This window comes from Coenobita brevimanus, chromosome 25 (assembly GCF_032717465.1).
Source record: "Coenobita brevimanus isolate Jiangsu-jjx chromosome 25, ASM3271746v2, whole genome shotgun sequence".
In the NCBI taxonomy this organism is placed as follows: domain Eukaryota; kingdom Metazoa; phylum Arthropoda; class Malacostraca; order Decapoda; family Coenobitidae; genus Coenobita; species Coenobita brevimanus.
Genome location: NC_136978.1, coordinates 25,148,361 through 25,436,718, shown reverse-complemented (window position 1 = coordinate 25,436,718; position 288,358 = coordinate 25,148,361). Strand labels below are relative to the sequence as shown.

Below are 288,358 nucleotides of genomic sequence, written 5' to 3'. Positions count from 1 at the left end.
TAAGCAAAGGCAATCTCAATCTATAGCAACAGACACCTACTGTTCCTAGCTATTAGGGAGGGGAGGAAAATGAGAAACTAACTATCGATCACAGATCAGAAGGGTGAGAGAGAAAAGAATAATGCCGGTGGAGCAGCCTTACAAAGCTAGAGGAGAGAGCAGTGAAAAATGCGTCTACACCCTCTGCGACCATGCATCAAGAGTCCAACTCCTCTTGTCCCTTCCCATCCTTATATAGCTTTGCATTACTCTCAAAGCTTCTAGTACACCCTCAAAAGGGAAACAGTTACTCACTCGGAGACATCCAAAACATCCACAGTTTCCTTACATTACGTAACACTCTAAATTATTTAACCGTATATACAATAAACGACTTAATAACCTGTGATTCATAAATATCTGATATCCACATGGAAAAACAAACACAAAAATCCCGAGCGCTTTCGTGTATTTACATCTTCAGCGAAGATGAGTAAATGAAAGCACTCAGGATATTATGTGCTTCCTTTTTCATGTAGATGTCAGCATAAATATCAACATATATATGCAAGTGTGTATGTATGTATACATGTGCAACTTGTTATGCTACATATTCAGAGCTCAACTCCTTGTTCTCTGGACACGAGCAACTGATCTGGGGTTCCCTTCAAGACCAGGTCAAGAACATGCAACTGGAGGAACAGGGCATAAAAACTCAGGTAAACCAACCTTACACGTATATTGCTATAAAGTTAACACAATGCCAGACACAATACGCTGTACAAATTAATACACTCTCTGAGACATGAGGACTCAGGTTGGGCTACTGGCGACTAGGCTGCTACAGGTGTCATCCAGGTGTGGGAGGGGTCCCATCGGGCATGCTCTCCCTCAGGAGACATGGGACCACTGCTAGGGACCGGGTCGTCTAAGGTTAGCTGCTGGGCGGTGTAGAGGAAGGCCTTTCCCGGGTGGGGCCTCGGTGGGTAGGTCAGCCCTCGGGACTGGAGCTGAACAGGGTGAGCAGGCACGCTTCTCTGTGCCCCCTCCTGGAGGAGGACTGCTTGTCAGTGGGGTCGGGGAGGTCTTGTCCTGGAACCCTGGGGGCACTCCTGGGTGACTGGGGGCTACGGCTTCACTCAGGTCGAAGGCTGTCAGTGACTGCTTGCAGCGTCTCTTCCTCCAGGAGTCCGGCAGCAAGGGGCAACGTAGGGGTGCTGGCTGCAGGGAGCAGATCCCCAGACTCTCCATGGGGCCACTCCAGATCCTCTCCAGCTGCAACTCCAACGGGGGGGGCTGGCTCTATGAAGAGAGCAAGAGGGGTGCCCGCTTGGCCTCTGGAGGGGTGAGGCAAGCAAAGGATGTCCACTGTGAGGGGTGTCACAGGCATAGCAGATGAGGGATGGACGGTGGCCAATCCCTTCCCGGTGCGGACAGTGACCATCGCCGAGGTTCCGCTTACCCCTGGGACAGTAGGTGAGAGGTGGATGATGGGCGATCTCTCCCCGGTGCAGACTAGCCATCGCCACGGTCCTGCTCCCTGTGGAGGTGGCAAACAAAGGACAGACAGTGGCCAATCCTTCTCCGGCACGGACGGTGGCTGTCGCTGCGATTCTGCCTTTCCCTGGGACTGCAGATGAAAGACAGATGGTGGCCAATCTCTCCCCAGCACAGATGGTGGCTGTCGCCATGGTTATGCTTCCAGCGGAAGCTACAGGTGAAGGACGGACAGTGGCCGACTCTTCCTCAGCACAGCTGGTGGCCATCGCTGCGGTCCTGCAGGGGGTGGAAGACGAGAAGCGTACGGTGGTCGACTTCTCCCTGATGCGGATGGTGGCCATTGTCGTGGTTCCACCTGAAACTGGCGAAGAGCAAGTCCCACCACGATCCTTGTGAGTGCTGGTCTGGCTAGAGAGTAGTGTGCCGGGGCGGCGTTCCTCTTGTTGGCTCTATTGAGGGGGAAATGGGTGCAAGGTGGTGGGGGACATAGGCCCATCTGGCCTGGGCCCTCTGCGCGCTCTATGCTCCTCCCTGTGGTCTCTCCTTGGGTTGGGTGTTTCGTTACCCTGTCTGCGGTCCCTCCTTGGGGTGGGTGTTTTCCCACCCTGTCCCATGTCTCCCCTTTGGGGTGGGTATTTCACCAATGTCAATGGGGAAAAAGTCACATCCTCGTGGCTGGAGGTGGTAGGTGTCTGACGTGGTGGTCCGGTGGGTTGGCGTGAGGTAGTGAAGAAGGGCAGTCCAGTGGTGGGTGGGCGGGTTTGGTTCTTGGTGCTGGGCATAGGTTATGTGGAGGGTGGAGGTCTGTAGGGTCTTCAGGAGGAGGCGGAGGAAGTGAGGTGTTCCCTGGATGCATTGGTGTTTCCCCTGGGCAGGGGTCCAGGTCACTCGGCATATCTTCATTTCTGGAGGTGGTGAGTATCCAATGTCTCCCAGCTGAATGCTGAAGACAGCTGAGGTGACTTGGGTTTTATGGGGTCGCTAGGGGCAGGTGCAAATCCCCTCCCTGGTGGGCTTGGCCACTGGAATTTTCCACTGTGCTTGATGTATCCTTAGGGTTATGGGGGCTGTGTTAGGAGTGGGAGAGGTGGAGGTGGGTGGTTCGGGGGGTGTTGGGGGCATTGGGGTTGTGGGTGAGGATGTGGATGTGTATCTAGCTGGTGGACAAGGGAGCTGGCCGGATCTGGTCGTGGTGGTGGTGAGGACAGGTGTGGGTTGTGAGGAGCTGGGGCCACGTGGCGAAGTGGCCGGGTGGGGGTGGGTGGATTTTTGTTTGAGTGGTGGAGTTCTGGTGTTAGGAGGTGGAGTCTTGGTGGTGGTGGAGGATGAGGGGCTGGTGTGGGGTCTGGCATACGATGTGGGTGTGGAATGAGGGGTGTTTGGGGGAGGGGAATGCGTGGGTGCAGTGGTGGCAGTGGTCAGAGTAGGTGTAGGTGGCATGGAGTGTCGGTCACATGGCGGGGTGGGTGGGGGGGTCTCCTGGTTAGGTGGCTGGGCCTTTGCGTCCTGTGGTGGATGTGTGGTGGGGGATGAGATTGCTGGGGGTGTGGCAGGGGTCTGGGGGGATGGTATGGGGCTGGTGGAGGGTAAGGTGGGAGACATGACCATGGAAGGGGGAGTGCATGAAGGCGAGGAGTGAGAGGGCGTGATGTAGGAGGCATATGAGTCAGGTGTGTGGTAGGGGGTGATGGGTGGTGGTGCAGCATGCTGGGTGGGGGAGTGAGTGTGGCATGGTCGGGAGGTGGAGGGTGGGGGGTGGAAAAGCCGCACGTGGCGGTTGTGGGGGCGTGTGGGTGTAAGGTGGCCTGTCCTATGGGTGGTGGAGGTGAGGGCAGGTGTAGGTGGTGTGGAGGGCTGGTCACGGGGTGTGGTGGGGGCTTTCTGTCAGGTGGGGGTGGTGCAGTGGTGAGTGTTGGGGGTGGGAGGTGAGGTCGCCGGGGGTGAGAGGCGGGTCTGTGGTGAGGGTGTGTAGTTGGTGGAGTGTATGGTGGGAAGGGTGATTGTGGAGGTGGGAGTGAGAGAAGGTGTGGGATGTGATGGTGTGAGATAGCAGGTGTACGAGTCAGTTGTGTGGTCAGGGGAGGTGGGTGATGGTACGGTGTGTTGGGTGGGAGAGTGAGTGTGGCGTGGTTGAGAGGTGGTGGGTGGGGGGCAGAAAAGATGCACATGACAATTGCGTTACGTGCTGGGAGTGTCGTGATATTGGATGAAGGAGACTGTGTGGTGGCCTTGGGTAGCTGTTTTCCGTCGGGCAGCTACGAGTTGTTCCCGTATGTCATGAATGGGGCACCGGTGATTACATGCTAAGAATTCTCACGGATCTATGGAAATCAGGGTGGTATTCTCTTTATAAACGGGGCTCCATTTGGTGAGGGCATGCCCTGGCCATACTGGGTGGTGTTGGTGAAACTGTGCATCTGGGGTGTGTCCGTGGTTTTGGGGGTTGTGCCAGATTCATCAGGACTCTGCTCACTGCGCCGATATGCTGTGGGATGGTGCGAAGGGCGAGAAGACGCCTGACAAGTTGAACATCTCTGTCAAGGTCTCCCATTGGGTCAAAGATAATAAATTGCTCTTTTATGGCACTGGGGAGGATCTCCAACTGGGTGTTGAAGATGTGTTGTACCCGGGTGGCCGTGTCGGTGTCCGAGTAGGCGTTGGTGACAAGTCACCTAGCCTGGATGAGTGTGTCGTCCAGGTTGCCATCGTAGGTGAGGGTGTAGAGCTGAGATAAAGCAACAATTTTCCCTAGGGATGGCGTGACTGCTTGGGTCACGATTTGCATGAACTGCGCCCATGTCACCTCTGGGATGATCTTGGTGGCGATGCTTGACACCACTTTCCCCAGGTGAGGCAGGGTGACTGCTGTTTTCTCCCTGTCATGGTCGAATCCATTGTCTAGTACTGGTTTAATCATGCACAAGTATGTGTTTATGTCACATTGTTCGGGGTTGAATTTTGGCAATGGTACATGCGGCTTGGCCGCCAATTTGTTAACTTTCCCTTTCATTCCTCTTTGCTCTCTGACAAGATCAAGAACCACTGCTAGCCACCAGTGTTATGCTATGTATTCAGAGCTCAACTCCTTGTTCTCTGGACCCGAGTGACTGATCTGGGGTTCCCTTCAAGACCAGATCTAGAACATGCAACTAGAGGAACAGGACATAAAAACTCTGGTCAACCAACCTTACATGTACTGTATATTGCTATAAAGATAAAACAGTGCCAAACACAATACACTGTACTAATTAACACACTCTCTGAGACAGGAGGACTCAGGTTGGGCTACTGGCGACTGGGCTGCTACAGGTGTCGTCCAGGTGTGGGAGGGGTCCCATCAGGCATGCTCTCCCTCAGGAGACATGGGACCACTGCTAGGGGCCGGGTTATTTGAGGTGGGCTGCTGGACAGTGTAGAGGAAGGCCTTTCCCTGGTGAGGCCTTGGTGGGTAGGTTGGCCCTCGGGACTGTGGCCAAACAGGGCGACCAGGTGCACTTCTCTGCTCCTGCTCCTGGAGGATGACTGCTTGTTGATGGAGCAGGGGAGGTCTCCTCCTGGAGTCCTGGGGACACTCCCGGGTGACTGGGGGTTACGCCCTCGCTTGGGTCGAGAGGCGGTCAGGGGCTGCCTGCGGCGTCTCTTCCTCTGGGAGTCCAGCAGCAAAGGGAAACTTAGGGGCAGTAGCTGCAGGGAGTGGATTCCCAGACTCAATATGGGGCCTCTCTAGATCCTCTCCAGCTGCAACTCCGCCGGGGGGCTGGCTCTGAGGGGAGAGCAAGAGGGATATCCTACTCGGCCCCTGGAGGGGTGAGGCAAGCATGGGATATCCTCCATGAGGGGCATCACAGGGGTAGCAGATGAGGGACCGATCCCTTGCCGGCGCAGACGGTGGCCGTTGTCGCGGTTCCGCTTACCCCTGGGACAACAGGTGAGAGGAGGATGGTGGCCGATCTCTCCCCGGCACAGATGGTGGCCGTCGCTGCAGTCCTGCTCCCTGTGGAGGTGATAGATGAAGGACAGATGGTTGCCGATCCTTCCCCGGTGCAGACAGTGGCCTTCGCAGCAGTTCTGCCTTTCCCTGGGACTGTAGACGAGAGATGGATGGTAGCCGATCTCTCCCCGGCATGGACGGTGGCTGTCGCCGCAGTTATGATCCCAGTGGAGGATGCAGGTGAAGGATGGACGGTGGCCGACCCTTCCCCAGTGCGGACGGTGGCCGTCGCTGCAGTCCTGCAGGGGGGGGTGGACAAGAAGCATACGATGGCTGACTCTTCCCCGACGCGGACGGTGGCTGTCGTTGTGGTGCTGCCTGGAACTGTATTTCTACAAGTCCCACCCGGATCCTGGAGAGAGCTGGTCCGGCTGGAGCTTAGTCTGCCAGGGTGGCATTCCTTCTCCTGGCTTTGCTGAGAGGAAGAGGGGTGCATGGTAGTAGGGGACATAAGCCCATCTTGAATGGGTCTTACACGTGTCCTATGCACCTCCCTGTGGTCTCCCCCTGGAATGGGTGTTTCGACACCCAGTCCGTGGCTCCTCCCTGGGGTGGGTATTGCACCACCCCTACCAGGGTGGGTATTTCACCACCGTCGGTGGAGAAAAAGTCATGTCCTCGTGGCTGGAGGTGGTAGGTGTCCAAGGTGGTGGTCTGGTGTGTTGGTGTTAGGCGACAGAGGAGAGTGGTCAATGGATGGGTTGGGTTCCTGGTGTGGGGCGTAGGTGATGAGGAGGGTGGAGGTCTGCGGTGTATTCAGGAGGAGGCAGAGGAGGCGAGGTGTCCCTTGGATATGCTGGTGTTTCCTCTGGGCAGGGGTCCAGGTCATGCGGCGTATCTTCATCTCTGGTGATGGTGGTGAGCGGCTGATTTCTCCTGGCTGAAAAGTGGCAACGGGTGTGGTGACCTGGGTTTTATGGGAGTTCCAAGGGCAGGTGCAAATCCTCTTCCTGGAGGATTGAGTCGGTGGAAGTTCCCACTGCACCTGGTGTATTCTCAATGTGATGGGGGTTGTGTTGGGTGTGGTGGGGGTGGGTGAGGGTGGTTGTGGTGACGTTGGGGGTGTGGGTGAGGGTGTGGCTGCATACCTGGCTGGTGGGCAGAAGAGGTGGCTGGATTTGGTTGTGGTGGTGGTGATGACAGGTGTGGGTGGTGAGGTGGTGGGGCCACATGGTGTGGCAGCCGGATGTGGGTGGGTGGTTGATTGTCTTGGTAGTGGAGTACATGGAGTTGTGGCGGTGGTGGCGGATGAGTGGCTGGTGCGTGGTCTGACGTAGGTTGTGGTTGTGGGGCGGGGGGGGGTGGAGAGGAGAGCTGTGTGGCTGTAGGGGTGGTGGCGGGTGGTGTGTGGTGTTGGTGACATGGTGGGGTGACTGGGGGGTCTCTCAGGTGGGTGGCTGGGCCTTTGTGTCCTATGTTGGTGGAGTGGCGGCAGGAGGTGAGGTGTCAGGTTAGGTCCCAGGGGATGTGTTGGGGGCCCATGGGGGTGGTGTGGAGTGGGTGGAGGGTGGGGTGGGGGAGGTGGGTGTAGGAGGGGGGGATAGGTGAGGGTGAGGAGGAGGAGGGAGTGAAATAGCAGGTGTATGAGTCAGATGCGTGCTCTGGGGTGGCGGGTGGTGGTGGGGTGGTGTGATGAGGAGTGGAGTGGTTGCGGCATGGTTGGGCATTGTTCGATGGGGGATGAAATAGTCACACGTGGTGGTTTTGATATGTGTTCCTGGTGTTGTGATACTGAATAATAACTTGATAGGGGTTGGGGACGTTGATAACGGTGTAGTGTCCCTTGAACCATGGTGAGATTTTGCTTGGGATCGGTACTTGCACTATTACCACCGAGTCTCCTGGTTTGTAGGGGTTGGATGGGGTGATGTTGGGTTGTAAGTCCTGGTGTTTTTGTATGTGGTGCAGCTGGCTCTTGAGGTGGTGAAGGGGGTTGGACGTGGGAGACATGGAGGGAGGTTGGAGGTGGTGTCGTAAGGGTAGGAGGAGGGGGGTTTCTCCAAACGCTCGTTCGTGGGGGGTCATTCTGTTTTCTCTGAGGCAGGTGTTCATCCCCCACTGTATAATTTTCACATGCGCCGGCCAGTCTTCACTCTTTGTTTCCTGTATTCGGGCCCGCACTTGGTTGAGAAGGGTACGGTGGCTCCTCTCACATACTCCATTCCCTTGGGGCCAGTAGGGAGAGGAGTGGGAGATTTGGTAGCCGAAGATGGTGGCGAGTTCTTTCCAGATCTTGCTGGTTAATTCTGGGGCGTTGTCTGAGTGAAGGGCTTGGGGAATGCCAAAGTAGGGGAAGACGCAGCAGACGAGTGTGTCGGCCACGGCCACGGCCTGGTGTTCCTTGGCTAGGCAAGCGATGAGGAATTTTGAGTAAGTGTCTACGAAGGTGATGATTATTTGCAGCCGGCTTGGGTGGTAGAGGGTCGACTACGTCCACAGACAGTAGTTGCCATGGTTTGTGGACGATGATACTTCCCAACAGGCCAGGTGTTCAGGTAATGTCCTTGCCTAGTGGACAGGCCCGGCAGGCCTGGATGACTTGTTTGGCCAGGTTGGAGGAGCCAGGCGTCCAATAAATATCGTTAAATACTTGTAGGAATTTTTGTGTGCCGAAATGGATGCCGTTGTCTGAATGTAGGTGGATCATTGCATCAAGGGCAGTGTCTGGATCGAGGACTATGTGCCTGGCCTGGGTGGATGGGTGATTGCCATACCTGTGGAGCTTAGAGAACACCTGGGGTAGTATCCAGTAAGGGTGCTCCTTGTTCTTCCCCTGGTGTAGGAGGCTGGAGGTGGCACTGATGGGGTTGATTGGCAGGTGGGACAAGGTGTCGTCGTTGCTGTGTAGTTTGCTGGGTCGATAGGAGATTTCAAAATCAAATTCCTTGAGAGTTTCCCTCCACCTGATCAGTTGGGTGTTGTGGGTGTGGGACTGGCGTAGCCATTGCAGGGACTGGTGGTCTGTTATGATGGTGATGTGAGTGCCGGAGAGGTAAGCTTGGAAGTGCTCCAATGTCCATATAATGCCCAGGCATTCACGTTTGGTGGCGGCATAATTCTTCTCGGCTTGGTTAAGGGTGCGGCTGGCACAGACGATTATGTGCTCCTGGCTCTCTTGGACCTGGGCTAGGACAGCGGTGATCGTCACTAGGGACACGTTGGTGTACAGGCAAAAGGGCAGGGTGAAGTCGGGAAATGCGATGACCAGAGTGGTGATTATTTGAGGGTGGGGAATGCTGTGACCCAATTGTCAGTCCAGGCAAAAGGCTCGCCCTTTTTAATCATGTTGTGGAGGGGCTTTATGATGTTGGCAAAACCCTTTACAAAGCGCCAGTAGTAAGATGTGAGCCCAAGAAAGGCACGCGCTTCGTCGGTGTCTTGTGGTAGGAGGAAGTCTGCAATAGCCCACAGTTTGTCAGGGGTGGGTGATATGCCTATTTTTGAGATGATATGGCCCAGGAATGAGATGGACCATTCAACCAGGATGCATTTTGATGGTTTAAGTTTAAATCACGCCAGCGGATGCATAGGAAAACTTGCTTGAGGCACTGGAGGTGATTGGCTCATGTCCGGCTGAAAATAATTACATCGTCCAGGTATGCCAGGCAGATTTCCCAGGTGAGGCCGCTGAGGACTGACTCCATTAGTCGGGAGAACGTGGCGGGGGCGTTGCAGAGTCTGAACGGGAGGACGTTGAACTCATAATGTTTCCCGTTACTGATCAAAAAGGCTGTCCTTTCTTGGTCCTCTGGGTGTACGGGGACTTGCCAATATCCTGATTATAGGTCCAAAGTGGAGAACCAGGATGCCCCATATAGGGAGTCATGGGAGTCGTCTATCCTGGGTAAAGGGTGGCATCGTTGGTGGTCATGTCATTTAGTCATCTGTAGTCCACACAGAAATGCATGGTGCCATCTTTCTTTTTAACCAGGACGACTGGAGAGGACCACAGGCTGCTGGATGGGGAGATGACGCTGGCATCGAGCATTTCCTGGACCTGCCAGTCTTCCTCAGTCTGTTGTTTGGGGTTTTCTGCCATGATGGTTGGCGAATAGGTGGTCCTGTGGTGTGGATCTCATGCTTCAGGTACATAGGGTGGCCGATGTCTGCTGGTCCTGATGAAAATAGGTCTTGGAAGTCCAGGAGGAGGCGTTGGAGGCTGTCAGCTTGGTGGGGTGAAAGGTGTTCAGGTAGAGGGGGTAGGGTGACAGGGGAAGAGGGGGGGTTGCACAAAGCTCAGCCTCCTCCATTTCTCCAACCACTAATCCTCTGGGGAGGGTGAAGGAGGTGGTGGAGATGTTGGCGATGCATACTGCTCCGAGGTGAGGGGGGGGGGAGGAAGGTGAGAGACAGTAGGCAGGCAGTGAAGGCCCCAGGTGGTAGGCTAGGGGAAAACAGGATGGAGGTTCCGGTGTAGCCAGGCCTCATGGGGGGGGGGGAATGGTCAGGGCGTAGGCAATGGTTGCGGAGAAGGTGGGGTGTGGAGGAGCAGGGGGGCAGGGAGGTTGGGGGCAGGGTGAAGGACATGGTGGGAGGGGGGGTAGGGTGAGGGGGGGATGAGGGTGTGTACGTCCAGAGTGGCTGGGAGGGGGGGTCTGGAGGCTTCTGGAAATGGAGACGTCGTTTGTGACAGTCGATGTTGGTGTGTAATTTCTGCAGGAGGTCCAGCCCCAAGTAGCCATCATAGGCACGGCAGGTTGAGACAGAAATGATGAACTTGTGTTTGGTGGATGCTTGCTGGTGGGTATTGGCGTGTAGGGCCTGGGTTTCCCCACGTATTGGCAGGGGTCTATCCCCCGCACCTATGAGGTGAGCTAAGGTGGGGAGAAGCGGGCTGAAAGCCGAGATGTGGCAGGAGTAGAAATGGCTGTAGAGGCAAGATCTGGCCACTCCCATGTCAACCAGTAGCCTCACTTTTACCCCATTCAGTCTCATCTTGTCATAGACTGGGGGGCGATATTTCTGTGAGATGGACTCCACCACCATGGGAAGGTGCAGGGGTGATCCTAAAAATCCAGCTGTTGTGAGGCATCTTCCTCTTCTGGCTCCACTTCCCTGGGGTCGGTGTAGTCGGTGGGCGAGGCATCATCCTCGGCGCCCTCGTCATCTAGTGAGGAGACTTTGCGGCACCCTTGGGTGGTTATCCTGTGCCGAGCAGCCATTTGTTGCTCACAGATGTCGTGGAGAGGGCAACTGCAGCTGCAGGCGGAGAATTCCCATGGGTTGATAGAGATAAGATTCGTATTCTCCTTGGGGTTAGGGCATCTCTTGGTAGGGTGTGCCCTGGGTATGGTGGGTGTTGTTGAAGTGCTTGCGTGGGTGGGGGACGTGAGTGGTTTTTGGTGTGGCATCGTCCTCTGGGTGGGGAACTTACTGACTGCACCGATGTGCTGTGGGGTGGAGCAAGCGGCTAGGAGGCGCTGCATGAGCTGTACATCTTTGTCAATGTCTCCTGATGGATTGTATATGGTGAAATGCTCCCTTATGGTGATGGGGAGGATCCTCAACAGTATATTAAATATATGTTGTTCCCGGGTGGCTGCATCGATATCTGGGTAAGCGGCAGTGACGAGTCGCCTGGCCTGGATGAGTGTCGTCCAGGTTGCCGTCGTAGGTGAGGGCGTCGAGCTGTGACAGAACTACGTCTTTCCCCAAGGATGATGTGACTGCCTGCATCACAGTTTGGGAAAATTGAGCCCATGTCAGCTCAGGGACAAACTTAGTGGCAATACTTGACACTGCCTTACCCAGGTGTAGCAGGGTAACTGCTATCTTCTCCCTGTTGTGATCAAATCCTATGTCCAATAGTGGCTTAACCATGGACGGGTATGTATTAATATCGTACTGCTCGGGTTCGAACTTTGGTAACTGCACGCGTGGTTTGGCCACCATTTTGTTAAACTTTCCCTTATGTTCCTCATTGCTCTCTGACCAGATCATGAACCACTACTAGCCACCAGTGTTATGCTGTGTGTTTTAGGGTCGACTTCACGTCCTCTGAACACGAGCTACTGAGCTGAGGTTCCCTTTTGAGACCGGGTCTATAGTATACAACAAGAGGAACAGAGTATAAAAACTCGGGGCAACCAACCTTACGTGTATATTACCTCAGTTACAACTTAAGAACAGAATACAATGTTAATGTTATACACTGAACAGGTAAGGGGACACAATGGGATTGGTACACTCTGGTCCGGGTTGCTGTGATCTTGGGCTGCTCACAGGTGTCGTCCGGGTATGGGAGGAACTTCGTCAGGTGTGCCCTCCCTCAGGAGGCATGGAACTACTGCCAGGGGCTGAGGCATCCAGAGTGGGCTGCTGGGCAGTATGGAGGGAGGCCCTTCCCTAGTGGAGCCTTGGTGGGGAAGGCGGCCCTCTGGACTGGGGCAGAACAGGGCGAGCAGGCGGGCTTACCTTCGCCTGCTCCTGGAGGAGGACCGCTTGCCAGTGTTCTGGTGTAAACATCGTTTCCCATGACGAGTTGTAGTTTCACACTATTGTTACATATTACATACAAAGTTGTTTATTCATAATTAACAATGTGTAATACAGTGTGAATGATAAGCAACCAAACACCATTTCACTGTAAAGTGAGGCTTGGGATAGGATATGCAATCAGACAGCCTTTTTCAATCAAAACAACCTAAGGTAAAGGGAAGGCGATAGAGAAATATATTGTATATATGTTTAAAGTCTTGGGGAAATATTTACCTTGCTGATATATTTTAATGTAATCAATACTATTTTATGGAGGTGTATAATATGCATGGTAAAGTTGTGATGCTTCTATTCATGTATAAATCCCAGTTGTCTGTGGGGTTTAGCATCTCTGAATATGCTGATTCCAGTGCCACTCCCCAGTGGAGGAAGGCGGCTAACAGTAGAACGCACTTATCATCAAACGAGAGGGACGTAAATACTCTGAGCTCTCTCTGTGTTGCAGTTGTATCTTTCTGTGGCCAATAGAGATAAATCTGCTCATCCCAACGTGTCAACAAGTGGGTTGGTGGAAGGTTAGTGTCCCTCCCCATAAAACCAATAACTCAAAGTCAAATGGCCACCCCTTATGGGATTTTTTTTTTTTATGTGAGGAAGAAGGAACCAAAGGCCATGAGCCCGCAGTAACAGTTCCCTCCAAGACAAAAACAATATACAATAGAGAGCCAAATTCAAGATCCGATCATTTTGAGATGCATGGACACACTGCGTTTGAAAGACTGGAGATCATAGGCAGCAAGAAATACAGACAGAGGGAGACAGTTCCAGAGCTGACCTGTTGCATAAATGAAAGACTGGGAGTAACGGTTAACTCTTGCATTAGAGAGTTGGACAGAAAAGGGATGAGAGTTTGCTGCCAGATGGGTGCTACGCGCCCGTCGTAGAGGTGGAGGAATGCAAGCAGACAGTTCAGAGGAGCAGTGACCATTAAAGTAGCGATAGAAAAGAGATAAGGATGCAACAGTGTGGCGAAGAGAGAGAGGTTGAAGGAAGTCAGTAAGAGGAGGAGAGTTAATGAGACGAAAAGCCTTTGACTCCACCCTATTGAGAAGAGCTGTATGTGGGGAGCCTCCCCACACATGAGAGTTGTACTCCACACAGGGGCGGATAAAACCCCTGAATAGAGTCAACAATTGTGCAGGGGTAAAGAAAGAGCGGAGTCAGCTTAGCACACCCAATCTCTTGGAGGCAGATTTTACAAGAGATGTAATATGATCTTTCCAAGATAAGTCCCGAGTAAATGAAACCCCAAGCATGTTCAAGGATGATGCAGGATTAAGCTGAATATTATTAAACATTAGTGGGTATATCTGTGGAAGATTTTGTCGGGTTGATAGGTGTAATAACTGAGTCTTAGATGCATTAAAAACAACCATATATTATTTTTACCCCAGTCAGAGATACGAGCCAAGTCAGACATTAGGTGTGCTATAGCCTCATCCCTTGTTTGTTGAAGTAACTGTTGAGATGGGCATTGCGGGAACCGAATGGAAAGGTGAAAGGTGGAGTCATCAGCGTATGAGTGGATAGGGTTAGATGTACAGCTTAGAAGATTATTGATGAATAAAAGGAAGAGAATTGGTGATAGGACAGAGCCCTGAGGAACACCACTGTTGATAGATCTAGGAGAAGAACGATGGCCGTCTACAACAGCGGCTATAGAGCGACCAGAAAGGAAGCTAGCAATGAAGGCACAGATAGAAGGATAGAAACCGTAGGAGGGCAGTTTAGAAATTAAAGATTTATGCCAGACTCGATCGAAAGCCTTTGAGATGTCAAGTGCAATGGCAAAGCTTTCGCCAAAGTCCCGAAAGGAGGATGACCAGGAGTCTGAAAGGTAGGTGTGAAGATCGCCAGTGGAGCGTCCCTGACGGAACCCATACTGACGATTGGAAAGAAGGTTGTGATAGGAAAGATGCCACAAAATTTTTCTATTGAGAATTGACTCGAAAACTTTTGAAATACAGGACGTTAAAGCAATTGGACGATAGTTGGAGGGTTGGGAGTGGTCACCCTTCTTTGGGACTGGCTGAATGAGAGCAAACTTCCAGCAAGAAGGAAAGGTACAAGTTCACAGACAAAGGCGAAAGAGTTTGCCTAGGCAGGGTGTAAGCACAGAAGCACAGTTCTTGAGAACAACAGGAGGGACCCCATCAGGCCCATATGCCTTGTTAGTACTGAGGCCAGTGATGGCAGAAAATACATCAACTGAAGAAATTTTAATGTCAGCCATGAGGAAGTCAGAGGGGGGAAGTGATGGAGGAACAGCACCGGAATCGTCTAAGGTGGAATTGGAGGAGAAAGTCTGTGCAAAAAGATCTACTTTATCAGTAGAAGTAATAGCTACAGAACCATCAGAGTAGAAAAGAGGAGGGAAGGATGATGAGGTAAAGTTGTTAGAAAGATTTTTGGCAAGGTGCCAGAAGAAGCGGGAAGAATTCGAGTTGGAAAGTTGAGAGCATTTAGTATGGATGAAATTATTTTTAGTAGAGCGAAGAACAGACTTAGCACGATTCCGGGCAGAAACGTAAAGATGATGTGATTCAGGGGTGGGTTGGCTCCGTTACCTTTTGTAGGCCCTCTCCTTGTTGCGGACAGCATTAGAACAAGCGTGATTAAACCAAGGCTTTCTTGCATTAGTCAAAGGATATGAGAAAGGAATGTATGCTTCCATGCCCGAGAGAATAACCTCCGTAATGCACAAGGCACACTCAGATAGCTCCCAGCCATGGAAGCAATAATCATTCCAGGGAAAATCAAAGAAGTACTGCCTGAGGGCCTCCCAGTCCGTGGCTCTAAAATGCCACAGACGACGTTTACCTGGAGGGTCCACAGGCTGTACCGGAGTGATAGGACAGGTTAAGGTAATAAGGTTGTGATCGGAGGAGCCCAACGGAGAGAAAAGATTAACAGAGTAAGCAGAAGGATTAGTTGTGAGGAAGAGGTCAAGTATGTTGGAGCTCTCTCCAAGGCGGTCAGGGATATGGGTAGGGTGTTGTACAAGCTGCTCTAGGTCATTAAGGACAGAAAAGATGTAGGCTTGTTCACCAGGTGGATCCGTGAAAGAAGAGGAGAGCTAAAGGTGGTGGTGAACAATGAAATCTCCTAGAATGGAGATTTCAGAGAAAGGGGAAATGGATAGAATGTGTTCCATCATAGAAGTAAGATAGTCGAAGAATTTTTGATAGTCAGTAGAATTAGGGGATAAGTAAACAGCACAGATATATTTAGTCAGAGAATGACAGGAAAGCCGAAGCCAGAGTGTAGAGAATTCAGAAGAATCGAGTTCAGGAACACAAGAGCAAGATAAGTCATTGCATATATATACACAACAGCCACCTTTGGCTTTGAAATGAGTATAGAGAAAGTAGGAGGATACAGAAAAGGGTTTGCTGTCAGTTCCCTCAGACAGCTGAGTCTCCGTTAGAAAAAGAAGGTGAGGTTTAGAGGAGGAGAGGTGGTGCTCAACAGAGCGAAAGTTAGAGGAAAGGCTGCGAATGTTGCAGAAATGAAGAAGAAGACAGTCAGACAGTGGTTGCAGGCACCTCGAGTTGTCACCGGGAGAGGGGCGTCTGGCAATATATAGATAGATAGTTTTCAGTTCACCTGCACACGCTACCTCTACAATTCCTTCAACAGGATTTTACACCGAATCCCACCATCTCCAGTGTGTGAGAAGACATTTTGGTGGAAAGTGTCAGCCGGAAGTGACTTCGACCAGGCGCAACGTTATTAACTTTCCTTGGAACAGTGAGGTCACATCTGAGCTGATATATAATTGGTGATCAGCTGTGGGGTTCCAATAAGCTGATATATTAGTGACCAGTTGAGGAATTTATACAAACCGACACATAATATTGGTCGCAGTGGTGGGATTCCTGCCAGCTGATACATAAAATTGGTGGCAGCAGTGGGATGACATATATATATAAATTGGTGTTCAGTGCTGGGATATGTAAAGGTGCTAAAGGGATTTGTGCAGTGAAGAACCCTTGCAACCGCTCGTGATCCTGCAGGTGAAACAAAAAATCTTACTCTCCTGTTGCAAAGGGACTAATTGCGGAGCGAGTAAGTGAAGCAGATATCAGAGTAATCTCGTTCTCTCTCTATCTCTGCCTGGTGAGATATCTCTACCTTCAAGCGCGAACTGGCAATTATCTCGCTCTCGTACCGAGACCAGTACGTTGACGGGTGGGATCGTCTAGACACATCTGGCAACTTTGGACGCGGAGGCTGGAGTGAGGCAGGGTGAGCATGCGGTGTGTGGTGGGCTGTGCGGTGCGGTGCGGTGCCTTGCAGTCACCCGAGGACCAATGTGGGGAGTGGATCGTTGTGTGGTTGGACAAGAAACCTTGTGGGGTGTGTGGACTTGCAGTACGAATCTACCGGGAACTTAAGCATCATATGACACCTAGGTAGTGTACATGCACAGTGAACCTTCAGACACACTTTTTAAGCAGCACATGTTAGTTAGGTAAGGTGTGTAAAAACAAAGGTTTCTCAGTGTCTGCTAAATAGATACATTTTCTGTACGTCTTGTCTGTGTCCCATTCTCTATTGCTAAAAGCCATAACTAATCTGTGTCAGTTTAATTTTTCCTGTGACTGGGAAGGGAATAAATTCTAACAAGGTTAGATGGATACAGTGAAGAAGTGGGGACGAATTAAGGGGATATTCAGACAAACCAACCACGATGGAAGAAGAGTCTAGTGAATTAGGCTCAGAGTTTTGTGAGTGGATTGAGACTTTGGACTGAGACTTTACTCTAAACTTTACATAGTGAAGGACATACTGGGGCTAAAGATAGTCAGGACACTTCTGAGGAACTGGATAGTGGGGACTTGAACACTTTACATTTGCGTTCTGGTCGTTCTTATTCTACAGTTCCTGAAAGTTCAGTTAGGTTCAAAATGGCCACAAGTCTTGCTAATGAGGGTACTCCTAGTGAAGAGACTGTGGATGTTGAACAGGCTACAACAGCACCCGTGGTCACTCAGGATAACCAAGGTCCAATGATCTCTGATATTAATGCAACCACTCGCATACCCACTTACACCTCAGGCATGTTCAATTCACCATTAACCCCTTAACCGCGGGGCATCACTTTTGTGACACTTGGGAGCAAGGAATGATACCGCGGGGCGTCACTTTTGCAATTCTGTGTTATTTTGAATTCGCCTGGGCTTTCAAGTGGTGGCTTGTATCATCTATCAGTACTGTTAATATCCAACACTAGTCAGCACTCCTAATCTCATCTGTACTCCCATCCATTGATGACAATTTAGCCATTTCTCCCCGTTCTTGACTCCCCTTCCTACCTCCCCCCCATTACCCTCTCCTCTCGCCTGCCCGGCCGTGCTACGCTAAGTAAATCTTCCCTGGAATTTTCCACTGATTTCATCCATTGATATAAGCCCTATGCCCTATTCTTATACAAAATAATATATACCAAAAAGAAATAAGGTGAGAGTGCCTTACACGTGGAATTTGCTAATTATCACCTGACAACACCTCACGTGCACTCGTTCGCTAATTTTTGCTGTTTATTTCCCCTTGAAATATGCAGTATAATCTATTCTCGTAATAAAAATATATGCAAGAAAGGAAGGGAGAAGCCTAAGTGATATTTACATTCACCTGGAACTACCTAATTATTGCAGGCCACCACACTGTATTCTATGCTAAGTATATCTTCCCAGGAATTTTCCACCGATTTCATCCATTGAAATAAGCCCTATGCCCTATTCTTATACCAAATAATATATACCAAAAATAAATAAGGTAAGTGATAGTGGCATACACCTGGAATTGGCTAATTATCACCTGACAACACCCTCACGTGCACTCGTTCGCTAATTTTCGCTGTTTATTTCCCCTTGAAATATGCCGTATAATCTATTCTCGTAATAAAAATATATATAAGGATGGTTGGGTGAAGCCTAAGTGATATTTACATTCACCTAGAACTACCTAATTTATAATGTATTGTCTAGATTTCCTGTCAATCATTTCACAGCTATATATTAGCAGCTCTCAAGAGGCTGATGTTGGAAGTAATGCATTCTCCCTAGGTACGCCACCCCGGCCCACCACTATCAGTATACTGTCGTCTTTCGAGGTGAAAGTACATCTGATTCACTCTGCTAACTTCCGCCGCTTTTTAGCCCCATAAAAAGGGCCCTGTGACCTCTACCCCCCTACTAAACCTCGTGTGGAAAGAGGTAAAGGGCTGACAATTGATAGAGAGTGACTACGATCTTTCTGGTGAGTAAAACAGTGCAAGTGGAAATGTAAATAATATGTAAACAGCAAGTGAAAGCAATGAATGTAAATATAAGTGAACAGTGGAAAATAGTTTTATAAGTTACTTCAAGTTGCAATGCATAACACAATGTAAATAAAATAGAAATGTAAATAAAGTAAATAAAATTGAGAATGTGAATAGAAATATAAATGAGTAGTATTATAAGAATACGAGCATAATATACTAGGAGTAATGAAAGTGAAAGTTTCACTCTAGCATGTATGAATACTATGAGTTATGAGTGTGAAGGTGAAAGTGACATTCACTCTCAATGCTAGGATACAGGATGAGAAAGTGAATGCTACGTATTTTACTGAAAGAGAAATTGAATCCCTACAATGACAATAAACTACTATTACTGAAGGAAACTTATGGATAAAGACTGTAGATATATATAAGTGTTATATAGTAATAGAAATATAAACTGTGAGTGTTTTTAGGAATAATAAATGACAGAACACCAGCAGCAAACGATGTCAAGTGGGAAGGCCATACGCCCTCGTAATTTTCATTGCCTTCACAGTGTTCTTTTTTTTTTTTGGAGTATGGATTCCAAACTATGTGAGAATCATAGAATAGTGTTTCTAGTGATAATATCAGGCTGTGGTAATCATATTACGGGTTGTCAGGAAGTGTAAAGTGGAGACTTCGTTACCCCAACTTCAGAGGTCTCCACAAGTCCTACGGTACTCGACGAAGGCTCAACAAACACCCCAGGAGAAAGCTGAAGGTATGTGCCATAAGCACATATGATTTTAATATTCTAGGACTAATAGCTGATTTTTGGCAAATATTTTTAGAGACCTGTCTCTTTTTAGGAACTAAAAAACAGAGGAGGGGGTCCCTAGTCCCCTCACCCCGCCCCTTTTAGTCGCCTTTTACGACACGCAGGGAATACGGTGGCAGTATTCTTCCTAACACAACCTGGCCGCAGAGTAGTAGTACCACCCCATAGTGCGGCCAGGTTGTGTCCCCCCCGCCACAGGGGGCTAAGATGCGAATAAATGTGTTTGAATGGATGAGTAAATGGAGAGTGAGTCGTCCTGTCTCGGCTACCTCCCTTTCCTTGGGGGAAGCAGCCTAGGTATATAGATAGATAGATTTTTAGAGAGTCTGTCAGTGCGCGAATATGCCCGCGGGAGCCGCAAGAAAAAGCAAAACAAGCCCGCGGTTAAGGGGTTAACCTTTGGACAGCAAGGACAAGACCATTTATTTGCTAATGTTCCTTATGCTAATCCATGGGGCATGAATACTAACAGTATTGAAATGCAAACCCAGGATCTTTGTGCTAATCCATGGGGCATGAATACTAACAGTATTGGCATGCAAACCCAGGATCTTTGTGCTAATCCATTGGGCATGAATATTAACAGTATTGGCATGCAAACCCAGGATCCTTCTGCTAATCCATGGGGCATGAATACCAACAGTATTGACATGCAAACCCAGGATTCTTCTGCTAATCCATGGTGCATGAATACCAACAATATTGGCATGCAAACTCAGGTGAATTTTCCTTCTGCATGGCATGAACCTAATATGGCAACTACTTATCTTAACCAGGCCAAGACTAAAAAGCCAAAGGTACAACGATGGTTATCCATGGGTGGTGTCCTCAGTCTACGGACTATTGCCCAATTGTTCATGCCAATCGGGAAAAACTGGGCAACCAGGTTAATTCGGGAAAAGCTTAGGACCACACGCAGAAGTAAATAAAATCGTACAGTCCACCGATACGTGTGTGGCAGCTATTAAAAAGATGGGTTTGCTCTCGATACCTTGGATCATAGGGAAAGGCCAGGTGGCTTTAACCCGCCCCGTCCCGGCCACTTTTCGACCACTGGTACCCCCCAATCCCGGGCAATTTTCGAACTATTTTTTTTTTGCTAAAACTTTCGCTTTTGGTGAGAAACATCGAAAATTCATAGAGAAATCGCTCACCTGAGGTTTAAAATACTCATTACAGGTAGGAGAGCCTCCTTACTTTACTGGGTTTTCTATCAGGCTGGCACCAAAGAAAACGAGTTCTATGGGAGGATAACTATTTCACACCACTCATAAACGGTATTTATTTATTTACTGTTACGAATTTATATGCAGTACAAAAGTATGTTGGTTTTCAAGCAGTAATATAGGCATTATAAGCATTGTTTCACTCACTAATACCTGACCTTTTTTTGCCACATTACCTGATCATCATTTCTAACTGTTTCTTCCTCTAATGCTATGTAAAGTTTGTCCTCCACATTGTTTTTGATTGGGGAATCACTCTGGCCCTGAATTTCGTACCGTGGCATGACATGGCTATACTGGCCAGGTCACTGATAACAGGTGAATTGCTGAGAAAAGGGCATGCAGGGGGGGGGAGGAGGTCATGCTGGGTAAGGCATTGTCTCTGCCTGGCATCTTGTTGAGGCAGGTGTCCCGTGTATACGTACCAAAAATGACTCGCGAAAATTGAAAATTGTGGAAATTATGAACCTTGCAATTGCAGGACGTTGAAGTACGTCCTCGGGATTAGCTGTGACAAAACGTGAGGACGTGCAAGTACGTCCTCGGGACGCCGCGGGTTAATAGTGGACACTGGGGCATGTGTAAATATTCTTTCTAGTAAAGTGCCAGAGAGGCTGAAATATGAAATGCCTCGAGCTAATTGGATGTTGTCAGCACCTGACGTGATCTTGACAGGTGTAACGGGGTAAAATGAAGATCGTAAGCCAGGTACCGTTGACACTGAGGGCAGATAAACAATCTCCTGTGTTACGTGCTACATTTTATGTGGTTGAGGATTTCCCTCTGCCAGCTGATGGGTTATTGAGGTTTGAATCCATGGAGGAGTATAACGTGATTATATACGCTCAGAGACATTCTATTTCCTCTCATGGGAAGGAGTTTGCAGGCCTTAATCGCTCAGCAACACAAGCTGGAACTGGCATCCAATCAGGAGCCGTTCAACCAGTTGTGACCCTGACAAATGAACCGTCAAGGGAGTCCCCGGACGCACACGAAACAGACGGTATGGATTTGAAACAAGTCAGGGCTATAGAGAGTGGGAATCACCACTTACCCAGTCGAACTGTCTGCAAAATTCCTGTCCGAGTACCTGATGTGTCGGAGGGAACTGATGTGGCATGTTTACCAGAGAGCGTAAAACATAGGACATTGTCGCTGGAGTCCACCCTGAGTAGTGACGGACCAGACCAGAAGACGCCCCTCTTCATCGCAAATATGAGTGGTGGCACAGTTAAGCTCAGAGTTGGTTGTTATATTAAGCAACTTGATGTCCTATGGTGTCCCTGTAAAGGACGTCAACGACGTACCAGTGATCTCTCCCGCAGTCACATCACAAACAACGACTCAATAAGAACCTACGCATCTTGGGAGAGGAAAGCTGCTAGAACAATACGTGAAGGTAACAGATAATGTGGCTCATAAAACGCGGTTACTAGCATTTCTTAAAGAATTCTCCGACGTAGTGGCACTTCCAGGAGAACCGCTGGGTAGGACGGACAAGGTGAAGCATCATATTGGGTTGTGCCCTGGTAAAAATCCGATATATGTGCCTGCATACCGCCTATCACACAGCCAAAGGAAAGCAGTGCAAGAGGAAGTTGAAAAGATGCTTCATGATGAAGCCATTCAGCCTTCTTCCTCACCTTGGAATGCACCACTCTTTCTAGTGCCTAAAAAGGATGGTGGTGTGAGACCTGTTGTGGATTTTCGGCAAGTGAATAAGGTAACCATACTGGATCGTTACCCGATTCTGCATCTCAGAGACTTACTGCAGTCCTTGGGTAAAGGAAATACCGTGTTCACCTGCCTGGATCTAGCATCAGGGTATTGGCAGGTGGAGCTGACCGAAGAGTCACGTCCCATCACTGCCTTTAGCACTCACTGTGGGCACTTTGGATTTCTCCGGATGCCTTTTGGACTGAGTAATGCTCCTTTGACATTCCAGAGGATGATAAATCAGTTGTTTGGTGATATGATTGGGCTGGACGTCCTGGCGTATCTAGATGACTTAATTACTGTAAGCAAAGACATACACACTCATTTTAGTAAGTTAAAACGAGTGATGGAAACCTTAAGATCCACGGGTCTGAAAATCAAGCTATCGAAGTGCAATTTCCTAAAGACAAATGTTAGATTTTTAGGGCACTTGGTTGATGGTGATGGCATCAAGGCTCTGCCAGATAAGGTTACAGCCATGGTAAATTTCCCAACACCCAAGTCCAAGGATGATGTTCACTCATTCCTAGGGCTCACTTGTTTCTGCAGGAGCTTTGTCCACATTTATGCTGCTATCGCATCACCAATGATGACACTACTTAAGAAGGATGCTGCATGGCAATGAGGACCATCAGAAGAGAAAAGCTTCAACGACCTCAAGAAAGCCATGACAGAGACACCTGTGTTAGCGTTTCCTGATTATACTCAACCTTTTTACCTGTGCACGGACGCCTCAGGTTTGGGACTAGGAGCTGTGTTACAGCAAAAGGATGAGGAAGGCAAAACGCATACCACTGCGTATGCCAGTAGGGCACTAAGACCCCCAGAAAAAAATTACTTGGCAACGCATTTGGAGACATTAGCAGTCATGTGGGCGTTAGGACATTTCCGGGATATCATCTTCGGGTACCGGATAATTGTCTTAACTGATCAAGCACCCATACACAACTTGTTTAAGGGGGAAAACTTGCACGGTAAGGTCACGCATTGGTTCAGCAAGGTAATGGAGTTTGACCCAGAGGTCAGATATTTACCAGTCCGACAAAATGTTGCCGACGTGCTGAGTAGAAACATTGCTGCTGCCATATCTGAGGATATCCCTCTTTCTGGGTATTCTCCAGACACGGTGAAGGTGGAACAATGTAATGATACGATGTGGTCTCAAGTCAACTATGCCTTGGAGTCTGGCAATGAGTCATGTCTACCTGATCTCCCGGTACTGATGACTCACTTCCATCTTCAACGGGGCCTTTTGTATAAACAGCCCCTGGGGAAGGACACTGTATCAGTTAGTTGTTCCTGCTATACTACAGCAAGCCGTGTTACAATTGGTTCATGACGTACCTCAAGCAGGTCATCCTGGATGCGACAAATGCATACCTGAGGCAAGAAAGAAATACTATTGGCCGACCATGAGGAAGGGCATAGAAGCTCACGTTAATTGATGTGTCAAGTGCGTGGAAATGCGAGGAACGACGGGACCTCTGACTCCCATTTTGGAATATCCCCTACCGGAAAAACCATGGGATACAGTCTCCATTGATCTCTTAGCATTGCCAAGGAGTCATCAAGGCTCAAGCTATGTACTGGTGGCAGTGGACCATTTTTCGTGATTCACTGCTTTGGCACCTTTATTCCAACGCATACATAGTGAAGTACGAAAAAGATTAAAAACCTCAAGAGCGGAGATGATGATGAAACAACACAAAGGTAATCAAGAGAAGATGTTGGAGATAGGCCAGAAGGTTATGATAAACAACCCTGAAAGAACTTTCAAGCTCAGACCTAAGTTCCACGGACCATAGACCATTGTGGAACACGTGCGTGGACATACTTATTGAATAAGGGATCATGCTAATGGAACTCAGGAGGCAGTACATGCTGACAGGATCAAACCAGTAAGTCAAGAGCTAGGCCTAACTGACCAATCGTCTGATGTGTTGTCCCCTGTCTTTGTCGCAGTCTATGATGTTGTCTGTACCTGTCCCTAACCAAGAGTATCGCAGCAAGCTATGATCCCACAGTAAGAGCGATTAAGGGAGTATCTTCTTTTACAAACATGTGGCTTGTACTCCTCTTGCGTTGCTTGAGTGGACCTATGGAACGACATCAGACACGGACACGACTGCGTTGATGTCAGGAGCACTGAAGAGCCCACTTGGAGAGGTAGTGGCAGCAGAGGATGCGGTATGCGTCTACTATCCAATGGAAGGATATCTCCAAGCTCCAGAAACTGTTAAAGAGGTCTCTAAGGGATTGTTTCACCTCAGACAGCAACTGTTGGAAGTTGGCAGTTATTTAACCGACACCCACAGTTGACGACCTGAGACAGTGAAGCTTTGGTACAAATCTTGCATGGTATAACCAAGCTTCACACTGGACTTATAGATAGGCTCACAGACAGGCTCGCTAAATTGCTTGTCGCTTTACCTAATCCAAATTCTGATCTTTCCAAGCATATCCGTACACGTACTAAGAAAGGACTTGTGGATCTCCTTGGTATCCTGTCTCAAAAGCTTTTTGGTACAGCACTAGACAAGGACGTAATGCAATTGGGTAGACAGATGCATGATTTGACATTGGCGCCTAAGGCGAATAACAGGCTAATCATACACACATATGAACAGTTAGATGAGTTCACCAACAAAGCTAATGAGATAATTAAGACTACCAACCATCTCGTAGGAGTTGAACAACATCCAAACCAACTTACCAACCCTGACTAACTTAGTGTTAATCACTGAGTACTTACATGCTCTCGACGAGTCAACCACTGCTTTGGAGTCGCATGCAGCCAATATGGTGGACAGCTTAATCGATGCAAGTTTGAATAGAGTTAATGCCTTATTGCTTCCTACTCACATTTTTTATCAGTGCTCTTGATGTAGCTATGGTGAAGCATGGATTTACCCCACTTTTTGGTATGAGTCAACTGGAATAGTATTACCCATTGTTAGAGGCCCAGTTGACCCATGATGGCATCCTGATATTGGTACCCATGAGGAATGCTGTAACATACCATGCATGGCGGTTCATTCCTTTCCCTTTTGCTACTACTAACAATACACTTGCCATTCTGAATGAGGGACCAGAGGTGCTAGTTGTGTCGGGTGACAAAGGGTGTATAGCTGAAACGACTGTGAATGAATCTGAGAAGTGTAAGGCCTCATTTCTTGATCTCCATGTATGTCCTGCTTTCCATTTTGTCTTCATTCCGTCAGGGGTAGAGAAATGTAAGATGACTTTGTTGGACACAAACACTTCCTCTGCACTGCAACATTGCACTTTCCAACCCATTCAATTGAAGTCAGTTTTCCATGCTCATGTACATGCGAAACAATACTTCTTTCCTGAGACAGAGGACATAACACTCACATGTGCCTCACAAAACCAGTTCCTTACGGTAGAGTTACTATGTTACACCCGATTATTGTGAGTTGCACAGTAAAGAGATAGGAGTTCTACCTAACAAGCACCATCTAGCCATGTCGGTGAACTTCTTGTCCCAGTTACGACCCTTTTTACCTTCATCCAGTGTTTCTACCTTGAATGTGAACAGGCTGTCTCGTGCTCAAAGAGATACAGTTCCTTGCTCACCTGAACAAGACTGATTTAGAACCATATGTACTGTCCTATCTCCCTTAATACCTTTCTCCTTCCTATTTTGGTCCTGGCGTTGGTCTTCTACTTATTGTGGTCTTGTCCTGTGTTTCTGTTTGGGGCTACTATCTACGAAGCCGAATGAGAAACTCACTAAAACCACGGGTTCGTACTTGCGGATTGCAAGTGGACGTGGCTGAATAGTTAGCTACCCTACACACTGGTTAGGCTACACAGTAGTTAGGACAACAATGTCGACGGGGACGTCGAAAGGTGTCGCCGAGCAATGTTCTGGTGCCATCGTTTCCCATGACGAGTTGTAGTTTCACACTATTGTTACATGTTACAAAGTTGTTTATTCATAATTTAACAATGTGTAATAGTGTGAATGATAAGCAACCAAACACCATTTCACTGTAAAGTGTGGCTTGGGATAGGATGCGCAATCAGACAGCCTTGTTCAATCAAAACAACCTAGGGTAAAGGGAAGGTGATAGAGAAATATACTGTATATATGTTTAAAGTCTTGGGAAAATATTTACCTTGCTGTACACTTTAATGTAATCAATACTATTTTATGGAGGTGTATAATATGCATGGTAAAGTTGTGATGCTTCTATTCATGTATAAATCCCAGTTGTCTGTGGGGTTTAGCATCTCTGAATATGCTGATTCCAGTGCCACTCCCCAGTGGGGGAAGGAGGCTAACAGCAGAACGCACTTATCATTCAAATGAGAGGGATGTACATACTCTGAGCTCTGTGTCGCAGTTGTATCTTTCTGTGGCCAATAGAGATAAATCTGCTCAGCTTTCAGTTCACCTGCATGTGCTACCTCTCCAATTCCTTCAACTGGATTTTACACCGATTCCTACCATCTCCAGTGTGTGAGAAAACATTTTGGTGGAAAGTGTCAGCCGGAAGTGACTTTGACCAGGCGCAACGTTATTAACCTTGCTTGGAACAGTGAGGTCACGTCTAAGCTGATAAATGATTGGTGATCAGCTGTGGGGTTCCAATAAGCTGATATATTAGTGACCAGTTGAGGAAATAATATAACCCAACACATAATATTGGTCACAGTGGAGGATTCCTGCCAGCTGATACACCAGTGGGGATGGGGAGGTCGCACCCTGGAGTCCTGGGGGTGCCCCTGGGTGCCTGGGGGCTGCAGTCTCTCTCGGATTGATTCGCCATCAGGAGCTGCCTGTGGCGTCCCTTTCCCATGGAGTCCGACAGCGAGGGGTGTCGCCTGGGTGCTGGCTGCAGGGCACAGACTCCCAGGCTTACGACAGGGCCTCGTCAGAGCTCCTTCAGCTGCAACTCCACCTGCGAATTGCTTCTGTGGGGAGAGAGAGAAGGGTATCCTGCTCAGCCTTTGGGTGGGTGGTGAGGCAAGCAAGGGACAACCTCCGTTAGGGTAGTCGCAAGGGCAGTGGACGAGGACGTATGGTGGCCAGTCCCTCCCCGACATGGACGGTGGCCGTCATCACAGTTCCACGTGCCCCTGAGACTGCAGGTGAAGGGTGTATTGTGGCCGTCCCTTCCCTGGTGCAGATGGTGGCCGTCACCGCGGTCCTGTTCCCTAAGGAGGTGGCAGATGAAGGACGGATGGTGGCCGATCCTTCCCCAGTGTGGATGGTGGCCATCACCGTGGTTCTGCCCTTCTCTGGGGCCACAACAGGGAGATATACGGTGGCTAATCTCAACCTGGTGCAGATGGTGGCCGTCGCCACAGTGCTGTTCACAGGAATGGCCGCAGGTGAAGGGCATATGGTGGCTGTCCCTTCCCCGATGCTGACAGTGGCCGTCACCGCAGTCTTGCAGGGGGTAGCAGCTGAAGAGCATACAGTGGCCAACTCTTCTTCGAAGCAGACAGTGGCCATTGTCGTGGTACTACCTGGGACTGTATTTCCACAAGTCCCACCCCGATCCTGGCAAGAGCTGGCCCGGCTGGAGAGTAGTCTGCCGGGGTGGTGTTCCTCCTTCTGGCTTTGTTGAGGGGAAGAGGGGCGCAAGGTAGTAGGGGACATAGGCATGTCTTGAATGGGCCTTATATGCACCCTATGCGCCTCCCTGTGGTCTCCCCCTGGGGTGGGTGTTTCCACACCCAGTCCGTGGCTGGGTATTCCGTCATCCCTACCGTGGTCTCCTGTTGGGGTGGGTATTTCAGTTTCTGTACCATTTATCAATGAACAGCTATTGTAACTGTTATGCCAGGTGTTTAAGGGGCAGCTTCCCATCCCTAGAACGCATAGAGTGCAACTGGGTTCCCTTTCTAGACCAGAGCTTAGACAAATGAGAGAGGCCCAGGGCATAAAAACTTAGGGCAACAACCTTACACATATATTGTCAAATTCAACTGCTGTGGAACAGGTAGACAATCTTACACACTCTCATAGGCAAAATCAATACATAGGCTGGTATTAGTGGGTAGAGTATCGCACAGGATACTAGATGTATAGGAGTCTAAGCCTGGTTCAGGAGGGCAAAGCACTATTACACTGTCCGTGGAGAGGAGGCACTTCCGTGAGGTGCTCAGTGTTCAGGCACTAAGTTTTAGATTGGATATTGGACATGGGGGGGGGGGGAGTTACTGACTATGCAGAAGGAGGGGGGGAGGGGGTAGATCTAGACCAGTGATGCCACCAACAAAAATAAAATTCCTTCAAGATTTGCTCCCAAATCTTTCAAGATTACTAAAAATATTTCAAGGTTGGTATAAATTACAAATGGCTTCATATATCTGGATTTATTCAATGAATCAGCAATGAAAATTAAAAACAAAAAATGTAACTGTTTATGAACTATCAACTTCTAGATATATTATCTGCGGAAAACGTACATAGAAAATGGATTACTGGAGGCAGAACTATAGTAGTAAAATGGTTATATAATGTATTACACAAATAGGTTTTCCTCAACATAATATTGAAAAAGATTAACCAAAACCCTTGAGGATTAGTCCTCTTTATATCCTCCTGGTAGTATAACCAATCTATACAGCCAATGATGAATTTAGGTAATATCAAGGATAGACCGTAAAATCTCATGTCTCCGAACTTCTATGTATTCTCTCTGATCTAATTAGAATTGTCTTATGGCAAGAGAATATAAAAATGTTTCTTCCAAATAACTGTGATAAACGTAGGCTACATAAACCCACAGCTACTGAATAATCTAATGGAGAAAAAGGATAATGATGAAATAATCTAATGGAGAAAAGGGATAATGATTAATGACTATCTCAAGCTGCGCTCCGGCTTCAATAAATCCTATCCATATACAAAAGAAATTGATCATTTGGGGGTACACTAGCTGTATGGCAATGTATTGGATTCAGTATGGCTATACTTCATCCCTGAATAAACCCAGAACAAAATAATTACCTGCAGTTATGGGATGTGTCTACTGGTTTAGGAGAGGAGAATCTCATCTTCCCCGGTGCAACTTTCTGGCCTGCACGCGGAGTCGGGACTGGACAGGACAGGATGAGTTCCTAACTTCCTGATCAGTGCACAATACATGTGGCAGCGTGACAGCTAGGCGAGTTCCGATGGTTGCCACTTAACAAAGTCCATAGCAAATTAAGTTTATTTATAAAACTTTGTATGTGGTAGGTGGGGGCGCTCACCATCCACTCACTCGATGTAGTGCTGCTCTCGGGTGTCTGCCCTTTCCTTTCCTCTATCCTTCTTTCCATCCATCCTCTTCTGTCTTTCTTTCCTTCATTCTTTCCTCTTTCTTTTGCCTGTGGGTGACTTTGCATTCCCTCTTCTATCTTTCTTTCCTTCATTCTTTCCTCTTCCTTCTGCCTGTGGGTGACTCTACACTAAGTGACAAGCCAAACGGTTTCCTGTACACCAGGAAACCATTTACTATGCTGGGTGGTAACCATATAACCAAATTTTGGCACCTGGTGGTTTAGTGGGTAATAACAGCACTCCAGTTGGATAGAGCCGGTGAAGGTTTATATCCAAGGGATGGTTGGGGTTTATTGCTTACGTAATGCCACTCAGGGATGAGTGAGGCTGGTCACTCTCATCTTAAATGCCAGGACCAACGTGCCTAGCCCCGGGCTCCTATGCTCCTTATGGGGCAACGTAGGATTGGATGATGGATGGATGGATAAAAATTTGTCAAAATTAAGAAAAATTCAAGAAAAATGAGAATTTTTCAAGATTTTATACTTTTAAAAATAATTATTTCAAGCTTTCAAGATAAGGGTCAGTATTTCAAAATCTTGAAAAAAAATTCAAGCGGTGGCATCACTGATATTCTAGACACTGTGTTACAGGCGTTGCTACAAGGGGTGAGGTGTCACTGCCTGTACATTCACTGTTTGATATCACTGAGGCACCTGTGCTTTTACACTTTTATTTTATATTCTCGCTTGACCTCACTGTACGCTTGTAGCTTGATATCACCGCAGCGCCTGTTATGTTACACTTTCTATTTTATAATCTTTCTTGGTCTCACTGTGCACCTATAGCTTGAGATCATTGAGTCGCCTGTTCTGTTACACTTTCTATTTTATATTCTCACTTGGCCTCACTGTACATGTAGTTAATGTTACCTCACTTTAGTTCCTCGAGTGCCGGCCTCACTGTACACTTATATTTCACCATCTTTGGGTCCACTTTGTTTCACATGGGTAAGGGGAGGTCCAGGGCTCACAACTCTTGGCCTGGGGTAGGTGACAGCCCTTTGGGAGTCCCCTCGTCCCGTGGCCACGGGACCACTCTCACGGGCGTCGTCTCTCAGCTGGGGCTTGGGCTGTGTGTGGCAAAGCGCCCCTCACTATCGGGGCTGGGGACTGGAGTCTGACCCACACGACTAGGGCTGAACGGCCGTTGGAGGCGCTCACTCAGGCACCGGGTGGTGGACAGGCATCGCCTTCGTCGGGGTGGGGAGAGGGCCCGCCCAGGGGTCCGGGTGACATCCTCAGAGGGACGTCGTCTACAGCCTTCCACTGGAGGCACCGTTATCAGGGCTGGGCTACGTCGTCATCCCCTGCCGGAGTCCATAAGGTGGGTGCCCTCTTCCTCCAAACGGAGGGAGAACAATCCTGGGGACAGTACGGGGCCTCTCCACCAGTCCTCAGGGCAGTGGTCCTCCTCCTGGAGGTTGCCTTGGTCTGGATGGACAAGAGGGTGATCTGTGCTCTTGTCGGAGGGCAGGACTGAGCACAGCTCGCCGTCTCGTTGTGGAGTCACAGGGGGCAAGAGACTTTGGCATCCCTGCCCAGCGCGGCTACAGGCTGTTGCCGGGACCCGACTCCCTGAGGGGAACACAGGCGAAGCGCAGCTACAGTCTGTCACTTGCCTGTCAGTGCAGCTACAGGCAGTCACCGAAGTCCTGCAAGGAAGGCATTGTGCAGGTGAGAAGTGGCTACAGGCTGTCTCCTCCCTACTGGTGCAGCTACAGGCTGTCGCCAGTGTCGTGCCCTCCGAGGCAACTACAGAAAGAGAGGAGATGTACCGGTCTCTCCCCAGTGCAGCTATAGGCCATCACTGGTCTCTGTAGGGGATGTGAGCAGCACTGGGTGGAGCGGCTACAGGCCGTCAGCTAATTGGCGACCTGGCTACAGGTCTTGGCCTTTTTTGGGAACGGCTACAGGCCATCACTGATGCTCGGCTACAGGCCGTCACCTTTGTCTCTGAGTGGCTACAGGCCGTCACCTTTGTCTCTGAGTGGCTACAGGCCGTCTTAGGTAATGTGTGGCTACCGGCCAACGCTGGGGTGCTGCTCGGAACTGTTAGACCAGTTCCACCCCGATCCTGTCGGTGGTCAGCTTGCTTGGAAGGTAGTGCACTTTGACTAAGGTGGTGGCGGCGGGCAAGTTCCGGGGAATAAGGGCACGCAGCCTGGGTGAACTTATGTCCATATTGCCTGGACGTGTTCCGCACGCTGTCTGGCCCTCCGTGTCCTCCTCCTGGGGGTGTGGTGGCAACCTGAGCTGCCACAGCCGGCATTTTACCATCGTCAGCGGAGAAAAAGTCACAACCCCATGGCTGCAGGTAGTAGTGCTTGGTGGTACTGGTGGTGAGGGCCGGTGTTAGGTGTTGCAGAAGGGCAGTCCAGTTTGAGGTGGCTTGCCTTCCGTTCAGGTGTGGGTCGAAAGTCAGGAAAAGTTTGGAGGGGTCAGGGGCTGTGAGAAGGAGTTGGAAGAGGTGATGAGGGCCTCAGACATGGTGCTTCCTGCCAAGGGTTGGTGCCCAGGTGGTGCATTGTAGTCTCATGGTGGGAGGTGCTGCCTTCTGCAGGGGATCGAGCTGAATGCTGGACACTGAGGCTGTGGTGGTGGTTTTATGCCGGGGTAATGCGCCATCATATTCCCTCGGGGCAGGGGATGGGGCGATTTGGGTTTGAGGTAGCATGAGTGTGATAGCGGTCATGTTGGGTGGATGAGTGGAGGGGGGTGTGTGGTCATGAGGTGGAGGTGAGGTGGGTGGTGTGGGGGTGGTAGTGTATCTTGCGGGAGAGCGTGAGAGGCAGCCGGAATGGGTGATGGTAGGTTTGAGGGTGGGTGTGGGTGGTGAGGTGGACGTGCGACTCCTGGATGCACTGAGGGTGTGTGGTGTAGTGTTGGGGAGAGCTGGTTATGGTGGAGGTGTTCGGGGTGGTGTCCGGCGGGTGGTATTGAAGGGGTAGGGGGAGGTGGTGCTGGTGGTGGAATGGGTCAGTTTACGGGCGTGTGGGGGGTTTTGGGCTCCGGGAGGTGGTGGCTGGGAGGTGGGTGATGCGGTGTTGGGTGTGGGAGGGGAGGGTGGTGGTGGTGGCGGGGTGGGGGGTGGGTCGGGAATTTGCGGCGCAGATGAGTCTAGCTGTGAGGTGCTATGTGGTGTGTCAGATAGCGCGGTGGGGGGTGAGGGGGTGGGTGAAGTGGGGAGAGAGGGTGAGGGCGAGATGTAGGAGTTGGGGGGAGGAGTGGGGAAGGAGGCAGGAGGTGGGGAGGGGTGAGGAAAGCATGGGGTAGAGGTTGGGGAGGCAGCGAAGCGGAAGGAGTGCATGTGGTGATTTCTGGGGGTGCGGGGAGTGTTCTTGTAAACTATGGTTACTTGATACAGGTTAGGGATGTGGGTGATGGAGTATGGGCCCATGAAGCAGGAGAAGAGTTTATGTGGCATGGGGAGTTTGGCTATCATCACTGTATCGCGCGGCTTGTAAGGGCTGGGAGCAGTGTCTGGCTGGAGGTCCAGGCCTTTTTGTAGATGGTGGAGTCACCTATTGAGGTGGTGGAGAGGGTCGGATGTGGGTGGGGTGGCAGGCAACTGCAGGTGTTCTCATAGGGGTAGGAGGAGGGGTGCTTCCCCGAACACACATTCGTGGGGTGATATACCATCCTGCCATGGGCAGGAGTTTATCCCCCACTGAACAGTTTTGACGTGTGATGGCCAGTCTTCGTTTTTAGTTTCCTCGATCCATGTGCAGATTTGGTTCATGATGGATCGGTGGCTGTATTCACAAATGGCGTTTCCCCTGAGGCCAGTAGGGGGAGTGGGAGATATGATATCCTAATAAATTTGCTAGTTCCTGCTAGATGTTGCCGGTGAATTCTGGAGCGTTGTCGGAATGTAGGGCTTGGGGAATTCCAAAATAGGGGAAGACAAGTCGGATCAGGGCATCGGCTATGGCTACGGCGTGATGCTCTATGGCCAGGCAGGCAATGCTGAATTTTGAATACATGTCTACAAAAGTGATGATATAGCAGTAGCCGGATCTGGGTGGCAGAGGTTCCACAACGTCCACTGAGAGTAGCTGCCAGGGTTTATGGGAGGTGAGGCGTCCTGAAGGGCCGGCCGTGCAGGTGGTGTCCTTGCCTAGTGCACAAGCTTGGCAGGACTGGATGATCTTGGCAAGGTTGGTGAGGTTAGGATTCCAATATGTGTCGTTAAGTACCAGGAGGAGCTTCTTCATACCTAGGTGAATGCCGTCATCAGAGTGGAGGTGTTTCATGGCGTTGAGGGCAGTGTCGAGATCGAGGGTGATGTGGCTGGATGGGGTGAAGAGATGACCGCCCTAGCAGTAGAGTTTGTTGAATAGATGGGAGGGGATCCAGGGGGGTCTGTTTTTGTGCTGCTACTGCTGTAGGAACTCCATGTCGGGTTGGATGGTGTGGATGGGGAGCTGGGATAGGGCATCAGCGTTGGTGTGGAGCTTGCCAGGGTGGCAGGATATTTCATAGCTAAATTCCTCCAGGGTTTCTCACCACCTAATTAGCTGTGCGTTGTGGGTGTCTGAATGCCGGAGCCATTGGAGTGACTGATGGTCCGTAATGAACGTCACGTTTGTTCCCCACAGATAGGTCCGGAAGTGTTTGAGGGCCCAAATAATACCCAAGCATTCCCGCTTGGTTGAGCATAGTTTCGCTCAGCCTGGTTGAGGGTGCAGCTGGTGCATGAAATGATGTATTCATGTCCCTCCTGGACTTGGGCAAGGATGGCGCTGATTTCTACTGGGGAAATGTTGGTATACAATCAGAAGGGCAGGGAGTAGTCGGGGAAGGCGACAATCGGGGCGGTTATGAGTTTAGTCTTGAGTTGTTGAAAAGCAGCTCGTCATTCCTCGGTCCAGGTAAAGGGCTCACCCTTCCAGGTCAGGTCGTGGAGGGGCTTAGTGATGTTGGCAAACCCTTTGACAAAGCATCGGTAGCATGAAGTGAGGCCTAGGAAAGCTTGGACCTCATGGACATCTCGTGGTAGGGGAATACTTGCAATGGCACGGAGTTTGTCTGAGTCGGAGGATATTCCATCTCAGGAGATGATGTGCCCCAGGAAAGAAACAGTTTTAGCAGCCAGAACGCACTTAGAGGGCCGGAGCTTGAGACCGGCCTGTCAGATTCGGTGGAAGATTTTCCTGAGGCGCTGGAGGTGATCGACCCACGTTTTGCTAAAGATGATCACATTGTCCAGGTATGCCAGACAAACTTCCCAGGTGAGGCTGCTGAGGACGGACTCCATTAGTTGAGAGAAGGTAGCGGGGGCACTGCAGAGTCCGAAGAGCAGGACGTTGAACTTGTAATGTTTCCCGTTACTGGTGGAGGAGGTTTTTCCTCTGTCCTCGGGGTGTACAGGGACCTGCCAATACCCTGACTGGAGGTCAAGGGTGGAGAACCAGAAGTCGCCGTATAGGGAGGCGAGGGAGTCGTCGATCCTGGGGAGGGGAGTGACATCCTTGATAGTCACGTCATTGAGGTGGCGGTAGTCAACACAGAAACGCATGGTGCTTGTCACAGAGTTTTGTGAAATTAACAATTAATGAATTACTTAAATGTTTTGCTTGAAAATAGAGACAAAGATGTCACGCAGTTTTGGGTATTTATATATATTAACCCCTTAAACGCGGCCGTGAACAGTCGCTTCCCCCGAGTGGCAGGGTTGTATCGCGGTCTGAGTACCTGTAGGAAAATATTAGCCAAAAATCAGAGATTAACCCTAGAACATTATACTTGGTATGGTAGATAGAACTTACATTCAGCTTTCTCCAGAGACAGGTGTTGAGCCTTCGTGGACTACCCAAGGACTTGTGGAGACTTGCAAAGTTGGGTAACCAACTCTTCACTTTCACACCTCCAGCAACCCGGTTTCCCCTCTACCACAGCCTCATTCTGTCACAGTAAACTTTATACCACAACGTAAAGGTAGTTAGGAATCCGTATTTGTACAATAAGCACTGAAAATAAGGCTAAAATCAACGGAGCGTACGGCCGACATGCAGTGCGGCGGCGGTCTTCCCGTCACTCAACAAACATTTCCATTTTCACAGCTAAAAACATGTATACTACATTATTTTCAATCATATTACTTCCCAAAAGATCACCACAGCGCGCTTTTTATTCTGCCTTACGCCCGTCACTTTAATCTCGATCCTGTCAGCCGCTTGCACTGACTCGGAAGAGCTAGAACTTGCCATAATGTCACTTTGAAAGCCTGCGGTAAACTGACGCTAAACAGGGGCAAACCGTGAGAAAAAAAGCTAGTGTTACAACTGGGGAAACAAGCGTTTCCTAGTAGCATAAACTGCTTCTGAGAGGAGAGCGTAGATTTACAGTTCTGAGCACTCAGAGCGCTGCCATGTATCACAGCTAGGCTGGCAGGGGCCGTGGTGGCGGGGGGACGGGGGAAAAACACGATACTTGGCAACAACGGAGGTCAGTGGTACAAAGGTCAAGTGTGCTAAAAGTAGCTAAAGGGTGGTGGTACTGATAGACAATACCAGCTGGAGCCTGCCTCCCCGCGGTTAATCAAAATTTACTAGAATCGCAAACATGACGCTCCACCGTTATGTCCTTTTTGCCGAGCGTCGCAAACGCGACGATCTGCGTTTAAAGGGTTAAAGAATACTTTAAATGTTACTTGAAAATATGGACAATGAATTGACCATGAAATCAAGCAGTAAGTTTTACTTTATGCCAGCTTCACCGATTCTCTAAGGATGAGAATTTATAAACTTTCTCAATAGTACTCAGCAGAGACTAATTACTCACGAGTGCTGCTTGTAGTACTGTTAGCCTCTCGAGAAAGTGATTCCACCCCTGAGAATCAATAACTAATACTAATTGTAATAAACAGGTTCTTACCGGTGCATTAACTCCTGGCTGGCACAACGGATTTAAGCTTAATACAAAAGGACTGGCCTAAGTACCAGTTATGAACAATGTAAAGTGTTTGTGCGAACTAAGAGTGGCAACTAGAATAAGTTTAATGTGGAGAAATAAAACACAATTTTAAGTACATTAAGCTCAAAGAAAAGAACTATAAATTTATTAATTATAATGAAATAAATTTACATTACATGAGTCTCAAAATGAATTCAAATAACAAGGAGAATACACTCACTCGCTCACTCAAAAGCTAAACTTAAACCTAGGAAAAATGAAAAGAAATACTGGTCAGTAGAGGGGGCTAAGCGGAATGACTGGGTGTCGATATGTAGGACGGACACTGCAAACACACTAAACCTCTTCACCGATTCACCATCTAGGTGGAGATTTCAGGAACTCGCTGTGGCAGTGCTGCTCCACGCTGGGCACGAACCTGCTCTCACGACGATCAAAGCCTGACTAAGTTCCAATTATGGAAAGGGGCGAGGGAAGGCCGTGCTTGCTTCAGCGGTCAACGGAAAGAAAGTGAGTGGCATAAGTTCACAATAAATCACTCAGCGAAGGTGCTAATGTCGCGCGCAAGGATGATCACTTAAGAAACAGTGAAAAATGTTCTGAAAACCGTCCCAGTCGAGTGAACGCTGAGTGATACTCAGTGAGAATTCCACTAGAATTCGCGCTTTTCACACAGAAACAAAAATATTACGAATCTGCGAATACGAATACGCTCGTGCAAGTTCGTGACATTACGCCCCATCAAAATCAAATTTTTTCTTCAAAAAAAAAAATTGATATACACATATAAATCCTAACGCAGTCACACAAGATTCACACTGTGGTGTGTGTACTACTCGGCTGCAGGAGAAAATCACAGTCACCCATGAGCATAAAAACCTTGTATTTACATTAATAGAAGCAAGCTTCAGGAAAAAACTCTCTGACGATGGTGAAATCCTGTACTCAGGTCAAACTGAGCGAAAAGTTCGCTACATTTACATTAACAACTAATTGTTATGTAGCGTGATGTATGTAATACATGGTGTAGGTGTGACAGTTGTGGTGTAACTGTACCTACGTGTAAAATTATGTAATACAATAGTAAATAATGACTACGAGGCAGAAGAGAAGAGGCGGCAGCATGCTCCAGAGACGATCAGCTGATCTCCACGACAATGCTGCACCCGCCAGCTGCACCTGCGAAAGCAATCAAGGTGGAGCATCAAAAGTGTCATTTCTCTCTCTCTGCCTAGCAATCAGTACTTATGTTACAAAAAGTACACTATTATTCTAATAATGGATACATTATTAACCAGGAAACGTAGTCTTTGGATTGCTCAAATCTCTCAAGACCCTTATAGTTTACTGGTTAACCTACATTATTAACCAGGAAACGTGCCAGTTCTTGAATTGCCTAAATCTCTCAGAACGGGTAGTTTACTGGTTAAACCTACATTATTAACCAGGAAAAGTGCCAGTTCTTGGATTGCTGAGAACGGGCAGTTTACTGGTTAACCTAACTCTACACTTACGATTAATGATAGGAAGCTGAGAATCCCTACGCAATCTCGGGCAGGTCACATTTTAACACCCAACGTGAGTGTGAACACTCATGTGGATAATGTGCATTCTCCGGGAATCCTCAGAGAGGCCCACAGCTCGAGACGTTCCACAAGGTATTTCATACATAGCCTCGGATTGTCCCTACGGGGTTCTCCAACTTTTCCCTTAACCTACAGTACATATGTATGTACAGGCCCTGGACATGATGTGTCCTGTGGGGCCAACGGGCGAGACATCAGGTCTGCACCCACATCACCACTGCCTTGTCTCTCACTGACTCTGAGATTACGGGTGTGGTTTCAAATGGCACAGGAAGGACATGTCTCTGATTGATGGTACATTGACACACATTGCTGGAACTCACAAAGCTATCTATTTCTCGTCCCATCCCTGGCCAGAAAAAGTCAGCACGGATACAGCCCTGGGTTTTCCTTTTGCCCATGTGACCTCCTGAGGCTGAACAACGACCCCATTCTAACACTGCTTGGCGATACTTAGCAGGAACAACGAACTGCAGTCGAACCTCGCCCTGGGGTGTTCATGACTCACAGTGCAGCCGTCCTTGTTTATGAAGGAACTTGGCTTGACCTCCCCATGAATACTTAATCACCCTACCCTCTTGTTTCTTCCGCACGGCAGGAAGTGTTGGGTCAGAGTGTTGTTCTTGGACAACAACTTGGCTACACATCAGATCTTGCAGCAATGCAATGGTCATTGGGGTGACACAGTTTGGAGCCTCGGGCATAGCTAGTGTTTCTGCAGCTGAAGACTGCATAGCGTCATCTTCGGTGCAACTATACTCGGCACCCCTTATGTTGCCTATGATAAAGTCAAACAAAGGTTCTGGCATGACAACTGCAAGTTTCATACCAGTGTAAATTGGAGATGTCACCTGGATATGTCCCTCAGGGAACAATCACACTGATCCATCAATAAGTCTAACTTGGTTCTGCTTACCCGTGTACTCGTCGGGCCGAACTAAACTTTGCTTGACAGAGCAACCTGGGGAACCATTATCTCTCAGGACATTTACAGAAACGCCTCCCACAAACCCTGGCTGAACAAGAGAGGCAGTGTTACTGGTGGAAGGGTCTGAGGAGGTAGCAGCCAGTCATTGGTGAGACTGCGGAATGAACGATACAGCAAATGTGGTGCCCTGAGAACTTGATCCCTGATGGGTCGTGCTCACCATCTGACGAGTTGAAGCACTGACCACCTGAGATGGAGAGTTCACTGTTGCTGGGGAGCTAGTGAACTGTGGGGAAGTACCTGTACTAGTGGGGCTGACACCACTGTGCGGTTGTTGTGGAATGAAGGCTGCATTTGCATCCTGCCTCCGATACATTAAAGTCGATTGTCCTGACTGAGGGTTACGTGGTTTGTCCTTGCTCTGCTGCTGCTTGAAATACTGGTACTGCTGCTGGTTAGGGTTCTGCTTGTCATACCGTTTCCACCCAGGTTTCTGGGTATTTTGCCCTTGGTCCTTCTTCTGCAGTTTGTTTGGACCTCGGCCATTATTCTGGGAACGGCCTTGTTGCTGGGGTTCAGTCTGAGACAGTTTCCCAGATTTGTCAGCTTTCCTGTTCCAGGTGTGCTGCTTAGGAGTTTGCTACCCATATGCAGTGAAGAATGCATCAGCTTTCTAAACCATTGGCTGGCATCCCTTATCTGGCAGATTTTAAGCTGAGCCATAAGTTCAGCAGGCCAAGACTTTTCTAGCTGCGTGCGCAGCATAAGGTCAATTATTCCCTCATGCATGGAAGGAGTTTCATCTTTCTCCATCCACTCATCTAAGTAAGCAGTAAGCCGATCAAGAAACTGAACGGCAGTTTCTTGTTCTTGTAAATGCGCCCTCATAAAGTGACTCTTGGTGTCGTCAACTGTGAGACCGTACGCTTTGACGAGTGCGGCCTTCATCATCTCATACATGAGATTGTCTCCACGAATTCTGTGGAGAATATCGAGGGCAGGGCCCTCAAACAGGCTAAGAAACTGAAGCCGCTTAGCTGTCTCATCAAGCTGGTACAGCTGAGCCATGTCTTCGGAACGAGCTATGAATGGCTCGATTCGCTCGCCTTCCTGGTATGGAGGAAGCTTGATGTGTGGGGTCGCCAGAACATGTGCAGGGACTGCGCTCGAGGAGCTTGGGCCAGCTGCACCAGATGTGTCTGAAGCCAAGGAGTCTCATTTGAGCTTCAACATCTCAAGTTCATGCTTCTCATGCACCTCGCACTCAGCACGTTCGTGTTCTCGTTCTCTCTCTCGTTGTTCTAGCTCGTATTCGCGTTCTCTCTCACATTGTTCTAACTCATGTGACGTTCTCCCTCTCGTTGTTCTCGCTCATGTTCGAGTTCTCTTTCACGTTGTTATATCTCGAGTTCGCGTTGTTTTTACTCGTATTCACATTGCTCTCGCTCGTGTTTGCATTCTTTTTCACACTCCTCACGCTGAATTCGACGCTCTTCACGAGCATCGTTCTCACGTTGTTGCTCGTAACTATAGTGAGAGAGTACATACTCTTTGACTTTTTCAGGGTCGCTAAGCCCCATATCTTTAGCTTCCTGTACATAGACGTTGGTAGACATGATGCTAACTCAGTCTGAGTGAACTAAAAACTAAGTAATGACTGCTACTTTGCAGAGAAATGCCAATAATCAAGAGTAAAGAATATAGGTATAAGTTAGTGGTGACCAGTTTTATCTAATTAAACTGGTAAAGAAAAAATTAAAAAAACAACTGACTGTGAAAACTATTACATAAAATTAATAAAAATAAATCAATAATCACCAGTAAGATAGTGCCTATAGACTTTAATGATAAATATCTAAGTATGAGTGAGTGAGTATTATCTCGTTAATAACTTTAAAGCTAGGAGTTAATATCCTTGAATGAGGTCACCAGATGTCACGGGGTTTTGTGATTTTATGAATTTAAGAAAATGCTTTAAAAGTTGCTTGTAAAAAGGAGCAAAAATTGACATGTGAAAATCAATGCAGTAAGTTTTACTAAATTCCGACTTACTTCGCCAATTCTCTAAGGATGAGAGAGTAGAAACTTTCTCAACAGTACACAGCAGAGACTAATTACTCACGAATGCTGTTTGTAGTACTGTTAGCCTCTCGAGAAAGTGACTCCACCCCTGACAATCAATAACTAATACTAATAGTAATAAACAGGTTGTTGCCGGTGCATTAACTCCTGGCTGGCACAACAGATTTAAGCTTAATACAAGAGGACTGGTCTAAGTACCAGTTATGAGTAATGTAAAGCGTTTGTGCAAACTTGGAGCGGCAACTAGAATAAGCTTAATGTGGAGAAATAAAATACGATTTTAAGTACATTAACCCAAGACGTCCCATCGACGTATGGGTACGTTGCAGCATTTTGCATTTGCCAGTCCCGACAATGTACTGGTACGTCGTGCAATTACAAGGTCCCTAATTTGCACAATTTTCAATTTTCGCACGTGATTTGTCCTCTACAAGATGCCAAGTTTGGAAGAGTGTGTAAGAAACGGAATCTAAAGGCAAATGTAGGGAAGAGTAAAGTGATGGTCTTTGAGAGAGGTGAAGTCAGTGATTGTACAGCGAGGTTGGATGGTGAGGAATTGGAAAATGTGAGTACGTTTAAGTACTTGGGTAGTGTGATGAGTAAGGATGGAGGTTTGGAGGGTGAAGTGCTTGAACGGGTACAGCAGGGAAGAAAGGTTGCTTGTTCTTTGAAAGCAGTGCTAAGAAACAGGGAAGTGAGCATGGAAGTGAAAAAGTTACTACATGACAGTATTGTGATACCACCTCTAATGTATGGAAGTGAAGCTTGGACGTTGCTGGAAGGACACAAGTCGAGAGTGAGAGCAGTGGAAATGAGTTATTTAAGAGGAGCCTGTGAAGTCACATGGAGAGACGGGCTGACGAATGAGAATATAAAGGAGCGTTGTGGTGTGGATGTGGATGTGATAGGAAGCGTTATGAGGAACACACTGAGGTGGTTTGGCCATGTGGAGAGGATGGAGGGTGAAAGACTGACGAAGAGAGTGTATGTGAGTGAGGTGGAGGGGGGAAGAGGGAGGGGGAGGCCGAGGATGAGATGGAGGGATGGGGTGGAGAGGTATATGAGAGAGGGAGGTGCGAGTTGGGAGCAGGGCAGTGAAATGGCGGGGGACAGGGCGACTTGGAGGCAATTTGTTTGTGGCCACCCCAAACGGGATTGAGGCGTCTGGCAATAGATAGATAGAAGATGCCAAGCAAGGACAATGCCTTACACTGCATAACCTCCCTCCCCCCCCGCACGCCATTGTCTCGGCAATTCACCTGTTACCAGTGACCTGGCCAATAAAGACATTCAGGGCCAGAGTGATTCCCCAATCGATGACAATGTGGAGGACAAAGTTTACATAGCATTAGAGGAAGAAACAGTCAGAAATGATTATCAGGTAATGTGGCAAAAGAAGGTCAGGTATGGTGATGAGTTAGTGAGTGAAACAATGATTTTAATGCCTATATTACTGTTTGAAAACCAATATACTCTCGTAGTACATATAAATTCGTACCAAGTAAATAAATAAATACCCTTTATGAGTGGTGTGAAATAGTTACCCTCCAGTAGAACTTGTTTTCTTTGGTGCCAGCTTCTTAGAAAACCCAGTCAGGTAAGGAGGTACTGCTACCTGGATCGAGTATTTTAAACCTCAGGTGAGCGATTTCTCTATGAAATTTCGATGTTTCTCACCAAAAGCGGAGGTTTTAGCAAAAAAAAAAAAAAAAAAAATACCTCAGGATTGGGGGGTGTCGTAGGTGCGAAATAGCTCAGAACGTGATGAGTTAAGCTCAAAGAAAAGAACTATAAATTTATTAATTACAATGAAATAAATTTACATTACATGACTCTCAAAATGAATTCAAATAACAAGGAGAATACACTCACTCACTCACTCAAAAGCTAAACTGAAACTTGGGATAATTGAAAAGAAATACTGGTCAGTAGAGGGGGCTAAGAGGAATGACTGGGCGTTGATACGTAGGACGGACACTGCAAACATGCTAAACCTCTTTGCCGATACACCGTCTCAGTGATTTCAGGAACTTGTTGTGGCAGCGCTGCTCCACGCTGGGCACGAACCTGCTCTCACGATGATCAAAGCCTGACTAAGTTCCAATTATGGAAGAGGGCAAGGGATGGCCGTGCTTGCTTCAACAGTCAACGGAAAGAAACTGAGCGACATACGCTCACAATAAATCACTCAGCGAAGGCGCTAATGTCGCGCGCAAGGATGATCACTTATGAAACAGTGAAAAATGTTTTGAAAACCGTCCCAATTGAGTGAATGCTAGGACGGTTGAACTGAGTGATACTCAGTGAGAATTCCACTAGAATTTGCGGTTTTCACATTGAAACAAAAATATTATGAACCTGCTAATATGCTCGCGCAAGTTCGTGACATTACGCCCCATCATAATCAAATTTTTTCTTCAAAAAAAAAAAAAAAATCGATATACCCATATAAATCCTAATGCAGTCACACAAGATTCACACTGTGGTGTGTGTACTATCCTGCAACAGGAGAAAATCACAGTCGCCCATGAGTGTAAAAACCTTCTATTTACGTTAATAGAAGCAAGCTTGAAAAAAAAAACTCTGTGACGAAGGTGAAAAATCCAGTACTCAGGTCAAACTAAGCAAAAAGTTCTCTACATTTACATTAATAACATTGTTATGTAGCATGATGTATGTAATACATGGTGTAGGTGTGACAGTTGTGGTGTAACTGTGCCTACGTGTAAAATTATGTAATACAATAGTAAATAATGATGACAAGGCAGAAGAGAAGAGGCGGCAGCATGCGGCAGAGATGATCAGCTGATCACGACAATGCTGCACCCGCCAGCTGCATCTGCGAAAGCAGTGAAGGTGGAGCATCAGAAGTGTCATTTCTCTCTCTCTGCCTAGCAATCAGTACTTATGTTACAAAAAGTACACTATTATTCTATTAATGGATACATTATTAATCAGGAAACGTAGTCTTTGGATTGCTCAAATCTCTCAAGACCCTTGTAGTTTACTGGTTAACCTACATTATTAACCAGGAAATGTGCCAGTTCTTGAATTGCCCAAATCTCTCAGAACGGGCAGTTTACTGGTTAAACCTACATTATTAACCAGGAAAAGTGCCAGTTCTTGGATTGCTCAAATCTCTGAGAACGGGCAGTTTACTGGTTAACCTAACTCTACACTTACGATTAATGACAGGAAACTGAGAATCCCTACGCAGTCTCGGGCAGGTCACATTTTAACACCCAACGTGAGTGTGAACACTCATGTGGACAATGTGCATTCTCCGGGAATCCTGAAAGAGGCCCACAGCACGAGACATTCCACAAGGTATTTCATACATAGCCTCAGATTGTCCCTACGGGGTTCTCAAACTTTCCCCTTAACCTACGGTACATATGTATGTACAGGCCCTGGACATGATGTGTCCTGTGGGGCCAACAGGCGAGACATCAGGTCTGCACCCACATCACCACTGCCTTGTCTTTCAACTGACTCTGAGATTACAGGTGTGGTTTCAAATGGCACAGGAAGGACATGTCCCTGATTGGTGGGACATTGACACACATTGCTGGCACGCACAAAGCTATCTATTTCTCATCCCATCCCTGGCCAGAAAAAGTCAGCACGGATATGGACCTGGGTTTTCCTTTGCTCATGTGACCTCCTCAGGCTGAATAACGACCCCATTCTAACACTGCTTGGCGAAACTTAGCAGGAATGACGAACTGCAGTCGAACCTCGCCCTGGGGTGTTCGTGACTCATGGTACAGCCGTCCTTGTTTATGAAGGAACTTGGCTTGACCTCCCCATGAATACTTAATTACTCTACGCTTTTGTTTCTTCCACACGGCAGCAAGTGTTGGGTCAGAGTGTTGTTCTTGGACAACAACTTGGCTACACATCAGATCTTGTGGCAATGGAATGGTCACTGGGGTGACACAGTTTGGGGCCTTGGGCATGGCTAGTGTTTCTGCAGCCGAAGTCTGCATAGCGTCATCTTCGGTGCAACTATACTCGGCACCCCTTATGTTGCCTATGATAAGGTCAAACAAAGGTTCTGGCATGACAACTACAAGTGTCATATCAGTGTAAAATGCAGATGTCACCTGGATACGTGCCTCAGGGAACAATCTCACTGATCCATCAATAAGTCTAACTTGGATCTGCTTACCCGTGTACTCGTTGGGCCGAACTAAACTTTGCTTGACAGAGCAACCTGGGGAACCATTATCTCTCAGGACATTTACAGAAACCCCTCCCACAAACCCTGGCTGAACAAGAAAGGCGGTGTTACTGGTGGAAGGGTTTGAGGAGGTAGCAGCCAGTCACTGGTGAGACTGCGAAACGAACGATGCAGCAAATGTGGTGCCCTGAGAACTTGATGCCTGAGGGGTCGTGCTCACCATCTGAGAGAGTTGGAGCATTGACCACCTGAGATGGAGAGTTCACTGTCGCTGGGGAGCTAGTGAACTGTGGGGAAGTACCTGTACTGGTGGGGCTGGCACCATTATGCGCTTGTTGTGGAATGAAGGCTGCATTTGCATCCTGCCTCCGATACATTAAAGTCGATTGTCCAGACTGAGGGTTACGTGGTTTGTGCTTGCTCTGCTGCTGCTTGAAATACCGGTGCTGCTGCTGATTAGGGTTCTGCTTGTGGTACCGTTTCCACTCAAGTTTCTGGGTATTTTGCCCCTGGTCCTTCTTCTGCGGTTTGTTTGGACCTTGGCTATTACTCTGGGAACGGCCTTGTTCCTGGGGTTCAGTCTGAGACAGTTTCCCAGATCTGTTAGCTTTCCTGTTCCAGGTGTGCTGCTTAAGAGTTTGATACCGATACACAGTGAAGAATGCATCAGCCTTCTCCACCATTTGGCTGGCATCCCTTACCTGGCAGATTCTAAGCTGAGCCATAAGTTCAGCAGGGCACGGCTTTTCTAGCTGTGTGGCAGCATAAGATCAATTATCCCCTCATGCATGAATTGGAAAATGTGAGTACGTTTAAGTACTTGGGTAGTGTGATGAGTAAGGACGGAGGTTTGGAGGGTGAAGTGCTTGAAAGGGTACAGCAGGGAAGAAAGGTTGCTGGTTCTTTGAAAGCAGTGATAAGAAACAGGGAAGTGAGCATGGAAGTGAAAAAGTTACTACATGACAGTATTGTGATACCAACTCTAACGTATTGAAGTGAAGCTTGGACATTGTTGGAAGGACACAAATCAAGAGTGAGAGCAGTGGAAATGAGTTATTTAAGAGGAGCCTGTGGAGTCACATGGAGAGACAGGCTGCCGAATGATGATATAAAGGAGCGTTGTTGTGTGAATGTGGATGTGATAAGAAGCGTTATGAGGAACACACTGAGGTGGTTTGGCCATATGGAGAGGATGGAGGGTGAAAGACTGACGAAGAGAGTGTATGTGAGTGAGATGGAGGGGGGAAGAGGCAGGGGGAGGCCGAGGATGAGATGAAGGGATGGGGTGGAGAGGGATATGAGAGAAGGGGGTGTGAGTTGGGAGCAGGGCAGTGAAATGGCGGGGGACAGGACGACTTGGAGACGATTTATTTGTGACCACCCCAAACGGGATTGAGGCGTCTGGCAATAGATGGATAGATAGATGCATGAAAGGAGTTTCATCTTTCTCCATCCACTCATCTAAGTAAGCAGTAAGCCGATGAAGAAACAGAACGGCAGTCTCTTTTTCTTGTAAACGCGCCCTCATAAACTGACTCTTGGCGTTGTCATCTGTGAGACGGTTTGACGAGTGCGGCCTTCATCACCTCATACGCGAGATTGTCTCCACGAAATCTGTGGAGAATATCGAGGGCAGGGCCCTCAAACAGGCTAAGAAACTGAAGCCGCTTAGCTGCGTCATCAAGCTGGTACAGTTGAGCCATATCTTCAAAATAAGCTATCAATGGCTCGATTCGCTTGCCTTCCTTGTATGGAGTAAGCTTGATGTGTGGGGTCGCCAGAACATATGGAGGGAGAGCACTCGAGGAGCTTGGGCCGGCTGAACCAGATGTGTCTGAAGCCAAGGAGTCTCGTTTGAGCTTCGACATCTCAAGTTCATGCTTATCACGTGCCTCGCGCTCAGCACGTTCGTGTTCTCGTTCTCTCTCTCTCGTTGTTTTAGCTCGTATTTGTGTTCTCTCTCACGTTGTTCTAACTCGTGTTGATGTTCTCTCTCTCATTGTTCTCACTCATGTTCACGTTTTCTTTCACGTTTTTCTATCTCGAGTTCGCGTTGTTTTTGCTCGTATTCTGGTTGTTCTCGCTCGTGTTCGTGTTCTCTTTCACTCTCTTCACGCTGGATTCGACGCTCTTCACGAGCATCGTTCTCACGTTGTTGCTCGTAACTAAACCCAGAGAGTACATACTCTTTGACTTTTTCGGGGTCGCTAAGCACCATATCTTTAGCTTCCTGTACATAGACGTTGGTAGACATGATGCTAACTCAGTCTGAGTGAGCTAAAGATTTAGTACTGACTGCTATTTTGCAGAGAAATGCCAATAATCAAGAGTAAAGAACATAGGTATAAGTTAGTGGTGACCAGTTTTATCTAGTTAAACTGGTAAAGAAAAAATTGAAAAAACAACTGACTATGAAAACTATTACATAAAATTAATAGAAATAAATCAATAATCACCAGTAAGATAGTGCCTATAGACTTTAATGATAAATACCTAAGTATGAGTGAGTGAGTGAGTATTATCTCGTTAATAACTTTAAAGCTAGGAGTTAATATCCTGGAATGAGGTCGCCAGATGTCACGGGGTTTTGTGATTTTATGAATTTTAAAAAATGCTTTAAAAGTTGTTTGTCAACAGGGGCAAAAATTGACTTGTGAAAATCAATGCAGTAAGTTTTACTTTATGTCGGCTTACTTCGCTGATTCTCTAAGGACGAGAGTTTATAAACTTTCTTAACAGTACACACGAATGCTTTTGTAGTACTGTTAGCCTCTCGAGAAAGTGACTCCACCCCAGACAATCAATAACTAATACTAATGGTAATAAACAGGTTGTTGCCGGTGCATTAACTCCTGGCTGGCACAACGGATTTAAGCTTAACACAAGAGGACTGGCCTAAGTACCAGTTATGAATAATGTAAAGCGTTTGTGCGAACTAGGAGCGCCAACTAGAATACGCTTAATGTAGAGAAATAAAACACGATTTTAAGTACATTAAGCTCAAAGAAAAGAACTATAAATTTACGTTACATGAGTCTCAAAATGAATTCAAATAAAAAGGAGAATACACTCACTTGCTCACTCAAAAGCTAAACTTAAACTTAGGAAAAACGAAAAGAAATTCTGATCAGTAGAGGGGGCTAAGCGGAATGACTGGGCGTCGATATGTAGGATGGACACTGCAGATACGCTAAACCTGTCTAGGTGGAGATTTCAGGAACTCGCTGTGGCAGCGCTGCTCCATGCTGGGCATGAACCTGCTCTCACGACGATCAAAGCCTGACTAAGTTCGGGGCGAGGGATGGCCGTGCTTGCTTCAATAGTCAACGGAAAGAAAGTGAGTGACATACGCTCAAAATAAATCACTCAGTGAAGGTGCTAATGTCATGCGCAAGGATGATCACTTATGAAACAATGAAAAATGTTTTGAAAACCATCCCAATCGAGTGAACGCTAGGACAGTTGAGCTGAGTGATAGTCAGTGAGAATTCTAGTAGAACTCGCGGTTTTCACAATGAAACAAAAATATTACGAACCTGCGAATACGCTCGTGCAAGTTAATGACATTACTCCCCATCAAAATCAAATTTTTTCTTAAAAAAAAATATATATATATATATATATATCGATATACACATATAAATCCTAACTCAGTCACACAAGATTCACACTGTGGTGTGTGTACTACCCTGCTACAGGAGAAAATCACAGTCGCCCATGAGCGTAAAAATCTTGTATTTACGTTAATAGAAGCAAGCTTGAGGAAAAAACTCTGTGACGACGGTGAAAAATCCTGTACTCAGGTCAAACTGAGCGTTAAGTTCGGTACATTTACTTTAACAACTAATTGTTATGTAGCATGATGTATGTAATGCACGGTGAAGGTGTGACAGTTGTCGTGTAACTGTGCCTACGTGTAAGATTATGTAATACAATAGTAAATCATGATGACTAGGCAGAAGAGAAGAGGCGGCAGCATGTGGCAGAGACGATCAGCTGATCTCCACGACAATGCTGCACCCGCCAGCTGCACCTGCGAAGAAGTGTCATTTCTCTCTCTCGGCCTAGCAATCAGTACTTATGTTACAAAAAGTACACTATTATTCTATTAATGGATACATTATTAACCAGGAAACGTAGTCTTTGGATTGCTCAAATCTCTCAAGACCCTTGTAGTTTACTGGTTAACCTACATTATTAACTAGAAAACGTGACAGTTCTTGAATTGCCCAAATCTCTCAGAATGGGCAGTTTACTGGTTAAACCTACATTATTAACCAGGAAAAGTGCCAGTTCTTGGATTGCTCAAATCTCTGAGAACGGGCAGTTTCCTGGTTAACCTAACTCTACACTTATGATTAATGACAGGAAGTTGAGAATCCCTACACAATCTCGGGCAGGTCACATTTTAACACCCAACGTGGGTGTGAACACTCATGTGGATAATGTGCATTCTCCTGGAATCCTCAGAGAGGTCCACAGCTCGGGACGTTCCACAAGGTAATTCATACATAGCCTCGGCATATCCCTACGGGGTTCTCGAACTTTCCCCTTAAACTACGGTACATATGTATGTACAGGCCCTGGACATGATGTGTCCTGTGAGGCCAACAGGTGAGACATCAGGTCTGCACCCACATTACCACTGCCCTGTCTCTCAACTAACTCTGAGATTACGGGTGTGGTTTCAAACGGCACAGGAAGGACATGTCCCTGATTGGTGGTACATTGACACACATTGCTGGAACGCACAGAGCTATCTATTTCTCGTCCCATCCCTGGCCAGAAAAAGTCAGCACGGATACAGCCCTGGCTTTTCCTTTTGCCCATGTGACCTCCTGAGGTTGAACAATGACCCCATTCTAACACTGCTTGGTGATACTTAGCAGGAACGACGAACTGCAGTTGAACCTCGCCCTGGGGTGTTCGTGACTCACGGTACAGCCGTCCTTGTTTATGAAGGAACTTGGCTTGACCTCCTCGTGAATAATTAATCACTCTACCCTTTTGTTTCTTCCGCAGAGCAGCAAGTGTTGGGTCAGAGTGTTGTTCTTGGACAACAACATGGCTACACATCAGATCTTGTGGCAATGCAATGGTAACTGGGGTGACACAGTTTGGAGCCTCGCGCATGGCTAGTGTTTCTGCAGTCGAAGTCTGCATAGCGTCATCATTGGTGAAACTATACTTGGCACCCCTTATGTTGCCTATGATAAGGTCAAACAGAGGTTCTGGCATGACAACTGCAAGTGTCATACAAGTGTAAAATGCAGATGTCACCTGGATACGTGCCTCAGGGAACAATCTCACTGATCCATCAATAAGTCTAACTTGGATCTGCTTTCCCGTGTACTCGTTGGGCCGAACTAAACTTTGCTTGACAGAGCAACCTGAGGAACCATTATCTTTCAGGACATTTACAGAAACGCCTCCCACAAACCCTGGCTGAACAAGAAAGGCAGTGTTGCTGGTGGAAGGGTCTGAGGAGGTAGCAGCCAGTCATTGGTGAGACTGTGGAACGAACGATGCAGCAAATGTGGTGCCCTGAGAACTTGATCCCTGAGGGGTCGTGCTCACCATCTGAGGAGTTGGAGCATTGACCACCTGAGATGGAGAGTTCACTGTCGCTGGGGAGTTAGTGAACTGTGGGGAAGTACCTGTATTGGTGGGGCTGGCACCACTGTGCGCTTGTTGTGGAATGAAGGCTCCATTTGCATCCTGCCTCCAATACATTGAAGTCGATTGTCCTGACTGAGGGTTACGTGGTTTGTCCTTGCTCTGCAGCTGCTTGATATACCGGTGCTGCTGCTGGTTAGGGTTCTGCTTGTCGTACTGTTTCCACTCAGGTTTCTAGGTATTTTGCCCCTGCTCCTTGTTCTGCGGTTTGTTTGGACCTTGGCCATTATTCTGGGAATGGCCTTGTTGCTGGGGTTCAGTCTGAGACAGTTTCCCAGACTTGTCAGCTTTCCTGTTCCAGGTGTGCTGCTTACGAGTTTGATACCCATACCCAGTGAAGAATGCATCAGCCTTCACCATTTGGCTGGCATCCCTTACCTGGCAGATTTTAAGTTGAGCCATAAGTTAAGCAGGCCACGACTTTTCTTGATGCGTGTGCAGCATAAGGTCAATTATCCCCTCATGCATGGAAGGAGTTTCATCTTTCTCCATCCACTCATCTAAGTAAGTAGTAAGCCGATCAAGAAACTGAACGGCAGTTTCTTTTTCTTGTAAACGCGCCCTCATAAACTGACTCTTGGCGTTGTCAACTGTGAGACTGTACGGTTTCACGAGTGTGGCCTTCATCATCTCATACGTGAGATTGTCTCCACGAATTCTGTGGAGAATATCGAGGGCAGGGCCCTCAAACAGGCTAAGAAACTGAAGCTGCTTAGCTACCTCATCCAGATGGTACAGCTGAGCCATGTCTTTGAAACGAGCTATAAATGGCTCGATTCGCTTGCCTTCATTGTATGGAGGAAGCTTGGTGTGTGGAGTCGCCAGAACATGTGCAGTGAGAGCGCTCGAGGAGCTTGGGCCAGCTGCACCAGATGTGTATGAAGCCAAGGAGTCTCGTTTGAGCTTCAACATCTCAAGTTTATGCTTATCACGCACCTCGCGCTCGGCACATTGTCATTCTCTCTCTCGTTGTTCTAGCTCGTATTCGCGTTCTCTCTCACGTTGTTCTAGCTCGTATTCGCGTTCTCTCTCACGTTGTTCTAACTCGTGTTGACTTTCTCTCGTTGTTCTTGCTCATGTTCACGTTCACTTTCACGTTGTTCTATCTCGAGTTTGCTTTGTTTTTGCTCTTATTCGCTTTGTTTTTCCTCGTATTCGCGTTGCTTTCGCTCGTGTTCGCGTTCTCTTTCGCGCTCCTCACGCTGAATACGACGCTCTTCATGAGCATCGTTCTTACGTTGTTGCTCGTAACTAAACCCAGAGAGTACATACTCTTTGACTTTTTCGGGGTCGCTAAGCACCAAATATTTAGCTTCCTGTACATGGACGTTGGTAGACATGATGCTAACTCAGTCTGAGTGAACTAAAGACTACAGTAAGTGCTGACTGCTATTTTCCATAGGAATGCCAATAATCAAGAGTAATGAATATAGGCACAGGTTAATGGTGACCAGTTTTATCTAGTTAAACTTGTAAAGAAAAAATAAAAAAAACAACTGACTATGAAAACTTTTACATAAAATTGATAGAAATGCATCAATAATCACCGGTAAGATAGTGCCTATAGACTTTAATGAAAAGACCTATGAGTGAGTGAGTATTATCTCGTTAATAACTTTAAAGCTAGGAGTTAATATCCCGGAATGAGGTCGCCAGATATCACGGGGTTTTGCGATTTTATGAATTTAAAAAAATGCTTTAAAAGTTGCTTGTAAATAGTGGCAAAAATTGACTTGTGAAAATCAATGCAGTAACTTTTACTTTATGCCGGCTTACTTCGCCGATTCTCTAAGGACGAGAGTTTATAAACTTTCTCAATAGTACACAGCAGAGACTAATTACTCACGAATGCTGTTTGTAATACTGTTAGCCTCTCGAGAAAGTGACTCCACCCCAGACAATCAATAACTAATACTAATAGTAATAAACAGGTTGTTGCCGGTGCATTAACTCCTGGCTGGCACAACGGATTTAAGCTTAATACAAGAGGACTGACCTAAGTACCAGTTATGAATAATGTAAAGAGTTTGCGCGAGCTAGGAGCGGCAACTAGAACAAGCTTAATGTGGAGAAATAAAACACAATTTTAAGTACATTAAGCTGAAAGAAAAGAACTAAAAATTTATTAATTACAATAAAATAAATTTACGTTACACGAGTCTCAAAATGAATTCAAATAACAAAGAGAATACACTGACTCGCTCACTCAAAAGCTAAACTTAAACCTAGGAAAAACGAAAAGAAATACTGGTCAGTAGAGGGGGCTAAGCGGAATGACTGGGCGTCGATATGTAGGATGGACATTGCAAACACGCTAAACCTCTTCGCCGATTCACCGTCTAGGTGGAGATTTCAGGAACTCGCTGTGGCAGCGGTGCTCCAAGCTGGGCACAAACCAGCTCTCACGACGATCAAAGCCTGACTAAGTTTAAATTATGGAAGGGGGCGAGGGATGGCTGTGCTTGCTTCAACGGTCAATGGGAAGAAAGTGGGCTACATACGCTCATAATAAAATCACTCAGTGCAGGCACTAATGTCACGCGCAAGGATGATCACTTATGAAAGAGTGAAGAATGTTCTGAAAACTGTCCCAATCGAGTGAACACTAGGACAGTTGAACTGAGTGATATTCAGTGAGATTTCCACTAGAATTCGCGGATTTCACACTGAAACAAAAATATTACGAACCTGTGAATACGCTCGTGCAAGTTTGTGACATTACGCCCCATCAAAATCAAATTTTTTCTTAAAAAAAAAAAAAATCGATATACACATATAAATCCTAACGCAGTCACACAAGATTCACACTATGGTGTGTGTACTACCCTGCTACAGGAGAAAATCACAGTCTCCCATGAGCGTAAAAACCTTGTATTTACGTTAATAGAAGCAAGCTTGAGGAAAAAAACGCTGTGACGACGGTGAAAAATCCTGTACTCAGGTCAAACTAGGCGAAAAGTTCGCTACATTTACATTAACAACTAATTGTTATGTGGCGAGATGTATGTAATACATGGTGTAGGTGTGACAGTTGTGGTGTAACTGTGCCTATGTGTAAAAATATGTAATACAATAGTAAATCATGATGACGAGACAGAAGAGAAGAGGCGGCAGCATGTGGCAGAGACGATCAACTGATCTCCACAACAATGCTGCACCCGCCAGCTGCACCTGCGAAAGCAATCAAGGTGGAGCATCGAAAGTGTCATTTCTCTTTCTCTGCCGAGCAATCAGTACTTATGTTACAAAAAGTACACTATTATTCTATTAATAGATACATTATTAACCAGGAAACGTAGTCTTTGGATTGCTCAAATCTCTCAAGACCCTTGTAGTTTACTGGTTAACCTACATTATTAACCAGGAAACGTGCCAGTCCTTGAATTGCCCAAATCTCTCAGAACGGGCAGTTTACTGATTAAACCTACATTATTAACCAGGAAACGTGCCAGTTCTTTATTGCTCAAATCTCTGAGAACGGGCAGTTTACTGGTTAACCTAACTCTACACTTACGATTAATGACAGGAAGCTGAGAATCCCTACGCAATCTTGGGCAGGTCACATTTTAACACCCAACGTGGGTGTGAACACTCATGTGGATAATGTGCATTCTCCTGGAATTCTCAGAGAGGCCCACAGCTCGGGACGTTCCACAACGTGGGTGTGAACACTCATGTGGATAATGTGCATTCTCCTGGAATCCTCAGAGAGGCCCACAGCTCGGGACGTTCCACAAGGTAATTTATACATAGCCTCAGACTGTCCCTACGGGGTTCTCGAACTTTCCCCTTAACCTACGGTACATGTGTATGTACAGGCCCTGGACATGATGTGTCCTGTGGGACCAACAGGTGAGACATCAGGTCTGCGCCCACATTACCACTGTCCTGTCTCTCAACTGACTCTGAGATTACGGGTGTGGTTTCAAACAGCACAGGAAGGACATGTCCCTGATTCGTGGTAGCCTACATTGACACACATTGCTGGAACGCACAGAGCTATCTATTTCTCGTCCCATCCCTGGCCAGAAAAAGTCAGCACAGATACAGCCCTGGCTTTTCCTTTTGCCCATGTGACCTCCTGAGGCTGAACAACGACCCCATTCTAACACTGCTTGGCGATACTTAACAGGAACGACGAACTGCAGTTGAACCTCACCCTGGGGTGTTCGTGACTCACGGTACAGCCGTCCTTGTTTATGAAGGAACTTGGCTTGACTTCCACGTGAATAATTAATCACTCTACCCTTTTGTTTCTTCTGCACAGCAGCAAGTATTGGGTCAGAGTGTTGTTCCTGGACAACAACTTGGCTACACATCAGATCTTGCGGCAATGCAATGGTCACTGGGGCGACACAGTTTGGAGCCTCGGGCATGGCTAGTGTTTCTGCAGCCGAAGTCTCCATAGCAACTATACTCGGCACCCCTTATGTTGCCTATGGTAAGGTCAAACAAAGGTTCTGGCATGACAACTGCAAGTGTCATACCAGTGTAAAATGCAGATGTCACCTGGATACGTGCCTCAGGGAACAATCTCACTGATCCATCAATAAGTCTAACTTGGATCTGCTTACCCGTGTACTCGTCGAGCCGAACTAAACTTTGCTTGACAGAGCAACCTGAGAAACCATAATCTCTCAGGACATTTACAGAAACGCCTCCCACAAACCCTGGCTGAACAAGAAAGGCAGTGTTACTGGTGGAAGGGTCTGAGGAGGTAGCAGCCAGTCACTGGTGAGACTGCGGAACGAACGATGCAGCAAATGTGGGGCCCTGAGAACTAGATGCCTGAGGGGTCGTGCTCACCATGTGACGAGTTGGAGCATTGACCACCTGAGATGGATAGTTCACTGTCACTGGGGAGGTAGTGAACTGTGGGGAAGTACCTGTATTGGTGGGGCTGGCACCACTGCGCGCTTGTTGTGGAATGAAGGCTGCATTTGCATCATGCCTCCGATACATTAAAGTTGATTGTCCTGACTGAGGGTTACATGGTTTGTCCTTGCTCTGCTGCTGCTTGAAATACCGGTACTGCTTTTGGTTAGGATTCTGCTTGTCATACCGTTTCCACTCAGGTTTCTAGGTATTTTGCCCCTGGTCCTTCTTCTGTGGTTTGTTTGGACCTTGGCCATTATTCTGGGAACGGCCTTGTTACTAGGGTTCAGTCTGAGACAGTTTCCCAGATTTGTCAGCTTTCCTGTTCCAGGTGTGCTGCTTACGAGTTTGATACCCATACACAGTGAAGAATGCATCAGCCTTCTAAACCATTTGGCTGGCATCCCTTACGTGGCAGATTTTAAGCTGAGCCACAAGTTCAGCAGGCCACGACTTTTCTAGCTGCGTCTGCAGCATAAGGTCAATTATCCCCTCATGCGTGCAAGGAGTTTCATCTTTCTCCAACCACTCATCTAAGTAAGCAGTAAGCCGATCAAGAAACTGAACGGCAGTCTCTTTTTCTTGTAAACGTGCCCTCATAAACTGACTCTTGGTGTCGTCAACTGTGAGACCGTACACTTTGACAAGTGCGGCCTTCATCATCTCATATGTGAGATTGTCTCCACGGATTCTATGGAGAATATCGAGGGCAGGGCCCTCAAACAGGCTAAGAAACTGAAGCCGCTTAGCTGCCTCGTCCAGCTGGTACAGCTGAGCCAAAGTTTTGAAACGAGCTATGAATGGCTCGATTTGCTCGCCTTCCTTGTATGGAGGAAGCTTGATGTGTGGGGTCGCCAGAACATGTGCAGGGAGAGTGCTCGAGGAGCTTGGGCCAGCTGCACCAGATGTGTCTGAAGCCAAGGAGTCTCGTTTGAGCTTCAACATCTCAAGTTCATGTTTCTCACATGCCTCGCACTCGGCACGTTCGTGTTCTCGTTCTCTCTCTCGTTGTTCTAGCTCGTATTCGCGTTCTCTCTCACGTTGTTCTAACTCGTGTTGACGTTCTCTCTCTCGTTGTTCTAGCTCATGTTCGCGTTCTGTTTCACGTTGTTCTATCTCGAGTTTGCATTGTTTTTGCTCGTATTCGCGTTGTTTTTGCTCGTATTCGCGTTGTTCCCGCTCGTGTTCGCATTCTCTTTCGCGCTCCTCACGCTGAATTCGACGCTCTTCACGAGCATCGTTCTCACGTTGTTGCTCGTAACTAAACCGTGAGAGTACATATTCTTTGACTTTTGGGGGGTCACTAAGCCCCATATCTTTAGCTTCCTGTACATAGACGTTGGTAGACATGACGCTAACTCAGTCTGAGTGAAGTAAAGATTTAGTACTGACTGCTATTTTGCAGAGAAATGCCAATAATCAAGAGTAAAGAATATAGGCGCAGGTTAGTGGTGATCAGTTTCTTCTAGTTAACCCTTACACCGCGGGCTTGTTTCCCAATGTTTTGCGTGTCCCGTGGGCATATTCGGGCTCCGACAGACTCTCAAAAAATATTTGCCAAAAATCAGTTATTAGTCCTAGAATATTAAAATTATATATGCATATGGCACATACATTCAGCTTTCTCCTGGGATGTTTGTTGAGCCTTCGTCGATTACCGTAGGACTTGTGGAGACCTCTGAAGTTGGGTAACGAAGTCTCCACTTTACACTTCCCGACAACCCGTAATATGATTACCACAGCCAGATATTATAACTAGAAACACTATTCTATGATAATCAAGTACTTTGGGATCCATACTCCAAATAAAAACCACTGCGAAAGCAATGAAAATTACGAGCGCGTATGACCTTCCCACTTGCACTAGTTCGCTGTTGGTATTCTGTCATTTATTATTCATAAAACCCCTCACACTTTATATTTCTATTACTATATAACACATATGTATCTGCAGTCTTTATCCATAAGTTTCCTTCAGTAGTATTAGTTTATTGTCACTGAAGTCATTCAATTTTTCATTCAGTAAAATACGTAGAGAGCCACGGATTCATTTTCACAGTTATAACCTGAAGTATTTGTACTCATATTCTTATATTACTAATAACTTACATTTCTATTTACATTTTCTATTGTATTTTCAATATTTACACTTCTATTTTACTTACGCTATGTTATTCACTGTCACTTGCAGTAACATAAAACTATATTACACTGTTCAGTCATATGTACTGTACATCCATTGCTTTCACTTGCTATTTACACATTATTTACACATTATTTTCCTTTCCCACTTGCACTTTTAGAACTGCTTCTGGCTGTGGTAATCAAAGAAGCAGGTAACACAGAGGGGAACCTGGCACTCAGAGCACTGCCAAGAGATGCGTTTGTGCTCAGGTGTGCGTCGGGTGGTATGTGCACACACCTGGCACCTGCGGATCGCAGCCTTCCTCTTGGTTGTGGCAGGCATTTGCACCAGTCTGTGCCGATCCATGTACGCCCTCTGCTTAAGTCTGTCGGTAAGTGTTACTGGATGGCGCCTTGGAGTTGCTGCTGTTACCCTACCATATCTTTCAAGCAGCTGCTGAACACAAGTCCTGGCAAACAACCTCAGGGAGATGGACTTGAGTGGCTTGACCTTCATCTTGTACAGGATGAAGGCGTTCAGCATCGTCATGTCTATGAGATGCAGAAAAACTTTCTTGTACCACCTAGTATTCTTCCTGAGGCAGTCGATCTCTTCAATCATCATGTCGGACTTGTCCACCAGCCGCATGTTGATATTGTAGTCTAAGACAGCATCAGGTTTCCTCACAGGTTCGCCTGTCCTACGGTCGACCTTCCCACTGTCTGTCATTTCCCCCTTGTGTACAGTGGTGAGCATGTGCATGACCCCCTTGTCATGCCACCGTATTGCCAGCATCTCCTCAGACTTGCGTAGGTGCATGTCTCCTCGCTGCGAAGTTCCTGCCTCTGGGAATTTAGGGAAGTGGGCACGATTACTCTTGACAGTGCCGCAGGAGCCGATGCCGTGCTCTGAAAGATATTTGGCAAGTTTCGGTGCTGTATAATAGTTGTCTGTATACGGCACATGATTCTCACCAAAATACCTTTCAAGGAGCACTTTCATAACACAGCCTGAGAAGCTAAGGGGGGGTGTTTTTTTTAAAATCAAGATCGACAGTGCTGGCTGAATAAATGACGAAGTCAAGGATGTACCCCGTCTTACAGTCGCACAGTACAAAGAACTTGATTTCAAAGCTATGATGTTTGCTTGGAATGTACTGCACAAACCTAAGACGTCCTCTGAACAAAACCAAGGATTCGTCAATGACAGCCTTCTGAAAGGGGTGGAAGAATGTCATAAACTTATCCTTCATTCTGCTCAGAATCTCCCGGATCTTCCAGAGTGGGTCGGTTTGCGAAGGTACATCATTGTCAGCAAAGTGCAGGTTTCCCATGATGTTCCAGAAGCGATCTCTGGCCATGTACTTATTGAAGGTTGGTGAGGGTAGTAAGGAGTCCATGGACCAGTATTCTTCCAACTCATGCTTCATTGAGTGTGGCATGAGAGGCATGAGGGCGAAGAACACATACAGCTCCTGCACTCCCAGCATGGACCACTGTTGCATCTTGGCTGCACCTGTACCACTTGCAGCACGTTGTGATTCATACCTGTTGGTCTCATCACATATGTGCTGCATGACTTCATCATCGAGGAAGGCCGAAAGGAAGTCCACACACTCAGCATCCTCGTCAAGAGTGAAGGCAGGCTGTATTCCTGAGGAACTCTCGTCAAAATGGAGATGTTCAGGGACAAAATCAGACCCTTCCATCCACGCGAAGGCGTCCAGGATTCCCTGTCATGGCGGTGTAGGGTGGGTGAGGGTGGAGGGTGGCTGTGAGGCAGATTTATCAGGTTCAAGGTCACTCGCACTGACCCTGGGTTGCCGTACAGCACTAGCAGCCCTTACTCTACTGGCAACTCTACTTTTACAGGTCAGGGATTTACCTCTTCCTCTACGGCCTGCCTTCACTGTTGATGCTGGTGGTGACTCCGATGACGAAGACTCCAGAGAAAATTCAGCAGAAGAAGACGAAGAAATGAGTGAAGTGGGGCTTAGGGAACGGGGAGGTGAATCACCTCGGGACTCATGGCGGCCTGGGTCACGCGGGGCCATTGTTCCGGGGCTGACCCTCCGCCTTTTCATTCCATTCCCAAATTCCTTCCCTTGCTGCACTAACGGCTCCTTTCCCTTGGAGCTAGGGATAACTTGGGATACTGAAGCACTCGTACTAGTAGTTTCTGGCACGATTTCCTCACCTGGCTCATCACACGAATCCCCCGAAGGGTCATAGTCACTATCCATCATTATCATTGATAATTCGGCTAGTTGACATTCCACTGCAGAGTCACTTAGTCCTTTCCTGCTTCCCCCACGAGTTTTTCTGGGTGTAGAGGCCACGGGGCCCTTTGCAATGGGTGCAGAAGCGGCAGAAACGGTGGGGCACAAGTGCGACATGCTTTGACCACAGAGGAGGACAAGGAACTAAATGGCACGGCTTATCTGAGAAGGCAAGGGTTGACAGTGACAATGGGGCTGACAACTGCTAACTTACATGCTAATAAATTATTGGTAGAAAATCTCGGCAATACATAAAGAAATAGGTAGTTCCAGGTGAATGTAAATGTCACTTAGGCTTCTCCCTTTCTTTCTGATATATATTTTTATTACAGAAAAAGATAACAAGGCATAATTCAAAGGGGAAATTACCGTGGGAATTTAGCAAATGAATGCATGTGAGGTGTTGTCAGGTGATAATTAGCCAATTCCTGGTGTATACCACTATCACTTACCTTATTTTTTTTTTGGTATATATTATTTTGTATAAGTATAGGGCATAGGGCTTATTTCAATGGATGAAATCTGTGGAATAATCCGGGGGAGATTTGCTTAGTGCAGCGCGGCAGGGCAGGCGATAGGAAAGGGTAAAGGAGGTGAGGTAGGGAGGGGTGAGAGGGTACTGGAGGGAAGGTAGGGAGGGGAGTCAAGAAGGGGGGAAAATGGCTAAATTGTCAACAATGGATGGGAGTACAGATGAGATTAGGAGTGCGGACTATTGGTGGACAGTAGCAGGACATGCTAAAAAATGATTAGTAGGAAATCTCGAAAATACAGAAAAAAGTAGGTAGTTCCAGGTGAATGTAAATGTCACTTTGGCTTCTCCCTACCTTTCTTATATAATTTTTTTTTTTACGAGAATAGATTATATGGCATATTTCAAAGGGGAAATTTCCGTGGGAAATTAGCGAACGAGTGCACGTGAGGTGTTGTCAGGTGATAATTAGCCAAATCAAGGTGTATAGCACTATCACTTACCTTATTTCTTTTTGGTATATATATTATTTTGTATAAGAATAGGGCATAGGGCTTATTTCAATGGATGAAATCAGTGGATAATTCCGGGGGAAATTTGCTTTAGCGCAGCGCGGCCGGGGAGGTGAGAGGACAGGGTAATGGAGGAGAGGTAGGGAGGGGAGTCAGGAACGGGGAAAAATGGTTAAATTGTCAACAATGGATGTGAGTACAGATGAGATTTGGAGTGCTGACTAGTGTTGGACATTGGCAGTAATGATAGATGATACAAGCCACCACTTGTAACCCCGGGATAATTCAAAATAACACACAATCACAAAAGTGACGCCCCGAGGTATGATCCATTGCACTGAGCATCACGAAAGTGATGCCCCGCGGTTAAGGGGTAAAGAAAAATTTAAAAAACAGCTGACTATGAAAACTATTACATAAAATTAATAGAAATGAATCAATAATCACCAGTAAGATAGTGCCTATAGACTTTAATGATAAATACCTAAGTATGAATGAGTGAGTACTATCTCGTTAATAACTTTAAAGCTAGGAGTTAATACCCTGGAATGAGGTCGCCAGATGTCACAGGGTTTTGTGATTTTATAAATTTAAAAAAATGCTTTAAAAGTTGTTTGTAAACAGAGGAAAAAATTGACTTGTGAAAATCAATGCAGTAAGTGTTACTTTATGTCGGCTTACTTCGCCGATTCTCTAAGGACGAGAGTTTATACACTTTCTTAACAGTTCACAGCAGAGACTAATTACTCACAAAAGCTGTTTGTAGTACTGTTAGCCTCTCGAGAAAGTGACTCCACCCCTGACAATCAATAAATAATACTAATAGTAATAAACAGGTTCTTGCCGGTGCATTAACTCCTGGCTGGCACAACGGATTTAAGCTTAACACAAGAGAACTGGCCTACGTACCAGCTATGAATAATGTTAAGTGTTTGTGCGAACTAGGAGCAGCAACTAGAATAAGCTTAATGTGGAGAAATAAAACACGATTTTAAGTACATTAAGCTCAAAGAAAAGAACTATAAATTTATTAATTACAATTAAATAAATTTACTTTACATGAGTCTCAAAATGAATTCAAATAACAAGGAGAATACACTCACACGCTCACTCAAAAGCTAAACTTAAACCTAGGAAAAACGAAAAGAAATACTGGTCAGTAGAGGGGGCTAAGCGGAATGACCGGGTGTCGATATGTAGGACAGACACTGCAAACACGCTAAACCTCTTTGTCGATTCACCGTCTCGGTGGAGATTTCAGGAACTCGTTGTGGCAGCGCTGCTCCACACTGGGCACAAAGCTGCTCTCATGATGATCAAAGCCTGACTAAGTTCGAATTATGGAAAGGGGTGAGGGATGGCTGTGCTTACTTCAACGGTCAATGGAATGAAAGTGAGCGACATACGCTCACAATAAATCACTCAGCGAAGGCGCTAATGTTGCGCACAAGGATGATCACTTATGAAACAGTGAAAAATGTTCTGAAAACCGTCCCAATCGAGTGAATGGTAGGACGGTTGAACTGAGTGATACTCAATGAGATTTCCACTAGAATTCGCATTTTTCAAACTGAAACAAAAATATTACGAACCTGTGAATACGCACGTGCAAGTTCGCGACATTACGCCACATCAAAATCAAATTTTTTCTTAAAAAAAAAAAAAAAATTGATATTCACATATAAATCCTAACACAGTTACACAAGATTCACACTGTAGTGTGTGTACTACCCAGCTACAGGAGAAAATCACAGTCGCACATGGGTGTAAAAATCTTGTATTTACGTTATTAGAAGCAAGCTTGAGGAAAAAACTCTGTGACGACAGTGAAAAATTCTGTACTCGGGTCAAACTGAGTGAAAAGTTTGCTACATTTACATTAAAAACTAATTGTTATGTAGCGTGATGTATGTAATACACAGTGTAGGTGTGACAGTTGTGGTGTAACTGTGCCTACATGTAAAATTATGTAATACAATAGTAAATAATAACGACGAGGCAGAAGAGAATAGGCGGCAGAATGCGGCAGAGACGATCAGCTGATCTCCACAACAATGCTGCACCCGCCAGCTGCACCTGTGAAAGCAATCAAGGTGGAGCATCAAAAGTGTTATTTCTCTCTCTCTGCCTAGCAATCAGTACTTATGTTACAAAAAGTACACTATTATTCTATTAATGGATACATTATTAACCAGGAAACGTAGTCTTTGGATTGCTCAAATCTCTCAAGACCCTTGTAGTTTACTGGTTAACCTACATTATTAACCAGGAAACGTGCCAGTCCTTGAATTGCCCAAATCTCTCAGAACGGGCAGTTTACTGATTAAACCTAAATTATTAACCAGGAAACGTGCCAGTTCTTGTATTGCTCAAATCTCTGAGAACGGGCAGTTTACTGGTTAACCTAACTCTACACTTACAATTAATGACAGGAAGTTGAGAATCCCTACGCAATCTCGGGCAGGTCACATTTTAACACCCAACGTGAGTGTGAACACTCATGTGGATAATGTCCATTCTCCGGGAATCCTCAGAGAGGCCCACAGCTCGGGACGTTCCACAAGGTAATTCATACATAGCCTTGGATTCTCCCTACGGGGTTCTCGAACTTTCCCCTTAACCTACGATACATATGTATGTACAGGCCCTGGACATGATGTGTCCTGTGGGGCCAACGGGCGAGACATCAGGTCTGCACCCACATTACCACTGTCCTGTCTCTCAACTGACTCTGAGATTACGGGTGTGGTTTCAAACAGCAAAGGAAGGACATGTCCCTCATTCGTGGTACATTGACACACATTGCTGGAACGCACAAAGCTATCTATTTCTCGTCCCATCCCTGGCCAGAAAAAGTCAGCACGGATACGGTCCTGGCTTTTCCTTTTGCCCATGTGACCTCCTGAGGCTGAACAACGACCCCATTCTAACACTGCTTGGCGATACTTATCAGGAATGACGAACTGCAGTTGAACCTCGCCCTGGGGTGTTCGTGACTCACGGCACAGCCGTCCTTGTTTATGAAGGAACTTGGCTTGACCTCCCCGTGAATAATTAATCACTCTACCCTTTTGTTTCTTCCGCACAGCAGCAAGTGTTGGGTCAGAGTGTTGTTCTTGGACAACAACTTGGCTACACATCAAATCTTGTGGCAATGCAATGGTCACTGGGGTGACACAGTTTGGAGCCTCGGGCATGGCTATAGTGTTTCTGCAGCCGAAGTCTGCATAGCGTCATCTTCGGTGCAACTATACTCGGCACCCCTTATGTTGCCTATGATAAGGTCAAACAAAGGTTCTGGCATGACAACTGCAAGTGTCATACCAGTGTAAATTGGAGATGTCACCTGGATACGTGCCTCAGGGAACAATCTCACTGATCCATCAATAAGTCTAACTTGGATCTGCTTACCCGTGTACTCGTCGAGCCGAACTAAACTTTGCTTGACAGAGCAACCTGAGAAACCATAATCTCTCAGGACATTTACAGAAACGCCTCCCACAAGCACTGGCTGAACAAGAAAGGCAGTATTACTGGTGGAAGGGTCTGAAGAGGTAACAGCCAGTCATTGGTGGGACTGCGGAATAAACGATGCAGCAAATGTGGTGCCCTGAGAACTTGATGCCTGAGGGGTCGTGCTCACCATCTGACGAGTTGGAGCATTGACAACCTGAGATGGAGAGTTCACTGTCGCTGGGGAGGTAGTGAACTGTGGGGAAGTACCTGTATTGGTGGGGCTGGCACCACTGTGCGCTTGTTGTGGAATGAAGGCTGCATTTGCATCCTGCCTCCGATACATTAAAGTTGATTGTCCTGACTGAAGGTTACGTGGTTTGTCCTTGCTCTGCTGTTGCTTGAAATACCGGTACTGCTCCTGGTTAGGGTTCTGCTTGTCGTACCGTTTCCTCTCAGGTTACTGGGTATTTTGCCCCTGCTCCTTGTTCTGCGGTTTGTTTGGACCTTGGCCATTATTCTGGGAACGGCCTTGTTGCTGGGGTTCAGTCTGAGACAGTTTCCCAGATTTGTCAGCTTTCCTGTTCCAGGTGTGCTGCTTACGAGTTTGATACCCATACACAGTGAAGAATGTATCAGCCTTCTCCGCCATTTGGTTGGCATCCCTTACCTGGCAGATTTTAAGCTGAGCCATAAGTTCAGCAGGCCACGACTTTTCTAGCTGTGTCTGCAGCATAAGGTCAATTATCCCCTTATGCGTGGAAGGAGGTTCATTTTTCTCCATCCACTCCTCTAAGTAAGTAGTAAGCTGATCAAGAAACTGAACGGTAGTCTTTTTCTTGTAAATGCGCCCTCATAAACTGACTCTTGGCGTCGTCAACTGTGAGACCGTATGCTTTGACGAGTGCGGGCTTCATCATCTCATACGAGAGATTGTCTCCACGAATTCTGTGGAGAATATCGAGGGCAGGGCCCTCAAACAGGCTAAGAAACTGAAGCCGCTTAGCTGCCTCATCCAGCTGGTACAGCTGAGCCATGACTTCAAAACGAGCTATGAATGGCTCGATTCGCTCGCCTTCCTTGTATGGAGGAAGCTTGACGTGTGGGGTCACCAGAACATGTGCAGGGAGAGCGCTCGAGGAGCTTGGGCCAGCTGCACCAGATGTGTCTGAAGCCAAGGAGTCTCGTTTGAGCTTCAGCATCTCAAGTTCATGCTTCTCACGCGCCTCGTGCTCGGCACGTTTGTGTTCTCGTTCTCTCTCTCATTGCTCTAGCTCGTATTCGCGTTCTCTCTCACGTTGTTCTAACTAGTGTTGACATTCTCTCTCTCTCGTTGTTCTCGCTCATGTTTACGTTCTCTTTCACGTTGTTCTATCTCGAGTTCGCGTTGTTTTTGCTCGTATTAGCGTTGTTTTTGCTCGTATTCACGTTGTTCTCACTCGTGTTCGCATTCTCTTTCACGCTCCTCAAGCTGAATTCGACGCTCTTCACGAGCATCGTTCTCACGTTGTTGCTTGTAACTAAACCCAGAGAGTACATACTCTTTGACTTTTTCGGGGTTGCTAAGCCCCATATTTTTAGCTTCCTGTACATAGACGTTGGTAGACATGATGCTAACTCAGTCTGAGTGAAGTAAAGACTAAGTACTGACTGCTGTTTTGGAGAGAAATGCCAATATTTAAGAGTAAAGAATATAGGCACAGGTTAGTGGTGACTAGTTTTATCTAATTAAACTGGTAAAGAAAAAATTAAAAAAACAACTGACTATGAAAACTATTACATAAAATTAATACAAAATGAATCAATAATCACCAGTAAGATAGTGCCTATAGACTTTAATGATAAATACCTAAGTATGAGTGAGTGAGTATTATCTCGTTAATAACTTTAAAGCTAGGAGTTAATATCCCGGAATGAGGTCGCCAGATGTCACGGAGTTTTGTGATTTTATGAATTTAAAAAAATGCTTTAAAAGTTGCTTGTAAATAGGGGCAAAAATTGACTTGTGAAAATCAATGCAGTTAGTTTTACTTTATTGCGGCTTACTTCGCCGATTGTTTAAGGACGAGAGTTTATAAACTTTCTTAACAGTACACAGCAGAGACTAATTACTCACGAATGCTGTTTGTAGTACTGTTAGCCTCTCGAGGAAGTGACTCCACCCCTGACAATCAATAAATAATACTAATAATAATAAACAGGTTCTTGCCGGTGCATTAACTCCTGGCTGGCACAATGGATTTAAGCTTAATACAAGAGGACTGGCTTAAGGACCAGTTATGAATAATGTAAAGCGTTTGTGTGAACTACGAGCGGCAACTAGAATAAGCTTAATGTGGAGAAATAAAACACGATTTTAAGTACATTAAGCTCAAAGAAAAGAACTATAAATTTATTAATTACAATGACATAAATTTACATTACTTGAGTCTCAAAATGAATTCAAATAACAAGGAGAATACACTCACTCGCTCACTCAAAAGCTAAACTTAAACCTATGAAAAAGGAAAAGAAATACTGGTCAGTAGAAGAGGCTAAGCGGAATGACTGGGCGTCGATACATAGGAAGGATGCTGCAAACACGCTAAACCTCTTCGCCGATTCACCGTCTCGGTGGAGATTTCAGGAACTCGCTGTGGCGGCGCTGCTCCACACTGGGCACGAACCTGCTCTCACGACGATCAAAGCCTTACTAAGTTCGAGTTATGGAAGGGGGCGAGGGATGGCCGTGCTTGTTTCAACAGTCAACGGGAAGAAAGTGAGCGACATACACTCACAATAAATCATTCAGCGAAGGCGTTAATGTCATGCGCAAGGATAATCACTTATGAAAAAGTGAAAAATGTTCTGAAAACCGTCCCAATCGAGTGAACGCTAGGATAGTTGAACTGAGTGATGCTCAGTGAGAATTCCACTAGAATTCATGGTTTTCACACTGAAACAAAAATGATATGAACCTACGAATACGCTCGCGCAAGTTTGTGACAGTGCCATCTTCCTTCTTTACGAGGACGACAGGGGAGGATCAAGGGCTGGTGGAGGGAGAAACAATGCCGGTCTTCCTCAGCTCGCTGTTTCAGGTTCTTCCGCCGGGAGGGCTGGCAGATCGGTGGTCCTGTAGCGTGTATTTCGTGCGTCAGGTAGGAGGTATGGCCACTGTCTGAGGGGCCTGATGCAAAGAGGTCCTGAAAGTCCAGAAGGAGATGGCGCAGGGGTCCGATTGGTGAGGGGACAGTTGATCGGGAATAGGGGACAGAGGGGCCGGGGGAAAAAGGGGGACGGTGGGGCATGGCTCAGGCTCTTCAATTTCTCCCACTACGAGACCCTTAGGTAGTGTGAGGGGGGTTGTGGTGATGTTCACAATCCGAACTACCGTGATGTGTGGGGGGCAAAAGGCAGCCCAAGAGTGTTCCAGGCAGCAGGTCAGGGGAGAAGAGGACAGATGTCCCTGTGGGCCCGTTCAGTGGGAGCCATGCTTCATGTTGACGGGGGGATTGTTATGGTGATGGCAGGGAAGGTGGAGGGAGGAAGGGCTGGGTGAGGGGGGATGGGGAGAGGGTAAGGGGGGGAGGCAGTACTAGGGCGACATGGCGGGGGAAGGGGGGGGCAGTCGTGCAAGTGCAAACTGCCGTGGGGGAGGTCGAGGGTCTCCGGAACTGGAGCTGCCGCTTGTGGCAGTCGATGGTGGCTTGCAGCTTCTGCAGCAGGTCCAGTCCCAGGTATCTGTCACAATTACGACAGGAGTCGAAAACTACTAACTTGTGTTGTGTTGATGCTTGTTGGTGGGTGTCAGTGCGTAGGGCCTGGGTTTCCCCACAGATGGGTAGGGTGCCATCCCCAGCATCTATGGGTTGAGTTGACATAGGGAAAAGTGGGCCAAAAGCTGACTTATGATGGGAGTAGAAATGGCTGTATAGACATGATCTAGCTGCTCCCGTTTCAACCAGAAGCCTTGTTTTTACCCCATTCAGCTTCATCTTATCATAGATTGGGGGGGTGGTATCTGAGAGAGGTGGCCCCCGCCACTGTGGGGAGGTGTGGGGGCAGTCCTAAAAATCCAGCTACTGTTGGATTTCTTCCTCTTCCGGCTGCATTTCCCTGGGGTCGGTTTCTTCTGTGGGTGTGGATTCATCCTCGGGGCCCTCATTTTCTAAAGAAGACACTTTGCATTGGCCCGGGGTGGTTAGTTTGTGCCTGGCAACTTTGAGCTGTTCACAGATGTCGTGGAGTGGGCATTGGTGACCGCATGCGGAGAACTCTTAGGGGTTAATCGAGATGAGGTTCTGGTTCTTCTTGTGAATGGGGCACTTACTTGTGGGGTGGGCCCTGGGTAAACCAGACGCAGGTGCTGGGCTGGTGTGGGGTAGTAGCGGTGGTCAAGGTTTGATGTGTGGGATGGGTTTATTCATCGGGAATTTGCTAACCACGTTAATTTGAGGGGCGGAGCAGGAGGTGTGTGGGGTGGGTTTATTCGTCGGGAATTTGTTAACCACATTAATTTGTTGAGGGGCAGAGCAGGAGGTTAAGAGTCGTCATATCAGCTGGATGTCTTGGTCGAGGTTCCCCGTTGGGTCGTTAATAGAGAATTGTTCTTTGACCCTGCTGGGGAGGACTCTGAAGAGAGTGTTGAATGTACTGCATGTTGTTCCCGGGTTTCATCATCTGCTTCCCGGTAAGCGGTGGTGGTGAGTCGCCTGTCCTGGATCAGAGTGTCCTCCAGGTTGCCGTTGTACGCTAGGCTATCCAATTGGGATTGCGCTACTACCTTTCCCAATGAGGGTGTAATGGCTTGGATTACCAGTTTTGTAAAATTTGCCCATGTGAGTCCAGGGACGACTTTTGGTGTGATGTTGGCCACGGCTTTGCCCAGTAGTGGCAGTGTGACAGCAATTTCCTGCCTGTCTGCTTCGAACCACATATCCAGCAATGGCGTGATTATAGCTAGATATGTGTGCATGTCATACTGTTCTGGGTCGAATTTGGGCAATTATACGTGCGGTTTCATTGCCATTTTTACTGATTTCCCTGTTGTTCCTCTCTGTATATGCCTGGGTCAAGAACCACCGCTGTCCACCAGTGTTATGCCAGGTGTTTAAGGGGAGACTTTCCGTCCCTAGTACGCCTAGAGTGCAGCTGGGTTCCCTTTCTGGGCCGGAGCTTAGACGAATAAGAGAGGGCCAGGGCATAAAAACTGACATTATTACAATGTCCGTGGTGAGGAGTCACTTCCGTGAGGCGCACAATGTTCAGGCACTGAGTTTTAGATTGGGTATGGGGGAGGAGTTACTGACTGTGCACAAGGGGGGGGGGGGTAGATCTAGACACTGCATTACAGGCGTTGCTACAGGGGGTGAGGTGTCACTGTCTGTACATTCACTGTTTGATATCACTGAGGCGTCTGTGCTTTTACACTTCTATTTTATATTCTCGCTTGGCCTCACTGTACATTTATAGCTTGATATCACCGCAGCGCTTGGTATGTTACACTTTCGATTTTATATTCTTACTTGGTCTCGTTGTGCACTTATAGTTTGATATCGCTGAGGCACCTGTTCTGTTACACTTTCTATTTTATATTCTCACTTGGCCTCACTGTACGCATAGTTTATGTTACCTCACTGTACTGCCTCGAGTGCCAGCCTCACTGTATAGTCATAAGAAAAAGTATCATTACCCCTCAGAACTACACACTATGACACAACGACGAAGTGTTGTGGAATGATGGGACAGGAAACTTTGTACCGCAAACCCATCAATGTTGGATATGTGAGTCACAGATATTAGAATTTGTGCTAGAGGTAATAAAACCTAATTAGATCGTTTGACCTCTGTGCATAGAGACAATAAGTATTATTATCCGGCAACGAATTCATTAAATAAAAATATAACAGAATGGTGTAGAGTCGGCAACACACATGCAGACGGGCAATGAGTATGTTCACCCATGCCAGACGTATGATAGTATTTCAGCCGATACAAGCCAAGTTAGTAAATTTCAGTGTAATAATGATATGTATTGCTCTCTACGTATAATAAATGCAGAACGATTATCACCCGTTGTGCGCTCTGTGATGTCTCCGTAGTGCATGACATGGTTATACCACACCCCATCCATAATAACTCTGAAGCATCCATCTGAAGCATTTAACCACCCATCTAAAGCAAACAAATGAACTCGTGCACCCCTGATAGACTATCATAAAAAAAAAAAAAAGTCAATGCCTATAGATTTAGTTCCCTTCAAAATAATTTATTTGTTGCATTCTATAGGCAATATGTGTTGAACAGCAGGAAAATAAACGGGGCGAGTTTCATTATTAATCCCCAGTGGGGCGCTCAGGGTAACGCAAACACGTCCTATATATTTCCCCGCCATATGGCTCATTCTTGCACATTACTCCAACTCTTGTAATGTGATTGTGATATGGCAATACTAGATAGGGGAGGGGCGAACAGAAAGGACTTGCCCTCATAGCCCAGCTAACGTTCGTTTTGCATCCAGTATTCCTGGGGTAATGATAATTTTTTTTATGACTGTACACTTATATTTCACCATCTTTGTGTCCACTTTGTTTCACAGGGGGAAGGGGAGGTCCAGGGCTCACAACTCTCGGCCTGGGGTAGGCGGCGGCCCTTTGGGAGTCCCCTCATCCTGCGGCCACACTCTCAGGGGCATTGTCTCTCAGCTGGGACTCGGGCTGTGTATGGCGAAGGGCCCCTTACTATCGGGGCTGGGAACTGGAGTCTGGCCCTCAGGACTACGAATGAACAGGCATTGGAGGTACTCACTCAGGCACCGGGTGGAGGACAGGTGTCGCCTTCATCGGAGTAGGAAGAGTGCCCACCTGGGGGTCCAGGTGACGTCCTCGGAGGGGCGTCATCTGCAGTCTTGCCCTGGAGGTGCCACCTTCAGGGCTGGGCTGCGGCGTTGCCCCCACTGGAGTCCGTCAGGTGGGCGCTCTCTTCCTCTGGACAGTACGGGGCCTCTCCACCAGTCCTCGTGGCAGTGGTCCTTCTCCTGGAGGTTGCCTCAGTCTGGGTGGACAGGAGGGTGATCTGTGCTCCTGCCAGAGGGCAGGACTGAACACAGCTCACTGTCTCGTTGTGGAGTCACAGGGGGCGAGAGACTTTGGTGTCCCTCCCCGGCGCTGCCACAGGCCGTTGCTGGGTTCCCTTGGGCAACAGACTGAGGGCAGCTACAGTCCCTTTGCTGTCAATGTGGCTATGGGCCGTCACCGGGACCCTACTCCCTGATGGGAACACAGGCGAAGTGCAGCTACAGGCCGTCACTTGCCTGTCTGTGCGGCTACAGGCCGTCACCGAAGTCGCGCAAGGAGGGTGGGATGCAGGTGAGGAATGGCTACAGGCTGTCTCCTCTCTACTGGCGTGGCTACAGGCCATCGCTGGTGTCGTGCCCTCCAAGACAACTACAGAAGGAGAGGGGACGTACCGGTCTCTCCCCAGTGTGGCTACAGGCTGTTGCTGCTCTCTGTAGGGGGTGTGAGCAGCACTGGGTGGAGTGGTTACAAGCTGTCTCCTAAATGGTGGCCCGGCTACAGGCCATGGCCTTTTTTGGTTGCGGCTACAGGCCGTCACTGGTGCCCAGCTACAGGCCATGGCCCTTAATTCGAAGTGGCTATACAGGCTGTCGCCTTTGTCTCTGAGCAGCTACAGGCCGTCTCAGGTAATGCACGGCTACTGCCTGTCGCTGGGATGCTGCTTGGAACTGTTAGGCCAGTTCCATCCCGATTGTGTTGATGGTCAGCTCACCCACAGGGTAGTGTTGTTTGACTAATGCGGTGGCGGCGGGCAAGTTCCGGGGAATAGGAGTGCGCGGCCTGGGTGAACTTATGTCCACATTCCCCGGGTGCATTCCACACTCTGTCTAGCCCTCCTTGTCCTTCTCCTGGGGGTGTGGTGGCGACCTGAGCAGCCGCAGCCAGCATTTTGTAACGTCATTCGATAGCCCTCCAGTAAAACCCCAAACATCATCAGGAAAGAATCCAACCTTGCTTTGCCTTAGTAAAGTTCACTAGATGAAAGAACAGACACATCCCTTATTTGTGGCACATTACTGGGAAATTTCCAGGAACTGACATTCTATCAAGGGTCCACCATATCGCAACAATGCCAACGTGCTGCCTTTGGCACTGCATACTACTTTGAGACCAAATGAGAAGTGATTCAGTATACAAAAACATAAGCTAAATACTTCTTATCATGCCTACTCGCCGATGGAAAGATTTCCTACAGTCCGTGAACTGTCTGCTTGTGTAGTTGATTGCTGCACACGATAGCATAGTGTTGAATTATCTGACCCCCCAGACGCATAAAACTGTGTTCTAAGCACACTACCAAGATGGCAGCCGCTTGCACCAACCATTGCTGCATCTGTCTTTATATGTTTATAATATATCAATGGTGTGAACTCGTTTGACTCGTCAGGGTAATGGTGGAAGGGACTGTCCTAACCTAGTGTTTACCTAAACCTAACCTAGCTTAATTGTACCTATAATGTAACCCAACCTAACCTTACCCAGCCAAACCTAATCCAACCTAGTATCCAGCTGGAAAGTTGGCAGACGAAAACCACCCTTGAGTGCGTTAAGACCAATGAGCCCTATAATATGGAGAGGCTATCTCCAAAGTGAGCGTGTAACTTTGGCCACCACATTGAAACACCAGTACACCACTCGATCATCGCCTCCACATTCCACAATGGTAATACAATTGGATCACTGTTCTTAGCTTGCTGTTTCTGTTTCCCTGTTGCTTACATAAGCTAAGCAGTGGGCCATGGCACTATATTTTCCGAATTCATTCGCTTATTTCAAAACATGTAGGCATCAGTGGTGTACATAAACAACATCACTGCCACCTTGGGTCTCTGCCCCCTGGCAGCGGCAGTTACACAAACTACTTGGTGCTACCCAAGAGTAAGCCTACCCATACTATGGAGCTCAGCTCAGTGGTGGGACAGCAATAGTACGTACGGGTTAAGGAACGTGTTATGCTAGGTGTTTAAGGGTCAGCTCCCCATCCCTTGAACGCCTAGTGTGCAGCTGGGTTCCCTTTCTAGACCAGAGCTTAGACAAATAAGAGAGAGGCAGGACACAAAAACTCAAGGCATCAACCTTACACGTGTATTGACAAATTCTACATGTGGAACAGGTAGATGTCACAAAACAAGAATCTTGGCAGTTACAAGACATATCCAGAGATCATGGGCGGTAGTATCGGGCAGGATACTATTTGGACAGTAATTCAAGACAAAAGGTGAATAGCACAATGAGCAGCACTGAAGGTCTTTTGGGTAGGAGATTGGTCACTGACACTTTGAGGGAAATTTACACTGTGCTTAGGATGGGCAGCTTGCTCACAGGTCTTGCAGTAAGGAGGAACTACACTGTTAGGGCCGAGACCAGTGTTCACTGAAGTCACTGTAACTCTTGTTTGGTTTTCCTTATTTCTTTATTATTTTACTATCTGCCCAAATTATCACACCACTAATAGATCTCGGACCTAGTTTCCCTCGGATAAAATAATGCAGTGCCCGATATTCAGGTCACTGTTACACTGTCACTGCACTTTCAGTCACTCATTGTCGGTAGGGTGGAGGCGTGGTTAGGGGGCGGCAGGAGAGCTCACAGCTGACTCCTGATGGGGGCTGAGTCCTGCCTGTGGCCTCTGTATCCAGCAGCCACAGGATCACACATAGGAGCGTCCTCTCTCATCTGGGGCTGTGGGCGGTGAAGGGCTCCGCAATGTCGGGGCTGGGAACTGGAGTGTGGCCCTCAGGGCTGGGGCCGAAGAGCCTCCTGAAGCGCTCGCTTAGGTGCCTGACAGAGGACGAGGTTTGTCTACGTCAGGGTAGGAAGAGACCTTGCTGGGGGGCCCTGGGGGTGGCCTCGGGGGCCAGTCAGGTGCAGTCTACTGCCATCGGAGACGTCGTCAGGGATTGGCTGCGGTGTTGGCCCTCGTCGGAGTCCGTCAGGTAGGGTCCCTCTGGAGTCGGCTGGACAGAGAACAACTCTGGGGATAGTACATGGCCTCTCCACAGGTCCTCGGGGTCGAGGCTTTCCTCCTGTGGGTTGCCTCTCTGGTGGCGGACAATAGGGTTGTCTGCGCCCCCGCCTGTTGGCAGGTCTGATGGCAGAGGACCTTCTCGTAGTGGAGTCACAGGGGGCGAGGGGCTTTGGTGCTCCTCCCCGGCACGGCTACCAGTCATCGCTGGGTTCCTGTGTGCAGCAATACAAGGGCGGCTACCGGCCGTCCCTTTGTCTTAGGCATGGCTACCGGCCGTCGCCCGGGCCCGACGCCCTGATGAGGGAGCAGGTGAAGTGCGGCTACCAGCTGTCACTTGCCTGTCGGAGCGTCTACCGGCCGTCACCTTATCCCAGTATAGAGAACAACGTGCCAACGAGGAATGGCTACCGGCCATTTCCTGCCGACGGGCGCGTCTACCAGTCATTGTCTCTGTTCTGTTCTCTGAGGCAACTACAGGAGGAGAAGGAACTGTGAAAAATGTTTAATAGTTCTGGTAAACAAATCGGGGCCCTCTTTCTGGGCACCAAAATGTGAAAAATATTTAATGTATACAAGTCGGTATCCCTACCGGGGCACCACAATGCAAGAATTTTCTGGTAAACAACTCGTAGGTCGTTACTCTTCCCTAAAGTTGTCTAAGTAAATCAAACAAGTCTCAGAGTTAGGCGAAACGTAACTTAACTCACCTACAATAACTATTTCTCTTCTATCTCTTCGCTAATCCCCCCTTGAATTGGCCAATTCGTAAAGGTTACTTAGCTAGTGAAGAGGGAGTGATCGTTAACCGATGACGATGAGGCTGCTTGGTGTAGTTGCTTGGGGAAGCAAGCGTCCTTATGGTGTGTATATACAACCGTGCTAACTCCACGAGAGCTAGGAGCAGAGTGTGTTAACTCCACGAGAACTGGGAGCAGAGTCGTGAACGCGGCAAGCCCCAACACCTCATCGCATTGTGGGTTGCCAACTCTTATTTAATTACAGTACTAAATACAGTTAAATTACATCATGATATGTACAGGGCAAATCTAACAAATTAATCTTAGTTCCACTTAAACTAAAGTTAGACCAAATATTCCCTTTAACTATGTAAATATCTTAATTCCACATCTGCCTTAACGGGAATCTTTCCCTGCTTGCCACGTCACATAACGCGCAGATGCAGCTTAGGTCAGTGGAAAATACCACATAATTACATGTATTTACAATGCATAGTTGTCCACGGGGGTTAAATGCAGTAGCATTTAATTTATCAATAACAAGAATTATTAAAGAGAACGTCGTTTCTGGGTTATTAAAACCGCTTGAATAATTAACAACAGTCTCTACGTCCTCTGCCTTTAACCAGGGATAAACTATGATAAATTTAGAGAGCGCAACTGCTCTGGGGGAAAATATTTCCCACAGTTTTGGGGCCGGCGGAAAATGATACGTTGTATCATGTAATATGACCCTTAGCCAAGAGTTCCCTCCATAATTCTCGAGAACCCTGTGCTGCGGCCCTACTAGGTCGCGCCTCTTGACCCATTTGATCTTCACCATTCTCTGAATCCGGAGTGGCTGCTAACTCAAGGGGTACCAGTTTATCAATAGTTTTTATACTGGTATGTCCCCTGCATTTTATTTTTACGAGTCTCAGCACCCCTTCAGAATCTGGGTGTGTGGAGATCACTTTAGCTAATGGCCACTGGGATCTTGGCTGTTCAGTCTTCACTAAGACCACATCTCCTATGTTAATAACTGATTTGTTGCTGGCAGCTTGAGCTCCATAAAACCTCTCGCGTAGGCTCAAAAGATATTCTTCGCTCCAATGTCTATTCCATGTATCCAGCACCCTTTTCAGACGTTGATATCTCTCCCGAAGGTGTTGTCCTAAATAATTAGTTTCTATGTTAGGATCATCAACTTCTTCCTGGATATCCACACAAGGCATCGGATGGAGCTTCCTGCCATATAACATGTGAGCCGGTGTTAAGGCCTCTAGTGAGTCGCTAGTGTCATCTTGATAAGTCAGAGGTCTATTATTAATCCTGGCTTCAATTTCAGTTATTACTATTCTTAAATCTTCTCTCGTGATCTTAGTTCTATGTAATGTTTTCCTCAGGCAGTTCTTAACAATACCAATCATTCTTTCGGTAAATCCATTTTGCCATGGAGCTCTTGGAGCTGTGAACTGCCAAATACAATTTCGGATTCCCAGCGCCGACTTAACTTTTTGGTCGTTCATTATGTTCAACAGTAAAGGTGCTGCTCCAACGAAATTAGTTCCGTTGTCGCTTATTAATTTCCCAGGACAAGACCTTCTAGCGGCAAATCTGTGAAAGACATTGAGGAATGTCTCAGAGCTTAGGTCTTCCGCTAGTTCTAGTTGGACTGCCCATGTGTAGGCACAAGTAAATAAACAAATGTAAACTTTATGGGGAGTTTCCTCACCCGTAACAGTTATAGCCCCTGTGTAGTCCACTCCTGTTATATGGAAGGGCCGACTTATGTTCACCCTATCCTTCGGTAGGGCTGGTGGTCCTGGGTAGATATAAGGTCGCTGCTCATACCTCCTACAAATGATGCAGTTTTTGAGATATTTTTTAATAACCTGTCTACCTTTAGGAATCCAGTACCTTTCCCGAATTTGGGCTAAGGTCTACGGTACACCTCCATGGAGAGTGGAATCATGGGCTTCCCTTATAATAACTTGTACAAAGCATCCACTCTTAGGTAATAAAATGGGATGTTTGGTTTGGATGGGCAAGTCAGCCTTTACCAATCGGCCTCGACATCTTATCAGACCTTTTCCGTCTAAGAACAAGCCTAAATTCTTCATCAGCTTATTCCTTTTTCCAGTGTCTTGGCCTAAAAGTTTATATATTTCCCCGTAAGAATTTCCTTGTACTCTTTTCAGCCAGTATTCTAGGGGATCTAATTTCTGAAACCCCACCTTCTTATTAAAAAATTCAACAACCAATTTAGTAGTATTTAGAAGTTGTCTTATTGATGAGAATCGGCTGATGTCAATTACTTCTGGCTCAGGTACTATAGGAACCAAGTTCACTACACTAATCTCAGCAATACTGTACTGTTTCTGTTCAGGCCAATCCTTAGTGAGTAACCATTTAGGACCTTTAAACCACAAGTTATCTTTGATCAGTCTCCTTTCGGTCGAACCTCTCGAGAGCAGATCAGCTGGATTTTGTTTGGAGGACACATGCATGAATTTAAATTTGGAAGACAGCTCTTTAATAGTCTTCACTCTATTACGGACGAAAGGAATTTTACTGTCTTCCTTTCCTATCCAGTAAAGACAAATCTCACTGTCAGTCCATATGTAAATATCCTCAAACTGAGTATCAAGAGTTGTGGTTATATACCTGGCCAATTTAGTTCCTACTTCTATGGAAGCCAATTCCATTTGAGGTAGGGTTCTTTCTTTAATTGGCGCAACTCTGGCTTTGGACATAATAATCTTACTATCCTCTCCTGTTGCGCAATAAGCTACTGCTCCATAGGCCCTTTGAGAAGCATCACAAAATATGTGTAAGTGCGACTTCTCATTACTGTTTATTTTCCTGGGAATACATATGCTTGATGTAGTTTCAAACTCCTTTCTAATCTGTTCCCATTATTCCACATATGTCTCACCTAATTCAGTGTCCCAGTCTAACTTTTCTCGCCAAGCCTCCTGTACTAAACATTTGCGCCTAATAACTATAGGACTGACAAATCCTAATGGGTCAAATAGCTTGGAAACCTGACTTAACAAGGACCTCTTGGTGAGAGTGACATCAGAGAACTTAATTGGTTTCAAACTTAATACATCAGCTGTTGTATCCCAGTTAAGACCTAACACATTTTGAATTTTGGGAATGTCAGAATCTGGATAGTCCTCTTGTATTTTATTCCTCAAAAGCGGGGAGTTTGTATTCCAGCTCTGTAACGGCAAATTTGCCTTCCCACATTCGGAATTGGCTACTTCATAAGCCTTCAAAGCTTCCGACTCTGTATCAGCAACACCTTGCAAATTATCCATATAAAAAGCCTGCCTTATTTCTGGACATTTGGCATTTTCAAAATGATGCTTTAAAGTGTTGCAAAGTAAGAAAGGACTAGCACAAGAGCCAAAGAGCACCGATCGGAAACTGTAAGTTTTCAATGGACTATCCTCATTTTGAGGATCATGAGGCCAGAGGAATTTTGTAAATATCCTATCCTCATCTCTCAGTCCCATTCTGAGAAAAGCCTTACTAATATCTGCTGTGTACGCGTAAGGTTTCTCTCTAAATCTTAGTAACATTTTCCCTAACTTCTCTGTTAGTGTAGGTCCAGAGTATAGGCAATCGTTCAAGCTAGCTGATCCCTTGGACGCTTTACTACTACAGTTGAATACTATCCTTATGGGAGTAGTTACTGAATCCTTGCTTACAGCATGATGTGGTAAGTAGTGTCCTTCTTTGTGGTTAACATGGTATTCTACCTCTTCTATAAATTTATTCTTCAATTGATCCCTTATAATATTATCATATAGGATCAGATGTTCTGGTTTATCTCTCAACTTTCTTAGAAGAGAATTTAACTGAGCTTTAGCTGCTTGGTAATTTGTTGGTAACTCTGAATGGTTTAGTTTCCATGGTAATCCTACCCAATACTGTCCATCCTTAAATTCCACAGACTGATTATACAGATCCAATGTTATTTTATCTTCAGGGGTTGGTTCCTCAGAGTGTATACCTACACTGTCTAGGTCCCACAGTTTGTGTACAGGTTCAATATTTTCATCCAACAAGTCATTTATCTGAGTAGGTTCTAATTCTGCACCTATTCTAGCTACCATCAATGACTGTGTGGGGGTAACAAAGACTGAGTCTACTAGTTTGGCCTCTCCTTTAACTTGCTTTGGAAAAGGCAACTGACCCATAATAAGGTTACCTCCTGGACTCTTGAACAACTGTACCTTATTCCTTTTGAAAGTCCTATGTAGGAATCTTCCACAATAATCAGAACCAATTATCATTTTTATGGGACCCACAGTATCTGATTCAACATTCCGTTTAGCCAACTTTATCCCTGAGCTTTGCAAATGATCAGAGGTTTCCTTCAATCCCTTTATGTATATACTTGTCTCCATATTATCAAGCACAGCTGCTGTTATACGGCATTTATATCTGCCTAATTGTATTACAGGTCTAACTAAATCAAAAGACTGAGCTTTCCTAGTTGTCAAGAATCCTGTAATGGCTAGATTTTCCTTGCCGATAACTGGTAACTTTAATTTCTTCACAATGTCTGCAGAAATTAAAGTTTTCTGAGCACCCGTATCAAACAGGGTACATACTAATTGGTTTCTATTCTCAAACAATGCTTTCACATCTGCTATTGGTACTGCAGCTGGCATTACTAATGGAGCATTCCCTTTTGCAATTGTCATATTGACGCTTGCAGGTTTAGGAACCTCAATTTTCATCCTAGGGCATAAAGCACTATGATGATGATCCTTTTTGCATTTAAAGCAAAGATTTAATTTAGTCTTACAGTCCGCGGCAGTATGTTCGGAGTTCATACAGATTATACAACACCCCAGTTCCTGAAGCTTCCCTACTCTATAAGCATAATCAGAGTAGTGCTGACAAAATACACTGGAATGTTGCTCACCACAAAAGACACAAACTTTCCTGTCTTTTACCATGGAAGGTTTTATTTCCTTAATATCCTCAGCATGTCTATTCCTTATCTTTAATACTTTATCCTCGGCCTTTGTGGAGCTAAGGAAAGTACCTATCTCTTCTTTAGGCTCATACTTAGTCTTCTCTGACTTAACTTTCCCAGTCAGTTGGTTAGTGGGTTTTTTCTTTACTTCAGTCTTCTGTTTGACCTCAGTAGTGTTTAATGTTCCTTGCAAATGTTTACAGAGTTGCATCAAGCCTTCCTCTATCTCTTCACAGGAGAAATTATCCTTCTGGTACCTACCATACAAAGCATCCTTGGTTTTCGGTGGTAGCTTTAAGGACACAATTCTTGAAAGCACCCAATCTGATGTCTTAATATCTTCGTAAGTACCTAAGGCCCTTAATTTACAACTTATTGCAATTCTAAATTTTGGCAAGGAATCAAAATCGTGCCTAGGCGTGGGTAATTCTATTAGAGCCCTTAATAATTGATTTATAACTTGTTCCCTGTCTTCGTAATTTTGTCTAAGGATGGCCAAAGCCACCTCATAGTTATTTTCTTCTACTGGTAATTTTCTTATCAGTTGATATGGTGTTCCTTTGACCTGTCCTAACAAATAGGTAAGTTTGGTGACTTTAGGGAGATCTGTTCTATCGTGTACCAAATATTTGAACTGATCCCAGAAAGATTCCAGTTCTGCTCTCCATCAAATTCCGGAAGCGTTATTTGTGGTAACACAGCTCTACTCTGCTGTGCCACAACTTGTGTTTCCGCGGCAGTGTCAGCTAATTCTGACTCTAGTGTCTTTACTACAGTTAAGTATTCTTCTAATTTGTCTTCAAACTTCGTAGTTTCTGACTTAAGAGTTCCTTATTCTCAGCCTTTACTATAGCCGCTTCTAAAGTTAAGTAACTCTCTTCGTACTTACTCCATCGATCTTTCAGAATATTTAGGAGACTATTTATTCTCTCCTTGGACAGAGGTATTTGGTCCAACGACTGGTTACAATCATTTATGGCTCTAGTTACCCATCCTGCCTTACTACTAGGAGATCTTTGCAATAAAGAAACAGACATGCTGACGGAGTTCTAATTTAATAATTTAATTATGAATTCCAACCACAAACTTACCTCAACTTAGTAATGATTAGATTATTTTAAATTTTGAAGAGGGTTGGGATTAAGTCCTCCTAGTGCAAATTATCCCCTCTCCCAATTTCGTAATATTCATTACAGCTCAGCTAATTATTTTATTTAATTTTCAGGAGTGTAGGGATTAGGTCTATAATTTCAACCTATCCCCCAGGGTTATTAAACCTCTAGGGTTTTATTTCATCCCCACACTCAATTGCCAAAACACCCATATTCCCCGAGCTCAGAATTAATTACCTCAATACTCCATAGGCCCACCCATAGCTTGTATAGCATAGAACTCTCCTTTCTTATGTTCTACATAATTTATAAATTTCTGCAGAACCGCTTCCCTACCATGATGGTTCCAATGTATACCATCAGCTTTCAACATTGCTTGGAAGGGCTTGGCATTAAAATGTATGAAATCCCTTCCCTTCCTGGCCCGTTGCAACTTTCGGTTTACAGCTCTGCTAATTAATTTATATGTTCCATAACAAACTGGAGAGCCATATGGCAGGTTCCTTGTCTCGAGGAGGGTTATGGCTACTGAGGATTTACAAGAGCCCTCTATGGCTCCTACCACTGCTAAAATATTCTCCACAACTTCATTGACCTCCACGTCCTCATGGATATCATTTCCTCCAAGGAAAAGGGCCGTACGGTCATGCTCCCAGTCTAGTACGGCATTCAGCCTTTCATCTTCAGAGAAAAAGCTTGCCTTTCCTCCCGGAGCTCTATAGACACGTACGTCCACGTCTTCCACTTCAACCGAACGTGGTAGTAAACTGTGCCCCACAAAAGCAACTTTAAACACTTTCAGCGCCTCGGCACACATCGGTTATCCTCACTCGGTCGGGGCACCATAAATGTGAAAAATGTTTAATAGTTCTGGTAAACAAATCGGGGCCCTCTTTCTGGGCACCAAAATGTGAAAAATATTTAATGTATACAAGTCGGTATCCCTGCCGGGGCACCGCTATGCAAGAATTTTCTGGTAAACAACTCGTAGGTCGTTACTCTTCCCTAAAGTTGTCTAAGTAAATCAAACAAGTCTCAGAGTTAGGCGAAACGTAACTTAACTCACCTACAATAACTATTTCTCTTCTATCTCTTCGCTAATCCCCCCTTGAATTGGCCAATTCGTAAAGGTTACTTAGCTAGTGAAGAGGGAGTGATCGTTAACCGATGACGATGAGGCTGCTTGGTGTAGTTGCTTGGGGAAGCAGGCGTCCTTATGGTGTGCATATACAACCGTGCTAACTCCACGAGAGCTAGGAGCAGAGTGTGTTAACTCCACGAGAACTAGGAGCAAAGTCGTGAACGCGGCAAGCCCCAACACCTCATCGCATTGTGGGTTGCCAACTCTTATTTAATTACAGTACTAAACACAGTTAAATTACATCATGATATGTACAAGGCAAATCTAACAAATTAATCTTAGTTCCATTTAAACTAAAGTTAGACCAATTATTCCCTTTAATTATGTAAATATCTTAATTCCACATCTGCCTTAACAGGGGAATCTTTCCCTGCTTGCCACGTCACCTATCGCGCAGACGCAGCTTAGGTCAGTGGAAAATACCACATAATTACATGTATTTACAATGCATAGTTGTCCACGGGGGTTAAATGCAGTAGCATTTAATTTATCAATAACAAGAATTATTAAAGAGAACGTCGTTTCTGGGTTATTAAAACCGCTTGAATAATTAACAACAGTCTCTACATCCTCTGCCTTTAACCAGGGATAACTATGATAAATTTAGAGAGCGCAACTGCTCTGGGGAAAAATATTTCCCACAGGAACATACCCTTCTCTCCCCAGCGCAGCTACCGCCTGTCGCTGATTCCTGCAGGGGGTTAGAGCAGCACCTGATGGAGGAGCAGCTACCGGCCGTCTCCTGCCGTGTGGTCCGGCTACAGACCGTGGCCTTTTAACCCGTTAACCGCAGGGCGTCACTTTCATGACGCTTGGGAGCAAGGGATCATACCGCGGGGCGTCGCTTTTGTGATTCTGTGTTATTTTGAATTCACCTGGGCTTCCAAGTGGGGGCTTGTATCATCTATCAGTACTGCCAATGTCCAACACTAGTCAGCACTCCTAATCTCATCTGTACTCCCATCCATTGTTGACAATTTAGCCATTTCTCCCCGTTCTTGACTCCCCTCCCTACCCCCCCTCCATTACACTACCCTCTCGCCTGCCCGGCCGTGCTACGCTAAGTAAATCTTCCCTGGAATTTTTCACTGATTTCATCCATTGAAATAAGCCCTATGCCCTATTCTTATACCAAATAATATATACAAGAAAGAAATAAGGTAAGTGAGAGTGCCATACACCTGGAATTGGCTAATTATCACCTGACAACACCTCACGTGCACTCGTTCGCTAATTTTCGCTGTTTTTTTCCCCTTGAAATATGCCATATAATCTATTTTCGTAATAAATATACATATAAGTAGGGAAGGGAGAAGCCTAAGTGATATTTACATTCACCTGGAACTACCTAATTTATAATGTATTGTCTAGATTTCCTGCCAATCATTTCAGTGAAATACATAGCTGTTTCAAGAGCTACGTTGGTAGTGCTGAATAACCCTCAAGTAGGCCTCAACCCGGGCCGGCCCTCCTATCAGTTCTCTCTCAGATTCCGAAGAGGAGGTACGGCTCATCCTCTTGCTGACCTCAGGGCCTTTTTTCACCCTCATGCAAGGGCCCTGTGACCTTTACCCCCTACTAAACCTCGTGTGGAAAGAGGTAAAGGGCTGACAGTTGATCAAAGAGTGACTACGATCTTTCTATTGAGTAAAACAGTGCAAGTGGAATTGTAAATAATGTGTAAATAATGTGTAAACAGCAAGTGAAAGTAATGAATGTAAATATACGTGAACAATGGAAAATAGTTTTATAAGTTACTTCAAGTGACAGTGCATAACACAGTGTAAATAAAATAGAAATGTAAATAACGTAAATAAAATAGAGAACGTAAATAGAAATGTAAATGAGTAGTATTATAAGAATACGAGTATATACCCTAGGAGTAATGAAAGTGAAAGTTTCACTATAGCATGTCTGAATACTATGAGTTATGAGAGTGAAGATGAAAGTGACATTCACTCTCAATGCCAGTATACAGGACGAGAAAGTGAACGCTACTTATTTTACTGAAAGAAATTGAATCCCTACAGTGGCAATAAACTAATACTACTGAAGGAAACTTATGGATAAAGACTGTAGATATATATAAGTGTTATGTAGTTATAGAAATATAAAGTGTGAGGGGTTTTATGAATAATAAATGACAGAGTACCAAGAGCGAACTAGCGGAAGTGCGGCGGTCACACGCGCTCATAATTTTCATTGCTTTCACAGTGTTTTTTTTTTTGGAGTATGGATCCCAAACTACTTGAAAATCATAGAGTAGTATTTATAGTGTTAATATCTGGCTGTGGTAATCATATTACGGGTTGTCGGGAACTGTAAAGTGGAGACTTCGTTACCCAACTTCAGAGGTCTCCACAAGTCCTACGGTAACTGACGAAGGCTCAACAAACATTCCAGGAGAAAGCTGAAGGTATGTGCCATAAGCATATATAATTTTAATATTCTAGGACTAATAACTGATTTTTGGCAAATATTTTTTGAGAGTCTGTCGGAGCCCGAATAACCCCGCGGCACACGCAAAACATCGGTAAACATGCCCGCGGTGTAGGGGTTAAGGGTGTGGCTACTGGCCGTAACCTGAGACCAGCTACAGGCCATGGCTCTTAACCCCTAAAGTACTAATTTCATCGATCGGGCTTTTTGTGCAATTTCTTAAAAGGACGAGCAACACCGATCGTGCAACATCCACAAAAAACTGGCGGCAGCTGGCTCCACTCCAACTGTGACGCAGATGGCTTCTAACCAATCAGAACTAAGTGTTGGACACACCAGAGGGGGGACCCAGGCCCGTACCCAGGCGGTGGGGGGTGGATCCCCCACCTCCCTCTTGCCATGTCCCTCTACCCCACTACCTTGTTGCTACCCTACCTCCCACCTCTCTTACCACCACCACCACCATTCCCACACCCTCCTCATGCATTCCCCCCCCTCCCATGTGGATCCATCCACGACTGGGGGAGGGTATTTCCCCCCTACTCTCCCTACATGTCCCTGTACTCCACTGAGGCCCCTCCTTTGTGTCTTGTGGTGGTCTCTGAAATGCGTGGCTTTGACCGATACAATACTCCGGAATATTCCGGAGAATACTGCAGTATCCCCGACATTGAGGCGGACCAGGAGCAGTGGAGTTCGCCCTCAAGAATGCCGACACCCCCACTCGGACCCCCCGGGGTAGCCACCGCCAGCCACCACCACTCCGGGCAACAACGGCGTACATCAGCCCGGGCCGTGCGCCCTTGTGACACTCAACCACCACGCCGCCGCCACCGTAGGCGAAAGACACTACCTTCGTGTGGCGGAATCACCGAGTTAGCTAGGGGTGGAGTCAGAAACTATACTCCAGGCAGCGCCCCTAAGGTAGAGACGATCTATGGTCGCTCTGATAGTGCTAAGGTAGAGATGATCTATGGTCGCTCCCATCAAAACCCGGTAGAGACGATCTATGGTCGCTCCCATAAAGCTCAGGTAGAGACGATCAACGGTCGCTCCCTCAGCACTCCGATAGAGACGATCAATGGTCGCTCCCATAAAAACAAGGTAGAGACGATCTATGGTCGCTCCCATAAAAATCAGGTAGAGACGATCAATGGTCGCTCCCTGAAAGCTCAGGTAGAGACGATCAACGGTCGCTCCCTCAGCACTCCGGTAGAGACGAATAATGGTCGCTCCCATAAAAACAAGGTAGAGACGATCTATGGTCGCTCCCATAAAAATCAGGTAGAGACAATCAATGGTCGCTCCCTGAAAGCTCAGGTAGAGACGATCAACGGTCGCTCCCTCAGCACTCCGGTAGAGACGATCGATGGTCGCTCCCAGGGTATAGTAAGGAGGAAGACGTCTCCACGACCGGAGGTTCAACTCCAGGGGCCTCACTCCGGGAATTCTCGGAGAGACCTCCCTGTTTCCCCCGGCCTCTGTTCCCTACACGAGGCCCTTGAGAAGACCCACCTGTCGGGCCCCCGTGACAGCCGCTGCCGCAGTCCTCCCCTGTCGGCGCCCCTGCTCATAGGAGACCGCAGTCCGTTGCCTCTTCCGGCCCACCCTAGGACGCCCGGGCGTGACCTCACCACGCCCCCGCGATGCCGGGACCTGACCCAGAGTTTCCTAGACCTCTTCGGCCCCAGTCCCAAGGGCCTTACACCAGAGCCCAGTCCGGAAACCCCCGGACGTGAGAGGACGCCCTAGCGAGTCGCCCCGTGCCCTCCCGGCTCGCCCCACCCTGACGACGCCCTCAGTCCGACCGGATCATCAATGATGTAACCGTGTTTCTCTCCACGAGAAATACGAGTGATCCTGTAATAATCGTGAAGTAGGTTAAGTGTGACTCCTTTCCTCTTAGAATAAGACTGGTGCAGTAATTTCATGTAATCTCCATTGGGGTAAACCAGGACATAATAACCCGTTAAAGGGCGAGAATGTGGGTTGAGACCTCAAGTGAAAATACGTGCGAGTGTCATCCCGAAGTTTTCTAAGGACATCTCTCTAGAGCCCGAAGAAAGACTAACACATTATTGGAGTGCTATTGGCTAAGCTCTGAGTAATATAGTGGAATAGAATTTACGAGGGTTCCGACTTTGTGACGCGTTGGGAAGTGAGAGTCTACATAACATATCGGGGAGATGTGTAATGCATAAGCTGTGCCGACAGAAACCTAGTGTCACCAAAACAACAAGGACAGCGAGTAATAACTATATTCCCCTGCTCCGCACGCTATCCCTAAAAACTCTCTCCATTCCTCACTCCCGCTCTTAAAGTCTAAATAAGAACCAGAGTTAATTGTCAAAGAATTTTTGCCAACAGAAAACACCTAAACTCCCTTGCTAATATTGGGCCTCCTTAAATATTACCATAACTTCCCCCTCGCCGTTCTAAGTCACTCTCCGTGTCTCCCTACCCCCCCCCTCCTGGTAGATCACAAACCCCCCCCTTCTCCCCTCACGCGCTCTGCGCGCACGGGTATTTACTGCACTCCTAGTACTAAGATTTGTTGTATTGTCATTAATATCTAGGAAGCTAGTATCCTGCAAGATACACAATATTTTAGATAAGGTTTTTGTATTGCTCTATATTGTGATGTAATGTCTACTGAAATGTCCTGTGTCTGACTGAAGTAATACACGTGTATGGTGTTGCCGAAGGTTTTTATATCCTACCTCTCTTCATTGCACTAGCTCCGGTCTCGAAAGAGGACCCCGCTCCGTGTTGAGTTGAATTGGGACGAGAAGTCGAGCCAAATTCTACTCAGCGTTACACTGGTGGCCAGCGGTGGTTCTAGATCCGAGCGTAGAAGAGAGGTAAATAGGAAATATTTGGAAAAATGGCAACTAAACCGCACGTCCAGTTACCCAAGTTTGACCCTGACCAGTATGACATACACACATATCTTGCAATAGTTAAACCCTTACTAGATATTGGCTTCGATAATGACCAACAAAAAATTGCAGTCACACTACCACTACTGGGTAAAGCCGCAGCGAATATTGCGCCAAAAATTGTCCCAGAACTCACCTGGCAGAACTTTACCAAGTTCGCAGTCCAAGCCATCACCCCATCACTAGGGAAAGTGGTGGCTCTATCCAAATTGGATAGCTTTACTTATGACGGGGATTTAGATAATACCCTGTTGCAGGCAAGAAGCCTGATTACTGCTGCCTACCCGGAAACAGATGAAGAAACCCGGGACCAGCACACCTTCAATACTGTGCTCCGAGTACTCCCAAGTGTTGTGAAGCAACACTTTACTATCCACGATCCGACAGGAGACATGGATAGGGATATACAGCTGATACGGCGCCTCCTGACCGCCTGCCCTCCTCCACAACAAATCAATGTTGTCAAGAAATTCCCCACTCGGCCCCCGGCTCCCCCAGCCGCACCACGTCCGCCCCTGCCCCACACCAGCCCGACCCCGACGCCTAGCGCACCCAGGGCGCACCCCTCTCGTCGGCGCCTCACCCCGCGAGAAAACCCAAACTTAATTCTCATCAACCCGTGGGAATTCACAGCCTGCAACTCCCGTTGCCCCCTTCATGACATACGGGACCAGCTGAAAGCTGCTCGCCGCAAAAGCACAACCCCGGGTTCGCGTAAGGTCTCCGCCCTAGAAGGCGAAGCCCCAGGGGATGAGCTGGCGCCAGCGGACGATCCCCCACCAGGAGACTTAGAGCAGGAACAGGAACACGAGAGCCCTAGCCAGCTGGATTTTTAGGCCCGCCCCCGCACCAACCCACGGTGGCGGGGGCCTTCACCCCTAAGTATCGCCCCCCAGTATACCACAAAATGAAAATCAACGGCGTGAAGGCCAGACTACTAGTCGATACGGGAGCAGCCAGATCCTGTCTTTACAGCCATTATTTCTCCCGCTACAAATCACGGTTTGGCCCGATCCGCCCCACTAACACCCACCTTATAGACGCGGGGGATGGCCCCCTGCCCATCCGTGGGGAAACTCGGGCCCTACGGGTCGACACCCACCAACCAGTATCTACCCAGCACCCCTTCATCATTTTTGATTCCTCCTGCCGGAGCTATGACGGATATTTAGGGCTGGACCTACTTCAAAAACTCGGAGCCACTATCGACTGTCGCAACCGACAACTCCAGTTCCACCCCCCACCCCGCTCCGCCCCAGCCGTTTGTACCTGCACGCCGCAGCCCCGGCCGGAGGACCCACACAAACCCCCCCCCCCGCATTCTTTCTTTTCCCCTTCTTCGCCTCCCCCCTCCCCCGCGCCACCCAACCCCACTCTTGCCCCCTCTTTCCCTGCCACCATTTCCGCCGCCGTTACCATCCCCTCACACCACGAGGCCTGGGTGCCCCTGAACAGGCCCTCGGGCCCATCCGTTTTGTTCTTCCCCCTTCTCCCTGCCGGACCCCTCTCCGCCTGCCTCATTTCCCCTACCTTTCTCCCCCCCCACCGCGCTGCCATTCGCATCGCCAATCTCGCACCATCCCCTCTCACCCTTCCCAAAGGGCTTATCGTCGGAGAGATGGAAGAAGCCGAGCCTTGAGTCCCGTCCCCCCCCAATGCCCCGCCCCCCTCCCCCCCATCCCTGACCATCTCTCCGACCAACAGTCAGACGCCTTACGCCGCCTCCTCCTGGAGTTCCAGGATTTGTTTGCTTCAGGGCCCGCAGATATAGGACACACTACGTACCTGTCTCACGAGATCCATACAACAGGCCCTCCAATACGACAGCCTTCCCGACGTAAGAACCCCCGACAGAGAGAAGAGGAGGACCGCCAACTGCGCGAAATGGAAGAGGCAGGTGTTATTTCCCCCTCCACCAGCCCGTGGTCCTCCCCCGTCGTTCTAGTGAAAAAGACGGCACGGTGCGGTTTTGCATCGATTACCGCCGCGTGAACGACGTCATGATTAAGGATGCTACCCCCCTTCCCCGCATCGACGATTCCCTAGACTCCCTATACAGGGCATCTTGGTTTTCTACCCTTGACCTACAGTCTGGATATTGGCAGGTCCCAGTCCACCCGGATCATCGAGGCAAGACGGCCTTCTCTACCAGTAATGGCCGACATTATGAGTTTAATGTCCTGCCATTCGGCATCTGCAATGCCCCTGCCACGTTTTCCAGGCTGATGGAATCTGTTTTAAGCGGCCTCACTTGGGAGATATGTTTGGCCTATCTTGATGATGTCATTGTTTTTAGCCAAACCTGGGCCGATCACTTGCAGCGCCTCCGCCGAGTTTTTACCCGAATTCGCCAGGCAGGCCTCAAGTTACATCCAGCCAAATGTGTCCTGGCCGCAAAAACCGTCGCGTTTCTAGGCCATACCATTTCCCAAGCAGGAATTTCCCCAGACCCCGATAAGCTGCGCGCCATAGCGGACATACCACCTCCGCAGGATGTCCACGGCATTCGTGCCTTTTTGGGGCTCGCATCCTACTACCGCCGCTTCGTGAAGGGGTTTGCACAGATTGCTAAACCTCTTCATGATCTGACGAGGAAAGGACAACCTTTCCTCTGGACAGAGGACAGACGAACCGCTTTCCAGCAGCTGAAAGACAAACTTATCTCGGCCCCCATCGTGGCCTTCCCCGACTATGCCCTCCCTTTTCGCCTCTACACGGACGTCTCCCTGGACGCCATTGGCGCTGTTCTAGCCCAGGTACAGGCCGGTCGGGAACACATTATTCCTTGTGCCAGCCGCACACTGAACCCGGCCGAGAAAAATTATGCCGCCACCAAGCGAGAATGTCTCGGCATAATCTGGTCCCTCCAATATTTTAGAGCTTACCTTTCCGGGACCCAAGTCACTATAATAACCGACCACCAATCACTCCAGTGGCTGCGACAATCGGACTCCCAGAACGCCCAAACCGTCCGATGGCGTGACACCCTAGAGGAATTCCAATACGAGATCTCGTACAGACCCGGGAAGCTCCACACCAACGCAGATGCCCTCTCCCGCCTTCCCATCCGCGCGATCCAACCAGATCAGGACCTGCTAGAACTCTGGCACCACAAGAACGCCCCCCCTGAATTCCAGCCTACCTGTTTCCCAAATTGTGCCGACAGGGCGACCACCTTTTAACCCCGTCTGGACACATCCTCTTGGCCCCCGATGCGGCACGTGACACCCTGCGCCAGTTACACGCCCACAACGGCATCCATTTGGGCACAAAAAAATTGCTACAGGTGTTTAATGACGTCTACTGGGCCCCGAACCCCTCCACCCTTGCCAAGGAAATTATTCAAGCTTGCCGTGCCTGCGCGCTCGGGAAAGACATTACCCGGACCGCCGGGCCTTCTGGCCATATCACCGCCCACAAACCCTGGCAGCTCCTAGCAGTCGACGTGGTAGGACCTCTCCCTCCTAAATCGGGATATAAGTACGTGATCACTTTTGTTGACACGTACTCCAAGTTCGTAATAGCCTGCCCCGCTAAAGAACATCACGCCGTCGCGGTCGCCGATGCCTTACTCCGACACGTTTTTCCCTACTTTGGCATTCCCCAGGCCATCCATTCCGACAATGCCCCCGAATTCTCCGGGAAAGTCTGGGAAGAGCTGGCCAGGATTTTTGGATACGAAATCTCCCACTCCTCACCATATTGGCCTCAAGGGAACGCGGTGTGTGAACGCAGCCATCGTACCTTGGCAAATCAGCTACGGACCAGAATCGAGGCTACAAAAGACAACGATTGGCCAGCACACGTCAAAATCATCCAGTGGGGCATGAATTCCTGCCCCCGAGAGGACGGGGTTTCCCCCCACGAAAGGATCTTTGGCGAAACCCCCCTCCTACTACCTTTACGCCATCACCTGCAGCCGCCCACCTCCGCCTCTGCAACAGACCCGCTACACTTGCTAAAAAGGCGGGTATACCACCTACAGCGGAACTTAGATCTTGGACCCGACACAGCCGCCAACCCCTACAAGCAGGGTGACACCGTAGTCATCGCCCAACTCCCCACTCCCCACAAACTTGCCCCCCGTTTCACGGGCCCCCACACCATCACCAAGATCCCCAACCCTTACCAGGTGGTCGTGGACTACCACGGCACTCCCCGTACCCTCCGAAACCGACACGTGCGCCCTTTCCGCACGCCCATTCCCCCCGCCCCGCCCCCGCCCCCCAACCCCCCACGGCTCCCGCTCCACCCTCTACAACCACATATGAGTGCTACATTTCCTCCTCCCCTTCCCCCTCTCCCCCCCTACCACCTCCGCCTCTCCTGCCCCAGGCACTTCACCTGACGTCTCCCCCGCCACCCCCCCCTCCCCCTCGCCCCACCCATCCGTGGTCTGCCCCTCAGCCCTCACTCCCCCATCTCCAGCCCCTGCTGCCACCCCCTTCCCCCAGCCCATCACCACCCCTTCCGCCCACACCACCACCCCTTCACCACAACCCTCTTCCACTCCCCTCCCCCTGCCCACCACCCGGATGCCCACTCCACCAATACCACGTCCTACCACGCCCACGGCACGAAAGACAACACGCCCACACCTAACGCCCCCCTCCCCCCTACCCCTGCCCGCACCACCGCCACCCCTTCACCACCACTCCCTTCTTCCCCCCCTCCCCTGCCCACCACCCGTATGCCCACTCCACCAATACAACGTGCTACCACGCCCGCGGCACGAAAGACAACCCGCCCACACCCAACGCCCCCCTCCCCCCCACCCCTACCCTCACCACCACCACCACCCGCTCGGGCCGCCTCTCACGCCCACCCGCCCGATATTCCCACACCCCTACACCCCCCACCTCCCCGCAACTTCACACTGTCCAGCTACATCGGGCCCAAATCCCTCCTACCTGTACTCCCCAGAGACTCAACGCCGCATTACTACCGCGCAAAACCCGGCCTTCGCCCACTCTGTCCGGCATTCCACCTCCAACCACACCAACAACCACACCAAGCAACATGAGGATTAAGCGAGCTGTATGGGCCCCTTCCTTTGCCAAGAATCACCGGCTCCGCGGACCCCACCACCTGTTAAATATCCTCAGGCACACCACCGCCCCCTCCGCCCTCTTCCTCACCTATGACCAAGCACAAGAGGAAAATTCTTACACTGCCGCCTGGCAGCACACACTCCGACACCTCCAGCCCGTCTACACCACCTCCAACACTCTAGCGTTCCACCTCCAGCCACAGGGACGTGACTTTTTTCAAGAATACGGTGGTGAAATGCGTGGCTTTGACCGATACAATACTCCGGAATATTCCGGAGAATACCACAGTATCCCCGACATCGAGGCGGACCAGGAGCAGTGGAGTTTGCCCTCAAGAATGCCGACACCCCCACTCGGACCCCCCGGGGTAGCCGCCGCCAGCCACCACCACTCCGGGCAACAACGGCGTACGTCAGCCCGGGCCGTGCGCCCTTGTGACACTCAACCACCACGCCGCCGCCACTGTAGGTGAAAGACACTACCTTCGTGTGGCGGAATCACCGAGTTAGCTAGGGGTGGAGTCAGAAACTATACTCCAGGCAGCGCCTTTAAGGTAGAGACGATCTATGGTCGCTCTGATAGTGCTAAGGTAGGGACGATCTATGGTCGCTCCCATCAAAACCCGGTAGAGACGATCTATGGTCGCTCCCATAAAGCTCAGGTAGAGACAATCAATGGTCGCTCCTTCAGCACTCTGGTAGAGACGATCAATGGTCGCTCCCATAAAAACAAGGTAGAGACGATCTATGGTCGCTCCCATAAAAATCAGGTAGAGACGATCAATGGTTGTTCCCTGAAAGCTCAGGTAGAGACGATCAATGGTCGCTCCCTCAGCACTCCGGTAGAGACGATCAATGGTCGCTCCCATAAAAACAAGGTAGAGACGATCTATGGTCGCTCCCATAAAAATCAGGTAGAGACAATCAATGGTCGCTCCCTGAAAGCTCAGGTAGAGACGATCAACGGTCGCTCCCTCAGCACTCCGGTAGAGACGATCGATGGTCGCTCCCAGGGTATAGTAAGGAGAAAGACGTCTCCACGACCGGAGGTTCAACTCCAGGGGCCTCACTCCAGGAATTCTCGGAGAGACCTCCCTGTTTCCCCCGGCCTCTGTTCCCTACGCGAGGCCCTTGAGAAGACCCACCTGTCGGGCCCCCATGACAGCCGCTGCCGCAGTCCTCCCCTGTCGGCGCCCCTGCTCATAGGATACCGCAGTCCGTCGCCTCTTCCGGCCAGCCCTAGGACGCCCGGGCGAGACCTCACCACGCCCCCGCGATGCCGGGACCTGACCCAGAGGTTCCTAGACCTCTTCGGCCCCAGTCCCAAGGGCCTTACACCGGAGCCCAGTCCGGAAACCCCCGGACGTGAGAGGACGCCCTAGCGAGTCGCCCCGTGCCCTCCCGGCTCGCCCCACCCTAACGACGCCCTCAGTCCGACCGGATCATCAGTGATGTAACCGTGTTTCTCTCCACGAGAAATACGAGTGATCCTGTAATAATCGTGAAGTAGGTTAAGTGTGACTCCTTTCCTCTTAGAATAAGACTGGTGCAGTAATTTCATGTAATCTCCATTGGGGTAAACCAGGACATAATACCCCGTTAAAGGGCGAGAATGTGGGTAGAGACCTCAAGTGAAAATACGTGCGAGTGTCATCCCGAAGTTTTCTAAGGACATCTCTCTAGAGCCCGAAGAAAGACTAACACATTATTGGAGTGCTATTGGCTAAGCTCTGAGTAATATAGTGGAATAGAATTTACGAGGGTTCCGACTTTGTGACGCGTTGGGAAGTGAGAGTCTACATAACATATCGGGGAGATGTGTAATGCATAAGTTGTGCCGACAGAAACCTAGTGTCACCAAAACAACAAGGACGGCGAGTAATAACTATATTCCCCTGCTCCGCACGCTATCCCTAAAAACTCTCTCCATTCCTCACTCCCGCTCTTAAAGTCCAGATAAGAACCAGAGTTAATTGTCAAAGAATTTTTGCCAACAGAAAACACCTAAACTCCCTTGCTAATATCGGGCCTCCTTAAATATTACCATAACTTCCCCCTCGCCGTTCTTAGTCACTCTCCGTGTCTCCCTACCCCCCTCCTGGTAGATCACAACCCCCCCCCCTTCTCCCCTCACGCGCTCCGCGCGCACGGGTATTTACTGCACTCCTAGTACTAAGATTTGTTGTATTGTCATTAATATCTAGGAAGCTAGTATCCTGCGAGATACACAATATTTTAGATAAGGTTTTTGTATTGCTCTATATTGTGATGTAATGTCTACTGAAATGTCCTGTGTCTGACTGAAGTAATACACGTGTATGGTGTTGCCGAAGGTTTTTGTATCCTACCTCTCTTCATTGCACTAGCTCCGGTCTCGAAAGAGGACCCCGCTCCGTGTTGAGTTGAATTGGGATGAGAAGTCGAGCCAAATTCTACTCAGCATTACAGTCTCCTCCCATCCCTCCATCCCCATACTCTCCCTCCTGGCCTTACCACCTCCCACCACCACCCCCAACCCCCACCCCAACCCCCTTCTGTCACCCCCACCCCCTAGCACGCAGTATCTTGACCTCCCCAGCCTCGAATATTGCATATTTTTTACGCTTTATAGCCTTATTCTTGAATCATTACCTGTAATTCTTTCGTGTCTTTGCATACAGATATGTACACCACAATTATTTTAGCTGTCTTTATTCGAAACTTGCAAACATGTTGGAGCCTTCAAAAACGAAAAGAGACAAAACGAAAACTAGCTAGATTCGACAGCTCAGAGGGGAGGGGAGGAGGGAGGGGAGATTAGGCGAGGGGAGGGAAGGGAAGGGAGGAAAGAGGAGGGGAGGGAAGGGAAGGGGCATGTGGGGACTGGAGGTATGGGGAGGGGAGAGGAGAGGATAATTTTTACTATTTATCATATTTTTATTATGGGGTTCATGACCATTTTCCCTAGCTAGATTTGACACCTCGGCGGGGAGGGGAAGTTAGGCGAGGAGAGGGGAGGAAAGGGAAGGAGAGGGAGGGGATTGGAGGTATGGGGAGGCGAGAGGAGGGGAGGATAATTTTTTATATTTATCATATTTACTGGGGAGGGGGTTTGTCACCAATTTATTTTTTTCTAAGCACATTACAATGGTATTTAACATCAATACAAAAAAAAAAAAAATGACTTTGGTGATTTTGTACGTATTTTTGTGAAGAAAACAGGTGCGAGCAGCATATTTTCTTTCTCGCCGGGGCGGTGATGGGTAAGTATTATAAACTTTGACGGGCCATAGCTCGGTAACTATTGGGTCTAGGAGGCTAAGGTTTGCTTTTTCAGGTGCGTAAATTGAAGCTCTATAAATCGAGCATAAAACTTTTAACCTTTGAGTAAGTCGAAAAATAGGCCGGTTTTTGCATCCTGGAGGGCAGTCAAGGCTAGAGAATTGCGTACCCTAGGGGTTAAGAGTTAGCGGCTACCGGCTGTCTCCTGAAGGGCAGAGCGGCTACAGGCCGTCTCTTGTAAGCCTTCCAAGAGTCTACCGGCCGTCTCCTGAAGGTTCGAGTGGCTACTGGCCAACTTACAAAGGGCGCGGCTGCTGGCCGCCGCAGGGGTGCTGCTTGGTGCTGTAGGAGAAGCTCCACCCCGATCCTGTCGAGGGTCAGTTTGCCCGCAAGGTAGTCTCTGTTTCCTGTTATGGCGGCGGCGGGCGAGTTCCGGGTCCTAGGGGTGTGTGGCCTGGGCAGTCCCTGTCGCCCGGGGTCGGGTCGCGCTCTGTCTGCCCCTCCACAGACTCCTCCTGGGGGTGTTCTGATGCCCTCAGTAACTATACCCGGCATTTTAGAACGTGATTTAAAAAAAAAAAAAAAACAGTTGGAAAATTTTCTAGCAGGAAAAGATAATTTACCACCTGAAAGTAGTCAGAAAAATACAGAAAGCAAACTGGAGGAATATGAATGGGGAACTTTCAGCGCGTCGTCTGCTACCTAATTCGGTCCTACGGCAGCTCTTTCCCAGTTACCATGCATGTAATATTTGTGGATTATTTATACTCGCTTGTCGAACTGTGAGATATAGTAATGGCATATATCATTGAGAATAATAAAATAATGCTTAGAAAACTCATAACCAATATGAATGATCTTTTTAATTTGTGCTATTTCATGAATTACGATGGTAGACTTGCTTCTTAAATAATAGTACTTCACAAATTCTCTTTGCATAAACGCTATTTTGATTGTTGGATATTGTACCTGATCCCATACATATATGAAGTCCCGATCATTATTCATTCTTAACACCGATTTTCGACATGACAGTCATTGTCTTACCTGTACTGTAATTTATCAGTTTTTAAATTTTACCTATTAACATTTCTCCAATACACTCGCGCATGCGCACCAAAGGAGCGATTTGAAAAAAAGGCTACCGAAAGTGTTAACAGAAACAGAAGAAGGCTAAACATGGATGGAGAATGTGGTTGGCGAAGGGTTAGGTTCTTAATGTGCTGCTACCTAAGGTGTACAGGAAACCATTTGGCTTTTCACTCAGTGGAAAGTCACCCATAGACAGAAGGATGAGGAAAGAATGAAGGAAAGATAGATAGAAGAGGGAGTGGTCACTCTTAGACAAATGGACGAGGAAGAAATGAAGTAAAGAATGAAAGAAGAGGAGAGAAAGAAAGAAGGAAGGAGGAAAGGAAAGGACAGACACCCGAGAGCAGCACTACATGCTGTTACCTAATAAATGTTGAATATTGTTTTCTGTGATAAAAGTGTTTTCGTATCCATTTCTTTTTTTCATAAACTCTTACCATTGTGACCACACAATTATTTTGCAGCTGCTACAGTTTCTACATTTCTTATTCCTAGCTACCTGTTAACCTGTAAGCGCATGCTCCCAAGAAAATACACATTCAGACCGGAACAAATTGCCTTCCGGTGGCATGTGTAATATAGACAGAAGTCTACATGCCATTTAGAATCATGTATGTTCCTTCAATTTTTGGAAGAGATGGTAAAATAAATCATACAACATGTACCAAATGATGATCAGGTAAGTCTCTGAGCCTCTGAAAGACTGATGTCAGAAGCCTAACTTTTTCAGTCCGATGATATACAGTTTTATTCTTGCTGCCAAACGATTTTACCATTTAGAATATGCTGAAAGGGGTTAATGAAGCTGTATCATCCAGTTCAGTCTCTCCTGAGCTGAACAAAGTCGTCGGAATAAAGAATAAAATGATTTACGTCCTCATAGTGTGGAAAGTAATTACGCTCATGTAGCAGCACTAAGCTAACTTGTAATTGTCTTTTTTGTATCCTCATTGTATAAATCAAGGTACATCATACGAATCATGCAAATATTGGACTTCAAAACCTAGGTAAATCGCCATAATGGGCTAGTAAATGAACCATTCACACATCCGCCTCCACCGAGAGCTAGCGAAAAGTGAGCTATGTTTTATCCCGCCATGGGGACGGTCGACTATAGCGTATGGAAACAGATGTCAAGTGGCGGTATTTGGCAAATATTAAATTTCAGTAAACTGAGGCAATGACAAGCTTCAAGAAAGCACTATTCTTACTCAGAAAAAACGATACGAATGTAGATGTGAAAGCCAATTGCACTGAACTCATCAGTAACACAACGAAATGACTGTCTGTAAGGGATTGCCGGATGGAAGCCCAATGTACGCATATTCATAATAACCAGTCAAAGGTATTCATTCATGGGCATGATATTTTTCATCAACGAGTATTTTAGTGACTTTAATGGTCTGTAGTGTTGTTAACTCTTGTAAGTGTATCCAGACATATAGAATAGTCTCAATAATTATGTTACTTTTCTAGGTCTGGACCGAAATAGGGCTCACCAGCTAGGCAGCAGACGACACCTGAAAGTCTTCAAGTAAAGCGTACCCTTACTATTAACTGATTAATCTATAGAATGACGGGGATTGGTCCAGTACGGGGAATCGTCCATGTTTTGACGGCTCGCGCCCTCGACAGTGGCCCTTTATACGGAGAAGAAGATGATTGTTCAGGACCTGAGTAAGACAAGCTAATACTGCACGACTGCACTTCCATTTGCGATGGCCAAGGTACCGTATATTGGTGCTAGCTACACCGTTATTTCCTATTTGGGTTTAGTACCTAACTGAAGCTACATCGTCAGCAGTGCCAGGTAATTTAGGGAAAAATGGGGGATAAATTTTTAGAAGTAACCAACGTTTTATTATTATTTTTATGGTTTCCAATGCAAAATACCGTGTTTTAATTAGTTTTGACCTTCATTTTTGGGGGAAAATCCCCCTTTTGGAATTTGAGTAAGATTTCCAAAAGTGGGTTTATCCCCCCAAATCAAGATCAAAATTAATTGAAAACACACTAATCTGCATTAAACTAACCCAAACTAACCTAACCTGACCTAACCTAACCTAACCTAACCTAGGGCCTGACATAGACAAAGTGCAAACGCCTGCACCAGCCAATATGGCGCGACATTCATCCGCTACTGAGAGATAGCCTAACCTAAGCCACTACATGACGACCCCTACAAAATTAGCTCCCCCAACTCAAACTAGGCTTAAAAGGTAAGTCTTGGTTAGAATAGTTCAGGGACGTAATATAATGAAAATCGGTAACGTTGGTTACTTCTAAAGTTATACCAAATGGGGATTTAATTCTGCAGGGAGGATCAAGGAATATTTTCGAATTGTCACCCAAAGCCATTCACGTCCAAATTAATGAGCCTTAAGTTAACCAGCCCCCATTCCTTAAGCCAGTTTGCATACCTTTAGTGACAGTAAAGAGGCAAAGGAGCATGGGTCATGTAAGTGCTATTCTCAAATTATAAGGCTCATCATTCGTGAAAGAGTTAGGTATTACAAGCACTATGAATTACATTTTCTGGTAGACTGATTTATCAATCTATAGACTGATGCCATTCTCCTTTAATGGGTGGCTGTTTGACTGTGAATTACAGTAGTTGTTTTACGGCACGGGTGGGAAACGTCAGGCCTTCGGGCTGTATAAGGCCTTCAAGACCATTTCATCAGGCCTGCGAGGCAAGTCATAATGTAATTTCATAAACTCATGAACGAATATGTATATATAGGCATATATATATATATATATATATATATATATATATATATATATATTATATATGTCAAGTGGGGTTGGTGGAGGATTAGTGCCCCTTCCTGTAAAAAATTAACTCTATGCCATTGGCCACCCCGTCTGGGATACATGGCGTCTGGCAATGAATGAAAAAATGAATATCTATCTATCTATCTATTGCCAGACGCCTCAATCCCGTTTGGGGTGGCCACAAAAAAATCGCCTCCAAGTCGCCCTGTCCCGCGCCATTTCACTGCCCTGCTCCCAACTCACACCCCCCTCTCTCATATACCTCTCCACCCCATCCCTCCATCTCATCCTCGGCCTCCCCCTCCCTCTTCCCCCCTCCACCTCACTCATATACACTCTCTTCGTCAGTCTTTCACCCTCCATCCTCTCCACATGGCCAAATCACCTCAGTGTGTTCCTCATAATGCTTCCTATCACATCCACATCCACACCACAACGCTCCTTTATATCCTCATTTGTCAGCCTGTCTCTACACGTGACTCCACAGGCTCCTCTTAAATAACTCATTTCCACTGCTCTCACTCTTGACTTGTGTCCTTCCAACAATGTCCAAGCTTCACTTCCGTACGTTAGAGTTGGTATCACAATACTGTCATGTAGTAACTTTTTCACTTCCATGCTCACTTCCCTGTTTCTTATCACTGCTTTCAAGGAACCAGCAACCTTTCTTCCCTGCTGTACCCTTTCAAGCACTTCACCCTCCAAACCTCCATCCTTACTCATCACACTACCCAAATACTTAAACGTACTCACATTTTCCAATTCCTCACCATCCAACCTCGCTGTACATTCATTAACTTCACCTCTCTCAAAGACCATCACTTTACTCTTCCCTACATTCACCTTTAGGTTCCGTTTCTTACACACTCTCTCAAACTCATCCACCAAGCCTTGCAGCTCCCCTTCGTCTTCACTCAACAACACAGTATCATCTGCAAACAACAGTACAGGGAGTTTCCAAACACTATCCTCTCTCACCAGGGCCACTCCAACATCCACTACCCTACCTTGTACCTCTTTTATTACCCCATCCATGTACAGATTGAACAACCATGGAGACATGACACATCCCTGTTTCAAACCAACTTTCAAAGAGAAAAATTCATTTAGTTCACCATCCACACGCACTGCAGCCTTCGCACCATCGTACATACTCTTCACAGCATTCAACAACTTCCCATCTACTCCATATATTCTTAACACTTTCCACAATCCTTGTCTATCCACCCTGTCATATGCTTTCTCCAAATCCATGAAAGCCGCATACAACTTCTTTCCCTTCTCTAGAAACTTTTCCACTAAAGATCTAAGAATGAATATCTGATCTACACAACCTCTTCCCTTCCTAAAGCCTCCCTGTTCTTCTCCAACTAATTTCTCTGTTCTTTCTCTAACTCTGTCTATAAGTATCCTACCATACACTTTTCCTATTATACTAAGAAGACAAATGCCCCTATGATTACCACACACTTCTTTTTCCCCTTTTCCTTTGTACAAGGGAATAATTATACCTGACTTCCAATCCTCCAGGACTCTACCTTCCTCCCAGGCCAATCTGCACATCTTCCACATCCATTCTACTACTATCTCTCCCACCACACACTCCATCAATTCGTGGGGCTTTCCCCGATTTAACTTTTGTTTTTTTGGTTAGTTGTTTTCCGGGGAGGGGCACTAACCCTCCGCCAACCCTTTTAGTCGCCTTTTACGACAAGCAGGGATACTGGGGGAGTATATATATATATATAAATATATTGAGGCGTCTGGCAATAGATAGATAGATGGATATACATATATACCCAGTATATATATATATATATATATATATATATATATATATATATATATTTATGTATATATGTATATGTATATATATATATATATATATAGGTTATGTACTGGGTATATATATATATATGTACCAGGTATATATGTATATATGTAGTGGATGTTGGAGTGGCCCTGGTGAGAGAGGATAGTGTTTGGAAACTCCCTGTACTGTTGTTTGCAGATGATACTGTGTTGTTGAGTGAAGACGAAGGGGAGCTCCAAGGCTTGGTGGATGAGTTTGAGAGAGTGTGTAAGAAACGGAATCTAAAGGTGAATGTAGGGAAGAGTAAAGTGATGGTCTTTGAGAGAGGTCAAGTTAGTGAATGTACAGCAAGGTTGGATGGTGAGGAAGTGGAAAATGTGAGTATATTTAAGTACTTGGGTAGTGTGATGAGTAAGGATGGCGGTTTGGAGGGTGATGTGCTTGAAAGGGTACAGCAGGGAAGAAAGGTTGCTGGTTCTTTGAAAGCAGTGATAAGAAACAGGGAAGTGAGCATGGAAGGAAAAAAGTTACTACATGACAGTATTGTGATACCAACTCTAATGTACGGAAGTGAAGCTTGGACATTATTGGAAGGACACAAGTCAAGAGTGAGAGCAGTGGAAATGAGTTATTTAAGAGGAGCCTGTGGAGTCACGTGGAGAGACAGGCTGACGAATGAGGATATAAAGGAGCGTTGTGTGGATGTGGATGTGGATGTGATAGGAAGCGTTATGAGGAACACACTGAGGTGGTTTGGCCATGTGGAGAGGATGGAGGGTGAAAGACTGACGAAGAGAGTGTATGTGAATGAGGTGGAGGGGGGAAGAGGGAGGGGGAGGCCGAGGATGAGATGGAGGGATGGGGTGGAGAGGTATATGAGAGAGGGGGGTGTGAGTTGGGAGCAGGGCAGTGAAATGGCAGGGGACAGGGCGACTTGGAGGCGATTTGTTTGTGGCCACCCCAAACGGGATTGAGGCGTCTGGCAATAGATAGATAGATAGATATATATCTACCGTATATATATATATATATATATATATGTACTGGGCATATATGTATATATGTATATCTGTCTATTTATCTATCTATTGCCAGACGCCTCAATCCCGTTTGGGGTGGCCACAAACAAATCGCCTCCATGTCGTCCTATCCCCAGCCATTTCATTGCCTTGCTTCCAACTCACATCCCCCTCTCTCATATACCTCTCCACCCCATCCCTCCATCTCATCCTCGGCCTCCCCTTCCCTCTTCCCCCTTCCACCTCACTCACATACGCTCTCTTCGTCAGTCTTTCACCCTGCATCCTCTCCACATGGCCAAACCACCTCAGTGTGTTCCTCATAACAATTCCTATCACATCCACATCCACACCACAACGCTCCTTTATATCCTCATTCGTCAGCCTGTCTCTAAATGTGACTCCACAGGCTCCTCTTAAATAACTCATTTCCACTGCTCTCACTCTTGACTTGTGTCCTTCCAACAACATCCAAGCTTCTCTTCCATATTTTAGAGTTGGTATCACAATACTGTCATGTAGTATCTTTTTCACTTCCATGCTCACTTCCCTGTTTCTTATCACTGCTTTCAAAGAACCAGCAACTTTTCTTCCCTGCTGTACCCTTTCAAGCACTTCACCCTCCAAACCTCCATCCTTACTCATCACACTACCCAAGTACGAGTACTTAAACGTACTCACATTTTCCAGTTCCTCACCATCCAACCTCGCTGTACATTCACTGACTTCACCTCTCTCAAAGACCAATACTTTAGTATTCCCTACATTCACCTTTAGATTCCCTTTCTTGCACACTCTCACAAACTCATCCACCAAGCCTTGCAGCTCCCCTTCGTCTTCACTCAACAACACAGTATCATCTGCAAACAACAGTACAGGGAGTTTCCAAACACTCTCCTCTCTCACCAGGGCCAATCCAACATCCACTACCCTACCTTGTACCTCTTTTATTACCACATCCATGTACAGATTGAATAACCATGGAGACATGACACATTGCTGTTTCAACCTAACCTCCAAAAAGAAAAATTCACTTAGTTCACCATCCACACGCACTGCAGCCTTAGCACCATCATACATACTCTTCACAGCATTCAACAACTTTCTGTCTACTCCATATATTCTTAATACTTTCCAAAATCCTTGTCTATCCACCCTGTCATATGCTTTCTCCAAATCCATGAAAGCTGCATACAACTTCTTTCCCTTCTCTAGAAACTTTTCCACTAAAGATCTAAGAATGAATATCTGATCAACACAACCTCTTCCCTTCCTAAAGCCTCCCTGATCTTCTCCAACTAATTCCTCTGTTCTTTCTCTAACTCTGCCAATAAGTATCCTACTATACACTTTTCCTATTATACTAAGAAGACAAATGCCCCTATGTTTATATATATATATATATATATATATATATATATATATATTTAATTATATATATATATATATATATATATATATATATATACCATATATATACAGTAGAACCTCTTTAGTCCAGACCCCTTTAATCCGGATCTCTGTTAATCCGGTCAAAATTTAAAAATAATAAGCTCCAAAAATATGTTGAAAGTAATTCTAAAGGCATTTTCAGTATCGGCGCGGAAAGCGATCGTCATTCGTTTAGTCTCAGATCACGCTAGGTTGCTACATGGGCGCCTGTTTAAACACACGCTAGCATTCGTTCCATCAACTAGTTCACCAACCATTTATATTTTTACACTGTATTTCAAAAGTTAATCCTCCTTACCATGCCCCTTAATGCAAGTCTAGCTTCTGTAATGAATAAAGGTGTTAAAAGGAGGAGTTTGCTTACACAAAAATGGGTCAGAATATTCTGCAGTGTTTAATGATTACTGTAGGTTATTTTTTGTACTGAAATGTGCTTTACTTGTACATCAAACATTAGCTTCTTGCCCATATGAGTGTTATCAATATACCAAAGATGACAATGTATTTTTTGCCTACATAATTTTTATTTTTATTCTAAATATTACAGTTAATTAATTAATTTATTTTTTTGCCTACACGGGCCTTAGTCACTTACTACAATTTAAAATGTAGGCTAGTTTCTTGTCATGGCCTTACCTGTAAATTATGGAATACAAAACTATCTTACATGATTAGTTTTGTTATTTTAGTACCGGTATCCTTTCATCTTTTGCAGTTACGTAGGGTTGACATATGCCACATGTGTTAATAATTAACAAGCATACCATACGTAGATAGAGTTTGGTATGAACTGAAGATTACCCTGATGGTCCGGACAATCTGCTAATCCGGACAACCCTTCCCCCCATATAGTCCGAATGAGAGAGGTTCTACTTATATATATATATATATATATATATATATATATATATATATACATACATATATATATATATATATATATATATATATATATATATATAATTATATATATGTATATATATATATATATATTTAATTATATATATATATATATATATATATATATATATATATACATATTTAATTATATATATATATATATATATATATATATATATATATATATAATTATATATATATATATATATACATATATATATATATATATATATATATATATATATATATATACTAAAAAATATATATATATATATATATATATATATATATATATATTTCAAGAATACTCCCCCAGTATCCCTGCTTGTCGTAAAAGGCGACTAAAAGGGTTGGCGGAGGGTTAGTGCCCCTCCCCGGAAAACAACTAACTAAAAAAACAAACAAGAAGCCTCGGACAAGGACTGACCAAACGATGATGACCCAGAACCGGACAAAGGACTTGGTAATGGCTGCGTGTAATGTAAGAGGAGCGAATGATGAGGTGAAAGAGAGAGAGATTGTCCAGGTGCTTGAGGGTGTAAAAGTGGATGTATGTGGAATGACTGAAACAAAATGGAGAGGAGAAAGTGTGAGAGAATGGAAGTATGGATGGGGTATATGTGCTGGAGTAGGTGAGAATGAGAGGGCAAAGGAAGGAGTATGTATAGTTGTGAGTAAAAGATGGAAGAAGAGCATAAGACAGCATGGATCAGTTGGGTCAAGGATTGTGTGGGTAAAGTTGAATGTTGGAATACAATTGTGGGCGATTGTGTATGTGTATGCGCCAAAACAAGATCGTGCTAGCAGAGTGAGAGAAGAGTTCATGACAAATGTGAAAGTGTGCATGGAAAAGTTTGGAAGGAATGAGAGAGTGTTTTTGATCGGTGATATGAATGGTAAAGTAGGGAATGTGAAGGTGGATGGAAAAGTTGGTGAGTGGGATGTGCCTGCTGCAATAGATGAGAATGGCAGTGCGTAAGTGGACATTTGTGCTGGGAGAGGGTTGGTGATAGCCAATACCCTCTTCAGGCATAAAATGATCCACAGGTATACATGGCAAGTGATGAGAAGGGTGGGTGGTGAACTGAATGAAAGGAAGGCAATGATTGATTACGTGTGTGTGGATGAAAGGATGCGAAGATGTGTAATGGATGCAAGAGCTTATAGAGGCTAGGGGAGTGGACTTTCTGACCACTACTTGGTGGTGGCCAGAATTAGGGTACAAGTAAGATGGAGGAATAGAAGAAGGGAAAGACGAGAGGAAGGAGTAGTTGCAAGGAGAGTAGAAAGGTTACAAAAGGATGAGAAAAAGGCAAAGTATAAGAGAGAAGTGGAGGAACGATTGGGCAAATATGAATTGGAGCAGATGGGGGATCTGGAAGGTGTGTGCAGGATATTTACAGAAGAAATATGTGCAGCATGTGATGTGGTGTGTGGGAGGAAGAGAAGACGGAGGGGGGTGCAAGGAACAGCGTGGTGGACTGAAGAGGTGAGACAGGCTGTGGCACAAAAGAAGAAAGCATACAATGAATGGATGAGACGTATTGGCGTGGAAGAAGTTGAGATGTGTAAAAGAGAGTTATATGTAGAAAGAAAGAGAGAGGTGAAAAGATTAGTAAGAGAGAGTAAGAAGAGAGTGGATGAGGAATTTGGAAGGAATTTGAGTGTAAAGTGGAGGGACTGTAAGAAGATGTTCTGGAAAGAGGTGAAGAGAGTAAGAGAGGGTGAAAGTGAGGTTAGCAGGGGAGTGAAAGATAAGAATGGTAGATTACTAGTGGAGAAGGGAGAAAAAGTGAGCAGATGGAGAGAACACTTTAAGGAATTGTTGAACATACAGGATGGAAGTAATGCGAGTATAATTGGCTGAGGAATGGCTGGGAGAAGGAGGGAGGTGAGAAGACAGGAAGAAATCAGTAGGATAGAAGTTGTGGAAGCATTGAAGAAAGTCAAAACCTGGAAAACCCCAGGAATTGATGGAGTGTGTGGTGAAATGCTGAAGCATGGGGGAGAGATAGTAGTAGGATGGTTGTGGAAGATGTGCAGATTGGCCTAGGAGGAAGGTAGAGTCCTGGAGGATTGGAAGTCAGGTATGATTATTCCCTTGTACAAAGGAAAAGGGGAAAAAGAAGTGTGTGGTAATCATAGGAGCATTTGTCTTCTTAGTTTAGTAGGAAAAGTGTATGTTAGGTTACTTATTGACAGAGTTAGAGAAAGAACAGAGGAATTAGTTGGAGAAGAACAGGGAGGCTTTAGGAAGGGAAGAGGTTGTGTTGATCAGATATTCATTCCTAGATCTTTAGTGGAAAAGTTTCTAGAGAAGGGAAAGAAGTTGTATGCGGCTTTCATGGATTTGGAGAAAGCAAATGACAGGGTGGATAGACAAGGATTGTGGAAAGTATTAAGAATATATGGAGTAGATGGAAAGTTGTTGAATGCTGTGAAGAGTATGTATGATGGTGCTAAGGCTGCAGTGCATGTGGATGGTGAACTAAGTGAATTTTTCTCTTTGGAGGTTGGGTTGAAACAGGGATGTGTCATGTCTCCATGGTTGTTCAATCTGTTCATGGATGGGGTGATAAAAGAGGTACAAGGTAGGGTAGTGGATGTTGGAGTGGCCCTGGTGAGAGAGGATAATGTTTGGAAACTCCCTGTACTGTTGTTTGCAGATGATACTGTGTTGTTGAGTGAAGACGAAGGGGAGCTGCAAGGCTTGGTGGATGAGTTTGTGAGAGTGTGCAAGAAACGGAATCTAAAGGTGAATGTAGAGAAGAGTAAAGTGATGGTCTTTGAAGAGGTGAAGTCAGTGAATGTACAGTGAGGTTGGAAGGTGAGGAATTGGAAAATGTGAGTACGTTTAAGTACTTGGGTAGTGTGATGAGTAAGGATGGAGGTTTGGAGGGTGAAGTGCTTGAAAGGGTACAGCAGGGAAGAAAGGTTGCTGGTTCTTTGAAAGCAGTGATAAGAAACAGGGAAGTGAGCAAGGACATGAAAAAGTTACTACATGACAGTATTGTGTTACCAACTCTGACGTATGGAAGTGAAGCTTGGATATTGTTGGAAGGACACAAGTAAAGAGTGAGAGCAGTGGAAATGAGTTATTTAAGAGGAGCCTGTGGAGTCACATGGAGAGACAGGCTGACAAATGAGGATATAAAGGAGCGTTGTGGTGTGGATGTGGATGTGATAGGAAGTGTTATGAGGAACACACTGAGGTGGTTTGGCCATGTGGAGAGGATGGAGGGTGAACGACTGACGAAGAGAGTGTGAGTGAGGTGGAGGGGGGTAGAGGGAGGGGGCGGCCGAGGATGAGGTGGAGGGATGGGGTGGAGAGGTATATGAGAGAGGGGGGTGTGAGTTGGGAGGACGGCGGTGAAATGGCGGAGGACAGGACGACGTGGAGGCAATTTGTTTGTGGCCACCCCAAACGGGATTGAGGTGTCTGGCAATAGATAGATATATATATTATATATATATATATATATATATATATATATATATATATATATACATATATATATATATATATATATATATATATATATATATATATATATATATATACAATGTATATATATATATATATATATATACAGTAATAACTCTAATATCCGGACGCCCAATAACCGAACATCCCCACTACCCGGACCTTATCGTACTGAGATCCAACATTCCCAAAATGGTATGAAAACCCCAAAAAATTATTTAAAGAATCGATTTTTTGCCGTCCTTAATTTGAACTTGCCGCGCGCGCCGCGGGAGAGCATTGTTTTGGTGCATCATTCCTCCGACGTCTGATAGAGTGCCACTGCACCCTCCCCACTTCCCGCCTGTCTCTCACCGCGACTGGCCCTACGCTCTTCGCAATGGCTGCCCACATGCTCGCTTTTGTGGTGGTGCCGTACTTGCTGCAAGGCCTCCTGCTGCTCTCGGCCCTCCTCTTAGTGTGTGTGATGATGGCCCTGCCACCTGAGAAAAGGAAGAGAGTGGTGTTGACTCTGGAAAAGAAGAGGGAGATATTGGAGAAAGTTGATGCGGGTTGATCTTCCTGCATTCTCCACGAGTGCAACCTGGCCCTGTCGATTTTGTTTGATATCAAATGTTCCCGAGACAAACTCATGCGGTACATGGCTGACTTCTCGTCGCGAAGCAAACGCAACGTGGAAAAGAAGGTTATGTTTACCCCCAAGTTTGCAGAAATCGACCGATCCACGTTGATTTGGTGCCGACAGCAACGTGCAGCTGGTGTGATGGTACGTGGAACGGAGCTGAAGGCTGCTGCTGAGAAGTTCGCAAGGCTTCACGATGCCCTAGACTTCAAGGCATCCGAGGGTTGGCTCTTCGCGTTCAAGTTGCGACATGGCCTTACTAACCGTAAAGCACATGGCGAAGCATTGGACGCTAATGAGGATGGAGTTGAAAGGCTTGATCGACAGGGAGGGCCTCACTCTCGGTCAAGTCTATAACGCAGACGAAACTGGCCTATTCTATCGCTCGCTGCCAACGAACACTCTAGCCGAGGAGATGGAGAAGCGTGTACCTGGCCGCAAGCTTTCTATGGAACGGATATCTGCTTTGTGTTGTGCCAGTGCTAACGGCATGCACCGGCTTAAGCCCGTTGTTGTTGGCCGTGCAAAGCAGCCTCAGTGCCTTCGTGGGCTGATGGATGTCCTTCCTGTCGTCTGGTACCATTCTTTGAAAGCATGGTTCACAGCTGTGATTTTCAAAGACTGGTTTCACTGTCACTTCGTCAAGGAGGTCATCCAATACCAGACGAAGACACTGGGAATCCCTCGCGACCAGGTCAAGGCTGTCCTTCTGCTCGACAATGCACCTGCCCACCCGTGCGACAAGGACTTGGTTGCTGAGAATGGCCGTATTAGGTGTATGTTTCTGCCACCTAATACGACTGCTCTCATTCAACCCATGGACCAAGGAGTGATCGTGGCAACAAAGCGCCTGTACCGTCGGAAGTTCCTGGACGAGGTGATGTTTGTTCTCGAGGACGAGGACGAGCGCAGGGAAGGACGTGACACACGAGGCATGTGGACTTTGGAAAACCTTCGCCGCTACAACATCAAGTCTGCGCTGTACAACTGGGCTAGTGCATGGAAGGAAGTCCCTGTCAAGACTCATGAAAATGGTTGGTCTCGTCTGCTTCTCGGAACGGATGTGGAGTACGATTTTCTAGGGTTTGATGTGGATGACTTCCATGCACGGCTACATACGCAAGGCGACGTTGTTGATGTGGACAGTGTTCGTGAGTGGTTGGATGACGATGACGAGGGCGATCCTGGGTATCAGATGTTGTCTGATATCGAGATCGCATCTTCGGTTGCTGGTGTCAGTCCCGAACTTGAAGATTCCGATGACGAAGGTGACGATGATGCGGACTCCTCTCAGCATGACACTACTCCAGCCATCCCCAAGCTGAGCGCACTCCGGGAACATCTAGAGTTCGTCCTAGACTACCTGGAACACCCGGACTGCGACAGGGAGATGGGGCCCTTGGGACTCGTGGAGGAAGTGCGTGCTTTCAGGCAGCGCATCATCAATCGTCAGAATCGTCGGTCCTTGCGTCAGTCAACGATTGACAGTTTTTTCAGGCCCGTGACCCCCGCTGTGCCAAGCCCTGGCTCCACTCCGTTGCCTCCCCAAGACAGGCCCTCATGCTCCGAGCCACAGCCCAGCACATCAGCCACGGTGGAGTCACCGCTCGATGTGAGTTTGCGGCTTTCCTCAGAGTCTTCTGCAGTGGGTACGCCATCACCACGACCCAGCGATGCACCCCTTGGTCGCCTGCCAGTGATACTCTCGGACTCGGACAGTGAATAAACAGCAAGAACTTCTCCAATAGACCATATGGGAATTTTGAGTGTTGTGCAGTGAAAAAAAACGATGTGTTGTGTTAAGGTTTTCGAGTTGAGAGAAAAGACTCAGTGGAAACAAAATTTAATGTAAATAAACTTCTTTGTTTTGGCTTTGGAAAATTTAAAAAAATTGGGAAAAGTTAATGTGCAACACAAAATTAAACTGGAACATTATTTGGACTAAAGTGAACACTGTGAAGAGAACGGACTTCTGTGTGTTATTGACTAAGTTCAGTGCAAGACTTCAGGAAGAGTGTACTGCAAGTGCTTCAGGAAATCGTTCTTACTGTCAGAGTCCGAGAGGAGGCGGTTATTCATCGAGGTGGCCAGGGACTTGCTGTAAGTAGCCAGAATGTTTCATAGTGTACTTTTTTCCATACTATACCTACCAGAATGTTTCATACTGTACTTTTTTCCATACTATACTTACCTCATGCATGTGCAGTAGGAATGTGTTTTTCAGAGTTAGGCTAGGTTAGTGTCCATAAGTACCAGAATGTTTATTAATGTATGAACATACTTCTAAACCCCCATTTTATGTTTCTTTTGCATTTATTTCAGTCATTTATGTGCCTTATTGATGTGATTTGGGTGTTAAATAAGTGCTTTGCATGTCCAGAGGGAGTTGTATAGGTGTTTCTCTGAGTTAGGGTCCATAAGTACAAGTCCATAAGCTGGGGCCCAATATCCAGGCAAAACCAATAACCAGACCTACCAATGACTCTATTACGTCGGATATTGGAGTGATTACTGTATATGTATATGTATATATATATATATATATATATAGTACCCTCACGTCCAACACGCATTAGTCCAGCACGATTCACGTCCAGCACGGAGAGCAAATAATTAGTGTTATTTAATACGATTTAATTACTGCAACACGAGTGTGTTAGCATAACAAGCACAGAGCTCCGAGAAGTGGGCGAAATCCGCAGAGTTCACCTCTAGCATGATCACCCCTGGTCCAACACTGTCATGCTGGACATTCCGATGATGATGATGGCTAATGAAAACTTCTGATCAAGTAGCCTTCCCCGCCCGCTATCGTGACATGATCGTGATGCCGCCCAATTAAAAACGCTTCTGTTGTTTCGTGATGGTTTGTTTAAATTTCTCCCGCCACAGCGCCACTCAGTCACATAATTCGCATTGGAAGGTGCTTTTTTCTTGCTGCATTTTCTGCCATTGTTACTGCATTTTACCCTGCTCACGATGCCTAGGAAGCCTTCTGAGAACCCCAAGAAGCGTCGGCACCTCCCTCAGGCCACCAAGCTAGAAAGCATCGAGAGGAAGAAGAAAGGGGAGAGGAAAGTTGACATTGCCAAGGCCTACGACATGAATGAAGCCAACGTGAGGACCATAATAAAAAACCAAGACAAGATCCTGGCAGCCGAAGACTATCACACGGCACTTCATACCAGGTTTGCTGAGGATACGATGGTAAATCGGAACGGTAACGTGGTACAATTGCCGACAATACTACGGGCATTTGGAATTCATCTGGATGGATTCCTGCCAAGGATACGACGGGCAAAACAGTGTGACTAAAACCCAGGCAACTCGACAGAGAATGTATCGTAGTACAGCATTGAACATTTAGCCTGACACTGAATACATATTAAAATTTTAGAATAAATATCAATCGTTTTGAAACCCTTCTCATCGGCGTGCATGCCAGTTTATAAACAAAGTTGCTTCTCCTTATTCTCTACCGAGTCAGCGACAGCGATCACTTTCCACAGTCACGAGACGGGGCTCTGGCAACAGTGAGAGAAGGATGCACTTTTCCGAGGATTACAGAGTGCTAGGACAGGCAGAAGCAGGACCTTCCATGGCTGTGGACGAAGATAGTGATTCTGAGTGTGATTTCAAAGGATTTATGAGGGAGATTGAGGAGGAGCAACAGCCATTACCCGCTAGTGACGCCAGCAGCCATCCTCCGGAGACCCAGTAGGACTACCTACAGCCTTGGATACCACCTTCCATTCCCAGCAAGCCCACTAACACTATCCTAAAAGGTTAGTTATCATTCATAGCACAGTACCATTTATTATAATTACAATAGTACCAATATATGTATAGGTATATGATAGGTATTTAGCTTGACTTTTCCTAGGGTTGCTGACATAATTCATTTTTCCCCATAAGCTCTATTGTTAGTCCAACACGTTTTTGGTCCAACATGTGACCCATGCATGACAATATTACCATGCTGGACACTAGGGTACTGTATATATATATAGATATATATATATATATATATATATATATACAGTATATTCATTCATTCAATGAATGCCAGACGCCAGGTATCCCAGACGGTGTGGCCAAGGGCTTAGAGTTAATTGTTTTACAGGGAGGGGCACTAATCCTCCACCAACCCCACTTGACACGTAGGGATGCCAACAGCATCTGGTGTTCCCAGGAGGTCACCCATCCAAGTACTAACCAGACCCAACGTTGCTTAATATATATATATATATATATATATATATATAGATATATATATGTATATATATATATATATATATATATATATATATATATATATTTATACATATGTATATAATGATATTTATATAATATATAATATATATATATATATATATATATATATATATATATATATTATATATTAAATAAATATCATTATATATATATGTATAAATATATATATATATATATATATATATACAGTAATCCCTCTAATATCCGGACGCCCAATAACCGAACATCCCCACTTACCGAACCTTATCGTCCTGGGATCAAACATTCCCAAAATGGTCCGAAAATCCAAAAAAATGGGAAAAAAAAATCGATTTTTTGCCGTCCGTAATTTGAACTTGCCGCGCGCGCCGCGTGAGAGCATTGTTTTGGTTCGTCATTCCTCCGACGTCCGATAGAGCGCCGCTGCATCCTCCCCACTTCCCGCCTGTCTCTCACCGCGACAAGACCTACGCTCTTCGTCATGGCTGCCCACGTGCTCGCTTTTGTGGTGGTGCCGTACTTGCTGCAAGGCCTCCTGCTGCTCTCTGCCCTACTCTTAGTGTGTGTGATGATGGCCCCGCCTCCTGAGAGAAGGAAGAGAGTGGTGTTGACTCTGGAGAAGAAACGGGAGATATTGGAGAAGGTTGATGCGGGTTGGTCTTCCTCTCGCATTCTCCGCGAGTTCAACCTGGCCCGGTCGACTTTGTTTGATATCAAGCGTTCCCGAGACAAGCTCATGCAGTACACGGCTGACTTCTCGTCGAGAAGCAAACGCAACGTGGAGAGGAAGGTTATGTTTACTCCCAAGTATGCAGAGATCGACCGCTCCACGTTGATTTGGTATCGACAGCAACGTGCAGCTGGTGTGATGGTACGTGGAACGGAGCTGAAGGCTGCTGCTGAGAAGTTTGCAAGGCTTCACGACGCCCCTAGACTTCAAGGCATCCGAGGGTTGGCTCTTCGCGTTCAAGTTGCGACATGGCCTTACTAACCGTAAAGCACATGGCGAAGCATTGGACGCTAACGAGGATGGAGTGGACGAGTTTCGGCACAAGGTGAAAGGCTTGATCGACAGGGAGGGCCTCACTCTCGGTCAAGTCTATAACGCTGACGAAACTGGCCTATTCTATCGCTCGGGTGCCAACGAACACTCTCGCCGATGAGACGGAGAAGCGTGTACCTGGCCGCAAGCTTTCTAAGGAACGGATATCTGCTTTGTGTTGTGCCAATGCTAACGGCATGCACCGGCTTAAGCCCGTTATTGTTGGCCGTGCAAAGCAGCCTCGGTGCCTTCGTGGGGTGATGGATGTCCTTCCTGTCGTATGGTACCATTCTTTGAAAGCATGGTTCACAGCTGTGATTTTCAAAGACTAGTTTCACCATCACTTCGTCAAGGAGGTCATACATTACCAGACGAAGACACTGGGAATTCCTCGCGACCAGGTAAAGGCTCTCCTTCTCCTCGACAATGCACCTGCCCACCCGTGCGACAAGGACTTGGTTGCTGAGAATGGCCGTATTAGGTGCATGTTTCTGCCACCTAATACGACTGCTCTCATTCAACCAATGGACCAAGGAGTGATCGTGGCAACAAAGCGCCTGTACCGTCGGAGGTTCCTGGACGAGGTGATGGTGGTTCTCGAGGACGAGGACGAGCGCAGGGAAGGACGTGACACTCGAGGCAAGCGGACTTTGGAAAACCTTCGCCGCTACAACATCAAGTCTGCGCTGTACAACTGGGCTAGTGCATGGAAGGAAGTCCCTGTGAAAACTCTTGAAAATGGTTGGTCTCGTCTGCTTCTCGGAACAGATGTGGAGTACGATTTCCTAGGGTTTGACGTGGATGACTTCCATGCACGGCTGCGTACGCACGGCGACGATGTTGATGTGGACGATGTTCGTGAGTGGTTGGACGACGACGAGGGCGATCCTGGGTATCAGACGTTGTCTGATATCGAGATCACGTCTTCGGTTGCTGGTGTCAGTCCCGAACTTGAAGATTCCGACGACGAAGGCGATGATGATGCAGACTCCGCCCAGCAGGACACTACTCCAGCCATCCCCAAGCTGAGCGCACTCCGGGAACATCTAGAGTTCGTCCTAGACTACCTGGAACACCCGGACTGCGACAGGGAGATGGGGCCCTTGGGACTCGTGGAGGAAGTGCGTGCTTTCCGGCAGCGCATCATCAGTCGCCAGAATCGTCGGTCCTTGCGTCAGTCAACGATTGACAGTTTTGTCAGGCCCGTGACCCCCGCTGTGCCAAGCCCTGGTTCCACTCCGTTGCCTCCCCAAGACAGGCCCTCATGCTCCGAGCCACAGCCCAGCACATCAGCTACAGTGGAGTCACCGCTCGACGTGAGTTTGCGGCTGTCTTCAGAGTCTTCTGTAGTCGGTACGCCATCACCACTACCCACCGATGCACCCCTTGGACGCCTGCCAGTGATACTCTCGGGCTCTGACAGTGAATAAACAGCAAGAACTTCTCCACTAGACCACACGGGAATTTTGAGTGTTGTGCAGTGAAAAAAACAGTGTGTTGTGTTAAGGTTTTCAAGTTGGGAGAAAAGACTAAGTAGAAAAGAAATTTAACGTAACTAACCTTCTTTGTTTTGGCTTTGGAAACTTAAAAAAACTTGGGAAAAGTTAATGTGCAACACTTAAATTTAATGGAACATTATTTGGACTAAAGTGAACACTGTGAAAAGAACGGACTTCTGTGTGTTAGTGACTAAGTTCAGTGCAAGACTTCAGGAAGAGTGTAGTGCAAGTGCTTCAGGAAATCGTTTTTACTGTCAGAGTCCGAGAGGAGGTGGTTATTCATCGAGGTGGCCAGGGACTTGCTGTAAGTAGCCAAAATGTTTCATGTTGTACTATTTTCCATACTATATTTACCAGAATGTTTCATATTGTATTTTTTCCCATACTATACTTACCAGAAAGTGTCATACTGTACTTCTTTCCATACTAAACTTACCTCATGCATGTGCAGTAGGAATGTGTTTTTCAGAGTTCGGTTAGGTTCGGTTAGGTTAGGTTCGGTTAGAGTCCATAAGTACCAGAATGTTTATTAATGTATGAACATACTTCTAAACCCACATTTTATGTGTCTATTGCATTTATTTCAGTCATTTATGTGCCTTATTGGTGTGATTTGGGTGTTAAATAGGTGCTATGCATGTCCGGAGGGAGTTGTATAGGTGTTTCTCTGTGTTAGGGTCCGTAAGTACAAGTCCATAAGCTGGGGCCCAATATCTGGACAAAACCAATATCCGAACCTACCGATGGCTCTATTGATCTGGATATTGGAATGATTACTGTACTTGGATGGGTGACCGCCTGGGAACACCAGATGCTGTTGGCATCCCTACGTGTCAAGTGGGGTTGGTGGAGGATTAGTGCCCCTCCCTGTAAAATAATTAACTCTAAGCCCTTGGCCACCCAGTCTGGGACACATGGCGTCTGGCAATGAATGAATGAAAAATATATATATATTATATATATATATATATATATATATATATATATATATATATATATATATATATATAAGTAATCCCTCTAATATCCGGACGCCCAATAACCGAACATCCCCACTAACCGAACCTTATTGTCCTGGGATCAAACATTCCCAAAATGGTCCGAAAATCCAAAAAAATTGGAAAAAAAATCGATTTTTTGCCGTCCGTAATTTGAACTTGCCGCGCGCGCCGCGTGGAGAGCATTGTTTTGGTTCGTCATTCCTCCGACGTCCGATAGAGCGCCGCTGCATCCTCCCCACTTCCCGCCTGTCTCTCACCGCGACAAGACCTACGCTCTTCGTCATGGCTGCCCACGTGCTCGCTTTTGTGGTGGTGCCGTACTTGCTGCAAGGCCTCCTGCTGCTCTCTGCCCTACTCTTAGTGTGTGTGATGATGGCCCCGCCTCTTGAGAAAAGGAAGAGAGTGGTGTTGACTCTGGAGAAGAAACGGGAGATATTGGAGAAGGTTGATGCGGGTTGGTCTTCCTCTCGCATTCTCCGCGAGTTCAACCTGGCCCGGTCGACTTTGTTTGATATCAAGCGTTCCCGAGACAAGCTCATGCAGTACACGGCTGACTTCTCGTCGAGAAGCAAACGCAACGTGGAGAGGAAGGTTATGTTTACTCCCAAGTATGCAGAGATCGACCGCTCCACGTTGATTTGGTATCGACAGCAACGTGCAGCTGGTGTGATGGTACGTGGAACGGAGCTGAAGGCTGCTGCTGAGAAGTTTGCAAGGCTTCACGACGCCCTAGACTTCAAGGCATCCGAGGGTTGGCTCTTCGCGTTCAAGTTGCGACATGGCCTTACTAACCGTAAAGCACATGGCGAAGCATTGGACGCTAACGAGGATGGAGTGGACGACCCCCCCCACAAGGTGAAAGGCTTGATCGACAGGGAGGGCCTCACTCTCGGTCAAGTCTATAACGCTGACGAAACTGGCCTATTCTATCGCTCGTGCCAACGAACACTCTCGCCGATGAGACGGAGAAGCGTGTACCTGGCCGCAAGCTTTCTAAGGAACGGATATCTGCTTTGTGTTGTGCCAATGCTAACGGCATGCACCGGCTTAAGCCCGTTATTGTTGGCCGTGCAAAGCAGCCTCGGTGCCTTCTTGGGGTGATGGATGTCCTTCCTGTCGTATGGTACCATTCTTTGAAAGCATGGTTCACAGCTGTGATTTTCAAAGACTGGTTTCACCATCACTTCGCCAAGGAGGTCATACATTACCAGACGAAGACACTGGGAATTCCTCGCGACCAGGTAAAGGCTCTCCTTCTCCTCGACAATGCACCTGCCCACCCGTGCGACAAGGACTTGGTTGCTGAGAATGGCCGTATTAGGTGCATGTTTCTGCCACCTAATACGACTGCTCTCATTCAACCAATGGACCAAGGAGTGATCGTGGCAACAAAGCGCCTGTACCGTCGGAAGTTCCTGGACGAGGTGATGGTGGTTCTCGAGGACGAGGACGAGCGCAGGGAAGGACGTGACACTCGAGGCAAGCGGACTTTGGAAAACCTTCGCCGCTACAACATCAAGTCTGCGCTGTACAACTGGGCTAGTGCATGGAAGAAAGTCCCTGTGAAAACTCTTGAAAATGGTTGGTCTCGTCTGCTTCTCGGAACAGATGTGGAGTACGATTTCCTAGGGTTTGACGTGGATGACTTCCATGCACGGCTACGTACGCACGGCGACGATGTTGATGTGGACGATGTTTGTGAGTGGTTGGACGACGACGAGGGCGATCCTGGGTATCAGACGTTGTCTGATATCGAGATCGCGTCTTCGGTTGCTGGTGTCAGTCCCGAACTTGAAGATTCCGACGACGAAGGCGATGATGATGCAGACTCGGCCCAGCAGGACACTACTCCAGCCATCCCCAAGCTGAGCGCACTCCGGGAACATCTAGAGTTCGTCCTAGACTACCTGGAACACCCGGACTGCGACAGGGAGATGGGGCCCTTGGGACTCGTGGAGGAAGTGCGTGCTTTCCGGCAGCGCATCATCAATCGCCAGAATCGTCGGTCCTTGCGGCCAGTCAACGATTGACAGTTTTGTCAGGCCCGTGGACCCCGCTGTGCCAAGCCCTGGTTCCACTCCGTTGCCTCCCCAAGACAGGCCCTCATGCTCCGAGCCACAGCCCAGCACATCAGCTACAGTGGAGTCACCGCTCGACGTGAGTTTGCGGCTGTCATCAGAGTCTTCTGTAGTCGGTACGCCATCACCACTACCCACCGATGCACCCCTTGGACGCCTGCCAGTGATACTCTCGGGCTCTGACAGTGAATAAACAGCAAGAACTTCTCCACTAGACCACACGGGAATTTTGAGTGTTGTGCAGTGAAAAACAGTGTGTTGTGTTAAGGTTTTCAAGTTGGGAGAAAAGACTAAGTAGAAAAGAAATTTAACGTAACTAACCTTCTTTGTTTTGGCTTTGGAAACTTAAAAAACTTGGGAAAAGTTAATGTGCAACACTTAAATTTAATGGAACATTATTTGGACTAAAGTGAACACTGTGAAAAGAACGGACTTCTATGTGTTAGTGACTAAGTTCAGTGCAAGACTTCAGGAAGAGTGTAGTGCAAGTGCTTCAGGAAATCGTTCTTACTGTCAGAGTCCGAGAGGAGGCGGTTATTCATCGAGGTGGCCAGGGACTTGCTGTAAGTAGCCAGAATGTTTCATGTTGTACTATTTTCCATACTATATTTACCAGGAATGTTTCATATTGTATTTTTTCCCATACTATACTTACCAGAAAGTGTCATACTGTACTTCTTTCCATACTAAACTTACCTCATGCATGGGCAGTAGGAATGTGTTTTTCAGAGTTCGGTTAGGTTCGGTTAGGTTAGGTTCGGTTAGAGTCCATAAGTACCAGAATGTTTATTAATGTATGAACATACTTCTAAACCCACATTTTATGTGTCTATTGCATTTATTTCAGTCATTTATGTGCCTTATTGGTGTGATTTGGGTGTTAAATAGGTGCTATGCATGTCCGGAGGGAGTTGTATAGGTGTTTCTCTGTGTTAGGGTCCGTAAGTACAAGTCCATAAGCTGGGGCCCAATATCCGGACAAAACCAATATCCGAACCTACCGATGGCTCTATTGATCCGGATATTGGAGTGATTACTGTATATATATATTTATATATATATATATATATATATATATATATATATATATATATATATTCATATATGTATATATATATATATATATATATATACATATATATATATAAGATATATATATATATATATATATATATATATATATATATATATATATATATATATACACAGTAGAACCTCTCTCATTCGGACTGTATGGGGGGAAGGGTTGTCCGAATTAGCAGATTGTCCGGACCATCAGGGTAATCTCCAGTGCATACCAAAAACTATCTACATATGGTATGTTTGTTAATTATTAACATATGTGGCATATGTCAACCCTACGTAACTGCAAAAGATGAAAGGATACTAAAATAACCAAACTAATCATGTACAATAGTTTTGTATTGCATAATTTACAGGTAAGGCCATGACAAGAAACTAGCCTACATTTTAAATTGTAGTAAGTGACTAAGGCCCGTGTAGGCAAAAAAAATAAATTAATTAATTAACTGTAATATTTGGAATAAAAATAAAACTTCTGTAGGCAAAAAATACAGTGTCATCTTTGGCATATTGATAATATCCATCTGGGCAAGAAGCTAATGTTTGATGTAGAAGTAAAGCACATTTAAGTACAAAAACTAACCTACAGTAATCACTAAACACTGCAGAATATTCTGACCCATTTTTGTGTAAGCAAACTCCTCCTTTTAACACCTTTATTCATTACAGAAGCTACACTTGCATTAAGAGGCATGGTAAGGAGGATTAACTTTTGAAATACAGCGTAAAAATATAAATGGTTGGTGAACTAGTTGATGGAACGAATGCTAGCGTGTGTTTAAACAGGCACGCATGTTGTGACCTAGCGTGATCCGAGACTAAACGAATGACGATCACTTTCCGCGCCGATACTGAAAGTGACTTTAGAATTACTTTCAACATATTTTTGGAGCTTATTATTTTTAAATTTTGTCCGAATTAACAGAAATCCGGATTAAAGGGGTCTGGACTAAAGAGGTTCTACTGTATATATATATATATATATATATATATACAGTATATATATATATATACAGTATATAATATATATATATATATATATATATATACAGTATATATATATATATACAGTACAATCCCAGTTAACCGGGTGGCTTGGGGAATTTACCTTCCTGGTTACAGATTTTTCCCGTATTTCTGATTTTCAAGTCAAATCTATACAAAGGCTATCACAGCAGTAAATACAGTTCAGGTACTCACCAGTCACATTAGGGGTTACACTAAGAGATTCCGCCTGAAAAACTGCCTTGTAAACACACACCATGGTCATAACACACGTGCGTGCAATGTCTAGCAATTTGCAGTATTGCAAATTGCAACAGTCCATTGTTTACCGAATTACTGTATTCATTATATGTACTGTACTCATATAAATTGAAAAATAAAATAAAGAAATAAAAGCTTGAACATTTATCAGTGAACTGATGATGTGTTAAGACTGCACTGTAGAATTATCACGACACTTGTGCCCCCACATGAGTTTTGTTTACGTTTCTGACCCCGACTGTTCTTCTTCTTCCCCCCCTGACCTCCATCACTCCACCCCTCACCCGCCACTCAGCTGTTTTGCAGAAAATAAAATAAATGATGTACGTATGAAATGCAGGCATATTATTTATTTATTTTTCTTCCAACAAAGTAAACTTTCATTCCTATTAACATTTATATTCAGCCGTTAGTGTTTTATAATGTTCGCCTTTTTCAAGTCTGTTGCATATGTCCAGCTTCTGTTTCAAGGTAAGCACGATACGCTTACGTTTAGTTTGCACTTTAGGCATTTTGGAGTGTACAAATTACCGTCTATCAGAGGAACACAATAGCAAGAGAGCTTGTTTACTGTCTGGTGGCAAAAAGCAGACTGGTGATTTTTGGAGGGTGTGGAGGATGACTGAATTCAAGTAGGGGAAAGAGGGGGAGAGGAGGGGTGGTTAAGAGGATTTGCTAGGGATTTACATTAGCCGGAAATGCCTTCACCTCGCTTTGTCTGACTTCACCCAGCCTCGCGTGACACGATCAAACGGAGGTTTGGCAGTCCATTCAAATTGGCGCACAGTTATAACTTACTGACATTTTTACCAGCCCTTGAATTTTCCCGTTTTTCTGAGTATTCCATTTGTCTGGATACCGGATAGCTGGGATTGTACTGTGTGTATATATATATATATATATATATATATATATATCATCCCTACGTGTCAAGTGGGGTTGTGGGATTAGTGCCCCTCCCTGTAAAACAATTAACTCTAAGCCCTTGGCCACCCTATCTGGGATACATGGCGTCTGGCAATGAATGAATGAAAAATATATATATATAGTGTAGAGAGAGAGAGTATATATATAGACAGTATATAGAAGTAACTGGCAACTCCTCTGGTGTTGGCAGGAGGTGGTGAAACACTCAGCATGTCAGTGCCTGCCCAGAAGTGAGAGTGGGAGTATATATTCCCATCGCTCCAAGCTTGCACCTCCCTCTTTTTTCGTATGCATTACTGTTTGCCCTGTTATTTTCCTAGAGTCAAGTTGTCATGCCTGGAAAGTACTGCTGAAGGGATGAAAGGGTCCATATCATTGCATGGAGGCATGATAATGTCCCTATCAACATGATTTGTGAACGTACTGGACGCGCAAAGTCGACTGTCATGAAGATTCTTGTTGCAGTGCACCTGATGTCGTACCAGAGCACAAGCATGGCGGTGGAAAGAAGAGGACAATTTCCAGAGGTACAGATACACTTCTGAAGAGGGAAGTAATCAAGAATCCTGAACTGACAGCAGCAAAATTGAAGAGAATGCATCCCCAGCTGTTACTAGACGTCTCAATTCTAACTATCCAACACCGCTTGCAGAAGGAGCTGGGTTTGCCTAGCCACACCGCAGCCAAGAAATCATTTCTCACCGACCGCATGAAGAAGCAGCGCTTTCAGTTTGTCAAGAAGTATGTACACTGGACATCGGATGAGTGGAGAAAAGTTATGTTTTCCGATGAATGCACATTTCAAGTGTTCCAGGTGCATTCTGCCAAGGTTCATCACCCTGCCTCTTGTAGTCAATATGACCCTGCTTGCACGGTGTCGACTGTTAAGCACCCACATTCAGTAATGGTATGGGGATGTTTCTCAGGTGAAATGGGAAGGGGAGGCCTCTACTTTCTTCCTAAGAACTTGATAATGAATGGTGGCCAGTACATTCAAGTTCTGAAAGATCATTTGTTAAACTTTTTTGCCATTCATGGGTGTGACTTTTTCATGGACAATTCAGCTTCATGTCACAAGTCAAGAAAGGTTACAAAATGACTTCCGGATAATCGGATTGATGTCTTCGACTGGTCTAGCAGCAGTCCAGATCTAAATCTGATAGAAAACTGCCGGAAAAAGATGAAGAATATCAGGGCAGAGAAGAAAACACCCAATCTGGACAACCACAAGACTGAACTGACAAATGATTTGGTGGTGGCTCAATCGGTAGAGAGGTGGCCTGTAGTCCTAACGGATTCAGGTTCAAATCCCCGCTGGGGCAGGGAACCATTTAAGGATTTGAATTTCATTAAATCAGGCTTTACTGATCTACCAGAAAACCTGCCGACATGTTGTAAAAATACCCCCGCTAATACCAATACACCAGTTTTGCATGAGACAGCCCTAGCATGTATTCAATATGGACGGTGGATGTTAGTGCTGAAGTGGTGACATGTAGAGGTGTATGGTATGTAGGAGGACTGCTGGGCCTTGATAGCAGGCTGTGAAGCCTATGCCCAGAGTCGGACACATTAAAAAAAAAAAAAAAAAAAAATTAGATTACTTTAGAGATCTAAGTGATTCCATGCCAAAAATCATCCAACTGGTCCTAAAAACCAGGGAAACATAATTTCATATTAATGAATGGCATTTCATGAACAAACATTGTGATATACTATGATTTCTGTGTTTTTTAATACCTTGTGAGGGGAGGTCTGAAGTCAATTTGCAGTAGCTGTATATATATCTATTTCTGTCTGTCTGTCTATCTATCAATCAGTCAGTCTATCTGTCTATCTATATATATCTGTACCTAATATATATATATCGTAACCAATGAGGTCTTGCCTAAGTGACGTATTTGCTGCTGCTATAAAGCTCGAATTGGGAAAAGTTTCAATACCATCTCAGCACTTTTGCGGCACCTCGGTTTGGGTTACCTTTCCTAGAAGGGTAGTCAAGTCGTACCCCACCTGCTCGTGGTGACCTTGCAGACACCCGGTTTTTTTGTTTTTTTTTCCATTTCTGTTTTTTGTGTTTTTTTTTCTTTCGGTTTTCTTTTTTTCTCCTAAATTAGGGTGACACAAACGGGGGCGGCGCTACCCGGGTTTTTCCCAGGTAGTATTGTATATACATTTTGCTGTTGTTGTCATTTTGTTTTGTTTTTTGTTCTCCCTTATCATGAGTAAACAACACCAGTGCGCTCGCTGCAGTAGGTCTGTAGCAAAAAGTGCACAAGCACTGAAGTGCGCCTACTGCAGCGAGTGGATTCATATAGCTTGTGAAAATTTTGATGTAGGCGACTATCCATTCATGAAGAGGAGCCACCAGCTGGACTTCTGCTGGCTGTGTAGCCAGTGTGTTGCACCAGCAGACGAGGTCTTGGCTGGTGGAGGAAGTAGTACCAAGAAGGAGTTTGAAGATAAAGTTATTGGGCCGATCTTTCAAGCAATCAGACACGTATCAAATAGACTGGAGGCACTAGAGACCAAGGTCTCATCACCCATGGCGGTCACGCAAGATCAGGCCAAGTCATTTGCGGATGCTGTTCGCGGGTCTCTCGTGGGGGGAGGGAAGGATCTGCCTGGGGGCGTGATTGAGATCAGTGCTCATGGCCAGAAAAAAGTCATTCATAGTCAGCATGTACTGATTGTGAAACCAGAGAGTGGCGCTGGTGCCCTGACAAATCAGATGGGACCAGAAGACATCAGAGGCGTACTTAACTCGGTACCGGTTGACAGCTGCCTTAAGACCAAGGCTGGTGGGCTGGTAATGAAGTTTCCATCAGCTGAGGCCAAGGGTGAAGCAACTGGGGTGCTGATTGATCATTTTGGCTCTGAGGGCACTTTTTGCATATCAGAACCAAAGAAAATGTTGCCTAAAATGACCGTGACAGGCCTTTCCTCTTCCTTGGATGACTCTGACATCATCCCAAATATTCTGAGAAAAAACAATAAAATTAAGATGCTTGTTGATGGAGGTTGTACCCTCAACCTTCTCTTCACAAGGACAAGGAATGACACCAAAACTGCTGTCTTGAAGATGTCGCCAGAGGTGAGATCCTCCATTGTAGAATAGGGCAATTACATCTATGTAGATCTTACAAGATGCCGTGCTTTCGATAGATTCTGGGTTACACAGTGTCATCACTGTCAAGGCTTTGGTCATACATTTGAGAGATGTTCTAGGAAAAGTGATGAACCTAAATGTGTCTGTTGTGCTTGAGCCCATAAATCTAAGGACTGTAGTAACAGAAATTCTCCCAAATGCATCAACTGCTCCTCTTTAAGACATCAAGATGCTAATTCAAAGTCACAGGTGGTTGCCCATTTTGCATCAAGTAGAGAATGTCCAATTATGATTTCTCATAGGAATAGATTGATTGAAAACACCAATTTTGACCATTCAAAAAACTGACTACGTCCCTCTTGAACCAGTTAAGGATGGGTCTTTTAAATATTCGTTCCATCCATAATAAGATAGACTATATTAATGAAACCCTAAATCAGCACGAGCTTGACATATTGTGCTTGACTGAAACCTGGTTGTATGAGTCTGATATCGATATTATTCGTAATGCTTTGCCTAAGACACATTCTATTATTAGTATTCCCAGGCCTGCTGCTGACTATCCGGGAGGAGGCGTAGCACTCATCTACTCGACAGCACTCGCAAACGTTTCTCTCATTGACTCAGACCTGACCCCATCTTCATTTGAATTTATGGAAGTATTAATAAATTTCAATTAGAATTGCAATTGTTTATCAACCAGGTCATCCGGGCAGAGATTGAGGTTATATGGAGGAGTTTGGGCAGTTTCTTGAAGGGTTTTCTCTTAAACCTGGAGGACTTCTTGTTTGTGGTGATTTCAATTATTGGGTTGACAGTCCAGAGTCAAAACCATTTTCTTCAGAATTCCTTGAGTTGATCACCCAGGATAGACAAGGATTGTGGAAAGTGTTAAGAATATATGGAGTAGATGGGAAGTTGTTGAATGCTGTGAAGAGTATGTACGATGGTGCGAAGGCTGCAGTGCGTGTGGATGGTGAACTAAGTGAATTTTTCTCTTTGAAAGTTGGTTTGAAACAGGGATGTGTCATGTCTCCATGGTTGTTCAATCTGTACATGGATGGGGTAATAAAAGAGGTACAAGGTAGGGTAGTGGATGTTGGAGTGGCCCTGGTGAGAGAGGATAGTGTTTGGAAACTCCCTGTACTGTTGTTTGCAGATGATACTGTGTTGTTGAGTGAAGACGAAGGGGAGCTGCAAGGCTTGGTGGATGAGTTTGGGAGAGTCTGTAAGAAACGGAACCTAAAGGTGAATGTAGGGAAGAGTAAAGTGATGGTCTTTGAGAGAGGTGAAGTCAGTGAATGTACAGCGAGGTTGGATGGTGAGGAATTGGAAAATGTGAGTACGTTTAAGTATTTGGGTAGTGTGATGAGTAAGGATGGAGGTTTGGAGGGTGAAGTGCTTGAAAGGGTACAGCAGGGAAGAAAGGTTGCTGGTTCCTTGAAAGCAGTGATAAGAAACAGGGAAGTGAGGATGGAAGTTAAAAAGTTACTACATGACAGTATTGTGATACCAACTCTAACATACGGAAGTGAAGCTTGGACATTGTTGGAAGGACACAAGTCAAGAGTGAGAGCAGTGGAAATGAGTTATTTAAGAGGAGCCTGTGGAGTCACGTGGAGAGACAGGCTGACGAATGAGGATATAAAGGAGCGTTGTGGTGTGGATGTGGATGTGATAGGAAGCGTTGTGAGGAACACACTGAGGTGGTTTGGCCATGTGGAGAGGATGGAGGGTGAAAGACTGACGAAGAGAGTGTATATGAGTAAGGTGGAGGGTGGAAGAGGGAGGGGGAGACCGAGGATGAGATGGAGGGATGGGGTGGAGAGGTATATGAGAGAGGGGGGTGTGAGTTGGGAGCAGGGCAGTGAAATGGCGGGGGACAGGGCGACTTGGAGGCGATTTGTTTGTGGCCACCCCAAACGGGATTGAGGCGTCTGGCAATAGATAGATAGATCACCCAGAACAGTTTTTTCAATCATGTGAGTAATCCAACTCATGTCTCAGGACATGTCCTTGACTTGATCTTGTCTCCTGTTGGTTGCAGGCACGTATCAGATGTGGTGGTTGGCTCATTTGACCCCCTCATCTCTGATCATGCTCTGATCACTCTTAGTTTTGATGTCCCGAAATCCCCTTCATATAAAAAGGTCATCAGGTTCAGAAATTACAACAATGTTGACCGCCAGTTGATGTGTTTTGAAATTGATCAACGTTTAAACTCCATCGATTCTTCAAGTCTTTCTTCTGGTGAATTGGTTGATATTTACAACAACGAGCTCAGGTCAATTTTTGACCATTATTGTCCTGAGGTAGTAAAAACAATCACTGTACGTGATAATTCTCCATGGTATGGTCCATCCATTTATTCTTTGCGTAGACAACGTAGAAGGGTAGAACGTGAGTGGCGCTTGCAGCAGACCAAAGTAACTCATTTGCGTTATGTTTTTGCGAGAAGAGCAGTCGTTCACACTGTAAAAGCCCAAAAGTTGATTCATGTGGTGGTGATAAAAAAAAGCTGTCTGCAGTTGTGAACAATTTGGTTGGTCGGAGGAATGTAATTGTTAAACCAACTTCTGTATCTGATGCCCAATTGGCTTCTGATTTTGCTTCATTTTTTACGAGTAAGATATCTCGCATAAGAAGTGATTTAGACAGCAGTTCTCCTAGTGAAGCGTACTCAGTTGACTTCCAGCCACTGTGCACCGGGGATCATTTGCTTTCAACATTTCATCCGCTGGATGTAAACAAAGTCAAATGTTACATCAGAGAACTTAATAAAACATTTTGCTCACTCAATCCATGTAACATGTCACAACTGCCTGATGTGTATGAGCATGCTGCAGACTTTTTCTGCAACATAATAAATAGATGCTTCTTAGAAAGTAATTTTGTGCAGTCTGAGAAACGTGCTTTGCTTAGGCCCCTAATTAAGAAACCTGGCCTTGATGTCGAGAGCATGACAAATTATCGTCCTGTCTCTAACCTGTCTTTTTTATCCAAGATTATTGAGTGGGCCATACTCGAAAATAAATTCTTGGTGTTTGAAAATAAAGCACTTAGAAGAATATTAGGAGTTAAGTGGTGGGAAAGGATACCAAATAGTAGAATTAGAGAAATAACGGGAGTGCAGCCGGTCGATGAATATGTTAGATTCTCACGATGGAAGTGGCTAGGACATGTGTATAGGAGACAGGGAATAGTACGAGGTACACCAGGGTGGGTGGCACTTGGTAGGAGAGGTTGAGGAAGGCCAAAAGAGACGTGGGTGAGGACAATGAGACGGGAAGCTGGAGATGAGTGTTGGGGAGATCTTGAGGAGTTAGCACAAGATAGGATGTGGTGGTGTGAGTTCATCGAGGCCCTATGCATCCCCGAGGGTGCCACAGGAAATGATTGATTGATTGATACTTGATCAACTCTTACCACTACTGGAACACAACAGAGTTGTTCCTGTTGTTCAATCAGCATACAGAAAATACCATTCAACTGAAACTGCACTAACAAGGATTCAGAGTGACTTGGTGGCAAACACTTGTAGTGGGATGTCCTCTCTCCTAGTTCTTTTGGATCTGTCTGCAGCTTTTGATACAGTAGATCATAAACTATTGTTGGATGATCTGTATTTTTATGGCGTTCGTGATAGTGCCCTTTTGCTCCTTAAGTCATATCTGTCGGACAGATCTCAGAGAGTGGTTGTTGATTACGCTAGCTCTGATTCTGCTCCTCTTCTATTTAGAGTCCCTCAAGGATCAGTTTTGGGTCCAATTCTATTTACTATCTACACAAGTAGTTTATCGTCTCTACTTGATGCTCATGATGTGTTCTATCATTTTTATGCTGATGACACCCAGCTCTATGTTAAGATGTCAGATATCAACGATACTAAGACAAAGTTTGAATCTCTAATGTCTGATATTAAGATTTGGATGGCTAAGAGGAAACTTAAGCTGAATGATGGTCAAACTGAGATCATCATCATCAGAGGAAACAGAAGGAGTGATGACACTGACAGTGCCCTGGCTTTGAACATTGGTGTGTCACAGCTGCATCCAGTCAGTTCTGTTCGAAATCTGGGTGTTTATTTTAATTTTAAGTTAAATTACAAAGAACATATTAATCAGGTTGTAAGAGGGTTTAACTTGCATATCAGAAATCTGTACTCTGTGAGAAGATTCCTGAATAGATGGTGCCTCTTAACATTGGTCCATGCAGTGGTCTTGTTTTGTGCTGATTATTGTAATTCACTGTAGGTTGGTCTTCCAAATAATATACTAACAAAAGTTCAGTCTGTGTTAAACAGGGCAGCACGGCTTATATTTGGTCTCCCCCCGAGAACCTCAACTACCCCGTTTCTGATTGAGTTGCATTGGTTACCAGTAAAGGCTAGAATTGAATTTAAACTGTGTCTTATTACATTCAAGGTTTTTTATTTTGATGAACCGAAGTATCTTGCTGAATTGTTAAAACTCTCATCGACACGCACGGGTGTGATGTTACGCAGTGAAGATGATTCCTTGCGTCTTGATGAGCCAGGAGCCATTCACCAGTCATCTTTCTCTGATCGTTCTTTTGCATATAGAGCCCCTAGATTATATAACAGATTGCCATTGTCCGTAAGACAACTTTCTACTGTTGAATCCTTTAAGAGACAGCTGAAAGCCTTTCTTTTTTCAAAATGCTATGACCTGGAGAGAGGTACTATGACGGATGATTATAGGGTTTAATTATTGCCACTTTCATGTATATATGATGTAGCTTGTATTATATACAAGAAATGTCACAATTCTTGTAATTGTAAAAATAATGTATGTTTGTTGAGCGCTAGTGAATTCCCAAAAGGAAGAACTGGCGCGTTTGAGAAACAAAAGGCTAGATTATTATTATTATTATTATTATTATTATTATCATTATTATATATATATATATACAGTGCTCGTCAGAAGTACTGAGCGCCTATGGCAGGGCGCGCAATACTTTTGGTGAAAAAAGAATCACCTGTTTTTGGTACTAAAAATTGAGCCAGATGTTTGGGCCACTAACATGACGTCACAGCAGCTTAAGACCTTACTGCACGATGGTTGGCTCCCGCCTCAGTTACCTATGGGCTGTGTGAGAGAGAGGAACTCCGCCACGCCTCCCTCTCTTCTTGCGCCATTTTTCACCTAGTGTCCTGCAGTGTTTTGGCTTTCGCCACTTTGTTATGGCCCCTACCCGTGAACTTTCGAGTGAAATCATATCACAAATCATTGCTCTAAAGGAGGCAGGCCACTCCACGAAGGAAATTAGTGAATTGGTTGGTGTGGCTTGATCGACAGTGCGTAGGTGGTGCGCCTGTTTTCGAGTGGAAAATAGTGGTGACATTCCCACAAAGAAACCGCGGTCTGGTAGGCCCAGGAAAACTTCCCCGAGGTCTGTTAATGTTATAAAACGTGCAGTGGAGCCTAATCCTCGTCTGAGTGCAAGGAAAATTAAGGAGAACAACCCTTAATTGAGGGTTGAGTGTGCATGGTGTCTCGAAGAGTCCATGAACTTGGTTACACAAGTCACAGGCCTGTGAGAAATCCTTTTTTTACACGTTAACGGCGCAAAGGTAGTGACCCGCTTGACCCCTGTTACGCGGAGAGCACAGTTAAACACCCTGATTCACTTATGGTATGGGGTTGTTTCTCTGGGAAAGGTTTGGGAAAGCTTGTTTTGCTTCCCAAGAACTGCAGAGTGAAGCAGGACGTTTATCTGGAGCTTCTTTGTGATCATTTACCTGTGTCCTTCGAGCTCACAGGTGCACGAATGTTTCAGCAGGACGGTGCACCTGCTCATAAAGCCAAATCCGTCACCAGTTGGCTTCATGACTGAGAGGTATCATTCATGAAAGACTGGCTAGGCATTAGCCCAGACCTCAACCCGATAGAACACCTCTGGTACCTCGTAAAGAAGAATCTCCAAGGGAAGGATGTGAGCTCTCTGCCTAAGCTGGAAGCAGCCATTCGTGACTTCTGGGAAAAAATACCACTCCAGCACCTCAGGAACCTCGCCCTTTCACTTCCACGACGTTTCAGGTCCGTGAAGAAGCATAAAGGATACCCTACCAAGCATTAAAGGTAAATAAAATGCATTATTTATATGTTTTTTCAATGTTGAAAGGTTTGTTTCGTAGAAGGGACGCAGGGCGCTTGATACTTCTGATGAGCACTGTGTGTGTATATATATATATATACACACAAGGATTGTGGAAAGTGTTAAGAATATATGGAGTAGATGGGAAGTTGTTGAATGCTGTGAAGAGTATGTACGATGGTGCGAAGGCTGCAGTGCGTGTGGATGGTGAACTAAGTGAATTTTTCTCTTTGAAAGTTGGTTTGAAACAGGGATGTGTCATGTCTCCATGGTTTTTCAATCTGTACATGGATGGGGTAATAAAAGAGGTACAAGGTAGGGTAGTGGATGTTGGAGTGGCCCTGGTGAGAGAGGATAGTGTTTGGAAACTCCCTGTACTGTTGTTTGCAGATGATACTGTGTTGTTGAGTGAAGACGAAGGGGAGCTGCAAGGCTTGGTGGATGAGTTTGAGAGAGTGTGTAAGAAACGGAATCTAAAGGTGAATGTAGAGAAGAGTAAAGTGATGGTCTTTGAGAGAGGTGAAGTCAGTGAATGTACAGCGAGGTTGGATGGTGAGGAATTGGAAAATGTGAGTACGTTAAAGTACTTGGGTAGTGTGATGAGTAAGGATGGAGGTTTGGAGGGTGAAGTGCTTGAAATGGTACAGCAGGGAAGAAAGGTTGCTGGTTCTTTGAAAGCAGTGATAAGAAACAGGGAAGTGAGCATGGAAGTGAAAAAGTTACTACATGACAGTATTGTGATACCAACTCTAACGTACAGAAGTGAAGCTTGGACATTGTTGGAAGGACACAAGTCAAGAGTGAGAGCAGTGGAAATGAGTTATTTAAGAGGAGCCTGTGGAGTCACGTGGAGAGACAGGCTGACGAATGAGGATATAAAGGAGCGTTGTGGTGTGGATGTGGATGTGATAGGAAGCGTTATGAGGAACACACTGAGGTGGTTTGGCCATATGGAGAGGATGGAGGGTGAAAGACTGACGAAGAGAGTGTATGTGAGTGAGGTGGAGGGGGGAAGAGGGAGGGGGAGGCCGAAATGAGATGGAGGGATGGGGTGGAGAGGTATATGAGAGAGGGGGGTGTGAGTTGGGAGCAGGGCAGTGAAATGTCGGTGGACAGGGCGAGTTGGAGGCGATTTGTTTGTGGCCACCCCAAATGGGATTGAGGCGTCTGGCAATAGATATATATATATATATATACAGTATATATATCATCTGGACCTCCTTTCCCACCGAACGGCAGGGTGAGGAGTACCAATGTCCAGACAGCCCAAAATTGCCCAATCCAATGGGCCACGCTTCCATTCACTCATCATTGAAGCCCCCAGAATCCTGGCTCTATCGGATACACCAAAAACATTCACCACGTTCTGTAGCTTCACATAATCGTATCCAACAGAGTCAATCCAGACGCTGCCACGTTAAAATGGGGTGCCAAAAATCCCTGATCATGCACTTCACCTCACAAAATTCATCCAGCCAGCTCGATCTCCTGTCAGTTCTCTAGCCTTACCGACTTCCAAACCTCTCTTCCTCACACATTCATCCACCATATCTCTCCACCTTCTCCTTGGCCTACCTCACCATCTCCCTCCGAATTCGCTTAGATATACCTTCTTCACCACTCTATTGTTATCCATTCTCTCCACATGACCATACCATCTCAGTACACTCTCTTTAATTCTGGTGTCCACTGACTTCCTCACTCCGCATCTTTCACGAATCTCATTATTTCGTATCCTATCCACCCTCTGTCCTCCACATACATTCCTCAGCACTCCCATCGCCACTGCTGTTACTCTTGACTTTTCATTTTCATGCCACACCATAGTCTCACATCCATATGTTAAAGTTGGCACTAACACTCCTTCATGTAGGCTTTGTGCAGCTGCAACACTCAAGCCTCTGTTTCTTATCAAGGCCTTCTATGCACCAGCCACTTTTCTTCCTTGTGTCACTCTACTTTCAACTTCTTTTGCACATTTTCCTCTCATTTTCTATCACTGTACCCAGGTATATGAACTCCCTCACCAATTCCAGTCTCTCTCCATTCACTGTTACATTGCACTGGGAGTCACCTTCTCTCTCAATAACCATCACTTTACTCTTTTCTACATATACTCTCAAGGAACGACGCTTACAGACATCAGCAAAACTCTGCACTAGCCTACCAAGTTCTTGTCCGGTACTTGCAAGCAGTACTGCATCATCAGCATACAGCAAATTTGAGATATTCCATCCATCACCATTCATTACCAATGCCATCCCTCTCTCCATTACTTGTGTTTTCACTTCTCTTGTCATTCCATCCATATATACATTGAACAACCATGGAGACATCACATATATATATATATATATATATATATATATATATATATATATATATATATATATATATATATATATATATATATATATATATATATATATATATATATATATATATATATAATGTAATGGGCTGCAGTTGATTTTAAGTTGATAATTTTGTATGGTCCGTGAATAATGTTAAAAATATCCTAATGGTCCTTAATAGGAGAAAGGTTCCTCACCCCTGTTTTTTGGGGAGGGGCACTATTCCTCCACCAACCTACTTGTTGACACATAGAGGGCACGCGTGGGTTGGTTTTATGGTTACTGCACAGTGTTGGAAATGGTTTCCACTTGTTAATTACTCTTAGTTGTTTCACTTTGTTGTTCTGTGCCTTAGTGTATGTTTTAAGGTGTGGCCTTTGGTGGTGGAATTTACGTCCCACTGGAAGATTTGAATGGCAATGACATTCTCATAACCCTCAAAGGTTTTGGAGATTTCTATAATGTCTCTTCTCTTTCATCTTTCTTCAAGCATTGTTAGTTTCAAGGCAGAGTCTTTGTCATAGCTCACGGCTGTGTATCAGTACTTAAAGCTAATGTAGGGCCTTTCCTGAAGGCCATATATCAAAACGATAAGCTGAAAGTTTAAGTAGGGAACGACTTCTCTCTATTTGTAGGAGTTGTTTCCTGTAAGCCAAGAAACCATTTACAACGCTGGGTGGCTACCATATAACCAACCCATACATGCTCCCTATGTGTCAGCAAGTGGGTTGGTGGAGGGTTAGTGCCCCTCCCCGTAAAACATGTAACTCAAAGTCAAGTGGCCACCCCTTATGGGATTATGGCGTCTGGCAATAGATAGAGATAGATAGTTTGTAAATTTTTTAAGGGGAAGCATGCTATGACTTTCACAAACCCTATGCCGGTATTTAATTATTCTTAACAAAGTATCCCTGACCTGCAGAAAACATGGAATAATGTACAGTACCCTCGCGTCCAGCACGCGTTAGTCCAGCACGATTCGAGTCCAGCACAGTGAGCAATTAATTAGTATTATTTAATACGATTTAATTACTGCAACATGAGTGTGTTAGCATAACACGCACAGAGCTCCGAGAAGTGGGCCAAATCTGCAGAGTTCACTCTAGCACGATCACCCCCGGTCTGACACGGCCATACTGGACGTTCCCATGATGATGATAGCCAATGAAAAACTTCTGATCAAGTAGCCTTCCCTGCCCGCTATCGTGACGTGATCGTGATGCCGCCCAATTAAAAACGCTTCTGATGTCACGTGATGTTTTGTTTACATTTCTCCCGCCACAGAGCCACTCAGTCGCATAATTGCATTGGAAGGTGCTTTTTTCTTGCTGCATTTTCTGCCCTTGTTACTGCATTTTACCCTGCTCACGATGCCTAGGAAGCCTTCTGAGAACCCCAAGAAGCGTCGGCACCTCCCTCAGGCCACCAAGCTAGAAAGCATCGAGAGGAAGAAGAAAGGGGAGAGGAAAGTTGACATTGCCAAGGCCTACGACATGAATGAAGCCAACGTGATCATAATAAAAAACTTAAGACAAGATCCTGGCAGCCAAAGGCTATCACACGGCACTTCATACTAGGTTTGCCGAGGATACGATGGTAAATCGGAACGGTAACGTGGTAAAATTGCCGACGATACCACAGGCATTTGGAATTCATCTGGATGGATTCCTGCCGAGCATACGATGCGGAAAACAGTGTGACCAAAACCCAGGCGACTTGACAGAGAATGTATCGTACTACAGCATTGAACATTTAGCCTGACACTGAATACGTATTAATATTTTAGAATAAATATCAATCGTTTTGAAACCCTTCTCATCGGCATGTGTACCAGTTTATAAACAAAGTTGCTTCTCCTTATTTTGTACCGAGTCAGCGACAGCGATCACTTTCCACAGTCACGAGACGGGGCTCTAGCAACAGGGTGAGAAACATGCACTTTGCCGAGGATTACAGGGCTAGGACAGGCAGAAGCAGGACCTTCCATGGCTGTGGACGAAGATAGTGATTCTGAGTGTGATTTCGAAGGATTTATGAGGGAGGTTTGATTTCGAAGGATTTATGAGGGAGGTTGAGGAGGAGCAACAGGCATTACCCGCTAGTGACGCCAGCAGCCATCCTCCGGGGACCCAGTAGGACTAACTACAGCCTTGGATACCACCTTCCATTCCCAGCAAGCCCACCAACACTATCCTAAAAGGTTAGTTATCATTCATAGCACAGTACCATTTATTATAATTACAGTAGTACCACAAACGGGATTGAGGCATCCGGCAATAGATAGATAGATAGATAGACAATAGTACCAATATATGTATAGGTATATGGTAGGTATTTAGGGTGACTTTTCCGAGGGTTGCTGACATAATTCATTTTTCCCCATAAGCTCTGTTGTTAGTCCAACACGTTTTTGGTCCAACACGTGACCCATGCATGACAATATTACCGTGCTGGATGTGAGGGTACTGTAAATAATTTATGTAGAAAATATATTAACATGCCAAAAATACAATGCAGCTGAATTGTATGTTATCAAAATGCACAGGCTGTACATTATGGTGTCGAGGGCAAGCTCGGGCCCTGATCTGCACTACTGTATTGGTGACATGCACTGCTGTCAATAAATAGATAAGTAGGTAGGTAGATAGCCACCACCAGTGTCAGTAATGTGGATATTGTAGGGAATTGTTGCCACCAGTGTTAGGTGTCACAAAGTATCATAGATTACTGCTGCTGCCAAATTGAGATAATAGTTGTAGCTTAGGAGGTTGGGATCGCAGTTGTCGATTGGCGAGGCACCTATGTCCCCAACGTAGATTAATGTGGGCTGCTACCAGTGTAAAGAGTCGTGAGGTGTTAGGTAACATGGAGAGTGTGTATTTGTTGGTTTTCTCTCTTATCTCTTGGTAGGTCCTTCTCTGTCTCACTTCCCCTTCTGTCTACCTTGTACTGTAAGTGAAATTGAGGTAGCGACACTGTGAGGTTAAGGGGTTTTATTGTGACAAAGTTATGTTGTTCACTGCCTGCCCCTACACTTGTGTGACGGACAGAGTGATGTGACCCACTGATTGTCAGAGTTACAGCTAATCTCTTACTGGCTGCCAACCTCCTACTCTACTGCCTGTCTCCTACTCTTCCCAATCTCCTGCTGACTCCTACACCTGATTTCTGGGTATATATTACTGCCTGGTTTCTGGCTAGCTGACATGTGTGTGTGTGTGTGTGTATAGTGTCTAGCATGTTTCCGTTACGTGGCTAACTGGCTTCCGTGAGATACATCATGTGTTTGACATGCATCATGTGTTTGATGTTCTTAGTAGTCTGGGCCAAGGGATGTTTGTGTTTCTCTCCCTGATGCACCATGCATCATGTGTTTGACATTCTTGGTAGTCTGGGCCAGGGAATGTTTTTGTTTCTCTTCCTGGTGCACCGGACACATCCACCTACTTATTACATATTGCGTTAGTGTTACACATTGTCTCCATCTATCTGTCTAGTGCCAGATGCCTTAATCCCATTTGGGGTGGCCACAAACAAATCGCCTCCATGTCACCCTGTCCCTTGCCATTTCACTGCCCTGCTCTCAACTCGCACACCCCTATCTCACATACCTCACCACTCCATCCTTCCATCTCATCCTTGACCTCCCCCTTCCTCTCCCTGCCCCACCTCACTCACATACACTCTCCTCGTCAACCTCTTGCTCTCCAGCCTCCCCTTGTGGCCAAACCACCTCAGTGTATTTCTACTAATGCTATCTATTACATCCACAGCCTCATCACATTCCTCCTTCACTTCCTCATTTGTCAGTCTGTCTCTCCATATAACTCCACATGATCCTCTCAGATAACTCATTTTCACTGCTCTCACTCTTGACTTGTGTCCTTCCAACAAGGTCCAGGCTTCAGTTCTTTATGTTAGAGTTGGTATCACAATACTGTCATGCAGTGACTTTTTTACTTCCATGCTCACTTCCCTGTTCGTTATCACTGCTTTCAAAGAACAAGCAACCTTTCTTCCCTGTTGTACCCTTTCAAGCACTTCATCCTCTAAACGTTCATCCTTACTCATCACACCACCCAGGTACAGGTATACCTCGATATATGATACCCCTAGATGCGATACCCCGGCTTAACGATGGGGATAGAAATACCACTATACCCTGCCTAACGATGGCCAAACCCCGGTTTAACAGTGGGCTTTGATTTTTTAAAACTGATTTTCATTAAATTTTATACTAAAATTATGTGTTTGGGTTGATATATAAACTGTTTTTAAACTTAGATTAATGTGTTTTAGCTATAGATGGGGTGAACATTGTAATCTTGAGGTACAGTTTAATAAGCTTGATTTTTTCCAGACTTATAATTGACAATTTTCAGATTTTTTGTTGGTTTTAGTGAGTTATTTACAGGTGTTAGTCTTAGGTTAACTTCCTTTACAGCTGTTAGGCCATTTAGATTAGCTTTAAACTTGTTTTTGGGCTCATTTGGGTGGGTTTTGGACTTGCTTGGAGGGGAAACCTGAGGCTGAAAATGCATCCTTTTACTTTACATGTTAAATCTACCCTGATATACGATACCCCACCTAACGATGGGTTTTTACCTAACCAATTGCATTATTAAACTGGGGTATAGCTGTACTTCAATGCACTAACATTTCCTAATTTCTCCTCATCCAGCATTGCTGTGCATTCAGTGGCTTCATTTCTCGCACAGACCATAACTTTACTCTTCCCTACATTCACCTTTAGATTCCATTTTTTACACACTCTCCCAGACTCATTCATCAAGCCTTGCAGTTCCTCTTCGTCACCTCTTAATATTACAGTACTATATCATCTGCAAACGACAATACAGGGAGGTTCCAAACACTGCCCTCGCTCATTAGGGTCGCTCGAACTCATTCATCAAGCCTTGCAGTTCCCTTTCATCTCCACTTAACAATACAGTACTATATCATCTGCAGACAACAATACAGGGAGGTTCCAGACACTGCCCTCTCTCATTAGGGTTGCTCCAACATCCACGGCCCTACCTTGTATGTCTTTTATAACTCCATCCATATACAGATTTAACAACCATGGGGACATGACACATTCCTGTTTCAATCCAACATTCAAATAGAAAAATTCACCCAGTTCACTCTCCACACACCGCAGCCGTAGCCCCCTAACAAATTCTCTTCATGGCATTCAGCAACTTCCATCCATCCATCATCCAGTCCTACATTGCCCCGTGAGGAGCGTAGGAGCCCGGGGCTAGGCAGTTGGTCCTGACATTTAAGATGAAAGTGACCAGCCTTACTCATCCCTGAGTGGCATTACGTGAACAATAAACCCCAACCACCCCTTGGATATAAACCTTCACTGGCTCAATCCGACTGGAGCGCAATAATTACCCACTAAACCACCAGGCGCCAAAATTTGGTTATACGGTTACCACCCAGCGTAGTAAATGGTTTCCTGGTGTACAGGAAACCATTTGGCATGTCACTTAGTGTAATCACCCACAGACAGAAGGAAAAGGAAATAATAAAGGAAGAAAGATGGAAGAGGGAGTGTAAAGTCACCCTTAGGCAGAAGGATGAGGAAAGACTGAAGGAAAGAAAGATGGGTGACTTTACACTCCCTCTTCCATCTTTCTTCCTTCATTCTTTCCTCTTCCTTCTGTCTGTGGGTGATTACACTGAGTGACAAGCCAAATGGTTTCCTGCACACCAGGAAACCATTCACTACGCTGGGTGGTAACCGTATAACCAAATTTTGGCGCCTGGTGGTTTAGTGGGTAATTATTGCACTCCAGTCGGACTGAGCCGGTGAAGGTTTATATCCAAGGAGTGGTTGGGGTTTATTGCTCACGTAATGCCACTCAGGGATGAGTGAGGCTGGTCACTATCATCTTAAATGTCAGGACCAACTGCCTAGCCCCGGGCTCCTACGCTCCTCATGGGGCAATTGCAACTGCCCATTTACTCAATATATTCTCACTACTTTCCACATTCCATGTCTATCCACCCTGTCATATGCTTTCTCCAAATCCATGAAGGCTGCATACAACTTCTATCCCTTCTCTAGATACTTTTCCACTAGAGACCCAAGAATGAATATCTGATCTACACAACCTCTTCCCTTCCTAAAACCTCCCTGTTCTTCTCCATCTAGGTCCTCCATTATTTACGTAACTCTGTCAATAAGTATCCTACCATATATTTTTCCTATTATCTAATAAGACAAGTGCCCTTATGATTACCACACACTTCTTTTTCCCCTTTTCCTTTGTTTGTCTATCTGTCTATTGCCAGATGCTTAATCCCGTAAGGAGCGGCCACAAACAAATTTCCTCCACTTCGCCCTGTCCCCTGTCATTTCACTGCCCTGGTCCCAGGTCATACACCCCTCTCTCATATACCTCTCCACTCCATCCCTCCATCTCATCCTTGGCCTCCCCCTCCTTCTTCCCCCCTCCACCTCACATACTCTCTCCTTGTCAGTCTCTCCCTCTCCATCCTCTCCACATAGCCAAAGCACCTCAGCGTGTTTCTCCTAACGCTTCGTATCACACCCACATCCACACCACATCGCTCCTTCACATCCTCATTTTTCAGTCTGTCTCTCCATGTGACTCCACATGCTCCTCTCTAATAACTTATTTCCACTACTCTCACTCTTGACTTCTGTCCCTCCAACAAGGTCCAAGCTTCACCTCCATACATTAGAGTTGGTATCTTAATACTGTCATTTAGTAACTTTTTCACTTCCATGCTCACATCCCTGTTTGTTATCAATGCTTTCAAGGAACCAGCAACCTTTCTTCCTTGTATCCTTTCAAGCACTTCACCCCCCAAACTTCCATCCTTACTCATCACACTGTAAGTACTTAAACGCACTCACATTTTCCATTTCCTCCTTATGCAACCTCACTGTACATTCACTGACTTCACTTCTCTTGAAGACCATAACTTTACTCTTTCCTACATTCACCTTTAGATTCCATTTCTTACACACTCTCCTAAACTCATCCATCAAGCCTTGCAGCTCCCCTTCGTCTTCTCTTAACAGCACAATATCATCTGCAAAGAACAGTACAAGGAGGTTCCAAACACTGTAGTCTCTCATTAGGGCCACTCCAACATCCGCTGCCCTGCTTCGTAGCTATCTCTTTATAACTCCATCCATATACAAATTGAACAACCATGGAGACATGACACAACCCTGTTTTAATCCAACCTTCAGGTAGAAAAATTCACTCATTTCACTATGCACACGCACTGCAGCCTTGTCACCCTCACTCATACTCTTCACAGCATTCAGCAACTTCCCATCTACTCCATATATTCTTAATACGGTACTTTTCACAATCCTTGTCTAACCACCCTGTCATATGCTTTCTCCAAATCCATGCAGGCTGCATACAACTTCCCATTTACATGGGAATAATTATACCTGACTTCCAGTCCTTAAGGACTCTACCTCCCTCCCAGGCCAATCTTCACATCTTCCATATCTATTCTACTACTATCTCTCCCCCAGGCTTCAGCATTTCACCACATATTCCATCAGTTTCTGGGGGTTTTGCCCATTTTGACTTTCTTCATTACATCCAGTACTTCTGTCCTACTGATTTCTTCCTCTCTTCTCACCTCCATTCTTCTCCCAACCATTCCCCAGCCACTTACACTTGCATTGCTTTCATTCTCTATGTTCAACAGTTCCATAAAGTGTTCTCTCCATCTGCTCACTTTTTCTCCCTTCTTCACTAGCAATCTGCCATTTTTGTCTTTCACTCCCTGACTTCTTTATCACCCTGTCTGACTCTCTTTACCTCTTTTCAGAACATTTTCTTACATTCGCTCCACTTTACACTCAGATTCCTTTCAAATTCCTCATCCACTCTCTTTGTCATCATCATGATCATCATCTGGACCTCCTTTCCCACCCAAGGGCAGGGTGAGGAGTAGCAATGTCCAGACAGCACAAACTTGCCCAGTCCAAATAAGCCACACTTTCATTCACTCATCATTCAAGCCCCTGGAATCCTGGCTCTGCCGGATACGCCAAAAACATTCACCACATTCTGCAGCCTCACACAGCGTATCTGATTGAGTTAATCTGGACGCTGCCATGCTCTCAAGGGGTGCCAAAATCCCTGATCACGCACTTCTCACAAAATTCATCCAGCCAGCCCGATCTCTTGTCAGTTCCCTAGCCTTACTGACTTCCAAACCTCTCTTCCTCACACACTCATCCACCATAGGCTATCTCTCCACCTTCTCCTTGGCCTCCCTCGCCTCCTCCCTCCTTCAGATTACCTCAGGTTTACCTTTTTTTACCACTCTAATGTTAGGAAAAGTTTGAATGTAATGGAGATGAGGTGTCTGAGGAGTGTGTGTGGAGTGACGCGTATGGATCAGATGCGAAATGATGAAGTGTGAAGGAGAACTGGAGTTGTTCGGGAGATGGCTGGTAGAGTTGAGCAGAGGGTGTTGCGATGGTTTGGGCATATGGAGAGAATGGATAATGAGCGATTGGTGAAAAAGATAACTAGATCTGATGTGAGAGGTGTAAGGCTGAGAGGAAGACCACGAATAGGATGGATGGACAGTGTGAAGAGAGCGCTGGATGTGAGAGGGATGTCTGTTGAGCAAGGAAGAGTGGCTGTGCGTGACAGAAATAAATGGAGAGAAATTGTGAATGAATAAGTGATGACGCAGCCCTGAGGGGATATTCTCCCGCATTTGGTCTGATCAGCTAGTCAGGTCAGGTACGGGTAAGGGGATGGGTCTGTTATGATGTGGCAGGGGTAAACCAGTTCTGCTGTCGGGCCCTGCTGTGGATGTCACTGATTGCATTGCGCAGTTGACCCTTGTGCGGTGTGGTGCGGTGAGGATCTGTCCGTTCTCCCCTTTGGGGCTAAGATGCGAATGAATGTGTTTGAGTGGATGAGTAAATGGAGAGTGTGTTGTCCTGTCTCGGCTACCTCCCTTTCCTTGGGGGAAGCAGCCTAGGTATATAGATAGATAGATAGATTGTTATCCATTCTTTCCACATGACCATACCATCTCAGGACACTCTCTTCGTTTCTGGTGTCCACCGTCTTCCTCACTCCTCACCTTTCATGAATTACATTATTTTGTATCCTATCCACCCTCTGTACTTCACATACATTCATCAGCAGTCCCATCTCCACTGCTCTTACTCTTGATTTTTCATTTTCATGCCACACCATAGTCTCACACCCATATGTTAGAGTTGGCACTAACACTCCCTCATGTAAGCATCATGCAGCTGCAACACTCAAGCCTTTGTTTCTTATCAAGGCCTTCAGTGCACCAGCTACTTTTCTTCCTTGTGTCACTCAACTTTCAGCTTCTTTTGCAAATTTTCCTCTATTTTCTATCACTGTACCTAAGTATTTGAACTCTCTCACCAATTCCAGTCTCTCTCCATTCACTGTGACATCACATTGGGAGTCACATTCTCTCTCAGTAACCATCACTTTACTCCTCTCTACATTAATCTCAAGGCACGACACTCACAGACATCAGCAAATCTCTGCACTAGCCTACCAAGTTCTTGTCCAGTACTTGCAAGCAGTACTGCATCATCAGCATACAACAGATTTGAGATATTCCATCTATCACCATTCATTACCAGCGCCATCCCTCTCTCCATTACTCATGTTTTTACTTCTCTCATCACCTCATCCATATATATATATATATATATATATTGAACAACCAAGGGGACATTACACAACCTTGTCGCACGCCCACACTGATTGTGAACCATTCACTTAGATGCCCATTAACCCTTACACATGCTTTGCAACCATTGTAAAAACTTTTGACAGCACGTAACAGTTTACCATCTACACCATACATGCGCAGAACTTTCCACAATCCCTCTCTGTCTACTTTGTTGTATGCTTTTTCCAGATCCATGAATGCCATAACACCTTATGGTCCTTCTCACAAGCCTTCTCTGCTATCTGTCTCACTGCAAATACTTGATCCACACATCCTCTGCCACTCCTAAAGCCACCCTGTTCATCACTCACTAGGACTTCAGATATCTCTCTTACTTTCTCTGTAATAATTCTTCCATATACAGTAATCCCTGTACTTTCTGGACGCCCACTTTCCGGACATCCCCACTTACTGGATAATGTGGGCCTGGACCTTCAGAACCCAAAATTGGCCAAAAAAAGAGAATAATCCCCTCAAAATCCTAATTTTTTCCAACCTGTAATTTGAAATTGCCACATGTCGCCGAACAGCTGTTACACCACGGACACTCACCCCTTCCTTCCTCCACCCTCCCCCTGTCAGGGTTGCCATTTGGTATTTTCCATTACCAAATGTGGGCCAATTTGGTCATGAAATATTCGTTTGGTAATGAATCAGAATAATGCACTACCAAACGGATTTTTCACAAGTATGAGGATACACAGGATGGAGATGGTGGATTGTTTGCTCTCTCTGATTAATCTGCTAACGTACATAGCGTGAAAATAATCAACATGCTGTTAATTATAAGAGTGATTACATGTGATAGGTGGTGGCGACCATCATCCACTCACTTGATGTAGTGCTGGCTACTTCTTCCTTAGCCTTTATCATTCTTTTTCTGTGCCTGTCCTCCTCTCTTCCTATTTCTCCCATCTTTCCTGTCACTTCTTATTACTTTTCTTTCCTTTACAGGTGGCTTTACATTGAGTGACAAGCCAAATGGTTTCCTGCAAGCCAAGAAACCATTTACAATGCTGGGTGGTAACCATATAACCAAATCATACGTGCTCCCTTCGTGTCAGCAAGTGGGTTGGTGGAGGGTTAGTGCCCCTCCCCGTAAAACAAATAACTCAAAGTCAAATGGCCACCCCTTACAGGATTATGGCATCTGGGAATATATATATATATATATATATATATATATATATATATATATATATACAGTAGAACCTCTCTTATTCGGACTATATGGGGGGAAGGGTTGTCCGAATTAGCAGATTGTCCGGACCATCAGGGTAATCTCCAGTTCATACCAAACTCTATCTACATATGATATGTTTGTTAATTATTAACATATGTGGCATATGTCAACCCTATGTAACTGCAAAAGATGAAAGGATACTAAAATAACCAAACTAATCATGTACGATAGTTTTGTATTGCATACTTTACAGGTAAGGCCATGACAAGAAACTAGCCTACATTTTAAATTGTAGTAAGTGACTAAGGCCCGTGTAGGCAAAAAAATAAATTTATCCCTGGTTAAAGGCAGAGGACGTAGAGACTGTTGAGGCGTCTGGCAATAGATAGATAGATAGATAGAACTGTAATATTTGGAATAAAAATAAAACTTATGTAGGCAAAAAATACATTGTTATCTTTGGCATATTGATAACACCCATATGGGCAAGAAGCTAATGTTTGATGTACAAGTAAAGCACATTTAAGTACAAAAAATAACCTACAGTAATCACTAAACACTGCAGAATATTCTGACCCATTTTTGTGTAAGCAAACTCCTCCTTTTAACACCTTTATTCATTACAGAAGCTACACTTGCATTAAGGGGCATGGTAAGGAGGATTAACTTTTGAAATACAGTGTAAAAATATAAATGGTTGGTGAACTAGTTGATGGAACGAATGCTAGCGTGTGTGCGGGAAATATTTTCCCCCAGAGCAGTTGCGCTCTCTAAATTTATCATAGTTTATCCCTGGTTAAAGGCAGAGGACGTAGAGACTGTTGTTAATTATTCAAGCGGTTTTAATAACCCAGAAACGACGTTCTCTTTAATAATTCTTGTTATTGATAAATTAAATGCTACTGCATTTAACCCCCGTGGACAACTATGCATTGTAAATACATGTAATTATGTGGTATTTTCCACTGACCTAAGCTGCGTCTGCGCGATAGGTGACGTGGCAAGCAGGGAAAGATTCCCCTGTTAAGGCAGATGTGGAATTAAGATATTTACATAGTTAAAGGGAATAATTAGTCTAACTTTAGTTTAAGTAAAACTAAGATTAATTTGTTAGATTTGCCCTGTACATATCATGATGTAATTTGACTGTATTTAGTACTGTAAATAATTAAAAGTTGGCAACCTACCATTCTATGAGGGAGGTAGAATTGCCGCGTTCACTCACTCTGTTCCTAGTCACACTCAAGCTAGGTTGTACATACGCACCATAAGGACGCTTGCTCGCTCAAGCAATTACACTAAGCAGCCTCATCGTCATTGGTTATCGATCACTCCCTCTTCACTAGCTAAGTAACCTTTACGAATTGGCCAATTCAAGGGGGGATTTTTTTTTTTTTTTTTTTTTTTTTAAATAACAGAACGGAGGAAGGAAAAACAAATGGAGAAAAAAAAATAATCCATACACCAGATTACTGGTGTCCTCTGTTCATAAAATATCTGTAAGAATTAGACTTGAACAGTTGTAGGTTGAAATTTGGAGGAAAACAACTCTGGGGAAGCGAGTTCCAGAGAGATGCAGTTCGGGGAATGAAAGAATTCTGATAGGCAGAAGTTCTGCAATGTGGTTGAGTGACATTCCAGTCATGAGCGTTACCAGATGCCCGTGTAGCACGAGGGAAGGCATGGAGAGGTGGCACCATGGACGCAACTTCGTCTGAGCATTTGCCAAAAAAATATCTGTAAAATAATGCAAGGGAGGCAACATTCCTTCTTACTTGCAGGGGAGGTAGTTTATATGTAATGGCAGGGTTGTTAATGATTCTAACAGCTTTATTCTGAATTTTGTCTAGTTGTCTTAATGCAACCTCTCCACAACCATTCCACAAGGGTGAGCAATATTCAAGCTGAGAACGCACATGACTCTTATAAATTATAGCTAACTGCTCATCGGCGAAGAAGTTACGGACTCTGTACAATAATCCAAGTTTCCTTGAGGCGGTTTTAGCAAGTGATCTGACATGAGAGGTCCAGCTGAGGGCACTGTTAAGTGAGACACCAAGAATTTCAATACTTTTGGAGATGGGAATATTAGTAGCACTGAAGGTAATGTACGAATCTGGCAATATCTGTCTATTAGTAAACTGTATATATTTAGTTTTACTAGCATTAAAAGAGACAAGGTTGTTTTGTCCCCATTCACTGATTGTAGATAGATCTTGATTTATGGAGATGGCTGTATTGAGTTGAGAGGTAGAGATATTAGACTTTGTAAATGGATGTCTGAGTGTGAATGAACTATGTAGTGTTGAGTCATCTGCATATGAGTGAATGGGATTGTGAGTGACAGATAAGAGATCATTAATATGAACCAGAAATAGGGTTGGCGCCAGAACTGATCCCTGTGGCACGCGGCGTTAATTGAGTGGAAATTCGAATATACATCATCTACTTTTACTCTTATTTTCCTGTCACTAAGATAAGAAGAAATCAAAGGAACAAAAGACGTTAGTCCATAGCAAGGAGTTTGGACAGCAGGGAACGGTGCCATACTCTGTCGAAAGCTTTAGAGACATCAAGAGCTACTGCATGAGTTTCTCCAAAAAGATCAATTGATTGATGGATGGTATGAGTTAAGAGATTGAGTATGTCAATGGTGGATCTTTCGTGGCGAAACCGTATTGTCTATCATTAATTAAGTTGTTGGATTCAAGATGTTTAACAATATGCTTATTAATTAAAGTTTCAAATACCTTACCAAGAGAAGATGTGATAGCTATTGGTCTGTAATTGGAGGGGTCAGACGAACTTCCTTTCTTCGGAACTGGGTGGATATTGGCTTCTTTCCATGAATTTGGGAATAAAGAAGTACGTATGCATAGTCTGAATAATTTAGCTAGGACAGAGGCAAGTTCAGGGAACACTTTTTCAAAACAATTGGCGGAATTCCATCTGGACCTGGAGCTTTGTTGGTAGGTAAATTGTCTAGGATGGATTTTACAAATCTTGTCTGTATTTTAAGTGGGGCAATTTCTGGGAGAATCAAGTTCCAGTACTGAGACATTCTGGCTGGTATCATCTATGGTAGAGTTTCTTGCAAAGGTACTAGCAAAGATATCTGCTTTCCCACGTTAGGTCATTTGTAATATTGCCATCTGAAGATTTTAGTGGGGGAATGGAAGATGACTTGTTAAAGTTATTATTGAAAGAATTAAGAGTTGACCAGAATATTCTGTTGTCATTAGGGTTGTTAAGTAGTTTTGATGCTTGCTTTTGAAGAAAGTTTGATTTAGATAGATTTAATACAGCTTTTGCATGATTTCTAGCAATTTTAAATTGGGAGAGTGATTCAGGTGTTTTTGATTTTAAGTAAGAGTTATATGCTAATGACTTTTGGGCTGTTGCTCTGGCACAATTGCCATCAAACCATTTTGGAGAGTTTGATCTTTTAGTGAATTGTTGACTTGGTATGAATAAATCCATACCAGCTAGTATTAAGTCACAAATGTGGGACTGGGTAGAATTGGGATCACTAGAGAAGAAAGACTGCCATGGAACATCAGCAAGAAAATTTCTAAATCCATCCCAGTCTGCCCTGTCAAAGGGTGCCATCGGGTCACCCTGACAGGTTCGGAATGGGGAGATGTAGGAGGGTTAACTAATGAGGCTTTGATGAGATTGTGGTCAGAGGATCCAAGTGGTGACAGTACCTCTATCCTGTATTGATCTGGATTATTTGTCAAGAATAAATCCAAGAGATGGGCATTATGGTCAGGATTATCAGGTATTCTGGTTGGTTGCTTTACCAACTGGGTGAGATTAAACGATTCCGCAAAACAGCTCGCATTCCAGACCAGCGTCGGCCAGTCCGGGCAGAATGCAATAACCATTCAACATTGTGTATGTTAAAATCACCCAAAATGGTAATTTCATTGCCAAGGGCAAGGTCAAGGTTACTCAACTGAGTGGATATGGAATCAAATACACTGGGTTCCGAAGAAGCATTGGGGGAACGATAAACTACACAGATATATTTGGTAATGTTTTTGGCAATTTAATTTATATAATGAGTAATCAAAACTGGATGAAGTGAAGTTTAGAATAGTGTCAACTGCATATTGGGATTTGATATAACAACAGGTGCCGCCTCTTGTTTCGAAAGTTTGTAAGGAGATGGTAACCTGGAAAACAAAATGGAGATATATCGGTAGAGGGTGAGATTTGTGGTTCTGTGAGGAAAAGGGCCAAAGGGGATATGGACTGAAGGAAAAAATGAACTGAGTTTAAATTTGTGGTAAGGCCGCGGATGTTGGTAAAGAATAAGGCCGCACCGTCACCTCTTTGCCGATGAGCATTCCCGGAAATAGCAACAGTCGCTGCTGGCACAGTCGCTTGATAGCGACCGGGAGGACCCTGTGCCTCCAGCCCTACCCTGCCGGTGGTGGCAATCCGAGATACCACCTCATTTGATTGTGAGATTGCAGCGGCCATTACTAAAGATGTGAATAGAAGGTGTGATATGTTATGCGCATGTAGTGTGGTGTAGACAGTTGAAGGTAGAGGTATCATGAGAGCGTGCTGGCCTACTCTCTGTGTAAATGAATGCACTGAAAATGTTCAGAAAAGGGAGATGGTCAGGATCAAGTCCTGAGGGCTGGTGAAACGGGAGCTCCAGTTCTCCCTGTCACCAGCTTGCCATCAACCTCGGGAGTACTGCCCTGTTCGACTGGTGCTACAGTCTACTCCTACTAGCGAAGAGATAGATTAGAAGATAGTATTGTAGGTGAGTTAAATTTAATTTACGTTTCACCTAACTCTATGAGACTTGTTTGATTTACTTAGACAACTTTAGGGAAGAGTAACGACTTACGAGTTGTGTAACGAGAAAATTCTTGCATAGCGGTGTCCCGGCAGGGATACCGACTTGGATACATTTAACATTTTTCACATTTTGGTGCCCAGAAAGAGGGCCCCGATTTGTTTACCAGAACTCTGTAAACATTTTTCACATTTTTGGTGTCCCGACCGAGTGAGGAAAACCGATGTGTGCCGAGGCGCTGAATGTGTTTAAAGTTGCTTTTGTGGGGCATAGCTACTACTACGTTCGGTCAATGAAGTTGTGGAGTATATTTTAGCAGTGGTAGGAGCCATAGAGGGCTCTTGTAAATCCTCAGTAACCATAACCCTCCTCGAGCCAAGGAACCTGCCATATGGCTCTCCAGTTTTTTATGGAACATATAAATTACAGTAATTAGCAGAGCTGTAAACCGAAAGTTGCAACGGACCAGGAAGGGAAGGGATTTCATACATTTTAATGCCAAGTCCTTCCAAGCAATGTTGAAATCTGATGGTATACATTGGAACCATCATGGTAGGGAAGCGGTTCTGCAGAAATTTATAAATTATGTAGAACATAAGAAAGGAGAGTTCTATGCTGTACAAGCTATGGGTGGGCCTATGGAGTATTGAGGTAATAAATTCTGAGCTCTGGGAATATGGGTGTTTTGGCAATTGAGTGTGGGGATGAAATAAAACCCTAGAGGTTTAATAACCCTGGGGAATAGGTTAAAAGTATAGACCTAATCCCTACACTCCTGAAAATTAAACTAAATAATTAGCTGAGCTGTAATGAATATTACGAAATTGGGAGAGGGGATAATTTGCACAATGAGGACTTAATCCCTACCCTCTTCAAAATTTAAAATAATCAAATCATTACTAAGTTGAGGTAAAATTGTGGTTGGAATTCATAATTAAATTATTAAATTAGAACTCCGTCAACATGTCTGTTTCTTTATTGCAAGGATCTTCTAGTAGTAAGGCAGGATGGGTAACTAGAGCCATAAATGATTGTAACCAGTCGCTGGACCAAATACCTCTGTCCAAGGAGAGAATAAATAGTCTCCTAAATATTCTGAAAGATCGATGGAGTAAGTATGAAGAGAGTTACTTAACTTTAGAAGCGGCTATAGTAAAGGCTGAGAATAAGGAACTCTTAGAGTCAGAAACTACGAAGTTTGAAGACAAATTAGAAGAATACTTAACTGTAGTAAAGACACTAGAGTCAGAATTAGCTGACACTGCCGCGGAAACACATGTTGTGGCTCAGCAGAGTAGAGCTCTGTTACCACAAATAACGCTTCCGGAATTTGATGGAGAGCAGAACTGGAAATCTTTCTGGGATCAGTTCAAATATTTGGTACACGATAGAACAGATCTCCCTAAAGTCACCAAACTTACTTATTTGTTAGGACAGGTCAAAGGAACACCATATCAACTGATAAAAGAATTACCAGTAGAAGAAAATAACTATGAAGTGCCTTTGACCATCCTTAGACAAAATTACGAAGACAGGGATCAAATTATAAATCATTTAATGCGGGCTTTAATAGAATTACCCACGCCTAGGCACGATTTTGATTCCTTGCAAAAATTTAGAATTGCACTAAGTTGTAATTAAAAGGCCTTAGGTACTTACGAAGATATTAAGACATCAGATTGGATGCTTTCAAGAATTGTGTCCTTAAAGCTACCACCGAAAACCAAGGATGCTTTGTATGGTAGGTACCAGAAGGATAATTTCTCCTGTGAAGAGATAGAGGAAGGCTTGATGCAACTCTGTAAACATTTGCAAGGAACATTAAACATTACTGAGGTCAAACAGAAGACTGAAGTAAAGAAAAAACCCACTAACCAACTGATAGGGAAAGTTAAGTCAGAGAAGACTAAGTATGTGCCTAAAGAAGAGATAGGTACTTTCCTTAGCTCCACAAAGGCCGAGGATAAAGTATTAAAGATAAGGAATAGACCTGCTGAGGATATTAAGGAAATAAAACCTTCCATGGTAAAAGGCAGGAAAGTTTGTGTCTTTTGTGGTGAGGAACATTCCAGTGTATTTTGTCAACAGTACCCTGATTATGCTTCTAGAGTAGGGAAGCTTCAGGAACTGGGGTGTTGTATAATCTGTATGAACTCCGAACATACCGCCGCGGTCTGTAAGACTAAATTAAATCTTTGCTTTAAATGCAAAAGGGATCATCATCATAGTGCTTTATGCCCTAGGATGAAAATTGAGGTTCCTAAACCTGCAAGCGTCAATATGACAGTTGCAAAAGGGAATGCTCCATTAGTAATGCCAGCTGCAGTACCAATAGCGGATGTGAAAGTATTGTTTGAGAACAGAAACCAATTAGTATGTACCCTGTTTGATACGGGTGCTCAGAAAACCTTCATTTCTGCAGACATTGTGAAGAAATTAAAGTTACCAGTTATCGGCAAGGTAAATCTAGCCATTACAGGATTCTTGACAACTAGGAAGGCTCAGTCTTTTGATTTAGTTAGACCTGTAATACAATTAGGCAGATATAAATGCCGCATAACAGCAGCTGTGCTTGATACTATGGAGACCAGTATATGCATAAAGGGATTGAAGGAAACCTCTGATGATTTGCAAAGCTCAGGGATAAAGTTGGCTAAACGGAATGTGGAATCAGATACTGTGGGTCCCATAAAAATGATAATTGGTTCTGATTATTGTGGAAGATTCCTACATAGGACTTTCAAAAGGAATAAGGTACAGTTGTTCAAGAGTCCAGGAGGTAACCTTATTATGGGTCAGTTGCCTTTTCCAAAACAAGATAAAGGAGAGGCCAAACTAGTAGACTCAGTGTTTGTTACCCCCACACAGTCATTGATGGTAGCTAGAATAGGTGCAGAATTAGAACCTACTCAGATAAATGACTTGTTGGATGAAAACATTGAACCTGTACACAAACTGTGGGACCTAGACAGTGTAGGAATACACTCTGAGGAACCAACCCCTGAAGATAAAATAACATTGGATCTGTATAATCAGTCTGTGGAATTTAAGGATGGACAGTATTGGGTAGGATTACCATGGAAACTAAACCACTCAGATTTGCCAACAAATTACCAAGCAGCTAAAGCTCAGTTAAATTCTCTTCTAAGAAAGTTGAGAGATAAACCAGAACATCTGATCCTATATGATAATGTTATAAGGGATTAATTGAAGAATAAATTTATAGAAGAGGTAGAATACCCTGTTAACCACAAAGAAGGACACTACTTACCACATCATGCTGTAAGCAAGGATTCAGTAACTACTCCCATAAGGATAGTATTCAACTGTAGTAGTAAAGCGTCCAAGGGATCAGCTAGCTTGAACGATTGCCTATACTCTGGACCTACACTAACAGAGAAGTTAGGGAATGTGTTACTAAAATTTAGAGAGAAACCTTACGCGTACACAGCAGACATTAGTAAGGCTTTTCTCAGAATTGGACTGAGAGATGAGGATAGGATATTTACAAAATTCCTCTGGCCTCATGATCCTCAAAATGAGGATAGTCCATTGAAAACTTACTGTTTCCGATCGGTGCTTTTTGGCTCTTGTGCTAGTCCTTTCCTACTTTGCAACACTTTAAAGCATCATTTTGAAAATGCCAAATGTCCAGAAATAGGGCAGGCTTTTTATATGGATTATTTGCAAGGTGTTGCTGATACAGAATCGGAAGCTTTGAAGGTTTATGGAGTAGCCAATTCTGAATGTGGGAAGGCAAATTTGCCATTACAGAGCTGGAATACAAATTCACCGCTTTTGAGGAATAAAATACAAGAGGATTATCCAAATTCTGACATTCCCAAAACTCAAAATGTGTTAGGTCTTAACTGGGATACAACAGCCGATGTAATAAGTTTGAAACCAATTAAGTTCTCTGATGTCACTCTCACAAAGAGGTCCTTGTTAAGTCAGGTTTCCAAGCTATTTGACCCATTAGGATTGGTCAGTCCTATAGTTATTAGGGGCAAATGTTTAGTACAGGAGGCTTGGCGAGAAAAGTTAGACTGGGCCACTGAATTAGGTGAGACATATGTGGAACAATGGGAACAGATTAGAAAGGAGTTTGAAACTACATCAAGCACATGTATTCCCAGGAAAATAAACAGTAATGAGAAGTCGCACTTACACATATTTTGTGATGCCTCTCAAAGGGCCTATGGAGCAGTAGCTTATTGCGCAACAGGAGAGGATAGTAAGATTATTATGTCCAAAGCCAGAGTTGCGCCAATTAAAGAAAGAACCCTACCTCAAATGGAATTGGCTTCCATAGAAGTAGGAACTAAATTGGCCAGGTATATAACCATTACTCTTGATACTCAATTTGAGGACATTTACATATGGACTGACAGTGAGATTTGTCTTTACTGGATAGGGAAGGAAGACAGTAAAATTCCTTTCGTCCGTAATAGAGTGAAGACTATTAAAGAGCTGTCTTCCAAATTTAAATTCATGCATGTGTCCTCCAAACAAAATCCAGCTGATCTGCTCTCAAGAGGTTCGACCGTAGGGAGACTGATCAAAGATAACTTGTGGTTTAAAGGTCCTAAATGGTTACTCACTAAGGATTGGCCTGAACAGAAACAGTACAGTATTGCTGAGATTAGTGCAGTGAACTTGGATCCTGTAGTACCTGAGCCAGAAGTAATTGACATCAGCCGATTCTCGTCAATAAGACAGCTTCTAAATACTACTAAATTGGTTGTTGAATTTTTGAATAAGAAAGTGGGGTTTCAGAAATTAGATCCCCTAGAATACTGGCTGAAAAGAGTACAAAGAAATTCTTACGGGGAAATATATAAACTTTTAGGCCAAGACACTGGAAAAGGGAATAAGCTGATGAAGAATTTAGGCTTGTTCTTAGACGGAAAGGGTCTGATAAGATGTCGAGGCCGATTGGTAAAGGCTGACTTGCCCATCCAAACCAAACATCCCATTTTATTACCTAAGAGTGGGTGCTTTGTACAACTTATTATAAAGGAAGCCCATGATTCCACTCTCCATGGAGGTGTACCGCAGACCTTAGCCCAAATTCGGGAAAGGTACTGGATTCCTAAGGGTAGACAGGTTATTAAAAAATATCTCAAAAACTGCATCATTTGTAGGAGGTATGAGCAGCGACCTTATATCTACCCAGGACCACCAGCCCTACCGAAGGATAGGGTGAACATAAGTCGGCCCTTCCATATAACGGGAGTGGACTACACAGGGGCTATAACTGTTACGGGTGAGGAAACTCCCCATAAAGTTTACATTTGTTTATTTACTTGTGCCTACACAAGGGCAGTCCATCTAGAGCTAGCGGAAGACCTAAGCTCTGAGACATTCCTCAATGTCTTTCGCAGATTTGCCGCTAGAAGGTCTTGTCCTGGCAAGTTAATAAGCGACAACGGAACTAATTTCGTTGAAGCATCACCTTTACTGTTGAACCTAATGAACGACCCAAAAGTTAAGTCGGCGCTGGGAATCAGAAATTGTATTTGGCAGTTCACAGCTCCAAGAGCTCCATGGCAAAATGGACTTACCGAAAGAATGATTGGTATTGTCAAGAACTGCCTGAGGAAAACATTACATAGAACTAAGATCAGGAGAGAAGATTTAAGAACAGTAATAACTGAAATTGAAGCCAGGATTAATAATAGACCTCTGACTTATCAAGATGACACTAGCGACTCGCTAGAGGCCTTAACACCGGCTCACATGTTATATGGCAGGAAGCTCCATCCGATGCCTTGTGTGGATATCCAAGAAGAAGTTGATGGTCCTAACATAGAAAATAATGATTTAGGACAACATCTTCGGGAGGGATATCAACATCTGAAAAGGGTGCTGGATACATGGAATAGACATTGGAGCGAAGAGTATCTTTTGAGCCTACGCGAGAGGTTTTATGGAGCTCAAGCTGCCAGCAACAAATCAGTTATTAACATAGGAGATGTGGTCTTAGTGAAGACTGAACAGCCAAGATCCCAGTGGCCATTAGCTAAAGTGATCTCCACACACCTAGATTCTGAAGGGGTGCTGAGACTCGTAAAAATAAAATGCAGGGGACATACCAGTATAAAAACTATTGATAAACTGGTACCCCTTGAGTTAGCAGCCACTCCGGATTCAGAGAATGGTGAAGATCAAACGGGTCAAGAGGCGCGACCTAGTAGGGCCGCAGCACAGGGTTCTCGAGAATTATGGAGGGAACTCTTGGCTAAGGGTCATATTACATGATACAACGTATCATTTTCCGCCGGCCCCAAAACTGTGGGAAATATTTTCCCCCAGAGCAGTTGCGCTCTCTAAATTTATCATAGTTTATCCCTGGTTAAAGGCAGAGGACATAGAGACTGTTGTTAATTATTCAAGCGGTTTTAATAACCCAGAAACGACGTTCTCTTTAATAATTCTTGTTATTGATAAATTAAATGCTACTGCATTTAACCCCCGTGGACAACTATGCCTTGTAAATACATGTAATTATGTGGTATTTTCCACTGACCTAAGCTGCGTCTGCGCGATAGGTGACGTGGGAAGCAGGGAAAGATTCCCCTGTTAAGGCAGATGTGGAATTAAGATATTTACATAGTTAAAGGGAATAATTAGTCTAACTTTAGTTTAAGTAAAACTAAGATTAATTTGTTAGATTTGCCCTGTACATATCATGATGTAATTTGACTGTATTTAGTACTGTAAATAATTAAAAGTTGGCAACCTACCATTCTATGAGGGAGGTAGAATTGCCGCGTTCACTCACTCTGTTCCTAGTCACACTCAAGCTAGGTTGTACATACGCACCATAAGGACGCTTGCTCGCTCAAGCAATTACACTAAGCAGCCTCATCGTCATCGGTTATCGATCACTTCCTCTTCACTAGCTAAGTAACCTTTACGAATTGGCCAATTCAAGGGGGGATTAGCGAAGAGATAGATTAGAAGATAGTATTGTAGGTGAGTTAAATTTAATTTACGTTTCACCTAACTCTATGAGACTTGTTTGATTTACTTAGACAACTTTAGGGAAGAGTAACGACCTACGAGTTGTGTAGCGAGAAAATTCTTGCATAGCGGTGTCCCGGCAGGGATACCGACTTGGATACATTTAACATTTTTCACATTTTGGTGCCCAGAAAGAGGGCCCCGATTTGTTTACCAGAACTCTGTAAACATTTTTCACAGTGTGTTTAAACAGGCGCCCATGTTGCGACCTAGTGTGATCCGAGACTAAATGAATGACGATCGCTTTCCGCGCCGATACTGAAAATGACTAGAATTACTTTCAGCATATTTTTGGAGCTTATTATTTTTAAATTTTGTCCAGATTAACAGAAATCCGGATTAAAGGGGTCTGGAGTAAAGAGGTTCTACTGTATATATATATATATATTTATATATATATATATATATATATATAAATATAATATAATATATATATATATATATATATATATATATATATAAATATAATATATATATATATATATATATATATATATATATATAAATATAATATAATATATATATATATATATATATATATATATATATATATCTGTCTGTCTATCTACCTATCTATCCATCTATCTATCTATCTATATGTATATATATATATATCTGTCTATCTATCTATCTATCTGTCTATATATATATCTATGTATCTATAGCCAGACGCCTCAATCCCGTTTGGGGTGGCCACAAACAAATCGCCTCCAAGTCACCCTGTCCCCCACCATTTCACTGCCCTGCTCCCAACTCACACCCCCCTCTCTCATATACCTCTCCACCCCATCCCTCCATCTCATCCTCGGCCTCCCCCTCCCTCTTGCCCCCTCCACCTCACTTACATACACTCTCTTCGTCAGTCTTTCACCCTCCATCCTCTCCACATGGCCAAACCACCTCAGTGTGTTCCTCATAATGCTTATATATATATATATATATATATATATACAGTGGGCTCGCACAGTGCCCGTCACCGCAGTGCGCGATTTGCCTTGTGCACGATTGACCAAAAATCATAACCAAAAACCCTCTAATGCGCGAGTTTACCGCACAGAAAGCGAGCCAGAGGCAAGGAATGGCTCAAAAATGCCATTTTCTACTAGTGCACGACCACCCCTCACACAGCGCGTCACGTGTCGTCATGTTGATGCGCAGAAATTCCCGGGCATTCTACTACTTGGGGTACAAGGGAGCGGGCATGCCATAACAGTCCTGGCTCGTGCACTGTGCGGATCTGCTCTCTACAGTTAACCTGTCGTGTACAACGTGCGGTGTTTTTTGTGCTGCCTGTACTTTGCCGCACCATGCCTTCAACCCCAAGAGTTAAGAAACTTCTGACGCACCTCACCAAGTTAAAGATCATTAAGGTGAAGGAGGAGAGTCAAGGAAACACGGCTATCGGGAGAACCCTGGGACTGGCTGAATCTACAGTGAGAACTGTGTGGAAGAACTGTGAAGCCATAAAGGCTGTAGTGAAGACGTACTGTGCCTCTGACCTAGACAGCCGTTCGCAGGTGGGAAATTGTGCTATGATACTAATGGAGCGCCATCTTGCCACCTTCATAATGCGGAAAGAAAAGGAAGGTGTTCCACTCAATGGAAGATTTATTCGGAACCAAGCCCAGCTCTTTTACAAGGCTGCATCTCGAAGGTTAAAAGTGGAAAAACCGTTCAAGGCATCGATTGGATGGCTGGACCGTTTTCTCAAGAGCAAGGAACTCCGTTACGTGAAATTGTCTGGTGAACGTGCCTCTGCTGATGAGCTGGCCGCGAGAGACTATCCTGCAATATTTAAAGCGATTATTGAAGAGGGACAGTACACCAAGGACCAGATCTACAACATCGATGAAACGTCCTTATATTACAAGGCCATGCCAAAATCAACTTACATTGCTAAAAGACAGAAACAAGCCCCTGGTCGCAAGCTCCAGAAGTGTAAGATGACGGTAATGTTCGCTGTAAACCTGTCTGGGAGCCACAAGATGAGGCCAGCTTCACATCCAAGGTGCTACAAAATCTCACGAACATGGATGCAAGTGGCGTGTATTGGTACAAGTCCGTAAATGGTTGGATGACCGGGAACATTATGGCAGAATGGTTAACGAGGCGGTGTGTCCCTGATGCGAGCGCCAAGTGTCGGGAACTGGGCATTTCATTTAAGATGCTCCTTGTGCTTGATAACGCACCAAGTCACCCTCCATACCTGGAAGATCTTCACAAGGATTGTCGTGTTGTGTTTCTGCCGCCCCGCACAACGTCACTAGTGCAGCCACTCGATCAAGAACTAATCGTCACAGTAAAGCATTTCTACCATAAGGAAGTGTACGACTACCTACGCAGGAAGACCGTCACACAAGAGGAGCTTCATGCCCTACAAGAAGATCACGACGAAGACCTTGATGAGGCATCTGCTCCCGTTCCATCTCCACCAGCACCTGTATCCCGACCAACCACAGATGCCATGACTGTTGAGGCATTTTGGCGTAACTTTACGGTGAAGGACGCAGTTGAATTTCTCCTTCAAGCCTGGCACCAGATTACACCTGCAACAGTGAACCATGCGTGGCAAATGCTCGTGCCTCGCCTATGCATCACCCAGGAGACAGCCATTCAACCACTGGCTGATGCTGAGGCAGCAACATTGACAGCAGCACAAGCTGTACCAGGTTTCGAGGACGTTACATTGGCGGACATACAAGAAGTGCACACTGCTACTGAGGAACAGCCTCCCGAGGAAGTGTTGCAACGGATAGACGAGGCTGACGCAGAGCCCGACGCCAGACAGAGTCAAGTTGAGCAGCCTAGCGTGATGGAAGGCAGGACTGAGCTGTGTATGTTGAACATTAGCAAGATCCTTGCTGCCGTGGATAAGCTCAAGGAAGAGGTGAAGGCACAGGAAGTGAGCAACCTAAGAACGGAGGAACTTCTGGTTGGTATTGACAAACTCTTCCGTTTCTACACAGACAGGCACAGGGAAGAAATAAACAGGAGAAGACAGATGCTCATAACAAGCTACACACAACGGGCTCAAGTTGGTGAAATAGCGGAACCATCGACATCGTCTGCTCCTGATCCTGTTGAGGATGAAGAGGATGCAGTGTCAGAAGTGTCGCATTGGACTTTGAAGGGTTTATGGCCGAAGTGAGTGACTTTGATGCTCCTGGGGAAGGTGATCAAGACGAGTCTGCGGAGGGAAGTGTTGATGTGGTGGGAGGTGCGGTGGGGAGTGCGGCGCTGTAAGTGTTGCCGCGCCTCGGAACCCCTGTTATTTAAGGTCATCAGGCCTGTTGTCTACTGTTCTTAAGGTGATTACCCATATTTTTGTTATTGTAGCTATAGCTTTACTACAATGTCTGAAATGTATGACCTTTATTATGTCTCTAAGGGCCAAAAAATGTCCAGGTATGAGAGGGTACCGCCCATATGTAATTATTCCCATAAGATTATGTATTCCTAGTATGCGAATTCCCAGTGCGTGAGCTCTTGCACCGCCCAATCTCTCGCGCACTATGCGAGCCCACTATATATGTATATATACCAGAATATATATATATATATATATATATATATATATATATATACAGTATATATATATATATGTATACCAGTATATATATATATACAGTAGAACCTCTTGGGTCCAGACCCCTTTAATCCGGATTTATGTTAATCCGGACAAAATTTAAAAATAATAAGCTCCAAAGATATGTTGAAAGTAATTCTAAAGTCACTTTCAGTATCGGCGCGGAAAGCGATCGTCATTCGTTTAGTCTTGGATCACGCTAGGTTGCAACATGGGCGCCTGTTTAAACACAAGCTAGCATTTGTTCCATCAACTAGTTCACCAACCATTTATATTTTTACACTGTATTTCAAAAGTTAATCCTCCTTACAATGCCCCTTAATGCAAGTGTAGCTTCTGTAATGAATAAAGGTGTTAAAAGGAGGAGTTTGCTTACAAAAAAATGGGTCAGAATATTCTGCAGTGTTTAGTGATTACTGTAGATTATTTTTTGTACTTAAATGTGCTTTACTTGTACATCAAACATTAGCTTCTTGCCCATATGGGTGTTATCAATATGCCAAAGATGACAATGTATTTTTTGCCTACATAAGTTTTATTTTTATTCCAAATATTACAGTTAATTAATTAATTTATTTTTTTGCCTACATGGGCCTTAGTCACTTACTACAATTTAAAATGTAGGCTAGTTTCTTGTCATGGCCTTACCTGTAGATTATGCAATACAAAACTGTCGTACATGATTAGTTTTGTTATTTTAGAATCCTTTCATCTTTTGCAGTTACGTAGGGTTGACATATGCCACGTATGTTAATAATTAACAAATATACCATATGTAGATAGAGTTTGGTATGAACTGGAGATTACCCTGATGGTCCGGACAATCTGCTAATTCGGACAACCCTTCCCCCCATATAGTCCGAATGAGAGAGGTTCTACTGGACATACAGTACCCTCACGTCCAACACGGTAATATTGTCATGCACAGGTCCCGTGTTGGACCAAAAACGTGTTGGGCAAACAACAGAGCTTATGGGGAAAAATGAGTTATGTCAGCAACCCTAGGAAAAGTCACCCTAAATACCTACCATATACCTTTACATATATTGGTACTACTGTAATTATAATAAATGGTGCTGTACTATGAATGATAACTATCCTTTTAGGATAGTGTTGGTGGGCTTGCTGGGAATGGAAGGTGGTATCCGAGGCTGTAGGTAGTCCTACTGGGTCCCCGGAGGATGGCTGCTGGCGTCACTAGAGGGTAATGGCTGCTGCTCCTCCTCAACCTCCCTCATAAATCCTGCAAAATCACACTCAGAATCACTATCCTCATCCACATCCATGGAAGGTCCTGTTTCTGCCTGTCCTAGCATTCCGTAAGCCTTCACTGCTGCCAGGATCTTGTCTTTGTTTTTTATTATGGTTCTCACGCTGGCGTCATTCACGTCGTAGGCCTTGGCGATGTCCACTTTCCTCTCCCTTTTCTTCTTCCTCTCGATGATTTCTAGCTTGGTGGCCTGAGGGAGGTGCTGCCGCTTCTTGGGGTTCTCAGAAGGCTTCGTAGGCATCGTGAGCAGGATAAAATGCAGTAGCAAGGGCAGAAAATGCAGCGAGAAAAAAGCACCTTCCAATGCGAATTATGCGACTGAGTGGCATTGTGGCGGGAGAAATTTAAACAAAACATGTCAAGTGGGGTTGGTGGAGGATTAGTGCCCCTCCCTGTAAAATAATTAACTCTAAGCCCTTGGCCACCCCGTTTGGGATACATGGCGTCTGGCAATGAATGAATGATGATGGATCACATGAGAGCAGAAGCATTTTTGATTGGGCGATGTCACGATCACGTCATGATAGCGGGTGGGGAAGGTAACTTGATCAGAAGTTTTGATTAGCCGTCAGCATTACAGGAACATCCAGTATGACCGTGTTGGACCGGGGGTGATCGTGCTAGAGGCGAACTCTGCGGATTTCGCCCACTTCTCGGAGCTCCGTGCGTGTTATGCTAATGCACCTATGTTACGGTAATTAAATTGTATTAAATCGTACTAATTTTTTGCTCTCTGTGCTGGACGCGAATAGTGCTGGACAAACGCGTGTATATATATTTAAATATATATATATATATACATATACAGTATTATATATATATATATATATATATATATATGTATATATATCTGCTAAGTAATTCACCAGATATATACAGTGGGCTCGAACAGTGCGCGAGAGATTGGGCAGTGCACGAGCTCACGCACTGGGAATTCGCATACTAGGAATATATAATCTTATGGGAGTACAGTAATCACTCCAATATCCGGATCAATAGAGCCATCGGTAGGTTCGGATATTGGTTTTGTCCGGATATTGGGCCCCAGCTTATGGACTTGTACTTACGGACCCTAACACAGAGAAACACCTATACAACTCCCTCCGGACATGCATAGCACCTATTTAACACCCAAATCACACCAATAAGGCACATAAATGACTGAAATAAATGCAATAGACACATAAAATGTGGGTTTAGAAGTATGTTCATACATTAATAAACATTCTGGTACTTATGGACTCTAACCGAACCTAACCTAACCGAACCTAACCGAACTCTGAAAAACCCATTCCTACTGCACATGCATGAGGTAAGTTTAGTATGGAAAGAAGTACAGTATGACACTTTCTGGTAAGTATAGTATGGGAAAAAATACAATATGAAACATTCTGGTAAATATAGTATGGAAAATAGTACAACATGAAACATTTTGGCTACTTACAGCAAGTCCCTGGCCACCTCGATGAATAACCGCCTCCTCTCGGACTCTGACAGTAAGAACGATTTCTCTGAAGCACTTGCACTACACTCTTCCTGAAGTCTTGCACTGAACTTAGTAACTAACACACATAAGTCCGTTCTTTTCACAGTGATCACTTTAGACCAAATAATGTTCCATTAAAATTAAGTGTTGCACATTAACTTTTCCCAAGTTTATTAAGTTTCCAAAGCCAAAACAAAGAAGGTTAGTTACGTTAAATTTCTTTTCTACTTAGTCTTTTCTCCCAACTTGAAAACCTTAACACAACACACCGTTTTTTTCACTGCACAACACTCAAAATTCCCGTGTGGTCTAGTGGAGAAGTTCTTGCTGTTTATTCACTGTCAGAGCCCGAGAGTATCACTGGCAGGCGTCCAAGGGGTGCATCGGTGGGTAGTGGTGATGGCGATACCGACTACAGAAGACTCTGAAGACAGCTGCAAACTCACGTCGACGGTGACTCCACTGTAGCTGATGTGCTGGGCTGTGGCTCGGAGCATGAGGGCCTGTCTTGGGGAGGCAACGGAGTGGAACCAGGGCTTGGCACAGCGGGGTCACGGGCCTGAAAAAACTGTCAATCGTTGACTGACGCAAGGACCGGCGATTCTGGCGATTGATGATGCGCTGCCGGAAAGCACGCACTTCCTCCACAGTCCCAAAGGGCCCCATCTCCCTGTCGCAGTCCGGGTGTTCCAGGTAGTCTAGGACGAACTCTAGATGTTCCCGGAGTGCGCTCAGCTTGGGATGGCTGGAGTAGTGTCCTGCTGGGCGGAGTCTGCATCATCATCGCCTTCGTCGTCGGAATCTTCAAGTTCGGGACTGACACCAGCAACCGAAGACGCGATCTCGATATCAGACAACGTCTGATACCCAGGATCGCCCTCGTCGTCGTCCAACCACTCACGAACATCGTCCACATCAACATCGTCGCCGTGCGTACGTAGCCGTGCATGGAAGTCATCCACGTCAAACCCTAGGAAATCGTACTCCACATCTGTTCCGAGAAGCAGGCGAGACCAACCATTTTCAAGAGTTTTCACAGGGACTTCCTTCCATGCACTAGTCCAGTTGTACAGCGCAGACTTGATGTTGTAGCGGCGAAAAGGTTTTCCAAAGTCCGCTTGCCTCGAGTGTCACGTCCTTCCCTGCGCTCGTCCTCGTCCTCGAGAACCACCATCACCTCGTCCAGGAACTTCCGACGGTACAGGCGCTTTGTTGCCACGATCACTCCTTGGTCCATTGGTTGAATGAGAGCAGTCGTATTAGGTGGCAGAAACATGCACCTAATACGGCCATTCTCAGCAACCAAGTCCTTGTCGCACGGGTGGGCAGGTGCATTGTCGAGGAGAAGGAGAGCCTTTACCTGGTCGCGAGGAATTCCCAGTGTCTTCGTCTGGTAATGTATGACCTCCTTGACGAAGTGATGGTGAAACCAGTCTTTGAAAATCACAGCTGTGAACCATGCTTTCAAAGAATGGTACCATACGACAGGAAGGACATCCATCACCCCACGAAGGCACCGAGGCTGCTTTGCACGGCCAACAATAGCACGGGCTTAAGCCGGTGCATGCCCGTTAGCATTGGCACAACACAAAGCAGATATCCGTTCCTTAGAAAGCTTGCGGCCAGGTACACGCTTCTCCGTCTCATCGGCGAGAGTGTTCGTTGGCACCGAGCGATAGAATAGGCCAGTTTCGTCAGCGTTATAGACTTGACCGAGAGTGAGGCCCTCCCTGTCGATCAAGCCTTTCACCTTGTGCCGAAACTCGTCCACTCCATCCTCGTTAGCGTCCAATGCTTCGCCATGTGCTTTACGGTTAGTAAGGCCATGTCGCAACTTGAACGCGAAGAGCCAACCCTCGGATGCCTTGAAGTCTAGGGCGTCGTGAAGCCTTGCAAACTTCTCAGCAGCAGCCTTCAGCTCCGTTCCACGTACCATCACACCAGCTGCACGTTGCTGTCGATACCAAATCAACGTGGAGCGGTCGATCTCTGCATACTTGGGAGTAAACATAACCTTCCTCTCCACGTTGCGTTTGCTTCTCGACGAGAAGTCAGCCGTGTACTGCATGAGCTTGTCTCGGGAACGCTTGATATCAAACAAAGTCGACCGGGCCAGGTTGAACTCGCAGAGAGAATGCGAGAGGAAGACCAACCCGCATCAACCTTCTCCAATATCTCCCGTTTCTTCTCCAGAGTCAACACCACTCTCTTCCTTTTCTCAGGAGGCGGGGCCATCATCACACACACTAAGAGTAGGGCAGAGAGCAGCAGGAGGCCTTGCAGCAAGTACGGCACCACCACAAAAGCGAGCACGTGGGCAGCCATGACGAAGAGCGCAGGTCCAGTCGCGGTGAGAGACAGGCGGGAAGTGGGGAGGATGCAGCGGCGCTCTATCGGACGTCGGAGGAATGACGAACCAAAACAATGCTCTCACGCGGCGCGCGCGGCAAGTTCAAATTACGGACGGCAAAAAATCGGTTTTTTTTCCAATTTTTTTGGATTTTCGGACCATTTTGGGAATGTTTGATCCCAGGACGATAAGGTTCGGTTAGTGGGGATGTTCGGTTATTGGGCGTCCGGATATTAGAGTGATTACTGTAATTACATATGGGCGGTACCGCCTTATATCTGGACATTTTTTGGCCCTTAGAGACATATTAAAGGTCATATGTTTCAGACATTGTACTAAAGCTATAGCTACAATAACAAAAATATGGGTAATCACCTTAACAACAGTAGACAACAGGCCTGATGACCTTAAATAACAGGGGTTCCGAGGCGCAGCAACACTTACAGCACCGCACTCCCCACCGCACCAACACTTCCCTCCGCAGATTCCTCTTGATCACCTTCCCCAGGAGCATCAAAGTCACTCACTTCGGCCATAAACCCTTCAAAGTTCAATGCTGACACTTCTGACATTGCATCCTCTTCATCCTCAACAGGAACAGGAGCAGACGATGTCGATGGTTCCGCTATTTCACCAACTTGAGCCCGCTCTGTGTAGCTTGTTATGAGCGTCTGTCTTCTGTTTATTTCTTCCCTGTGCCTGTCTGTGTAGAAACGGAAGAGTTTGTCAATACCAACCAGAAGTTCCTCCGTTCTTAGGTTGCTCACTTCCTGTTCCTTCACCTCTTCCTTGAGCTTATCCACGGCAGCAAGGATCTTGTTAATGTTTGACATACACAGCTCAGTCCTGCCTTCCATCATGCTAGGCTGCTCAACTTGACTCTGTCTGGCGCATCAACATGACGACACGTGACATGCTCTGTGAGGGGTGGTCGTGCACTAGTAGAAAATGGCATTTTTGAGCCACTCCTTGTCTCTGCCTCGCGTTCTGTGCGGTAAACTCGCGCATTAAAGGGTTTTTGATTATGATTATTGGTCACTCGTGCACAAGGCGAATCGCGCACTGCGGTGACGCGCACTGTGCGAGCCCACTGTATATCTGCTAAGTAATTCACCAGGGCATCTGAGGTTTTTCAAGGCAGAGGCAGGACTGAGTTTTACTTGTACTCCATAAGGCTAAACAAAAGAAACCAGAACAGTACAGGGAAGATAATGGTGTTCCCATAGTTGTTGCATCTGTTAATAGTGTTGGACAATGAGCTTCCTTCAACTGTTTATTAAGTTCTGAATAGGAAAGTGGTGCAAATACAATTGTGCCAGTTGTATAGCATTTCGTTCTGGCACATATAAATTTTAGCTCAATGCATTTCTGAAATATTTTTGATGCATAGTCATTAGACCTGAAGCTTTGATTCTCCTTAACTGTATGATAGACTCACAAGTCCTCAGTAGCAGTCACCTCCAGATCCTTACTGCTGTGGAGCACCATGGAGCACATTTTTAGAATAGCGACCGTTTTGCTAGACAAGGCCCTGACATCAGCATGTTTGTGCTTCTGTGAGATCAGATGCTTAGCATTACCAGTGTCACCACCATGTGGAGCGCTAAACTCCCTCATACATTTTATATACTGTACTGTTCGTCACTTTCTGGCTGAGATTTGTTAAGAAAGAATATTTTGACTTTAGGGAAGCATTAAAAGTACACTCTTGCTTTGACCTTTACCTGGCCAATACAAATATCTATCCAACACAATAATAACTATTCTAATTTTCAGTGTGTGTCCGGTGTGTAGTATTCAAAATGGCTTGGCCGACACTGCAACAGTGAGCAGCGGGGAGACTGATGTGTGGGCAAGATTGCCAAATGAAATCAATGTAAGTTCTAAATTTAACCTTGAAAAGCTCTAGAAAACTGCTAAATTTAAAATATGCGAGTGATGAGAAGGGTGGGTGGTGAACTGAATGAAAGGAAGGCAATGATTGATTATGTGTGTGTGGATGAAAGGATGCGAAGATGTGTAATGGATGCAAGAGCTTATAGAGGTTGGGGGAGTGGACTTTCTGACCACTACTTGGTGGTGGCCAGAATTAGGATTCAAGTAAGATGGAGGAATAGAAGAAGGGAAAGACGAGAGGAAGGAGTAGTTGCAAGGAGAGTGGAAAGGTTACAAGAGGATGAGAAAAAGGCAGAGTATAAGAGAGAAGTGGAGGAACGATTGGGCAAATATGAATTGGAGCCGATGGGAGACGTGGAAGGTGTGTGCAGGATATTTACAGAAGAAATATGTGCAGCATGTGATGTGTGTGGAAGGAAGAGAAGATGGAGGGGGGTGCAAGGAACAGCGTGGTGGACTGAAGAGGTGGGACAGGCTGTGGCACAAAAGAAGAAAGCATACAATGAATGGATGAGAAATAGGGGCATGGAAGAAGTTGAGAGGCGGAAGAGAGAGTTATATGTAGAAAGAAAGAGAGAGGTGAAAAGATTAGTAAGAGAGAGTAAGAAGAGAGTGGATGAAGAATTTGGAAGGAATTTGAGTGTAAAGTGGAGGGACTGTAAGAAAATGTTCTGGAAAGAGGTGAAAAGAGTAAGTCAGGGTGGAAATGACGTTAGCAGGGGAGTGAAAGATAAAAATGATAGGTTACTAGTGGAGAAGGGAGAAAAAGTGAGCAGATGGAGAGAACACTTTAAGGAATTGTTGAACATAGAAGATGGAAGTAACACGAGTATAAGTGGCTGGGGAATGGCTGGGAGAAGGAGGGAGGTGAGAAGACAGGAAGAAATCAGTAGGATAGAAGTTGTGGAAGCAATGCAGAAAGTTAAATCGGGGAAAGCCGGGGGAATTGATGGAGTGTGTGGTGAAATGCTGAAGCATGGGGGAGAGATAGTAGTAGAATGGATGTGGAAGATGTGCAGATTGGCCTGGGAGGAAGGTAGGGTCCTGGAGGATTGGAAGTCAGGTATAATTATTCCCTTGTACAAAGGAAAAGGGGAAAAAGGAGTGTGTGGTAATCATAGGGGCATTTGTCTTCTTAGTATAATAGGAAAAGTGTATGGTAGGATACTTATTGACAGTGTTAGAGAAAGAACAGAGAAATTAGTTGGAGAAGAACAGGGAGGCTTTAGGAAGGGAAGTTGTGTAGATCAGATATTCATTCTTAGATCTTTAGTGGAAAAGTTTCTAGAGAAGGGAAAGAAGTTGTATGCGGCTTTCATGGATTTGGAGAAAGCATATGACAGGGTGGATAGACAAGGATTGTGGAAAGTGTTAAGAATATATGGAGTAGATGGGAAGTTGTTGAATGCTGTGAAGAGTATGTACGATGGTGTGAAGGCTGCAGTGCGTGTGGATGGTGAACTAAGTGTATTTTTCTCTTTGAAAGTTGGGTTGAAACAGGGATGCGTCATGTCTCCATGGTTGTTCAATCTGTACATGGATGCGGTAATAAAAGAGGTACAAGGTAGGGCAGTGGATGCTGGAGTGGCCCTGGTGAGAGAGGATAATGTTTGGAAACTCCCTGTACTGTTGTTTGCAGATGATACTGTGTTGTTGAGTGAAGACGAAGGGGAGCTGCAAGGCTTGGTGGATGAGTTTGGGAGTGTGTGTAAGAAATGGAATCTAAAGGTGAATGTAGGGAAGAGTAAAGTGATGGTCTTTGAAGAGGTGAAGTCAGTGAATGTACAGCGAGGTTGGATGGTGAGGAATTGGAAAATGTGAGTACATTTAAGTACTTGGGTAGTGTGATGAGTAAGGATGGATGTTTGGAGGGTGAAGTGCTTGAAAGGGTACAGTAGGGAAGAAAGGTTGCTGGTTCTTTGAAAGCAGTGATAAGAAACAGGGAAGTGAGCATGGAAGTGAAAAAGTTACTACATGATAGTATTGTGATACCAAGTCTAACGTATGGAAGTGAAGCTTGGATGTTGTTGGAAGGACACAAGTCAAGAGTGAGAGCAGTGGAAATGAGTTATTTAAGAGGAGCCTGTGGAGTCACATGGAGAGACAGGCTGACGAATGAGGATATAAAGGAGCGTTGTGGTGTGGATGTGGATGTGATAGGAAGCGTTATGAGGAACACACTGAGGTGGTTTGGCCATGTGGAGAGGATGGAGGGTGAAATGACGAAGAGAGTGTATGTGAGTGAGGTGGAGGGGGGAAGAGGGAGGGGGAGGCCGAGGATGAGATGGAGGGATGGGGTGGAGAGGTATATGAGAAAGGGGGGGGTGAGTTGGGAGTAGGGCAGTGAAATGGGGGGGGGGACAGGGCGACTTGGAGGCGATTTGTTTGTGGCCACCCCAAACGGGATTGAGGCGTCTGGCAATAGATAGATAGATTTCTCAGAGTATCTAACCTAGATATGATATTGCATAGGCTTCAGACAACTTTTTTGCAGTAAAAGAAAGAAATAATAAAAGTCGGCTACACAATAGAATTAGTATCACTCACCACAACTACTGAAGATCAAAAGCCTTCCAACCTTCTTCCGTATCAGAGGTAGCCACTGTGGGAAGCTTGTTCTTCTTGTCTAAATTTACTGTGTGTTGCTGAAGACCTGGCATATGCATCTTTGGTGCCAATTTTCTTGCCAGCTTCATCTGTTATATCATAATTAGCAGAACATTTTCATTACTTTTCAACCCATATTTCAACATCTTATGTTCCCTTCAACAGCAGGCCTCTACTGAACATCCATAATTCAGCACGGTGAGGGGACTGACAAACGGACAGGACTTGGCCACATTCATACCATTTCCTTATGTGGAGGTGCTCGTACCGTTTCCATATGTGGATGCACTCATCATTGCAGGCCAGTATCAGTTCACTCACAGTAGACAGTTATTTCTGAGATTTTTATTTTCCTGTTTCAAATAAGAGTGTGTTAGTATAATGAAATAACACAATGAAAAAGCATTAAAATTGGTGCCTGATGTGGTAAAAAGTGCTAGAATAGCACTGCCATGCAAAATGACTATTTGGCACTAGATGAAACAAAAAAATCTCCAGATCTAGTGCAAAAAGCACAAAATTGGCAAACTTACGTGTGGGGCAGTCATGACCAGGACATGAATCATGTTCATTCAGAAGCTCCTGTACACATTCAAATTGATGGAGTGTGTGGTGAAATGCTGAAGCATGAGGGAGAGACAGTAGTAGAATTGATATGGCAGATGTGCAGATTGGCCTAAAAGGAAGGTAGAGTCTCGGGGGATTGGAAGTCAGGTATAATTATTTCCCTGTACAAAGGAAAAGGGGGAAAAAGAAGTGTCTGGTAATCATAGGGGCATTTGTCTTCTTAGTGTAATAGGAAAAGTATATGGTAGGATACTTATTGACAGAATTAGGCATATAACAGAGGAATTAGTTGGAGAAGAACTGAGAGGAGTTAGGAAGGGAAAAGTATGTGTAGATCAGATATTCATTCCTAGGTCTTTAGTGGAAAAGTTTCTAGAGAAGGGAAAGAAGTTGTATGCGGCCTTCATGGATTTGGAGAAAGCTTATGACAGGGTGGATAGACAACGAATATGGAAAATAGTAAGAATATATGGAGTAATTGGGAAGTTGTTGAATGCCGTGAAGAGTAAAAATGAGGGTGCTAAGGCTGCAGTTTGTGTGGATTGTAAACTGAGTGAATTTTTGTATTTGAATGTTGGATTGAAACAGGGATGTGTCATGTCTCCATGTTTGTTCAAGCTATATATGGATGGGGTTATAGAAGAGGTACAGTAAAAGCTCGGTTAACCGGCATCCAATGCATCCACACATCCATATAACTGGAATGCAAATTCGATCTGGCATGGGGTCGAAAATATTCCAGATAATGGTCATCGCCGATTCAAATTGCCTGCACTCCGCCATCTTGTTTTCACCTCCTGCCACTATGCAAGCCAGCGTCATGATGCCAGTTCCTTCCACTTCTTCAGCTCCTAACCTTGTTCCTTCCACGTCTCCTCCACTGTCTGAATCCTCATATCATGATCCTGATGATCTGCCTATAATTTTTGATTAGTTCTGTACAGTACAGGATAAAATAGTGTATGCAGCTAAGCTTTCAAAATTATTTTGGCCTGTAACATACAGTATGCTAAATTTTTCTTTAAATAATTTTTGGTAATAAGTGCTGGTTTGTTTTCAGTCCTGTACAATTTCTCTTGCTGTCTTTTTTTGTGTATTGTAGTGTACCAGTACTGTATCTAATACTGAAAAAAGTCCCAAGTTTGGTCCTGTTTCATTTGTTTGACCTCCTAGAAAATTTCCAAGCGTAACATTTGGTTATCCGGATTATTCCATATCCAGAATGGAAAAATCCCTATGCATTCCAGTTAATCGAGCTTTTACTGTACAAGGTAGGGCAGTGGATGTTGGAGTGACCCTAATGATAGAGGGCAGTGTTTGGAAACCCCCTGTACTGTTGTTTGCAGATGATACTCTATTGTTAAGTGAAGACGAAGGGGAACTGCAAGACTTAGTGAATGAGTTTGGGAGTGTGTGTAAGAAGGGGGATTTAAAGATGAATGTAGGGAAGATTAAAGGTATGGTCTCCGAGAGGAATGAAGCCACTGAATGTACAGTGATGCTAGATGAGGAGGAAATGGAAAATGTGAATGTGTTTAACCCCTAAAACGCGGATCGTCGCGTTTGCGACGCTCGGCCATAAGGGCAGGACAGCGGGTCGTCGCGTTTGCGATTTTAGTAAATTTTGAATAACCGCGGGCAAGCAGGCTCCAGCTGGTATTGTCTATCAGTACCACCACCCTCTAGCTACAACTAGCATACTTTACCTTTGTACTACTGACCTCAGTTGTTGCCAAATATCGCGTTTTCCCCCCGTACCCCCCCCACCACGGCCCGGCCAGCCTGGCTGTGATACATGGCAGCGCTCTGAGCGCTCAGAACTGTAAATCTGCGATCTCCTCTCACAAGCAGTTTATGCTACTAGGAAACGCTTGTTTCCCCAGTTGTAACACTAGCTTTTTTTCTCACGGTTTGCCTCTGTTTAGCGTCAGTTTACTGCAGGCTTTCAAAGTGAGATTATGGCGAGTTCTAGCTCTTCCCAGTCAGTGCAAGCGGCCGACAGGAACGAGAATAAAGTGGCAGACGTAAGGCAGAATAAAAAGCGCGCCGTGGTGATCTTTTGGGAAGTAATATGATTAAAAATAATGTAGTATACATGTTTTTAGCTGTGAAAATGGAAATGTTTGTTGAGTGACGGGAAGACCGCCGCCACAGTGCATGTCGGCCGTACGCTCCGTTGATTTTAGCCTTATTTTCAGTGCTTATTGTACAAATACGGATTCCTAACTACCTTTACGTTGTAGTATAAAGTTTACTGTGACAGAATGAGGCTGTGGTAGAGGGGAAACCGGGTTGCTGGAGGTGTGAAAGTGAAGATTTGGTTACCCAACTTTGCAAGTCTCCACAAGTCCTTGGGTAGTCCACAAAAGCTCAACACCTGTCTCTGGAGAAAGCTGAATGTAAGTACTATCTGCCATACCAAGTATAATGTTCTAGGTTTAATCTCTGATTTTTGGCGAATATTTTCCTACAGGTACTCAGACCGCGATACAACCCCGCCACTCGGGGGGGATCGACTGTAAACAACCGCGTTTTAGGGGTTAAGCACTTGGGTAATGTGATGAGTAAGAATGGAAGTTTAGAGGGTGAAGTGCTTGGAAGGGTACAACGGGGAAGAAAGGTTGTTGGTTCTTTGAAAGCAGTGATAAGTAACAGGGAAGTGAGCATGGAAGTAAAAAAGTCGCAGCAGGACAGTACAGTCGTCCCTTAACATCCGCAGGGGTTAGGTAACAGAGACACCCGTGAATGTTAAAAATCCGCTGATATCTGCCTCCCCTCCCTTAAAAACACCTCTGGACTGCCATTTCCTTACATAACTAAAGAAAAACCCTATGTGCATGTTTACAACCACCTTATTTAATACAAGAACACTAAAGAAATACTTTATTAAATACAAGAACACTTTCATCCATTCATTCATTGCCAGATGCCATGTATCCCAAACGGGGTGGCCAAGGGCTTAGAGTTAATTGTTTTACAGGGAGGGGCACTAATCCTCCACCAACCCCACTTGACACGTAGGGATGCCAACAGCATCTGGTGTTCCCAGGCGGTCACCCATCCAAGTACTAACCAGACCCAACGTTGCTTAACTTCGCTGATTGGACGGGAAGCGGTGTACTCAACGTGGTATGGCCGTTTAAAAATAATGAATAGTGTACTCCTGCATGGTCTCTTCTGACTACTGTGCTTATCCCAGGTCCCTCCAAAAGGAAGAGTGTTACAGCATTTTTCATTCATTGGATAATGCCATTATTGTACTAAAATAACCACAAACTGCGCCTGGGATAATATTACAGTGTCAGCAGAGTTCAACGAGATATATAAGTTTTTTTTTTTTCTGTAGCCATCCGCAGATATTCAAAACCGTGTATGTTAAAACCGCGGATGTTAAGGGATGTCTTGTCTTGGTTTTTTATGGTCGTCACGTTGGCTTCGTTCATGTCGTAGGCCTTGGCAATGTCAACTTTCCTTTCCCCTTTCTTCTTCCTCTCGATGCTTTCTAGCTTGGTGGCCTGAGGGGGGGTGCCGACGCTTCTTGGGGTTCTCAGAAGGCTTCCTAGGCATCGTGAGCAGGGTAAAATGCAGGTGCAGCAAGAAAAAAACACCTTCCAATGCAATTATACGACTGAGTGGCGCTGTGGCGGGAGAAATTTAAACAAAACATCACATGACACCAGAAGCGTTTTTAATTGGGCGGCATCACGATCACGTCACGATAGCGGGCGGGGAAGGCTATCATCACATGGGAATGTCCGGTATGACTGTGTTGGACCGGGGGTGATTGTGCTAGAGTTGAACTCTGCAGATTTCGCCCACTTCTCGGAGCCCTATGCGTGTTACGCTAACACACTCGTGTTGCAGTAATTAAATCGTATTAAATAATACTAATTATTTGCTCTCCGTGCTGGACCTGAATCGTGCTGGACTAACACGTGTTGTACGCGAGGATACTGTATATATATATATATGTACACAGTGCTCGTCAGAAGTATCGAGCGCCCTGCGTCCCTCCTATGAAACAAACCTTTCAACATTGAAAAAACATATAAATAATGCATTTTATTTACCTTTAGTGCTTCGTAGGGTATCCTTTACCCTTCTTCACGGACCTGAGACATCTTGGAAGTGAAAGGGCGAGGCTCCTGAGGTGCTGGAGGGGTATTTTGTCCCAGGAGTCACGAATGGCGGCTTCCAGCTTAGGCAGAGAGCTCACGTCCTTCCCTTGGAGACTCTTCTTTACGAGGTACCACAGGTTTTCAATCGGGTTGAGGTCTGGGCCCTGGCCAGTCTTTCATGAATGATACCTTACAGTCACGAAGAATTGGTGACCAATTTGGCCTTGTGAGCAGGTGCACCGTCCTGCTGAAACACTCGTGCACCTGTTAGCTCGAAGGAGTCTGGTAAATGATCACACAGAAGCTCCAGGTAAACATCCTGATTCACTCTAAGGTTCTTGGGAAACACAACAAGCTTCCCCAAACCCTTCCCTGAGAAACAACCCCATACCATGAGTGAATCAGGATGTTTAACTGTGCTTTCTACATACCATGGGTCAGATGGGTCACTACCTCTGCGTCGGTACACACATGCTCCTCTGTTACAGGTGACACTAAACGTTGCCTCATCAGACCACAACACACAACTATTGCTCCTCACCCCAGTTAAGATATTTGTTAGCAAAGGCAAGCCTACGAAGTCGCTGGTTTTTTGTGAGAAGAGGCTTTTTCACAGGCCTGTGACTTGTGTAACCAAGTTCATGGACCCTACGAGACACTGTTCTCACAGACACCTCACCAAACTCTTCCGGGTTGCTCTCCTTTATTTTCCTTGCACTCACACGAGGATTATACTCCACTGCACGTTTTAAAACATTAACAGACCTTGGGGAAGTTTTCCAAGGCCTACCAGACTGTGGTTTCTCTGTGGGAACTTCAACATTGTTTTCCACTCGAAACCGCGCGCACCACCAACGCGCTGTCGATCGAGCCACACCAACCAATTCACTAATTTCCTTTGTCTGGTGGCCTACCTCCTTTAGAGCAATGATCTGGGATATGATTTCACTCGATAGTTCACGGGTAGGTGCCATAACAAAGTGGTGAAAGCCAAAACACTGCGGGACACTCAGTAAAAAAGGGCGCAAAAAGAGAGGGAGACGTGGCAGAGTTCCTCTCTCTCAGGCAGCCCGTGGGCAACTGAGGCGGGAACCAACCAGCGCGTTGGAAGGCCTCAGGCTACTGTGACGTCATGGTAGCGCCGCAAACTTGTGGCTCAATTTTTACCACCAAAAATGGGTGATTCTTTTTTGGCCATAAGTATTGCGCGCCCAATGGTAGGAGCTTGATAATTTTGATGAGCACTATATATATATACAGTAATCCCTCCAATATCCGACGTAATAGGGCCATAGGCAGGTCCGGATACTGGTCCTGTCCGGATATTGGGCCCCAGCTTATGGACTTGTACTTATGGACCCTAACTCAGAGAAACACCTATACAACTCCCTCTGGACATGTATAGCACCTATTTAAGACCCAAATCACACCAATAAGGCACATAAATGACTGAAATAAATGCAAAAGAAGCATAAAATGAGGGTTTAGAGGTAGGTTCATACAATATTAAACATTCTGGTTACTGGTTCCTGGACTGGTATTTATGGACCCTAACCTAGCCTAACTCAGAAAAACACCTTCCTACTGCACATGCATAGCTCCTAACACCCTATTTACACCAATAAAGGACATTAAAGAGTGAAATGAGGTGTTTGAGGTAAGTATAGTATGGAAAAAAGCACAGTGTGAAACATTCTGCCCACTTACAGCAAGTCCATGGCCATCTCAATGAATAACCGCCTCCTCTCGGACTCTGACAGTAAGAAGGATTTCCTGAAGCACTTCCAGTACACTGTTCATGAAGTCTTGCACTGAACTTAGTCAATCGCACTCAGAGGTCTGTTCTCTTCACAGTGCGCACCCTTTTCTAATGCTCCATTGTAACTTACTAAGTGTTGCACTCTGCACTTTAACTTTTCCCATTCTTCTAATAATTTTCTAAAGCAAAAACAAACAAGTCTATTTACGTTAAATTTTGTTCCAAATTAGTCTTTTCACTCACAACTGTAAATCCTTAAGAAACACACTGTTTTTTTCACTGCACAACACTGTAAATTCCAGTGTGGTCTAGTGGAGAAGTTCTTGCTGTTTAATCACTGTCAGAGAGTGAGAGTATCACTGGCAGGTGACCTAGGGGTGCGTCGCTGGGTCGTGGTGATGGTGTACCCACTGCAGACGACTCTGAAGACAGGCGCAAACTCATGTTGAGTGGTGACTCCACTGTGGCTGATGTGCTGGGCTGTGGCTCAGAGCATGAGGGCCTGTCTTGGGGAGGCAACAGAGTGGAGCCAGGGCTGGGCACAGCGGGGGTCATGGGCCTGAAAAAACTGTCAATCGTTGATTGACGCAAGGACTGACGATTCTGACGATTGATGATGCGCTGCCTGAAAGCACGCACTTCCTCCACGAGTCCCAAGGGCCCCATCTCCCTGTCGCAGTCCCGGTGTTCCAGGTAGTCAAGGACGGACTCTAGGTGTTCCCGGAGTGCGCTCAGCTTGGGGATGGCTGGAGTAGTGTCCTGCTGAGAGGAGTCCGCATCATCGTCGCCTTCCTCTTCGGAATCTTCAAGCTCGGTACTGACACCTGCAACTGAAGACGCGATCTCGATATCAGACAATGTCTGATACCCAGGATCGCCCTTGTCGTCATCCAACCACTCACGCACATCGTCCACATCAACATCGTCGCCATGCTTACGTAGCCGTGCATGGAAGTCATCCACGTGAAACCCTAGAAAATCGTACTCCACATCCGTTCCAAGAAGCAGACGAGACCAACCATTTTATAGTCTTGACAGGGACTTCCTTCCATGCACTGGCCCAGTTGTAGAGTGCAGACTTGATGTTGTAGCGGCGAAGGTTTTCCAAAGTCCGCTGGCCTCGTGTGTCCCGTCCCTCCCTGTGCTCGTCCTCGTCCTCGAGAACAACCATCACTTCGTCCAGGAACTTCCGGCGGTATAGGCGCTTTGTTGCCACGATCCCTCCTTGGTCCATTGGTTGGATGAGAGCGGTCGTATTAGGTGGCAGAAACATGCACCTAATCCGGCCATTCTCAGCCACCAAGTCCTTGTCGCACGGGTGGGCAGGTGCATTGTCGAGGAGAAGGAGGGCCTTTACCTGGTCGCGCGGGATTCCCAGTGTCTTCGTCTGGTAATTGATGACCTCCTTGACGAACTGGCGGTGGAACCAGTCTTTGAAGATCTGGGCTGTAAACTATGCCTTCAAAGAATGGTACCAGACGACAGGAAGGACATCCATCACCCCACGAAGACACCGAGGCTGCTTTGCACGGCCAACAATAATGGGCTTAAGCAACAATAATGGGCTTAAGCTGGTGCATGCCGTTAGCATTGGCACAACACAAAGCAGATATCCGTTCCTTGGAGAGCTTGCGGCCAGAGTGTTTGTTGGCAAAGAGTGATAGAATAAACCAGTTTCATCAGCATTGTACACTTGACCGAGAGTGAGGCCCTCCCTGTTGATCAAGCCCTTCACCTTGTGCCGAAACTCGTCAACTCCATCCTCGTTAGCGTCCAAAGCTTCGCCATGAGCTTTACGGTTGGTAAGGCCATGCCGTAACTTGAACGCGAAGAGCCAACCCTCGGATGCCTTGAAGTCTAGGACGTCGTGAAGCCTGGGGAACTTCTCAGCAGCAGCCTTTAGCTCTGTTCCACGTACCAGCACACCAGCAGCACGTTGCTGTCGATACCAAATCAACGTGGAGCGGTCGATTTCAGCAAACTTGGGAGTAAACATCACCTTCCTCTCCACGTTGCGTTTGCTTCTCGACGAGAAGTCAGCCGTGCACTGCATGAGTTTGTCTCGGGATCTCTTGATATCGAACAAAGTAGATCGGGCCAGGTTGAACTTGCGGAGGATGCGGGAAGAAAACCACCCCGCATCTACTTTCTTCAATATCTCCCGTTTCTTCTCCAGAGTCAACACCACTCTCTTCCTCTTCTCAGGCGACGGGGCTATCATCACACACACTAATAGGAGGCCTGAGAGCAGCAGGAGTGCCTGCAGCAGGTAAGGCACCACCACAAAAGCGAGCACGTGGGCAGCCATAACGACGAGCGTGCATTCGCAGCGAGAGACAGGCGGAAAGTGGGGAGGATGCAGCGGCGCTGTATCGGACGTCGGAGGAATGATGTGCCACAACAAAGCTGTTCCGCGCAGCGCGCGGCAAGTTCAAATTATGAGCGGGATTTTTTTTTTTTTGATCCCGGGACGATTATGTCCGGTTAGTGGGGATGTTCGGATATTGGGTGTTCGGATATTAGAGGAATTACTGTATATATATACAGTAGAACCTCTCTCATTCGGACTATATGGGGGGAAGGGTTGTCCGAATTAGCAGATTGTCCGGACCGTCAGGGTAATCTCCAGTTCATACCAAAAACTATCTACATATGGTATGTTTGTTAATTATTAACATATGTGGCATATGTCAACCCTATGTAACTGCAAAAGATGAAAGGATACCAAAATAACCAAACTAATCATGTACAATAGTTTTGTATTGCATAATTTACAGGTAAGGTTATGACAAGAAACTAGCCTACATTTTAAATTGTAGTAAGTGACTAAGGCCCATGTAGGCAAAAAAATAAATAACTTAATTAACTGTAATATTTGGAATAAAAATAAAACTTATGTAAGGAAAAAATACATTGTCATCTTTGGCATATTGATAACGCCCATATGGGCAAGAAGCTAATGTTTGATGTACAAGTAAAGCACATTTAAGTACAAAAAATAACCTACAGTAATCATTAAACACTGCAGAATATTCTGACCCATTTTCATGTAAGCAAACTCCTCCTTTTAACACCTTTATTCATTGCAGAAGCTACATTTGCATTAAGGGGCATGGTAAGGAGGATTAACTTTTGAAATACAATGTAAAAATATAAATGGTTGGTGAACTAGTTGATGGAACGAATGCTAGCATGTGTTTAAACAGGCGCCCATGTTGTGACCTAGCGTGATCCGAGACTAAACAAATGACGATCGCTTTCCGCGCCAATACTGAAAATTACTTTAGAATTACTTTCAATATATTTTTGGAGCTTATTATTTTTAAATTTTGTCCGAATTAACAGAAGTCCGGATCAAAAGGGTCCGGACCAAAGAGGTTCTACTTTATATAGCAAAACTCAAAATTTAGTAGCACAGGGCTTCCAAAAGTAGCCCAATTCGCTACTTGTATCACAGTCTGGCTACTTCAAGAGGTTTGAGAAGACAAGACTTGAATTTCACAATGCAAACTAAATTTTGTTGAAATTAAATCATATTAATAAAAAAATTGTTGAAATTAATTGGCATAAAATATATTTTTATTATATTTTTATTATAAACAACTCGCCAAATGTGAGATTTGTGTCACCAAATTAGAATGTTGTGTACAATCCCATCCCATCGCCAAAAGTGAATTTTCCAAATAAAAACTCGCTAAATGTGAGAGTTCACTGTATTTAATTTCTCCCTGAACAGAGGTATTTGGTCTGACGATTATTTGCAATCATTTATGGCTCATGTTGCCCATCCTGCCTTACTACTAGAAGATCTCTGTAACAAGGAAACAGACATGTTGACTGATTTCTAATTTAATAATTTAACCATTAATTTCAACCACAATTTTCCCCAGTTTATTAATTATGTAATTATTTTAAATTTTCAAGAGTGTATGGATTAGGTCCGCAATATCAAACCTATCCCCCTGGGTTGTTAAACCTCTAGGGTTATATCTTATCCCTACACTCAATTTCCAAATAACCTATACTCCCTGAGCTCAGAAATATTTATCTCCTAATATACCATAGGCCCACCCATAGCTTGTATAGCATAGAAGTGTCCTTTCTTCAGTTCTGTATAATTAATACATTTCTGCCGAACCGCTTCTCTGCTATGATGATTCCAATGTATACCATCGGCTTTTAATGTTGCTTGGAAGGGCTTTGCATTAAAGTGGATAAAATCCTTTCCCTTCCTAATTCGTAGCAACTTCCTGTTCACAGCTCTGCTAATTAATTTATATGTACAGTTGTGAGCAGATGACTCGAGGCCACCTAGTCCACCAATATGTTGGTGTTTTATCTGGCAACAGTGGTAGCTGTGAACTTGACCGAGATTCAGTCAGCTGTTCAGGTGAAACAAACCCAGTGATAATTTGTCATTGTGCAGTTCTAACTGATCTCCAATCAATATCATGCAAGTAAACGTATTATACTGATAATGATTAACATGTCATACACGTGGTAGATATACAGTATTTATACCCATTGTATTACAGCATAGGTATCCAAACAGTTGTAATTCACCGGGTCGGTCAGGATCACTTGATGGTCGTGATCGTCAGCTTTTACCCTCCCGGAAGGGAGCTGAGAGCTCATATAGTCCGATCTAAGGGCAAGGCTGTGACCTTCACACACCCACACACCCGTCCCCTTGCTCAAGGGGGACAGTAACCACCCACTTCGTCAGTGAAACTTTTCGCAACCTGAGCGAGGCGCGAACTCCTGTCCACCAGTTGGCAAGCGAGAGCGTTACCACTGCACCAGCGAGCGTTCATTCATGTGAGACACACGGATATCCTGAGTGTGCAGCTCCATCACCACCTTGGTTTATGACGTAGGCACCACGTGACGTCCCGTATGGGAGGTGGAACCAGTTAACCCATTCATAATGATAAACATTTATAGAGCGTAATCGTTCGACTTTATCACTCGAATATTAAAGAAACATTGTTTTTCTAGGTCAGAAACAAACTTATTACAACCTCTAAGCTCACATACGTTAAATATCGCAGCCAAGCACTTGCCCCCTCAACCCCCTCCCATCACACCTTCCACCCCGTCCCGCCCTTCTTCACCCACCACCCTCCATATAACTCCCACATCCCCCTCCCCTTGTTCCGCCTACTGTGGTGTGAACCTTTAACTGCCCCACCTGCTTTGGAGTCAGAGGTTGACGAAGGTGAGGTTCACGGTGAGGGATGACTGGTATGACGGCGTTTTATGTGATAATAATGCTAGGTTGCGGGGAAGCTGATAACCCTGCGGCATATCTCTTGAAAACTGGTAAAGGTTGTTTTGTTCACGATGATAGTCGAACAAAAAAATCACTACCGATACCGGGTCTCTCACATGAATGAATGCAGCACTATTTGGATGCCTGTGTTGTAATACTATGGTTATAAATATATCTACCACGTGTATGACACATTAATCATTATCAGTATTATACGTTTACTTGCATGATACTGATTGGAGACCAGTTAGAACTGCACACTGATAGATTATCACTGGGTTTGCTTTGCCCGAACAGCTGACTGAATCTCAGTCAAGTTCACAGCTACCACTGTTGCCAGATAAAACACCAACTTGTTGGTGGACTAGGTGGCCTCGAGTCATCTGCTCGCAACTGTACCATAGCAAACTGGAGAACTGTATGGTAGATTTCTAGACTCAAGAAGGGTTATGGTTACCGAGGATTTACAAGAACTTTCTATGGCTACTACCATGGCTAGAATATTTTCCACAATTTCATTAACTTCCACATTTTCATGAATATCATTTTCTCCCAGGAAAAGGATAGTGCGGTCATGCTTCCAATCTGATATGGCATTTAGCCATTCATCATTGGAAAAGGAACTTGCCCTTCCACCTGGAGCACGGTATACAGGTAAGCCCTTAATTCACGCGAGGGTTAGGTTCCCAGACCCTTCGCGTATGTGGTAAATTCGCGTATATGTTCTGCCCTTGTGTGCACATAATTACGCATGTCTGTATGTATATTACATCTGAATAATACTGTTTATGCACTACATACACCTTATAAACTAGCATAAAGTATTAAAAACAACAAAAATGTAACAAATTTAAAACTGAAACCTGACAAGCACGGCGTAGGTGGAGACACTTCAGCAGTTTGGTGCACTTACCCTCACTGCCTCCCGTATGGTACATTCTGCCTTCTTTATTGTATGAACAGTTGACTCATTCACCCCAAACATGCGGTTACAAGACAATTCACAGGCGTAGGTGGAGACACTTCAGCAGTCTGGTGCACTAGCCCTCACTGTCTCCCGTATGCTACTTTCTCCTTCTTTATTGTATGAACAGTTGACTCACCCCAAACATACGGTTCTGAGACAATTCACCATCAAGTCAATTCACCGTCAAAACATGGACAATTCCCCGTCATTCTATTAATATACTTATTATTGATTAATTAATACTATAATAACTAATTTTCAGGGAGATTTTATAACTCATATAAGTAAAAAACTAGTGTACTGTACTTGCTAAATAAACTGGTATGTAAATAAATGACGGGGAATCGTCCTGACGGAGAATTGTCGCTGACATTCCTCCCTGAAGTCTGTCCAACACTTTAACTTTCTCTGTCAGCAACATCACATTACAAGTCAGTTTTGGTGTGTTACCACATGCATCACTAGCACTACGCTTATGCCCCATGTTGACAGACAAGGCAAGCAATTACTGGAAGACAGAAAAATAAGCCACAAATAACGATTTGCAAGTCATGCATGGTTCGACTGTCGGATTCAAACTGACTGTGTGGTGCATGGTAGACCGATCTCCCAGGCTCCCACACACACATACACACACACACACACATACATATATGTGTGCACACGGGCAGCAGGTAGGCATTTTTTATATTTTATTTATTTCTCTTAGTATATTGAAATTACTTATTTGAATACTATAATTTTGTTTTAATTATTGTACGAAAAATTCGTGGATAACCGAAATCGCGTGAAATAAGTTCGCGTGAATTAAGGGATAACCTGTATATGTATTTCCACGTCATCCATTTATACTGAAGGTGGTAGTAGGCTATGCCCAACAAACGCAACTAAAAACATTCAGTGCTTGTGCACACATCTGCTATCCTCACTCTCAGGGGCACCAAAAATGTAAGATTTTTATTTACTCAAGTCGGTATCCTCGCTCGGGACACCAAAAATGTATCAGAAAATTCTTATACACTCCTTTGTCTGACTTGTGTTAATCTAAGACAACCTTAAGTAAATTCACATGTCTCTTAGGAGAATTAGGTGTAACTGATACTCCAACTCACCTAGTTATTATTCTCCTATCTCCTGTCTCCTAGCTAATTCCCCATAGAATTGGCCAATTCGTAAAGATTACTTAGCTAGAAGGAGTCGGACAACAGATGATGACGAGCCTGACGTTTAGGTCGGTTGCCTGGGTTGCCAAGCATCCTTGAGGTGCGTATTTACAGCGTGCTAACTCAACGAGTTCTAGGAGCAGTCACAACATGGCAAGCTTCTTCTCCCCTCATAGGATTTGAAGAGGTGCCAATTATTTATTAATTAAAATGCTAAATACAGTTAGATTACATCATGATATATACAGGGCGAATCTAGCTGATTAATCTTAGTATTAATTAAACTAAAGCCAAACCAAATATTCCCCTTTTCTGTGTAAATATGTTCAACCCACTTCAGCTTTTTATGTAAGGCTTTTCATCCTCAGGGCACGTCATCTACCACACAGACGCAGTTTAGGTCAGTGGAACTTTCCAAAGCAATTACATGTATTTACAGTATAGTTGTCCACAAGGGTTAAATGCAGTAGCATTTAATTTAATAATAAGAAGAATTATTAAAGAGAACGCAATCTTTGGGTTATATAAACCTCTTGAACAGTTATTAACGATCTCCAGGTTTTCCTTTGCTTCTAACCAGGGATGACTATTTTAAAAAGTAAGGAGTGCAACTGCTCAGGGGGAAAATATTTCCCACAGGTAGGGTGTTTTCTGGTTTTTAGTGTTTTTTTTTCCCACGGTTTTCTTGATGTTTAGCATTACTTTGGATATTCGTATGTGTTTTATGTTTAAATATGACAGACTGACCTGAAAACAGTGCTGCAATTAGGAGGGTTACTGTACATACAGTAGTGTATAGGTATGGTGTTTTTTGGTTTTCATTTTTTTTTTTTTTGCATGGTTTTCTTGGTGTTCTATCTATCTATTCTATCTATCTATTTCCAGAAAAATTATATCGGATAATCATATGTATGTTTTGATGCCAAAATATGGCAGAATGACTGGAAAACACTGCCAAAATAAGGAGGGGTTCTATACAGTTGGAGAAATTTCCGCTACACTGCGTAGAAGGCAGCAGGAGCGGCAAAAAATCTGATCTGGTAACAGTGTTTGGGGGTAAAGGAGGGGTGGCACATGTGGGGTAGGTGAGGGATTGAGGGGGTAAAGGGGGTAGCTCTGTGGTGGAAGGGGTGGGGCATGAGGGATGGGGGGGTAGTGGGAGTAGCTTTGTTTTGGGAGGGATGGGAGTGGGGGTAGTGGAGTGTTGGGGAGAGGCTTAGTAGCCATTTAATGTAACATACTTTGCCTTGATTTTAAATGGATGTGTTTTTATGATAGGGGAACACACGAAGTAGCAACAGGCCATAAATTCATGGTTCATGACATGATGAAATTGGTCAGTTCAGTTATCATGCAAGGCCGATATAAACACACAGACATCACCAACACGTAACTTATATAATGACTTGCCCTCCTTCAGTATCTATAACATCCCTGTTGTAACACAGACTAATATCAGACGTTTACCTCAGATACGTCTCAGATAAGTTGCTCATACACTCTTAATTGTAACGTAGATAAGTAATGTATGGAAAATCTATCTATCTATCTATCTATCTATTGCCAGAGCCATAATCCCGTAAGGGGTGGCCGTTTGACTTTGAGTTAGTTGTTTTACGGGGAGGGGCACTAACCCTACACCAACCCACTTGTTGACATGTAGGGAGCACATATGGTTTGGTTATATGGTTACCACCCAGCATTGTATATGGTTTCTTGGCTTACAGGAAACCATTTGGCTTGTCACTCAATGTAAAGCCATCTGAAAAGGAAAGAAAAACAATAAGAAGTGACAGGAAAGATGGGAGAAATAGGAAGAGAGGACAGGCGCAGAAAAAGAATGATAAAGGCTAACGAAGAAGTAGGCGGCACTACATCAAGTGAGTGGTAAATAAAGTATATACAATATTCCATTTCTTCGTTGTTTCAGTCACTCATTAATATTTATTACCCCAAAAGGCATTAAAGTATGTCAAATTGTAAGACAAATGGACCTTTGTTAGCTGTCAATGTGAATTTGATATATTTCCTAAATTGTAAGCACTTGCTGGCTGCTTGTCACAAACTAATTTAACCATAAACCAGACCTAGACATTTTCAGGTCAATCAATAGCGTCTCCATATGTGTGTGTGTTGTGCAGTGTATAATACTGAGTCTCTCGCTTTCTAACTCTCTCATTTTATCTCACAGAGACTCAAAATCATGCATTTGCATATATGCATATGCAAATGCATATTCTAGCCATTTATGAGCGTTAAGTGCATATTCCTACTTTTTTGTTTATACGGCATATTCTTTGAAATTTCCCGGGTATTATAATAACTTCTTCAACCTGTAATAATATTTAAAGTCATATCTATTAGAGCTTCATGAATTATATACTGCTTAATTAGCTGTGGTTGGGAAGCCCGTGACCTGATGGTCAGTAGACAGCAGCTGAATGAGATAGATTCGTATATCACCACTTGACTCACGAGAGTCTGAGACGCATGCATGGCCTGTGACTAATACAGTATATATATATATATATATATATACAGTAGAACCTCTCTCATTCGGACTATATGGGGGGAAGGGTTGTCCGAATTAGCAGATTGTCTGGACCATCAGGGTAATCTCCAGTTCATACCAGAAACTACCTACATATGGTATGTTTGTTAATTATTAACATATGTGGCATATGTCAACCCTACGTAACTGCAAAAGATGAAAGGATACTAAAATAACCAAACTAATCATGTACGATAGTTTTGTATTGCATAATTTACAGGTAAGGCCATGACAAGAAACTAGCCTACATTTTAAATTGTAGTAAGTGACTAAGGCCCGTGTAGGCAAAAAAATTAATTAATTAATTAATTGTAATATTTGGAATAAAAATAAAACTTATGTAGGCAAAAAATACATTGTCATCTTTGGCATATTGATAACGCCCATGTGGGCAAGAAGCTAATGTTTGATGTACAAGTAAAGCACATTTAAGTACAAAAAATAACCTACAGTAATCATTAAGCACTGCAGAATATTCTGACCCATTTTTGTGTAAGCAAACTCCTTCTTTTAACACCTTTGTTCATTGCAGAAGCTACACTTGCATTAACCTGCTGCGTCCCGGGGACGTACTTCCACGTCCTCACGTTTTGTCACAGCTAATCCCGGGGACGTACTTCAACGTCCTGCAATTGCAAGGTTCATAATTTCCACAATTTTCAATTTTCGCGAGTCATTTTTGGTACGTATACACGTGACACCTTCCTCAACAAGATGCCAGGCAGAGACAGTGCCTTACCCAGCATGATCTCCTCCCCCCCCCTGCATGCCATTGTCTCAGCAATTCACCTGTTATCAGTGACCTGGCCAGTATAGCCATGTCATGCCACGGTACGAAATTCATGGCCAGAGTGATTCCCCAATCAATGACAATGTGGAGGACAAACTTTACATAGCATTAGAGGAAGAAACAGTTAGAATTGATGATCAGGTAATGTGGCAAAAAAAGGTCAGGTATTAGTGAGTGAAACAATGCTTATAATGCCTATATTACTGCTTGAAAACCAATATACTCTTGCACTACATATATATTCGTAACAGTAAATAAATAAATACCGTTTATGAGTGGTGTGAAATAGTTATCCTCCCATAGAACTCGTTTTCTTTGGTGCCAGCCTGATAGAAAACCCAGTAAGGTAAGGAGGCTCTCCTACCTGTAATGAGTATTTTAAACCTCAGGTGAGCGATTTCTCTATGAATTTTCGATGTTTCTCACCAAAAGCGAAAGTTTTAGCAAAAAAAAAAAAAAAGGGTCGAAAAATGGTCAGGATTGGGGGGTACCAGTGGTCAAAAAGTGGTCGGGACGGGGCGGGTTAAGGGGCATGGTAAGGATGATTAACTTTTGAAATACAGCGTAAAAATATAAATGGTTGGTGAACTAGTTGATGGAACGAATGGTAGCTTGTGTTTAACCCCTTAACCGCGGGGCGTCACTTTCGTGATGCTTGGGAGCAAGGGATCATACCGCGGGGCGTCGCTTTTGTGAGTCTGTGTTATTTTGAATTCACCCAGGCTTCCAAGTGGGGGCTTATATCATCTATCAGTACTGCCAATGTCCAACACTAGTCAGCACTCCTAATCTCATCTGTACTCCCATCCATTGTTGACAATTTAGCCATTTCTCCTCGTTCTTGACTCCCCTCCCTACCCCCCCTCCATTACCCTATCCTCTCGCCTGCCCGGCCGTGCTACGCTAAGTAAATCTTCCCTGGAATTTTTCACTGATTTCATCCATTGAAATAAGCCCTATGCCCTATTCTTATACCAAATAATATATACAAGAATGAAATAAGGTAAGTGAAAGTGCCATACACCTGGAATTGGCTAATTATCACCTGACAACACTTCACGTGCACTCGTTCGCTAATTTTCGCTGTTTTTTTCCTCTTGAAATATGCCGTATAATCTATTTTCGTAATAAATATACATATAAGAAGGGAAGGGAGAAGCCTAAGACATGTTTACATTCACCTGGAACTACCTAATTTATAATGTATTGTCTAGATATCCTGCCAATCATTTCAGTGCTATACATAGCTGTTTCAAGAGCTAACGTTGGTAGTACTGAATATCCCCTAAGTAGGCCTCCACCCGGCCCTGCCTTATCAGTTCACTCTCATCTTCCAAAGTGGAGGTACGTCTGTTTCCTCTTGCTGACTTCAGGGACTTTTTCACCCCCATGCAAAGGGCCCTGTGACCATTACCCCCTACTAAACCTCGTGTGGAAAGAGGTAAAGGGCTGACAATTGATAAAAGAGTGACTACGATCTTTCTATTGAGTAAAACAGTGCAAGTGGAATTGTAAATAATGTGTAAATAATGTGTAAACAGCAAGTGAAAGTAATGAATGTAAATATACGTGAACAATGGAAAATAGTTTTATAAGTTACTTCAAGTGACAGTGCATAACACAGTGTAAATAAAATAGAAATGTAAATACAGTAATCCCTCTAATATCCGGACGCCCAATAACCGAACATCCCCACTAACCGAACCTTATCGTCCTGGGATCAAACATTCCCAAAATGGTCCGAAAATCCAAAAAAATTGGAAAAAAAATCGATTTTTTGCCGTCCGTAATTTGAACTTGCCGCGCGCGCCGCGTGAGAGCATTGTTTTGGTTCGTCATTCCTCCGACGTCCGATAGAGCGCCGCTGCATCCTCCCCACTTCCCGCCTGTCTCTCACCGCGACAAGACCTACGCTCTTCGTCATGGCTGCCCACGTGCTCGCTTTTGTGGTGGTGCCGTACTTGCTGCAAGGCCTCCTGCTGCTCTCTGCCCTACTCTTAGTGTGTGTGATGATGGCCCCGCCTCCTGAGAAAAGGAAGAGAGTGGTGTTGACTCTGGAGAAGAAACGGGAGATATTGGAGAAGGTTGATGCGGGTTGGTCTTCCTCTCGCATTCTCCGCGAGTTCAACCTGGCCCGGTCGACTTTGTTTGATATCAAGCGTTCCCGAGACAAGCTCATGCAGTACACGGCTGACTTCTCGTCGAGAAGCAAACGCAACGTGGAGAGGAAGGTTATGTTTACTCCCAAGTATGCAGAGATCGACCGCTCCACGTTGATTTGGTATCGACAGCAACGTGCAGCTGGTGTGATGGTACGTGGAACGGAGCTGAAGGCTGCTGCTGAGAAGTTTGCAAGGCTTCACGACGCCCTAGACATCAAGGCATCCGAGGGTTGGCTCTTCGCGTTCAAGTTGCGACATGGCCTTACTAACCGTAAAGCACATGGCGAAGCATTGGACGCTAACGAGGATGGAGTGGACGAGTTTCGGCACAAGGTGAAAGGCTTGATCGACAGGGAGGGCCTCACTCTCGGTCAAGTCTATAACGCTGACGAAACTGGCCTATTCTATCGCTCGGTGCCAACGAACACTCTCGCCGATGAGACGGAGAAGCGTGTACCTGGCCGCAAGCTTTCTAAGGAACGGATATCTGCTTTGTGTTGTGCCAATGCTAACGGCATGCACCGGCTTAAGCCCGTTATTGTTGGCCGTGCAAAGCAGCCTCGGTGCCTTCGTGGGGTGATGGATGTCCTTCCTGTCGTATGGTACCATTCTTTGAAAGCATGGTTCACAGCTGTGATTTTCAAAGACTGGTTTCACCATCACTTCGTCAAGGAGGTCATACATTACCAGACGAAGACACTGGGAATTCCTCGCGACCAGGTAAAGGCTCTCCTTCTCCTCGACAATGCACCTGCCCACCCGTGCGACAAGGACTTGGTTGCTGAGAATGGCCGTATTAGGTGCATGTTTCTGCCACCTAATACGACTGCTCTCATTCAACCAATGGACCAAGGAGTGATCGTGGCAACAAAGCGCCTGTACCGTCGGAAGTTCCTGGACGAGGTGATGGTGGTTCTCGAGGACGAGGACGAGCGCAGGGAAGGACGTGACACTCGAGGCAAGCGGACTTTGGAAAACCTTCGCCGCTACAACATCAAGTCTGCGCTGTACAACTGGGCTAGTGCATGGAAGGAAGTCCCTGTGAAAACTCTTGAAAATGGTTGGTCTCGTCTGCTTCTCGGAACAGATGTGGAGTACGATTTCCTAGGGTTTGACGTGGATGACTTCCATGCACGGCTGCGTACGCACGGCGACGATGTTGATGTGGACGATGTTCGTGAGTGGTTGGACGACGACGAGGGCGATCCTGGGTATCAGACGTTGTCTGATATCGAGATCGCGTCTTCGGTTGCTGGTGTCAGTCCCGAACTTGAAGATTCCGACGACGAAGGCGATGATGATGCAGACTCCGCCCAGCAGGACACTACTCCAGCCATCCCCAAGCTGAGCGCACTCCGGGAACATCTAGAGTTCGTCCTAGGCTACCTGGAACACCCGGACTGCGACAGGGAGATGGGGCCCTTGGGACTCGTGGAGGAAGTGCGTGCTTTCCGGCAGCGCATCATCAATCGCCAGAATCGTCGGTCCTTGCGTCAGTCAACGATTGACAGTTTTTTCAGGCCCGTGACCCCCGCTGTGCCAAGCCCTGGTTCCACTCCGTTGCCTCCCCAAGACAGGCCCTCATGCTCCGAGCCACAGCCCAGCACATCAGCTACAGTGGAGTCACCGCTCGACGTGAGTTTGCGGCTGTCTTCAGAGTCTTCTGTAGTCGGTACGCCATCACTACTACCCACCGATGCACCCCTTGGACGCCTGCCAGTGATACTCTCGGGCTCTGACAGTGAATAAACAGCAAGAACTTCTCCACTAGACCACACGGGAATTTTGAGTGTTGTGCAGTGAAAAAAACGGTGTGTTGTGTTAAGGTTTTCAAGTTGGGAGAAAAGACTAAGTAGAAAAGAAATTTAACGTAACTAACCTTCTTTGTTTTGGCTTTGGAAACTTAAAAAACTTGGGAAAAGTTAATGTGCAACACTTAAATTTAATGGAACATTATTTGGACTAAAGTGAACACTGTGAAAAGAACGGACTTCTGTGTGTTAGTGACTAAGTTCAGTGCAAGACTTCAGGAAGAGTGTAGTGCAAGTGCTTCAGGAAATCGTTCTTACTGTCAGAGTCCGAGAGGAGGCGGTTATTCATCGAGGTGGCCAGGGACTTGCTGTAAGTAGCCAAAATGTTTCATGTTGTACTATTTTCCATACTATATTTACCAGAATGTTTCATATTGTATTTTTCCCATACTATACTTACCAGAAAGTGTCATACTGTACTTCTTTCCATACTAAACTTACCTCATGCATGTGCAGTAGGGAATGTGTTTTTCAGAGTTCGGTTAGGTTCGGTTAGGTTAGGTTCGGTTAGAGTCCATAAGTACCAGAATGTTTATTAATGTATGAACATACTTCTAAACCCACATTTTATGTGTCTATTGCATTTATTTCAGTCATTTATGTGCCTTATTGGTGTGATTTGGGTGTTAAATAGGTGCTATGCATGTCCGGAGGGAGTTGTATAGGTGTTTCTCTGTGTTAGGGTCCGTAAGTACAAGTCCATAAGCTGGGGCCCAATATCCGGACAAAACCAATATCCGAACCTACCGATGGCTCTATTGATCCGGATATTGGAGTGATTACTGTATATATATATATATATATATATATATAGTAGAACCTCTTTGGTCCGGACCCCTTTGATCCAGATTTCTGTTAATTTGGACAAAATTAAAAAATAATAAGCTCCAAAAATATGTGGAAAGAAATTCTAAAGTAATTTTCAGTATCGGCGCAGAAAGCAATCGTCATTCGTTTAGTCTCGAATCACGCTAGGTCGCAACATGGGCGCCTGTTTAACCCCTAAACTGCTGGCATGTTTACCGATGTTTTGCGTGTGCTGCGGGGTTATTCGGGCTCCGACAGACTCTCAAAAAATATTTGCCAAAAATCAGTTATTAGTCCTAGAATATTAAAATTACATATGCTTATGGCACATACCTTCAGCTTTCTCCTGGAATGTTTGTTGAGCCTTCACCAGTTACCGTAGGACTTTTGGAGACCTCTGAAGTTGGGTAACGAAGTCTCCACTTTACACTTCCCGACAACCCGTAATATGATTACCACAGCCAGATATTAACACTATAAACACTACTCTATGATTTTCAAGTAGTTTGGGATCCATACACCAAACAAAAAACCACTGTGAAAGCAATGAAAATTATGAGCGCGTCTGACCGTCGCACTTGCGCTAGTTCGCTCTTGGTACTCTGTCATTTATTATTCATAAAACCCCTCACACTTTATATTTCTATTACTATATAACACTTATATATAACTACAGTCTTTATCCATAAGTTTCCTTCAGTAGTATTAGTTTATTGTCACTGTAGGGATTCAATTTCTTTCAGTAAAATACGTAGCATTCACTTTCTCGTCCTGTATACTAGCATTGAGAGTGAATGTCACTTTCATCTTCACTCTCATAACTCATAGTATTCAGACATGCTAGAGTGAAACTTTCACTTTCATTACTCCTAGGGTATATACTCGAATTCTTATACTACTACTCATTTACATTTCTATTTACGTTCTCTATTTTATTTACATTACATATATACACACAGTATATATACGTAATCCCTCTAATATCCGAACATCCCCACTAATCGGACATAATCGTCCCGGGATCCAATATTCCCAAAATGGGCCAAAAACCGCAAAAAATAAAAAAAAAATCTGACTTTTTTCCCTCCCGGAATTTGAAATTGCCGTGTGGCGCCGAACAGCTGTTATATCATGGTCCCTTCACCCCTTCCTTCCTCCCTCTCCCCTGTCAGGGTTGCCATTTGGTATTTTTCATTACCAACTGTGGGCCAATTTGGTAATGAAAAATTCGTTTGGTATCAGAATAATGCATTACCAAATGGATTTTTCACATGTATGAGGATACACAGGATGGAGATGGTGAATTGTTTGCTCTCTCAGATTAATCTGCTACCCTACATAGCGTGAAAATAATCAACATGGTGTTAATTATAAGGAGAGTGGTTACATGTATTTCCACTTGTATATAAAATTAGTGAAGAATAAATGCCAGCTTTACGAATTTGGTAATGAAAAGTTAAATTTGGTAATGAAAGTTGAGGAGATTGGTAATGTGGCCGTTGCGATCTGGCAACTCTGTTACCCCGCCATCATCAACAGTCACAGCCAAACTCCGATCAAGAGCAAATGCTTATAGCATTGCAAGCCACAGGTGCTTGTTTTTTGTGAATAAACAGTGAATAAACTGCAATACCTCGCCACTAGAACACACGGGCATTTACAGTGTTGTGCAGTGTTAAGAAATTAGAATTTAGAGTGCAGAGGATTAACTGTGGACTGCAAACTGGCGGTTCAAACCAGTCCAGGAGCCAGGGACTTGTAAGTACCCAGAATGTTTAATATTGTATAAACTCACCTCTAAAACCTCATTTTATGGTTCTTTTGCATTTATTTCAGTCTTTTATATCCCTTATTGGTGTGATTTGGGTCTTAAATAGGTGCAATGCATGTCCAGAGGGAGTTGTATAGGTGTTTTTCTGAGTTAGGGTCCATAAGTACAAGTCCAGGAGGCTGGGGCCCAATATCCGGACAGGATCACTATCCAGACATGCCTTTGGCTCTATTACATCGGATATTGGGGGGATTACTTACAGTGGATTCTCAAATTTAGATGGGGATATGTACCAAAAAACCACATCGAAATTGAAAACATCAAAATTTAAACTGAACTTCTTATGGGAGAAATTAGTTTGGGTCCAGGGCCTCCGAACTCAACTACCAAAAATCATGATTTTTTGCCCACACCCCCTGTAAACTTTATGAACTATAATTGTGGTTAAGTAACTGTAGTTCTGCATTGTATTGCCATACTGTCAGCAAGTGTATAGTTGATGTATTTCTGCCCTTTCCTGTATTGACATTTCTCCTTTGGGTGCGAAGATTTAGAGGTGCCAGGCTGCTCTCGTCCATTACCACTGCTACCCGAAGAACCACTCTTGAAACAGGTGAGTTGCGACGAAAATACAAAGAAAATACATACAACTAAATTGCAGTGAAATGCATGTCCACATATGAAAGGTACAAGCTGAAAGTGCAGCACTTGGCTGTAGAGGGTTGGCTGCTGGCAGGACAGTTGCAAGATGGCCGCCGACAATAGCGCATCGCCTTGCACGTGGCTTGTTGTTGGTGCCTACTCCCATTGGGAGCTCTTGTCCTTAAATGACGTGACTTTTTTTTTTTCCCAGTCTCTATTTTTCATTTCTGCGTTGCTCCTTATATTCATAATTACCGTACTTTTCTTCGTTTCAGTATTCTGCCTACTGTACAGTAATTGCTACCACCTGTAATTCATTTTGTTTTAGTATTTCTACTATTGATTCTATCTATCTATCTCTATTGCTAGATGCCTCAGTCCCATACGGGGTGGCCACAAATAAATCGCCTCCACATCACCCTGTCCCCTGCCATTTCACTGCCCTGCTCCCAACTCACACCCCCCTCTCTCATGTACCTCTCCATCCCATCCCTCCATCTCATCCTCGGCCTCGCCCTCCCTCTCCCCCCCTCCACCTCGCCCTCCCTTTCCCCCCCTCCACCTCACTCATGTACATTCTCCTCGTCAGTCTCTCACCCTCCATCCTCTCCACATGGGCAAACCACCTCAGTGTGTTCCTCCTAATGCTTCCTATGCTACCACCTGTAATTCATTTAGTTTTAGTATTTCTACTATTGATTCTCTTCCTCTAATTTCTCTTGTTATATCTTCAAGTTATTAAAGTATTGATTAATTAATAATAAGTATATTTATAAAATGACGGGGAATCATCCGGGGTGCGAATTGTCCTGACGGGAAATCGTCCTAGTTTTGATGGGGAATTATCTGACGGGCAAATTGACTTGCAGGTGAATTGTCTTGGAACCATATCATCGTATGCTTCATGTACTGTATGAATAAATAATGTTAATTTTCATTCTCCTTGACACATGTCACATACGATATTAGGCTCATACTTTTTCTTATAATTTTTCTTCACTTCTAACATTTTGGTTTGCATCAAAAATATTATCTTTGCTTGTTTTGGTTGGAGTCTGGCCCTGAGAGCACATGTCACATACGATATTAGGTTAGGCTCATCTATCTATCTATCGCCTCCACATCACCCTGTCCCCCGCCATTTCACTGCCCTGCTCCCAACTCACACCCCCCTCTCTCATATACCTCTCCAGCCCATCCCTCCATCTCATCCTCGGCCTCCCCCTCCCTCTTCCCCCCTCCACCTCACTCACATACACTCTCTTCGTCAGTCTTTCACCCTCCATCCTCTCCACATGGCCAAACCACCTCAGTGTGTTCCTCATAACGCTTCCTATCACATCCACATCCACACCACAACGCTCCTTTATATCCTCATTCGTCAGCCTGTCTCTCCATGTGACTCCACAGGGTCCTCTTAAATAACTCATTTCCACAGCTCTCACTCTTGCCTTGTGTCCTTCCAACAATGTCCAAGCTTCACTTCCGTATGTTAGAGTTGGTATCACAATACTGTCATGTAGTAACTTTTTCACTTCCATGCTCACTTCCCTGTTTCTTATCACTGCTTTCAAAGAACCAGCAACCTTTCTTCCCTGCTGTACCCTTTCAAGCACTTCACCCTCCAAACCTCCATCCTTACTCATCACACTACCCAAGTACTTAAACGTACTCACATTTTCCAATTCCTCACCATCCAATCTCGCTATACATTCACTGACTTCACCTCTCTCAAAGACCATCACTTTACTCTTCCCTACATTCACCTTTAGATTCCGTTTCTTACACACCCTCTCAAACTCATCCACCAAGCCTTGCAGCTCCCCTTCGTCTTCACTCAACAACGCAGTATCATCTGCAAACAACAGTACAGGGAGTTTCCAAACACTATCCTCTCTCACCAGGGCCACTCCAACATCCACTACCCTACCTTGTACCTCTTTTATTACCCCATCCATGTACAGATTGAACAACCATGGAGACATGACACATCCCTGTTTCAAACCAACTTTCAAAGAGAAAAATTCACTTAGTTCACCATCCACATGCACTGCAGCCTTCGCACCATTGTACATACTCTTCACAGCATTCAACAACTTCCCATCTACTCCATATATTCTTAACACTTTCCACAATCCTTGTCTATCCACCCTGTCATATGCTTTCTCCAAATCCATGAAAGCCGCATACAACTTCTTTCCCTTCTCTAGAAACTTTTCCACTAAAGATCTAAGAATGAATATCTGATCTACACAACCTCTTCCCTTCCTAAAGCCTCCCTGTTCTTCTCCAACTAATTTATCTGTTCTTTCTCTAACTCTGTTAATAAGTATCCTACCATACACTTTTCCTATTATACTAAGAAGACAAATGCCCCTATGAATACCACACACTTCTTTTTCCCCTTTTCCTTTGTACAAGGGAATGATTATACCTGACTTCCAATCCTCCGGGACTCTACCTTCCTCCCAGGCCAATCTGCACATCTTCCACATCCATTCTACTACTATCTCTCCCCCATGCTTCAGCATTTCACCACACACTCCATCAATTCCCCGGGCTTTCCCCGATTTAACTTTCTTCATTGCTTCCACAACTTCTATCCTACTGATTTCTTCCTGTCTTCTCACCTCCCTCCTTCTCCCAGCCATTCCCCAGCCACTTATACTCGCATTACTTCCATCCTCTACGTTCAACAATTCCTTAAAGTGTTCTCTCCATCTGCTCACTTTTTCTCCCTTCTCCACTAGTAATCTACCATTTTTATCTTTCACTCCCCTGCTAACTTCACTTCCACCCTGTCTTACTCTTTTCACCTCTTTCCAGAACATTTTCTTACAGTCCCTCCACTTTACACTCAAATTCCTTCCAAATTCCTCATCCACTCTCTTCTTACTCTCTCTTACTAATCTTTTCACCTCTTTCTTTCTACATATAACTCTCTCTTCCGCCTCTCAACTTCTTCCACGCCCCTATTTCTCATCCATTCATTGTATACTTTCTTCTTTTGTGCCACAGCCTGTTTCACCTCTTCAGTCCACCACGCTGTTCCTTGCACCCCCCTCCGTCTTCTCTTCCTTCCACACACCACATCACATGCTGCACATATTTCTTCTGTAAATATCCTACACACACCTCCCACGCCTCCCATCTGCTCCAATTCATAATTGCCCAATCGTTCCTCCACTTCTCTCTTATACTCTGCCTTTTTCTCATCCTCTTGTAACCTTTCCACTCTCCTTGCAACTACTCCTTCCTCTCGTCTTTCCCTTCTTCTATTCCTCCATCTTACTTGAATTTTAATTCTGGCCACCACCAAGTAGTGGTCAGAAAGTCCACTCCCCCAGCCTCTATAAACTCTTGCATCCATTACACATCTTCGCATCCTTTCATCCACACACACATAATCAATCATTGCCTTCCTTTCATTCAGTTCACCACCCACCCTTCTCATCACTTGCCATGTATACCTGTGGATCATTTTATGCCTGAAGAGGGTATTGGCTATCACCAACCCCCTCCCAGCACAAATGTCCACTAACGCACTCCCATTCTCATCTATCTCAGCAGGCACACCTCACTCACCAACTATTCCATCCACCTTCACATTCCCAACTTTACCATTCATATCACCAATCAAAAACACTCTCACATTCCTTCCAAACTTTTCCATGCACACTTCCACATTTGTCCAGAACTCTTCTCTCACTCTTCTAGCACGATCTTGCGTTGGCGCATACACACACACAGTTGCCCAAATTTGTATTCCAACTTTCAACTTTACCCACACAATCCTTGACCCAACTGATCCATACTGTCTTATGGTCCTCTTCCATCTTTTACTCACAACTATACATACTCTTTCCTTTGCCCTCTCATTCTCACCTACTCCTGCACATATACCCCATCCATACTCCCATTCTCTCACACATTTTCCTCTCCATTTTGTTTCAGTTATTCCACATACATCCACTTTCGCACCCTCAAGCACCTGGACAATCTCTCTCTCTTTCACCTCATCATTCACTCCTCTTACATTCCACGTAGCCATTACCAAGACCTTTGTCCGGTCCTGGGTCGTCATCGTTTGGTCAGTCCTTGTCCGAGGCTTGTTGTTTGTTTTTTTAGTTAGTTGTTTTCCGGGGAGGGGCACTAACCCTCCGCCAACCCTTTTAGTCGCCTTTTACAACTAGCAGGGATACTGGGGGAGTATTCTTGAAAAAAAACCCTACCCCCAGGGGGGTAGCATTTTGGTTCCCATCAAAATTATTGTTACGTCCTTGTCCCCACACTGCCACAGGCTCCAACAGCAGTAGTACAGTACAGGAAGGTCGTTGCCCAGTGAGTTGTTCTTCCTATGGTCAGCCTTAGGTGTACAGTACACAAGATCAGCTGAGGCAAAAATAAACACTGGTTCCTTAAAGGTCACTGTCATTATTTTCCAAGTAATTCCGCTCAATGCTTTTCAGTTTCACTGTTCTCACAAGCACTGGAGCTATACACACTTTATTAACTGCTATTACACTTATGTTTAACACTACTTCACTGTTAGTACACTTAATGCTTGCCAACACTTATTACACAAGTACCAAAAATAATCTTCACGGGGTGTAATTACACTTAATACACTTCAATTTCTTCCTAAGTTCCAATGATATACAAACTTCAATAACTCGTCACTGTTTGCCACTGTTTTTTACAAGTACCAAAAGCACCAAACTGACTGCACTTCACACAGACTAACTTGACACCCAGCTAAACTTGTAATAATCCCTACTTCATCGTATATAAGCTTGCATTACTCTCGATACGTCTACATTTTATGAGCATACTGTATACTCTCGACAGGCAACAGTTGCCAACTCAGACACATCAAAACATGCAGAGTTGTCTCACATTACATAACACTCTAAATCATTTACCATACGATCTTAAACTACATAATTTAACAAGCAGTCATTGAAATAAAACATTATTGAGAAAAAGCACATTAAATTAATGCATAACTTACAAAGTACTGTAACTACGCTCACAAACAGCAGGCTAACTGGCAACTCTGACTCGTACCAATAAGGGAACTACTGTACACGAAACGCCGAGAAACTTCTCGAGCACCTAACTGGCAAATCCCCCTTCATAACAATATTATCTTTGCTTGTTTTGGTTGGAGTCTGGCCCTGAGAGCTCATGTCACATACGATATTAGGTTAGGTTCATACTTTTTCTTATAATTTTCCTTCACTTGTAGCATTTTGGTTGGCATCAAAAATATTATCTTTGCTTGTTTTGGTTGGAGTCTAGCCCTGACAGCATCGAAATACGTGGCTTTGCAACGATAAGTAAGGTAGGCAGACCACTCCAAAATGCATCGAAATTTGATTCATCGAATTCTAAAATGTCGAAATTTGAGATTCCACTGTGTGTATATATATATATATATATATTTTTATTATATATATATATATATATATATATATATATATATTCATAGTATATATATATATATATATATATATATATATATATATATATATATATATATATATATATATATATATATTTATATATATATATATATATATATATATATATATATATATATATATACAGTAATCACTCTATTATCCGGAGTAATAGAGCCATCGGTAGGTTCGGTTATTGGTTTCGTCCGGATATTGGGCCCCAGCTTATGGACTTGTACTTATGGACCCTAACTCAGAGAAACACCTATACAACTCCCTCTGGACATGCATAGCACTTATTTAACACCCAAATCACATCAATAAGGCACATAAATGACTGAAATAAATGCAAAAGAAACATAAATGAGGGTTTAGAAGTATGTTCATACATTAATATACATTCTGGTACTTATGGACCCTAACCTAGCCTAACTCTGAAAAACACATTCCTACTGCACATGCATGAGGTAAGTATAGTATGGAAAAAAATACAGTATGAAACATTCTGGTAAGTATAGTATGGAAAAAAGTACAGTATGAAACATTCTGGTAAGTATAGTATGGAAAAAAGTACAGTATGAAACATTCTGGCTACTTACAGCAAGTCCCTGGCCACCTCAATGAATAACCGCCTCCTCTCGGACTCTGACAGTAAGAACGATTTCCTGAAGCACTTGCAGTACACTCTTCCTGAAGTCTTGCACTGAACTTAGTCAATAACACACAGAAGTCCGTTCTCTTCACAGTGTTCACTTTAGTCCAAATAATGTTCCAGTTTAGTTTAGTGTTGCACATTAACTTTTCCCAAGTTTTCTTTATTTTCCAAAGCCAAAACAAAGAAGGTTAGTAATGTTAAATTTTGTTTCCACTGAGTCTTTTCTCTCATTTCGAAAACCTTAACACACTCAAAATTCCCGTGTGGTCTAGTGGAGAAGTTCTTGCTGTTTATTCACTGTCCGAGTCCGAGAGTATCACTGGCAGGCGACCAAGGGGTGCATCGCTGGGTCGTGGTGATGGCGTACAGACTGCAGAAGACTCTGAGGAAAGCCGCAAACTCACGTCAAGCGGTGACTCCACCCTGTGGCTCGGAGCATGAGGGCCTGTCTTGGGAAGGCAACGGAGTGGAGCCAGGGCTTGGCACAGCGGGGGTCACGGGCCTGAAAAAACTGTCAATCGTTGACTGACGCAAGGACCAACGATTCTGGTGATTGATGATGCGCTGCCTGAAAGCACGCACTTCCTCCATGAGTCCCAAGGGCCCCATCTCCCTGTCGCAGTCCGGGTGTTCCAGGTAGTCTAGGACGAACTCTAGATGTTCCCGGAGTGCGCTCAGCTTGGGGATGGCTGGAGTAGTGTCCTGCTGAGAGGAGTCCGCATCATCATCGCCTTCGTCGTCGGAATCTTCAAGTTCGGGACTGACACCAGCAACCGAAGACGCGATCTCGATATCAGACAATGTCTGATACCCAGGATCGCCCTCGTCGTCGTCCAACCACTCACGTACATCGTCCACATCAACAACGTCGCCGTGCGTACATAGCCGTGGATGGAAGTCATCCACGTCAAAGCCCAGAAAATCGTACTCCACATCTGTTCCAAGAAGCAGACGAGACCAACCATTTTCAAGAGTTTTCACAGGGACTTCCATGCACTAGCCCAGTTGTACAGTGCAGACTTGATGTTGTAGTGGCGAAGGTTTTCCAAAGTCCGCTTGCCTCAAGTGTCACGTCCTTCCCTGCGCTCGTCCTCGTCCTGGAGAACAACCATCACCTCGTCCAGGAACTTCCGACGGTACAGGCACTTTGTTGCCACGATCACTCCTTGGTCCATGGGTTGAATGAGAGCAGTCGTATTAGGTGGCAGAAACATGCACCTAATACGGCCATTCTCAGCAACCAAGTCCTTGTCGCACGGGTGGGCAGGTGCATTGTTGAGCAGAAGGAGAGCCTTTACCTGGTCGCGAGGGATTCCCAGTGTCTTCGTCTGGTACTGGATGACCTCCTTGACGAAGTGACGGTGAAACCAGTCTTTGAAAATCACAGCTGTGAACCATGCTTTCAAAGAATGGTACCATACGACAGGAAGGACATCCATCAGCCCACGAAGGCACTGAGGCTGCTTTGCACGGCCAACAACAACGGGCTTAAGCCGGTGCATGCTGTTAGCACTGGCACAACACAAAGCAGATATCCGTTCCTTAGAAACTTGCGGCCAGGTACACGCTTCTCCGTCTCCTCGGCTGGAGTGTTCGTTGGCAGCGAGCGATAGAATAGGCCAGTTTCGTCTGCATTATAGACTTGACCGAGAGTGAGGCCCTCCCTGTCGATCAAGCCTTTCACCTTGTGCCGAAACTTGTCAGCTCCATCCTCGTTAGCGTCCAGTGCTTCGCCATGTGCTTTACAGTTAGTAAGGCCATGTCGCAACTTGAACACGAAGAGCCAACCCTCGGATGCCTTGAAGTCTAGGGCGTCGTGAAGCCTTGCAAACTTCTCAGCAGCAGCCTTCAGCTCCGTTCCACGTACCATCACACCAGCTGCACGTTACTGTCGGTACCAAATCAACGTGGATCGGTCGATTTCTGCAAACTTGGGGGTAAACATAACCTTCCTTTCCACGTTGCGTTTGCTCCTCGACGAGAAGTCAGCCGTGTACTGCATGAGTTTGTCTCGGGAACGTTTGATATCGAACAAAGTCGACAGGGCCAGGTTATACTCGCGGAGAATGCTGGAAGAAGACCAACCCGCATCAACTTTCTCCAATATCTCCCTCTTCTTTTCCAGAGTCAGCACCACTCTCTTCCTTTTCTCAGGTGGTGGGGCCATCATCACACACACTAAGAGGAGGGCCGAGAGCAGCAGGAGGCCTTGCAGCAAGTACGGCACCACCACAAAAGCGAGCATGTGGGCAGCCATTGCGAAGAGCGTAGGTTCAGTCGCGGTGAGAGACAGGTGGGAAGTGGGGAGGATGCAGCGGCGCTCTATCGGACGTCGGAGGAATGACGAACCAAAACAATGCTCTCCCGTGGCCCGCGCGGCAAGTTCAAATTACGGACGGCAAAAAATCGATTTTTTTTTTTTTAATTTTTTTGGGTTTTCAGACCATTTTGGGAATGTTGGATCCCAGGACGATAAGGTCCAGGTAGTGGGGATGTTCGGTTATTGGGCGTCCGGATATTAAAGTGATTACTGTATATATATATATATATATATATATATATATATATATTATATATATACTGTATATAGAAGATTAGGAGAAATACACTGAGGTGGTTTGGACATCTGAAGAGAATGGAGAATGAAAGGCTGACTAAGAGGGTGTATGTAGGTGAGGTGGAGGAAGGGAGAGGGAGAGGTAGACCGAGGATGAGGTGGAGGGATGGAGTTGAGAGGTATATGAGGGAGGGCGGGGTGAGTTGGGGGGAGGGTAGTCAAATGGTGGGTGACAGAGCGACTTGGATGCGTTTTGTCTGCGGCCACCCTTTGTGGGATTAGGGCATCGGGCTATAGATAGATAGATATATATATATATATATATATATTTATATATATATATATATACTGTATATATAGATAGATATAGATATATATATATACATATATATATATATATATATATATATATAGTATATATAATTATTGCTTTAGTCCGTGGTGGGGTCAGCTGCGCTTATATGTTGTAGTCAGTAACTTCTGTCAGCTGCTTCCTCTTCCTCCGGGCCTAACTGCATGATTTCTTTCCCAGTTCCATCTCTGCACCTAATCCTTTGTCTTCCCCTCATTCTTCTCCCTTCCATCTGACTCCTCCATGCCACCTTCACCGGCTCAACTTCCTCCATCCTGGTCACATGCTCATAGCACCTCAAACGTGCCTCTCTTGCCTTCTCCCTGACAGGCACAACTCCTCCCTCTGCTCTGATGTCATCATTCATCCTCCTCTCTCCATGACACTTTCATTAGCCATCGCAGCATCCTCATCTCTGTCCTCTCCAGCCATTTCTCGTCATTCTTCCTCAGTGCCCAGGCTTCTGCACCATACAGCAATATAATAACTTTTGGAAGTTCGCTTCAGGTCATTCCTCCATCTACCTCACACCCCCCAAGGGGGGGTGCGTTCCCCAGTTTGGAAAGCACTGGTTTACAAGAACATTGCCAACTGAGTGCTAACGCAACATAGTCATTGGTACTGACACATTCTGTCAGTGACGTTTTTTGCTCTTGGTTCAGTTAATAATACTTGTTTATCCAGACAAATGGTAGAATGCTTAGTATTAGCCAAAACATGAAGTTTATCAGAAACTCAGTAGAACAGAACATTTGGGTTGAGAAACACTTCTTGTTTAAATGTAATGGAACAAATAAGTCTTTCCTTCGACCTAATTCTCAGAATTATTATTCAGCTATATTCTCCTCAACTGTGAGTTGCATGAGACAATAAGTATGTGATATTATCTCTTAGTGTGTGTGGAAGGAGTGGGCGGAGAGGAGAACTGCCTGCCAAAATTTAATGTGTTTGGGTGAGTGTGTGTAATTCACCGGGTCAGTCAGGATAACATGCTTGGCCTGATCATCAGCTCATTACCCTCCAGAAAGAGAGCTTAGAGCTCATATAGTTCGATCTAGGGCAACGCTGTGACCTTCACACATGCACATAACCATTCCCTCCCTCAAGAGGAATAGTAACCTCCCACTTCGTTTGTGATTTTTTCACACCCGATCTGGCGCGAACCCCCGTCTTACTAGATGGCAGGCGAAAGCATTGCCACTACGCCAGTTGTGTGTGTGTGTGTGTGTGTGTGTGTGTGTGGAGGCTGGTTAGAACAATTGTGTGGATGGGGCGACTGCTACTGCTAGCACATTTGTAGATGTTACATTACGAATGTTTTGTAAAACGTTAGATGCATGCACTGTTTGCAGCAATGCAAGTCTTACATAGTGCTGGTAATTTTTTGTGAGTGTCGTGTGTATTTTGTCAAATATATCACTATCTTTAGTAGCGACATTATATCCGTATTCACTATAGATGACAATTGAAAAATAGACTGATTGTATCTTGTTCCTGCCACCGAAAGGTTACCAGTGTGACTGTATCGAAGGTAATCTGCGTGTGTCAGAGAGAGAGAGAGAGAGAGAGATTAAGCACGTTTAATACTTGTATAATCACACACTTATGCATATAAGCATAAAGTTTTATAGGCCTATTAAGATATGGGATTGGTCCTAACAAAGTGTTGACTGGAGAATGCTTAATTTTATAGTCTGGTATGAAGGTGCTCATCAATCTGTACGTGGGGTAAGTGCCTATAAGACTATGAAAAGATAACAAATTACGCCGTCAGTCTAAAGCAGTGGTTCTTAACTTTTTCTGAGTCACGGACCCCTTCGAGAATATGGTGAAAGCTATGAACCCCTTCCCTACAAAAATGCACATAAGCACAAACACAGCATTTTGCATGCAATGAATATATTTTATCGAAAACTACCTCACGCAGTGTATGACATGCACAAAGTATAAAACAGTCTTTACAAAGAGTTATTTTCTTACTCTTTTTCATGCAAAAATTAATGGCCACTCAATGAAAAAATGAAATACATCCAACTTGTGCAAATGAAACAAAACAAATCTTTAATTCTGCTCAAAAGTTCATTTCAACGAGAGGGTTGTTGTTGTTTGGCTTGAACAAGAAGATGAAATTGTGGAGTGGTCCTTGACAAGGAAACACTTATGTCATCATTGACATTGGTTGATTTCAACTTTTCGTTTTGATAGAAACAAGCTCTGAAAACCTGACTCACAAAGGTATGTAGTAGCAAACTGAATCAGAGCACCCATAGGTCGCATTGCCAGACAAGGGTATGCTTGTGTCAACGAACACCAGAATTCAAGACTCTTGTTTTTTTTTGTTTTTTTTTTTGCAGTTAATGATACCAGACGGCATCACGCAATATTGCTAAATTGTTCTCGATTATTCTGACCTTCACGGACCCCCTGAAGCCCATCCATGGACCCCCAAGGGGTCCATGGACCCCAGGTTAAGAACCTCTGGTCTAAAAGATGTATTTTCCTTATTCTGCCAACATTCGGTCTTAAGATAACAGTAGTTGACTTATAAAAATATAAAATGGACTATTACAGGATGTTAGATTTGGAATTCAAGTTGCAATATCTTTGTTAAGAAGTTGCATGAGAAGCAGCTGAAATCAGTTCTAAATATATGTAAAATTATTCTCAGTGAACAATAGAAAGCTTTCCGATGAGGGGATGGAATGGCGGAGGCAAAGGATAAGGTTACGTATTGGCGATACCTGTTTGCTTTGATACTGAACTTACTCCATCAAATACTGAACCATCATTAGCAGCTTGTTGCCACTACCTTTTATTATTAATTGAAAAATTGTGCTGGAATGATTATCTATGCAGAGTTTGTTGTTACAAATAATGGCTACTTAACCTCTCCCTAACACTCACCTACCCCCCCACCCCACCTCTCCCCCATCACTCACCTTCCCCGCAACTCCTACCCCCTGCTTCACCCCCAGCACTGTTACCAGATCATTTCCATCTGTTGCTGCTACTGCCATCTACACAGTGTCCCGCACGGAAATTTCTCCAACTGTACATACAGTAGTGTAAAGGTAGGGTGTTTTTTGGTTTTCATTGTTTTTTCTGCATGGTTTTCGTGGTGTGTAGCATTACTTTGGATATTCCTATGTGTGTTTTGATGTCTAAATATGCCTGAATGACCGGAAAACACTGCCAAATGAAACATAGGGACTGTACAAATAGGTTAGGTATAAATTGGAGGCTGGGTATAGGTAGGGTCTACAGTGCTCGTCAGAAGTATGGGGCGCCCTGCGTCCCTCCTGAGAAACAAACCTTTCAACATTGAAAAAACATATAAATAATGCATTTTATTTACCTTTAGTGCTTCGTAGGGTAGCCTTTACGTTTCTTCACGGACCTGAGACGTCTTGGAAGTGAAAGGGCGAGGCTCCTGAGGTGCTGGAGGGGTATTTTGTCCCAGGAGTCACGAATGGCGGCTTCCAGCTTAGGCAGAGAGCTCACGTCCTTCCCTTGGAGACTCTTCTTTACGAGGTACCAGAGGTTTTCAATCGGGTTGAGGTCTGGGCTATTTCCTGGCCAGTCTGTCATGAATGATACCTCGCAGTCACGAAGCCAATTGGTGACCGATTTGGCCTTGTGAGCAGGTGCACCATCCTGCTGAAACACTCGTGCACCTGTTAGCTCGAAGGAGTCTGGTAAATGATCACACAGAAGCTCCAGGTAAACATCCTGATTCACTCTGAGGTTCTTGGGAAGTACAACAAGCTTCCCCAAACCCTTCCCTGAAAAACAACCCCATACCATGAGTGAATCAGGATGTTTAACTGTGCTTTCTACATACCGTGGGTCAAGTGGGTCACTACCTTTGCATGCTCCTCTGTTACAGGTAACACTAAACGTTGCCTCATCAGACCACAACACTGACAACCATTGCTCCTCACCCCAATTTAGATATTTATTAGCAAAGGCAAGCCTACGAATTCTCTGGCTGCTAGAGAGAAGAGGCTTTTTCACAGGCCTGTGACTTGTGTAACCAAGCTCATGCACCCTACGAGACACTGTTCTCACTGACACCTCACCAAACACTTCTGGGTTGCTCTCCTTAATTTTCCTTGCACTCACACAAGGATTAAACTCCACTGCACGTTTTAAAACATTAACAGACCTTGGGGAAGTTTTCCTAGGCCTACCAGACCTCGGTTTCTTTGTGGGAACTTCACCACTGTTTTCCTCCCGAAACCGCGCACACCAACGACGCACTGTCGATCGTCCCACACCAACCAATTCACTAATTTCCTTTGTCTGGTGGCCTGCCTCCTTTAGAGCAATGATCTGGGATATGATTTCACTCGATAGTTCACGGATAGGTGCCATAACAAAGTTTTGAAGGCCAAAACACTGCGGGACACTCGGTAAAAAATGGCGCAATTTGAGAGGGACACTCGGCGGAGTTCCTCTCTCTCAGGCAGCCCGTGGGCAACTGAGGCGGGAACCAACCAGCGCGTCAGAAGGCCTCAGGCTACCGTGACGTCATGCTCGGAGCTCAAACTTGTGGCTCAATTCTTACCCCCAAAAATGGGGTGATTCTTTTTGGGCCATAAGTATTGCGCGCCCGGCGGACATCGCTGAATACTTCTGACGAGCACTGTAGATATAGTAGGGAAGTAGTGTTCATTTTCCAGATGTTGCCACTAGCTGGACATAACTTTGGCTCTTATTATGTCTGGATAAATGAGGGATTACTGTATGAGTTTAAATATTTACAAGTAGGATCTCACCAATAACCTCTAATTGGTGCCAGAAGAACTCCGTTATTAGTGAAAATGTTATTTCCGTGATATTAAAATACATGTATAAGGGGTTTATTGGTGCCGCTACTCCATGACTTTTATCCACTTTTCCTACCTGGAGCCCTCCTATCACTACTGTTTTTTTTAGCTGAAATGATAAGATTAGTTATTAAATCATCAAGAGTAATATGAAACTTACCTTAAAGGAGTTATGAGGTCTTTGAGGCTTGCGCATGGACGCTACTGAAGCATACCCCCTGGCCCCTTGCTGGCCTTGTCCCCACTCCTGCCTTTCATGCCAAGGTCACCCACTTCCATCAACACTTCATCAAACCCCATAAAGTCAATATCTTCAGGAAAGTCCCCAGTGTCATCAGTGTCATCATCTACTCAACCCTTCTCTGTTGTTCTTCCTCGGCTGGCTAGCTTTGAGGGTGAGTGATGAGTGACTGATGGCAGGCATTCACTCGATCATGATAGTGTTTCTGGTATTTTCTTGAAATCTGATTTATAAGTCCAATCATTAGTCATTAATTCTGATGGCCGTTCTCTCTCTATATCAGCAGACTTGAGCTGTGGCTGGAGTGCCGACCAGGCATGTTTAACCGTTGCCAATATTGTATTATTCCAGGCATTGACGAAGAAATTTACGGCCTGTTGAATGTTATATTTCTTCCAGAATGAAGCAACAGTCATTATGTTGGGGGTTGCAGGTATGCCAGGTGGAGCAAGTGAGTCACATGGGGCTGTGGAGGTGTAGGGGGAGGCAGATTGTTAGTCAGGTAGGGCAGTGGAAGTGGAGGGGATGGTGGCGGGTGAGTCTGGGGAGGTGGCAAGGGGAGGATCCTCCATCTCCTCACTATTGCTCACATTTTTGGTGATTTCCTTCATCTCTTCTTCTTTGTCTGCTTTATTCCTCATCTTGTTATGGACATATTTGCAGTATAACAACTTGGCATTTGCGAATTAACCATTATTCAAGTGAATCTAAATGTTATTATAGAAACAGGGTATCTATTCTAACTTACTGTTATTGTCGGTCGCTATTGGTGAGATCCTACAGTATGCAAACTGCTTAATTTTTTCATGTCGTTTTTACTGGTTTGTGATATTGGTTGTTTGCTCATTACTTATACACATACTATTGTAGAACAATCACTTGCAAACAAAGGGAGGCTAAAATGAATAAAATAACACAAAAAATAGTTTGAAAATAAAGTATAAACAATTACGCAAACTGCCTATGTTTTTTCACGTCGTTTTTACGGTGTTAATAATAGTGATGTTGGTTGTTTGATCATTATTTTATACATATCTGTTGTAGAACAAACACCTGCAAACAAGGAGAGAAGACTTCAGTGAATAAAATAGCACAACAAATAACATCAATAATAAAGAAAGTGTATAATTATTTTTGCAAACTGTCCACTTTTTTTCATGTTGTTGCACATTCTGTTTTAGTACTGGTAATGCTGGTGTTCTGTTCAACCTTTTATGCATGTATTATTATAGAAAAATCAATTGCAAACAATTGATGAAGAATAAAGTCAGAAATAAGAAAAAACTAGAAACATTTGCGAGTATCTACTCGCTGCCTGGCAACCCCTGACTGACCTTGAGGTAGAGTGAGGTGCACATACGGTCCCGGCCAGTGTTGATACCATTCATATTCATAATTACAATACAGTTATATTATCTTTCAATATTTTATCAGATGGTGGGTATAAGCATGGGGCAATTTATGCCGGGTAGGGTGGTACGGTGAAAAAGTGAGTTTTGGAATGTGGCCAGACTACATTGTACTGTTTGTCATATGTGCAGACATATTGTTTGTGTGATGTGGGTTTGAGTATCATGGTCCTTATCCAATCTATATCGTCCATATTACTTGAAGATTGGCTCTGTTTTATTTTCTACTCTGGATTTCAGTTAATAACCCTCAGCCAGGCATAAACAACCTCTGCTGTGGCAGTGTGATTGTGAGCAATATGTCAGCCTAGTCTAGAGTGCATTAAGCTAGTCATGCATGATGAATATACATACAACTTTGTTTTATTAGAACTTTAGTAGCTGTATGAAAGTACCAGGAGTTGCATTTTTGCACACCATAAAATTTGCAAACTGTATGGAGCTTCTGAATATAACTCATACCGTTCATGGGGCGTGCCTGTAATGATGATAATCTGATATTTTGCATCTTAACCTGCTGCGTGCCAGTGCCATTTTAAAATGGTCTGACATAATTCCGCAGCCAGTGCCAGTGCCGTTTTAAAACTGTTTAAAATAAAAATCTTCACTGTGACTGCATTTTTCAAGATTTGCGGGTACAAATTGGCACTCGTAACGTAACTGTTCCTCTTCCATCCCTCAGGCTGTCAAGGCCATACACTCACTAGTTCCCCCCCCTCACGCTTGCTCTGCCTTGCTTTGCCTGTGTGCCTCACCCAGTGCTATACATAGTGAAGGCATTTTGTAAATATTTTCATGCAAGTGTAAGTTGTAAATATTTTCTTGTAAGTGTAAGGACTATATAGTGAAGTCAAGTTGTAAATACCTTCTTGTAAGTGCCAGGACTGTACGTAATGAAGTCAAGTTGTACCTATCTTCAAGTAAGTGTAAGATAATGCATTCACAGTGAGAAAGACACGCAAATTGTGATGGTACAGTACACTTTTCTGATTACTTAATACTTCAATTAAGTAATCAGAAAAGTGTATTGTACATTGCTATACCTTCCCAGCATAAATACCTGAGTATACCTTACATAGAAAACGGCATTCTCTCATGTACGTGGTGAGCGTGAGAGAGCAGCTATACCTGTGCACGAGTATGCAGGACTCAATAAAACTCATTTCCGGGTCTCGGTGAGCATTTTAATGGCGAAATTCATTGTTTCCACATCAAAATCTATCATTTTAGCCAAAAAAAAAAAAAAAAAAAGGTCAAAAAATGGCCAGCACTGGGGTGACCCATAGAGCTAAAAATAGCCGGTATGCGGCAGGTTAAAAGTGCCAATTCTTCCTAGGAGTTCAGTAGTGCTCGAAACACATTTGCACCTGTACATTTACAAGAATTGTGACATCACCTACTGTATATGCAGGTCTAATGGCAAATCTTGTTCCAGGTCCACAGCTGAAGTCAGAGCAATGAAGCAAATACATCAACATGATCATCAGGAAGCTTTATAAGTCATACATGTTAAATGGTAACAAATGAGGTCATATTGTCTTACATGTAAATGTTGTTTGTTAGAAGTAAAGTAAATCATTTGATATCTGATGAGAGCAAAATCTGCACCATTTAGCTGTTGTGGCATTGGTTACCTGTGGTTGTATGTGTAAAAACTAGAGAATATGTGTTGAAATGATCAGTGCAATGGCAGTTTCAGTTAGTGCACTGGAAATGTTTCAGTGGTAATGACATGTGTTGATAATTATGTCAGGTAGGCATCATATGTTAAGGGTTGTGGTTTATTTCATAATGACCTGTTTGTCAGAGATGTGGATCAGTGGTAATGATGTGCGTATTGGCATTGTTTAGTTGTAAAAGAAATTTTTTCACATGACATTGATATTAGTGAATGGTCACACTGATGGCATATTAGTAGGGTAACAGTGAGCTTGAGCAGACTTAAGTTTGGCAAGCATTAAGAGAGCTAAGACAGATGATATAATGGAGGAGGCTAAGGAGGGACCAGACATGAATTTAGTATCTGAGATGAGTGAGGAGATGTTCATCAGTAAACAGGAGATTGTCCTTGACTCAGTCACCCTCTCAGCTGAAGCTGGGAAATTCCAGTGTGCAGAGTGTGGTAAACTGTTTACTTATAAGAGCTCGCTTACTCGTCACACTGCAGTTAATATAGGAAAGGAGGTTGAGTGTAATGAATGTGGTAAAGTTTTTGGTCAGAAGTGCAGTCTCACGAGACACTTATTAATTCACTCTGGAGTGAAGAAGTTTAAGTGTTATGAATGTGGTAAACTGTTTGGGAAAAAGAATCACCTCACCAGGCATGTACTAATTCATTTAGGAGAGAAGCAGTTTAAATGTGATGAATGTGGTAAACTATTTACTGAGAAAGGTAGCCTTGACAGGCATTTACTTGTTCATGCAGGAGTGAAGAAGTTTAAATGTGAAGAGTGTGGTAAAAGGTTTGCTCAGAAAGGCAATCTCACCCAGCACTTACTAATTCATGCAGGAATAAAGAAGTTTAAGTGTGAGGAATGTGGCAAAGTGTTTAGTGAGAAAAGTAGCCTCACGAGGCACTTGCTGATATATTCAGGGGAGAAAAAATTCAAGTGTGACGAATGTGGTAAACTGTTTAGTCGGAAATCTCATCTCACCCATCATATAAATGTTCATTCAGGAATTCCGAAGTCAGAGTACGATGAATATGATAGAACTGTTGAGAATTGTGCCAGAAATAGCCAGGCATGCCACCCATCATAAAATATCAGAGCAGCAAATAATTATCTCCAAACACTTGATCACAAAACAAACACCAGCAAACTCTTCAAAACACCAAACAACATCACACCAACAGGAACACTACACAGTCATACTCTGCCATCACAACAACAAACACCATACCTACAAACAAACAATAAGCAAATACTATTATCAGTCACTTTTCACACGTCAGTCATCTAAACCCCCATCGTGACGACCAACGTGTCTTTCGACTCGAGACGGTTCCCCACAGACCCAGACTTCGCATCCTTCACATACAACCAGATGAATCACATCATTAGCTACCTTAAGCACTCATCTGCAGACAGCATAAGCAACATACACCTTAAACATCTTGGACCACAAGGCATACAAGCACTCACCAACATATCGAACCACAGCTACTCACACAACATAATACCCAACATCTGGCAGCATGGTACCATCATCATATATCCAAACCCAACAAAGACTCCACATTACCTTCCTCACACCGCCCCATCACACTACTCTGCACCCCCTCCAAATTCACTGAACGATTGGTATTACAATAGACATGTTGCCGGTTCTGGGTAGACATGGCAAGTGCCTTCTGCCATGCACTTAGAAGCTTACGGTATGTGTATCTTTTAATTTAATTTATCATTTGCATTGATCAAGACGTGATAATTTTAATTTTTGCGGCTGGAGAGAAGCAGCCGCCATGTTGACGATGACGTCAGTATTCATACTGCAGACAACGTTCCAATCCATCACACAATACTCTACTAATAACAGAGATAACAGTTGTACCTACATGGCCACCATGGATCCAAACTACCCCCTTCATGTATGTTGTGAAGGAATACTTTTGTTGGTGTAAATGGGTGGTAACTATTAGGTAAGTAAATTGTGGTGCAATCGACTAGAAGTATCTTTCAGGAACACCATTCCTGAGCAGTGCTCATACCTCATGATATAGAAAGTGTTTAATGTATGGCGTACATTATCAGTTGTTTGAGTTTATGGTGGTATTTTCTATCTATCTATCTATATATCTAGGCTGCTTCCCCCATGGAAAGGGAGGTAGCCGAGACAGGACGACACACTCCCCATTTACTCATCCATTCAAACACACTCAATCGCATCTTAGCCTCAAAGGGGGGAAGGGACAGATCCTCACCGCACCACACCACACACGGGTCAACTGCACAGTGCAATCAGTGACATCTGCAGCAGGGCCCGACAGCAGAGCTGGTTTACCCCTGCCACATCATAATAGACCCATCCCCTTACTCGCACCTGACCTGACTAACTAATCAGACCAAATACGGGAGAATATCTCCTCAGGGCTGCGTCATCATTTATTCATTCACAATTTCTCTCCATTTATTTCTGTCACGCACAGCCACTCTTCCTTGCTCAACAGACATCCCTCTCGCATCCAACGCTCTCTTCACACTATCCATCCATCCTATTCGTGGTCTCCCTCTCAGCCTTACACCTCTCACATCAGATCTAGTTATCTTTTTCACCAATCGCTCATTATCCATTCTCTCCATATGCCCAAACCATCCCAACACCCTCTGCTCAACTCTACCAGCCATCTCCAGAACAACTCCAGTACTCCTTCGCACTTCATCATTTTGCACTTGATCCATACGCGTCACTCCACACATACTCCTCAGACACCTCATCTCCATTACATTCAAACTTTTCCTCTCTGCTACACCCATATTCCATGTTTCAGCCCCATATAATGCAGTTGGTACCACAGCACCCTCATACAGCCTTCTCTTTACATCCATTCTAAGCGAACGACATCTAAACACTTTTTTCATTCCTTCAAGCACCTTTCCTACTTCATTTCTTCTAAACTTCACTTCTGCATCTATTCTTCCATCCATAGCAACATGTGACCCTAAATAATTAAAACACTCCACCTCCTCAAGCAACTCACCATTCAAAACTATATTCATCCCCCTGCCAACGGCCATGCCACGTTGAGTACACCGCTTCCCGTCCGATCAGCGAAGTTAAGCAACGTTGGGTCTGGTTAGTACTTGGATGGGTGACCGCCTGGGAACACCAGATGCTGTTGGCATAACGTTCTCCCTACGTGTCAAGTGGGGTTGGTGGAGGATTAGTGCCCCTCCCTGTAAAACAATTAACTCTAAGCCCTTGGCCACCCTGTTTGGGATATATGGCGTCTGGCAATGAATGAATGATGAACCATCTACCAACCTCGTACACTTCATCACTTTACTCTTATTCTCATTTACTTTCAATTTCCTCCTTTCACACACCTTCCAAACTCCTCTACCAACTGTCTCAATCTCTCCTCAGAATCAGCCACCATTGCAGTATCATCTGCAAACAGCAGCTGCTTAAGATTCCACTATCCACCATCGACATTGACCAGACTCAGACCTCCACCTAAAACACTTGCATTCACGTCTCTCACAACACCATCCATATAAATATTAAACAACCAAGGCAACATCACACATCCCTGTCGCAGCCCCACTCTCACGGGAAACCAATCACTCACAGCATTTCCCACTCTTACACACGCTCTACTATTTAGATAAAAACTTCTCACCCCTTTTAGTAACCTACCATCAAGTCCATACAATCTTAAAACAGTCCACAAAGCCTCCCTATCAATTCTGTCATACGCTTTCTCTAAATCCATGAATGCCCAAAACACATCCTTGCCTTTCGCTAAATACTTTTCACACACTTGTCTCACAGCAAACACCTGATCCACGCATCCCCTCCCTCTCCTACAGCCACACTACTCATCACCAGTTACTCCCTCTGTACCCTCTCTAACTCTCATAATTAACACTCTACCATACACCTTACCTACAACGCTCAACAGACTTATACCCCTAAAGCTAGTACATTCATACGTATCACCCTTGCCTTTATACAAGGGACCACACAAGCACTTGCCCAGTCAATTGGCACCATACCTTTCACAAAGCACATATTCAACAATCTTACTAACCAGTCAACAATAGTCACTCCACCACTCTTCAGGTCTTCAACAGCACACCCATCCATACCTGCAGCTTTCTCTGTTTTCATCTCCTTTACTGCCTTCTCCACTTCCTCCTTCGTGATCAAAGAATCATTCAACTCTCCCAACACATTTATTCCTTGCACCCTTCCATCTGCTACAATCTCAGCTACCCTTTCCTCCTCTACATTTAACAATCTTTCAAAATACTCTGTCCATCTCTTCCTTACTGCATCAGTCTCAGTTAACATCCTTCCATCCTCAGCTTTTATTCGCTCTTCCTTCCCCGACTCTCCCTTTCGCACCCTTTTCACCTCCTTCCAAAACATTTTCTTATTCTGTTGAAAATTCTCAGTCAGCCACCTACCCCACCTCTCATCTGCTGCCACTTTAGCATCACGCACAGCTCTTCTCGCCCTATTCCTCCTTTCCTTATACCTCTCATATGACACCTCATCCTTCCTCTGCAGCCACACTTCATATGCACGTCTCTTCTCTGCCACAGCCATACTTTCTTCCTCACACCACCATTCACTTCCTTTTCTTACACCACCACCCACACGTCTCACACCACACACCTCTTCTGCATGCCCCACCACAGCACTCTTAAACAACTGCCATTCCTCCTCCACACTGCCATTTTCCTGATCTTTCACTGCGTTCCACTCATCTTTCAATTTCTCCTGATACTCTATCATTTTCTCTCTTTTGTCCAACTCACTCACTTTCAAAACCTCCCTGACACACGTAACCCTCCCTGGTATTATGCTAATGAATATTTAATATTTGACCTCTTCATTATTAGTTTTCTGAAAGAACAGTTTCAGTTGGTGGCTCTGAACTTGATTGTAAAGCACCTCCAGGAGAGTGCCACAAAATACCAAATCGGCAGTCATATTCCGAATCAACACCGAATCAGCACTTTTAATTGTTAAGTAGTATAGATTTTATCACCATATACTGTAGGTTCATACTCACCTAATTATCTGAAATCCAGTCAGATTTTGTATTTAATTTTACTTTTTAGATAATCCGGATTTACAACGAAAACTTGCCAAAATTAGCGGAAGTGTTTCTCCTATAGCTTAACAGCTTGCCTTGGCAGACTCCTGCTTTGTATAAATACTAATTTAACTTTCTATCTATCTATTGCCAGACACCTCAATCCCGTTTGGGGTGGCCACAAACAAATCGCCTCCAAGTCGCCCTGTCCCCCGCCATCTCACTGCCTTGCTCCCAACTCACACCCCCCTCTCTCATATACCTCTCCACCCCATCCCTCCATCTCATCCTCGGCCTCCCCCTCCCTCTTCCCCCCTCTACCTCACTCACATACACTCTCTTTGTCAGTCTTTCACCCTCCATCCTCTCCACATTTATTTGCACTTTAAATCAGTATTTGTTCAAAATAGAAGTCTGTCTAGGCGTGTTCGCGATCTAAAGTAGAAATACCTGCTAACCTTAGCACATTTTCGCTCTGAATCCTAATATTCTATTAATAGTTAAATTAAGCACAGTTTTTTTTACTGAATTTTAGATAATTATATATATGAATGTATATAGTGAAGAACATATCATTTCCACAACAATGAAGACTGCATTCCAGCACTGGGAACTTCTTACGAGCAGCCAGCCACCACTGCTTTCATTTATTGTTATTGGCTGGTGCACAGAGGAATAATTTCCCTGGTGTGCTTTTTTCAGTGCACTTACACATTGAAACAAAACACTAGCAATTATTCCTCTTGTCATTGGACATTCTTGAGGTCAGATATAAGCACAGTATATGCATGCTAAACATAAACGAAGTAGACGATGCTGCCTCAGTGTGAGTTGTGACGTCACGACCAATCAGAGGCCGTTTCAGAGTCACATTATTTTTCAGCTACTTTATCTGTTATTTTAATCATGGCACAATTGTTTAGAAATAATTGTTGACAGTTATTTCCTGCGTATTTTTTGCCCATACAAATATCTTGATTAAAAAAAATTTTGACCGGAAACTCGTCTTTTGGTAACACCTCACATCCCCCTAGCCCCATCACAACATGGTTTTAGGCTGCTACACTCTACAAACATTCTAATTATAGATCATACACAAAGAGTTTTTTTTGGCATCAATTAAGCTAGGCTGCCACACAGAACACTCTTCGTCACACTAGACATTAGCAAAGCTTTTGATATCATACCCGCCACAACCTCGCAAACAAAATATTCAACACAAACATGCACACTAACACAAAATGATGGCTGGCAAACTATTTAGCAGGCAAATGTGCACATTTAGCATTTGTCAGTCAGTCATCGAACATCAGAAACTTCACAAATGGCGTCCCTCAAGGATCTGTTTTGTCCCCTACACTCTTTAACCCCATATGGGGAGGCGACTTACCATTTATATGACTGTGTAGGGCGGCATATTTTTGGATAAATAAAGTACAGTAAGACCTCACTATAACAGACTAATTGGGGCCCAAACCATTCCGATAAATGCAAAATTCCGATAAAAGCGACATCGGGACTTCCCCCTGCTATTCCGGAATTTTCCGATATATCAGACATTAGTCTGGATCACATGAATGGTTTTTAAACTGTTTTGACTACCACTACAGTACTGTACTATTATAACTTCACTACATTAATCAAATGGCATAATATGTATAATAATTCTGTACTGTACACTGATAAACATGACTTTTATTTACCTTATTGTGGCGAACATAACTGAAATGGTCAGGCAGTCCGGACTGCTTCTGGCTTTATCGGACTTTTTCCGATATATAGGAATTTAGTCCGGTAGCTACTCACTTGATGTAGTGCTGCCTACTTCTTCCTTAGCCTTTATTATTATTTTTCTGTGCCTGTCCTCCTCTCTTCCTATTTCTCACATCTTTCCTGTCACTACTTATTGCTTTTTTTTCCGTTACAGGTGGCTTTACATTGAGTGACAAGCCAAATGGTTTCCTGTAAGCCAAGAAACCATTTACAATGCTGGGTGGTAACCATATAACCAAACCATACGTGCTCCCTACGTGTCAAGTGGGTTGGTGGAGGGTTAGTGCCCCTCCCTGTAAAACAAATAACTCAGAGTCAAATGGCCACCCCGTACGGGATTATGGCGTCTGGCAATAGATAGATAGATAGATAGCTCCTTGAGTCCAATAAAAGCAAATTCCGGTCAATTGAAGTCTGTTATATCGAGGTTTTACTGTATTTAGGAATAAGCCTAAACATGCATAAATAAATGAAAATGGATGAAAAATGAAGGTAAGAGGTGTTACTTGCATGGTAATACATCTCTGCTGGTTGTGGGAGGAGGAGGGGAGGAGTGAGAGAGGAGCGCGGGCAGTCAGTTTATCACCAGATGCACCTGTGGCGAGGCTAGCTATCTCTTCACTCATTTTCATTTTCTTCACCACTGAACACTAAATTTATCATTTATGTATTCTTTACACTGTTCATTGTCTTCAAAACTCTTCACTCATTTTCTTTTTCTTCACCACTGAACACTAAATTTATCATTTATGTATTCGTTACAGTGTTCATTATCTTCAAAAGCTTATGTATGGGTTTTCTGTTTTACTTGAACACTTATAACAATAAAACCTATGTATGAATATTCTATTTTACTTGAACACTACAGTTTATGTACATATATTCTATTTTACTTGATTCCTTATGTATGGGTTTTCTGTTTTACTTGAACACTTATAACAATAAAACCTATGTATGTATGTTCTGTTTTACTTGAACAATTATAACACTACAACTTATGTAAGTAATTCCTTTATTATCCAGACGCCCACTATCCAGACTCCCCACTACCCGCACATTTTGGGCCCGGGCCTTTGGAACCCCAAAATGGCCAAAAAACGTAAAAAAACAAAAATCCGACATTTTTTTCAACCGTATTTTGAAATTGGCACTCAGCGCCAAACAGCTGTGTTTACATGCGCCCCTTTCTTCCCTCTCCCCAGTTACCATCTAACTACCATCCTGACTAGACTCTCATCGCAATGGATGCTGCACGTGCTCGTTTTTGTGAATAAACAGTGAATAAACTGCAATACCTCGCCACTAGACCACATGGGAATTTACAGTGTTGTGCAGTGTTATGAAATTAGAATTCAGAGTGCAAAGATTAAGTACAGAGTGCAAACTGGCAGTTGAAACTGGTGTTGTGCAGTTAAGAACAGAATGTGCAGTGTTAAACAATTATAATTCGTAGTGCAAAGGATTAAGTGCAGCACAACACTGGATTACTGTACATGCTTCAAGAGCCTTAGAGGAGGTGGGTTAACCTTCGTAACGAATGGCCATAGACCTGTTGTAAGTACCCTGTACACTGCTAAATATTTTCCATACTCACTTCTAATTCCTCATTCTCTGGTTCCCTTTCATTTTTTTCATGCTTTCTCTCCCTTATTTGTGTGAATAGGGTCTTCAATAGGTGCTGTGCAGGTCCAGTAGGGATTTAGTTAGGTGGATTTCAAAGTTAGGTTGGGTTAGAGTCCATAAGTACCAGTCGAGGAGGCAGGGGCCCTCTTTCTGGACATGTCTTTGGCTCTATTACATCGGATATTGGAGGGATTACTGTATATTCTATTTTACTTGTTTCAAGGCTTGGGTGGGTTGAGGGCAGGACAGTAGGTGACAAGGATGCATATCGCCCAATTTGCCAATAAATTAGGACAGAAAATGGCTGGACATTATGTAAAGATGCCTGCCTCCTCACGCACGGACATTATGTAATGTCGCCTGCCTGTTACATGCACAACATACCCACACACCACACATACATATAGCTTCCTATGCAGATGACATAACACTAACATGCACACACAAAAATGCAAACACAGCTGCACACATCCTCCAACCTTACCTCAATACACTACACAAATAGTTCACCTCAAACAGACTCAAAGTAGTCCCAGCCAAATCTACAGTGACCCTTCTTACAAACTGGACAACAGAACATAGTCACATTCCACACCTCACCATAAACAACATCCCCCTACCACACACACACACACACACACACACACACACACACACACACACACACACACACACACACACACACACACACACACCTGATTGGGATTATAAGTTAGGAAATAAAACCCTATACACATCAGAAAGAGAGAAAGACCTAGGTGTGATTATCAATAACAGACTATCTCCGGCTGACCACATCAGCGAGAAAGTGCGGAACATGTATACACTGCTTGCAAATATGAGAATAGCATTCACATACATAAATGAAGACATGCTAAGAAGGATAATAACATCATTCATTAGACCAACCCTGGAATATGCATCAGTAGTCTGGAGTCCTCATCTCAAAAAGCACATAGACAAGATTGAAAAAGTTCAAAGGGCCGCTACAAGATGGATACCAAGCTTAAGGGACCTAAGCTACAAAGAAAGACTAAATAAACTGAATCTACCAACACTACAGGAGAGAAGGAAAAGAGGTGACATGATAATGCTATATAAATGCATATCAGGAAAGGAGAAAATAGACATAAATGATTACAGTACTTAACATATGGAGAAGCATCAGCAAGAGGACACTGCAAAAAATTGCATAAGAAGAGAGGTGATAAAGACGTAAGGAAATTCAGTTTCCCAAACAGAGCAATTGATCAATGGAATGCACTACCGAATGAAATAGTGTGTGCCAAAACAATTCACAAATTTAAAGATATGTACGATAAATATGGTTTAAGACACGGGACAGTACGAGCTTGACTCATTCCTGTAAAGATACAATTAGGTAAGAACACACACACACACACACACACACACACACACACACACACACACACACACACACACACACACACAGGGAAAGTAACTGTGGCAAATTTATACATGCCGCCCAGATCAAACATTTGGGAAAAAGGAGAATATGAATACCTGGCAGAGAAAACAATGCAAAGTTAAAGAGCATTACTACACAGAATGGAGGAGAAATCTGAAAGAATTATACTAGCTGGTGATTTTAATACAAATATAAACTGGAATACTATGGATATAAAAAGCCAGGAAAGCTGTTCGGAACTAAAGCTCCCGGACCTTGTGCAGGAGTTTTCCCTAACACAGCATGTAAAAGAAAGCACTAGAAAAAGAGGACTTGACATACCATCAGTACTAGATCATATATTTACTAGGCAAGAAAATGATATTGACAGTATAATGTATCACCCTCCATTCAGCAAAAGTGACCATGCAGTATTAAGTTACAACTTCAGGATTTCATATGACATAGTTAATAGTAATGAAAGTTACAAAAAGAGCCTTAACTATAAGAAGGGTAACTGTCATGACCTAAAGAAATACTTCTTAGAAATAGATTGGGAAAAAGAGCTTAGAGGACAAGATTTAAATGTTATATATAGAAAATTATGTGAACTTAATGAAATTGGAGTCCAGAAGTACATCCCGCAGCACAAAGAGGCAGAAAAGAAAATAAAGAAATGGTTTAATACAGAATGTAAAAAATCAGAAGAAAAATGGGATTTGTTGTGGAATAGATACAGAAGACACAATAGTGAGAGGGCATATAACAACTATAAACAGGCAAGAAACGATTATACAAGAATAAGGAGGGAAGCCCAAAAACAGTTTGAGGAGGACATCGTAAATAAAAGTAATGGTCAACCAATGCTATTTTACAGCTATATCCGAAGCAAAACCAAAATAAAAGATAAAATACAATCCATTACGGATGAGGGGATCACCTACACACAAGAGAAGGATATTTGTGAAGTACTAAATACGAATTTCCAATCAGTTTTTACAGAAGAAAATAATTTTGAGAAGGATTATATAGAACATGCATGCCCACACATACTACCAGATATACAAATATCAGAAAAAGAAATACAGGAGGAGCTAAGTAAATTAGACAAAGGAAAAGCAAATGGTCCTGATGAAATTTCATGTTGGGTGCTACATGAGTGTGCACAGGAGTTAAGTACAGTAAACCATTATTTTTAATTTTCAAGGAATCCTTGGGACAAGGTAAACTACCTGATATTTGGAAAAAAACAAACAGTGTTCCCTTATTCAAGAAAGGGAATAGACAAAATCCACTCAACTACCGACCAGTATCACTAACCAGTGTTGTAAACAAAGTATTAGAAAAGCTGATAAGAAAAGTTTGGGTAAATCATCTAGAAGAACACAATATGATAACAGAAAGTCAGTTTGGTTTCAGAAAGGGAAAATCATGTGTTACCAATCTGTTGAGCTACTATGATAGAGTAACAGAAACATTTCAGAACAGAGAAGAATGAGTGGACAGTATCTGCTTAGATTTCAAGAAAGCATTTGACAGAGTACCGCACCAAAGACTTTTATGGAAACTGTACCATCAAGGAGGAATCCGAGGCAAACTGTACTAATGGATGCAAGATTTTCTCAAAAAATGGGAAATGAGAACAGTCTATCTATCTATATACCTAGGCTGTTTCCCCCAAGGAAAGGGAGGTAGCCAAGACAGGATGACACACTCCCCATTTACTCATCCATTTAACCCCTTAACCGCGGGCCGTCACTTTCTTGACGCTTGGGAGCAAGGGATCATACCGTGGGGCGTCACTTTTGTGATTCTGTGTTATTTTGAATTCGCCCAGGCTTTCAAGTGGTGGCTTGTATCATCTATCAGTACTGCCAGTGTCCAACACTAGTCAGCACTCCTAATCTCATCTGTACTCCCATCCATTGTTGACAATTTAGCCATTTCTCCCCGTTCTTGACTCCCCTCCCTACCTCCCCTCCATTACCCTATCCTCTCGCCTGCCTGGCAGTGCTATGCTAAGTAAATCTTCCCTGGAATTTTTCACTGATTTCATCCATTGAAATAAGCCCTATGCCTTATTATTATACCAAATAATATATACAAGAAAGAAATAAGGTAAGTGAGAGTGCCATACACCTGGAATTTGCTAATTATCACCTGACAACACCTCACATGCACTCGTTCACTAATTTTCGCTGTTTATTTCCCCTTGAAATATGCCGTATAATCTATTTTCGTAGTAAAAATATATATAAGAAAGGAAGGGAGAAGCCTAAGTGATATTTACATTCACCTGGAACTACCTAATTATTGCAGGCCACCACACTGTATTCTACGCTAAGTAAATTTTCCCTGGAATTTTCCACTGATTTCATCCATTGAAATAAGCCCTATGCCCTATTCTTATACCAAATAATATATATAAAAAAGAAATAAGGTGATAGTGCCATACACCTGGAATTGGCTAATTATCACCTGACAACACCTCACGTGCACTCGTTTGCTAATTTTTTATGTTTATTTCCCCTTGAAATATGCCATATAATCTATTTTCGTAATAAATATACATATAAGGAGGGAAGGGAGAAGCCTAAGTGATATTTACCTTCACCTGGAACTACCTAATTTATTATGTATTGTCTTGGTTTCCTGCCAATCATTACATTGGTAAATATTAGCTGGTCTCACAAGGCTGAAGTTGGTAGTATTGCACTCACCCTAGCCAGACTGCAGGAGGCCACCACTATCAGTTCACTGTCGTCTTTCAAATTGAAAGTATGTCTGATTCGCTCCTGCTAACTTCTGCCACTTTTTAGCCCCGTGCAAAGGGCCCTGTGACCTTTACCCCCTACTAAACCTTGTGTGGAAAGAGGTAAAGGGCTGACAATGGGGTGCTTCTGAAAAGCCTGGTATTCCGTCAGATGGCTCCACTGTAGCAGTAAACACATTCCCGAGCTGTTTAAAAAGCACAATTTTATTTGTTAAATATTTACACTGTTGTGTGAAATTGTGAATCATGGTAATGTCATATGCCTTAATATAAATAATACAAATAGAACACGTATATATAACTTATCATGAATTGTTTATAATTATCATAAACTGAAATTAAAATATCACTGATGGCATGTGATGGCAATCCGCCATTTCAGTGGTCCTATATTATTTAATTTCTGCTACATTTAGTGCAAGTTAGATTCTTATTACATAGTTTGTTCAGACTGTAAAGTACGCCTAGTGGGTATCTTGACTCATCCAGTCTCTATGTGGGCAGAAATTTAATATTGAGTAAATACTGGCATTCACCATCATAAATCATCCGGTCTGAGGAACCGTCCCAAAACCAAGATCGTTTACGCGTCATTTTTTGCCCGGTCTCACCGAGGACAGACGACTGTGGAAGGTAAACAAGCCAAGACATTGCCTCCAAGTGATCCACAAGATTCACACGGAGTCAAGTTCAGTATTCACGATTATATATATATATATATATATATATATGCAAACGTGAAAACACATGACGAGTAAATACTACTGCATCCTCTTAAATATCTACCCCCAGTGAGATTGCATCCAGGTCAAGAGGACTGGTATGTGCACAAGCTACTGACTCAGTCAGTGGAAGATCTTACAAACATATGTGTGTGGACAGGTGGCCTGGAGACAGTTCTCTCATGACCATACCATTAGGGACTTGCCAAGAGGGGGCAATGTGTGCGAGATATTGATGATAAGATGACCTTAAGGTATTTATTTGGTATGCACTTGGTGAAATGTAAAAATTAAAATAACCACTAGTTCTCAACAGAAAAAGACAAAACTTCACTGTAACACTTTATTTACAAAAAGCTACAATGATACATATGAATATGACTCACTCATGGTGCAAGGAAGCTGCAGGGGAAGATCTCTCTCTCTCAGCTCAACAGTCAGGAACTCACATTACTGAACTATATGTGTTTGTGGGTGTGTCCATTTACGACAGTAATGTAACCAACGTCGGGTACAGGGACATGAGAAATGGGCGTAGCTTAGTTAACAGCTAGAGAGGCAATATGTGGGAATGACAATCACACAAAGATATCGCTCAGTGAAACTCACTGCCTATACATAGTCACTTATGAACCAATGATGAATGTTATGAATATAGCTCGTTTCTACTCTGAGTGAATCCGTGACATTACACGCCATCAAAATAAAATTTTTCATGGAAACTTGACATCCCTCGTGAAAAAACTTAAACACGGGACTGTCTTGTGGTGCGCATGCGTGAAGGAAGCGAGCAAAATGTTGAATGCCAGTATTTACTCAACATTAAATTTCTGCCCACATAGAAACTGGATGAGTCTAGATACCCACTAGGCGTACTTTACAGTCTGAACAGACAATGTATTAAGAACCAAATTTGCACTAAATGTAGCAGAAATTAAATAATATAGGGTCACTGGAAGGACGGATTGCCATCACATGCCATCAGTGATATTTTAATTTCCGTTTATGATAAATATAAACACTTCACGATACGTTATATATAGGTGTTCTATTTGTATTATTTATATTTCGGCATATGACATTACCATGATTCACATTTTCACTCGACAGTATAGATATTTAACAAAGAAAAATATGCTTTTTAAACAGCTCAGGGAAGGTGTTTACTGCAACAGTGGAGCCATCTAGCGGAATACTAGCTTTGAAAGCACCCCATTGATAAAGAGTGACTACGATCTTTCTATTGAGTAAAACAGTGCAAGTGGAATTGTAAATAATGTGTAAACAGCAAGTGAAAGCAATGAATGTAGATATAAGTGAACAGTGGAAAATAGTTTTATAAGTTACTTCAAGTGACAGTGCATAACACAATGTAAATGAAATAGAAATGTAAATAATGTAAATAAAATAGAGAACGTAAATAGAAATGTAAATGAGTAGTAGTATAAGAATACGAGTATATACACTAGGAGTAATGAAACTGAAAGTTTCACTCTAGCATGTATGAACACTATGAGTTATGAGAGTGAAGGTGAAAGTGACATTCACTCTCAATGCTAGTATACAGGACGAGAAAGTCAATGCTACGTATTTTACTGAAAAAAATTGAATGACTACAGTGACAATAAACTACTATTACTGAAGGAAACTTATGGATAAAGACTGTAGATATATATAAGTGTTATATAGTAACAGAAATATAAACTGTGAGTGTTTTTATGAATAATAAATGACAGAACACCAGCGGCGAACGATCGCAAATGGGAAGGTCATATGCGCTCGTAATTTTCATTGCTTGGGGAATGGCTGGAAGAAAGAGGGAGGTGAGAAGACAGGAAGAAATCAGTAGGATAGAAGTTGTGGATGCAATGAAGAAAGTTAAATCAGGGAAAGCCCCAGGAATTGATGGAGTGTGTGGTGAAATGCTGAAGCATGGGGGAGAGATAGTAGCAGAATGGGTGTGGAAGATGTGCAGATCGGCCTGGGAGGAAGGTAGAGCCCCGGAGGATTGGAAGTCAGGTATAATTATTCCCTTGTACAATGGAAAAGGGGAAAAAGAAGTGTGTGGTAATCATAGGGGCATTTGTCTTCTTAGTATAATAGGAAAAGTGTAAGGTAGGATCTTATTGACAGAGTTAGAGAAAGAACAGAGAAATTTGTTGGAGAAGAACAGGGAGGCTTTAGGAAGGGAAGAGGTTGTGTAGATCAGATATTCATTCTTAGATCTTTAGTGGAAAAGTTTCTAGAGAAGGGAAAGAAGTTGTATGCGGCTTTCATGGATTTGGAGAAAGCATATGACAGGGTGGATAGACAAGGATTGTGGAAAGTGTTAAGAATATATGGAGTAGATGGGAGTTGTTGAATGCTGTGAAGAGTATGTATGATGGTGCGAAGGCTGCAGTGCGTGTGGATGGTGAACTAAGTGAATTTTTCTCTTTGAAAGTTCGGTTGAAACAGGGATGTGTCGTGTCTCCATGGGTGTTCAATTTGTACATGGATGGGGTAATAAAAGAGGTACAAGGTAGGGTAGTGGATGTTGGAGTGGCCCTGGTGAGAGAGGATAGTGTTTGGAAACTCCCTGTACTGTTGTTTGCAGATGATACTGTGTTGTTGAGTGAAGACGAAAGGGAGCTGCAAGGCTTGGTGGATGAGTTTGGGAGAGTGTGTGAGAAACGGAATCTAAAGATAAATGTAGGGAAGAGTAATGTGATAGTCTTTGAGCGAGGTGAAGTCAGTGAATGTACAGCAAGGTTTGGTGAGGAATTGGAAAATGTGAGTACGTTTAACTACTGGGGTAGTGTGATGAGTAAGGATGGTGGTTTGGAGGGTGAAGTGCTTGAAAGGGTACAGCAGGGAAGAAAGGTTGCTGGTTCTTTGAAAGCAGTGATAAGAAACAGGGAAGTGAGCATGGAAGTGAAAAAGTTACTACATGACAGTATTGTGATACCAACTCTAACGTATGGAAGTGAAGCTTGGACGTTGTTGGAAGGACACAAGTCAAGAGTGAGAGCAGTGGAAATGAGTTATTTAAGAGGAGCCTGTGGAGTCACATGGAGAGACAGGCCGACGAATGAGGATATAAAGGAGCGTTGTGGTGTGGATGTGATAGGAAGCGTTATGAGGAACACACTGAGGTAGTTTGGCCATATGGAGAGGATGGAGGGTGAAAGACTGACGAAGAGAGTGTATGTGAGTGAGGTGGAGGGGGGAAGAGGGAGGGGGAGGCCGAGGATGAGATGGAGGGATGGGCTGGAGAGGTATATGAGAGAGGGGGGTGTGAGTTGGGAGCAGGGCAGTGAAATGGCAGGGGACAGGGCGACGTGGAGGCGATTTGTTTGTGGCCACCCCAAACGTGATTGAGGCGTCTGGCAATAGATAGATAGATTCCAAATTATTTGAGAATCATAGAATAGTGTTTCTAGTGATAATATCAGGCTGTGGTAATCATATTACGGGTTGCCGGGAAGTGTAAAGTGGAGACTTTGTTACCCAACTTCAGAGGTCTCCACAAGTCCTACGGTACTCGACAAAGGCTCAACAAACACCCCAGGAGAAAGTAGAAGCTATGTGCCATAAGCATATATGATTTTATTATTCTAGGGCTAATAACTGATTTTTGGCAAATATTATTAGAGAGTCTGTCGGAGAGCGAATATGCCCGCGGGAGCCGCAAGAAAAAGCAAAACAAGCCTGCGGTTAAAGGATTAAATACATTCATTCGCATCTTAGCCCCAAAGGGAAGAAGGGATAGATCCTCACCGCACCACAGCGCACAAGGGTCAACTGCGCAGTGCAATCAGTGACATACACAGCAGGGCCCGACAGCGGAGCTGTTTACCACTGCCACATCATAATAGACCCATCCCCTTACCCACACCTGACCTGACTAGCTGATCAGACCAAATGCGGGAGAATATCCCCTCAGGGCTGTGTCATCATTTATTCATTCACACTCTCTCCATTTATTTCTGTCACGCACAGCCACTCTTCCTTGCTCAACAGACATCCCTCTCGCATCCAGCACTCTCTTCACACTGTCCATCCATCCTATTCATGGTCTCCCTTCCAGCCTTACACCTCTCACGTCAGATCTAGTTATCTTTTTCACCAATCGCTCATTATCCATTCTCTCCATATGCCCAAGCCATTGCAACACCCTCTGCTCAACTCTACCAGCCATCTCCCGAACAACTCCAGTTCTCCTTCGCACCTCATCATTTCACACTCGATCCATACGCGTCGCTCCACACATACTCCTCAGACGCCTCATCTCCATTACATTCAAACTTTTCCTCTCTGCCACACCCATATTCCATGTTTCAGCCCCATATAACGCAGTCAGTACCACAACACCCTCATACAGCCTTCCCCTTATATCCATTCTAAGCGAACAACATCTAAACACTTTTCATTCCTCCCAGCATCTTACCTACTTCATTCACTCTAAACTTCACTTCTGCATCTATTCTTCCATCCACAGCAACATGTGACCCTAAATATTTAAAACACTCTACCTCCTCAAGCAACTCACCATTCAGAACTATATTCATCCTCCTACAATCTACCAACCTCGTGCACTTCATCACTTTACTCTTATTCTCATTTACTTTTAATTTCTTTCTATCACACACCCTTCAAAACTCTTCTGCCAACTGTCTCAGTCTCTCTTCTGAATCAGCCACCAGTGCAGTATCATCTGCAAACAGCAGCTGCTTCAGATTCCACTCTCCACCATCAACATTCACCAGACTCAGACCTCCACCTAAAAAACTCTTGCATTCACCTCCCCTACAACACCATCCATGTAAATAGTAAACAACCAAGGCGACATCACACATCCCTGTCGCAGCCCCACTCTCACGGGAAACCAATCACTCACAGCATTTCCCACTCTTACACACACTGTACTATTTACATAAAAATTTTTCACCTCTTTTAGTAACCTACCATCAAGTCCATACAATCTTAAAACAGTCCACAAAGCCTCTCTATCAATTCTGTCATACACTTTCTCTAAATCCATGAGTGCCCAAAACACATCCTTGCCTTTCGCTAAATACTTTTCACACACTTGTCTCACAACGAACACCTGATCCACGCATCCCCTCCCTCTCCTAAAGCCACACTACTCTTCACCAATCACTCCCTCTGTACCCTCTCTAACTCTCATAATTTACACTCTACCATACACCTTACCTACAACACTCAACAGACTTATACCCCTAAAGCTAGTACATTCATACTTATCACCCTTGCCTTTATACAAGGGACCACACAAGCACTTGCCCAGTCAACTGGCACCATACCTTTCACAAAGCACACATTCAACAGTCTTACCAACCAGTCAACAATGGTCACTCCACCACCCTTCAGGCATTCCACAGCAGACTCATCCATACCTGGAGGTTTCCTTGTTTTCATCTCCTTTACTGCCTTCTCCACTTCCTCCTTCGTGATCAAAGAATCATTCAACTCTTCCAACACATTTATTCCTTGCACCCTTCCATCCGCCACAATCTCAGCCACCCTTTCCTCCTCTACATTTAACAATCTTTCAAAATACTTAGCCCATATCTTCCTTACTGCAGCCATCTCAGTTAACATCATTCCATCCTCTGCTTTTACTCGCTCTTCCTTCCCAGACTCTCCCTTTCGTACCCTTTTAACCTCCTTCCAGAACATTTTCTTATTCTGCTGAAAATTCTTAGTCAGGCACCTACCCCACCTCTCATCTGCTGCCACTTTAGCATCATGCACAGCCCTTCTCGCCCTATTCCCCTTTTCCTTATACCTCTAATATGACACCTCATCCTTCCTTTGCAGCCACACTTCATATGCACGTCTCTTCTCAGCCACAGGCATACTTACTTCCTCGCACCACCATTCACTTCCTTTTCTAACACCATCACCCACACGTCTGACACCACACACCTCTTCTGCATACCCCACTACAGCAATCTTAAACAACGGCCATTCCTCCTCCACACTATTTTCCTGATCTCTCACTGCGTTCCACTCATCTTTCAATTTCTCCTGATACTCACTCATTCTCTCTCTTTTATCTAACTCACTCATTTTCAAAACCTCCGTGCCACACCTAACCCTCCTAGCTGTCACCCATCTCTTACCTACTCTTAACTTTCCCTCCACCAGGTAGTGGTCAGACATACCTCCACCCTCCCCTCTCAGAACTCTCACATCCAACAATCTTCGTCTTTCATTTCTAGACACAACCACATAGTCCATCAATGCTTTATCCACAACCATTCCACCCTCCTGTCTCACCCATGTATACTTACTAATATCTTTCTTCTCAAACAGCGTATTTCCAATCACCATCTCTCGCTCAACACACATCCCTAACATTCGTTCCCCATTTTCATTTCTTCCAGGCACACCATGCATACCAACTACACCTTCAACTGCTATATTTCCCACTCTAGCATTCAAATCTCCCATCATTACCACATTCACATTCGCTCCAAAACTCTGCAGACACTCATCAACATCATTCCAGAAAGACTCCCTCTCTTCTTCATCCCTTTCACTACCAGGCCCATATGCACTCACAAACACCCACAACTCGTGTTCAAACTTCGCTTTCACCCACATCAGTCTCAATGACACCTCCTTCCATTCAATCACACACTGCTGTACTTCTGGACTTACTAACAAGGCCACACCTTCTCTTGCCCTTCCTCTGTCAACACCTGACGATCTTCCATTCACATTTCCAAACATAGACTCACCCTTCCCTTTCATCTTCGTTTCACTCAAAGCTAACACATCCAACTTTCTTCTCAGAAACATTCTCCCAGTCTCCTCCCTTTTAGCCTCAATCGTACTACATCCACGCACATTCATAGACCTAATCTTCAGGGTACGGGGATAACTCAATCCCCCATCCCTTTCTCTGGCCTGTCTCTTTTTAGGAACTAAAAAACAGAGGAGGGGGTCCCTAGTCCCCTCACCCAGCCCTTTTAGTCACCTTTTACGACATGCAGGGAATACGGTGGCAATATTCTTCCTAACACAAGCTGGCCGCAAAGTAGTAGTACCACCCCATAGTGCAGACAGATTGTCCCCCCCCCCCACCACCACCACAGGGAGGATGAGAACAGTACTAAGGGGAAATTACTTATCGTGGAGAGAAGTGACTAGCGGAATTCGACAGGGCTTGGTGCTGGCACCAATCATGTTTTTAGTGTATATAAATGATATAGACCATAACACTGGAAATGAAAGCTATCTAAATATGTTTCCTGATGATGCAAAAATTCAAAGGAGAATTACTAACACAGACACATGTAAAGAGCTACAAGAAGAATTAAATAAACTTCATGAATGGAGCAATACATGGCAAATGGAATTCAATGTAGACAACTGTCATGTAATCAAGTTTGGTAAAAGTGGAAAAAGACCTGTTTGGGATTATAAGATAGGAAGCAAAACCCTACACATATCAGAAAAAAAGAAGGACCTAGGTGTGATTATCAATAACAGACTATCTCCGGCTGACCACGTCAGTGAAAAGGTACGTAACATGTATACACTGCCTGCAAATATGAGAATAGCATTCACATACATAAATGAAGACATGCTAAGAAAGCTAATAACATCATTCATCAGACCAACCCTGGAGTATGCATCAGTAGTCTGAAGTCCTCATCTCAAAAAACACATAGATAAGATTGTAAAAGTTCAAAGGGCCGCTACAAGATGGGTACCAAGCTTAAGGGATCTAAGCTACGAAGAAAGACTAGAAAAACTGAATCTACCTACACTACAGGAGAGAAGGAAAAGAGGAGACATGATTACACTATACAAATGCATATCAGAGGAGAAAGTAGATATAAATGATTACATAACCTATGGGGATCCATCAGCATGAGGACACTGCAAAAAACTGCATAAAAAGAGGCAAAAAAGATGTAAGGAAATTTAGTTTCCCAAATAGGGCAATTGATCAATGGAATGCATTACCGAATGAAATAGTGTGTGCCAAAACAATTCGTAAATTCAAGGATATGTATGATAAAAATGGTTTAAGACACGCGACAGTACAAGCTTGATTCATTCCTGTAAAGATACATTTAGGTAAGAACACACACACACACAGAAGATTATAAAAGAACTAGAAATGAACACACAAGAATACGTAGAGAAGAAGAAAGGAATTTTGAAAAATGTATAATAGACAAATGCAAGGATGAACCCAAACTGTTTTATAGATTTGTTAATGGCAAACTGAAACAAAAGGAAGGAATCACCAAAGTGAAAGTAAAAGGAGAGGTCTATAAAGATGCAGCAATGCAAGCTGAAAAAATGAACAAATGTTTCCAATCAGCTTTCACTAATGAAAAAGAGTTTGTGGAAGGGGAGGGAGTGATTAGAAATGTACCGGTGATAAAAGATATAAAAGTGGAGGTACAGGAAGTGTATAAATTACTGGAAACGCAAGATGTAAGGAAAGCCCCAGGACCTGATGGAATTTCTAATCGGGTACCGAAGGATTGCAGAGAACAACTGGCGGATAAAATTCATAGTTTAATCGTGTGTTCTCTGGAAGAGGGGAAAGTGCCACAAGAATGAAAGAGGGCAAATGTGGTACCAATTTATAAAGGAGGAAACAGGGAAGAACCCCTGAATTATAGACCAGTGTCTCTAACCAGCATGGTCGCAAAATTGTGTGAGAGAATCTTGAAAGCAGATGGATAAAATATCTAGAAGAGATGCATATTTTGGGTGAATGTCAGTTTGGATTCAGAAGTGGAAGGTCATGTGTTTCCAACTTGTGCTTTTACTCAAGAGCGATTGACGTGGTACAGGAGAGAGATGGTCGGGTGGATTGTGTGTACCTACTTAGACATAGAGAAGGCCTTTGACAAGGTACACTCGCACCAATAACTATCGGTGCATTGTGGGTCCGATGCCATCCGGAATTATTCGATCATGTGGCAGTGACAGCCTGTTAATACCTGTATATATTATAACAGTTACTGCCATTCACTACTCATTATGGAGGACAAAAGAGATATTTGAAATAGCATTCATCTGTCGTCTGGAATGCCTGCGTGTGGGAGGACAGAACCGCAATTTCCTCTTACCTTTGTTCCGTGTGTCATAATATTTAACACACATTCTGCACCGATACTTTTTGGTGCGAGTGTACCTCATAAGAGACTAATGTGGAAACTAGAATATATATAGGAGGACTGAAGGGGAAACTCCTGGAATGGATGAGAGACTTTTTGAGAGATAGACAAATGAGGACAGTAATAAAGGATAGGATGTCTGGATGGAGGGAAGTAACAAGTGGAGTCCCTCAAGGCTCGGTGTTGGCACCAGTAATGTTCCTGATTTACGTAAATGATATGGTAGATGGAGTGAACAGTTATGCAAGTCTGTTTGCTGATGATGTAAAGTTCTTGAGGAAGGTAGAGGTTGGGGAAGATTGTAAAATGCTGCAGGAGGATCTGGATAGGATACATGAATGGAGCTGGACGTGGGAAATGAAATTTAATGTAAAGAAATGTAAACTATTGGAAATGGGTAAAAGTACCAGGAGGCCATCACTGAATTATTTGTTGGGTAATGAATTAATCACAAAAATGAGAGAAGAGAAAGATTTGGGAGTGCTGGGCCAAGATAGTTTATCACCTGAAAAACACATTAACAAGATAGTTAGAGAGATGTATAAACTCTTGACTAGCATGCGAGTAGCATTTCATTATATTGGTGAGGAGATGATGAAAAAATTGATAGTGACCATGATCTGCCCCAGGTTAGAATATGCAGCGGTAGTGTGGTCCCCACACAAAAAGAAAGATGTAAACAAGATTGAGAGAATACAAAGAACAACAACCAAGAAGGTCCCCAGTCTGGCAGATCTGTTGTACAGAAAGAGGCTGGAAAGGCTTGATTTACCTTCCTTAGAGGAAAGGAGTAAGAGAGGAGACATGATTGCAGTGTTCAGGACCATGGTGGGAGTAGATAAAATTGACCGATAAGATCTGTTTTTATGGGATAAGAGAGCAACAAGAGGACACGGAATGAAATTGAAAAAGTCAAGCTGCTTGAAGGATATCAAGAAATATAGCTTTCCTCACAGAAGTATAGACTTATGGAATAGCCTGGACAAAGAGATCATCCAGTCTAAAAACTTAAACGAGTTTAAAGCTAAATTTGACTTACTGAGAAACAGCGACGGGAACCCATGAGCATAGCACATTTTGTGTATATCACAATTAGGTATTTTAGGTAAATACATAAGTACTTGGAACGACTTAGATGAAAAGGTGGTGCAGGAGAAAAACATCCATGTGTGTAAAGGTAGGCTAGATAAATGTGGATATGGAGACAGGACAACACGAGCATTGCTCAATTCCTGTATACTACAAATAGGTAAATACACACACACAAAATCTTTGGTGTAACATACAATATGTCAGTGTCTTTTAACCCCTTAACCGCGGGGTGTCACTTTCGTGACGCTTGGGAGCAAGAGATCATAGGGCGTCACTTTTGTGATTCTGTGTTTGAATTCGCCCGGGCTTTCAAGTGGTGGCTTGTATCATCTATCAGTACTGCCAATGTCCAACACTATTCAGCACTCCTAATCTCATCTGTACTCCCATCCATTGTTGACAATTTAGCCATTTCTCCCCTTTCTTGACTCCCCTCCCTACCTCCCCTTCATTACCCTCTCCTCTTGCTTGCCTGGCCGTGCTACGCAAAGTAAATCTTCCCTGGAATTTTCCACTGATTCCATCCATTGAAATAAGCCCTATGCCGTATTCTTATACTAAATAATATATACAAAAAAGAAATAAGGTAAGTGAGAGTGCCATACACCTGGAATTGGCTAATTAACACCTGACAACACCTCACGTGCACTCATTCGCTAATTTTCGCTGTTTATTTCCCCTTGAAATATGCCGTATAATCTATTCTCATAATAAAAATATATATAAGAAAGAAAGGGAGAAGCCTAAGTGATATTTACCTTCACCTGGAACTACCTAATTTATTATGTATTGTCTAGATTTCCTGCCAATCATTTCATAGTGTATATATTAGCAGCTGTCACCAGGCTGACATTGGCAGCATTGCACTCCCCCTAGGCAGGCCACCACACTGTATTCTACGCTAAGTAAATCTTCCCTGGAACTTTCCAATGATTTCATCCATTGAAATAAGCCCTATGCCCTATTCTTATACCATATAATATATACAAAAAAGAAATAAGTGATAGTGCCATACACCTGGAATTGGCTAATTATCACCTGACAACACCTCATGTGCACTCGTTTGCTAATTTTCGCTGTTTATTTCCCCTTGAAATATGACATATAATCTATTCTCGTAATAAAAATATATATAAGGAGGGAAGGGAGATGCCTAAGTGATATTTACATTCACCTGGAACTACTTAATTTATTATGTATTGTCTAGATTTCCTGCCAATCATTTCATAGTGTATATATTAGCAGCTGTCAACAGGCTGACATTGGCAGCATTACACTCCCCCTAGGCAGGCCACCACACTGTATTCAGTTTACTGTTGTCTGTCAAGGTGAAAGCACGTCGGATTCGCGCCTGTCAAATTCCGCCGCTTTTTATCCCCATGCAAAGGGCCCTGTGACCTCTACCCCCTACTAAACCTCGTGTGGAAAGAGGTAAAGAGCTAAGTGACTGCTGTGGAACGTGAACTGGCTAATTTGTCAATGAAAATGATAGAGATTGACTACAATCTTTCTGGTGAGTAAAACAGTGCAAGTGGAAATGTAAATAATGTGTAAACAGCAAGTGAAAGCAATGAATGTAAATATAAGTGAACAGTGGAAAATGTTTTATAAGTTACTGCAAGTGACAGTGCCTAACACAGTGTAAATAAAATGGAAATGTAAATAATGTAAATAAAACAGAGAATGTAAATAGAAATGTAAATGAGTAGTAATATAAGAATACGAGTATATATACTAGGAGTAATGAAAGTGAAAGTTTCATTCTAGCATGTATGAATACTATGAGTTATGAAAGTGAAGGTGAAAGTGACAGATTCACTCTCAACGCTAGTATACAGGACGAGAAAGTGAATGCTACGTATTTTACTGAAAGAGAAATTGAATGCCTACAGTGACATTAAACTACTATTACTGAAGGAAACTTATGGATAAAGACTGTAGATATATATAAGTGTTATATAGTAATAGAAATGTAAAGTGTCAATGTTTTTATCAATAATAAATGACAGAACACCAGCGGCGAACGATCGCAAATGGGAAGGTCATATGCGCTCGTAATTTTCATTGCTTTCACAGTGTTTTTTTTTTTATTGGAGTATGGATTCCAAACTATTTGAAAATCATAGAATAGTGTTTCTAGTGATAATATCAGGCTGTGGTAATCATATTACGGGTTGTCGGGAAGTGTAAAGTGGAGACTTCGTTACCCAACTTCAGAGGTCTCCACAAGTCCTACGGTACTCGACAAAGGCTCAACAAACATCCCAGGAGAAAGCTGAAGGTATGTGCCATATGCACATATAATTTTAATATTCTAGGACTAATAACTGATTTTTGGCAAATATTTTTAGAGAATCTGTCGGAGCGCGAATATGCCCGCGGGACACGCAAGTCAAAGCAAAACAAGCCCGCAGTTTAGGGGTTAAACAACACATCACAAACATTAAAAATACCGGTAAATTAACACCAAGACTCAATGCCCTAAGGTCACTTGTCCATACAACATTCGGACACAACAAAGAAACCATCACCGCTAGCTACAGACAATATATAAGAGGCCCCACATGCAAGAGTATACTCATGCGCCACCTTGTTGAAAATTGAGATAATGGTATCCCACAGTCCCTCAGAGTATGTACTTTCATGTGGACCTGGTGGATGTGATGTATGACCCAAGACATAAGACCGAAAACCCACAGAAATAACATTGGTTTTACATTGCCACCCTTTATCAAGTGCTATTTGCCACTATGTTGTAGTTTTTATTGCAGCAACCACTGTATTCATTAACCCCTACACCACGGGCATGTTTACCAATGTTTTGCTTGTGCCGCAGGGTTATTCAGGCACCGACAGACTCTCAAAAAATATTTGCCAAAAAACAGTTATTAGTCCTAGAATATTAAAATTACATATGCTTATGGCACATACCTTCAGCTTTCTCCTGGAATGTTTGTTGAGCCTTCGTCGGTTACCGTAGGACTTGTGGAGACCTCTGAAGTTGGGTAACGAAGTCTCCACTTTACACTTCCCGACAACCCGTAATATGATTACCACAGCCAGATATTAACACTATAAACACTACTCTATGATTTTCAAGTAGTTTGGGATCCATACTCCAAAAAAAAAAAAACACTGTGAAAGCAATGAAAATTACGAGCACGCCTGACTGTCGCACTTGCGCTAGTTTGCTCTTGGTACTCTGTCATTTATTATTCATAAAACCCCTCACACTTTATATTTCTATTACTATATAACACTTATATATATCTACAGTTTTTATCCATAAGTTTCCTTCAGTAGTATTAGTTTATTGTCACTGTAGGGATTCAATTTCTTTCAGGAAAATATGTAGCATTCACTTTCTCATCCTGTATACTAGCATTGAGAGTGAATTTGTCACTTTCAGTTTCACTCTCATAACTCATAGTATTCAGACATGCTAGAGTGAAACTTTCACTTTCATTACTCCTAGGGTATATACTCGTATTCTTATAATACTACTCATTTACATTTCTATTTACGTTCTCTATTTTATTTACGTTATTTACATTTCTATTTTATTTACACTGTGTTATGCACTGTCACTTGAAGTAACTTATAAAACTATTTTCCACTGTTCACGTATATTCACATTCATTACCTTCACTTGCTGTTTACACATTATTTACACATAATTTACAATTCCACTTCCACTGTTTTACTCAATAGAAAGATTGTAGTTACTCTTTTAACAGTTGTCAGCCCTTTACCTCTTTCCACACGAGGTTTAGTAGGGGGTAAAGGTCACAGGGTCCTTTGCATGGGGGTGAAAAGTCCCTGAAGTTAGCAAGAGCGAACAGACGTACCTCCACACTGGAAGATGAGAGTGAACTGATAAGGGAGGGCCGGGGTGGTGGCCTACCTAGGGAAATCAGTACTCCCAACGTTAGCCTCTTGACACAGCTAATTTATAGCAGTGAAATGATTGGCAGGAAATCTAGACAATACATTATAAATTAGGTAGTTCCAGGTGAATGTAAATATCATTTAGGCTTCTCCCTTCCCTCCTTATATGTATATTTATTATGAAAATAGATTATACGGCATATTTCAAGGGGAAATAGACAGCGAAAATTAGCGAACGAGCGCACGTGAGGTGTTGTCAGGTGATAATTAACCAATTCCAGTGTATGGCACTCTCACTTACCTTATTTCTTTCTTGTATATATTATTTGATATAAGAATAGGGCATAGGGCTTATTTCAATGGATGAAATCAGTGAAAAATTCAAGGGAAGATTTACTTAGCATAGCACGGCCGGGCAGGCGAGAGGATAGGGTAATGGAGGGGGGGTAGGGAGGGGAGTCAAGAACGGGGAGAAATGGCTAAATTGTCAACAATGGATGGGAGTACAGATGAGATTAGGAGTGCTGACCAGTGTTGGATATTGGCAGTACTGATAGATGATACAAGCCCCCACTTGGAAGCCCGGGTGAATTCAAAATAACACAGAATCACAAAAGCGACGCCCCACGGTGTGATCCCTTGCTTCCAAGCGTCACAAAAGTGACGCCCCGCGGTTAAGGGGTTAATAAGATTATTAATGTAAAACATCATTATTCCTAGTATCTTTGGTGTTATTTTGTTTGTTATTGCATTTAATAGATGTAAAGTGTCTATTGTTCACATAAAAACACAGAACAACGAGGACCAGGTAAAAAAAAAAAATGCAGCGTATTGATAATTTTTTTGAAAATTTTATAAAACTTATTTTTTAAGACAATAACCAGTCAAATTCATAACCAACCACTCTACAGACATTCAACTTCATTTTACAACATAAAGAAACTTACTAGCTATTGGCCTGCAGTACTAGTTTATGCATAAAATTTGCAGCATTGTACAGTATGCTAATATGTCGATTTTTTTTGTTTTTCTGGGGGTAAAAACAGTAGTACCTTTACTAAAATGTTTTTGGATAAAGTAAAGACAATCAGCTTCAAAATGATGTTAACGCCATTATCCTAGATATAATAGTTTTTGCGGTATCGGTCTTCAAAGTTGTAAAAACTTTAAACACGATTTCTGCCACTTTAAAAAAATGGCGCATGAGTATACTCTTGCATGCCTGGCCTCGTATGTTCAGTGATGAACTTTAGTCAAACCAGAATATGATGAGCTCTGGGGTGGAGAGGGGATTAAGTACAGTGCTGCCACATCATTACCAAAACAAAACCACCTGGTATCCAATGTACGAGCAAGAGATTTGCTATCTATCTATCTATTGCCAGATGCCATAATCCCATAAGGGGTGGCCATTGACTTAGAGTTATTTGTTTTACGGGGAGGGGCACTAACCCTCCACCAACCCACTTGTTGAACATAGGGAGCACGTACGGTTTGGTTATATGGTTACCACCCAGCGTTGTAAATTGTTTCTTGGCTTACAGGAAACCATTTGACTTGTCACTCAATGTAATACCACCTGTAAAGGAAAGAAGAGCAATAAGAAGTGACATGAAAGATGGGAGAAATAGGAAGAGAGGAGGGCAGGCACAGAAAAAAAAAGAAAAAAAAAAAGGCTAAGGAAGAAGCAGGCAGGACTACACCGAGTGAGTGGATGATGGTCGCCACCACCTACCACTAAAGAGATTTTGAGGGATCTAGTAAGGGTCCTCTATTTGCCTTTTCTTGAAGGAAATATCTATTTACATTATAGATAACCTCCTTAGCTTGGCCGTGGAGAACACGAGAGCGACTGGGAGATGTACCGTCCATGGTGGGTGGTAGGTGAGTGGCTGTGACTGACATAAACACGTGGGTTACTGGAAACGTGGCAGCGTGGTCTAAACAACGTTGTCAGATGTTGCATAGGGTCGTTGTTTATATTCTTATAAAGAAAATAAATCGTTACTATGATTTTTTTTTTATAATATACTTGGAGTATTTCAAGCAAATATAAAGTTGTTAATATCTTAACATTCGACAATGTAAAGCTGAAGGTTTAAATGTTTAGCATATGAGCTTTTCTTACCTGCCTCACCTCAGAGCTCACCATATTCTGGTTTGACTATAGGCAAGCCCAGCTTGGGCTTCTAACCTCACTGAAACACACTATAACACCATATAGACCGTACAGAACGTGACCCTAATAACAATCACAGGCTGCACAACTACTACACCTACAGACCACCCACACCAAGAAATCAAAGTCCTCAAAATCAAGAATCATCTAGACATGAGAGGCACACAAATTCTTGCCACAGCTTCCACAAACCCACACCATCCTCTGCACTACATGGCAGCACATCCACACGCACCAAGGAACATCTAAACAACACCCAACACATGATATAATACACAAATACTGTCATCTTTCCCTCTCCCCTCACCCACCTCAAACCAGCTTCCAGAAGCATATCCGTGCTCAGATCACTCGCCACTCCATTCAGCCACTCAAAAACAACACACAGCTGCATGCACAGCCTCCTGTTATCCGCCCTTCTGAATCCTACCTTCCTCGTGAGGACAGGGTCCACCTGGCCAGGCTAAGATGTGGGCATCATCCAGCTCTCTTGAGTTATCAGAAGAGGCTGGATGACTCAGTCGCTGATGCCTGTCCAGGATGCAGCATAGCAACCCATACTTTTAAGCACATTCTGGAAGACTGCATTGCACACAATCACCTGTACCAACAGTACAACATACACTCCGTGAGACCTCTGTGGAAAAGCCCGGTCTCAGCTGTGGCATTCCTTAGGGACTCGCGGCTGTTCAGCCAGACTGCCTAGGGAACAACTACTACTGCTACTACTACTTCTGCAACTACTACTACTGCTACTACAGTACATCCCCACAGTGCTTGAGTTCCTGAGTACGCGATCCCCCTTGAACGCGAGGCCCTTTTTTTTTGTGTGTGTGTATTTTTTATTAGTATACGAACTGAACTCCTTGTAAGCGAGACGGGCAGTGAAGAGTGGCCCAAATCTGGGGTTACCCCGAGTACGCAACATTGCCCCCCCAAGAAGTGATAATGGTTACTAACGTTCTGCCCACCTTTTGATATCGATGCTGCTTATTCGTCACGTGATGCCCAAATGTGCCGCATGGAGGGTGGTAATGTTAGAGTCCCAGCAGATGAAACACATGCGCACAGAGGGTACACTTATTGTTCCAGGTACAGTACATCCCTGTGTACTCTGAGGCTATTTTTTTGTGTGAGCCAGGATGTCTGCCCCCTCCTCCAGGAAGAAGAAGTGCATCACCCGTGCCATGAAGATGCAAGTCATTAGGAAGAAGGAGAGTGGGATGCGTAAAGGGGGTATCACACGGTACCTGAAACCATGGTTTGCCGACGGAACGCGTTCCTGGTTTGCTGGAACCAGGCACAAACCCTATCACACATGTTCCTCGATCGCCACCGACGGTCGACAAAATTGTAAACAAAGCACACCGTAAGTGTGTCCCACTGTCTCACACGCATCAGACGCAACATGGCTTTTCTTGAATTTGCTGAGGGGAGAGTGATTGGTGTATTGGCTCTTGCAGTGGCAGCACTTGAAGAGAGAAGCGGCAGTGGCCAAAACCATGAGAAGGAGGCTGTGGGGCCGCCTACTCGTGACAAGGGAATGGTGTTATTTTTTTCAATGAGGGCAATTTCAGCAGCCCTTTTCCATACTATGTGCCCAGATGCCATCGTATTTGCAGTGTTGAATGAATGGCGAGATACATACAATACTCCTTCACCCAGCGTGGTGTGCTGTATCCACTCCTTAATGTAAACAACTGAATTATGGACATCGTTATTTCACCTGTGCACGATATAAAGGGTTATTTAAGCTTTCATAAGTAGTTATATATATAATGGAAAATAATAGGCACTCTAGGAGGGAATTATGACTTTTAAAAAATAAACAGAATACTGCAGTATAACCTCCAAATTCTCCATTCGGCTCACTCTGCTACCAGAGAAAACGTTTTGTTCTTGAATTCGTGGACAGGAATGGGTTTGCACAGAATCCAGTTTTGCCGACAAAATTCTCGGCGGCTACCATGGTTTCTTGGGCGGTTACCACAATTTCTTTGGCAAACCATGATACCCACTTAAGTGATACTCACTTAACACGGCCATTGGCAAGGAACTAGGCTTGGCAGAATCGTCCGTGTGAACTATATGGGCTAACAGGGAGGCCATAAAGAAGACTGTGAAGACATATGGGATGGCGACATTGGACGGGAGAAGCAGGTTGACCAATCAGGCTATGATTCTTATGGAGCGGTACCTGGCTACATTTATCCTTTGGAAGGAGAAGGAAGGAATTCCACTGAACGGGCACTACATCAGGGACCAGGCCGAGATTTTCTACAAAGCTGTAGCTCTGAAGCTTGCTATAAAGAAACCATTTAAAGCCTCCATGGGATGGCTTTGGCGCTTTCTGAAGAGGAAGGAGCTACGTCACGTTCGCAACACGGGGGAGTGTGCATTAGCAGATGAAATGGCAGCCAGGGATTATCCAGCCATCCTAAAGGGGATAATAGATGAGGGTGGCTACAGCAGGGACCAAATTTATAACATTGATGAAACAGCCCTATACTACAAGGCTGTGCCGAAGTGTACTTATATTAGTAAGCACCAGCGCCAGGCCTGGGGCAGAAAAATCGACAAGAGCAGGAAAACAGTCATGTTCATCATGAACTTATCAGGCTCACACAATATGCGCCCTGTTGTGGTGCATACCGTAACACACCCCAGATGTTTACAAGAATCTGCACTGCATGGATGACAGCAGGGTACACTGGTACAGCAACTCCAATGGTTGGATGACGAGTAGCATCATTTCCGAGTGGCTGTTGCGGCATTTCATCCCTGATGCCAAGGCAAAATCCTGGGAACTTGGCATCCCCTTCAAGGTGCTTCTCATCCTCGACAATGCCCCAAGTCATCCAACCTGGCTAGCTGACCTCAGCAAGGAATGCAAGATCGTTTTTCTGCCCCCAGGAACGACCTCTGTCATCCAACTGCTAGACCAGGAGTTGATTGCAATGGTCAACCAGCTATCCCACCAACGCCTCTACGATCACCTCCGCATCATGACCGACAGCTGTGAGGAACTGCAGGCAATTCTTGACGAACACAATTGGGAGTGATTTCATGGATGCAGAGGATGGTTTGGACTCTTCACCCGCTTCATCCTCACCACGCACAGCACCCACACAACCAACTTCAACTCCTGAGAAGAATATTATGGCATTTTGGCAGACATTCAACCTCAAGGATGCCATCACTCACTTGTTGTCCTCTTGGGCAGATATAACCACTGCAACAATTAACCATGCTTGGCACCTCCTCGTACCGCACCTGTGTGAAATTGCACCAGGAAGCGACTTTCAGTCCCTGGCCACTGCCGAGGCAGCCACTCTCACAAGTGCACAAGCTGTGCTTGGGTTTCAGGTCGTTTCACTGGAGGAGATCAGGGTTTTACATTAGGCAGCAGCAGAGCAGGATCCCCAGGAAATCGTGCAGTGAGTGGATGAGGCCGACGCAGAGCAGGAGATCACTGCAGAAAAGGCAGCAACACCAGCGATGTAGAGTGAAGATTTGTCCATGATGGAGATCAGCCGGGTACTGTGCCCTTGATAAATTCAAGGAAGAATTGAAGGACATGGAACGCTCTCAGTTGCGAGTGGAGGAGGTGATGTCTTCACTAGACAAAACCTTCCACTGCTACACCGACAAGTACGACCAGGAAGTAAACAGAAGGAAGCAAACACTCATTGCCTGTTACCTTCTACTTGAACAAAGTGAGGAATCACTCCCTTCAACATCAGAAGAGCCATATCCTGAGGAGGATCAAGAGACTGATTCGATGTCTGAGGAGTCAGACATAGACTTTGAAGGGTTTATGAACGAAGAGAGTGCATTAGCTAGTGATAGTGTCGAAAGTGCTGGTGAGGAAAGTGGTGAGGAAGGTGGTGTGTCGGGTGGTGTGGTGGGTGATGCAGGAGATGCACGCTAGGTGCCTCATCCTGCCTCGGATCCTCTTCTTACCTCCATTGTGCCTGTTTTCCTCTTGGGTAAAGGTGAGCAGCCATATTCTTGTTGGTTTAGTTAAACCATATCCTTGTTGATTTACCTAGTAAAGCTATAATCTTGTTGGCTTACTTTATCTTAGGTAATATGTCTTAGATAGTTTCCCTGTAGTACAATACTTAGGTCTGAAAGGCATCTCAAGGGTTGCCCATGAAGGGGGGGGGGTGCCGCTCATATGTAATTTTTCCCATAAGTTTACGTATTCGCAGTACACGAATTCCTAGTACGCAACGTCCTCTGCCACCCATATACTCCCGTACGAGGGGGATGTACTGAACTACCACTACCCTTCATTGAGTGGTCAAGGGGCATCAGTGCTTTGAATGTGGTATGTTGGAGTGCTGTTTCTCTCTCTCTCTCTCTCTCTCTCTCTCTCTCTCTCTCTACACAGTCATCCCTTAACATCCTTGTTTTCAACATACACGGTTTTAAATATCTGTGGGTGGATATAACATAAATAGTTTTAAATATCTGCAGGTGGATACAGTACCAGGGCCAGATTCACTAAAGCATTCTGTCTTATTGAACTCAGCTGACACTGTTCACTGGAAATGTAAGGCACAGTTCGTGGCTGTTTTAGAGATGTAATTATCAAGTGAATCAAATATAACACTCTTCCTTTTGGCCACTTCATTTATTAATGCCATTAATTCATCAGGGGAAAAGTTAGGATGGGCTGGCTGGGAGTATTTATTTCTTCCATGTACCCTCGATGAGCTTACCGGTTTGCTGCCCTCCCCCCCCCCTTCCTCTCTCTCATCCCCCTTGATGAGCTGGTCTAAACCGATTTGCTGTCCTCAACCCTCCCTCTCTCTCTCTCTCTCTTGATGAGCTGGTGTAACCCGGTTTGCTGCCACCCCCCCCCCCTCTCTCTCTCTGGTAAATATTATGAAGCAATACACGCCCAAATCGCATTGAAATCATACGAGAGTGTCTGAAAGTGTTATTTTTTTATATTGTGAATTACTGTGATGTAATACAAATGATTTAGTGATATTTTTGCGATAATCAGAGAAGTCATGATACTAAGCGCATTAGTTATCGAACATTTTTGCGGCTCCAAATTGTGCAGCTATGTTATGAAGTGACTCATGACATTATATCATTAAGTTTTATAAAAGTAAGTGGTAATAAAAGTCATTCATGAAGTCTGATAAAGTTTGTAATGATTTTCTTCACATCGTTAGTTTTGCTTCAGTCTATGGAATATCGTAACAAAATCATAGCAGACTGGCAAGAAATGTTTTATTTTTATTATTATTGAAATTACTGCGATGAGGTAACATGGCTGTAACCCTATTTTGTATGGAAAAAATCTTGTGGTTTGGTGGAAATTTCCACCTCTCTGGGCTATTTCCTGCGTCAGTCAAAACACACCTTGTATTCCCTCAAATTGTTCTCCATGCTTGGAGTGCCTATGGACATGCAGTTTGTTGCAAACGATAGTAGACGTTTGTCTGACAAAAATTTTAGCTCAAGAGTAATGAAAAGTGGGTTCAAACACGAGTTGAAAACACACAATTTTTTTTTTCCTGTTTCTACACAGTGATCACAGTCAGCACATTGTCATCACCTCTGCTGTAGCCAAAGGGTTAACGAGGGTCCAGGGGTGTTTTTATGAGGGGCAGCAGATATCCGCGGATTTTTAACATACGCGGGTGTCTCTGTTACCTAACCCCCGTGGTTGTTAAGGGAGAACTGTATATATATATATATATATATATATATATATATATATACACACACACACATATATATATACAGTAGAACCTCTTTGGTCCGGACCCCTTTAATCCGGATTTCTGTTAATTCGGACAAAATTTAAAAATAATGAGCTCCAAAAATATGTTGAAAGTAATTCTAAAGTCATTTTCAGTATCGGCGCGGAAAGCGATCATCATTCGTTTAGTCTCGGATCACGCTAGGTTGCAACATGGGCGCCTGTTTAAACACAAGCTAGCATTCGTTCCATCAACTAGTTCACCAACCATTTATATTTTTACGCTATATTTCAAAAGTTAATCCTCCTTACCATGCCCCTTAATGCAAGTGTAGCTTCTGCAATGAATAAAGGTGTTAAAAGGAGGAGTTTGCTTACACAAAAATGGGTCAGAATATTCTGCAGTGTTTAATGATTACTGTAGGTTATTTTTTGTACTTCAATGTGCTTTGCTTGTACATCAAACATTAGTTTCTTGCCCATTTGGGCATTATCAATATGCCAAAGATGACAATGTATTTTTTGCCTACATAAGTTGTATTTTTATTCCAAATATTACAGTTAATTACTTTATTTATTTTTTTGCCCACACGGGCCTTAGTCATTTACTACAATTTAAAATGTAGGCTAGTTTCTTGTCATGGCCTTACCTGTAAATTATGCAATACAAAACTATTGTACATGATTGGTTTTGTTATTTTAGTATCCTTTCATCTTTTGCAGTTACGTAGGGTTGACATATGCCACGTATGTTAATAATGAACAAACATACCATATCTAGATAGTTTCTGGTATGAACTGGAGATTACCCTGATGGTCCGGACAATCTGCCAATTCGGACAACCCTTCCCCCCATATAGTTCGAATGAGAGTGTATGTATATATATATACACGTAATCCCTCCAATATCCGATGTAATAGAGCCAAAGGCATGTCCAGATAGTGATCCTGTCTGGATATTGGGCCCCAGCCTCCTGGACTTGTACTTATGGACCCTAACTCAGAAAAACACCTATACAACTCCCTCTGGACATGCATTGCACCTATTTAAGACCCAAATCACACCAATAAGGGACATAAAAGACTGAAATAAATTGAAAAGAACCATAAAATGAGATTTTAGAGGTGAGTTTATACAATATTAAACATTCTGGGTACTTACAAGTCCCTGGCTCCTGGACTGGTTTGAACCACCAGTTTGCAGTCCACAGTTAATCCTCTGCACTCTAAATTCTTATTTCTTAACACTGCACAACACTGTAAATTCCTGTGTGTTCTAGTGGCGAGGTATTGCAGTTTATTCACTGTTTATTCAGAAAAAACAAGCACATTTGGCTTGCAGTATGAGCATCTGCTCTCGATCAGAGTTTGGCTGTGACTGTTGATGATGGCGGGGTAACAGAGTTGCCAGATTGCAACGGCCACATTACCAATCTCCTCAACTTTCATTACCAAATTTACCTTTTCATTACCCAATTCGTAAAGCTAGCATTTATTCTTCACTAATTATATATACAAGTGGAAATACATGTAATCACTCTCCTTATAATTAACACCATGTTGATTATTTTCACGCTATGTAGGGTAGCAGATAAATCAGAGAGAGCAAACAATCCACCATCTCCATCCTGTGTATCCTCATACATGTGAAAAATCCATTTGGTAGTGCATTATTCTGATTCATTACCAAATGAATTTTTCATTACCAGATTGGCCCACACTTGGTAATGAAAAATACCAAATGGCAACCCTGACAGGGGAGGGGGGAGGGGGAGGAAGGAAGGGGTGAAGGGACCATGGTGTAACAGCTGTTCGGCGCCACACGGCAATTTCAAATTACGGGAGGGAAAAAAGTCAGATTTTCTTTTTAATTTTTTGCAGTTTTTGGCCCATTTTGGGAATATTGGATCCCAGGACGATTATGTCCGGTAAGTGGGGATGTTCGGATATTGGGCGTTCGGATATTAGAGGGATTACTGTATGTATGTATATATATATATATATATATATATATATATATATATATATATGTAAAGCTGGAAATGTTATCCCACCGGTATTCACCAGTGTAACGGTAAGAATTTACTATCCCCCACCATTATTGTTCATCCAGTGTAATGCTAGATATTTATATTCTTACCTGTTGTTGGCACTGATCAACTCATCCATGGATAATATAAGTGGTACTCGACTTAGTATAGTAGAAGGTAAATATCTATGAAAAAAAAAAAAAAATTGTGGTAGCATTTGTAGTTTTTGGCCGAGCTTAGATTTAGTCAGTACCACGGGTGGTCGTCGTTCCCTCAGCGAAGGAATCTTGAATTGGAAGGGGAGTGAATTTGGCTTGAGGACATAATTTCCTTGATTAGGTACACCAATAAAGAAAAGGAAATGATATATACTGTACTCTACTTTAATAACTTGAAGCTAGTTATCACAAAACATTTTTTAATTACATGACCCTTTTGTAGTATGAGAGAAGATTGTACCTGTTACCAAGGTTTTGGATGATCATTCCTCTAACATTATTACCAGGCGAAACAATATGATACATACCAACGATTTATGAGGTTATTGTACTTTACTTTCTTTTTTGTCAGTTGCTCTTGGGCTCGACAATAGCCTCAAGACAGGGACCTTTTACGAGCATGGGTTATCTATTCGGGCTGACATAGCCTCGAACCAATAAGAATGATTACTTGTGTTCATTTTTTCATCCATATTATATATTCTCCTCATGTAATTTTCTAGAATCCAATATCAATTCAGTACTATTTACAGTTCATAATCATCATTGCTAGTCACTAGAAATACATAATCACTCAGGCTTGTCTAGCCTCGAGGAATAATTCAGAAAAGAAATATAATCACTAAGAATACGTAATCACTCGGGCTTATCTAGCCTCGAGGCACTATTCAAACATTGTACAATCACCAAGAATACACAATCACTCGGGCTTGTTTAGCCTCGAGGTTCATTTCAAAATTACATCATTGTTCACAGTCACTAAGTTCCCTTCCACGCTCCTAATTTTCTAACATATTAATATAAGAGAAAGAAAACGGTTACTGAGTTTGAATTTCGCCCTTCCGTTACATGATCACATCACTTTTCAAATTTCTATTCCTTATCTACAAAGAAAAGTTCACCTGATAGATCAATAATACCATTTTAACTACATTCGGTTTATAAAATATTTCATGGGTAGTGTAACTGTGTATGTAAGAGTCTATGGGCAATACCACGAGAAGGCCTCGTGCACACTCTGACGTCGCCGGTGTCTGTGGACTGAACAAACGTCCATTAGATACGACGTCTGGGGCTCGAGTCTCACTACGTTAAACTCTCAACAATATTACTTCATATAGTCCATAACAAGTAAGGATTAAACAAAGAAAAAGAGGGGGAGGAAGAAGAAATGTGAACGGCTCACCTGAACAAACGTCCATTAGATACGACGTCTGGGGCTCGAGTGACTACGCTGGGCGCTAGCGACGCCACTGCTAAATCAAATGAAGTGGTGTTTTTGAAATATGGTGGGTTTCAATTCTCTTTACAATTTATTTAGCAGTGTACCCATGACGCCAAGACTTTTGATTGAATTGCGGAAAATTTGGGATTTATTCCTTACTTAATTTAGATACTGATTCTATCACTATCTCAATTTGAATCTGAGAGCAGCTCATGCCATCTAGTGACGGCCAAGATAAACGGGACTTTAAATCCTCACAAATGACATTATTTAGGCCTTTTGGACTGTTACTCTTAAATATTTGGGTTCTAGCAGCTTCATTAGCAAACATTTCACAACTAGGTTACGGAGAGAATTGTATATTCATCATTATTCTGTTTAAGGTTTAAACTCGGCGCCCAACAACGACAACAAAAGTTGCGCACATGTTATTCGTTACTCAACTAGACGGGGAATTCCCATAGCTCAACATCCACAATTACATCACCCACTGCATAGATACAGAGATACATACATGTAAAAATAAAGTTAACCCTACATTAATCATTAACATATGAATTACTACTTAGGGTAGGAACTTATAAACTAATATTCAGGTTACACCCTATCTAACTTAAAATTACAGTACTACTAAACACATACATGAATATCAAATGTGTGGCACTACACGGCTCCCACGTTCGGAAAACAAATTTTACCCAAGTCAATTTTCTATGACATGTGCATGGATGGAATGTTGTTACTCTTATAACTGCTATGAACACTTTGAATATGGAATACTTTCCCCACAATCGGTGGCACATGTCGGTCCACATTAAACACCTGATGCGTACCTCGGAAGGTCGCTTACTCACTTCATTAGGAGGTATGATCACTCCTTGCTCGGGATGTTATGAGGGAATTTATGCCCCAGTCAGCCTCAGGTTTTGGAGGATAGCTTGTCGCTCACCTGAGCTCGACAGGGTCTCTCGAGATTGAGATCACCACGGGAGGCACTTCCTTACATTCTTCCATTCGCAATCACATACACTCTGTCCTTTCGTTTCCAGCTTTCCGCCCGCAAGAGGTGAGCGCTCATTCTGTCCTGAAGACTCCACTACCTCACAAACCGTGCTAACTGTAAGGTGAGGGGATTAGCTACTCCCCTCGAAGTAAGGCACTTCCCGGTTCCAACAGGAACTCTTATCTCTTTTCCTTTTTACACCCTCTCCTCGGGGATGAGTCCACCCGGAACATAACTTTAAGCAGTTATGTTTCACAACATTCGTCACATGCACTTGTCTACTTTTCTAACACTCCTCTATGAGTCTCCGAGGGGCAATCCTCACTCGCGGCGGCAACCACTCATCCTCGGACTCCGGGGCGAGCTCCTGTTGCAACGGTTCTAAGAGCCATTCCTCGGTACCGTAATATGGTTTTACCTTTTCAGCAGCCCTTTGTATTTTTTTGCCACTAAATACATTTTCAATGATATACACACTTCCATCTAGCAGCAGTTCAATCACTTTATACGGGCCATCCCATTTAGCATTCAGTTTTCTACAGGTACCCGGCTGTATGGTCTCTTTTTTCGCCCACACCAAGCTATTGACTTCAACCTTCTGGGCTCTCCTCCGCCTGTTGGCCACCTCCCGGTATTGCCTCGTCATCCGTTGGTTCGTATCCTTTATGAGTGTGTGTGCTATCACCAGGTCGTCCTCCTCTGCATCCACAGAAGGCAATAAGGTACCAATGAGGCGAGGGGGATGGTGCGAGAAGAAGGCATAATAAGGTTGTTGTCCCGTGCTCGAGTGCACCACTTGATTTATGACGGTTTGACACGACTGGAGCAGCTGAGGCCAACGTAATGGGTGTCCGTTGCAGAGAGATGCTAAGATGCTTTTCATAGTCCGATGCATCCTTTCAGTGGTGGAATTTCCCTGGGGATGATAAGGGGTGACGTAGAACAAGTCCACCTGGTTCCTCCGGCAGAACTTCTTGAACTCTGCACTCGTGAACTCTCCGCCGTTGTCCAGCACGATACCTCGTGGCGCCCCAAAGTCGGTAAAGTATTGCCCAAGACAGTGTATGATGTGTTGTGTATGTTTATCCCTGAGGGAATAATATTTTACAAACCTACTATAAAGATCTATCACAGTAAGGACATAGCGGTAACCCTGAGATCCAGCAACCATGTCAGTCAAGTCAATCCCGATACGTTCCAATAGTTTACTTACAGGTGGGAAACCTTTCCAAGGTTGCTGCAACCCAGTTTCACCTTTGAATCTCTGACAAGTGGGACACTGTTTCACATACTTGCATACATCTACCTTTAGATTTGGCCAATAAAATAGTTCTTCGGCTTTCTTAATAGATTTTTTCTGACCTAAATGTCCTGAGGTTTCATGCGCGTGTTTGATAGCTTCTCTACTGATTGACTTAGGAATCACCAAACAATATTGGATGCTACCATCACTTGTTTCACAGGCAAAATATAATAGTTCGTCAATCAATGCGAACTGGCTCAACATAGCTTTCGGTAGTCTTTTAGCAGGGAGCTTCTCACTACACAAGTACTTATCTAACTCATCCCACATGGGTTCTTCTCGTTGCTTAGCTCTCATCTCGTCTCGACTAAATCCAAGCCAGTTGGTTTCTGACTGGTGGAATATCACTCTGACAGGTCTAGAAAGTTGATCAGCGACGACATAATATATATTTACCCTTGACGTACTGCACGTTGTAGTCGTACTCACGCATCTCAAGAATCCATCTGTTCATACGTGGGGATTTGGTTTTTCGCTTAAAAATACTAGTAAGCGGTTGATGGTCTGTCAAGATAGTAAAGTGGGAACCCCACAAGTAATGGTGAAAGTTGCGGCATGTGAGAACGACTGCCAATGCTTCTTTGTCTGTTGCGGAATATTTTCCCTCGCAAGGATTGAGCTTTTTGGAAAAATAACCAATAGGCAAGTTGGAGTTGTCTAGTTGGATCTGACTTAATACGCCACCAATATGAGTGTTGCTCACGTCGGTGGTTACAATGAATGGTCGAGTCACATTGGCTCTTACCAATACTGGCGCATTCACTAAGCTCGTCTTCAATTGATCAAACGCGGATTGACACTCATCTGACCATTCGAACTCTACTCTGGATCTGGTTAAGTTAGTAAGGGGAGCTGCTATTTTTGCGAACGAAGGTACATATTTTCGGTAGAATCCGCACATTCCAAGGAATCTCCGGACTTCTTTTACTTTGGTAGGTCTTTTCATTTTGTTGATAGCCTCTATGTTTTTTGGGTCTGGCGTACTCCCGGCCGCTGAGATTTTATGGCCAAGAAAGGTTACTTCTTTTAACTCAAAGGTACATTTGCTTAAATATAACTTGGCCCCATTCTGTGAGAGTAAAGTGAATAGTTGCTGTAAGCGACTCAACAACATGGGGAAGTCATCAGCCCAAATTATCAAATCGTCCAAATAATTTTTTACCCAACCTTGCTTCAACAATGGAGTAAGAATGTCCTGCATTCGTCGGGAAAATATGGCTGGTGAACATTTTAGTCCGAATGGTAAGCGCCTAAATCTGTAAAGTGTGACTCCATCACTGAATGTGGTTAAATCACGACTTTCCTCGTCCAACATGATTTGAAAATATGCCTCACGCATATCAAGAGTCACATAGTAATTATGACCTGCGGCCTGCTCGACTAACTCTTCCAGTCTGGGCAGTGGATAGATATCCGTGGCTAGGTGTTGATTCATGTGGCGATAATCTAAACACATGCGCTTGCTGCCGTCCGGCTTGTTAACTAATACAATAGGAGATAACCAGGCAGCTGTTGATCTTTCAATAATTTCTCTCTCTTCCATGTCTTGCAACATTTCAGCGATCACCTGTTTAGCTTGTTCAGGGTATCGATAGATCGGTCCACGGCTGGGCTGTGGATCTGCTACTTTAATGTGAACAGGGGGACCGCTGATGGTTCCTAGTTCTCCATTTTCCAAAATGAAGAGGGGCTCGTGTTGCAAAATTACGTTAGCTAATTCTTCTTGTTGAGCTGAATCTAAGTGTGGCCATGTCTGTTCGTCAATTAGCTTTCGGAGTCGTTGAACACGAGTTCCGCTTTCATCAGTTTGATCACTGGTAGGGATCAGGTCATTATGAATTTTGGTAACTGAGTTGACTGTACTTACAGGAGGGTCATCAATGATTTCATATGAGCCTAGAATGGTACCTATCCGAAACAGTTTGTCTTGTTTGGCTCTATTATTGAGGGGCAAATAGACTAGGCCCTCTGAATTCACCTGCAATAAGTAAGGGTGACTATTGTGACTGAAACGTGCTTGTGGGTAAAACAGTAAAGTGGTTTTAGGCTCCTCACACACTGGCACGGCAATGAATTTGGTTTGATATGGGGTGAGTCTACTGTTACAAGATTAATTTGCTTCAACTGTTGAGGATTCCTGACGGCTCTGATAGGTGTGGACTGGACTCGCTCAACTTTTCCTTTTCGCCGCGGAACATAGTTCACGACGTACGGGGCTCCTCCCCACATTAGCGCTCGTTGTGCACCATTCCAGAACAATGGAGATTGTCCGAGAACATCACATCCCAACAACATTTCAGTAGTCAAGTAGGCGTTCGGAACGACTGGACACCACTGTTGATGAACTCTCTCATCTCCCACTCTGATATCTACTTTGACCATACCCAGGATACGGAGTGGCGCTCCTGTGACTCCCTGTAATCTCGGTGGATTTCTCCTCGTGTTTATTTCTGTTCCTAACCGCTTCGCGGTGGCCTCTTTAAGTAAGGTATATCCACTCCCTGTGTCAACAACAGTTTCCACGATTTTATTATTCATGCTGACACTTATTGTGGGCGATGTTATACCTGCGGTTAGTCAAATAGCCTGATGGGGGAACTTTGTTTGAGTGGCGGTCTGCCTTGCATTTGGACTGGGTGGGTGAAATCTGTTATTGCTCCGCGTCGCTGCGCTGTGGTTTATGCGCCCTGGGCAATCATTACTGCCTCTTCGACATCCCAACCTACGGCAATCAAAACAGTGGCCTGGTGGTGGTTTGGCCCAACATTCTTGCAACGTGTGTGAACTCTTCAGACAATGACTACAGTATTTTCGCCTCGGTGTTTCAGGAGTAGATTGTTTTTTATTGAGTTGCTCTAAATTTGTGTTCAAATCCCTTAATTGAGCTTTCAATTCAGTCACTTCCTTGTCTGACTCGGATTGACAATTATCATGGGATGGTCTTGGTGGATTATCAACTACATTGGTAACTGAGGGATCTTCATTTTTATTGTCTCTATCCGGCATTGCATTAACTCTGGTGGTATACCTCTCTTCGAGAAGCTGCCTTTCATTTTCGATCCTGTCAATGAATTTACGGAGTGGATATCCGTCATCAAGGTAACCTTCCAATTTTTCCCTAGACTCGAGCGGAAGACCATACCACAGTTTCTTCTTGATCCGTTTATCTCGCAAGGGAAACTTTTCTTTCGGGAACTTTGTTTCGAGAGCCGCATGCTTACACATGAACCTATGTACAAACGCCTGGGGTGATTCCTCCCAGTCATAGGTCATGTTCTCTAACTCTTGCCTAGCTCGATCTACACTCAGCTCGATGGCAAACTCCGCATTCAGGAATTTTTTAAGCTCGGGCCATGACAGTGCAAAATGCTTCTTTTGATAATTATGAATAAAAGTGGCCAATTCAGAACCCATTCGACTCTTGGCAACCTGGATTCTAGTTGCGTTGCTAGTATGAGTTTGTTCCACCGCCTCACAAAACATTTCAAGGCGAGATGTAGCTTCTATCCCTTGCAGCTGATTTAATTCCAAAATTGGGATATCGCGCGGTTTTGTGAGAAAGTGATGTGAACTCATAATGTCGGAACAAGGGGTCGAGTTTGAAAGCAGCGTTCTGTTAGTAGCACCGAACTGTTCCTCAGCCTCATCCAACTGAATGGTTACATGATCTCTCCCTACTTGTGACGGACGATCAGCTTCCGGCTGTGTCTGAGCAAACAACTGTCCATATAGAGACATGGTGACCCTAATGTACTATTCTTACTCACAGAAAAGAGGAAATTAAATTTTGAAATATTGTCTCTCTTTTCTTTAAATAGGTCTAATCACTTTCATCGTCTCTGTAGGACTCGATAATTCTGACAAATTTGGCATCTACTTGTTCTCTCACTTCACCACTCCAGTGTACTCCGTCCGCCAGGTTATAACTATAGTAAGCCTTGTTAAATTGCAGGTTCTTATTTGGTAATTTTCGACGAATTTTCTTATTGATCGAGTTCCTTACTGTGTTATAATCCTCAGATGAGATAGGAGCACTTGCTCCCTGGTACACTCTTGGTTCTACCTGACAAACAATCACCGTGGCATGGCATTGTTCCTCCAGCTCCCTGGTAACATTCTTTATTCTATGGAAAATCTCTTGGGGGGTGGTATTTTCATCAATATCATTACTTCCAATCCATAAAAATATAAGATCACATTCCCACTCCAATACTGAATTTAACCGAGAGTCCTGAAAGAAATTTTTAACCTTGCCTCCTCTTGCTCGAAATATTCTGATTTCTACGTCCTGCACATCGAGTTGCGGAGGTATTTGGGAATGACCAACCAATGCTACCCTTAACATCCTCACTTCTTTTTGCGCTTCGCTTCCCTTCACTTTCTCACCAATGCCACTAATTTGGGAACAATGAGTATCCCACCGCTATTGCCACCAGTGTAAAGCTGGAAATGTTATCCCACCGGTATTCACCAGTGTAACGGTAAGAATTTACTATCCCCCACCGTTATTGTTCATCCAGTGTAATGCTAGATATTTATATTCTTACATGTTGTTGGCACTGATCAACTCATCCATGGATAATATAAGTGGTACTCGACTTAGTATAGCAGAAGGTAAATATCCATGAAAAAAAAAAAAAAAAATGTGGTAGCGTTTGTAGTTTTTGGCCGAGCTTAGATTTAGTCAGTACAACGGGTGGTCGTTGTTCCCTCAGCGAAGGAATCTTGAATTGGAAGGGGAGTGAATTTGGCTTGAGGACATAATTTCCTTGATTAGGTACACCAATAAAGAAAAGGAAATGATATATACTGTACTCTACTTTAATAACTTGAAGCTAGTTACCACAAAACATTTTTTAATTACATGACCCTTTTGTAGTATGAGAGAAGATTGTACCTGTTACCAAGGTTTTGGATGATCATTCCTCTAACATTATTACCAGGCGAAACAATTTGATACATACCAACGATTTATGAGGTTATTGTACTTTACTTTCTTTTTTGTCAGTTGCTCTTGGGCTCGACAATAGCCTCAAGACAGGGACCTTTTACGAGCATGGGTTATCTATTCGGGCTGACATAGCCTCGAACCAATAAGAATGATTACTTGTGTTCATTTTTTCATCCATATTATATATTCTCCTCATGTAATTTTCTAGAATCCAATATCAATTCAGTACTATTTACAGTTCATAATCATCATTGCTAAATAGTCACTAGAAATACATAATCACTCGGGCTTGTCTAGCCTCGAGGAATAATTCAGAAAAGAAATATAATCACTAAGAATACGTAATCACTCGGGCTTATCTAGCCTCGAGGCACTATTCAAACATTGTACAATCACCAAGAATACACAATCACTCGGGCTTGTTTAGCCTCGAGGTTCATTTCAAAATTACATCATTGTTCACAGTCATTGAGTTCCCTTCCACGCTCCTAATTTTCTAACATATTAATATAAGAGAAAGAAAACGGTTACTGAGTTTGAATTTCGCCCTTCCGTTACATGATCACATCACTTTTCAAATTTCTATTCCTTATCTACAAAGAAAAGTTCACCTGATAGATCAATAATACCATTTTAACTACATTCGGTTTATAAAATAATTAATGGGTAGTGTAACTGTGTATGTAAGAGTCTATGGGCAATACCACGAGAAGGCCTCGTGCACACTCTGACGTCGCCGGTGTCTGTGGACTGAACAAACGTCCATTAGATACGACGTCTGGGGCTCGAGTCTCACTACGTTAAACTCTCAACAATATTACTTCATGTAGTCCATAACAAGTAAGGATTAAACAAAGAAAAAGAGGGGGAGGAAGAAGAAATGTGGACGGCTCACCTGAACAAACGTCCATTAGATACGACGTCTGGGGCTCGAGTGACTACGTTGGGCGCTAGCGACGCCACTGCTAAATCAAATGAAGTGGTGTTTTTGAAATATGGTGGGTTTCAATTCTCTTTACAATTTATTTAGCAGTGTACCCATGACACCAAGACTTTTGATTGAATTGGGGAAAATTTGGGATTTATTCCTAACTTAATTTAGATACTGATTCTATCACTATCTCAATTTGAATCTGAGAGCAGCTCATGCCATCTAGTGATGGCCAAGATAAACGGGACTTTAAATCCTCACAAATGACATTATTTAGGCCTTTTGGACTGTTACTCTTAAATATTTGGGTTCTAGCAGCTTCATTAGCAAACATTTCACAACTAGGTTACGGAGAGAATTGTATATTCATCATTATTCTGTTTAAGGTTTAAACTCGGCGCCCAACAACGACAAGAAAAGTTGCGCGCATGTTATTCGTTACTCAACTAGACGGGGAATTCCCATAGCTCAACATCCACAATTACATCACCCACTGCATAGATACAGAGATACATACATGTAAAAATAAAGTTAACCCTACATTAATCATTAACATATGAATTACTGCTTAGGGTAGGAACTTATAAACTAATATTCAGGTTACACTCTATCTAACTTAAAATTACAGTACTACTAAACACATACATGAATATCAAATGTGTGGCACTACATATATATATATATATATATATATATATATATATATATATATATATATATATATACAGTCACTACTCATTTTACGTTGATTCAGTATAAGAGAATTCGCCACAATGAAACAGAAAAGTCCCACCCCCCAAAATCCGATTTCCGATGAATTTCCCGCTATAATGATATTGCCCTCGGAAAATTTTGTACGAAGCGCCAGACACACACAAGGCGATAGTCGCCTGTCTCAGGCAAGATGGCGGCCCCAGCGTGCAGAGCATTGTTTTGGTTCAGTTGCAGTCCCGCCACCCCTTCAAAGACCTGTCTTTTCCACTCGTTCACGTGTGCCCCCCATACTGTCATCACCTCTCAGCCAAGCATCGTGCTACAGTAGGCCTATACATCGTGTAGCACCAGGCCAACATTACGTAAGTGTGATTGTTGTGTTGTTGCAACGATTTACTGTACGTGAATAACACCACCTGTATTGGTGTGATAGTGTTTGTTTTGGTATTGGAGATGACTTGGACCGACACAGGAAGTGATTTAAGGTGGGTTGTAATTTTTGGTTCAAGTCTTAGGTAGTTGACTTTGGGAAGCTGAGTTGACGTAACCCCCTTTTTATAATGTGTTTGAAGCTCCCGATTTATGATAAAATCATTATACGTTAAGGTATGACGTAACGTAACCCCATCATATAACGAATAGTGACTATATATATATATATATATATATATATATATATATATATATATATATATATATATATATATATACAGTGGATTCTCAAATTTAGATGGGGATATGTACCAAAAAACCGCATTGAAAATGAAAACATCGAAATTTAAACTGAACTTCTTATGGGAAAAATTAGTTTGGGTCCGGGGCCTCCGAACCTATCTATCTATTGCCAGACGCCTCAATCCCGTTTGGGGTGGCCACAAACAAATCGCCTCCACGTCATCCTGTCCCCCGCCATTTCACTGCCCTGTTCCCAACTCACACCCCCCTCTCTCATATACCTCTCCACCTCATCCCTCCATCTCATCCTCGGCCTCCCCCTCCCTCTTCCCCCATCCACCTCACTCACATACACTTTCTTCATCAGTCTTTAACCCTCCATCCTCTCCACATGGCCAAACCACCTCAGTGTGTTCCTCATAACACTTCCTATCACATCCACATCCACACCACAATGCTCCTTTATATCCTCATTCGTCAGCCTGTCTCTCCATGTGACTCCACAGGCTCCACTTAAATACCTCATTTCCACTGCTCTCACTCTTGACTTGTGTCCTTCCAACAATGTCCAAGCTTCACTTCCATACGTTAGAGTTGGTATCACAATACTGTCATGTAGTAACTTTTTCACTTCCATGCTCACTTCCCTGTTTCTTATCACTGCTTTAAAAGAACCAGCAATTTGCTATACATTGTTAACTATTGTTAGCATCTAACAATTGTTATATAATTTTAATTTATGTACTAGATTATTAAATAAATTTTGCCAATGCTCTGACATGTTAAATATGGTCAATATTGTTTCTCATTAACTCAGAAACTCTTATGCTAATGATATGGCTACCTGCTATTTTCAGCATTTCCAGCGCATGCTGTTGGTGGTACTGCGAAGGCCTAGTTTTGCCTCGTGTGTCATTCTCCGCGTACAAAAGCTACACTTCCCACCCACCCTTTTTTTTAATGTGGTTATTGTGCTCTTAATGTCTTCTGATAGTATGTTGATGATCCTACCGCTGGGCCTTCAGGGATGCAAGAGAGTGGCCCTGCTGAAGGCTCCAAGGCTTTTAAAGAGGCTGTTTTATACACCCATAAAGCTTGCTCCTGGTCTTAGGGATAAAGCACGTGGTGTAAGTGTGGCTGCTTTGGAGAGCGGTGATAGTCATAGTGATGATGGTGATAATGGTGCAGCTAGTGTGGCGTTATGTGAGGATGCTGGCGATGGTGATACGGCTCCTGGTGCCATAGTTCGTGGTGGTGAAAGTAATGGGGTTGGTGGTGATAGTAGTGATGGCGCTGGTGATAATGGTGGATGTGTAGCACTACCTGAGGGCACTGGGGGTGGTGATAATGCACGTGGTGGCGTAGTGCATTTTCACCACCCCCTAGTGCATACTTGATGTCTTTATGTCCATATACTGAATGGTTTTGTGATCATGAACTTTGAGTGAAAATTGTCACACTTGGAAAACAGGTGTTTTCTCTTGCACTAATTCCTTTATCCAAAATCTATTTATATAATCATAATCTGCATCCTTTCCTCATTACTATGGTTTTTAAACGGAGTCTCTAGCCTAATTAATAACGGAGTTATACTTTGTTGAAGTTGTATACTAAAAATCGCCGATATTCGGCATTTCGAAAAAAAACTATAATTTCGCATATTTGCATATATTATTTTCAGTGACTAAGAACATGGGCATATTCGGCATACTTTACCCTTCATTTTGGTCTTTAAATGAAGTCTCTAGCTTTAAAAACAAGGAGTTAAGATCGTTTCAATATTCGCAAACTTTAAGCGCGATTTCTGGCTTTTTAAAAAAATGTCACTTGGTACAAACTCGCACTCACGGCCTGGCCTCATATATATATATATATATATATATATATATATATATATATATATATATATATATATATGTTGTATATGTATAAAATTGCTATCTCTCCAGTCCCAACTGCCACAGACTCCAATAACAGTAGTTCAGTACAATAGTGCACCAACTTTCGCTACAGCAGGATTCGCGGAATCCACTTTCGCGGCATGCACCAAATATTCCCTAACTTCCACTTTCGCTTGAAAAAAATCGATTTTCGCGCACAAATTTTGGGTTTGGGACAATATTTTGAACTTTGAATTTCCTGCACCGCCTGCCCGCAACCACCGCCATCTTGAATGACATCATGTCAACACTCTGTCCACCCATTCCCGCCATTGTGTACGAGCGTGCTAGCTCCATTGTGTTGGATTCTCACGGTTCAATGGCCTCTACTATACCTGGTAGTGTGGGGAAAGGGCCTGGTGGTGTGGGGGGAGGGCCGGGAGGCAGTGATGGTGATAAAAAGTGGCCGGGACATTCAAAGTCGGGAGGAAAGGCCAAGGCTAAAAGAGAGTATCGTGTTGGAGTGAAGAAACGGCTGTATAATAATGAAATGAAAAGGAAGATTTCGATGGATTTGTTCAAGAGAACCTAGCACAAAGGGAAATTCAGCACAGAGTGGAAGTGTTGCATCAAGTTGCATGAGGAGGCAGAGAGAGAGAGTGGTAGCGAGGCAGCAAGAGGTGGCGCCAATATGTCTGACGTGGCTAAATAAGCCCGCCACGCGCCTCGGATACTTACCCCCAACATCCATTAAACACCTCAACCTGGTCTCTGTGGTATGTTTCTCCTCATATAATGTGTACTGTACAGTTTTTATTGTTTGTATCTCACAATGCAATGTACAATAGTGATTTGATGTACTGTATTGCAAGTGAAAATGAAAATCTGATGTTACTTTAGGATAACCGGGAACCAATTAGCCTTTTTGCCATAAAGACAATGCCCCAACTTTCGCTAATTCCACTTTCGCGCATTATTTTTGGACCCAATTAGGCGCGAAAATTGGTGCCCCACTTAGTAAAGACATTGCCCAGCAAGTTGTTCTTATGGTCAGCCTTTCGGTGTGCAACAACGAAATCAGCTGAGGCAAAGTAAATAAACACTGGCTTCTTAAGTTCGTTGTCTTTATTTTCCATTTAATTACACTTAATGCATCCCAGCTTCACTTCACTGTTTTCACAAGTACCGGAGCTATTCAATCTTGTCTAACTGTACTGACACTGAACTGAACTCAAACTGAACTCAACTCCTCTAGTCCCTTCCCCATCCTTTAATAAGCTCCCTATGTACTAGAATGATCTACCACCTACTTGAGAAAGCAACAATTGCAAACACGGAGACATTCTAAATATCCATAGTTTTCTTACGTTACATAACACTCTAAATGCTTTAGCATACACACTGTGATAAAATTACATAATTTAACAGTCACATAAATAGAATGTAATAGAGAAAAAGAGCACAAAAATTAATGCATAACTTTACAGAATACCTCTGCTCACAAATAGCAGGCTATCTGGCAACTAACATGTAACTGAAAAATGTGTGAAGCACTGAGAACCTTTCATTACTTCCTCTCTAGCAAATCCCGCTTCTCAACACTACCCCCTCCCTAGTCATTTGTCGTCCTGACAAAACTGCACAATGTATACAAACATAATCCTTAATCCAAACTAAACATTCAATTTTACACAAATAATCCTTCAACTTATCAGGTCTTCTATGCCGCTTCCGACGACGTCCCTGCTCCTTCACATAGTCCATTCCTTCTGGGATGTCTTGGTCCTCTTCCTGATTCACTTCTTCCCTCAGGAAACTGTCATCATCCTCTTGTACTTCAGCTGCGTGGTCCTTCTCAACATTCTTAGTTGTGGGTAAGCACAATTCCTAGGAGACGTCCCAGCTGTACAGTCCTGGCCCATGGTACTGCCACAGATGATTCATGTGTACCACCTTTGGGCGAGATATCCTGCCTCCCCGAATCTGGTACGTTACGTCTGATAGGTGGTCCAACACAGTGAGGCCCGTCCCATAGGCTATGCAGCTTCGGTGACTGTCCCTTCTTCCGCTGAGGATGTATAGCCAAACTTTGTCACCATCCTTGAAGCTCACCTCACTCACCTTGGCATCATACTTGCACTTCATCACCTTTCCTGAAAACTTAAGGGCTCCTAGTACATGATGATGTACCTTAGGCAGCTTTTCATAAAGTGGTCTTTCCATTAACAAGTCAATGGGTAAATGTAACTTGTGGCTCAGCATCAGTTTTGTACGGGTGTAGCTGGTAGTCTCGTGGGTGGCAGACCAATATGCCATTAGCAACACAGGTAATTTCTGGCCCCATTCCATTTGTCCCTCCAGTCTCTATGCAGTACTTGGCCAGTTCTCGTCCCAGGGTCCAGTTGAATTTCTCCACCATCTCATCTGACTGGCCTTAGTGGGGTCATCCTGGTCTTCTTGATCCCCAGTAACTTGTAGCACTCTCAGAACACGGCAGACTCGAAGTTTCTACCCAGGTCTGAACATAATTCTTGTGGCATCCCAAAACAACAGAAAAACAGTCGCAACCTCTTGATTGGGAATGACATAGGCTTCTGGCCAATTTGTGAAGTAGGCCATGGCAACACATATATACCGTTTTCCTCTTTCAGTGAGTGGCAGAGGTCCAGCAGTGTCCACCACAACTCTTTCCATCGGTTCACCCACTTGGTACAGCTGAAGAGGGGCGCAGCCACGTTTCTTGGGTCCCTTCTTGGCACAGCATACATCACTGGCCCGACACCACTCTTCAACACCCTGATGCATGCCAGTCCAGTAGAACGTCTGTTGCAGCCGGCTTAGAGTTTTCTTCACTCCCAGGTGCCCACTAATCATCTGGTTATGGGACTCATCCAAGATCCCAGACCAAATTTTCTATGGAACCACCAGTTGCCAATACTTGCTGAGACCATCGGATGTCTCCCACTGACATTCCTGTAGTCCATAGTTCAAACGAAGAAGGTCCTACTGACTCCAGTAGGTCTTAGTCACAGGAGTGAATCTGGAAACCTCTTCCTAAGATGGTTGCACTGTACTCCGCTGCAGCCACTCTAGCACTTGTTGTAAATCTGCATCCTCCTCAGGTCTTCGTCTGACGCTGGCCCTGTAACTACAGTACGACAGCATTTCTTGTTAGGATTCCCATTGCTACTACACTGCTTGCTGTCTGTTCTTCCATCTTTTCACATACTATCAGTCAAGGTTCTCTTGCATTTCCTTAGTGGTGGGGCTTCTTGGGAAAAACTGGCTGGTTGTTGCCTCTTTTCACCAACATTTACTAATTTACCCTCCTCCTTCTTGTCTTCTGCAGCCTTCTCTTGCTGTCCTTCTTAATTGGACAATCATAGCTGAAGTGTCCCACCTCATCATATGTCCAACACCCATTTGTTACAGTCATATATTTCCTTGCACTGTTCTATTCTTACATCTTCGTCCATTTGTAACAACCCACCATCCGATGTCCTGGCTTCTCACAATACCAGCAACTTCCTCTGAAAAAGCAGCCCTGAAAGATAAACTTTTGTATCTTATATTTTTATAATCTGTAACATTCCAGGAGCTCAGGAAAGTAAGATACTAATAACTATCACATTGCAAAATCCATAAAACGAAGCATAGTTTAGAAGCGGCTCTTCATGTCAAAAATGTTCAAGTAAGAAACACTATCTGCAACACAGTACAGTAGTGCCACAATCTCATAGGATTAATCTAATAAACTTTTGTATCTTATATTTTTATTATCTGTAACATTCTAGGAGCACAGGAAAGTAAGATACTAATAACTATCACATTGCAAAATCCATAAAATGAAGCATAGTTTAGAAGTGGCTCTTCATGTCAAAATGTTCAAGTAAGAAACACTTTATCGGCAACACAGTAGTGCCACAACCTCATAGGATTAATCTAGCAGTTTGAATCCACTAAATACCCCTTCATTAAACCCACTTCAACATGGTAGTTCTGTAAAGCAAATATATTTTAAAATTTTATTGAAAAAATACATATGGAAATATGAGATTTACTGAACATTATATACACGTTTCTGACTAATGTGTCTAAAAAAACTACCAGGTACAGTGGAATTTCTAATTTTGATGGGCATGGGTACCTAAAAATCACCGCGAAATTCAAATAATCGAAATTTAAACTGAACTTCTTATGGGAAAAATTAGTTTAGGTCCGGAGCCTCCGAACCTAACTGCGTAAAATCATCTTGAAACAGGTAAGTTGCGATGAAAATACAAAGAAAATACATACAACTAAATTGCAACGAAATGCACATCCACACATGGAAGGTACAGGCTGAAAGTGCGGCGCTTGGCTGTAGAGGGCTGGCAGGACAGTCGCAAAATGGCCATCGACAATGGAACATTGCCTTGCACACAGCTCATTGTTGTTGGCGCCTACTCCCATCCGGGAGCTCTTGTCTTTAAACAAGATGACTTTTTTTTTTCTGTCTCTGTTGTTCATTTGTATGTCGTTCCTTATACAGTAATCCCTCCAATATCCAACGTAATAGAGCCATTGGCAGGTCCGGATAGTGGTCTTGTCCGGGTATTGGGCCCCAGCTTCTGGACTTGCACTTATGGACCCTAACTCAGAAAAACACCTATACAACTCCCTCTGGACATGCATAGCACCTATTTAAGACCCAAATCACACCAATAAGGGACATAAAAGACTGAAATAAATGCAAAAGAACCATAAAATGAGGTTTTTGAGGTAGGTTCATACAATTTTAAACATTCTGGGTACTTACAAGTCCCTGGCTCCTGGGCTGGTAGTTATGGACCCTAACCTAGCCTAACTCAGAAAAACACCTTCCTACTGCACATGCATAGCACCTAAGACACAGCATATTCACACCAATAAGGGACATAAAAGAGTGAAATGACGTGTTTGAGGTAGGTATAGTATGGAAAATACAGTAGAGTACAGTATGAAACATTCTGCCTACTTACAGCAGGTCCATGGCCATCTCGATGAATAACCGCCTCCTCTCAGACTCTGACAGTAAGAAGGATTTCCTGAAGCACTTGCAGTACACTGTTCATGAAGTCTTGCACTGAACTTCGTCATTCACACTCAGAAGTCCATTCTCTTCACAGTGCGCACTCTTATGCTCCATTGTAACTTAATAAGTGTTGCACTCTGCACTTTAACTTTTCCCATTCTTCTAATAATTTTCTAAAGCAAAAACAAACAAGTCTATTTACGTTAAATTTTGTTCCAAATTAGTCTTTTCACTCACAACTGTAAATCCTTAACACAACACACTGTTTTTTTTCACTGCACAACACTGTAAATTCCCGTGTGGTCTAGTGGAGAAGTTTTTGCTGTTTAATCACTGTCAGAGTCCGAGAGTATCACTGCCAGGTGACCTAGGGGTGCGTCGCTGGGTCGTGGTGATGGCATACCCACTGCAGACGACTCTGAAGACAGACGCAAACTCACGTCGAGCGGTGACTCCACTGTGGCTGATGTGCTGGGCTGTGGCTCGGAGCATGAGGGCCTGTCTTGGGAAGGCAACGGAGTGGAGCCAGGGCTGGGCACAGCGGGGGTCACGGGCCTGAAAAAACTGTCAATCATTGATTGACGCAAGGAACGACGATTCTGACGATTAATGAAGCGCTGCCTGAAAGCACGCATTTCCTCCACAAGTCCCAAGGGCCCCCTCTCCCTGTCGCAGTCCGGGTGTTCCAGGTAGTCCGGAACGAACTCTAGGTGTTCCCGGAGTGTGCTCAGCTTGGGGATGGCTGGAGTTGTGTCATGCTGAGAGGAGTCCGCATCATCATCGCCGTCCTCGTCAGAATCTTCAGCTGGGTACTGACATCTGCAACTGAAGATGCGATCTCGATATCAGACAGGGCCTGATACCCAGGATCGCCCTCGTCGTCATCCAACTACTCACGCACGTCATCCACATCAACATCATCGCCATGCATACGTAGACGTGCATGGAAGTCATCCACGTCAAAACCTAGGAAATCGTACTCCACATCCATTCTGAGAAGCAGATGAGACCAACCATTTCCTAGAGTCTTGACAGGGATTTCCTTCCATGCACTGGCCCAGTTGTAGATTGCAGACTTGATGTTATAGCTGCGAAGGTTTTCCAAAGTCCGCTGGCCTCGCATGTCCTGTCCCTCCCTGCGCTCATCCTCGTCCTCGAGAACAACCATCACTTCGTCCAGGAACTTCCTTTGGTACAGCCTCTTTGTTGCCACATTCACTCCTTGGTCCATTGGTTGGATGAGAGCAGTTGTATTAGGTGGCAGAAACATGCACCTAATGCAGCCATTCTCAGCCTCCAAGTCCTTGTCGCACGGGTGGGCAGGTGCATTGTCAAGGAGGAGGGCCTTTACCTGGTCGCGTGGGATTCCCAGTTTCTCCGTCTGGTAATGTATGACCTCCTTGACGAAATGGCAGTGGAACCAGTCTTTGAAGATCTGGGCTGTGAACCATGCCTTCAAGAATGGTACCAGATGACAGGAAGGACATCCATCACCCCACGAAGACACTGAGGCTGCTTTGCGCGGCCAACAATAATGGGCTTAAGCCGGTGCATGCCATTAGCATTGGCACAACACAAAGCTGATATCCGTTGCTTGGAGAGCTTGCGGCCAGGTACACGCTTCTCCGTCTCCTCGGCTAGAGTGTTCGTTGACAAAGAGTGACAGAATAAACCAGTTTCGTCAGCGTTGTAGACTTGACCGAGAGCGAGGCCCTCCCTGTTGATCAAGCCCTTCACCTTGTGCCAAAACTCGTCAACTCCATCCTCGTTTGCGTCCAAAGCTTCACCATGAACCTTACGGTTGGTAAGGCCATGCCGTAACTTAAACGCGAAGAGCCAACCCTCGGATGCCTTGAAGTCTAGGGCGTCGTGAAGTCTGGCGAACTTCTCAGCAGCAGCCTTCAGCTCCGTACCACGTACCATCACACCAGCAGCACGTTGCTGTCAATACCAAATCAACGTGGAGCGGTCGACTTCAGCAAACTTGGGAGTAAACATCACCTTCCTCTCCACGTTGCGTTTGCTTCTCAACGAGAAGTCAGCTGTGTACTGCATGAGTTTGTCTCGGGATCTCTTAATATCAAACAAAGTAGATTGGGCCAGGTTGAACTCAAGGAGGATGCCTGAAGAAGACCACCCCGCATCTACTTTCTCCAATATCTCTCAATTCTTCTCCAGAGTCAGCACCACTGTCTTCCTCTTCTCAGGCGGCGGGGCCATCATCACACACACGAAGGAGAGGCACGAGAGCAGCAGGAGTGCCTGCAGCAGGTAAGGCACCACCACAAAAGCGAGCACGTGGGCAGCCATGACGACGAGCATTCACTTGCGACGAGAGACAGGCAGAAAGTGGGGAGGATGCAGGGGCGCTCTAGTGGACGTCGGAGGAATGATGTGCCACAACAAAGCTGTCCTGCGCCCCGCGCGCCAGGTTCAAATTACGGGCAGGAAAAAATCGTTTTTTTTTTTTTTTTTCAATTTTTTGCGGTTTTCGGACCATTTTGGGAATATTGGATCCCGGAACGATTATGTCCGGTTAGTGGGGATGTTCGGATATTGGGCGTTCAGATATTAGAGGGATTACTATCATAATTACTTCTCTTCGTTTCAGTATTCTGTCTACTGTATTTGCTACCACCCGTAGTTCATTTTGTTTTATTATTTCTATTATTGATTCTTTTCCTTTAATTTCACCTGTTATTTATTTTTGTTATTAATTTTTCTTGTTACTGATAGTATTACAGGGAATCGTCCAGGGTGCGAATTGTCTTGACGGGGAATTGTCCATGTTTTGAAGGGGAATTATCTGATGGTGAATTGTCTTGTCCATGTTTTGATGGGGAATTATCTGACAGCGAATTGACTTGATGGTGAATTGTCTTAGAACCACATCTTCGTATGCTTCACATATAAATAAATGATGTTGATATTCATTCTCTTCTTGACACATGTCACATATGAGGTTAGGCTCATACTTTTTCTTATAATTTTCCTTCACTTCTAACGTTTTGGTTTCCATCAGAAATATTACAATTGTTTTGGTTGGAGTCTGGCCCTAAGAGCATCGAAAAACACGATTTTGCATTTTAAAGTGGGGAAGGTGAACCACTCCAAAACGCATCAAAATTCGAATTGTCGAATTCCAAACCGTCGAAATTCGAAATTCCACCGTACATTGTATCACTTCTTTCATCAAAAAATGTCAAACTATTGATGTTCCTTGAACAGAGAAATACATTAGTAATTAAGTCTATGGCAACACTGGCTCATAAAGAGAATCAGCTGACTATTGTCTAAGACCTAGAACTTTGCTTACTGTAGCCTATAACTTGAACGGACTTTTCCATAGTGGGTCAGTTTCTCTGTGATTATCATAACTAAAAACAAAGCTGAATATGAAAAATATAATGACATTACCTCAGATAACAGACACTCGAAAAATGTATCATCTAATGACTATTGTCACAGATGCAGAACTTTGTTATCTGTATAACTTGAACTGACTTTACCATACGGGTGAGTTTCTTATGTTTTTGTTATGGTATGCTAAATCATCAATCATTTCCTGTGGCAACCCACGCGATGCATAGGGCCTCAATGAACTCTCTCCACCAATATTTGTCTCTTGCCATCTCCTTCAGGTCCCACCAACATTCCTCTACTGCTTCTTTTTTCATTGTCCTCAACCAGGTTTCCCTCGGCCTACCTCTACCTCTTCTTTCTCTAGCAGTCCACTCTGGCACATCCTGTATTAAACTACCTTCTTTTCTGTATATGTGCCCCAGCCACTTGCAGCGAGACAGTCTCACATATTCATTAATTGGTTCCACTCTCGTAATATCCCTTACTCTTGCATTTGTAACTCTGTCTTGTCACTTTACCCCAAGAATCCTTCTCAGTATTTTATTCTCAAATCCTAATACTTTCTGATCTGTTGCAATTGTACTGTACTGTACCATGACTCATGCCTGTAAATTAAAATTGGTCTAACCATGGACTTGTAAATTTTCACTTTAGTATGTACCGAAGGAATATTATTATTCCAAACAGATTTCAACATTCCAACAGCTCGCCAAGCCTGTATAATCCTCTCCTCAGTTTCATTGTTTAATGATCCATTAGATGATACAATCGTTCCCAGATATTTAAAGTTTTCTACATTCTTCACCACATTATTCCCAATTACACAATCAATTTGGTTCTCCACGTTCATATTAATAATTTCAGTCTTTCCATAATTTATTACCAATCCCACTTTTTCTCCTTCCTCCACCAGACAATCAAGCACCCTCTGCATCTCCTAAATACTTCCGCAAATCAGTACATTATCATCAGCATAATCCAAATCCATCAGTTTCTTATTTTCTTTCCAGTTAATTCCTGCACCTGTTCTCCTTACAACCTTTTCCATAAAATAATCCATAACCAAAACAAACAGCAATGGCGAAAGAACTCCTCCTTGAATCACTCCTGACCTAACTTGAAATGGATCACTCAAAGAACCACCCACCATTACCTTACAAAAAGTACTTTCATGCAGGCTTCTAATAATATTTACAAACTTTTCTGGTATACCATAGAATCTCATAATTTTCAACACAGCTCCACGTGAAACACTATCAAACGCCTTTTCAAAATCCACAAAACACATACTAAGTGGCATTTTCATCTCATTAGCTTGTTGCATTAGATGCCTTACAATAAAAATCTGATGATTACAACCTCGACCCTTTCTAAATCCCGCTTATTCTTCTCGTAAAATTTTATCAATTACTGGCTTTATTCTGTTCAACAAGATTTTGGAAAAGACTTTTGCAACTACAGGTGTCAAAGTTATCCCCCTCCAATTGCCACACACACTTAAATCTCCCTTTTTTGGTATATTTAAAATCACTCCATTTTTCCACTCTTCTGGAATTCCACCATTATCCCAAGCCACATTAAAAAGTTTCAAAAGCGCATTCATCAGCTCGTCATTTTCCACCTTAAGCATTTCAGGGAATATTCCATCCTCTCCTGGTGCCTTAAAATTCTTTAACTCCTTTATAGATTTTGCTACCTCTTCCAAAGTCACATCCCCTGTTTCTATCTGCAAATCTCTCTCGGCTGACAAAATGTCCTCCTCAGCTGGGACTGGTCTATCCAGAACAGATTCAAAGTGTTCCTTCCACCTTCCCCCCATATCCAAATCTTTAGTCATCAAATCACCACTTCTATCTCGCACAGGCACCTCCTTCCCTCTCCCCCCAGTCCCAGTTAACTCCCCTATGGCCCGACACGCCGCTCTTGCGCTCTGACCGCCACCTTTACCCAATTTAATTTCTGTCTCTGTCACCTTTTCATCATACAGCCCCCTCTTACCACGCCTAACAAGTCTCCCCACTTTAGAATGCAAACTCCAGTACTTTGCTCCAAGCACCTCAACCACCTGGCCATCAGCATGTTGTTCTCCACTTCCTAACCCAGCCTCCTTCCTTCTCCGAACCGCATTCCATGCTTCATCCGACATCCACTCCCTCCTCCTCGCTTTTCCCCTTTTCCCAATAGTAACCTTAGCACTCCCACACAAAACCCCTTCTACCTCTCTCCACATTTGATCAACATCATTGTCTTCAAATTCCATCAAAGTCTGCAGGACCAGAAACCTGTTCCCACATTCCCACCAACCCCCCCCCCCCCCTCGCGCTCTCATCACGTTTCAGCTCATCAAAATCACAGCTATCATCTCCTGTACAGTTATCATTAACGCTTCTCTCAAGTTTTATTTTAATCCTCGACACAACAAGTTGATGATCACTACCCACATCCGCCCCCCTCCCCACGCAAACATCTTGCAAATAACTCCCAAGCCCTCTGCTGACTGCAGTATGGTCAATCTGGTTACAACATCTACCACATGGTGAACTCCAAGCAGTCTTATGTATTTCTCTATGCTCAAAGATAGTTCCACCAATCATAAGGTCATTTGCCAAACAAAAGCTCCGAAAGCGCACCCCACTTTCGCCTCTTACACCATCACCCTCCCCACCCACACAATCACCAAAGCCATCCCCACCACTGCCAACAGTCGCACCAAAATCACCAATGCAAACCAACACATCACGTCTCGCCACTCTATTCACTACATCCTGCAGCTTCTCATAAAAGTCATCCTTCATTTCATCAGCAGCCTCACCAGTCGGAGCGTACCCCACAACCATACTGATATTACCAAGGTCAGATTTTAAACGAGCACAAAGCAAGCGCTCACCAACTGGTTCAAACTCACATACTGCCTTACAAGCATCTCTACCCAGCAGTAAGCCTACTCCTTGGTAATGATTTCCATCACTCCTACCAGAAACCAACATAGTAATACCATCTTCCAAATTCATTTTATCAGCTCCAAGCAACCTCATTTCTGTAAGAGCACAAATATCCATCTTGTATTCCTTGAACACTGAAATAAGTTCTTCCATTTTACCAGCCTGATTGAGAGTTCGAACATTCCAGTTTCCTATTCTTAAGGTTCTTTTTGGATGTATAAACTTATTTTTACTCCGTGGGATTCTTAGCACCCCCTGCCCACTTAAGGGCTGCACGGAACTGAGGGCCATTGCTTCGTCACCAAAGTTCATCAAGATTTCTTAGGCAGAAAAATATTTTACCCTGGAGCTAATGCCAGTGGCTCGCAGGAACCAGACAGTGGAGAGAGGAAATTAGGTAAATGAAATTATGAAAAAAAAAAATAAAAAAGGTACAGTAATGACATCTCACATCAATGAATCTTCAGATGATTCTTGTGCCTCAGTGCGTAAGCATTTATCAGCTTTACCAAGTCATGTACATCCTATATAGCAGGGTTCCTGTGCTTTTGCCCATAGGCAGTTACGTAAGCACTTTGATACTTTGCAGTTGCAAGAAGCTGGCTTTGCTGATGTTGGTTTTGCGAGTTTGATCATCGTCATGGGTTGTAATATACCATTGACAACCCTTCTGCCATACTGGGTGCCAGGTGACAGAGACAATTTGCACATGTGGTCTCGCTTGTAAACAGTGGGTTGGTATAGTGCACGAAGTAAATGCTGATGAAAAACATCTTCAGTAGGAGGTAAGTTTTGCAGATCTGTTCTGCTCGATGCAAAAACATGTTCCCTAAACACATTAAGGCCTTCAAATGTCTCGGCAACATAAAGACTGACCATAAAAGCTCTTGCTTCTTTAACAATGCCGTCTGTTAGATCCAGTTCAACACCACTTTCACCATTACATGATATCTCTGAAAACTGTGATGTAGCCTTGATATACAGTATTTGTCACGAGCAGCTTGGTTTTGTGAGATGCCTTTAAATAAAGATGTCTTTTCTTCCCTGTTATATGTCTGTTCCAGGGCTAGATCAGTCCATGTTCCACAGAAGGCTCTTTCTGATTGACACACAGTAAATTGTCCCTCAGAAAACTTCTGGAAAACATCCGGATGAGTGACTTCTAGCCTTTGCAAGTCATATGGATATGCCGGCAGACAGTTGGAGTATTTGAAATGTTTGGAGGAGACTGCAAATGAAATCATGGCCTGCACCTCTGTCAAATGATCACTCCATGAGCCTGACCTCTCGGCTATAATGTATCTCTTTGTAATATAAACCATCTCCACAAACTTGGACCAGATATTTGGATGTTGGGCCAAGAGTATCATCATATGTTACCCAGAGTGGATGAAGAAGGAGGAGAGCCTGCTGAACCACATGCATTTTGGCTTGTATAATCTACTTTGATAGAAGATTCCACAGCCTAGGACAGCTCATTAACATATATCTCAAGCCTAGTAAAGCATGTTTGATAGAGTCCAACCACTGCTGAAATGCATTCCATTTGAGATGCCTCATAGCCCCACATACAAGAGAGTAATACCGAAGCATTTTGTAGTAGTCTTTCCCACTGATGACATTATTAGCTGTGCCTGGCAAACAGATTTCACTCTTAACAAGGATATCCTCTGTTATGCTAGGTGTTTTTAGGTCGACTTCTCGTCCTAGAAACACTAACTGTTAAGCCGGGGCTCTCCTTCGAGACCGGAACTAGAATACACTACGAGAGGAGCAGGGCATAAAAACTCTTGGGCAACAACTTTACACATGTATTATCTCAAATGCAGGCACAAACAGATATTAATCCAAATATGACAAAGACACAATACACTGTCTGGGTACAAAGTCAATTACAGGACAGGACGGTTTATACAATGAGAGGGCCATAATACACTGTAACACAATACACTATCCCACAATACATTGTCCCACAATACACTGCCCCAAAGTATACTATCACAAGTTAATGTTGGGACAGGGGGGTTTACACAGGGCTGCTGAAATCCTGGGCTCTTACAGGTGTCAGCCAGGTGTGGGAGGGGTCCCGTCAGATGTACTCTCTCTCAGAGGGCACGGGACCGTCCTCAGGGTCTGTGTCGTTAGGAGTGGGCTGCTGGGCGGCATGGAGAGAGGCCCTCTTCTCGGTGGGGTGTTTGGTCCCTGGGGCTGGGACCAAAGAGGGAGAGCAGGCGTGCTTGCCTGTGCCTGCCCTGGAGAGTGGGTCATCGTCCTTTGGGCTGGGGAGGTCACGACCGGGGGTTCAAGGGGCATCTTGGGGAGCCTGAGGGCCACGGTCTCCCTCGGGGTCGGGCCACCATCAGGGGTGGGCTGCGGCATCCTCGCCTCCAGGAATCCATCAGCGGGTGGTCTTGCCTGGGGACTGGCTGGACTGCTCTCACTCCCAGGGTCACAATGGGGTCTTGCCAGACCTCCTCCAGACAGGGTAGTACCTCCTGGGGTCTGCTGCTGCGGGGAGAACAGGAGGGATGTCCCACTTGGCCACAGGAAGGGCGGGCTGAGCAAGAGACGTCCTTCAAGGGTGAAGTCACAGGGAGTAAGAGAAGGGTGGTGGGTGATCTCTCCCTGACGCAGCTAGTGGCCATCACTGAGGTCCCAAGGACAACAGGGGTAAGGTGGCTAGTGGCCATCACTGAGGTCCCAAGGACAACAGGGGTAAGGCGGCTAGTGGCCGTCCTTCGCCTGTCGGTGCGGCTAATGGCCATCACCGGGGCCTGACTTCAAGACAAGACTGAGGGCGAGATGCAACTAATGGCCGTCACCGAGGTCCTGTGAGGGAAGACGTGGCTAGTGGCCGTCGTCAGGACACTGTTGTCCTGGTGGGGGACGGTGAACTGAATGCAGCTTATGGCTGTCACCGAGGTCCTGGGAGGAGGAGAGGCATCAGGTGCAGTGCGGCTGATGGCCGTCACCTTCCTGCTGGTGCAGCTAATGGCCGTCACTGAGGTCTCACTCCCTGTAACAGCTGCAGGAGGGGAGTGGCTTGTGGCTGATTCATAGGTGTGTCTTATGGCTGTCACTTGTCCCTGCAGAGGGGGGGGGGATGCAGCTAGCAAGTGGCTAGTGTCCATCTCTACACAAGTGCAGCTAATGACTGTCACGTGGGTGCTGTTTGGGACTGGAAAATCAGTCCCACCCCCTAACCTGGCGAGGGCTGATTCAGCTGGAGGATAACGCCCTCACACTGCCTACTCTTGGTTGGGTCCGTTGCGGGGAATAAGGGCGCAAGGTAGTTGGGGATATAGGCCCATACTGCCTGGGGAGTGCACATGCCTTCGGAGCCCCTCCGTGGTCTTCCCCTGGGGTGGGGGCCGCGACATTCCGGTGGTGTGTTGTCGCGGATGATACTTCATCCTCAATACAGCTTCCTTGCATGAAAAATCCAATTGATGAAAGAATGCTCTCAATGATGTGAAATCCTCCCATGTGAACAACAAGGCAACAATATTTTTCAGGATACTTTGCAACAAGTCCTTTGACAATACAGTTTCATAAAGAGCCTGGTCACATGTAACTACTGTTTTTTTCTTGGTCAAGTTTTCCAGTTACTGTAACAAAGTAATCCAATGATGCATGCACAGCATCAGGTTTTGTTGGTGATTCAGGGAAGGTTGGGCCTTAGGCAATGACAGTCTTTGGCTCTGGATCACAAATCATTTCAAAGGAGTTATTCCATGGAACTGTTTTTTTCCCTTCTTGTTCTGCAAGAATCTGTGTCAGTGACCAAACCAAACTGTCATCATCTAAAACATTGTCCCTGAGCTCTGACTAAGAACCATAACTGACTAGTGATATGTTTGGTGATAGAGCTCTTGCTTGTCTTCTGTCCTGCAATGATAAATTACTCTCAGAAGCTGAGAATTGTGGCGTACTTGGATTGTCTGGTTTCTTTCTTCTTTTTACAGGAATTTCACATGGTGAATTGTCATCTGTATCTTGGTATTGGTACAATATATGTGTGGTTGCATGAAGTGTTCTGCCATCCCGTGTGTCTTCTGAAAAATCTAGATTATCTAATGCATATTGCAGAAAATGACTGTGGTTCTGATTGTTTGGGATGAATACCTTATGAACTTCAGTTTTGTCATTCACAAGGTCAGCCATTGAAGTTATGTAGCGTTGTGCATCGTCATGGCTGATACTATGTCCAAACCTGTTAAGAATCCTTACAAGATCCTTGCATCTTGTTTGCCTCAGAATATGAAGAGCTAGGCAGATTTGTTTGGGCATAGGTACAATAGATGCACTAAAAATCAGATTTTCGCCTATATTCAGAACCTTTTCATGCTCTTTCACTGGAAGAGTTTCTCTATATCTTCTGATAAGATAAACTCAGTTTTTGTCACCACCCATGCAACAAAGTTGTACAATATATTTGAGATAAACTGTTCTGCAGATTTGTATGATATTTCTATAGTTTCCCCTGGAATATTCCAAACATTTGCACTTTGTCCCTTTGCTTTGGTTTTCATTTCCATTTGGATCTGCTTTGCTACCAAAAATGTTTGTTGAGGCTCTTTACTCACACCTCTGATTTTGCAAGCACCTGTGATTCACCACCACTTGGTGGTGGTCAGAATCAAAGTCCAAATGAAATGACGAAATAGAAGGGAAGGACTGGAGGAAGTAGTTCATTCAAGGAGGGTGGAAGTTACAAGAGGATGGAAGAAGGGCAGAATATAGGAGGGAAGTAGAGGAGCGATTGGGTATATATATGGATTGGAGCAGATGGGGGACGTGGAAGGTGTGTGGAAGATATTCACAGAAGATATTTGTGCGGCATGTGAGGTGGTGTGTGGTGTGAAGAGAAGACGAAAGGGGGTGCAAGGTACAGCATGGTGGAATGAAGAGGTGAGACAGGGTGTGGCACAAAAGAAGAAAGCATACAGTGAGTGGATGGGAAATGGGCATGGAAGAAGCCGAGAGATGGAAGGGAGAGTTATTATGTAGAGAGGAAGAGTGAGGTGAAAAGATTGGTAAGAGAGTGGATGAGGAATTTGAGTGAAAACTGGAGGGAATGTAAGAAAATATTCTAGAAAGAGGTAAAGAGAGTTAGACAGGGTGACAAAGAAGTTAGTTGGGGTGTGAGAGATAAAAATGGTAGATTACTAGTGGAGAAGGGAGAAAAAGTGAGCAGATGGAGAGAACACTTGCAGGGAGAAGGAGGGAGGTGAAAAGAGAGGAAGAAATCAGTAGGATGGAAGTTGTGGAAGCACTGAAGAAAGTGAAAATGGGGAAAGTCCCAGGAAATCATGGAGTGTGTGGTGAAATGCTGAAGCATGGGGGAGAGATAGTAGTAGAATGGATGTGGAAGATGTGCATATTGGCTTGGGAGGAAGGTAGTCTCGGAGGATTAGAAGTCAGGTATAATTATTCCCCTGTACAGAGGGAAAGGGGAAAAAGAAGTGTGTCGTAATCATAGGAGCATTTGCCTTCTTAAGTGTAATAGGAAAAGTGTATGGTAGGATACTTATTGATAGAGTTAGGGAAATAACAGAGGAATTAGTTGGTGAAGAGCAGGGAGGTTTTAGGAGGGGAAGACGTTGTGTATATCAGATATTCATTCTTAGATCTTTAGTGGAAAAGTTTTTAGAGAAGGGAAAGAAGTTATATGCAGCCTTCATGGATTTGGAGAAACCAAATGACAGGGTGGATGGACAAGGATTGTGGAAAGTATTAAGAATATACGGAGTAGATGGGAAGTTGTTGAATGCCGTGAAGAGTACAGTACGTATGAGGGTGCTAAGGTTGCAGTGCGTGTGGATAGCGAACTGAGTGAGTTTTTCTGTTTGAAGGTTGGATTGAAACAGGGTTGTGTCATGTCTCCATGGTTGTTCAGTTTGTATATGGATGGGGTTATAAAAGAGATACAGGGTTGGGCAGTGGATGCTGGAGTGGCCCTAGTGAGAGAGGGGAGTGTTTGGATACTCCCTCTAATGTTGTTTGCAGATGATACTGTGTTGTTCAGTGAAGATGATGGGGAGTTGCAAGGCTTGGTGGCTGAGCTCGGGAGAGTGTGTAAGAAACGGAATCTAAAGGTGAATGTAGGGATAAGTAAACTTATGGTCTTCGAGAGGGGGGAAGTCAGTGAATGTACAGTGAGGTTGGAAAAGGAGGAAATGGAAAATGTGAGTGCATTTAAATACTTGGGTACTGTGATGAGTAAGGATAGAAGTTTAGAGGATGAAGTGCTTAACTGAAGGCGTACAACAGGGAAGAAAGGTTGCTGGATCCTTGAAAGCAATGATAAGAAACAGGGAAGTGAACATAGAAGTGAAAAAGCTACTACATGACAGAATTGTGATACGAACTCTAACGTATGGAAGTGAAGCTTGGACCTTGTTGGAGGGACACAAGTCAAGAGTGGGAGCAGTGGAAATGAGTTATTTAAGAGGAGCGTGTGGAGTCACATGGAGAGAGAGACTGACTAATGAGGAAGTGAAGGAGAGTTGTGGTGTGGATGTGGATGTAATAGGAAGCGTTAGAAGAAACACACTGAGGTGGTTTGGCCTTGTGGAGAGGATGGAGAGTGAGAGACTGACGAGGAGAGTGTATGTGAGTGAGGGGGAGAGGGAGGGGGAGGCCAAGGATGAGATGGAGGGATGGGGTGGAGAGGTATATTAGAGAGGGGGTGTGTGAACTGGAAGTAGGGCAATGAAAGGGCGAGGGACAGGGCGACATGGAGGCGATTTGTGTGTAGCCACCCGTTACGGGATTAAGGCGTCTGGCAATAGATAGATAGATAGATAGAAGCTGCACATTTCACTAACTGTAATAGGGGATGAGCATATGATACTGGTGTGAAATGATTTGTGGAATGATTTGTATGTCAGCTCGATAAAAACCCCTTCAGTTTGGATTTAAGCCTGCCGGATTTGTTCTGATGTTTATTTGGGACACCCCTGTCAGCTAAAATATTACGGTATTTGTCTAAAAGCTGTGTCAAGGAAAATACAGAGTGATGGACTAGAAGGGGACCTGAAATCTCAGTACAAAGCTGTTCAAATGCAGAGTCATATGGGCCAGTACCTGTTGAAGAAGATTCCTCTTCCTTTTTCCGATTAAGAATGCGTGTTATACAGAATCTGTGATACCTAAAATCTTTAGCAATCATGTCAACTGTTGAGTCACCCCCCCCCCTTTTTTTCATGAAATTGGATTCATCACTCAATTCCTTTGCTTTTTTTGGTGAATTGAATATTGCATATCAAAAGAGCTTACTAAGACAAATATATGCCTACCTTTAGGATCGCGACTCTTTTCACAAAGAAAACAGGAAGTTTTAGCATCTATCTTTGTTGTTAAAGTTGCTCTACTCGTTACGCGCGGCCCCAGGGCTGCGTTTCAACAGCTGGAGCGCCACGGAACGTGACAGTGCTTTCGAGAGCGAAAGTGTGGGGGGTGAAGGGGGGGTTGTCGCGGCCTCCGTCGCAGTTGGAACTATTTGGAGAGGTGGGTCTCTCTGGAGACATCTGACAGCTGTAAATGGTTTAGATCACAGTCGTGTAAAGGATAACAGAACTCTCAATTCCAGGGTATTATTCTGTGTAATTTGGGAGAGTGAACGGATTTTGAATACTAACATGTCATAAATGAAAAGATTTGTTACAATACCCTCTTCATTTCAATTAAGTATTGATTTTCGGCTTAATGAAAGTAAAGGCTATGCGGATCTAAAGAGTACAGACTGAGGGTTTGTTTTCATTCATTCCCGTGAAAATCCGACTTCCATGAAGTACCTCCTCACCTCTGTACAATGATCATATCTTCCAAAGTCATCTTGTTCCACCGTAGCCTTGCACTGCTGGGTTCATTTCGTCTTCAAAATCGGAGGAAATTACACGAGGAAGCAGCTGTGGCGAAGGCAGGATTTGTTATGGTTCTTCATTACGGCTTAAATATTTCCAAAGTATTTCGGCAATATGCATTTACAATTATATTTTGCTGACAAATATTCATGTAACATTAATACTGTTATTAGTAATGATCAAATATTCATAACTGCTAAGTATTCTGAAAGAAGGATATCTAGAGTAAAAGCGAATTCGCACTCCAAGTATTTGGTGGTTTCACTGCTACCCTCACTACCCCCGCACCACTCTTGGGCGCTAAAGGCCGGTTCACACGAGCAAAATCGCGGTCGTTTTTTGCCAGAATTTGCTTCCCAGTAATTCCGGCCGCTTTTTTCGCCGGTATAGAGAGACCGACATGTCGGTCTTTTTTTGCCGGAATCGGGAGAAAGACGCCGGGCCGATTTAAGTGGAAGCACCGAACAAGGCAAAGCTCTGGGAACGAAGACGAATACGACATCTTGTTTACACTACTACCACAACTAATCTCACTTTAGCATTCATTCCAGTGTGGGTGTATCTGATATAAGCACAAGTATAAAAGTATGATTATTTAAGTATGAGTTAAAGGTAAAGGAATCTTGTACAAGGCAACAGTGTATTAATGCGAGAAATAAAGCAAATAGGGTCCTAGGATTTATTTTGAGAATCGTGAGCAATAGATCATCTAAAGTAATACTGAAACTTTATCTAGCATTAGTAAGGCCACATTTAGACTACGCAGTACAATTTTGGTGTCCTTACTATAGAATGGATATTAATTCTAAAATGCGTGGCTTAAAAAACAGTGCCCCCGAAGAATACCATAGTACCCCTGATGACAGGGCAAGCCAAAAACAGCTTAGTATGCCCGCAGATGCGCTGACACCCCCGCACGGCCCCCACGGGGTAGCCGCCACCAGCCACCACCACTCCGGGCAACAGTGACACATGTCAGCCCGGGCCGTGCGCCCCTGTGTCATGCAGCCACCAAGCCGCCGCCACCGTAGGAGAAGGACACTACCTTCGCGGAGTGGAATTGCTGAGCCAGCTAGGGGTGGAGTTAGAAAATATACTCCAGATGGCGCCCCTCAGGTAGAAATGACCTATGGTCGCTCCCAGTGTTCCGGTAGAGACGATCTATGGTCGCTCCCATCCTTGTGAGACGATCTATGGTCGCTCCCATCCTTGTGAGACGATCTATGGTCGCTCCCATCCTTGTGAGACGATCTATGGTCGCTCCCATCCTTGTGAGACGATCTATGGTCGCTCCGAAAGTGTTCCGGTAGAGACGATCTATGGTCACTCCCATCCTCGTGAGACGATCTATGGTCGCTCCCAAAGTGCTCCAGTAGAGACGATCTATGGTCGCTCCCATCCTCGTGAGACAATCTATGGTCGCTCCCAAAGTGCTCCGGTAGAGACGATCTATGGTCGCTCCCATCCTCGTGAGACGATATATGGTCGCTCCCAAAGTGTTCTGGTAGAGACAATCTATGGTCGCTCCCAAAGTGTTCCGGTAGAGATGATCTATGGTCGCTCCAAAAGTGCTCCGGTAGAGACGATCTATGGTCACTCCCATCCTCGTGAGACGATCTATGGTCGCTCCGAAAGTGCTCCGGTAGAGACGATCTATGGTCGCTCCCATCCTCGTGAGACGATCTATGGTCGCTCCGAAAGTGCTCTGGTAGAGACGATCTATGGTCGCTCCGAAAGTGCTTTGGTAGAGACGATCTATGGTCACTCCCTCCCTCGTGAGATGATCTACGGTCGCTCCGAGGGTGTGCAGAGAGAGGTGAGTAGAGAGACGTCCCCACGGCAGGAGACTGGAGCCCAGGCTCCCTGTCCCAGAGTGACCCAGGCAGGCCTCCCAGCCTCCTCTGGTCTCTGTTCCCTACGCCTGGCTCTAGAGCAGGCGCACCTGACGGACCCCAGTGGAAGTCGCTGCCACAGTTCTCCCCTGTCGGCGCCCCTAGACGCTGGAGACCGCAGCCCACAGTCTCTCTCGGTTCTCCCCAGGACACCCGGGCGTGATCTCTCTACGCCCCCACGACACCGGGACTTATCACAGAGGTTCCCGGAGCTATTCGGCCCCAGTCCCGAGGGCCACATGCCCGAGCCAAGCCCGGAAGCCACGGGAAGCCCAGGACGCGAGAGGACGCCCTTACAAGTTATCCCGTGTCTTCTCGGCACGCCTCACATTGGCGGTGCCCCTAGCCCAGCAGGATCGCTGACGACATGTTCCTGCCTATCCCCCTGATGAATACGTGTGATATTGTAGCACGAGTGATTTAGGTTAAGTGTGATTTCCCCTAATGTAAGTATTGTGCAGTGATTTTATATAGTGAATATCGGGGTAAATCAGATCACAGTGAGAAGTTAAAGGACGAGACTGTGGAACAAGATCTGACTGACTATACGTGTGAGTGACATCCCTGTTATACAATTAATAAGCCTGTGCCGCCGGGAGATTCCCCTATAAAGACATACCCCATTATTGTGAAGGAATATTGTGAAAGGAAGTATTAATGGTATTCTTTCCCTCTCCCAAGCTACCCATAAATCTTGTTTACCACCCTCTCTCACTCCAATATCCCGAGTAAGTGTAAATCAAGAATAAAATCAATTACCAAAGTATTTTGGCTAGTGGAAACCATATAAACTTCACGGCTAATATCTGCCGCCCTCCAGTATTACCATAACTTTCCCCTAGCCGTCACAAGTCACTCCCCGCACCTCCCCTATCTCCTCCTAGTGAGACTGTACTCCCCTCCAACGCCCCCACGCGCGCCTGTATTTACTGCACTCCTGATACACTAGGATTGTTTGTGTTGTCATTACTATCAGAGAAGCAAGTATCCTGCGAGATACACATATCCTAGATAAGGTTTTATATTGCTAAATATTGTGCTGTAATATCTGCTGATTTGTCCTGTGTCTGACTGTGGTAATATATGTGTAAAGGTTGTTGCCTAGAGTTTTTGTGTCCTGCCTCTCTTTATTGCACTAGCTCCGGTCTCGAAAGAGGACCCCGCTCCACGTTAGGTGAAATAGGAACGAGAAGTCGAGCCTAATTTCACCTAGCATTACACTGGTGGCCAGTGGTGGTTCTAGACCTGAGCGTAAGAGAGAGGTAATCAGGAAATATTTGGCAAAATGGCAACCAAACTGCACGTTCAGTTACCCAAGTTTGACCCCGAGCAGTATGATATACACACATATCTGGCAATAATTAAACCCTTACTGGATATTGGCTTTGAAAATGACCAACAAAAAATTGCAGTCACACTACCACTATTGGGTAAAGCGGCGGCGAACATAGCGCCAAAAATCGTCCCAGAACTCACCTGGCAGAACTTTACAAAGTTTACTGTACAAGCCATCACCCCATCATTAGGGAAAGTAGTGGCTCTATCCAAATTGGATAGTTTTTTATTTGACGGGGATTCAGATAATACCCTGATACAGGCAAGACGCCTGGTTACTGCTGCCTACCCAGAGGCAGATGAGGAAACCCGGGATCAGCATACATTTAACACTCTGCTCAGAGTACTCCCAAGTGTTGTGAAACAACACTTCACTATCCATGACCCAACAGGAGACATGGATAGAGATATCAGTTTAATGAGGCGCCTTTTAGCCGTCCATGCCACCCCTCAACGCATCGGCGAAATAAATCAATTCCCCATTGACCTCATCACCGTCAACCCGTGGGAATTTTCTCCGTGCTACCAAGGATGCCCGATCCACGACATCTGTGAGCAGCTAGAAGCTGCCCAGTGCAGCCAAATGACACGAGGGCGCTTACAAACCTCCCCACCATACGCAAATTCCCCTAAGCCTCTGGGGAAGAAAATACAAAAAGGGAAACACAAAAAGCGCCCCCCCACTGCCCCCGCATCCCACTGTAATGGCGGGGGCCACCTCACCTCTCCCCCAGTCTATGACAGGGGAGAACGTTATCTTTCCTTTTCCTCCCCTCTCACTAACTCTTCTGTTCTACCTTCCCCTATTCCTGCCCCTAGTTCTAACCTTCCCACCCCACACACCACTATACCCCCTCAACACAAAACCGGCCTCCCTCTTCACAGGCCTCCTAGGACCCTCTCCTCATCTTCCCCTAACCTACTTCCTAAAACCACCTCCCCCCGTCTACTGCCTTCCACCTCCCACCCCGCACCACCCACCACCATCACTTCACCACCACTCGCTTTCCCCGCCCACACGGTTAACTCATTCACCTTCCCTATCACACACTCCTCCTCATCCCCGAGCATTCAAACAACCCCGCGAGGCCGCATCTCCCCACCACCACCGGCTCTCTCTCCCCCTACACCTCACCCCACCTTTCCTCGGCTCCGACGACACACACCACCTGCCACATCCCACTCCACAGCCCCTGCCAAGCCACCACGGTTCCAGCACCGCACACCGTCCGCCATCACCCCCACACCCGCACCATCCCCTAGCTTCGTACCCACCGCCCACCCCACACCACTAGCACAGAACCCTGCTACCGCCCAAACCACTCCACCACCAAACACCGGGATGGCGCCACAAGATCGCACTCCCTCCTCGCCACCTACCCTCCAAGCCAACTCTCCTGCCACCTCACCACCGCTACCGACCCCACACCCCCAACCTCCCCCGCTCCCGCACCGCCTGTCACTTCCGCATACGAGTGCTATGTTTCCTCCTCCACCTCCACTACCACCTCAGCCTCCACCTCCACTACCACCTCAGCCTCCACCGCCTCCATCACCCCCCACACCTCACCTGACATCTCACCCGCCACACCTCGCTCACCCTCACCCCTTCCCTCCGCCGCCTCACCCTTTCCACCCAAGCCCACATGCCCCGCCCACCCCGCCACCCCCGCAGGACAACCCACTACCACCGCCCTCTCCCCTCCACACCTACGCACGCCCACTCCGACGATCTCACCTTCTACCGTGCCCCCAACGCGCGCGACAGCCCGTGCTAACCGACCCCGCCCACCCTGCACGCCTACTTCCCCACCCACACCCACCCTCAGAACCACCACCACCACCCCCTCCGGCCGACTCTTATGCCCACCCACCCAATACACACACACCCCTACACCGCCCACCTCTCCACGACTTCACACCATCAAGCTACATCAGGCCCAAATCTCCTCTACCTGTACTCCCCAGAGACTCAATGCCGCATTACCACGGCACAAAACCCGGCCCTTACCCGCAGTATCCAGCATTCAGCTCCCAACCACACCGACAGCCACACCAAGCAAGATGAGAGTGAAGCGGGCCGTATGGGCACCTACCCTTGGCAGGAACCACAGACTCCGCGGGCCACACCACCTGCTAAACCTCCTCCAGTCTACCACCGCCACCTCCACACTCTTCTTCATCTATGACCCAGCACAAGAAGAGAACCCCTACACTGTCGCCTGGCAAACTATGCTGCAACACCTCCAGCCCGTCTACACCACCTCCAACACACAAGCGTTCCACCTCCAGCCACGAGGACGTGACTTTTTACAGGGGGAGAGTGGTAAAATGCGTGGCTTGAAAAACAGTGCCCCCGAAGAATACCATAGTACCCCCGACGACAGGGCAAGCCAAAAACAGCTTAGTATGCCCGCAGATGCGCCGACACCCCCACACGGCCCCCACGGGGTAGCCGCCACCAGCCACCACCACTCCGGGCAACAGCGACACATGTCAGCCCGGGCCGTGCGCCCCTGTGTCATGCAGCCACCACGCCGCCGCCACTGTAGGAGAAGGACACTTCCTTCGCGGAGTGGAATTCCTGAGCCAGCTAGGGGTGGAGTTAGAAAATATACTCCAGACAGCACCCCTCTGGTAGAGATGATCTATGGTCGCTCCCAAAGTGTTCCGGTAGAGACGATCTATGGTCGCTCCCAAAGTGTTTCAGTAGAGACGATCTATGGTCGCTCCCAAAGTGTTCCGGTAGAGACGATCTATGGTCGCTCCCAAAGTGTTCCGGTAGAGACGATCTATGGTCGCTCCCATCCTCGTGAGACGATCTATGGTCGCTCCGAAAGTGCTCTGGTAGAGACGATCTATGGTCGCTCCCATCCTTGTGAGACGATCTATGGTCGCTCCGAAAGTGTTCCGGTAGAGATGATCTATGGTCGCTCCCATCCTCGTGAGACGATCTATGGTCGCTCCCAAAGTGTTCCGGTAGAGACGATCTATGGTCGCTTCCATCCTCGTAAGACGATCTATGGTCGCTCCCATCCTCGTGAGACGACCTATGGTCGCTCCCAAAGTGTTCCGGTAGAGACAATCTATGGTCGCTCCCATCCTCGTGAGACGATCTATGGTCGCTCCGAAAGTGCTCCAGTAAAGACGATTTATGGTCGCTCCGAAAGTTCTCCGGTAGAGACGATCTATGGTCGCTCCGAAAGTGCTCCGGTAGAGACGATCTATGGTCGCTCCCATCCTCGTGAGACGATCTATGGTCACTCCGAAAGTGCTCTGGCAGAGACGATCTATGGTCGCTCCCTCCCTCGTGAGACGATCTACGGTCGCTCTGAGGGTGTGCAGAGAGAGGTGAGTAGAGAGACGTCCCCATGGCAGGAGACTGGAGCCCAGGCTCCCTGTCCCAGAGTGACCCAGACAGGCCTCCCAGCCTCCCCTGGTCTCTGTTCTCTACGCCTTGCTCTAGAGCAGATGCACCTGATGGACCCCAGTGGAAGTCGCTGCCGCAGTCCTCCCCTGTCGGCACCCCTGGACGCTGGAGACCGCAGCCCACAGTCTCGGTTCTCCCCAGGACACCCGGGCGTGATCTCTCTATGCCCCCACGACACCGGGACTTATCACAGAGGTTCCCGGAGCTATTCGGCCCCAGTCCCGAGGGCCACACGCCCGAGCCAAGCCCGGAAGCCACGGGAAGCCCAGGACGCGAGAGGATGCCCTTATGAGTTATCCCGTGTCCTCTCGGCACACCTCACATTGGCGGTGCCCCTAGCCCAGCAGGATCGCCGACGACATGTTTCTGCCTATCCCCCTGATGAATACGTGTGATATTGTAGCACGAGTGATTTAGGTTAAGTGTGATTTCCCCTGATGTAAGTATTGTGCAGTGATTTCATATAGTGAATATCGGGGTAAATCAGATCAGAGTGAGAAGTTAAAGGACGAGAGTGTGGAACAAGATCTGATTGACTATACGTGTGAGTGACATCCCTGTTATACAATTAATAAGCCTGTGCCGCCGGGAGATTCCCCTATAAAGACATACCCCCATTATTGTG

The 288,358-nt window shown here is 44.6% G+C and overlaps 2 non-coding genes across 2 annotated transcripts; one reads left to right on the top strand and one right to left on the bottom strand.

Annotated features, from left to right (window-relative positions):
• Nucleotides 1–173,522: 173,522 nt before the first annotated feature.
• LOC145393939 (5S ribosomal RNA) lies at nt 173,523–173,641 on the bottom strand. The gene has a single exon (XR_013896290.1). It is a non-coding gene; the product is annotated as a 5S ribosomal RNA (ribosomal RNA).
• Nucleotides 173,642–214,540: 40,899 nt separating this feature from the next.
• LOC145393903 (5S ribosomal RNA) lies at nt 214,541–214,659 on the top strand. The gene has a single exon (XR_013896263.1). It is a non-coding gene; the product is annotated as a 5S ribosomal RNA (ribosomal RNA).
• Nucleotides 214,660–288,358: the final 73,699 nt, after the last annotated feature.